Source organism: Phodopus roborovskii, unplaced genomic scaffold (genome assembly GCF_943737965.1).
Source record: "Phodopus roborovskii unplaced genomic scaffold, PHOROB, whole genome shotgun sequence".
Classification (NCBI taxonomy): domain Eukaryota; kingdom Metazoa; phylum Chordata; class Mammalia; order Rodentia; family Cricetidae; genus Phodopus; species Phodopus roborovskii.
In genome coordinates this window covers 11,232,657-11,477,139 of record NW_026125506.1, presented here as the reverse complement: position 1 = coordinate 11,477,139, position 244,483 = coordinate 11,232,657, and the positions used below count along the sequence as shown (strand labels likewise).

The following is a 244,483-nucleotide window of genomic DNA, read 5'->3' as shown; positions in this document are numbered from 1 at the left end:
TGTCTGGTAGCATGGAACCAGGATGGTCCTGGTGTAGTCGGCAGGGCATCCAGTCCTGGATGAGCAGCTGGCTTTGTTCAGGGAAGTTTGAATTCCTCACCCCAGGTGGGAAGAGCCGGGAAAAGCACTTAGAAGTTGATTTGGTTCACGTCACAGATACTCTGTAAGCCTTTGAACCTACTTGGTCTACGGGAGAGCTCTGCTTCTCTGGTTAGAGTCTGGGGTCTTTATCTCCTCCAGCCCCAGATTAAGTGATTGGTTTAAGTCATGCTGTGTCAGCTGTGCCCTGGAGGGCTACAGACTTTGGGGAACAATTAAGGTGCTAAACTGGTTCGGTGGTGATTGGGCCAATTTGTGACTACTGTCTGCTCTTCACGCTCTTTACCTTTTTTTTCTGGCCCCCTTATCACCCCCAGGGCGGTAGGGTGGGGCAGTTTGTCTCTATGTTGTTCCTGGCCCTGAGGGGTGCCCCGCCCACTGGTCACTCACTGAGCTTGCTTGGGGCGGGGCTGCTTTGGCCTGCTGAGAGAGGGCCACGCCAGCGGAAGGGCTGCCTGAGCTGGGAGGTGGCTGGACTAGCTTCACTACAAAGATTCCAGCGTCCCGCCCCTTCCGTCTCCTCCACCTGGCCTGGAGCCCCAGTTTGCAACATGACCTTTTAGACGCTCTGGGTATAGCTGGCAGCCAAGATGAGAAGAAATACCCCCAACACCATACGCCCCCCAGAGTGTGCTCCTGTGTTCTGTGCCCTCGGGCAAGTTCCTGTGGATGGGGAACCAGGAGGGCTCTTTCTAACATTTTGGTGTGACAGAGGAGGGTCTTGACATATCCAGGCTAGACCTCTTGACAGGCTGGGACCGTAAGTACACTTCCTTTGCGCCTGGCTTTAGCTGTTTGTCCAGCCTGGCTTCTAGAAATGACTTGCCCATCCTCCACTTGTTCCCTAGGCTGTTAGGCAGCTGAGACCTGGAGAGACCCTGCCTAGCCAGGTGGATAAGATTGCACCCCCAAGGCACCCTGGCTTCACACCCTCCCCCCTTTGTTTGTTAAGGCTGTAGCTGGAGCCCTTATCCCACCACTATCTACCATCTGCATTTGGACAGCTAAATAATTGATTTATGGTGCCTCTGAGAAGGGGAGTGGCCCCTTGCCTCCTCCCAGCCAAATTTGTACTTTGTTCTGCCAGACCGAAGGCTTTCCTGCCTCTGCTCTCCTGGGCTGTTTCCCTGTTGGCCTCTGTAGCATAACCTTCCCTGAGACCATCCTGCAGCTGGCTCCCTGAGGCAAGACCAGCTGAAGGGCTCTCTCGCTTTCCTACTCTTTCCAGGAATTCTTGAAGAATCCGAGTGATGGGGGCAGGGGGAGAGAACAATATATATTGCAGGTGAGGGAATAAGCCACCCCATGTGGGTGAGTGTGTTTTATCTCCTCAACTGGGCTGGCCTGGCCCGACCTCTGAGAAGGATCTAAACAGCAGCTGGCTGGATTCCTGGGTATTTTTAGCTACACCGATCCAGCCCCACCATCACCATGAGAAGCTGGGTCCAAATCCAACACTGCGGGCCTGATAAAGCTGGGGTTCTGCCAGCCTCCTGGTGAGGCTGGGGTGACCAGTGGCAGCACTGAACCCACCTGAACCAGAATTAACTTGCTTTTGGTCACTTCCTCCCTGCAGCTTCCTGCAGACTTGCTGTCACAGTACGGAGGGTGCAGACACAGGTCTGGGGGGTCTGGGGGAAGTCAGGAGCCCTCTCTTGGCTATATGTAGTAGAACAAGTATTGTTCTTTCTAAGTGAATTTTCCCCTGGCACATGAAGCCAGCCAGCCTCCTGGGCCCAGGACCAGGCCCGAAGAAACCTGAGAGAAGAGACCTGGAAACCCTACAGAGGTAAGTTGGGCCCAGCTCACTCCGAACCTCCCTCCCTCCCTTTCTGCAGGTTTTACTCCACTATGGAATAGCCTGCTCTCTGGACAGTCTCTGGCATGTTGTCCACCCTTTTTTGCCATCCTCACAGGGCCACTAAGATACAGCCCCAGCCCCTCCTCCCTTTCTTGGTTTTGTTGGGTCTCTGTAGCCCTTCTCCTCCTCCAACCAGCAGTCTGGCCCTCCCTGATTCTGCCTGTTACCTTGACAACCACCTGGGCTTGTGTCTCCTCACCGGAAAACCTGAGGAGGGTTTTCCAGCTGCAGGGTGTTTACCCAAATTGGGCACCCCTTCCAGCCTCCATTAGCTCACCCTCTGCCCAACTGTACCCAGTACAACAAACAGCCTTCCCTGGTCCCTTGGCTGTAATCTCAAAATTGATCACACCGGTGCTGGGAGCGCCACCACACTGCTTCCTCCAGACAGCTCCTCATAGGCAGGAACCAGGTTGCGTCTCAATAAACAAATTGCAAAAAAGGAATAAACGAGTTGCTGAACATTTGTTAAGGGGCCCTTGATCCAGCGACAAGAAGGGGTTTCTGCCCAAAAGCTAGAGGTTGGTCCAGGTTTCCACTCCCCCAGTCCCTGTTGTCTTTTGCGTTTCCATGGGCGGTCGCTGCTGCCCCCTGGTGGTATGGCTTTGCCTTGCACCTCCTGGAGGAAAGGGGAGGGGGCGGGAAAACAAGAAGAAATGGCCTGGCTTTTATGAAATCTCCCGGGTTGGTAGTAGACTACTCCACAAAGTGAAATTTCCTGGTGGTTTGCCGAGAACTTGTAGGCATCTTCATGCCCCCGGGACCGCCTATCTCTGGCAGGCTGCAGGGACCCTCTGCTCATAGTAACAGGAAAAGAATGGGTCACATGACATTAGCCAACTGTATCACTAGTACTTGTTTGTATTAAGCTCTCAGCCAAGAGCTATTGGTGGTGGGAGTGGAATTCCTGGGGTGAAAGACATGAAGCCAGAGGACACCAGAACACTTCTTGGTGGAGATGGGGATTGTTTCCGAAGCTTACAGAAGGGCCACATCCTCGACGACCATCACAGTCGCGAGTGTCATGCTTGGGTTCTGAGCCTTGCTCAATACTGCCTACGTATTTTGAGTCAAACTCTGGAAAGAGGCTGTTCACCTGAGGCCAGTGCAGAAGGCTTTCCCGGCAGGGGGCGCCAGGGCTCCACGGTGTGGGTCAACAGAAAGAGTAGGGAGGGGAGCGGAATTCCTATAGTCACACATTGACGAGGGCCAGTCTCAGACTATGTGGACATATGATCCACGTTCTGGCGTCTTAGGGACGACCGTGGCTACAACCTGTAGGAAAGCAGTCCACACTGCCCGACTAACTGCAAGGGCTGGATGCGAACCTGTGTGCCGGGTACAGCCCGCCAATCAAGGAGTCGCTAAGGGGGTGGAGCCGGCCAATCAAAGGGTCCTCGCCAGAAGGCGGAGCCTGCCAATAAAGGACTGTCGGTGTGAAGAGGCAGAAACCACGACTCTGACAAGCTGGGGGTGCGCAGGGACGCATGGTGATGGGGATGCTCTGCGCTTGCGACTCAGCATCCGGTTCCTCAATTTTTTTTTTCATTTCCCCGGGGACTGAGAGACAAACACCCAGGGCCGGGACCATAGCATAAGGTAATAGAGACAGGGAGGTGAACCTGGGAGGCTGCCTGGCAGAGGGGGTGCCAGCTGCCCGAGGGCGGAGCCTCGTGGCCCTGCCCTGCAGCCCCGCCCCCACCCTGTCACTCAACTGGGCTCTGGGCAGAGCGCAGCATCCAGTGCTGCGGGCTCTGGGCTATGGACGCCCCAGGTGCTCCGGCCCCAGCAGTCGCCCCCAGCTCAGCAAGGAAGGAGCTGAAGATAGTGATTGTGGGTGACGGCGGCTGTGGCAAGACGTCGCTGCTCATGGTGTATTGCCAAGGCTCCTTTCCCGAGGTGAGGCCCGGTAGGTGGCAGGAGGGGTGAGGATGGGCTTGGGACCTCTAGGAACAAGGGATGTCCTCCAGCCTGGACCCAGGCCCACAGTCTGGACCGTGCGGTCCTGGGTGTCTCCTTCAGGCAGCCCTTCGGGAAATCCCTGAGCTCAGTGGTTTGCCAGGTCTGAGCTGGATGGAGTGAGGGTGTTAGACAGTTGTGGGGGAGGAATCTGTTGGGACTCTGGGCGTCCTTTGTACCTCCTAAAAGATCAACCCTGACCCCCTCTCTTACAGCATTATGCCCCATCGGTGTTTGAGAAGTACACGGCTAGTGTGACAGTGGGCAGCAAGGAGGTGACCCTGAACCTCTACGACACGGCTGGTGAGTGCACCAGAGCCCAAAGGTCCCCATGGTCATCCCCCCCCCCCCGGGTTTCCCCTGCCTTGTTGGGGGCATTCCCTAACATGCCAGAAGGTCTCTGCAGAGTGCTGGCTAGTCGGGGGGCCCTGTAAGCCAACAGGACCTCTGCCATATCAGCTTTAAATGGTGGTAATAGATTGAGGTGAACCCCCCCCCCCCCCCAGTGCTATGTTCTGTTCTCCAGCCTTGTTCCTCTCCTGCGGTTCTAGAAAACGTGGGCTGTACTTCTACCTCCCAAGGTTGCAAAATTCCTTACTTACCGTGGTATTTGATTTGAATCCCCTGGGGCTTGGGTTCCAATGACCTATGTTTCTGGGCCCTATAGTTTTAGGTTAGCAAGCTCCAGATCGCAGCTGTGACTCCAGGGTTCAATGACTGGCATTTCTGTGTTGAACCCCCAATGTCCTGGTCCTGTGAGTGGACCTCCTCCTGTGTCCCTCACTTCTGGGATCCTGGGGCTACAGTCCATTCTGTGTTTTCTTGATTTTTCTGTGAATAGACAACTTTAGAAAAGAACCTAAGTCTAGGATATGGATCAAAACAAGATTCTATCTACTTACTATGTGCCAGCCCCTCAAGGGGGTGGGTGCCGTTCATAGTCCACAAACATTGGGATTCCCTTTGGGGTGTCATGAGCATTTTCAGGGTAAAGGTTGGGCCAGGTGGAGCCTCACCCAGCTTGGTGACTCAGTGTCTAGTGACTGGAGTGGAACCACGTCACTGTCACTGAGTGCCCCTTCCCTGCTAGTCCATCCCTGTGTGCATGAGGTAAAGTCTCTGCTTTTAAATGGAGCTCAAGTCCAGCCATTCTCCCCATCCCACCACCCCCTGGAGAAGATGAGGAGGGGCTATCCCCACCCCAGACCTCTACCTCATTCCTGTAGTGGCAAGGTCTACTGGAGAAACTCTTGACCCCTCTGAGTGGCCCACGGAGGCTCCCCACCCATCCTCTCCTCCAACCCCAGGTGTATGAGAAAGGAATTCTGGGGTGTGGCCCCAAGACCAGTAAAAGTGTGTCTGGAAAACTTACTTTCACATGCCTCTGATCCAGGAGCCAGGGAGGGGCAGGACCATTGGCCACACTTTGGGCTTGAGCACAAGTATTGCACGCCTCTCCACAGCCCCAGGAGAGGCCAGGAAGTGTGTTTTTCCCTCCCTCTGCCACCAGCCTTTCGTGTCACATCCCAAAGTCCCCTGTTCAGGACTGGTTTCCCCCATCAGACCAGAGCAGAGACCGTTTTGGACATTTTCTGAGAAAAGGGAAATGCCCGAAGGACATGTCAGGCTAGAGTGCCATACAAAGGATCAGAATGCTACTGTTGGTAGAAGGATGAGTTTGATGGAGGGTCCCCAGGGGCTGTCATCGGGAGGTGGTGATGATAGGTGCCCTGTGATGACCTTGTCTGTAATGCTCTGCTGCCCGCTTGGAGTCACTGTCTTGGACACTGTCTTGGTTCACTTAGTTGTGTCATTAGGGGCATCTGAACCTCATTTTCCTTATCTTTCACCAGAGTTAAAATAGTCAAAAGAATTACAAAAATTCATCTACCTAGCGTTCGGCACAGGGGCTGCCTCTTCGGTTCTTTAGACTTCTTTTGCTTTGTGCTAAGGCATACTAAACTACCACTGAGCTGCGTTCCCAGTTCTCCATCTGAGTTTGTTTGTTCAAGACAGGGTCTGTTTCTCTGGCTGGCCACAGACATGCTAAGTAGCCCATGCTGCCTTCCAGGTCTCCATCCTCTCGCCTAATGGCCTGAGCTATATGCACTCACACATGGCTCTGGCCCCAGCTCCTTGTGTAGAGGGTGGAGAATCGAGATGCCCTCTCAAGGAGTGTCCACTCACTGTTCTTTTTCCAAGACAGGATTCCTAAGTCCTAGAACTGTGTTGAAGAGTGGCATGTTATCTGTCACTGAAGAGTGACTGGGGAAGTCCTAACGGTTGGAAATCCCCTGGCCGGTGAGCACTATGCTTATGAGGCTTGGTCATACGTGTTCATGGTATTTGTCAGAAGGAGGCTCTAGCTGTGACCATGGAGTAAATGAATTCATTATCAGGGAGATGAGTCAGCTCTACCTGTGGCTGGGCCTTGGGATGATGTGGGAAAAAATGATGGCCAGTAACTGTCTAGACTGAAGAAAAGTAGAGGTTAAGGGGGGTGAGGGCAATGGCTGAGTTAGATGAGTTTAGTGAATGCTATGGAAAGCTCTAGAACTGGGGAAAGGGGCCTACCTTCCCAGTCAGCAATGATCAGAGTTATGGGACAGGAATGACCCCAGAAAGATGAATTTTTACCAAGCCCAAAATGGAATGCGCGGTGCGTCTATGCCCATGAGGCCCACATGTAAGGCCTGTCTGGCTACTTACTTCCATCCTGCGGAAGAGACCTCAGCCCTCACGGAGTACTGAGTGCTCAAGAGGCAGAGGGGGTGGGGCTCTATCAGCCTCCCCTGAGCCCTGACATCTCTAGACAGGAAGCTGTGGTGAGGCCAGAAGGTTCCTCGGCAGACGGGCGGTGTCATGGAGGCAGTGTGGGTGTTTAGATACCACCCAGAGAATCTCATGCAGTCCTGGAGAGGCATGGGGGCTTGTGTGAGAGAGAATAGGAAATTGGGGGAAAAGCTGCTAAGACAAGGGGTCAGGACAAGAGGGGCTTTTCAGCCCTGGGGCTGGGACTACTTTAGGCCTAGAGTCAGGTACCATGGTCAAATGTCAGGATGGGACTTCCCTGTCTCTTCCTGTCCCTAGGGAGGGAAGAGGGGGGCAGAGGGCCCTAGCAAAGCTAGTAAAAGTGGGTTCCTCCTTCAGCAGTCTCCCCTTCTCATGCCTCCAACGCCCTCCTCTGACCAATACTTTGGTCAAAACAGGTCACCTCCTGCCCTCCAGCACATTTGGGGAGCACTGTGTCCTGATGACAAGCCACTCTTCAACACAGCTCTAGGATTCAGGGACCCTGTTGTGGAAAAAGAACATTGTCAAGGGAAAGCCCCACTCCACCGAGGAAATATGTCAGGTGGAGTGATGGCCTTGATTCCACTGGCCTCACAAACTGCTAGCTGCAGGAAAATGGGCAGGCAGGACTTCAGAGGAGCTCTGGCCCACAGCCCCATCCCTCATTAGGACCAAGGGCATGCTTAAGGAGATTATGGGCAGGTGACTTGCCATCTTCATGAGCAAAATAGAATAACAGCCCAGTGTAGTGATGGGAGCCCCCCCTTTTTTATTATTTATTTTTTATTTTACAGTCCCAGTTCCCTCTTCCTCCCTCCCTCCCAATGGGAGGCCCCTTTAAGTGGTTCAAAGATTCAGGGGTTGGAATTGCACCCAGGTCATTAACCTACCTTGGATGTTTGTTTCAGTAGTAACCACAATAGCAGTGGTCACACCTCTGCCCAGCCCAAAGTCCTTTTGTTTCCCAAATCAGGGCAGAGCTGGTCACCTCCTCTCAAAGATACGGGAATTAAGACTTATGAAGGAAGGCACTAGTCCGAGTCATGCATTCAGTCCAGACAGGGTGCCCAGTACCCAGCCTCCAGGGATGATGAGGGAGCAGAACCTAAATTCCTAGTCGTCTATGTTTCTTGATTTGTTGTGTTTTTCAAGACAGGGTTCCTCTGTGTAGCCCTGGAACTCCCTCTGTAGCCCAGGCTGACCTTGAATTCAGAGATCCTCCTGCCTCTGTCTCCCAAGTGCTGGGATTAAAGGCATGTGCCACCACCAGCCCAGCTCGAATTCCTTGTGTTTATGAAAGGCCCACACTGAATCCTAAGAAGTCAGGCCAGGCAGAATCAAGCCTAGGGAGGAAATAGGATCTAAACTCCCTTATAAAGGCCCCTGTTTTCCTTGAGACAGCTGTTTATGCCACCATTTTCCCTGCCAAACTTGCTGGGTGTGGTCCTAATTTAGCGTTGTTGCTGTACAGAAGCAACTTTGGAGAAAGAAGGGGCTATTCAAGGAGACCAAAACTCCAGACAGAACCTAGAGGCAGGAACCAAAGCTAAATTAAGGGTTGTTATTAGTAATTTATTTTTTATTTTTATTCTGTGTGCATTCATGTTTTGCCTGCATGTATGTCTGCAAAAGTGTCAGGTCCTTTGTAACTGGAGTAATCATGTGGGTGCTGGGAATTGAACCTGGATCCCCAGGAAGAGCAGCCTATGCACTTAACCACCAAGCCATCTCTCCAGCCCCTCAAATTAAGTTTTAAGAAAGTCTTTGGGGGGATGCTGGATGCTTTTGGAGTGGCTGGGCAGGCAGCTGACCTTGGGGCAGTGGGGACTAAGATGTCTGGCACTGCCCACTGTGACCTTGACAGGGGTGTTCCCCTCAGCCACCTGGGCTCTTAACAAGAACTTTCCTGGCTAGCTTACCTCCTGGGTGCTGCTTGGAGTGGCGTGGATCAGGACGTACTCCACCACCAAAGGCCTGCATGGGCACAGCCCTGGCCTTAGCTGTCCCTTTCCTCACTCAGGATTTATTGTCCTCACCTGGCTTCCAAGGCTTGCAGTGGGCCCCTACTTGGGGAGGAGACACAAGTCATACAAGTAATGTGACATTAGATAGTAAGATATTCCTTAAAGCAAAAGAAGAGCAAACAAAACAAAACAAAACCACCTTTGTTATGGCACAGATGGACACCAAGAGGCCATTGCTTCAGGGTGGGGTGGTTGAGAAAGGTTTCCTAGAGGTGGCATTTCTGCACAGACCCAAATGAGAGAGAGAGAGAGAGAGAGAGAGCGCCAGCTAGGTGCAACCTGTTAAGAGAACCTTCTGGAAGAGGGAACAATGGCAGTGTGCTTGAGCACTCTAAACCCACTGTGGTTCCTCTTCCTCCAGCCCACAGCAACCTGACTCCACCCTCACTCTTACCCAGATCACTCCCGTGAATGTAAGAGCTGGGTTGCAGTTCTCAGCCCAGCATCTCTCATCTCTGCTTTTACTTGAACCACCACAAGCCAACAGTTGGCTTGTATTTCCTGGATGTCTCCTGGGGGCCAGCAATTCACAAGGACTGCACTCACAGTGTGACCTGCCTACAGGCGAGACAGCAAACAGGTCTGCATCTAAGGAAACTGTCTGAAACAAGCCGAAAGGGACATGCTTAGAGCAGGGAGAGCTATCCTACGAGCTAGCATATAGAGAAAGCCACAGCACCTGCAACTGTTGGTGGAACCCTCTAGACAAATTTTTGGGAGAGAATGAGTGTGTTTGTTATATCAGACATATGCATACCACTACAACCCCACCTACAACTTAAGAAACTCAGAGCCTGTCTTCACACAATAGGAAATAAAAGCTGTCACTTTGTATTAATTAAGGTTTGGGGTTGGCTCCTGACTCTGTGGCTTTAGGAAAGTTGCTTCTCATCTGTGAAACTGAGCCCCTGAGTATGAAATCTGAATACAATCATCACTCGGTGCTAAAGGATGGGTTCCAAGACCCTGTCCATGCCCCCACTGAGAGTAAAATCTGCAGAGACTCAAACTCAAGATCCTTGTATAAAATGGTACACCATCCGTATGGCATAACTTCACATATTCCATTCAGTTACTCCTGAGTTACTGATGATATAGTACCAGTGCCATGTAAAGAGTTGCTGCCTGTATTGTCTAGGGAAACATGACAAGCCTATTTGTACAGACACAGTGTTATTTTCTGAATGCTCCTTTCTTCTTCTTCTTCTTCTTCTTCTTCTTCTTCTTCTTCTTCTTCTTCTTCTTCTTCTTCTTCTTCTTCTTTTTTTTTTTGGTTTTGGTTTTCTGACACAAGGTTTCTCTATATAACCATCCTGGCTGTCCTGAAACTCCCCTGTAGACCAGTAGACCAGGCTGCCTAGAACTCATCTGCCTGTCTCTGCCTCTCAGGTGCTGGGATTAAAGGCGTTTTTACACACACACACACACACACACACACACACACACACACACACTGCTCTTTTTGAATGTTTCTAGTGGAAATTGCTTCTATGGAGACAGGATCCAAAGATGCTAGATTGACTGTATTTTATTTATACTTTCCTTTTCATATTGGGTTGGAAGTAAGGTCCATTTTTGTTTGTTTGTTTTAAAAACAGGGTGGAACTCATTCTGTAGCTCAGACTGACCTCAAACTCACAGATCCGCCTACCCCTGCTGCCTCCCATGTGCCACCACTACCTGGTGGCATCTATTTTTTAAGAATTATTTTTATGCTGGGCAGTGATGGCTCATGCCTTTAATTTCAGCACTCAGGAGGCAGAGGCAGAGGCAGGCAAATCTCTGTGAGTTCAAGACCAGCCTGGTCTATAAGAGCTAGTTCCAGGACAGGCTCCAAAGCCACAACCCTGTCTCAAAAAACAAACAAAAAGAATTATTTTTATGTCTATGAGTGTTAAGTACATGTATTTTTGCGCAGCACATGTGTGCCTGGTACCTGAGGGAGTCAGAAGAAGGAGTTAGATTCTCTGGAACTAGAGTTAGAGATTACTGAGCATGTGAGTACTTACTAGGCACAGAACTTGGTTTTTTTTTTTGGGGTTTTTTTTTTTTTTGGTCTGTTTGTTTTTTGCAAGAGCAGCAAGTACTTTCTTCATTTTAAAGTGATGTATGCATATATGTATGTGTGTATGTATTTGTATGTGGGTATGTGCATGTGAGTACAAGAACACACCGAATCTCCAGGAGTTGGAGTTACAGGCAGTGGTGAGCTGGGAACTGAACCCAGGGCCACTAAAGAGCAGCAAGGACAGTGGTGGTTGCTGTTAATCCCAGCACTTGGGAGGCAGAGGCAAATGGATCTCTGTGAGTTTGAGGCCAGCCTGTCCACAGAGCTAGTCCTAGGGCAGCTGGGGCTGTTACACAGAGAAACCCTGTCCCGAAAAACAAACAAAAAAGTTGCCTTTGGCTTTTGTCATGGTGTCTCCTCAAAGAAAAATAGTAATTAAGACATACATAAAATAAAATAAATGGGGGGAGGCTGGAGAGATGGCTCAGGGGTTAAGAGCACTGGCTGCTTTTCCAGAGGACCCCGGTTCAATTCCCAGCACCCACATGGCAGCTCACAACTGTCTGTAACTCCAGTTCCAGTTCCAGGGGATCTGACACTTCCACACCAATGTACCTAAAAGTTAAATGTTTAAAAAAAAAAAAAATCCCCACATACTATAAGATGAAGGTAAAAGTAGAGAAGATAGACACTGTGAAAAAGGAACTAATATGGTCTGGATGTTTACAAACAAAATACAAAGCTGTTTGGAGTGGTACATGCCCATAATCTCAGGACAAGGGAAATTGACAAGGAGAATGTCCCAAGTTCCAGGCCAACATGTGCTGCATAGTAAACCCGTGTCAGGCAGTAGGGGGCTCGGGGGCCACTGAGTGTTGCAGCTGAACCAGGGTATTAAGATCCATCCAGCAGCCAGGTAGCCAGGGGAGAGGTGGCACAAGAAACCACTGGCAGCTGGATGAAGTGATGAGCACGCCTTTGATCCCAGCACTCGGGATCAGTCAGATCTCTGTGAGTTCAAGGCCAGTCCAGTCTACATAGTTAGATCCAGGACAGCCACAGCTATATAATGAGATGATGGCAAGGGGAAATAAGAAAAAAAGGAAGAAGCCATCGGTAGTTTGAAAAGGATGGCATAGGGCCAGGATCACTAGCAAGCAGTAGACAGATCCAAGCTGTGCACAGGGCTCTGCAGAATGGCTGCCAGCCTGGCATGACAATTAATCACTTGAAATGTAGCTAGTGCAACCATGGAACTCAATTTTTTCTTGTTCATTAGTTGACATCCAAATTGTCACAAGGAGCTGGAAGCTGCCCTGTTGGATACGCAGGCCTAGAAAGACATTGACAGGTTTAGAGAGGATTGCCTAGGTCAACATCCTGAGCCAGTGCCCCGATGAACCACAAAGGGTGTCTCGAGCACTCCTTTCTCCCTTGTTGAGGGGACTTGGACAGCATGGCTATTTCCCCTGGCCCATTATGATGGCTGGTGCATGCTCTGATAAACCCCATACATTAGAGGGATTGGTTGGTGACAGCTCAACGGCAGTTTTTATTACTTTTCCATGTCCCAGGATGGATAGACTGGTTTGTGCCTGTAATATTAGCGAGACTAGGACGTTGGAGGCAGGTGGGTCAGAAGTTCAGGACCAGTTTGGAATACGTGAAACCCTGTCTCAAAAAACAGCTGGGCAGTGATGGCGCGCACGCAAGCGCGCGCGCACACACACCACACACACACACACACACACACACACACGTTTTTAAAAAGTCAAGAAGCAAGTCTGACCTGGTGGAACAAGCCTTTAATCCCAGCACTTGGTGGGCAGAATCTCTGAGTCTGAGGTCAGTCAAGGCTTACATAGTGAAACTGCCATTAAAAACAAACAGAAAGAAAGGGGCTTTGGAGGGCTCAGCGAATGAGAGCTTTGGTCGATCTTCCAGAGGACCTGAGTTCTATTCCCAGCAGCCACTTGACAGCTCACAGCCACCTGTAACTCTAGTTCCAGGGGATCTGATGTCTCTCTGGCCTCCAATGGCAACCATATGTGTGGTGCATAAACATGCATTCAGAGAAGACACTCATGCCCGCGGTCTGAAGAGCTGGTGCTGTGGATGTGGCCTGGAGCCTTGCAGCCAATGCTCTAAACACGTCCATCTGAAACACTGTTGAGATTTATGCGTCTCAGTGTTTTGCCTCCTCCTTCCTCCTCCTTCCACGTGTACCGCATATCTGTCTGGTGCCCTCTAAATACCAGGTAGGATTTCAGATCCCCTGAAACTGGAGTAGCGGATGGTTGTGAGCCACCGTGTGGTGCTGGGACCAGAACCTGGGTCCTCTGGAAGAGCAGCAAGTGCCTTTTTTGTTTTGTTTTTCGAGACAGGGTTTCTCTGTAGCTTTGGAGCCTGTCCTGGAACTCATTCTGTAGACCAGGCTGGCCTCGAACTGATCCCCGAAGCCTTTGCCTCCCGAATGCTGGGATTAGAGTGCACCACCAATGCCCAGACAGCAAGTGCTCTTAACTGCTGAGCCATCTTTCCAGCCCCGATAAATCAAGACAATAAAAAAGAGAGAGAGACCGGAAACCTAGCCACTAGGGTAAAGGTTAACAACTGAACTATCACTTAAACTTGCTGGGAGAGTGAAGAATCGGTTTTCTCCAATAGAGTGACACTGTGGTATACCAACCACTCCAGGACAGGCGTCATGTTCAGGAGTAGTTGACCAATATAAGATGGACCCCATCAGGTTTTTGGGTGAGCTTTCATTTGGCTACAGTTCAGTTTTTTTTGGTGTGTGGGGGGTTGTGTTCTTGGTTTTGTATTGTATTTTTGGTTTTTGAGAAAGGACTTAAAGTTGTGTGAGTTGGAAGGAGGAGGGAAATAATATGACCAAAATATATTTAAATTTAAAAATTGCTTTAACTAGCTGGTCATGGGTGGTGCATGCCTTTTGTCCCAGCACTCGGGAGGCAGGTGGATTTCTGTGAGTTCAAGGCCAGCCTGGTCTACAGAGCTAATACCAGGACAGGCTCCCAAGCCAAAGAGAAACCCTATCTCAAAAACAAACAACTCCCCCAACATTGCTTTAACTAACAAAAAGAATAATAAAAATTCTCAAATAATTTTAAAATTAAAAAAGAAAAAGAAAAATGAAGAGATGATGATGTTCCAGGTGGAGACTTGGGTTCCACAGGTGACTTGTCTAAGTCACACAGCAAGTGAAGGACACAGCTGAGGTCTGAACTTGTACCTTACCTGCCTCTGGTGCCCATGACACTAGGACTGTTCTCTGGTGCAGCTGGCTGAGGACTTGGGACCAGTTACCAATGGAGACAGAGTGTATAGCCTGACTGGAGTGCAGGCTGACACCACTCAGAAATATAGGGACAGGGCTGGATGGGCACCTCCCCGTTCCTTGTAGTAGATGGACATCACGTTTATACAGAGGCGGCTGAGGGTCTCTGATGAGTCCTAAAGGTGTTCCAACCTCACTGTGGGAGGTAACTCAAGGCGGCATGTAACCCCGGCTGGTTCTGGTGAAGTGGATGAAATCTGAATTCAGAATGGATAAAGGATGGGGTCAGTGTAGCTTGCTGGGCTTGGTGCCAGTACCATGACAAGCAATGGAAGGCTGCTGTGAGGCGCTCTGCCAGGACAGCAATGAGGGCATCATGTATGCAGTCAGCACACACGGTAACGGCGGAGCAGGTGAGCCAAACGCAAGCACCGAATAAGGTTCAGAAGGGTTCTGTGTTCACCCATGCAGTCTCCCTGGAAGTTTAAAACTGTTGACAAAATAAATTTCCTGTGGCTAGCCATGTTGGTATGCCCAGCAGATATGCCCAGCAGAGGCACTCAAGATGGCTGTGTGTTTGAAGCTAGATTGATCCACACAGCAAGTTCCAGGCTAGCCAGGGCAACACAGTAAGAACCTATGTCAAGCTAGGTGGTGGTGCACTCCTTTAATTCCAACACTCACAAAGTAGAGGCAGGCAGATCTCTGAGTTTGAGGCCAGCCTGGGAAGTTCCAGGACAGCCAGGGCTGTATGGAGAAACCCTATCTCAACCTCCCCCCCAAATGTCAAAAACAAACAAAAATGTAAAAATTGAGTTACCTTCAAATTTTACAAAAGCAGGATGAGCCACACCGAGGCCCAGCTTCTAGGTTCTGACTGGCCTGGGCTATGGAGGGCTGTGTCTGGGACTGTCACATGTCCCCAGGTGGGTGCCAGGTACAATGGGAGACGAGTGCCCCGTGAGATATAGTGATAAATGTGCCCATTCCTAACTCATTTGCATGTGCAAGAATGGGCAGGAGGGATCTAGGCAGATGCCTCAAAACCAAGGAGGCTGGAACACAGGCTTCTGGACCTTGGACATATCTGAATGGCAAAGACCCCAGATCTGAGTCTTGGGCTTGAAGGCAGGGGAGCTCACCCATCCTTGGCAGAATAGCTACAGCTCACGGTCCTCTATGAACAGTCCAGCTGGGCACTGCATGGGTCTGATGACATTTAACCCATTCCCTCTTTCCCTGTCCTATCCACTTTACAAATGAGAAAATCAGGCCCTGAGGTCATCCCCCCCCCAAAGCCCAGACAGGAACCCCGGTAGACAGGGATTCATGCCTTTGATCTCCCTCTGGTTTCAGGGCAGGAAGACTATGATCGGCTGCGGCCTCTGTCTTACCAGAACACACACCTCGTTCTCATCTGCTACGATGTCATGAACCCCACCAGCTATGATAATGTCCTCATCAAGGTAGAGTCCTGCCTGCCTCCGAGAGTAGGGGTCAGCTCCAGGATGGCCTCTGACACCCTGCTTTCTCCCCCCCCCCCCAGTGGTTCCCTGAAGTCACTCATTTCTGCCGAGGGACTCCCATGGTTCTCATTGGCTGCAAGACAGACCTGAGGAAGGACAAGGAGCAGCTGCGGAAGCTCCGGGCAGCCCAGCTGGAGCCCATCACCTACACACAGGTGGGCCACGGCCCTAGCTACCACGCAGGCCCACCACCCCTGAACAGCCACAGCCAGAAACTACCTAGACCTTGGTCTTCTCAACTGGAGTGCCTTAGCAGGCACATAAGACTCATCAAACAACAACAACAATAATAATAGTAGTAGTAGTAAGGCACACCTTTAATCCCAGCACTAGGGAGGCAGGTGAATCTGAGTTTGAAGCCAGCCCAAGGTTGGCCAAGGCTACACAAAGAAACCCTGTCTTGAAAAACTGAAACAAAAACTAATAGGCTGGGCACTATGACATATGTTTGATCCCAGCACTGGGGAGGCAGAGGCAGGTGAATCTCTGTGAGTTCAAGGCCAGACAGAGCTACATAGTGAGGTCTTGTCTCAAATAGAAAGGAATAGTCACTAACAATGTAAAGGCAAGGTTTTTATTATTTCACTTCACCAGAAAATTCAGTCGCTGAGTTTGGAACTGACAAGGAACAGGTCTGAGATGTAGCTAGCCCCAGTTCTCAGAATCAACTCCCCTCAGCTGAAAGCCAGGGAGAGGACAGGTGGGGGCCAGCAACGGGTTTCTCCCATCCAGCCATGCAAACAACAAAATGGCAAAGTTAGTTTTCTAGCTCTGGAGAGCCTCCAAAGCTAGCCCAAACTCCTAAGGCTCTGAGGGGGTGTCAGGAGGAGGTACCAGGTCTTCGTCTAATTAATACTGCCTCCCCCTCCCCTCTCCCAGGGCATGAGTGCCTGTGAACAGATTCGAGCTGCACTCTATCTGGAATGTTCCGCCAAATTTCGGGAGAATGTAGAAGACGTCTTCAGGGAAGCTGCCAAGGTGGCCCTCAGTGCCCTGAAGAAAGCACAGAGGCAGAAAAAACACAGAATCTGCCTGCTGCTGTGACCCTGGGGCAGACAGCCCTGAGTAGAACTGTCATGGCCAGGGACCCAGGCCTAGGCTACTCCTGGGATGCTGCTCCATCAGAGCCCTCCAATGCCTGGCATCTTGGAGCATTCTCGTCCTGTCCTTGGGTTCACGCTGTAGTTCAACGGTGAATGATGGTGTCAGACCCAGCAATGTCCCTCGCTCCTAGGACTGGCACAGGTTCCCAGGCCGTAGGAGGGCCCTTGTCACAGCTCCTTCTTGCCCCAGTCATGCGTGTTTCCCTTTCCAAACCCAATTCATGCATTGAGAATGTGGGCAAAAGTGGATATGCAATGCCATTCACAAGAGTCCTGTCACTGCCTCCCTGAGCTCCTGAGATAGGCTTGGCTACATCCTCCAGCCTCTTCCTCCTTCCCCTCAGGAACCTGGGGCCACGGCCTATCAGGAGAGTCCAGGCATCAAGCCGGACATGGGGCCAGACAGCTGCTCCCTCTGTACCACACTGAAGACCTTTGTCTTAGCCCTAGACAGATGCTCAGGGGCAGAAGAAACGATCTCTCAAAAGATCAAAATAAGCTCAGGCCAGCCAGGCCTCCCATCGGATCCCTGATGGCGGTCCCACTTCAGCCGACTTCCACTGGGGACTCCTGATGGGCAGTCCTGAACCCGTCAGGGGCCTCAGGCAAATGGCTCTCTCCCTAAACCATTCCCATCTGTAAATGGCCAGGACTGTCACTTGAGTTGTCAAGCTCTCCATCTTCCACTCCATCCACTCTCTGCTCTTACCAGGATGTTGGGCTTGGGAATGGCCTATCCCTGCTGACAATCAGTGTCTACTACAGCAAGATTCTCGAGTTCTGACATTTCCTTTGGGAAGGTCTAGCGCCTACATTTCAGAACTTTTCAAGCCAAGGGTCCCAGGTGGCTGTAGTGCCCCCAAGAGGAAGTCATCATCTCCCAAGAAGAAACCATGGCCTTGGCTGGCCCATCTGTCCCAGCCGCTCTTGACTCAGCCCCCCCAAAGTCAGGCTGCCAAGGAAAGAGACTTCTGATCCCCTTACCCCAAGGGCCCCAAGACCCTGCAGTCCCTTGCCAAGGACCTCTTGTTCTCTCAGAGTCAAAGGCCTTGTGAATAAATTATATGGTATAGGGGAGAGGTCAACAAACCCCACAGCCTGTGGGCCACATGTGGCCACTGCCTGTTTTTGTAAATAAAGTTTTATTGAACCGCCACAATTAGGAATGGCAGTTTTTGCTCCACACCTGCAGGCTGAAGTTAGCACAGGACTAGCTCACAAAGCCTAAAACAGTCATCACCTGGGCTTTAATGGGAAAGGTTTGCTGATTCCTCACCTGGGGCAATCACAGGAACCTGCAAAGGACAGGCCAGGTGATCCAAGGACAGGAGACCAAGGACAGAAGTAGGGCAGGGATGGAGGGAGGGGCCGGTTGAGGCAAACAAGAGCAGGTGCCTGATCTTGCCCTTTGGGAATGTTGCCAGGTCTTTCCATTTTTGTAAGGTAAACAGAAATCTGGATTCTTGTGGAATCTCAGGGTAGGGGAGGGGAGACCTCATTTTTATCATACGACTAAAGAATTTGAAACTCCTATGAGGACCAATGAAGCATGTCTGAGGACGCCAGCTGTGAAGCTGGGTCTGGGCGGGCAGCTGAGGCCCATGGGTGGGAAGGGACAGAACATTTAACTGAACCTCTGTACCTCCACGCTTGCTGCTGCCTGGATCTCACAGGGCCACGCAGCCCTTCCCACACATACAAGACTCTCTGAGGTGGAGACAGGGAATGAGTGACCTCCAAACAGCTTGAGTCCCAGTCACACTGGGGTCTGGGTTCTATGTCAAGAACTCAACAGCAAGTTTGTGAAGGAAGGCTGAAGGGCAGTCGTGAGAGACCCCCCCCCCAAGAGCCCACTGAACTCCAACAACCCAGAGGCTTGGCGCCCTCTGGTGGAGAGCATCCTTAAAACTCTGCCACCTCAGGGCTCTCTCAAGGTCTTGAGTAGGCTGTGCCTCTTTCCCCTTGTGGCAGGTGGTGCAGGAAACACAAAGCAAGACACGAGACAGTCAGGATCTCTGAGAACTTAAATACTCCCTCACCACAGAGGGTGGGGGCTATGGGGAGCTTACACAGAGGTGGTGGCCCAGGGAAGGGGGATCCACAGGATGCTAAAAGTTTCATTCCACCCGGTGTCTGGGACACAGTAAATAGCAGGTCAGCTAAAGCCAACCCTAGTGAGGCACATCCAAACCCCAGTGAGGGGCTCAAATGACAGAAAGAAGAGAGGGGTTCCCTGAGGCTTCTTGCCCCTCCCTGGAGGACAGACACAGATATGGCCTCTGCCATTACCCAGAGCTGCAGGGGAGGCCTCAGAGTCCGGGGAATCAGGGAAGACCGGCATTAAATACGTTATAAATAGGGAGCTGGGGCAGGCTAATACTGTGCGCACAGGCGGCCTTCACATTCCTCATGTCTGGCCAGGGACCAGGGCCTCGGCCCAGTTCCCAGTGATGCTGCTGGACCCTGAGATGCTGCTGCCCATGGCTACCAGTGACCGGCAGCCAGGGTGCTGACTGGAATCCCCAGCAGTCTTAAGTCCCAAGACCCCAGGCACAAGAGTGCGGAGGCTCATGGCTGCTTTGTCTTGTTTCTGTTCTTCTGGAGTTTGGCGTGCACGACTTTGAGCGTGGTCAGGAAATTGCCAAGGAAGAGGATGAGGAAGGTGAGGGCCAGAACAAATACCTGGTGGATCCAGACGTGCAGCACCCAGCAATGCAGGGGAGGAAGGAGACGCTTGAGTCAGTTTCCCTGCAGAAGAACTCGCCTCTAACCTCAACCCCAGACCCTTAGCAAAGCAACCGGAGTGGCCAGCAAAGCGTGCAAATGGATGAGTAAGGTTGAGTGCCCAAGGTCAGGTGGGGTAATCCTCCTTTGTTCAACAACACTGAGGGTTCCCCCCCACACACACCTCTTGAATTCCTTCCTATTTCCTCTCAGACCCCAACAGCAGAAAACTCTGGGCAGCAGGAACCCAGAACCAAGGACCAAGGGATCGAAAGAGTCCTCCCTCACGGCAGCCAGTCCAGCCCGCTTCAAGCCTCCCACTCCCTACAGACAGACAGACAGACAGACAGACAGACAGACAGACAGACAGAGGCACGGTACCTGCCATTCTTTGCATTCCTCGTGGCTGGAGAGCTCAAACAACGTGACGGCATTGTAGAGCTGCCAGAACTGGAGACAGGGAGACAGGCACCACTCACCCATCCGTTTCCCTGCAGATCCATGTGGAAAGCCAGGGAGATGGACCAGACCCCCCAGCATCCGAGACCAACTCCCCATCCCATGGAACCATGAGTGTCTCAGAGACAGCAAGTCCCAAGGGCCAGCTCTCGCTTCTGTCTTTAGTGTCCCTAGACCCTGAGGAAATGGGAATGGGGGGCACTACCTGATACCTGAGGTTCCCCACTTCTCCTTCAGAGAGACTGGCCCTCTCCTGCGCTACGGGGCGGGGAAGCCCTCAGACCCCCGGGAAGCTCTAAGGCTCAGGCATTAGGTGGGGGTGATATCTGTATGGGTGGGTATCTCAACCCAGTCACCTGGGGACAGATACCTTGTGAGGGAGGGGAGCCCCAAAGATCTTCTGTTCCCAGGGGTCATCCCTGACAGGGGTACCCACAAACAGAGGGACTCACATGGCCACAGAAAAGGAAAGGCAGGAGGAAGGTGAGGCCCCGCCACATCCAAGACTGGAACCCTTCTGTGGGAAGAGGTAAGAGGTTAAGTGTGTGTGACTACTTAAAAAAATCAACAGGGTCTCTCTGTTGCCCAGGCTGACCTCAAACTTCCAGGCTCAAGGACCCTCCCGTGTCGGCCTCCCAAGTAGCTGGGACTTCAGATATGTCCCACCACACCTGGCCAAACACTGTGTATATTATAAAGTTGAGACAAAAAATACCGGTGTTCCCAAGGGTAAGCTTGAGGCCCAGCAGTGAGTGGCGCGGCCTAGCATTCAGTTGCTGCCACACTTGGTGGCTGAAGCAGGATCCCCGATGAATTGTGGACAGCAAGTGGGGTAAAGAATAGCAGACCCAGTTTTGAGGCTTGGAAGTCTTATGGCCTTCTGATGATGAGCCTCTATCCACAGAGGTGGCCAGTCTTCCCAACTCTACCTGGTGCCCAGTTACTCACCCACAGTGAGGTCCAGGTGGTTCCTCTCCCCCAGGGCTCGCAGTCTGTAGAGACAGCCCCTCTGGTAATAGTACTGTAGGAACTGAACACAGCCTGTAGGGGGAGCACAGTGCCCATGTTCAAGGAAAATAAACCAAGGCCTCTCCCTCAAATCCAATGTCCTTATCAAGTGCAAGCCGGTGGGTGGGTGGGTGGGCTGAGCAGAAGGGCAGACAGAACACCCTGGTGACCCGCTTTTTTATTTTATTTATTTATTTATTTAGGTTTTTCGAGACAGGGTTTCTCTGGCTTTGGAACCTGTCCTGGAACTAGCTCTTGTAGGCCAGGCTGGCCTCGAACTCACAGCGATCCGCCTGCCTCTGCCACCAAGTGCTGGAATTAAAGGCGCGCACCACTACTGCCCGCCTTTCTTTTTTTTTATTATTATTATTATTATTTTAATAAGTTACCACAGCTATACTTCTGTCACTACCTCATTTTAGCAGCTGTGTGTCCCTCAGCATGGAGTCACTCCTGTGCATCTCAATGTTGCCTGTTGCTCCCAGAAAATCTCACATAGCTCACATTCCAAAGACCATTTATTGAGTGCCTACTACAAGCCTAGGAAAATTCCAGAGGCTTCTAATCTGGCTGGTGCTTTGATGGGCCATTGCATGCCTGAGCTGTCCATACTGTAAGGGATACATGTTCAGTCAAGTATGAAAGACCGTGTTGGGGACGGGAGATGGATGATCTACATATCTGGCCAGGTCCCTCCCCTCCACACAGGCCAGGATGGATATCTTCTGGGGACCTCCTCGTCAATAAAATCCCTTGGGAAACCAGGTCCCTCCCTTTAAGCTGGGCTTGAGCACTCACTCTGAAAAATGGAGAACGCTAAAAACTGATTTCGAAACTTCTGATAAATTAGTCCATTAGGCCTGGGGAAAAAAAAAAAAAAAACACAAAGGTGGAACATGCTGGAAAACCAGACATCCGTTCATACTCCTCGCTTTCACTCTAACAGAAAGGAAAGAAAACATTTCAAAGGTAAAACAAAGTCCCAGATTCCTGTCCTCTGTCCTTGAGCTGACCAGGTCACACCCATCACCCTTTCTAGAAGGAAGGGACATCATGATCACTCCGATTCCTCGTGTTGCTCCCGGTCATCTCCATTCCAGCCAACAGAAACTGTGAAATAGTCCCCAGAAAGCTCCCAGCTGTCTTGGCAGGACTTGGGCAGCTGGGCCTCTAACCCAGTTTTCAGTTCGCACTTGCTTTCCTCACGTACCAGCCCCAGCTCTGGCTCCATGGGGAGGATGGTCAAAGGGCCCAGTGAGGGATGACTCACCAAGTCAGCATCACTCCAGACAGGAACGTGGAGACGTAATGGTGAGACACCCACCAGCCTTTGATTCTTGGTAAGAACAAGAAAAAGAAAGGAGTTCAGATGGGGAGAGAAATGCAGATGTCCTTCTGCTTCCTAGCCTCGGAGCACGGGCTGTCCCGCAGCTCGAATAAGAAATGGGCTCAAACCACACTTCATCTCTTCCTGCAGAGGTATGGGCCCAAACAAACTACTTGCAGATTAGCCCAGGGACCTGTTCTGTGACCTACAGAACACATCCACACCCAGCTCTCCAGCACTGAGATACACCAAGCCTAATGTCACCTAATGTATTGTGACTGAACTATGCGTGCAGATTCCTATGCTGGAGCCTAATCCCCTTGTGCCTTCCAGCATGACTTCCAGCATCTGGAGAGGTACATGAGGCTAAGAGGACACGAGGGTGAAGCCTTCCTTCACTGACTGTCTCTGACCTAGTGTCTCTGTAAGAGAAGGACCAGGAAGACCAGAGCATAGAAGGGAGGCCATACAGAACACAGGATGGGAAGGTAGCCATCTGCAAGCCAGCACCGATGACACCTGGATCACTGACTTCTAGCCCCCAGAGCCACAGGAAAGAAATGTCCGTTGGTTAAGATGCCCAACCTGTGGTATCTCGTGACAGCTCCACAGACAGATACAGGTCCTTTGTACGTGTTGTCCTTTAGGTTCCTACTTTATTCCTTCCTATGCCCTGGGGGCCCAACTTGAGTTTCAGACCCAATATCGCTTCTACCCAAAGGTCTTTACTAACTACACTGCCTAAAACACCACAACCCCACTAGGGATAGAAGTCTGGTTTTCATTTTCTCAGGAGGCAGAGGCAGGCAGATTACTTGTGAGGATTTCAAGACCAGCCTGGTCTATATAATGAGTAGAGGGGACCATGAAGATCTGCCATCGGGGATGGGATGCTAAGGCTTCCTTTGCAATGGGAAGAAGGGTCTATTGAGTGAAGATGACATAGCTCTATGTTGTCACCTCTACAGACAGCAGGTAACAACATGAATGAAATAATGTCCAGGAGCCTGAAGCCAGGCCTGGTGACACAGACCTATAATCCCGACTCACAGAGGGTTGCTGCTACAGGAGGATCTTGAGCTCAGCCTAGACAACATATTGAGAGCCTGTCTCAAATGTAAAGAAAGAAGAGCTGGAGAGATGGCTCAGTGGTTAAGAGCACCTGCAGCTCTTTTGAAAGACTAGAGTTCAATTCCCAGTATCCACATTAGGTGTCTCACAGCCACCTGTAACTCAAGCTCTAGGGGATCCGACAGCTTTGGTCTCTGTCTTAGTTAGGGTTCCTATTGCAACAAAACATGACCATAAAGCAAGTTGGGTGGAAAAGGTTTATTTGGCTTACACTTCCACAGCATAGCTCATTACTAAAGAATGTCAGGACAGGAACTCAAACAGGGCAGGAACCTGGAGGCAGGAGCAGATGCAGAGGCCATGGAGGGTGCTCATCATGGCTTGCGCAGCCTACTTTCTTATAGAACCCAGGACCACCAGCCCAGGGATGGCTCCACACACCATGGGCTGGGCCCTCCCGCACTGATCACTAATTGAGAAAACAATCCATCCAGCTGAGGTTCCTTCCTCTCTGAAGACTCTAGCTTGTGTCAAGCTGACACAAAACCAGTCAGTACAGGCTTCATAGGCAATGCACCCATGTGCTCATATTCACATGGATACACATGTGCCCACTTGATTAAAAATTACAAAAGCCGGGCAGTGGTGGTGCACGCCTTTGATCCCAACACTCAGGAGGCAAAGGCAGGAGGATCTGTGTATGTTCGAGGCCAGTCTGATCTACAGAGTGAGTTCCAGGAAAGCCAGGACTACACAGAGAAACCCTGTCCTTAAAAACTTTTTAGCACCTAACAGACCCTGGCTTCAATTTCTTAACAGTAAAGGCAGTTAGTGCCAGGTCCTCAGACTTTCCACTTAACCAAGAGGTCTCACTGCAACCTCCCTAGAGCTTTGCAAGACCATGCCACAGCCCTCAGATCTTGGCCACCCCCAGGCTCCTTTGTCCTACTCTCTGCAAAGCTCCCCTGGTGTGGGAGCAGTTTGGGCTTGATACAGACCCTGGGCAACAAGCCTGAATGAGCAGCAGCTTTTAATTTCACAGCGCACTGTGCCCAGAGCCCAGATCTGACAGATGCCACCAATAAACACAGCTTGGCGACATCAGGTGAAACTAGAAATCTACCTTCTTCCCCAGCTTTGAGCTCATGAGCAACCATCATCATCGTCTGCATACCGGAAGGTTCTAGGCTGGCTCTGTACCTGTGTTTATGTAACAATATTCACTGTAATAGAATTCAGATACTATACAATTCAGTGGGTTTTAGTCTTTTCACGGAGCTGTGCCATCATCACTATGATCAATTTTAGACCTTGGTTTCACTTCTATTAGCCTTGGACCTGTTTGCTACAGAAATACAGTTTACAGGGAGCTTTGGGGCTCCGGGAGGAGCAGGTACACTTGTATCTAGAATGTGGGGACAGAATGTACTAGTCTCTGGGCACTGTGCGGGGGAGAGCTTACTGCTTCTCCCTGCAGGTCACATATGCAGGAGAGAGGTGCACCAGGCACTCGCTGTTCAGTACTAGGTAGCTTCTGGCTTTATGCTTTGGCTTTTCAGAATAGCCGGTGGGATGACTTCTGCATCACTGGCTCTCTCTGCCTGCTACCTTCTGGATACATCTGTTCTAAGTATAGACCCTAAAGGAGCCAGCAGAAGCTGGGAACCAGGGATGGCTCCTTGGAATAAACCAACATGACCGCTGATTCCTTGGTCATTCTGGTCCAGAAGGAAAGGCCGTTTTGCCACCTGCCAATCAAAGGCCGTTCTGGTTCCCAAACCTCTACTTCCTTATGGGGCAGTGCCTCACCTAGGCAGGGATTTGAATGGAGATAAGGAGTAAGTCTGGACACATAGCTCGGAGCCAGCCCTCCAGCCATAGTGACTGGCTCAGAAGTCAGCAAGTGACTCAAGCCCAGCCAATCAGAAGTCCATCTCAAGACTCCCACTGGCTCTGTGGGAATGACAGAAAGGCTTCCTACTCTGAGACTGTTGATGAGACAGGGAGCCAGCCTGGGCTGTGGGGAGCAGCGGAGGGAGAGGGGTAGCCAGTAGGGCTATTAGCCTTGCTGGAGCCCTTCATGCCTCCTCAAACTTCCCAGTTAAAGAACAGTAAGTGCCCTTCAGATTTGCTCCATTAGGTGGGTCTCTCATATTTGCAAATTGCAAGGGAAAGTTGACTTCTTTATTGAACTAACGAGTGATGTTGGCGGTAGGAAGCTCCAGACTTGCCCGGGGCGTCTCCATCTCAAAGCAGGACAGTCCCCAGCCCACCACCCCAGGCCTGCTCTCCCTGACCTCCTTCTGTTGTAGTTCTGCTCCCGGGTACAAAACAGCAATGGGGAGATGCACTTTATCGCGCCCATCATGGGCAGCAGATCTCCAGGAAGCCTATGTGGTTTAGGTCTGGTGTCCCAGGACACCTAGGTGTCCCCAAAAACCTGTCTCCTCACTGAAGAGCTCAGACTGCATTCATCTCAGCAAGACTTAGGGGTGTTTACTGGTTACCACCAGCCCCGTACAGGCCCTGTGATGTTTAAGGGATGAGAGAGGAACCGGCATGGGATGGCTCAGTGGGAGGCACTTGCTGCCAAGCCTGACAACCTGAATTCATTTCCCAGAACCTTCATGGCAGAGGAGATAACTGACTCCCACAGGTTGCGCTAAGCCTTCTACAGGACTGGTATCCCCACACACTCATAGACAATAAGTGTTAAAAAAAAATTAAGATGCACACGATTGCATATGCACACCCACATACATAGAGAGAATAAATAACAGCTATAAAATATTAAGACATACATAGTTGCACACGCATGCCCACATACGCACACAATAAAATAATAAATGCAAAAAAATTAAGACACAGGCTGGAGAAATGGCTCAACCATTAAAGGCTAGGCTCACAACTAAAAATATAAAAATTAAGACATATCTGACAGTAATGGAACACGCCTTTAATCCCAGCACTCAGGATGCAGAGGCAGGTGAATCCCTGTTGAGGTCAAGGCCAGCCTGGTCTACAGAGTGAGTTCTTGGAGAGCCAAGGCTACACACAGAAGCCCTGTCTCAAGAAACAAAAACCCCCAAAAACAAATGAAGATGCACATCACTGCATATGCAAACCCTATACGCATAGACAAAAAATAAATAAATGTAAAAAAAAAAAAGATAGAAAAAAAAGAAAAGAAAATGCACAGAGCTGCCCACCTACCTTGTCCTATTACCCCACAGACTGGTCACAGCCCCTGTAGTCATTCTAGAAGTGAGGGTCCTCTGGTCTTTCCAGGCTCTCCTCCCCTAGACTGAGGGGCTCTCTTTTCAAAACATTTGTGGCTGATCCCAAGAGGCAAAGTGTGAGTTATCCCAAAATCCCTCACGGCTCGGGGAACAAAATCAATGTGTGATGACTGGCACATGAGGGCGGAGACGTGGCAGACCCGCACCCCCAAAGCTTGATGTTATAAATGCAGATGAGCACCCCTGCTCCAAGGAATCCAGAAAAGCTCTTGATAAACTAAGGCAAACGAGGCATGGCTCTGGAACTCCACTCTCCTGACAGACACATTTAGTGTTCCTAAGGAGTCTTGTCCTTCAAGGGGACCCTTTCTAGTAATTCCATTCTTTTCTCTCTGGTAATGGCCCACGCACAGCTAAACATACTAAAGCAAACACAGAGGCAGAGTAATTACTCCAACGTGGAAACTGCTACCAAAGACCACCCATGCTCTCAGTAGTTCTTTACTGTGTGTCTATCCATCCATCCGTCCATCCATTTATCTATCTGTGCCTGTGTGCGACTGGTGTATGTGGATTTGCCCAAGTAGTAGACCTCCTGGAGCTAGTGTTACAGACAGTTGTGAGCTGACAGGTGTGGGTGCTGGGAATCGAACTCAGTCCTCTGTGAGAATAATACACGCTCTTAACCACTGAGCCATCTCTCTCCTGCCCCCCACCCCCAGTACTCTTTATGTGTGCAACAGAAACAACAAGCCAAACAGCAAGCTCATGGGGGACAGGAAAAGAGCAGGTAACTATAAAGTTGAAAAAAAAAGGGGGGGGGGCCTCCAAGAGTTGTGGCACATGCATTTAATCCCAGCATTTGGGAATCGCTGTGAGTTCTAGGCCAGCCTAGTCTACACAGCAAGTCCTAGGCCAGCCAGGGCAATGCCATGAGACCCTTTTTCCTGTTGCTACACATGGTGGCACACCTGTAACCCAGCAACTGGAGAGGGTAAAGGAGGAGGAGCCCAGGCTGAGCTACACTGAAGACCCTGCCGCAAACAAACAAACAAACAAACGAGGAGCGGGCTGATTCACACTGAGGAACTGAGGCCCAGATGGCGACAGTGGCATGGACAGGCCAAGGGTGAGGACACTTTGGGAAAGACTGTCCTCATGCCACAAGCTATGTCCCTGAGCATTTGCTGCCCCCTGGTTTGCTGACGGCACTGTCCTTTTCAGGGTGAGAGCACTCGGGAGAGGAACCTGCTGCAAGAGACTTCTAGGCAGCAAAGAGACCATGTCACATGACTGGGGCAGTTAACACATGAGCCATCCTTTTTGGGGGGTAAGATGGGCTGGCTCTTCGTATCGCCCTGGCTGTCCTGGCACTCGCTTATAGATCAGGCTGGACTCAAACTCACAGAGATCTACCTGCCTCTGCCTCCGAAGTGCCAGGAGTAGGGTGTGTACCACCACTCCAAGAATATTTCCCATCTTTTAAAAAAATAATTTAATTACATTTATTTGTTTCTATGGGTGGGGGTGTGTGGAGGTCAGATTTTTTTTTTTTTAATTTACATGTGAGTGCTCTATCTGCATTCATGTCTGCAGGCCAGAAGAGGGGACCAGATCCCACTATAGATGGTTGTGAGCTACCATGTGGTTGCTGGGAATTGAACTCAGAACCTCTGGAAGAGCAGCCAGTGCTCTTAACCACTGAACCATCTCTCCAGCCCCCTCTCCTTCCATTATGAAGGTCCCAGAACTGAAATCAGGTCAAGGCTTTGTGTCAAGAGCCTTTACCCATTGAGCCATCCTGCCAGCCCCAAATCAGGTGTCTTCTTAAAATACTTTCAAGTTATGGGTATGGTTGCTTTGCCTATATGTATGTATGAGTTCCACATGTGTGGCCAGTATCTTCAGAAGCTAGGAGAGGGTGTTGGATCCCCTGGGACTGGAGTTGTAGTTGGTTATGAGCAGCCATGTGGGTGCTGAGAACCAAACCTGGGCCTCTGTAGCTCTGTAGACCAGGCTGGCCTCAAACTCATAGAGATCCGCCTGCTTCTGCCTCCCAGTGTTGGGACTAAAGGCGTGCACCACCAACGCCCGGCTTTCTTCCCCAGGTATTTACTACAGAGAAGGTTGCTCCCCTGCTGAGATCAGCTAACCCTGTCTCTCTGGTCCAGCTGTATACCATAACCCTGCCTTTGTTTATCTGCATGCAGTAACTGTGACTCCTTGTTTGGCTGTATGTAATAACCACAGCTCCATTAGACTCTGTATTATAAACACATTGAGCTTCTGGAGTGCTGTCATCCACCTTAGAGTCCCTCAGAGAGCCCAGTCTACCCGAACCCAGTCATTTCTGTGTGTCCATGTATTTCTGTGTGTTTGCCTTCTCTTCACTCCCGCCATGTCCCAGTCAGGTCTGTCCCTGGAGCTATGATGGACACGCCATTCAAGCCTGGCCAATCACAACCTTTCATTCTCTGGTGACAATGACTGGTTCAGAGATAGGCATGTGGACCAGCCAGTGCCTGTACCCAGCCAGTAAGACAAGGCTGGGGAGACTCCCAGAAGAGTTTGCTAGAAGTAAGGACATAAGCCCAGGGTTGTTGTAGCACCCTATGTAGAGCCCGAAAATAGACAGTACAGAATGGGAGGGTGAGAGATAGAAACAGTATCACTTACGCTGTCTGAGACCTGAATGAAGCCTTACCTGAAGTCAATCCCAGCGAACCTACGATTTTTTATGAGACACAGATTTCTAATGACATGCAAACAGTCTGACTTAGGGTTTCTGTTACTTGTCAGCAAAACTGACCATAAAGTAGGTGACATTACACCAACAGCATCAGTCATGGACCCCCCTGGGGGAGGGCAAACACTTCTCTCTGGCTCCCTGTTCCCCCAACTGACTGTCCCCATAAGCTGACCTCTAGTTACCTGGAGCCATTGCTGATGAGAATGCTCTCCCGAATGGTCAAGGTGCAGTAATACCACACGAGCAGGAAGTTGAAGACTTCATCCGTCACCCTGGTTGGAAGAAACAGCATGAGCTCTCCCCTCTCCCTGACAAGACAGCCAGGACCAGGACTCCCAAGGTCTGCACCGTTCCTGAATGCCTCCTCTTGTCCACATCTAGACCCTGTGCCATCTTTACCTGGCCCCACCCACATCCCAAGGTCTAGCAGAGGCTCCTTCCCTAGCCACCCAGCCCACACAGCAAATGAATTCTAACATTCTGAAAAAAATGTCAGTCACTGGCAATGGCCACGTGAGAGCCATCTAGGAACTCAGAACCAGCACAGTCCTGCGACACCCTGACCTCTCACTCCAGGCCTCCAGAGTGGTGACAGAATATGCTTTTGTTGTGTTCTCCAGTTGGTGAAACTTTGTCCCAGGGATAAATCAGAGACATGTGTGTCAGAGGAGGGGAGAAATGGGGACATCTAGACTCTAGGTGAGGTTTAGACGATGACTTAGAACATGACACAGCACAGGCTGCCCAGGGAGGAACCCAGGGGCCCCAGTGTAAGGGCCTGAGCCTGCACCAAGAGCCGCTCTGTCTTTCAAAGGAGCAGGTGAGCAGGCATTACTTGTGTGTGCAGCCTTTGCCCTCAAGGGCACGAGACAGGCACTGGCAGCAGACAGGCAAGGGCTAAGGGCCTGCAAGGGCCTTTGATGAGAAATTCAAGTACCCAGGCCAGCAGCTGGACTGTCAGCAAAGTGCATGCCAGGAAGTAAACCTTCACACCTAGGCCAAATGCCTAAGCCATCCTTGGCTGCCTCCCCCAGTTAACATTTTTCCTTTTGAGATATGTAATCTGAAGACTGAGGAGCAAATGCCTTTAATTCCAGCACTCGGGAGGCAGAGGCAGGGGAATCTCTGTGAATTCTAGGCCATCCAGGGCTACAAAAAAAAAAAAAAAAAAAAAAACACAAACAAACCTATATCAGAAAAAATAAATTCAAATATGTAATTTGGTGTCTTTTGCTCATTCTCAAAAGGAAATGCACCTGCCCACGAACTGTCATCCCCCACTCCTGTTTCCCCTGGCAAGTTCTGCACCCACTACGTGTTTCTGGATTGCCTCTCTTGAACATTTCATAAAAATGTGGCCTTTGTACCTGGCATCTTCCACTTAGCATGATGCTGTCAAAGCTCATACGTGCTACAGAATGTCAGTGTCGTACTCCATGTTAAGGCTGTAACACATTCTAGCCTACACGTAAACCACACTAGACTCTGTCAATTACTACATCATGAGGTCCTGCCGACAGCTATTCCACGAAGCTTGCTAGACGGATACGGGATGGGCGGGAATGCTACCTCCTGTCAGCCAGAACTGGTCCTCCCCACCCTATACCAGCCACAGGTTGGGGAAACAAAAGACTTCCTCTTGAGGACTCCCTCCTTATACCCCCATGCCCTCCCACACACAGTCATGCCCCATTACCTGTAGTGAAGGACAAAGCGACATGCCACGGCTCCCAGAAGGAGGATTATGGTCAGGTAGAGCTTGAACTTCTCATACTCATCCTTGTATGCAAACCTGCCATGATAGACATCCCAGGAAAGGTCTCATATTGCTACCCCCCCCCCCCGCCTCACCAGTCTCTAGCCCAGCCTCCACTGCTATATCCTGCCCATCAATCTACAGCAGAGCCTCACCTTCACGATCGTCAACTAGCAATGTCCAGTGAGGGAAAGAGGGCCAACTACAAAAGGGCCCTGCCCCAGGCTCTGGAGTCAGGATGGGGACAGATGGGTCAAAGACAAGTTCTCTACCCTTGCCTAAAGACTGCAGAAACAAGGGCCAATGCCACCTGGAAATGTCACCTAGACTGGTTAGGTAGGACTCTGTTCTCCAGGACAAATGCTGTGATAAGATGTAGGAGAAAGTAGATGTCACTCTTGTGGGAAATTGGGGGGGGGGGATGTCCCTATACACCAAAACTGACTCTGGGAAAGGAAAAAAGGAGAGGTGCCCCCCCAAAGCTCCCCCACTGAGGTGGGCAGGGTCAGAAAGCCAGATAGCTAGAACCCTAGCTTCAATCCATCGTCCCCTAGAAAAGGAACAAGGGATCGGGGCATACTCACTTGGCCTGGTTGCTGAGGAGGGTCACATTCACATTGCCAAGAACCAGATTCAAGTAGAGCCTGGAAGGAAAGACCTGTGAGGGTACAACCGATACTTTCCAAGCTTAGCATGCACACTGCGTGTCTCACGTTAGAAAACAGGGTGATTAACAGTCCAAAGGCCCCACAATGGCTGGAACAACCCTGAAGGAGACAGCATGACAACTTCATACATGACAGTATGACCACCCATTTCCCCACTGAAGCTAACTTACAGGTCGTATCTCCCAACCTCCTTTGCAGCCAGATAAAAGCAGGTGACTAACTTACAGCCGAAGAGTCAAAGACATTTATCCAACATCTAGGTCAATTTTAAAGAGATTCTAGGCCAGCTGGGAGGTAGTGACACACATCTTTAATCCCAGCATTTGGGCAGCAGAGGCAGGCAGATCTCTGGGTTTGTGACCATTGAGACCAGCCTGGTCTACAGAGAGAGTTCCAGGACAGCCAGGGCTACACAGAGAAACCCTGTCTCAAAAAACCAACAAAAGGAAAAAAGAAAAGAAAAAGATTCTAGGCCAATGAGAGTTAGTAGATTAAAATACATGCTGCTAAGCCTGATGGCCTCAGTTCAATCCCTAGAACCCAGAGGATAGAAGGAGGGAACAGACTCCTACAAGGTGTCCTCTGACCTCCAAATACACACCAAGGACATGTGTGTGCCCACAAACACACACACATAAATAAATGGAGGGACATGAGCATTCATTCCACTGAGTATACATGCCACATGCCAGAAGGGTATGTTGGGGTCACAATGTATACTGTCTATTTATCTGATATTATAAGACATGGAAGCTGGTTTTTTGTAAAAAGGGACCGTTTGCTTCTTTGCTTCCTTCCCTCTCTTTCCCCTTCCTGAAACTGTGATGGTGGGAAGTGTCTATGTCCTCATGGAAGAAAACAAGTACTGAAGGATAGAGAAACAACAGCTAAAGGAACTATAGGTCCCTTGATGGTCTCATGAGCCCACGGCTCTTGGCCTCTAACCTCTGATTCTTCACAAAGAGAAGTGAGCTCTCAAAATCACTGTGCCCTCTCTCTCTCTCTCTCCCTCTCTCCCATGTGTATGAATGTTTTGCTCCTATGTACATATGTATATAATAACATGTGTATAGTGCCTTCAGAGCCCAGAGTAGGATGTCAGATCCCCTGGATTTAGTTATAGACATTTGTCAGCTACCATGTGGGTGCTGGGACTAGAACCCAGGTCCTCTGCAAGAGCAAAGATGCTATTAACTATCTGAGCCATCACTTCAGCCCCAGGAGGAGCTCTCTTATGTGAGCCATGGCATGGCTAGGCCTCTCTCTGTTCGACAGCCTGTGCTCTAACACATAACCACAGGTACAAAGGCTCCTTGAGTCCCTGAGGGAGGGAGGGTAAATTCCTATGATTGACGGGCTTTGGAAAGACTCCACTGAGGTGATGGCGTATGGACTGAGAAGCTGACGAGGAGAAATGAGAGCAGGGGCCCTTCTCTCCAGCTATGGGTGGAGCACTGCTAGTGGGCAGAAACTGTGCAGTATGAAGAGTACAACTGTATTCCTTACCTAACACCCGGTCCCTACACCCTGCAAGGGCAATGCAATCCTTTCAGAGAACAGGCCCCAAAAGGCACATGAACATAGCTTTATCAAAACAGTACATCCTCCTGATCCGGTTAAGAATGATCACATGACACCATCTAACCCAATAAAAACCCAGCAGCAGTACAGCCTCTTGATTGGGTTAAGGATGGTCACGGGACACAATCTAATCCAATGAAAACCCACCCTAGCATTTAAAATCCCCACGATTGCTGGCCAGATTTTTCCTATCAGAAAGGCTAGGCAAGCCTCGCATGGCTGGGGAGCAGTGTATAGGGAAAGACTGCCCATAAATAGGATAAAGACACATACTAGAAAGTGAAATGAGAAGCAGGTTCTAACAGCATCTAAATGGCAGGGTCCGTTCACAGCTGAGCTATGTTTGTATCACATCTGAGCTATAAACCTCTCATTTTGGCCTGGCATCAGTAGCACACGCCTTTAGTCCCAGCACTTGGGAGGCAGAGGCAGGTGGATCTCTGTGGATTTCAGGCCAGCCTGGTCTACAGAACGAGTTCCAGGACAGGCTCCAAAACAATAGAGAGAAACCCTGTCTCGAAAAACAAAACAACAAAACAAAACAAAAACAAACAAACCTCCAAAACCTCTCTTTTCTTCTCAAGCAACTTTGAGTTGTTCAGCCTGTGTGACAGAGTCTCCCAACTGATGCAAAATGCCCAAACGGCTGGGGAGCGGAGAGCTGGGGAAATGGGTCTGAGCAACACAGTACTGGAGGTCATGAAGGAGAGGTGCTGTTAATAGGACTGCCAACTAACTTGGGGAGTTTGCAATCCAAATACAGCAAAAAGAGAAAAATGAGGGCTGGGTTACAATTATCCCAGGGTCATCATATCAATACCCATCCAGCTGAGGCTTAACAGCTGGGAAGGTCTCACTCCATGCCAGGCTAACCCTGCTTCAAAAACAGAAAGTACATAAGGCAGAGTGTGGCACACACCTGTAATTATAGCACTCAGGAGATGGAGGCAAGACATTCACCCCAAGTTTGCGGGCAGCTTGGTCTATAGTTCCAGGCCAGCCCCAGCAATAGAATGAGACCCTTCCTTAAAACACTGGGGGAAAAAAAAAATGGCTGGGGATGTAGCTGAGTCTAGAGTCTACAATGCTGCCTAGCATGGTTTCAAGCCCCAAAGGAAACAAAAGAGGCAAACGCCTTAATCTAATATAGCAGGTTGAGGATAAAAATGACTGTCACCTCGGGCATGTCCAGTACAATGCTGGCCATGCAAAAATACTCTCAACACATGCTGGTTCTCTTCAGAGAGAACGCTTTCTTTCTACCCAGGTGGCACACACAGGCATCAGGCGCCAGCTCTCAAGAGTCACCCTGGGGATGTCACTCCCAGATGGGGGGGGGGGGGCGGCACATGGGGGGGGATGGGACGACACGACACTGCAGCTCCTCCTGGACTGGGAGGAGCAGCTACACAAGTGCCCCCTCCTCCTCGTCCCCATCCCCCTTTCCTTTGAATCTCACACCCCACGAGAGCGTGGGGGCACGCAACAGGAATCAGAGGGCTTCACTCCTACCCATTCTTTTTCGGTAGGTAGGCCTCCATGTCGAAGAAGGCATTCTGTCGCTCCTTAATGCTGGCACCTATCTGCTGGATGAGCTCCGCCTCCTCTTGACTGGAATGGCGTTTGTACCTGAAATGGGAGTGATGCTGAGCCCCTGTAGCCTTGAGACCTTGGCAAGGCCACCTCCCATACCTGACAAATAAGGGTGGCATTCACAAACAATAGCCATGTAAAGAAAGAGGATATGAGAGATGCAGTAAAGCATCTGGAATGATACTCAGCTTCAGCAGCTGATGCACTTGAATGGGCGGGTAAGCGCTTTTCTTCTATTGTAACAGAACTTAAAGACACCTAAGTGGATTGCCAATCAGGGTCTTGTTGCTCTTTGGAGAGATGCAATTATCAAAACTAGAAAACCAAGTTGGAGGCAGGTGTGGTTTCGAGTGCTTGTAAACTCAACCCTCAGGAGACAGGTGAGCGGGTACACCTTTAATGCTGCCGCGGTCTTCCTGCGCCAGAAGATGCAGTCCCAGCCTTTCTGATGCTCTCCCCACAACCCAACAGAGTGGGAGCCAGCGCCTCCTCTACCTTATAATGGTTCATGTCTGAACCTGAAACAACACACAAAGGGTGTGGCCACCACTACCAGTTCACTGGCAAGGCAAGATGCCACACCGACACTCAGGAGGAAGAGGTGGGTGGACCTCTGAGTTTAGGGTCAGCCTGGTCTACAAAGCAAGTTCTAAGATAGCCAGGGCTACACAAAGCAATCCTGTCTCAAAAAACCAAACCCCTGCCTCCCTCAAAAGAGGAGGAGGCAGAGGCACTTGGGGGATGAAGCAGAAGGATGAAGAGTTCAGGTTACCCTCAGACTAGCCAGTTTGAGGTCAGCTTGGGTTACATGAGACCCCAGCTTTAAAAGCAAAGAAAACTGAACCATTTTGGGAGACGCCACACCCTGGAATGGGAGGGTTCCTCAGTCCAGGACCCTAACTCATGGGTCAGCCTTCCTCAGCTGGTGTCTCCCTGTGGTGATACTGAGCAGTGTCTGTCAGAGCCTGCTGGGATGCTCCACGGTATCTACTGGGGTGATAAGCACCCAGTGTCCGAACAGTCTCATCAGCACACAATTACTAAAAAGACAGAGGCTGGAAGCTCAGCAAGCAGGTGGCCACCCTCAGTGACCAAGACAGCAAAACCAATCCAGAGAAAAGCAGAATTCAGAGGAAAAAAACAGAGTCCAAGAAACACACTCTGACCCCTTGGTCCGGTGATGCCTGAAGCTGTCCCTTGGTTTTTTTCCATTAAAATTTCCATTTTCTTCTTAAGCCAGTTTTGAGCTGGGTTTCTGTCCTTAGAACCAGGGGAGGGCTAGGGGTGCAGCTCTTTGGTGGAATGCTGACCTCTCGTGTGCAAAGCCCTGGTTCCATCCCAACGAACCCAGCACTGCGTAAACCATGTTTGGTAACCGATACCTGTAATTCCAACTCAGGAGAGGAGGAAGGAGGGCCAGAAATTCGAGGTCCTCTTCAGCCACTTCCGGAGTGAGATGAGTGGGGGCAGGGGCAGGAGTCACTGGGGGAGCTTGCAAGAATCTCCCCTCCCTCTCACCTCAGGAGTGTGTGCTTCAGGTCCCGGAGGTGCCGCTTCTGCTTGCCGATGGAAGTACTGCACTGCGTCTGAAGTGCCGTCAGCTCCTCCAGCTTCTGCTTGTAGATCCTGTGTGTCTCCTGAAGGGCAGAGCAGCGTGGTGGGTGGGTGGAGCATGCACAGGTCATTTTCACAGGTCTGGACACACGACTAGAGAGGCCTCGGGTGACAGCTACAACGGTACAACTATCAAGGATGTGGCTGTGACAATTAGGACTGCCTGAGGAAGGCGGCAGGGCAGACATCACAGCTGTGGAGTGAGCACCAGCTCTCCCTCATGTCACTCGGATTTATTTAGTTATGAGTCTCTCTATGTGGCCCTGGTGTCCTGGAAGTCACTGTGTAGGCCAGGCTGGCCCTGAACAAAGATCCCCCCCCCCTGCTAAGTGTTGGGATTAAGGCATGTGCCTATCTCATTCTTTCTGAAGTTTCCAACCAAACTTGTTGTGAAAGGGCCGCCATGCATTGTGCGTGTGTGCATTCTAGGCACATTTTCCACTACTGAAGTACATCTTCAGCCTCCTCAGCAAATGTTTCTTCTTGATTTTTTGGAACCAGATTTCACACATCCCAGCACGGTGTTGAACTCACGATGTGGCTGAGGGTGACCCTGAACTTCTGATTCTTCTGCTTCTACCTCCCGAGTGTGAGGGTTACACCCACATGCCAGCACATCCAGTCTATGTGATACTGAGACTCAAACCTAGGGCTTTATGCATATAGGCATACACACTCTACCAAGTAAACTACATCCCCAGCCTACCCCTTGTCAATTCTTCATGTACATGGTTTGGCTGAGCAGAACGTGCCCAGTCCAGCTGGTCACATGTCCAGTCCCAGCCAATCATTATCCTTTTGTTTGACTGGTTCAGTGGTGAACACATGGTTCCTACTGACCCAATGAGAGCCAGTTCTGGGACTTTAGATGAGTTCTCTTTTCATGCCTGGCTTCATTCTTCAGAAGACTTGGCCCACTCAGTCTAGAGTGGGCATGCCCAGGGGAACAAACCATCTCTCATGCAAGCCCTCCATCTAAAGTCCCAGGACTGGCTCTCATTGGGTCTGTGGGAACCATGTGTCACAGCATCTGCCGTGGCTTGGGTTCGTGGCTTGGGTACATGCGCTGGGTGCCCAATATCATAGTATCAAGGCGTGCTGGGATCTTTAAGAGCTGGGAACGAGTGAGGTAACTAGGTCAAGGCAGCACGCTGTTGAAAGGACTAAGTTGCAGAGGTCGGTTAAGTCTCATGGGACTACATCAGGACTTACAAGAGCAGACTGTGGTGCAAGTCTGGTGTTTCTCCCTCAACCTCCCAATGCATGCTCTTCCAGACGTGCGCACTCATTCACTACCGAAATCATGTTCCACAGTATTATCAATCCCGTGATGAACAGCATGGCCCTTGCTGGATATGGCCCTTGAGCTTGGATTCAGCCTCCAAAGCTATGAGCCAAAGCAGACCTCTTCCCCTTATAAAGCACCAGCCTCAGGTATTTTAAGGTAACAACACAACACAGATCTGGGCTCTTGCGTTTGTGTTGCTGGCTGTACGGACCTGAAAGCTCCTCTCTGCTTCCTGCTCACTGAGCTTCTGATCCTCGCTATGAAGAGAGCTCATGCTAAGTCAACTAAGAAAAGCTCCAATTTCTGCCCCCCCCCCACCCTCCACCCCTGCAACCAGACATCTTCCCTGCCCCGGACATCATCGCTCAATAAACCTGGTATTTCTTCACTCTTGGAAATAACCCTTCTGAGCTATATAACAAGAGACTTATCCCAATGCTGGGAGAAGACAATGCGAAAGTTCTCAGATTGCTGCCAGCCAGATTCCCAACTCCCAGTAAGTAATGTCTGTGGAGGGGATGGGGAAAGCAAGAGGGTGCAGAGCACGAAACTAAAATCAACGCACAGTAGACAAAGTCCAAAGAGCCATCTCCCTTCCTTCCTCCTTCCCTCTCTGGCTGACCTGCAACTTTATGCAGACAGGAATGCACTGAAATTCAGAGACTTGAAGTCTCTTTGTCCCAAGTGTTAAGATCAAATGCACGTGCCACCATGCCTGGCTTAAACAGATATTTCCTTAGCTGACACAGAAGCATGCTTAGCACACGGGAAAAGGAGGGGCCACCAAGTATAGAGTCTAAGCTAGTATGCCTGCCAAGCAAGGCAGGAAGTTAAAGCAGAAATTATGAAAGTAAAGGGAGAAAAATATTAAACAGACCACGAATGGTGGGGAATGATTTTAAAAACCAGTACTTGGGAGGCAAAGGCAAGAGGATCTCTGTGAGTTTGAGGTCAGCCTGGTCTATACAACAAATTCTAGGCCAGCCAGAGCTGTGTAGCGAGACCACTAAGACCATGTCTCAAAAGGTTAAAAGGTGGGGGGGGGGGGCTGGGATAATTACCAATGACATCCAAGAATGTGTGAGCCAGTCACCCTGGACCATTCATTTGTAAGAGGGGTAAAATCAGGAGCCTTCCCCTCCCCCTGGGCCTCCCAGAGAGGAAAATCATGTTTTCCTAATTTGCTTAATTTGCAGACTGCCCTCTATAAACTCTCCCCAGTCCTGGGAGCTCTCAGCACAACTTATCTCCTGAGGTGCATTTCTTTTCCGTGTCCAGGATCAGCACCCACCAGGCAAACCTGCCATCTAATTCTGTGGGGCGGTAAGCCAGAAGTGGGGTTATTTTAAAATAGCCCTCGCTCTGTCAACACTACAGGTCACTGGATTTGTGGCAGCCACACAAATAGCTTTAGCTTTTCGTCACACCCATGGCCTGTGGCTGCTTGGTACTGCAACAGCTAAGTGAGTGGCAGTGACAAAGACCATATGGCCTCCAAAGCTTAAAAAAAGAAAGAAAGAAAGAAAAAAAAAAAGGGGCCGGAGAGATGGCTCAATGATTAAGAGCACTGGCTGCTCTTCCAGAGGATCTGGGTTCAATTCCCAGCACCCACAGGGCAGCTCAAACTGTCTATAACTCCAGTTCCAGGGGATCTGACACTCTCACAGACAGACAGACATGCAGGCAAAACACCAATGCTCAAAAAATAAAAATAAAAAATAAAAACCTTCTCTATTTGTTCCTCTGCCAAAGTGGATAGCCTTCCCATCCCACCCCACCCTTGTACCAGCACATTAGGGAGTTAGCTGTCACACTTCTCAATCAAGCTTCAGTATGCATCAGTTCTGGTCAATGATATCTACTATATTCAGATGCAGTTACTAAACCTTGATATATAATATGGCTTTCATCTCAGACACCACAACTCATATTTGCCAACTATCTCTTTAAAATGTTGTAAATGACATGTATTTGTTCTGTGGGCGGGTGGTTGGTTGTTGCCTGTCACAGTGTACGTGCTGGCTGGTTTTGTGTCAACGACACAAGCCAGAGTCAACAGAGAGGAAGGAGATCCAGCTGTAGGGCCTTTCCTCAATTAGTGATCAACGCAGTGGGGGAGGCAGCCCATGGTGGGTGGGGCCGCCCCTGGGCTGCTGGTCCTGGGTTCTATAAGAAAGCAGGCTGAGCAAGCCATGAGGAGCAAGCCAGTGAGCAGCACCCTCCATGGCCTCTGCATCAGCTCCTGCCTCCAGGTTCCTGCCCTGCTTGAGTTCCTGTTCTGCCTTCCTTTAGTGATGAGCAACACTTTCCACCCAACTTGCTTCGTGGTCGTGGCATTTCACTGCAGCAACAGAAAACCTAAGACAGTGCACTCGAGGAGGTCAGAGGATTGTCTGCAGGAGTGGTTCTCTCCTTCCACCATGTGGGTCCCAGTGACAGAACGCCGCAGGTCATCAGGCTTGGTGGCAGGCCAGCACCTCTATCGGCTGCGCCATTTTGCAGCCCAAACCGTCTCTTTTATGGCATCTGTCCTTCAGATCTCAGGTCCCATTCAACGTTACACCGAGTATCCATGCATGCACTTTTGTCTCTTCATTAACCTGGAAGAGAACTTCAACTTCCATCTCCCATGAACTGACAGTGTCCAGTTTTATCATTTAGAAAAGGTCTCTCAACCTGGGTTCAACCTTATGTTTCCTTAGGATTTGATTCTGGTTTTTTTTTTTTTTTTTTTTTTTTTTAGTGCTTGGATGTGATGCTTAGGAGGAACACGGGCCGGAGACATCATCTTCGAGTGCTAAGTGACCCTCTGGGTCTCTACTGTAGCGTGATTGATGTTCGCTATCTGCAGTTAACAAGTTATCCCAGGCACGTAGCACGCACAGTTGCAGGCTTGCCTTGCACATGTGAGGCCCCAGCAACAGAAATGAATATAAATACAATGAAGACTAGAGACCATGTGTGAATGAGTTTTTGATGCTTCAGTGCAACACATATCTGTAACAAAGGAAAGCCCACACCACATCACAGGGAAGGCGGGACCCAAGATAGCAGTCTAGAAGGTGCAGCCTTTGCACAAGAGGCTCCCACATGATAAAGGGCTACACAGCCTCCTGGCACTCCTTAGTGTTAGGTTCTACCTTCAAGAGATAAGACAAAGGCTGTGGAATCAGCAGCCAGATGCTGACCAGGCCCTCTCCAGTGTGAATTAATATTTAATTTCACAAGTCAAACATGAAGACATTATCCTTGTTAAAAATTAAAACGCCAGCCACAGTTGAAGTCAGCTCTTTTTAGGCCTTTCATCCAGTGGTTCTCAACCTCTGGGTCCCAACCTTTTTGGGGGTCACATATCAATTGGCCTGTGTGTCAGATATTTACATTATGATTCATAGCAAGAGCAAAATTACAGTTATGAAGTATCAACGAAAATAACTTTATGGTTGGGGGTCACTTCAACATGAGGAACTGTATTAAAGGGCCACAGCGTTAGGAAGGTTGAGAACCACTGCAACTGCCCCTCCCCCTCCCCAGACGTCACCACCGTTGCCAATTTCTTTATTTTTTTGAGGCAGGGTCGTGTTATGTCACCCTGACTCCTTTACCTTTTCTATGTAGCCCAAGTCGGCCTTGAACTCAGGCAGGTAGCCTCCCAGGTACTGGGATTACAGGTGTGCACCACAGCGCCTAGCTACAGATTTCACCGAGACATTCTGCTCCACGTTCTCCCAGGCTGTATTCTGTGTGTCTGTCTACAATCTTCCTTTCCTTAAAAATTCATTATGTGTGATGCCTTGCATTCAACGCCCAGCGCCAAAATAAAAACTGAAACAAAGCATTTTACTGTATGATTGTATGTATGTAGGATTGACATACAAAGAGAACAGTAAGCAAATTTAATGTCCAGGAAGTGATGGAGTACAAATGAGTGGCGACCATGAGGTTGCCAGGATCGTCTACGCGGTGAACCTCCTTTCGCCTCCAAAGGTCTCCTCTCATCCTCTTACTTACTTCTGTGTAAAAGAACTTTCAAGGTGGGTGTGGGGGCACACCTTCGTGTGGGCAGGGAGGGGCAGGGGGATTACTGCAAACTTGAGCTCCCACCTGGTCTATTTAGCAAGTTCCAGGCAAGCCAGGGCTATAGGGTAAGTAGAGAAATAAAATGAATAGTTGACATAAAAGATATTCTTGGTACAGGATCTCACTGTACAGTACTAGCTGACCTGGAACTCCCTAAGGAGAACAGACTGGCTTTCAACTTGGAAAGACCCTCCTGCCTCTACCTTCTGAATGTTGGGATTACAGACATGTACCTCTGCCTGGCCCGGTACTCTGCAGCAAGCCTCTGGGGCTTACTCATCTTGGTTCTTTTTGCCCCTCCCCACTCATTCATTCATTCACTCATTCACTCACTTTTGAGTGCTAGAGAGGGAACCCAGGATACCACTTATGCTAGGTAAGCCTCTACTATTGTAGACACTCATTCTGTATAACTGAAACCTGGTCACTTTGAATAATTTCTCCCTGCTCCTCCTTCCCTTTACCTGCCTACCTGCCTCTTCTACATGCAAGATAGAGCCATTCCCAAATATACGCTGTTGCAAAAAGTAATTGTCCCTAATAGTTCTTCACAATGTCTCATTGTGAAGATCAGGCTGGCCTACCTAGAGCTCACAGACATTTGCTTGCCTCTTCCTCTCAAGTGCCAGGATTGAGGACAAGCACCACCATACTTGGCTAAATCATTTTAAAAGAAAAAAGTGAAGTAGGGACCTCCCAACCCCCTCCCACACACACCCCCTGCCCCTACCACCCCCACCCTCAACCTGAGTAGCACTGCAATGCCAGCCAGCCCAGGAGAATGTGGCACAGATGACACCATACAGTTTCTGAGAAAAGGTCACGGAGGCCCATGCAGGCTCTACTTCATTCATTGGAACATTTGCTCCTGGGACAAAGAGTCCACTACCCAATGCCCTAATTACACAGAGAATCCAAAAGTCAGAATGTACACTGACATAAAGACAAGTTACTCCGGCCAGGCACTTGCGAAAAAGAAAACTCGGTGTGGTTCCGGTCCTGGCCATGCTAGTCATTAAAGACTTTCAGCTGAGCCCTTCGGCAGAAGGCACAGCCAATCCTCCCGACCAACTCTAAATTCCTGTGTCTTGTCTAAATTCCCACTCCAACCCCAGGTCCATGCGCTTGAGGCAGTTACCGTTATTCTATTCGGTAACACACAATTAAAAGTCAAGGAATGGTAGCACACAACTCTAAACTGTTTACAAAATGGAGTCTGGAAGATCAGGGTTCAAGGACCAAGATAGGATACAAAAGACTGTGTCTTTAAAAAGAGGGAGGGGGAGCTAGAGAGATGGCTCAGCAGTTAAGAGCACTGACTGCTCTTCCAGAGGACACAGGTTTCAATTCTCAGCACCCACGAGGCAGCTCGCACCTGTCTGCAACTCCAGTTCCAGGGGATCTGATACCCTCGCACAGACACGCATACAGGCAAAACATCAAATACAATAAATAAATAAACAAACAATGAATTTATTTTTTTAAAGTAACTGGGTGGAGTGGGACACACTTTAATCCCAGCACTCAGAAGGCAAAGGCAGGTGCTCTATGAGTTTGAGGCCAGCCTGGTCTACACACAGAGTTCTGGGTTAGCTGGGGATACACAGTAAGACCCTGTCTCAAAATCCATATGAACCCTCACTCACACCCCCACCTAGAACCTACCTCAGTCACGTGGGGAACGGAGGGAGGAAGGAGCCTCCTTGAATCTTATTTCACTTGAGGAACCTTTGTTAGAACTGCGTGGCCTTCATGCACGGTACTCCCCTGACACACAATGCCTGACCTGAAGGGCTCGCTCAAACCACGCAAGGAGAGTCTATACCTCCTTCTCTACTGCATCCTTCATGCCTCTAAAGCCAACACCACATGGGTGACACTGCCATGTGCCGCCGCCAGCTTGGGATGCATCCTGCCTCCCACCCCGACCCCCGAACCACATCTGCAGCTTTGATTCGGCTGCTTTCTGGGAGCAGCACTTCCTCTGGCTCTTTTACAGGTTGGAACTTAGCTGGGCAGAGTCTCGCCCAGGGCACCCTTCCTTTGATTCCAGGGCTGAGCGAGAGGCCTTTCAGCACAAGCTTCGGCTGCAACACCGAGTTCCTAGTGCTCTTTTCCTCTGAAAATTATACATTTCACATCTCCTTCTGCCCCCAATTGCTCTTCTTCATTGTAGACCTCATATGAGTTAGTCATGAATAACAGCCACACCTCAGAGTCAATATTTATGCTGCCCTGAATCTGTCTCTGTCAAAGAAATTCCATTATTGCTTTTGGATTTAGCCTCAGGCAAGCTCTTAAAACACAGGCAGAAGATAGCCAGATTCCTCACCCAAATATCACATGAACGGCCTCTAGCCCAGCTGCTAATATTGTTCCCCTCCGAAACCTCTCGAGCTGGGTTCTCCACAGTCCCACCGCCTCAGCACGACTCTGTTCACAGGGTTCAACTGCCCGTTCCAGTCCAGTGTTGCCAAGTCCTCCACATTCACCCAAAAACCACGGTCAGGTTCTCCGCAGCAGCAGCCCACACTCCGGTACCAACACCTCTATTCGTCATCTTCCTGTTGCTGTGATAAAACACCATGACCAATGCAACTTACAGAAGTGATTGTTTGCTTATTTGTTTGTTTGGTTGGTTATTGGTTGCAGAGGGAGAAGAATCATTATGGCAGGGAAGTGTGGAGCGTGTGTGTGTGTGTGTGTGTGTGTGTGTGTGTGTGTGTGTGTGTCAGCAAGCTGAGAGAGTGATTGAACTGGAAGCAGCAAGGCTTTTAATCTCAAAGCCCGCCCCCAGTGATGCACTTTCTCCAGCAAGGCTGCACCTCCTAAACCTCCCCAAACGGCACCACCAGGTGGGGAACCAACCAGGGAACCAAGTGTTCAAATGGCCTGGACTACAGGGACATTCTCATTTGAGTCACCGCACTGAGCCAAATCCCCAGGCCCACAGCTCTCAGCTGACCCAGTCTGTGGCACTTCAGGTGGGAGGGAAGGAAGGGCACTGCTCCTGACTTCCTTGTGCTCAGGAACAGTGTTCCATCATGCTCAGTCCTACTGCGCCGTGAGCGGCTTCTCTCTGGAACAGAGACAAACCAGAGAGGCCACCTGTTCTTCTGGGTCGTCAACCAAAACACAGACGGAAACAATGTAAGGGAGGAAGCGCCCTCGGCTCACGGTTTCAGGGGATTCCACTCATCATGGCAGAGACAGCATGGTGGAGTTTGCCGGGACAGGACTGAGGTTCAGGAGGCAGAGGAAGAGAGGAAGCAGGGGTGGGTATAAACTTGAAAGGTTGTGCCTCTACTCCACCAAGCAGGTTCCAGCTCTCAACAGCTCTACCCCCTTCAAAACAGCATGACAAGCTCCAACTCAAGAGTTGGGAACATGAGCCTGTGGGGGACATTTTGCATTCAGGTGAGAACATTGTCCATGACTTCCTTTCCTCCAAGTAACCTTGGCCTCCTCCTGTGGAGCCAGCTGGCCAGAGACATCCTGTTTTTTTTTTTTTTTTTAACTAGTGAGACAGGCTTCTACTTCCGCAGATTTCTTTGGAGACTAATCTCTCCCCACGTTCATGTATGAGATCTGGCCAGGAGTGAGACTGGCCCTGCTTCAGACTCCAGGGCATAAGGCCTGAGCCTGGCCATCTGCAACCTCAGCACCCCCCACCGCCAACCCAGCTGGCTCATACAAGGATGGGCATTTAGAACTAAGGACAGTTAGTGTGGGGCCTGTAAGGGACTGTCAGAACAGTTTGGCCTTTTTCCCACTAGCTGGGAAGGTGGTAAGATGGAGGTCTAGAGCTAACATGGCTTGTCCTAGCAATGTCTGGGTACCTGGGAATGAACCCAAGCGAGGAGAGGGAAATGAAGGCTGAGCCCTCTCCTGTATCTGCTTCCCTCTGAAATCATGCCCTGGGATTCCAACTGCATATGCAGACACACTCCACCGCGCTGCCCTGGGTGGCGTTACCAGTGCTTTGACGCACAGGCAGGTGCCAGAATCCACACTAATGGGACAAGGACTGGAACTTCCCTCTGGGGCAAAGTTAACCGCATGAGGGAAGAAGAGAAACCACAAATCTTGGACTAATGACCAGTCTCTTGCCCAGAGCACCTGTCCTCTAAAAAAAAAAAAAAAAGATGCAAGTAAGGACTTTGAAAGCCAGTCAAATGGTTCCTTCATCAGGCCAGCGGCTAAGGAGACAGTCAAGAATGAAGAGCCCACGTTGGGTAGCTTCTGCACCAACCCAACCCCAGAAACCAAAGCTCTCTCTTTTTTTCTAACAATTTCATTAATGTGTAAGTTATACTGACAAACATGCATACACTATAGACCCCCGCACACATACAAGCTCACAAAAACGGGTACATGCTACATGGTCAGTTGTGACATCTACTAACTTTTATTATTAGGATTAGTATTAATATTATTAGTATTTGTGTGTGTGAGAGAGGGAGATGGTGAAGAGGGGACATGGCATGGCATGCAGAGGTCAAAGGACAACTTCCTGGGGTCAGTTCTCTCCTTCCACCTTTATGTGGATTCAAACTATCAAACTAAGGCTGTCAGGCTTGCCTGGCAAGCACGGTACCTGCCGAGACATCTCACTGGTCCAGTTCAGTGACTTGTAGGCATCTACCAAGGTGTACCATCACCACACCTAATTTCAGAGATCCCATCACCCACTGAGATTGCTATGTCCTGTTAGTAGTCACTGACCACTTCCTTTTCTCTCCAGCCCCCGGCTACCACTCGCTTTAATCTCTGTAGAATGTGTCCTTTTGAGGGGATACAGTTTAGTTGGTACAGTGCTTGCCCGGCATGTAAGAGACCCTGGGTTTCATCCTCAGAACCACTAAATAGGATGCTGCGAATGAATGAAATGAGGGCATGACTGCTCCGTGGTACAGTTCAGGTTTTATTGTAGATATGATGGAGAGCTCAGCCACAGGTATCTGGAAGAGTCCAAAACAGGGACTGAACATGGCTAGCAGACGGACCTGAGCCGTGACAGGAAAGAAAGAGGGGACAGTGAGGGAGTATGCGCAGGGCTGGGTGTATGTCTGTGTGTGCAAAGGAGGGAGAGAGCCCAGAGAGAGGGGGCTGAAGAGAACCAACAGAGAGCAGAGCACAAACGGGGGGCATGGTAGACAAGGCTCTCCAGGAACGAGAGGCTATGGGAAGGGAAGCCTGTGGGCTGAAGAAGTTTGTGCTGGGGTCATGGTAAGAATTGTTGAGAGAGCCTGGAGGCCAGCATGCCCCTTGGTATGCTAAAGGCACCACAGCTAGCCATTTGCTTCCTGTTCCCTCTGCACCTGACAGTGACGCACACCTCTAACAGCCTCAGGATTCCAGAGGTGGAGGCAAGGGGATTAGAAACTCAAAGCCATCTGGGAGTGGTGTGCTTGTGAGCAGACTCTTAGCAATGGAATTGTTGGATTGTAAAGTAAATTCCGCCCCCACCTCACAGGGTCTCAGCCTGTGACTTTGGAAACTGCTAATGTAGACCAGGCTGGCCTTAAACTCCCCTCTGTAAAGTCAAGGCCAGCCTGGTGTACAAAGTGAGTTCTAGGACAGCTAGGACTGTCACACTGAGAAACCCTGTCTGGAAAAAAACAAAACCAAAACAAAACAAAATAAACAAAACTCACAGAGATCTGCCTGTCTTTGCCTCCCAAATGCTGGGATTAAAGGCATGTACCACCATGTCCATCTTTTTCTGCCTGATGGTGGTGGCGCATACCTTTAGGGCGGGTGGATCTATGCTATGTGAGTTTGAGGCCAGCCTCTGCCTCCAGATTGCTGGAGATTAAAGGCATGTGCCATCACCACCACCAGGCCTGAAACTGGTTTCTACTTCTAACTTAATAGTGGGCTGGAACATGGGAGATAACTTACCACAAACTGGAAGCTAGCTCTCGGCAGACATAACCGTTTGCTTTTTAAACCAGCTTATTAAGCATGATTGACTCCCACATCAAGTTGCTACTTCTAAAAATAATCCAGGGTGTTGGGAGTAGCATGGCAGACAGACAGCTGTGTAGAGGACTGTTCCACAGACCAAGGCTAGCCCAGGTCCCCAACTGTCTAGTGTAAGAGCAATCCAAACCCACAAACAAAAGCACGCAATCCATCATACAATACCTAAAGGAGGAGGGGAGGGGCAGGGAGAGGCAGACGGTCATAAAGACACTACCAGGGAAGAATGGAAGGCCAAGACACTTGCCAAGAACAAAAGCTACAGGGGCTGGAGAGGTGGCTCAGTGGTTGAGAGCACTGGCTGCTCTCACAGAAGACCTGACCTAACCCCAGTACCCATACGGTGGCTCACATTTACCTGTACCTCTACTTCACGAGGGCACCTATGCCCTCTTCTGATTTTGGAGAGAACCAGGCACAATACATACACATGGGCAAAACACTCATACACATTAAATAAATACATCTAGAAATAATTGTTAAAAATACAATTACAAGTGGTAGGTAGCACACGCCTTAAATCCCAGCACTGGGGAGGCAGAGGCCAGTGGATCTCTGAGTTCAAGGCCAGCCTGGTTCTATGGAGTTCCAAGACAGCCAGGGCTATACAGAAAAAGTCTGTCTTGAAAAACAAGACAAACAAACAAAACACCAATTACAGACAATCCCACAATTAGCAACCACCTTCCACCCTCGGTGTAAAAATTATAGTGCCAGTGTTAATGCATGCCTAGAATCCCAGCACTCAGAAGGTGAAAGCTAGAGATTAGGAATTTAAGGTCATTCTCGGCTAGACAACAAGTTTAAAGATATACCTGGCTATATGAGATGCTGGCCCCAAACCAAAACCCTACAATGCACAGGGAGTTGAGAGGTCCTTTATCCTTCCTAGCTGGGATTCCCATCCTGCCCACACAAAAAGATGACTCACTTTTGCTGGTTGTCTCTGTACTTCATTCCCACCCCAGATCAGTTCTGCTTTTCTTTGACCTCCATGTGTGACCTCTGGCTCCTCTGCTGGTACCCTTGGTCTATGGGCCTGAGCAGAGGACTGGAGGCCAGAAAGAAAGAGAAGCTGTGGTATTGCTTCCTCCTGCTTCCAGCATCCGGCAGTGATGACAGCTCCCGATCACTGCTCCAGCCAAGGTCATAACAGGACCCTTCACCCTTAACAATTCAGTCTAGACCTGACCTGGAGGCTGAGGGGCGTGGGGGGCTCAGGTGAAGCTATGCACATCTGAAAACCAACTCTCCCCTCCTTATTTTTTTGATCACTAATGCTCTTGACAGATCTATTTGCTTTTTCCAAGGGCCGTCCTTCTACACTTAATTTGTGTTCCTGTTTTTGAGGCAGGGTCTCACATAGCCCAGGCTGGCTGATACAGCTGAGGATGACCTTGGACTCCTGACTTACTCCTGCTTCTTCTTCCCAAGTGCTGGGATTCCAGGTATGTACTACCATACCCGGCTGAACTTGGTCTTTACTATCTCTTGCAAGTCTTTGGAACCTGTCCTGGAACTCACTGTGTAGACCAGGCTGGCCTCGAACTCACAGAGATCTGCCTGTCTCTGCCTCCCGAGTGCTGGGACTAAAAGCAGGCACCACCACAGCCTGGCTCCTGCAAGTCTTTTACTTGAGCTACGTACACAATATCATTAAGCAATACAGTGTGTTGGTTTGAATAGTTTTGGCTCTATTATAAATGCTATTTACTGGGCTCAGGAAATAGCAATGTGATGATATGGCTCAATGGAAAAGGAGCTTGTCACTATGCCTGACAACCTAAATTCAATTCCCAGAATACACATGTAAAAGGTAGAACCTACTCCCACAGGTTGTCCTCTGACCTCCAAACAAGCACTGAAGCACTCAGACATGCCAACAAACACACATACACATAAACACACGTTGTCCTCTGACCTCCACAAGTGCATTGTAGCATATGCACCATCTATAATAAATAAATTTAACAAGACAAACAACCCACCTAATAACAAAGTGTAGAAGAGATTGCATTTGGATTAAAACCAAACAAACAAAAAGGCTAACAGCTCTGTGAGCCAGGGTGCCCCTAGCATCTTTCCTAATTGCCACCTGCCACACTTAGAAGACACAAACAAGAGAGTTTCCAACAGAGGCACAAATCCAGGCCACCTCTCTGGTCCTCTGAGGCCCCATGCTCCACCCCTGTGGGAAGTGAGATTAATGACTCCAGGTCTCAGCACGACTGTGAAACATCTGGAAACGCCTTCTTAACACAACAAGGCAATTTGAGATCCAGAAGAGGGAAGCCAGACCTCCTCACCAACATCTCTTACAGGAATCTTCAGACAGATGACTCTCATGGCACCCACAGATAAGCTCTGATCCGGAAGCACTGGAAGCTGGTGTCGATCCAGCGGATTGCAGCAGAGAGCCAGGGTCACCAGAGTGTAGAGCTATGACACTCACTGGTAGTGCACTTCTAAGAGATTGCTTTCTGATAGCTTGGTGTCCAAGAAAGCATCTTCAAGGAGACTTTCTGATGCTGGCTCTCCCTAAGGAGGACCTATCACCATGGAAACACAACCAAACATGGCAAGTTCACTCCACCTCAAGCGTGTCATTCCCATACTGGGAAATATTCTGAGTCATGCACGAGGATTGACAGATGATGTCTGCCATAGGACAGTGAGTAGGACTGTGTGCACGGGTTTTCAGCAAGGGACCGCAGGGGAAGACAATAGGTAAGTGATTACACTCTGCAATCAGACAGGCTGACGTCAGACAGACATCTGCCACTTGCTAGCTGACTTAATGTCATGGCTCTTGCCTCAGTATCCTAAGCTGGATAAAGACTAAAAATGCTGGTACATCATCAAAAGAATGGCAGGTTACCCAGGATCTGACATTTCACCACTTTCCTTGACATTTTTAATTAACCTTACCTGGGTGGAAGAGTGGATGACACATAGTTTGAAAATCACAGATAGAGACAATTTCTATCACATGGCTCTAGCCCACAGGCCCACCCCTCCCCGGCCCCCAAAAAGGTTTGTCTTGTCCATTATCCCTTTCTTTGTTCATCTTGGTTTCTCTCCATGGAATCACCCCTCCCCACCTATTCCATGGACTCCACTCCTACACTCCAGACGGACATATGACCAGTGCCTAATCAGTGCAGTGACTGACCGAATATGGAATAACACACGAACCAAGCTGGGCCATTTCTCAATCCTCTCTCTCTCAACAAGATCTCAGAAAGCTGGCCTTGAACTCACAATCCTCCTGCCTCATCTCCTGAAAGCTGAGATTATAATAAGTGTGTGCTACCATACCTGACCTTAGCTACTGCCATCAAGGGGGAAGGGTAACTGGTAATGAAGAGAAGGGACAAAGAGAGACACAGACAAACATACACTAAGATCCTGGATCCAACCTCGCTGAAAGTCATCTCAACTGGACTCCCAACCCAGGAGTCCATAAACTCCCCTTCTGGCTAAAAACCACCAGAGCTGGGCTCTGTCCCTAAGAGTTATAAGCAAGAGTCGTGCCCAGGCATAAGGAAGTTGCACACAAACTAAGAGAGACTTGGCAAGTTCAAAACTTTTCTCCTAGGAGAGTGAACCGGCTTGGAGGGTAAATGCACTTGCCACCAAGTCTGGAACCCACAAAGTGCAAAGAGAGAATGGATTCCTTCCTGCCATGACACACAAGCTCTCTCTCCCACATGTGCAAATAAATGTAAACACACACACACACACACACACACACACACACACTTTCCTTCTAGAGCTTTAAGGAATTAGGACACCCTGGTACCTGCTGTGTTAGGGGCCCAAGAGCATCTAACTCAAACACTAGACCTGTGTCCAAATTCTGATTCGAAGATTTTCCTTTCCTTTTCTTTATTTTAAGACAGGGTTTTTCTATGCATCTGTCTTGGAACTCACTACATAGACCAGTGTGGCCTCTCAAACTCACAGCAGTCCTCTGTCCCTGAGTGCTGGGATTAAAGGTGTCACCGTTCCCTGCCACCTCCATGATTTTCAAGTTCCACAGCTTTACTCTCCTTATGAATGGAACAGAGGGGCCGTTGCTTGAATTAAACAGGATACCCATGTGCCACATAGTTCACTATGGCATTGGATAACATTACTGCCAGTCTTTGTCAAGCTCAGATCTGTGGGTCAGATACTAGATGTCGACAGAGCAAGGACCTGGGTTCGGGAATCCTGACTCCCCGTCCATTGTTCCTTCTACCCAACTGCTTCTAAAGTGAGAGGTTCCCAGGGCAACCAACACAAAAGAGCAACCCAGGTCAATCAAAAGACATGAATCTGCCTTGTGCAGAAGACTTGGCTGGGTACAGTGGTGCACACTTTTAATCTCAGCACTAGGGAGGCAAAGGCAGGAGGTCTCTGTGAGTTCCAGGCCAGCCTGGTCTACAAAGCTACACAGAGAAACCCTGTCTTGAAAAATCAAAGAAAGAAAAAGAAGAAAAGACCCCATGAAATAGAGCCTAGTAAACGGTTTAAGTCATTTACCTAAGGTCATATGTCTTATGCCAGTGTCAAGATTTGAACATCACACCTGCATATTCTCCTCCCCTCAAAAGATTTATGTTTAATTATGTATGTATACATGTGTGTACACAAACACGTGTATATGTGCATATGTGAGTGCAAGAGTTCATGGAGTCCAGAATAGCGTGTCAGATCTTTTGGAGCAGGAATTGTGAACTGCCCAATGTGGACACCAGGATCTGAACTCTGGAAGAATAACAAGCTCTGTTAATGGCTAAGCATGTCTCCCTCCCCGCCCTTTAATTATAAAAATGTACATTTATAGCTGGGCAGTGATGGTGGCACACACCTTTAACCCAGCACTCAGGAGGTAGAGGTAGGTGGATCTCTGAGTTCCAGGCCAGCCTGATCTACAGAGTGAATTCTAGGACTATAAGGACTACACAGAGAAACCTTGTCTTGAAGGCTCCCTGTGTACATATATTTATATTTGTATATTTATAAATGTGCATGTGTGTGAGTACTGTAGCACATGGCCAGATGACAGCTTATGGGACATGATTCTCTCTACTTTTAAGGTCCTGGGGATCAAATTCAGGTCATCAGGTTTGGTAGGCAAGCACCTTTCCCTGCTGAGCTGGCTGGCTAGCCCTGGAGTCTATATTTCCCTCCCTCCGTCTCATCTCCCTTTCTTCAGAGGCAAGAGGCAGGATTTCTCTATGTAGCCCTGGCTGTCCTGGAACACTCTAGAGAGACCAGGCCTGCACCACCACTGCCCAGCTTCATGGGGTCTTAATGAGATAACACTGACCTTCCCCTTTCTAGGCTCACCCCTTATTTTTATTTTTTGTGGTTCTGGAGCTAGAAGCATGCCCATTTCACTGGCAGTAAAAACGCCAAATCTTTACAATGGTATACAAGGCCCCAGTGATCCCAGAAGCCAGACATTGAGAAAGGCTTCCTGTGTTGGGAAGGATGGGGTCAGGTTTCTAGTGACGTAAGGCAGGAACTGATTACATCTACAGCCCCAGTGTCTGTAAATGACCTTCTGTGATCTGATCACAGGCCAGGGGGCCAGGTACATACTGATCTCTGATTGATGAGCAATGCATGACCACCTAAACACTATGCCCTCATGAGGACTCAGCCTTCCCCAGAGTCCAGTACAGCCCCAGGAAAAGTGAAGCAAAGGCCAAAGAAAGCAGACCCTTGCCAGAGTCCCAGGCATCACCCTAGGGCTTTTTGTAGGTGAAGGGGGATTCCAAAGACCTTTTAAATGTCCCAGAGTCTGAGACAGGCTTCCTCTTTTTCCATTCCAAAAAGGGAAGGAGAGGTAAAACAGACAAAATACATCTCCCCAGAAATGAAGAGGTACAAAGCTGAAACCCAGAATCCCAGATTCTTAGGCAGATGTAGGAAAACTTTGGCTAATCAGGATTTCCTGATGACAAAAAAAAGGTCTCTTCTATTGTTAACTTTTCCAGCACAGACAGACACACACACACACACACACACACACACACACAGTGCCATATCACCTTTGTCTCCCCATAAATGTCTCTCATCAGAATCTCTGTCCTACATACACACAACAGACACCCTGGACTTAGGACACTTTCTTTACAGGAGTTCAAAATTCCCATGTGCGCAAAAAAACAAAAATAAAAACAGGCAGCCTCTATAGCTTCTAGACATTTCCAGAATAAAACCTAGCACTACCTTTCAGAGTGGAATAACTGTGTGGTCCCAGCTATCACCCAACTGGGAGATAAAGGCAGGACATCTCTGTGAATTTGAGCCCAGCCTGATTTAACAGCCAACCAGGGTTACAGTGAGACACTGTCTCAAAAACAAAAATAAAAATGTTAAGTGGTAACTCCAGTTCTAGAGGATCTAACACCTTCTTCCTCTTCTGGCCCCCATAGAAATCAACACATCTATGGCACACACACTGGACACATAAATAAAACTAATTAGTGAATAAAATAAATGAGCTGGAGAGATGGCTTAGTGGGTTAAGGGCACTGGCTACTCTTGACGAGGTCCTGGGTTTGGATCCTAGAACCCACATAGTGTCTTACAACCGTCTGCAACTCCAGTTCCAGAGGATCCAGCGACACCCTCTCCTGAATTCCTCCAGCACCAGGTACACATGTGGTGCAGAGATATAAATGCAAGCAAAATGGGCACACATATACATATACATACACATACACACACACATATACATATATTACACATACACACACATACATACACACACATATACATATACATACACATACATATACATACACTACACATACACACATAAACATACACATACACATACACTACACATACACACATAAACATACACATACACACACACATACATATACATATACATACACACGTATACATACACACATACACATGTACATACACATACACACACATATACATACAGATATACACACACTACACACACATATACACATACATAAACACACATATACATACACATACCCACACACATACACATACCCACACATATACATACACATACACAGAGAGAAAGACGGCATTTTTGTTCCAGTCTCTGACACTGAGCTCCAGAAAGCCATCCATGACCAGGCTCAGACCCAACAGCTGACCACCAAGCCTACACCAGCTGGGTGCCTCTTCCCAAAAGAAGCTCAAGCTTTTTCCAGTTCTCCTAACTCTGAGGAGCTGCGTCATTGGACACTCCACCACCTCCACTCCACAGCACGTTCTACAACCCCTGCTGCTCACCCACCTGACAATGGTGTCCAGATCAACTCACAACTCCTCTGTCCCTAACCACCCCAGCATCTGACACATCCTCCTGTCCAAGCCAGAACATAACAAATCAAAGGACTCCTTTGCAACATCTGCCTGCTAAGACTTGCTACCTAATTGCTGTTAATTGCATTAATTGCACAGTTCTGCTGTGCGCAGCTCCTCCGGCTCCTCCTCCTCGTAGTTTTAAAGGCAAGGAAGGAACTGAACTAAAGTCCCACTCGGGAAATCTCTTTTCCCACTTCCAACTCTTAACACCCACTACAGCCCAATGGGGCAAATTAAGAAGTGGCTGACTCTTCTCCCTGAGGGTGGAACCATGAGGGACCCAAGGCCTAGATTTGAAAGAGAAGGCACCAACCCACCCGTGTATGCTCGGGAGAGCACGAAGAGCTAGCAGCCCTGGGACCTTCATCCTTGCACATGCCTTCCTGTTCAGGGTCACCAGCATCTACAGCCTCACTTCAGAAAAATCCATCACAGCACCTCACAACATCCTCCTCTGCACACAGCAGGAGGGCAGCTCAACTGACAGAGCTACATGGGCAAGGGGGAGCGTGTCTATGGAGGGGAGGAGAGGATGGGGTGGGAAGTCAAGCAACCCAGTGGCTCAAGAGGGAGCCATGCGTGTTGCTCTTGGACATCCCCAAGGTGTCCCCAGAGCCACAGTTGAGACCTCTCTGGACCTCTTAGGAAGGACCCTCCTGATGGGACCTGGCCACGATACCATCCTCTCCATAGCCAGCTCTTCTGTTTACTTTCGACCTACCAGGTGGAAAGCTCTGAACCAAAGGGTGAGGGTTGGGTGCCAGTCCTCTATGCCCGGGTGAGCAGACAGCCGTCAACTGACAGACACCTGCCATTCACAATGACAAACTCAGCTTGCAGCAGCCTGCAAGCTGAACCACATCAGAACCCCCAAAGGCAGGGCAGAACTGTGGTCTCTGATACTCAAGAGCTGCCTAAGGATTCAAGGTGAAAACTATTAAGAACATCTCTCAAAGTACTGCTGCAGGGAAGGGCTGCCCCGCTGGCAGAGAGCAAACAGTTGAGCTGCCAGTGGCAGCTGGAGAATAGCAGAGTTGAGGGCGACCCCTGCGTGGGGGCTGGTCTGATGTCCTTTGAGTGTCACTATTTCCTCAAGAACACACCTGGAACTCATCCTCGGGGGCCAGAGACCAACTTTCTGCAGGGAAGGGGGAGCGTAGAGCAAAGAGATGATGAGACGGCGGGAGAATGGGGGCTTCCATCAGACGCCCCACGAGGCTGAGTGGCCAAAGCGCTGAAAGATAGGAAGGGGCTGTGCCAGGCCACCCACCCACAGCCTGGGCCATCCTCTGGGTCCTATCGCCCCACCTCAGGGGCTGGGATACTAAATGGGGAAGGCACCGCATCGCAGGTTGTAGCAGAGTTGCGGGACCAGGTGGCCCGGCCCTACCTGCAGCTCCTGAAATTCTCCTTCCAGCTCATGCCACTCGCGCTCGCAACGCTCCAGCTGCTCGGACATGGTGCAATGGTGCAAGGCGGCGGCGGCTTCCGCAGCGTGGCCCCACCGGCCACCAGCACCCCACGCCCGCCAGCTCACTCGCCGCCTCCCAAGGTACCAGCTGTTTCTGCGCAGCCGGAGCCACGCGCGCATCTGACGTCAGTGTCCCCGCCCCGGCGCCAGCCCCACCCCTCGAGGGCGGGGCCCGCGCGTGCGCACGCGCTTTCCTGGCTCCGGCCGCGTGGCCGACTTAACTTTATAGTGTGGGTTAAATCCGTTTCCTCTCTCCTCCTACTCCAGTGTAGTACGTTTCTCCTCCGAGTGGGTGGAGGGCTTATCCGTAAGCTGCATTTATGGCTTTTGTTACTTAGATTGTATTTGGGGGGAAAAGTGGGGTGGAGAAAGATTTTGGGGAGGTGAAAGAAAAGTCATGCACCCCTTAACATTACCTGACCTAGGAGGCCAAAGCCAATGCCCTGGAATGCCAGAGCTGACATGGACCGTGTAGTAAGTAAGGGCGAGGGCAAGGTGGAAAAATGCAGACTTGGCTCTGTCATCTCACGATGGCATTGGTATTCATCCCAACCAATACAGCCTAGATTCCTGTCCTCTGTCTGTGACATTAGGTGGCTCTTGACTGCTGCTGCTGCCACTTAAAAGGCACCACCACCTCCAAGTTTATTGGAAGCAGTTACCTCCCTTTCCCTGCAAAGTCCTACAAGAAAGATCTGCACCAGCCTAGCTCTCGGGTCACACCTCCCAGCTCTCCAGACATGATTTTCATCCTGACTTGGCATTCTTCCCTCTCAATCTTCATGTAGTAGCTTCTAGCCCGTTCCTGGATACTCATTCAAATGATACCTGAAGCTGGGTGTGGTATTGCCTTGACAGCATAGCAAGATTGTATCAAAAAAAGATGGCTCAGTGGTTAAGAACACTCACTGGCTGATCTTCCAGAGGACCCGGGTTCAATTCCCAGAACCCACATAGCAGCTCACAGCTGTCTGTAACTCCAGTTCCAAGAGATCTGATACCTTCACGCTAAAACCAAAGGATGCCTTTGGGGCCTCGAGAGGTGATTCAATGGTGGTGATGGTGTCAAACACACCTTTAATTCCAGCATGGGAGGTAGAGACAGGCAAATCTCTGTGAGTTCCAGGCCAGCCTGGTCTACAAATCAAGTTCCAGGACAGCCAGGGCTGTTGGTTACATGGAGAAATCCTGAGAGGAAGGAAGGAAGGAAAAGGTACATTATGCAGGTCAAGCTTGGGTGGCATACACCTTTAAAATCATATCACTCGTAAGGCAGAGGCATACAGATCTCTGTAAGTTTGAGACCAGCCTGGTCTACATAGTGAGTTCCAGGCCAGCTGGAAGACTCTGCTAAAGTGATTAATTAATTAAACATTTAAAAGACATCTATATTAGTTTCGCAGGACTGCAGTAACCACAAGTGGGTATGCATTCTATTCTAAACAACAGAATGCATTTCTCTCACACAGCTCTAGAGGCTACAAAGCTGAAATCAACGTGTCTGTAAAGCTTTGCACCTTCTGAGAGCCTGCATAGAGTCTCTCTGCCTAGCAGTTCACGGCAGCAGCCATCAATCCTAGGTGCTCGTTGTCTTTCAGCTGCCTTACTCCACTCTGACCCGTGGTCACAGGCTTCTGTCTGCACCTTCTCTTATGAATGAAAGTTCCCAGAAGGAAACTGCACCTTCTACTGAATCTTCTCCAAAGCTAGTCAACTTTGTGGAGAGGTTGGAATGTTGCAGGTCCAGAGCCTAATTACAGTTTATCACGGGCTATCATTAGCACCCTAAATAGCCAAGCCTTGCCCACCTCTTTGTCAGACCTAACATTCTGGGACTAACAAGTAAAACTTTGTGAATTAACTTAATAAAACCTTAGTTTCTGCTTCAAAGACTAAAAGTGTCACCAGGTTGTGTCTCAGGCCTAGAACTAGGATGTCTCCACTTAGCTAAAACTTAATGTATTTTGCAGTATATCTTCAAGTGTCTCGATTTAAGGCCATCTTTGTTCAGTTACTATAAAAACTTTATTAACTGCTACCACATGGACTTTGGGGTACTAAATCTGTGTTCCTTTGCCATGGATATGCATTCATATTTGGCTCCAGAATAAAATATCTCCCTTTAAAAATTTTTTTTCTTACATATATGAGTACTTTGCCTGTATGTCTATGCACCAGGTATGTGCTGGCACTCAAGGAACCCTTGGAACTAGAGCTGATTGTTGAGTGGGTGCTGAGAACCAAACTTGGGTCCTCTGCAAGAACAGCCAGTGCCCTTAACTGCTGGGCCATCTCTCAAGCTCAGGATAGACTGTCTCTTACCTTTTTTGACATATGCACTGTGTTGCTATAAGGACAATACCTTTTGCTAACGTAACCTCATTCTGACTAATAGCATCCACACACACTTCATTTCCACATAGGTCATGCTATGAGGCAGTGAGTATTAGCACATCAACACATTTCTCCCCGTGTTATAATGACTCTCCAAAAACTGCCAGGAGATGGGCAAGAGAGAAGGGCTCAACAGTGAAGAGCGCCGGCTGCTCTTCCAGAGACCCAGATTCGATTCCCAACACCCACATGGCAGTTTATAACTATCTTTAACTCCAGTTCCTGGGATAGGGTCCCCTATTGTGAATCCTCAGGCACCAGACATGCATGTGTTACACAGACATACATACAGGCAAGACATAAACATAAAATAAATTTTAAATACAGGCAGGTGGATCTCTGTGAGTTCAAGGCCAGCCTGGTGTACAAAGCAAGTTCTAGGGCAGCCAAGGCTGTTTGTTATACAGAGGAACCCTGTCTGGAAAAAAACAAACAAAAAAAATTAAATACATGAAAATAATCAGAAAGCCACACCTTGTGTCAATCACTTACCTACCATCTGCTTTGTTTTCTTTATACAAGTTGTCATTTTCTGAAGTGTTTTGTTCTGGTTGAGTGTATGTTTCTCTCCAGGGGTGAGTAATCTCTATGAGACCACAAAAAACTTGTCTTTATCTTCATTGTCATTAGATCCCAAGAGCTCAGCTCAAAGCTGACTCACAATAAATATTTGCCAAACGCCAAGAAGAAATGAATAATAGAGTCATCTACTGAGTGAGCTCACAATGTTTGGGGTTTACAGATCAATCACCCAGAGAACTCAGGGAAAATTCACATAAGTGCATAGGAACATACTTGCAGTCATTTTTAGGGAGTGAAAGGGGATTGAGATGGGTTCATGTAGCCCAGGCTGGCCCCAAACTTGTGTGACATTGAACTCATGATCCTCCTGCCTCTGCCCCCCAAACACTGTGATTACAGGTGTGTTCCAGTCTTTATGTATGAAACTTCTAATGTGTTTACAGACCTCAGAAAACTCCAGAAACTTACAAGATTCATGAGAACTGCCCCTGGCCCCGAAGTGCTCTAGAACAGCAATAACTGCTTGGGGGGAGAGGGGATTTCCTCCTCCAGAGGCCAGTCATGTAAGTGCTCCAGGTGCTCCAGGTGCTCTGGGGATGCACAAGGCTCCCTGTTCTGGGATGGAACCTTCAGGGATGCAGCTGCCTCTGAGTCACCATTGCTCTTAGGTAGCCTCTCTCCGATCCTCCTGTGAATAGCCTCAATAAATTCACCACTTCACCAAGACAGACTTAGGTGAAACACTTCTTTGGTCTCTCTGTCCTTGGTGCCCTATGTGGGTTGGGAAGGGGTTTAGTCACGTCTCCTAGGGGGAAAAAAATCACACAGCAGGATACAGCTTTCTCCTAACTTGCAACTCAGTTTTGTTGTTATTTGTTTTCTTTTTTGGCTTTTAGAGACAGAGTTTCTCTGTGTAGTACTGGTTATCCTGGAACTAGCTCTGCAGACCAGGCTGGCCTCAAACTCAGAGATCCACCTGCCTCTGCTTACACTCGGGTTTATCTTTTAGATAGGAATAGGAAATGGTTGGGAAAGGTATGGTTTAGATGGGATATAGGTAGATTAGCCTATTTTCTTGAGAATTTGAGTAAGAATGAGATAGTATTTTACAGCTTACATTGTTATGTATTCTTATGTGGTAAGCTATGTAAAATTAAGTTTATATTTTGTTATATTGTGTTAAATCTTTCCACTTACAATTAACTCTATTGTAAACTCCATTACACCCTCATCCCACTTCTGACACCAGATAACGCGGTTAAATAAGGATCAGGATAAACAAATAGGCCGAATAGATGTTTATTCAGGGAGAAATAATTTACAACCTAGACAGATGAACACCAGGAAATTCAACCCGATCCTCTCCTGTCTGAGTCATGCCAGAAAGAGAGAGCCTTTCCTGGCCCCCTCCGACCTCCTTCCACAGGTCACTCCGCCCATGGCTCCACCCCCCAATGGGCGTGGTCAGTGCCACAGAACTATCTCACTATACTCCTGAGTGCTGGGATTAAAGGTGTGTGTCACATCGTCAGGAACATTTCAATTCTTACTTGAGACCAGAAGAGGAATGTGCTCCATTCCAGACTCATGACCCACTTTGAATTTGAGTTCTGATCCCTGATTCCTAAACCAGCCCGCTATTAGTGAGAGGTACCTACAACTCAGTGATGGGCTGTGATCAAATTCATACACCATTTGTAGCATCACAAGAGAGTATTAGCCCCTTTCCCTGGGGTGGGAAAGCACTCAAGGACAAGATGATTATTGTTTTGTTTGTTTGTTTGTTTTGTTTTCTCTCCAGATAAATACTTTCCATAGTCTAATTCAGGAATTCTAATTCTTGGAAAAGGAACCAGTTATGGTGGGTCACATTTGTAATCCCAGCATTGAGGAGGTTGACACTGGGAGTGATCTCAAATTCAAGACCAACCTGGGTTCATCATGAGCCTGGCTGCAATCTGAGTTTAACCCCCCCAGAACCCACAAACTCACAGAAGAGCCTAATGAAGGATGGCGCATCCCTCTGTAATCCCAGCATTCCTGGGGTGGTGAGAGGGGAAGCAGAGAAAAGAATTGACTGGAAAGCCCGGAACACTCACAGTACAGGGACAGAATAAAGAGAGGCCCTGATTCAAAAGAAGGTGGAAGAGAACAGGCTCCTCCAAAGTCCTCTGACCTCTACATGTGTGTCACAGCACACACTTGAATGTGCACACACATTCACACACATGCACACATGCACACACACACACATTCTCTCTCAATAGATTAAAAACAAATAACTATAAAGGAATAATCCTTTATTTAATGAAAGAATAATTTGTTGAAGGGCTGGAGAAATGGCTCAGCAGTTAAGAGCACTTGCAGCTCTCAGAGTACCCACATGGGTTTAACCAACCCCAGCTCCAGTTTCAGGGGATCCTATGCCCTCTTGTGGCAATACATGGTATACATACATATAATGTAGGCAAAACACAAATAAAATGGACTCTTTCTAATAAAATAATAATAATAATAAATATAATAATAAAAATTTCTCCTGACTCTGCTTTCACTCTATAGTCCTAACTGTCCTAGTACTCCAGGCTGGCCTGGAACTCATATAGCTCTGCCTGCCTCAGTCTCCTAGTGTTGGGATTGAAGGGATGTGGCATTATACCTGGATGATTTTGATTTCAGATTTAACTGAAACAAAATCAAAGGCAAAGGGTCTTGGGGCCAGGCATGTTGGTGGAAGCCTTTAATCCCAACACTCGGGAGGCAAACCATGGAAGTAAATAGCCTTGAGGCATGACGGCGGCACCTATGGAAAGATTTGTGAAGTGACCCTCTACCCCTCCTTACAGGCCTTGGTCCTGTCCCTAAAACATCTGGGCAGATGCTACATTACAGCCAGCTGAGGGGGGCCCTGGGGCTGGGCCTAGGCCTGGCATCGCAAAGAGGGTTCCTGACCCTGGCCCTGGCACGGCTAAGGTCGGTCCAGGCCCTGGCAATGGGCCTGGCACCCCTGAGGGAGACCCTAACACTGGGTCTGGCACCCCTGGCAGAGGCTCTGGCCCTAGGACTGGCACAACTAAGGGAGGTCTGGGCCCTGGCCTTGGGTCTGTCTCCCCCTGAGACAATGTGAATAGGGCCCTGGGCCTGGGCCTGCCACCCTGAGGAGGACCCTGGCCCTGAGGCTAGCACCCCCGAGTTGTTCCCTGGCCCTGAACCTAGGCATACGCCGCTAAGGGGGGTCCTGTCCTGGGCCCTGGGACTGGTGCTTCTAAGGGGGGCCCTGGCCCTGGCTCTGGCTTTGGGGGCCCTGGCCCTGGTGAGGGTGGGCTCTGACCCTAGTCCTGGTCCTGGCCAGTGGTGGACCTGGACCTGGCGCTGGCCCTGTTCCTGGTGGGGGGGTTGGCACTGGCCAGGGGGTGCCCTGGTGTTGGCCCTGGCTCTGGCCATGGCCATGGCCCTGGGCAGGTGGGACCCTGGCCCTGGCCTTGGTTCTGGCATTGGCTCTGGCCCTGGTCCCGATCATGGGGTCCCTGACTTGGCCCTGGCCCTAGACCTTGCCCTGGCCAGGGGGGTGCCCTGGTCCTGACCCTGACCTTAGCCAGTGGCCAGGGGATGCCCCTGGCACTGGCCCTGATCCCAGCCCTGGCCCCTGCCTATGTAAAATAATAATGCCAGGTGGAGGTAGCATACCTCCTTTAATCCCAGCACTCAGGAGGCAGAGGCAGGTGGATCTCTGTGAGTTAGAGGCCAACCTGGTCTACACAGAGAGTTCCAGGACATCTAGGACTACACAAAGAAATCCTGTCTCATCATAATAAATAATGAAATAATAAAATTAATGGTAATTCAGTGATAGAAAGCGTTCCTAGTGTTTCGTGGATTCATATATATATATATGTGTATATATATATGTATGTATGTATGTATGTATGTATACATACATATGATATAAAAATAATGTTTTTAAGACAGGGTTTCTCTTTGTGTCTCTGGCTGTCCTTGAACTCACAGAGATTCACCTGCCTCTGGTTCCCTAATGCTGGGCTTAAAAGTCTGTAGCACTATGCAGCTAGTAGTTTCCTTTGTGTTATTGCAGATTCCTCTGGGGAATACAAGAGAAATGTTTTCTGAACAAGGGTGAAATAAGTATGGAGACTGTGGTCCATACCTAGAATCCCAGCACTAGGAACGTGGAGGCAGGAAGCTCAGGAGTGGCCATTGGACACCTGGGTCAGACTACATGATACTCTATATTGAAAACAAGCAGGCAAACAAAAAAGATACAATGTTGGCTGAGCGCCTTTGCTTTTTTAGCATACAAGTTTAAATCTTGGTTCATTGCTCCCTCTGCTGGCAGTTTTGTGGAATTTATTTCCTACCATTAAAAAAAAAAAAAAGCACAAGGGTTATTTAACAAAAATTTATTCATGAATAAAATGAATTCATTTATCTCAAGTAAATATCACTAACATGAAAATGAACTGCTATGTTTGGGTACTGGAAAAATTTGAAGTTCACTTATTTATTATAAGGCAAAACATTGACTTTTCCACTTTTCTTATTCATTTTTTAAGATTATATCAGTGGTGTATAACACAGTGGGTTTTATTATGACATTTTCTTACATGTACATAGCACTTCTCAAATGGAACATTTGTTTAATGATGCAAAGATGTGTTGTATTCTTTTATGTTGCCTTTGTTTAACTCTGTGAAGCTGTGTTACTTTGCCTGTCTAAAACATCTGATAAGTCTAATAGAGATGAAGAGCCAATAGCTAGGCAGGAGAGAGGAATAGGCAGGGCTGGCAGGCAGAGAGAATAAATAAGAGGAGAAATCTGGGAGTATGCCTTTTTTTAACTTCTTAATTCAGTGGCTTGCTGTGTAGCAACAGAAGGGGGAGAGAGGACATCAGGGGCCAAGCATCCAGCTTCAGAGCAAGACACAGAGCAAGAAGTAAAGAAAGACATATAGAATACAGAAAGACAGCTGGGCACGCCTTTAATCCCAGCACTTGGGAGGAAGAGTCAGGTGGGTCTCTGTGAGTTCAAGGCCAGCCTGGTCTACTGAGGGAGTTCCAGCACAGCTAGGACTGTTACACAGAGAAACCCTGTCTCAAAAAGTAAAGATAAAAATAAAATAAAGGGTAGAGAAAGATAAAAGCCAGAGGCAAAAGGTAGATGGGATAATTTAAGAAAAGCTGTTTAGAAACAAGCCAAGCTAAGGCAGGGCATTCATAAAAAAGAATAAGACCCTGTGTATTTATTTGGGAGCTGGGTGGAAGGTCCCCCAAAGAGCCAAAAGAAAACAAACAAACAACAGCATCCCCTAAATATTCTTTTCCAAAAGATTTTTAAAAATTATATATGTGTGTGGTCAGCAGTGGTGGTATATGCCTTTAGTCACAGCACTCAGGAGGTAGAGGCAGGCAAGTCTCTATGAGTTCAAAGGCAGCCTGGTCTACAGAGTGAGTTCCAGGACAGCAAATACTATGCAGAGAAACCCTGTGTGTGTGTGTGTGTGTGTGTGTGTGTGTGTGTGTGTGTGTGTGTGGTGCCCACAGAGGCCAGAAGCACCAGACTCCTCTGGAACTGGAGTGGCAGGCACTTATGAGGTAGCAAATATTGGTGCTGAGAACAGAACTTGGGTTCTGCATCTGAGCCATCTCTCCAGCCTCAATTACGGTTTACCGTATGTATGCATGTGGAGGTGCACGTGTGTGCATGGGTATGTGGAGGCAAGAGGTCAACACTGGGTGTCACTCTCAATGCCTCTCCATCTAATTTTTTGAGTCAGCGTCTCTGACTGAGCTGGAGCTTGCAGGCTCAACTAGCCTGACTGGCTAGCAAGCCCCAGGGTCCTCCTGTGTCTACCTCCCTAGCACCAACATTACATGGATGTTGGTACCCTTGGAGTCAGGCTGGAGTTATGGGCAGTTGTGAGCTGAGCTCAGGTCCTTTGGAGAGCAGTGAGAGCTCTTAACTGCAGAGCCATTTCTCCAGATTGTATACTTTAAATGGGTTCTGGAGACCCAAACTCAAACACAAGTAGAAAGCATTACCAGGTATAGTATCTCCCAAGTCCCAAAGTCCTTTTTCTTTTTTCTTTGAGACAAGGCTCCACTATGCAGTACTGGCTGACTGGCTAGCCTGGAACTTGCTGTGTAGACCAGGTTGGCCTTAAACTCACAGAAATCCACCTGCATCTGTCTCTCTAGTGCGCTGATTCAAGATGTATACCACTATGCCCAGCTCAAAGCACTAACTTTAAATGAGTACTTTAAATCAGTAATATGAAATGTTTAGGATGGCAAGATGGCTCTATGGGCACTTTCTGGCCCAACCATGCAAGCTTGATGATCTGAGTTCAATCCCCAGAACCCACATGAAGGTGGAAGAGAACTGTTTGCACAACATTGGCCCCTGTCCCCCACATGTATGTCATGGCACACGAATTCACAGGCACACAATCATGAGTAAAAACTTTTTTTTTTTCTTTTCAAGACAGTGTTTCTCTGTGTAGCTCTGGCTGTTCTGGAATTCACTCTGTAGACCAGGCCAGCTTGAGAACTCAGAGATACACCTGTGTCTGGCTCCTGAGTTCGAGGATTAAGGCAGGCACCAGCAATATATATATATATATATATATATCCAGCAATAAATACAAATTTTAAATTTTTAGTGTAGCTATTTCATTTGTAAATTCCCACCGTTATTCCTGAATTTAACAAGTACATTTTCTTTTTTTTAATATTTAGTTACTCGGGGGCTGGAGAGATGGCTCAGAGGGTAACAGCACTGGCTGCTCTTCTAGGGGATGTGGGTTCAACTCCCAGCACCCACATGGCAGCTCACAACTGTCTGTAACTCTAGTTTCAGGGGATCTGATACCTTCATTCCAATGCATATATAATAAAGTTAAATAATTAAAAAAATATTTAGTTACTCATGTGTACAGTGTGTAGGTTAACCCCTGAGACATCTCTCTAGTCTGCCTGCTTGATCCAAATGCTTGGATTACGACGGTTATGCGCCACCACACCTGGCTTCCATTTTCCTTTTGCAACCAGTATCAGGCTTGTCCACTTCTGTATATGACAGCAGCTCTCTTGCACAGCTGTGATACTCTACTGTGGCAAGTTCCCACTCACACACTGACAAGCAGTAGGTGACTTCCACTTAAGGATTTAAAGAACAGTGTTGCAGTGGACACTTTAGTCCCTTCCCCCGGTCCCTAATTGGAGATGTGCTTTTCTCCATTTCCACTGTCTTTCACTGTGATTTACACTCCCCAGAGGATCCAAGCCTTCTGCTTTCTGTAATTACCTTTCAAATGCACATTACATTTGGCTAGTGTTTTTTTTATTAAACATCCAAGTGTGTTTTCCTGAAAGCGGACAACACAGAGGGCTAATTTGCACTGAGCAGAGAAGTGTCACTTGCCAGAAGAAAGCACTTGAAAGATTTGAGTGAATTCAGGCCTCTTAGCTCCCCTCTGTTTGATGACAGGGCAAACACTGGCACTGGTACATTTTCCACACACCTTCATGTGAATAGCCGCCAGCTGTTTACAAAACTTTCACAAACACTACTTCACTTAATCCTGTGGCAGTCCCGAGAAGTCAGCGTCATCACGGAGGAGTTTCTGGATGATGAAACTGAACATCAAAGCAGTCATCCAGTGCCTGTCCACATCAGCTGTCCTGCAAGGTCCAGGTCTGTATTTTCTTTTTGTCTTTTTTCCCATCCAGGTTATAGGTTATTTCTCTTTCTCATACCGTGGCTAGGAACCTGAGATACAATCTTCTAGCACAGGAAGTTTCTTTTTTCTTTTTTGTTTAGACAGGCTCGTGAAGGTGCCTGTGGAAACCAGAAGACACTGGATCCTCTGAAACAGGAGTTACAGGCAGTTGTGGACAGCCTGATGTGGGTACTGGGAAGGAAAGCCAGGGCCTCTGCAAGAGCAGTGAGTAACAGCATCTCTGCAGCCCCGAACTTAGGGTTCTTATTAAGATCTGAACGTGTCCCTGAGCATTTGAAAACTCTAATCCCTCAGGGTGGTGGTGGTGATGTAATTTGGACAACCTTTTGGGAAGATGAGAAACAATATTCACTACTTATATTTTTTTTTTTGCTGGGTCCCAGGGCAAAATGAGTGAGCAATACACAGATAAGTCTTTGAAACCAGCCTGGCCATTGAATCCTACTAACTAGTGGAATTTTGATACTTTTTTCTTTGGTTTTTGAGACAGAGTCTCCCTGTGTAGCTTTGTAGACCAGACTGACCTCAAACTCACAGAGACCTCACTGCCTCTGCCTCCTGAGTGCTGGGATTAAAGTGTGTGTCACCAGTGCCCGGCTGGATTTTTGATTCGTTTTAAGAGTTTCTTTTAAATTATTTTTCTGTGCTTCTTTTGAAGTACTTAAAAAGTCTGTTCTCTTGGCCTGGACTCTTCTAAACCACTTTTTCTCAAGGGGTCAGTAACTTAAGGAGATGGCAGCGCTACAAAATAGAAATTCTATTCTCCCACAGACTGCTAAACTACACCCTCAAGGCACCCAGGAAACCCTAACCTCCAGGTTTCTAGAACATTGATTAGGATTCCTAAGTCTCCTTAGCCTAACGGGTTTGGGCCCAAGAATGTACCAGTTCAAGTTCAAGACTTCCTTGGGGAGGAGTGAAGAAGTGGCTCAGGGGGTAAGAGTGTTTGCCACCCCACCTGAGGCTCTGAGTTCAAATCCTGAGACTTACATGGTAGGAGGAGAGAGGTAGCTCTGGCAAGTTGTCTTTTACCTCCATGCTCACACCATGGCATGGGTGCCACATACATATGTACACATACACAGATAAATAAATGTAAAAGTACAAATGTAAACACTTTCTTAGTTTTTACCAACTTCTCCCTTTTCCAATAGGTCATTTTGGTCTAAAAGTCAACTTTCTGCTTCATTCCCATTCAAGAACACACATGGTTTCAGACTCTTCACTTTGGCCCAAATATTCTCGCCTGGCACCTAGGCCTCCTCTCCCCAACCCCAGGAACATTTATTTACCGGACACCACGCAATCTCCAATAGCTGATATTCGAAGGTGCCATTCTAGCAGATGTCAGCACAATCTCCACAGTCCTTTACACTCTCATGCCTACTACCTCCAAGACCGTGCCTACATCTGAACCACGTGACCTTCCCCAAGCACATTTTAATAACGGGCTCAATGACATAGTGTCTCCCGCCTTCAGTGCAGTATTCACACACTCCCTGCTTTCCACACTTGTTTACAGAAGCAAGCTAATGAACCGACAACCTTCAGGACACAAAGCACACATGATTCTCTGCAGGTTCCTTGATTAGCCTTTGCTCCAGGAACCTGCCTAACGGACAAGAAGCAGACCTGCACCCGTGGAGGCATCCAAAGTGAGCTTCTGCTCTGACACATGGCCTCCTGTCACAAGGGCTGGCCTCTTGGCTCCCTGTGTAGCTGAGGAGGGTTTTGAACTCATGAGCGATCCTCTTGCCTCTACCTCCCATGTGCTGCAAAAACTGGCCTGAGCGATCATAATTGGTTCCTAAAACGTTTCTTGAGGCTTCAAGCCTTCTAAAAATGTTAAGAAACCATTAGGGGTAAATATAAAACTAAAAGTTTCCGGGTATGGGGGCTGGGGAGATGACTCAGAGGTTAAGAGTACTAACTGAACTTCCAGAGGTCTTGGGTTCAATTCCCAGCACCCACATGGCAAGCTCACCATTGTCTGTAACCCCAGTTCCAGGGGACAGGACACCCATGGCAAAACACCAGTGCGCTTAAAATAAAAATAAATAAATAAGGCTTTAAAAAGTTTCCCGGGTAAAGTTGAAGCAAGATGATAGGAGTTCGAGACCTGCCTGGGCTAACTGAACTATTCCCACAAAAACAAACTGAAATACAAAAATGGAAACTTTTTAAATCGTAAAATAATTCCTGTGTCTAGAGTCCGGCAGTCACGTAACTTGGAAGGGCCCCAGACAGCATGCACCGAGCCGCGAACCGTAGCCGCGTTTTCTACTCCGCCTCCGCAGGTTCCGGGTAGAAATGCGATTCCACCCCCTCCCCTACCCACTTCCGCTAAGGGCATCCAGAGCGCAGGCGCAAGACCCGGCCGCCTTTCAGAGGCTTCCCAGGCCAGTGTGGGAGAATGCGCATGTGCAATGAGGCTAGGGCCTCGTAATTACGCGGGACCAGGTGGGTCTCGAGAACTCACGCGACTGACCCCGCCCACGTAAGTAGGCGGGGCCGAGAGCACAGCGGGTTTTCACTATGCGCACGCGCACTGAGAGCGGGAACGTGGTGCTGTTGAGGCGAGCTTTACGCATGCTCATTTAAAACGAGTAAGAAGCTGATGACGTCAGCCACACCGTCCGTCTGGTTTGCGTGTGCCGCTTTCCCCACAACCTGGCTTTTAAAGAGCCAGCATCTAGTTCCGCCTAATTGTGGTTTTGATTTATAATTCCATTTTATTGTGGTAAAAGCTAAACTCATGTATGAAAATTCTAAGTTCACATTATAGTATGGTTGACTGAGTTCAACCACGTGTTTCGTTTAATGCGTATTTTTCTTTATGTGTATGGGTGTTTTGCCTGCACATATTATGCACCACGTGTGTTCCTTATGTCAGAGGAGACCGGGAGAAGGCGTCAGATCGCCTGGAACTGTAGTAACTAGTAAGCTGCCTCGTGGATGTCAGAAACAGAACCCAGGTGCTCTCCAACAGCAGCCTTACTCTTTACCACCGAGCCATCTCAGCTTTTTGTCTTCTGAGACAGGGTCTCCTTCTTTAGGCCAGAGTGGCCTTGAATTTATGAAACTCCTCCAAGTGCTGGAATTACCACCATGCCTGGCTTCAAAAATGCTTTATAAAATTAAATTATTTTGGCCGGGCGGCAGTGGCACCCGCCTTTTAATCCCAGCGCTCAGGAGGCAAAGGCAGGTGGATCTATCGCTGAGTTCAGTCCGGCCTGTTCTAGAGAGTGAGTTCCAGGACAGCCAGGACTACATAGAGAGACCCTGTCTCAAAAAGTAAAGTAAACAAAAAGTGTAACAATTATAATTATGATGATTAAAATTTCAATTTAAAGCTGGACAGTGGTGGCGCACGCCTTTAAAGAAAGCTCTTAGGAGTTAGAGGTAGGCAGATCTCTGAGTTTAAGGCCAGACTACACAGAGTAAACTCAGTCTCAAAAAACAAAACACAAACAAAAAGACCACAATTTAAAATCCATGTCTTTAAATTTTTCTTCCCACACCCAACTATACTCTTTCCTTGAATGTAGTTCTATGAAATGCCAGTCAAGATGATAGTCTTTCCAAGGTCAAAAGGTTTGACCCTAAACCTTGGTGGCTTTACCTCCTTGCTCTTTCTTCTAGAAATGTTACTTACACCAATGAGCCTAACAGTTTGCTGAATTTTATTTGTTTGTTTGGTTGGCTTTTCCAGACAGGGTTTTTCTGTATAACAGTTCTATCTGTCCTGGAACTCACTCTGTAGACCAGGCTGGCCCGACTCTGCCTCCTGAGTGCTGGGATTAAAGGCATGTGCCACCACCACCCTGAGGTTTGCTGAATTCTAAAATGAAGACAGTACCCACCAGAATCATACAATTGTCAGAAGTAATTTTTTAAGTGTGTGTGTGTGCGCGCGCGCGAGCGCGCTCCTGAGTGTGCATATGATTACAAGTGCCCTCAGATGCCAGAGACATTGGAAACCCTAGAGCTGAAGTTACAGGCAGTTGTAAGCCACTCAGCATAGGTCCTGGGACTTGAAACTGGATTCTTTGCAAGAACAGCCAGTGCTCCTAACTACTGAGCCATCTCTCCAGCCCAAAGAAGTGAGATTTTAAAGTATGTAAGTGCAAAATATATATGTCTCATTCTAATAAGATATTAAATAGTCGATAAATGGTATTCTTCACTCATAAGCTAGCAGTGCTGTTCCAGCTGCAGTCCAGAAAGTTCCTTAGAAGGATTTACCTAATTGCAAGCATGACCAGGTATGTGTAATGGTCTCTTAAACCATAGGGCAGCCAATATCTTGGTCCATTCTTTTTACATATTTTCCCTCATGTAGACAGTATGTAATAGTATGGTAGAGTTATTTTAATTTTCATTTCTTTAATTGCTAGTGAGACCATGCATTTTCCCCAATGGGATAATTTATTAGCTTTATTGCTTTGCCTGACAACTACTTTTGAACACTGTAATTTCTACCGGCTTATCCCTGTAGACATTATGTTTGGCTTTAGACAGAATATTTTTGCTGCCTTTTATTTGAAAAAAAAAATGTTGGAGAGGCCAGGCATGGTGGTACCGGTAACTCCGGCCAGGCATGGTGGTACCGGTAACTCCAGCACTTTGGAGATAGAGTCAAGAGGAACCAGAGTTCAAGGACAGATGAGATCCCATCTGTAAAAAGAGACAGATAGGCAGACAGACAAATGGACAATGCCCATCCCTCAAAAGCAGTTTTGCTCAGTAGAACTTCCTAGGGTAAGGAAGTACTGTGAACCTGTCCTGTTCCATACAGCCAGCGCCATAAAGGAAAGAATGGGGTAGGGGAGTATCTGCAAACTAGGAGGTAGCCCACATAGATAAAAAAGGAACTTAAAAAACTGACTTCTGACATTGTTCCTTAAGGAGAAAGTCCCAGAGGGGGTTGTTTTTCACCAGAGGCAATACACTACAGGGCGTGTTGGCAGACACCTGTGATCCAAACACTTGGGAGGTGGGGACAGGAGGATCCAGAGCATAAGATCACCCTCTACTATGAAGCAAGTCTGAGGCTAGTGTGTGCTACGGGGACCTTGTCAGAAAAAAGAAAATCCATTCATATTTTTCACACTTCAGCAGAATGGTAAACAAGGGCTTGGGCTGAAATCCATTGCTAGTATATGTACTTAGCATGCCCAAGGTCCTGGATTCCATTAAAAAAAAAATTGCAGGGGTGATAGCATACACCTGTAACCTGTAACCCTAGCATTCAAGAAGCTGAGGCAGGAGGATCATAAGTCCTAGGTCAGCCTAAGCTACAAAGTGAGTGTCTCACAAACAAAACCAAGACTACATTATATTTTGTTTGGATTGGGTCCCTCACCCTCCCACCCCCACCCCACCCCAGGCACAAAGTTTCTCTTTGTAAGAGTCCTAGCTGTCCTGGCACTTGCTCTATAGTCTAGGTTGGTCTCCAACTCAGAGATCCACCTGCCACTGCCTCCTGAGTGCTGGGATTAAAAGTGTGCACCACCACTGCCCAGCTCCAAAACTGTATTGTTTTGGTTTGGTTTGGTTTTTCGAGGCAGGGTTTCTCTGTATTGCTTTGGAACCTGTCCTATAACTAGCTCTGTAGACCAGGCTGGCCTCAAACTCACAGAGAACTGCCTGCCTCTGCCTTCCGAGTGCTGGGACTAAAGGCAGGCACCACCAATGCCCGGCTTCCAAAACTGTATTGCTTTGAGCTCTTTTTCAAAGAGGATGACATGGGGAGATGAATGGATGCAGCTCAGAGTGGTGCAGGACGGTCTTAACCTGTGTAAGGCCCTAGGATCTATGCTCAGGAGGTAGAGACAGTCAAATCTATTTTAGTGTAAAACCAGCCTGGCCTACGTAGAGAGTTTCAGGCCAGCCAGGACTACATAGTGAATTTCCGTCTCAAGAGAAAAAGCAGGAGCTGGAGAGATGGCTTAGGAGTTAAGAATACTGGCTGCTCTTCCATAGGTCCTGAGTTCAATTCCCAGCAACCACATGGTGGCTCATAGCTATCTATAATGAGATCTGGTGCCTTCTTCTGGCCTGCAGGGACACATACAAGCAAAACACTGTACATAATAAATAAATCTTTAAAAGATAAATTTAAAAAAAACCAACAACAACAAAAACCAATCAACCAAACAATGGCCCGTGACTGACTTTAAACTGAGAGTATCTAGAGGTCGCTCCTTCTGCACGGAAGACTTGATAAACAGCTTTATTGAGATATCACTCATATAACTCATTCATTTAAAGTATACAGTTGTTCTTAAGTCTTCTCACAGAGTTGTGAAACCATCACCACAGTCAATTTTAGGGCAACTGTATCACCCCCAAAAGAGAAACCCCAATAAGTCTAGCCTGTGGAGCATCTGGGAGCTGGCAATAGAAGGCTCAGAAATTGAAGGTCATGCTCAGCTGCACAGAAAGCTTGAGGCCTGGTGCAGTGGTGCATACTTTTAATTCCAGCATTCAAAAGGCAGATGTAGGCTGAGCTCCTGGGACTGACGTTAGCCTGGTCTACATAGCAAGTCCCAGGCCCTCCAGGGCTGCACAGGGAAACTCTGTCTAAACAAAACAAACAACAACAACAACTTGTGTTCATTAGGCATTACTCCCTGACACCCACTAGTCTACTTTGTGTTCGGATGGACTGTCCTATGGATACTTCAAATGAATGGGATGGTATAACTAATGTCCTTTGGTGGCCTGCAGCTTTTGCTCAGCATTGTGTTTTCAAGTTTCATCCATGTTGCAGCATGTGTCACGACTCTGTTCTTTTTATAGGCAAATAATATTATATTGTATAGACAGACTGTATTTTGTTATTCATTCACCCATCGACAGATAACTTGGGCTGTTTCCACCTTCTGTCCATTGTATTCAAGGAGACTCGTTGATCCAGACAGGTCGGTCCTCCCTAGTAGTTCTGGGAAGGCTGAGACCCAGATTTTTCTGATCCAGGAAGCCCCACTCTCAATTTCACCTTAGGTTGTACTCTCAGTGTGAATGGCACCCACTGAATCTGGACAATTCTGAATGAAGCCTTGGGTTTCTTTGCTAGGATATAGCATCCAGCCTTAAGCCAAAGCTTTGCAGCAGGTTATTGTCTACAGGACCACGCCTCCCCAAAGAAGCGTTTATATGTGGTGTGTGTGGGAACGTCTCTCACTTCACATTACACAGGAACGCCCAGCTCTCAAGCTGTAAATGAAGTCCTTGAGAAGAGTCAGGCCAAATGCCAACCCTGCAGATCTGGCAAGTGATTATTATAAATGGGTTCAAGGTCTGGGAAGGTGGCTGAGAGGGAACAAGCATCTGCTCTTCTTACAGAGGACTGGGCTTTGGTTCCTAGCACCAACATGGAGATTTACAGCCAGGTATAACTGTGCCAGGGTATCTGGCTCCCTCTTCTGGTCTCTGCAGTTGGCAGGCATGAGGTGCATGCATTTTACATATACAGGCAAAACACTCAATCACATAAAATAAAAATTAAAAGCAAAACAAAACAAAAAAACTAGCAACAACAACAAAAGGTCCTTTAAGATGGACACTCCCAAAAGTGTCCTGACTGGCCAGTCCAAGGGACCTAATTATGGACTTGTGAAAAGTACTACCAGGGCTGGGGAAATGACTCACTAATTAGGAGTTCTGGATGCTCTTTCAGAGGACCAGGGTTCCATTCCCAGCACCCATATGGTGGCTCACAAGTCTTTGTAATTCCAGGTCCAGGGGATCTGGCACCCTCTTCTGGCTTCCACAGACACTACACTCAACATGGTACAAAGGGAAAACATTCATCCACCTAAAATAAAAATAAATCTTTATAAAAATGCCATCAGATTATGACCCCATAGGGAGAGCAATCTCCTGTTTGTCTGTAGACTGCCCTTTTGGCCAGATTATAATAAAGATAAACCATAGCCCAGATCTTTTTTGCAAGGCAGACCTGGCTTTCTCTGAATTTTATTTAAAACTGCAAAAAAAGCTGGGCAGTGGAGGCTCATGCCTTTAATCCCAGCACATAGGAAACAGAAACAGGTAGATCTCTGTGATTTCTAGGCCAATCTGGTCTAGGGAGTGAGTTCCGGGACAAACTCCAAAGCTACAGAGAAACCCTGTCTCAAAAGTCAAAACTAAAAGCAAAAAAAAGAAAGAAAAGGAACAAACAAAAAACTACAAATGAGCCATCCAGTCACAGTGTGGAAGAGAGATGCAGCACTTTGGGTTGCTGTCTAACCCTGAAAGGGAGAGTACCTGGCCTGAAGGTACTACTCAGCAGGTGGTAAGGAGAGTAAGGACAGGGCCAGCAGCCAAGGGACAGTTTGTACCAAGGCTAAAGACCTGCTGTGGCTGCTGGCTGGGTGCCTGAGGGAAAAGTAGAAGGTTATGAAGAGAACCAGTGTCAGCGAGGACAGATTCTAGAACCTAGCAGGGCCATCTGAGTACCCGAGATAGGAATTTGGAAACAGTTAATTCCTGTAAGGAATTAAGACCACTTTTCACCAAGATGGTATGAAGGTTGAGGGCAGAAAGAGAAAGAGGAAAGAGTCAGGCTTGGTGGCCCTCACCTTTGATCCCAGCACTTGGAGGCAGAGGCAGAAGGGTCTCTGTGAGTTCAAACAATGAAAACCTACGAAACCTTCTCTAGTTTCAGGCGTGGCAGAATGGCGGCCCGGGTTGAGTGCAGGAAGCGGAAGTGGCAATATTTGTTACAGCTGTGTTTTCCTGTGTGTTTGAATTTGTACTCTGTGTACCGGAGTGTGTGTGTGTGTGTGTGTGTGTGTGTGTGTGTGTGTGTGTCAAAGACAACCTGCAGGAGGTCAGGCTCATGTGTGTCCCTCCCGCCGTGTGTCCCAGGCTTGGTGCCTTTATCCATTAAGCCATCTCCTTTTTTTTTTTTTTTCCTTCTCCCTTTTCATGTTTGAGTGTTTTGTTGTTGCTGTTTGTTCCCATTTTTTTTTTTTTCCACAAGATAAAAGTGAGAATGAGAGCCAAGTGTAGTTGAGCACGACTTTAATACCCACACTTGGAAGGCAGAGGCAGGCGATCTCTGTGAGGTCAGCCTGGTCTACACAGTGAGTCCCAAGGCACCAGAGCTACATAGTGAGACCGGGCCTTGGAAAAACAAAAGGAAACAAAGTTGAGAATGAGAACAACTTTGCCTTTAGAGATGGACAACAACTATAGGGTTGAGGGTTGGGTGGGTGTGTTAATAGCAGTGCTAAGTGCTAAAACTGCACAAACAGGGACAATCACATGGAGATTCCCATTTTAAATAGTTCTGATGTTTGAACAAAGCTCTGAACAAAGCTCTGAAAGAAAGGCAAGATCCACGATTTAATGTGGAGGAAGAGCTGTCCTAGCAGCTCCAGAAGAGCCCAATGCCCGAGGCTGGAACATCGTGGGCTTTCCAGGAACAGCAGGAAAGCAAGTGTGTAGCTCGGCAGAGGCTGTGTGGGAGCCTTAGGGGGACTGGACAAAGAGAAGTAAGTGTAGGGGCTAGGCAAGTTTTCAAGGCTTCATTGTAAGATGAGCGTCGTGAGCAGAGCAAGAACTTGCCTCTGTAATATGCATGCCCCTTCCTGGAAGATGCTCCCCAGAGCTTCCCAAAGACATTCAAAGCAGTCTTACAATACTAGGAACAAATAGGACTTTCCTTGCCCCTAAAATTTCCTGCTATCCTGCCTCTTCAGGAAGAGGCGGACACTGCCGGCTAGCTTTGCTGTTGCCATAACAACCTCCAGGGGCCCAGACTCGCAAGCAACTCTAGCTGCCCGCTAAAGGTGAAGCCCAAGGCTGCTTTACAGGTGAGCCACAGTGGGGCTGGGGCTCAGGACCGACGCCCAGCTGTCTGTGCCCTTCAGTGTCCACACTGGTCTCTTTTTCCTTCTTTAGAAACAAAACAACCTGGGCAGTCTTGCAAGCCTTTCTTTTCCAGTCCACTTCTACTTCTCCGTGCGTGACAAGAGAGGAATCTATGGCGGCGCACGCCTTTAATCCCAACACTCGGGAGGCAGAGGCAGGCGGATCTCTGTGAGTTCGAGGCCAGCCTGGTCTACAGAGGGAGTTCCAGGACAGTCAGGGCTACATAGAAAAACCCTGTCTTGGGGGTAGGGGTGGGGGAGTAGAATCTATGATGCACAAATGTAGTTGTCACACCTATTGACACCATAGCATGGTGGGAGTCTAGTGTAAAGCCCAGTGCGCTTTGTCACTTTGGTGGAGGTCCTACTGTGTGCAGGTACCAGGTGTAGTGAGAAACAGGAAAGACATGCTGCCTGTCATCTCTACTGAGAGTGATAGAGCCTGTACGTACTGAGCATGGGAACTACTCTCTCTCTCTGTGTAGCCCTGGCTGTCCTAGAATTCGCTCTGTAGACCAGGCTGGTCTCAAATGCACAGAGATTCACCGGCTTCTGCCTCCTGAGGGCTGGAATTAAAGATATGTGTCACCACTGCCTGGCCACCACCTCTCTCAAGGCTCCCACTTCCCATCTGAGGCCCTGCCAGGAATCCAAATTTCTACACAGAGAAGCAAGTAAAGTGCCCGTGGAGAACGGACTATGTAGCTGCTCAGCAGTTAAGAACACTGACTGCTCTTGTAGAGGGCCCAGGTTTGATTCCTAAGATTCACATGGTGGTTCATAACTGTAGCTCCGGTGTAACAAGTACGGGTTTTTCTACCCGCCGCCCGGTCTGGTCTTGTCCCGCCGCCAAGCCGTCAGCCCCAAATAATACACAGAGACTCTGTATTTGGTACAATACTGTTGGCCCGGTTACTTGTTTCTTATCGGTTAGCTCTGCCTTTAATTATGGACCCATTTCTGCTGATCTATGTATTTTCACATGGCCTTCTCTTACCGGGGAGGCAGCTGGCATCCAGCTCTCTCCAGACTCTCCATCCCGACTCCTCCTTCCTACTTTCTCTTTCCTCCTTGTCTCCTAGTCCCTCCTATCTTCCTTTCCTATTGGCCAACAGTGCTTTATTTATTAACCAGTATGAGAAACATATACAGAATGACATCTCCCATCACTCCAGTCCCAGGGGATCGATGCCTCCTTCTGGTAAAGGCAGGGCCACTTGGTGGATACTTGCTTAGCATAGGTGAAGCCCTGGGTTTGATCCTTGATCTGCATAAACCAAGCATGATGACTCATGCCATTTGGGAGGTGGAGGCAGAAGGACCCACCAATTCAAGGTCATACAGTTGAGTTTGAGAAGCTTTTCTCAGCTACTTTGTGATTTCAGTCTAACCTGTGTGTGCTACAGTAACAGAGAGGCAGAGAGAATGAATGAATGAATGAATGAGTGAGTGAGTGAATGAATGAGTAAGTGAATGAACCTGAGCGTGGTGGTGCATATCTGTCATCCCAGCACCCAGGAGACATGAAAAATAATGTAGATGTGAGGCCAGCCTGGTCTACACATGGAGTCGCAGGTCAGCCAGGGCTACATTGCAAGACTCCACGAAAACAAAAATTAGCCAGGCATGGTAGCACGCACCTTTCTCTCTAGCACTAGGGAGGCAGAGGCAGAAGGATCTCTGTAAGTTTGAGGCCAGCCTGGTCTACAAAGCAAGTTCCAGGACAGCCAGGGCTGTTACACAGAGAAGCACTGTCTTGAAAAACAAAGGAGAAATTAATTAAAGATTTTAAAAGCAGTGTAACAACAAAGTGTGAGCAAGTAGTCCCTTCTGTGGGGACAGAGGGGAGGCTGTGCAACTGTGCAGGTGGCAGGCACAGGGTCCAACCTGAAGCATGTTTTTGAGGCTGGCACTGTGGATGGATGCTGATGCCATGATCTCCTGGAACCGGCTCAGACCTGAGGTTATTTTGATTGGCAGTACCAGCGCGTGCTGTTGGTGCAAGATGTAATGGGAATGGATGTGTGCAGCCTCAGAACCTATGGAGTATATAGTATTACTTGTTGAGGGGGACAGGGTTCCCCAAGATTTAGACAAGTCTTTTTTTATCACCCCTGAGCAAACTCCATGGAGACAGATGGAAAGACATGAATGTCCTCTCTGGAGATTCTGGGGATAACGAGGAACACAAATGCAGGCTCCCAGACACCTGGAGGAGGCCACTGTTTCTTTATAGGTTCTAGCAGATAGGGCCATAGAATAAGCTAGCCAGAGGGTTGAGTAGAGTGATTAAGCAGAGGTCAGGGGTCAGATGTGGAAGGAGGCTGGGGACTTTCCTACTGCGTTTATTTTGAGATAAGATCTCACTGTATAGTCAGACCTTCAGTCAGGGACAGTTGGTCACCTTGGAATCAGTCCCTTTACTTTGTAGGATTGCCCCAGCTGAAAGGCAGCCCCTGAGCTTCACGGTCTGTCCCATCTGCCAGGTATATAGGGCCAAAGGGGTAACAGCGCAGGTGCTGGACCGGGATGTTCCTACAGTTTGTGCGGAAGGTAGCTGTCTGTCTGATGCCCTCTGCCTCTCCTGGAGTTGTCCCAGCACTTGCCACGATCCCATCCTCCCTACTGGGTCCCTCTTCCATTAGAACCCATTCGGACTGGTCCTTTTAGTCACTAAGTATGTATGTGACCATCATTTTCCCAGAGGCAGCTTCTCCCTGATATCATCACAAACCCTGGGTTGCTATTGGTCTCCCTGGTTTCCAAAGGGATTGTGCCATCACATCCCCATAGACTGTCCCCAGGAGGATGCAAGAGAGGGGGCTGTCCTGGGTCAATCCAGCACAGAAGGTCCCCACTGGGGGCTGCTCACCTGCCCTGGGGACTCAGAACACACATGACCTGCCCTACTGGAACTCAGGCAGGCACCTCCCCAGGAAGCCCCAGGATCCCAGAGATAACTCGGGGATACACTGAGCCCCTGATGCTCCTACCTCTTGCCAGCACGCTCCAACACCACAGAAGCAGCCATCATGCCTGTCACCAAGTGTCCAAAGAAATCAGAGCCCCTGTGGAAGGGCTGGGACTGGAAAGCCCAGAAGAATGGGCTGAGGCACCAAGTGTTTGCAGTGAACGGCGATCACTATATGGGTGAATGGAAGGACAACCTAAAACATGGTGAGTAGGGGACCCTCAAGAGGTCAGTGGCCAGTGTGGGGTCAGAGTTCGTGGGCCATGCAAAGTAAACGAAACAAACAACCAGGCAGTGGTGGCCCACATCTTTAATTCCAGTACCCAGGAGGCAGAAGCGGGTGGATCTCTATGAGTTCAAGGTCAGTCTGGTTTACAGAGTGAGTTCCAGGACAGCCAGGGCCACACAGAGAAACCCTGTCTGAAACAAACTCACAACCACCACAACAGCAAAAAAGCAGTGTACAGAGTTCATCAGGGACATAAGTGGTGTTGTTCCCGAGCCTCCTTAGGGAGTGAATGTTTGTCAGGACCAGCAGGGGGCCTTCCCATGGTTTGCCTCTGAAGCTCATCTCATGCATGACTTTAGCTGAGCAAGAGTCTAGGGACATTGACAGGATAGGGGCTTCAGAAACCAGCCCAAAGCTGGCACTGTAGAGATTGAACTGGGTCCCTCACTGCTTTCTGAGAGGCTGGCTGAGCCTGGCACTGATTGACAGAAGAAAAGGTAAAAAAAGACAAGAAACTGGCTTGCAGTAGGGAGCCTGATGCTCTGCACATGGTGGAGTACAAGGTGTCCGTCTCAGGACACAGGAAGGACCATCCAATCCCCAGGAGTATCTGAGTTTCCATGATTACTCCTGTGTGCCTGGGCTCAGGCCCGACCAGCAGGGGGCGAAGGGGCTCTGGTAAAACTGTGCAAAATGGGGGCGGGATAGATAAGCTTATTAAAAGACTGACAGTCGCTCACTCCAGTCAATTCCAAACTTAACCTCTCCCTCTGCCTTCCTGGGTTATCTACACTAGAACCCGCAAGCCTGCACTGTTAGCCAGCCGTCTTGAGATAGTTATTACCATACTCTGAGCCTGTTTCCTCACCTATTAAGTGGGAACAATATCGTTTATGAAGAGAAGAGATGGGGGTGGCCAGCAAGATGACTCAGAGAGTAAGAGCGCTTGTAGAGAATCTGCGCAACCGATTACCATCACTTTCCCCATATGAGGCAACTGGAATCCAGAGGAGGCAGTAACTACTCCAGGATCACTGACACAGGGGTGACAGACAGCATCCACAGTGACCTGGACCTTCCCATACCAACCATCACAGGCCTGGTCTAAAGGAGACACTTCTCCCTCTTCACAAGTGACAAGCTTGTGTCAAGTAGCTAACATAAAGCTAGCTACACAGTGACACAGCTTGCCTGGATCTAGTGAAGTCCTGTATTTGATCCCATAAAAATCCAAGAAAAAAACAGCACTCAGGAGGCAGAGGCAGGAGGATCTCTGTGACTTTGAAGCCAGCCTGTTCTACAGAGTGAGTTCCACCGTGGCCAGAGCTGTTACACAGAGAAACCCTGTCTCAACCCCACACCTTCTTTTAAAAAGGAGAAAAAAAAGAAAAATCCAAGGAAAAGACTCTGATTGGCTCAGCTCGGGTCACACACTCCCTTCTTCACTCTGGAGGGTGTAGCCAGAAGACGAAGAAAATGAATGCCAGGGATGGTGGGTGATACTTGACTCCCAGTGTCACTGAACAGGACAAGGAGACATCGTCTTCCAAGCATTTTCTTTACAGTCAAGAACCATTTTCAGAGGGGTGTGAGTAAGTCAAGGACATCTTTTGTTCATGCTGACACCCCTAGTGGAAGGCACCCGGCTTTCATTGTTCCCGTGATTGATCACCATTTAGAGACCCTGACTAACTGCAAGAATGCCTTTTCCAGTTACCACTGAGCCCCTGCCACCTGCCAGCAGCTTTGGATTTAAGTTCCTTTAGAGAAGGAACAGAGAAGGGGACAGAGAATTCCGGCCTGCTAATGGGCCAGCAGGGGAGTTGAGGAATGCTGCATGCAGATTTGACATGGAAGCTTGCTTGCAATGCTCGCTTTCATGGTGACTCATGCATCTATTCCTTCATTCATTTATTCCTTAGATTCATTCATTGCAATCAGACTGGTTATGGCCAGGAATAGCAGCAATAGCTCTAATCCAAACCCCTGAGAAGCATAGGCAGGAGGATCATGAGTTCAAGGGCAGCCTGGGAAATAGGATAAAATCCTGTCTCAAAAATCCATAATATGGGGCTAGAGATGTGGCCATCAGTTGGTAAATTGCTTCCCCGACAGGCACAAGACTCTGGGTTCAGGCCCCAGCACAGCATAGATGCAGGCGTGTGTGATATGTATTAGGTGAGGACAAGCATGGCCACAGCATGTATGTAGATGGAAGTCAGTTCTTTCCTTCCACTGTGGGTTCTGGAGATCAAACAAGCCTGACTGAGCCATCCCTCTAGCCTGATTTAGTTAATAATTTATTCACAATGCGTATATTGGCCCTCCAAAACGTAGACAGACACCTTATGCTGCAAGTATATCGCCTTTGACCCTCATCTCCCATTTTTCTCCTCCCAGCTCCTGGTACCCATTATTCTATTATTTCTAGAGTTTGACTTCTTGAGATTCTACATGAAAGTGACATCCCTTGGTATTTGGGTATTTGTCTCCCGTCTTCCGGAGTCTAGTTTACTTCCCCCCCTAACCCCTACTTCCCTCACACACCCCCACCCCACACCCTGCAACTCATACTGTACACCAGGCTGGCCTCGAACTCTGAGATCCATCTGCTTCTGCCTCCAGAGCACTGGGATTAAAGGTGTGCGCCACCTCCACCCAACCTATTTCACTCATTTTAATGTCCTTCATGTACATGCATATTGTAAGCAGCAGGATTTTTTTTCTTGGTTTCTCTTACTGCTGGGAATTGAACTTGTGATCTCACACCATTTCCTGACCTGGCCTTTTTTTTCTTTTTTCTTTTTTTGAGACAGTCTCTAGAAGTTGCCCTGTCTGGCCTGGAGCTCACAATCCTCCTGCCTCAGCCTCACCTCTACTTGAGGTTTGCCATAACAGTCTGGCTGTTAGATAAGGGCAGGAGAATCACTGTTTTAGCCATGGAACTTTCTTCTTCATGCTTACAGTCTAACGATGAGGTACAGACCCTATTCCAGTTCTGAAGACATTGTTCAGGGTAGAAGTCCCTGAGATCTGTATGAGCATACGGCCTTCATCTTCGGGGTGGCAATGGTCTGCAGTGATGGTCCATCCATGTGTCACCAGGGAAAGGAACACAGGTCTGGAAGAAGACTGGTGCTATCTATGAAGGGGACTGGAAGTTTGGGAAGCGAGATGGCTATGGCACCCTCAGTCATCCTGACCCAGAGACTGGAAAGTACAGAAGGGTGTACTCAGGCTGGTGGAAAGGCGATAAGAAATCTGTGAGTAGTTCCCAGCATGCCTTGTTTGTAGGCAAGGCTGAGAGCCAAGCTCTGTGTGTGTGTGTGTGTGTGTGTGTGCGTGTGTGTGTGCGCGCGTGTGTGCGCGTGCGCGCGCGCTTGCGTGCACGCACACCCGGGCTCACGGGGGTAAGCTGGGAGGTGGACTTGGAGCCGGGAGGGCCAGTGGTTTTGTGGGTAGGAGAAGGAAGGGGTGGGGCAGTTGTAATACTTCTCAAAACAAAACCAAGAAAACAGGAAGCAAGAGAAGCGGGGGGGGGGGGGGGGGCAGGAGGTGCCCTTTAAAAACCATGGCTATTAGGGGTCAGCAGGCAAGGTCTCCTCCACCCTCTCCCCTCCCACTTCCTGGCTTTCTTCTCCCGGGTACCCCATTCTGAGACGACTCCTGCTGGCCTAAGTGATGGGAAGTGAGGAAGCGGGGTGTAATAATAGGTCAGGTGCAGGCCAGCCATCCCAGCATTCTGAAGGTGGAGGCAGGAGGATAGTGAGTTTGAGGCCAGTCTGGGCTGGAGAGCCCATACCCTTGGCCATAGGGCGAGAGAGGAAGATGGGGGTAGAGGCTAACCAGTGGGGAATCCTGCATCCACAAGAGTCCATACTACTGCAGACATATCCACTCTGGAAACTCAGATGAACCCTGCTGTGGAGTCGGATAATGGTAACAGTGCTGCTATTGGGCAGCTGTTGTCCGTGACACTTGTTTGTTGTTGTTTTTCCAAGACAGGAGTTCTCTGTATTGCTACAGAGCCTGGAACTCGCTCTGTAGGCCAGGCTGGTCTTGAACTCAAAGAGACCTGCCTGCCTCTGCCTCCCGAGTGCTGGGACTAACGGTGTGCGCCACCAATACCTGGCTCTGTTCGTGGCCCTTGTAACAGCTTATCACCATCAGTATTCCCTTTCACTAAGAGACAAGCTAACCAAGCTTCAGAGCCCAAGATTACACGTTCTTTGCTCCTAGTGGGAAGACTGAGCTGGAAGCAAACGTTTTGTATTAACTGTAGCATTAACACTGGTTTCCCTGGGCTTGGGAGATCATCTAGCCTAAAAGAAGCAGGAGGTCATACCCAAAGAAGGAAGGAACTAGCCAGGTAGACAAAAGGCAGGAAGGAAAAAAAATGAAAGAAAGAAAGAAAAAAAACAACAACCAAAAAGAACAGTAGGTCTCATCTGCCCTGAGGAGAGAATAGTGCCTTGGCATTGGGGTTTTGAGGTACACACTTAGGCTATTTAACCCAAGCACCTTGAGTGTGATCTCCAAGAGTCCCTGATTTCCTGAGGTTGGTCTCCAAATGTAACATTTATATTTCTAATTTGACAGTTGAGGTCATTGGTTGTAATCAGAGTTGGATGGGTGATTCTATGGACTATAAAATATACTTCTGGTGGCTGTATGGACAGTGTAGGGAAGAGGGGCCAGAGATAAGGGGACTACAGAAGAGAGAAAACGGATGCAGGCTGTAGGAAAGCCATGCACGGGATGAATCGGTATATGCAGCTGGAATTGTAGAATTCTTTCACTTTTGCTTGGCTGGCTGGCTACACGAGGAAGCTCAGGTGTGAGATCTGAGGAACCTGGCAAATGGTGGGACTTCTTCCTGCTTTCAGGGCTATGGGATCCAGTTCTACGGACCCAAAGACTATTACGAGGGTGAATGGTGTGGCAACCAGCGCAGCGGGTGGGGACGCATGTACTACAGCAATGGCAACGTCTTCGAGGGCCAGTGGCGAAACGACAAGCCTGAAGGGGAGGGCATGTTGCGGCTGAGTGAGTGTCCCGCCCCGTGAAACCACGCCCAAACGCCTCTTGGCCCCGCCCCATCCCGGAAAGATCTCGCTCCAGATTCACTGCCCTACCAGCCACTTCCCAATTAACCCAGCCTTGTTGGCCCTGAAAAAGTGAGATTTCAACTTCCAATGAGATCTAACGAAGCTGAATGCCTGGGTCAGCTGGGCGGGCTTTGGCGGTCAGTCTGTCCATCTTGTCGCCCCTATGCTCTTTAGCCAAGCCTGCCTTAGTGAGCCTCCACTATGCATTACTTGCATTTGGTGAGCACTTGCTGAGCAAAGCAAATGTTCTAGGCGTTTTATTTCTCAGGGCCTGGGCTCTGGGCACGCTTGCATGAATTCAGATCCTGGTGTGAACCCGTACTAGCTTTGGGACCCCAGGCAATTCGCCTGAACTGTGCTTCGGTGTCCTTGTGGTTTTTACAAATGAGAGGGCCTGTGAGGTGGCTCGGTGAGTTATGGCCATTCCACGCAGCCTGATCCTGGGTCCCACAATGTGGGAGGAGAGAACCGAGTCCCCAGAGCTGTCCTGTCACCTCTGCGTGTGTGTTACAAATGCACCTAACACAAACACACTAAAAGAAGTGGGAGATGAGCGTGATCCCAAACACCGGATCAGCAGCATTGCTTCTACTTGAAGGCCAGCCTGTGCTAGCTAGGTGGCAAAAAGCTGTTTCAAAGGTAAAACTCAGCCTGGCGGTTGTGGTGGCACACGCCTTTAATCCCAGCGCTCCGGAGGCAGAGGCAGGCGGATCCCTGTTAGTTCGAGGCCAGCCTGGTCTACAAAGCTACACAGAAACCCTGTGTGTGTGGTGGGGTGGAGGTGTGTGTTGGGGGGGTAAAACTCCTGTGCCTTTAATGGCAGGCTTGCGAGGCAGAGGCAGGCAGAACTCCCAATTCCTAGTCTACTTGGGGAGCTTCTGCCCAAGGCTTGGGGGTATAGAGCACTTGTCTAGCATGCTCGAAGCATGCAAGATAAAAACAAAAACCACAAACTGGAGATTAGAGCGGCAGCCTAGGGGCTGAGTGCAGTTCCTGTACCAGGTTCTGTCTACAACACCAAAAAAATAAACTCTTGTTAAACACCATTTATCCTGGACGTGACACCTGTCTAGTGCCTAATGACCCTCTAGCACACTCTTGTCAGCAGCCTGGGACTAGTAAGGCCCAGCCAGATAGTCCTGCCTGCTTCCCTGGCCCAGAACCCATGCTTTCCTGTCCTTTTTCTAGAGAATGGGAACCGGTATGAAGGCAGCTGGGAGAGAGGCATGAAGAACGGGAATGGGCGTTTCTTTCACCTAGACCACGGGCAGTTGTTTGAAGGCTTCTGGGTGGATGACGTGGCCAAGTGTGGCACCATGATTGACTTTGGGCGTGATGAGGCCCCAGAGCCCACCCAGTTCCCCATTCCTAAGGTGGGTGAAGCCAGAGAGACAGAAATCAGCATTCACAGCCCCAAGAGTCCAGGAGCTATAGATGCAGCTTTGTTTGCAAGCAGAGCATCTCTAGCAAGGTAGCCTGGGGCCTTCCATGTTCCTGGAAGCAACCAACCATTCCAATGCCCCTGCTTCCCTCCAGGTAGAGATTCACGACCCTGATGGTGTGCTGAAGGAAGCAATAGCTGCGCTCATGAACTCAGAGGACCAAGAGGACTGACACCGGGTGAGAAGACACATTTACCATCCAGGCAGAGGCAGCTCTGGATCCCTGAACAATGCTGATCTCTAGGTTTCACTGAGGGGCTCCGGGCAGGACCAGAGAGGGAAAGCTACTTGCCTCCCAAGTCCAGCTTTGAAACTCATTTTCTTAGAAGACCAAGTATATTCCAGGTCTGCCCAGATCTCAGCTACATCCTCAGTCTCCTGAGGTGGGCACTGAGCTGAAGTCAGGAGGCCTGTCCTGACCCTTCTGAAGACCCTTAAAAAGGCAATGGGCCCTAGGCCTGCACTGACACAGCTGTTTGTGGGGGCCCTTTCTGGTGTGGCTCTGAGGATTCAGGGAGAGGGTGTTGGTGATTGTGTTTCTAATACTAGTTCCAGCATCATCCCCACCTGGAGAGAGAGAGAGCGTGCTTGTCAAAGCTCAGGAGAAATGCCAGCCCTTGTCACGGAACTGCTCAGACCTGTGCAGCTCCTGCAGGAGCAAGCAGCCACTCTGACACGCCCTTGGCTCCTCAGAGGGCGCCCACTCCTCCAGACACTGGGTTATTCTTTGTCATTGGAAATGGGGTATTGTTTCTCCCTGGCTGGCCTTGGGGGCCCACTTGCCTTTGCCCTATGACTTTATATCAGAGTGCATAAAAAATAAAGAACCTGGTGGCCTTGCTCCAAGGACCTATGGCTTGAGCAGGGGTGGGAGGACTCTGTGTAGGCTCCCTCTTACACTGTGTGTGTGTGTGTGAGAATGTGAGTGTATGTGTGTATTTGTGTGAGTATGTATGTGTATGCGTGTGTGAATGTGTGAGTATATGTGTATGAGTGTGTGTGTGTGTGAATGTGTGAGTATATGTGTATGAGTGTGTGTGTGTGTGTGAATGTGTGAGTATATGTGTATGAGTGTGTGTGTGAATGTGAGTATATATGTGTGTATGTGTGTGAATGTGAGTATATGTATGTGTATGTGTGTATGTGTGTGTGTGTGAATGTGAGTGTATTTGTGTGAGTATGTATGTGTATGCGTGTGTAAATGTGTGAGTATATGTGTATGAGTGTGCGTGTGTGAATGTGTGAGTATATGTGTATGTGTGTGTGTGAATGTGAGTATATGTGTGTGAATGTGAGTATATGTATGTGTATGTGTGTGTGTGTGTGTATGTGTGTGTGTGTGTGTGTGTGTGTGTGTGTGTAGGGAGGTGAGGATTCCAGACAAGGGAGCAAGCAAGTGGCTTCAGCTCTAGCACCTCTGAACTGGCCCAGAAAACAGAGTGAGCCTGCCCTCTGCTACAGTGACCACCAAGATTTGAGATTAAAGCAGGTCCCCACCTCCTTAGCCTAAGGCAGGAATCTGGAGGAAGCTTTAAAAGCCATGAGTACACAGGATAGTGTTGACAGCCAGTGCCCTAAATACAGGTACCTGGAAGCAGAGGTGAATCTCTGAGTTTGAGGCCAGCCTGGCTACACACTGAGTAGGGGCAGAATTGTGAGATCTTGTGGTTAAAAAAAGTGGTTTAAAACTACCTAGGATTCTTGTTCTCCCCCAGCTTCTTGGGAACATTTGGTTGACCTGGGAGACACTCCTGGTTGTCAAGGTGGACAGACAAGAATGCTACTGGAATCTTAGAGCAGGGGTGTTGTTCAACAGGCTATGCTTTTTAATTTTTTTGTTTGGTTTTCCAGTGTAAGAGTTCTCACTGTTCTAGAATTTGCTCTGTAGATCAAACTGGCCTAGAACTCAAGAGACTCATCTGCCTCTGCCTCCATTGCCACATTGTACAGACTACAAAGGAATGATTCAGCTCTAAGTCTGCCTGTAAAGCTCTCAGCAAATGCCCCAAATTTACTGAGGCATGGTGGCTCACACCTGTAATCCCAGCACTCTGGGAATGGGGAGAAGGGAATCATTAAGGGTTTGACACCAAGGACAGCTTCAACAAAACAGAACTCATTTTGTAGACCCGCCTTCCTCTGCCTCCCAAGTGCTAGGATTAAAAGCATGTGCCACCACTGCCTGGTTTAAGAACAACTTTTTACTGTTGAATCTGGAAGCGAGTGAATAATCCACTGTACCCAAAATAAAAATAAAGCTGAAGCAGAGAGACCGTGTTTTTATTAAACCATCAACTTTGGTGCTGGGATAGAACACAAAGCCTGCTGTAAAGCTAAGCAAATGCTGTACCACTGAGCTACACCGCAGCTCTGAGCCTAGGTTCTTAAGGAGTATTTACTCAAGGTGCCTGTGTACCTGTCAGAAATAGATTCCAGAGACATACCCAGACCAACCTGCCAACCTGAATCAGCTCATATGGGATGGTGATGTTTGGGAAATCTACATTCTACAAGCCAGCCTGGGGATTCTTGATCCAGACACATTTAGGAAACAAAACATTAGACTTTAGTCATTGTCCAGGAGTAATTCCAGCAGGATCATGGGTTTCTACAGAGGCAGGAAGGTAACTTAACGTGTGAGTGATAGCCAGGCTTCTCTGGGGAGCAGAGTTATACCTAGCATCTCTTGAGGATGATCCTGGTGCATAAGATGCCAAGATGCCAGGTGGATGCAACGTGATGGGAATGGGACAAATATTAGGCCCCTAAACTGCTCTATAGGGTTTAGGAACACAGCACAGCGGTAGGATGCTTGCTTATCATGCATGATGTCCTAGGTTTGAGTCTCAGCACCGTTAGAAAGAAGACAAACAAAACCACTTTATATATTTTGCAGTTCCAGGACAGACATATCTCAAATTCAGGGCCTATGGGAGTCAGGTAAGTAATGTCTTTAAAATGGCATTTACTGTGTGTGACTGTGTGTCCAAGTTCCCATGTTGCATGTGTGGGAGGTCAGAGGACAACTAGGACTGATTCTCTCCTCCCACCATGCAGGTTCTGGGGAATGTATTTAGGTGGTCAGTCTTGGGGCAGCTCCTTTTTCTGCTGAGCCATCTGATAGCCCTCCTTTTTCTGCTGAGCCATCTGATAGCCCAAGGGAAGTAATATTAAGTGGCCTAGTGTGAGACGAACAAGAGGGAGTGGTGGGGACTGTGGCAAAGATAGATGCTGGGTAATGGTGGCTAAAACACAGTACCTGCTCGTTGTAGCTCTGCAAGGTAGGCCCAGGGCCCTGGGCCTTCCCATTCTTCAAGCAATGCCAGAACTTGCTTGGGTAAGATTCGTTCAAGGCCCTGAGCTCTGAGCCATCTTCTGGGTTTGAGCTCTGGCAGGTTACTTGTGATAGTTAATCTTCACTGTCAACTTGACTAGATTAAGAAAAGCCCAGGGGATTAGTAAAGCACCTCAGGGATTGTGTGAGCATTTCCAAAGACGATTAGCTCACAAGGCCTCTGACCTAATCAATTCCTCTATGGCTTGCAGGACAGCATTATTGGGAGGTGGTGAGACATGGAAGGGTGGCGCTTGACAGGAAGGTCACTGCATGTGTCCTCGGGGACTGTATCTCAGTGTGGTCACTTCCTAGGTCCCTTTGTTTGACTCTTGGCTGCCGTGACACAAACTGATGTCTCTGTCACACCCTCTCCATCAAGATGGACTGACGTCTCTGAGTCCACTCGCTGAGATAAATGCTCGAAGTTGCCTTTTACCCCACTACCTGGTCACGGGACACAAAGGCCTCCACATTAGCTTGTTTGAGCATCGGCCTTGTTTCCTGCACAGTGAAGACTAACATGCTGAGATTGCTGAGGTCTGAAGAGGAGTGTTTGGTACTTAGGACATTCCACACATGTAATGGCTAACTAGTCTTATCCTGTTGTTTCAAATGGAGACACAATTGCAGACTGTTCCTACCAAAATGCACAATCTGATTATAACCATGAAAAAATATCAAAAAAAAAAAAGGGCATTCTGTAAAATCACAGGTCTAGATACTTCAAAAAAAAAAAAAAAAAGTATCTGGGTTGGACAGATGGCTCAGTAATAAAAAAACCAACTGCTCTCACAGAACACCTATGTTTTGTTCTCAGCACCTTACAGCAATTGCCTGTAAGTCCAGTTCTCAGGTGATGTGACACCCTCTCCTAGCCATCAAAGGCACCAGGCATGCATGTGGTACCCATACATATATACATGTGGTAGCCGTACATACATGCAGGCACTCACATATGCACATTAAAAAATATTGGTGTAGAGATGTCACTCAGTTCCTAGAGAACCTGTTTAGCATTCAGGGGGCTCTGGATTTGTTTGTTCCCAGCTCTGCAAAACACCTGGCATGATGGTGTACCTGTCCTCCCAGAACTTGGGAGACAGGAGTCTCAGCTGTTCAAGATAACCTTCCACTACATAGCAAGTTTGTGGCTAGCCTGAGCTACACAAAACCATCTTTTTATTTGATACAGGGTTTCTTGGTGTAGCTTTGGAGCCTATCCAGGAACTCAATCTGTAGGCCAGGCTGACCTTGAACTCACACAGATCCGCATGCCTCTGACTCCAGAGCCCTGGGATTAAAGGCATGAGCCACAACCTCCCAGGTCTCTCTTAAAATGTTTTGTGTGTATGTGTGAATGTTTTGCCTTGCCTGTATATCTCTGAACCACATGTGTGACAAGTCCCCATAAAGGCCAGAAGAGGCTGCTGATCTCATAGAACTGAAGTTACAGATGGTGTAAGCAATGAGGATCCTAGGCATCACACCTGGGTCCTCTGGAAGAACAGCCAAGTGACCTTAACCACTGGGCGCTCCTACGCTCCTACCCTGCAACATATGTATTTTTTAAATTCAATTACATGTAATACAATGTAACATCTTAATCATGAAACAAAAATATTGTGATCAGTAGTTAGCAGGAGCCAAACTTTTGAGTTTTCCCTTGCACTGGTGGCTCAGTGTGTGCACAGCAGTTTCTGGTGACTATAACTACCTCCAAAAGAAACAAGTGGGTACACATTTTAACTACAGTCTCTGAAGGTTTCTTTTGAGAAGGAAATTTCCAAACATGTCTTGGAATACAGCTCAGTGGGAGAGTGCCTGGTCAAGTTCCTGGGTTCTATGCCCAGCAGCAGTTTTGGTAGAGTTGGTGGACTGAGCCCAAGGCTTTGGCTGTATCAGGCAAGTGTTCTGTCTCTGAGCCCTTTCAATTTTTAAAAAGACTGTTTTGTGGCTCACCTGACTGGGACATCCTACCAGGCAGTCCAGATCCAATAAACATAGACACGAGGAAGAGGTGTCCCTTGTGAGTATATTTTATGCATTTCACTCACACACACACACACACACACACACACACACACACACACACACAGAGGAAGCATCCGGGTGGCACTGGTGTGGGGGAGGAGAAAGGACAAAGACAGCATCTGTCCCACACACTGCTCCCCACATCCTACCAGGAGGGGGACCCAAGCTGGAAGAACAGGGAGTGCTTATCCTCACAGAAGAAAAGTCTCAAAGTGCAGTGATTTAAAAAAAAAAAAAACACCTCTTCCCGCCACACACTGCCCCGGTAAAGCCCAGTCGCCTGCACAGGCCATCCTCCAGACTGGGCCAGAACAAGGTCATGGGGAAGGGCGTAAGACGAAAGCTCCACAGGGCCAGTGGGAAGGCAACGACTCAGGCATAATGGGTGCCAGGTGTCAGGGAATGGTCCCCTCTGTGGTCCAGCTGGTCCTGCAAGCGGGCAAACTCCGCCAGCTCGTTGAGCTCCTGGAACTGCCGGTCCGTCTTATGGCTGACCAGTGAACGGTAGAAGTGAACAGCAAAGACGATAAAAACCAGGCCACAGGGGACCATGATGGCCGTGGAGGCGATGGCTGCCGCTTCACCCGGGGTGATGCCACCACTGCTACTGTTGGCGACCACAGCTGGTTCAGGAGGGCGCTTGGTGGGGCTTGGCTGGCCTGAGTGTCTCTTGAGGGGTAAGAACTTGACCCAGCAGAGCAGCACAACCTCGGCCAGGAAGAGCAACGTCCCGATGACGGTGGAGAAGGCCCAGGCCAGCTCGATGTGGCGATGCATGCGCTCGTGGGGGGACTCTTTGACCGAGTTGAGGTTGTGCACATTACTCACGGCCTCGATGTTGGGGAGGATGCAGGTGCTAATCATGAGTGCAAACAGGTGCACTGCCACCAGCACTGTGGTACAGGCACTGAACACGATGAGTAGCCCTGGCGGGTAGTCGTGGTCTGTGTCCAGCTGGACTTCTACCATCGCCACCTAGGAGAGGGGGACATGGAAGTGAGTGACGTGCCAAATCCTATTTCCCTGCCCACCAGACCTGTCACTTGGTTGCTCAGAGTCTCTGTTTCTGGGAATGAGAAGGCCTACCTACTCAACTGTGGGTAGAGACGTAGCAAAAACTACTGATGAGGACAGCAAGCATGAATCCATTAGCTCTGTGTCCATAGGAAGTCAATGTCTCCGGGCCTTACCATATACAGGAAATAGGTGTGACCTATTAATTCATAGATGTTTCACAACTGAGAGAGTTCCCAGCGAACAGTAAGCATCTTCCAAATGGGAATGCTGCCACTATCAGTGTTGATCATAAACAGTGGGAGGGGGATCTCTCTGAGTTCGAGGCCAGCCTGGTCTTCAAGTTTCAGGACAGGCTCCAAATCAATAGAGAAACCCTGCCTCGAAAAAACAAAAACAAAAACAAAACAAAAATCACTGGACAGTGGTGGCGCACACCTTTAATCCAAGCACTCAGGAGGCAGAGGCAGATGGATCTCTGTGGGTTTGAGTCCAGCCTGATCTACAGAGCAAGTTCCAGGACAGTCAAGGCTACCCTGAGAAATCTGTCTCACTGTCATATCAAAATAGGACTCTTATTTCATGTCCTGCTCTGGGGACAAGGAACAGGTTGGAAGCTGGAGACATGATGGTCTTCCCACATCCTATCTAGGCCCATTCTGAGAACAGAGTGCACGGGCCAACAAGGAACTGAGAGACTTCTCGGAACACACAGGCTCAATGCAGTGGCTCGATAGCCAGCAAGCCCCAGGGCCATCTCCAGTGCCTCCAGGGCTTACACACCAGTCACTCCCAAGTTCCTGAAGACTTGAGGGTTTGGGGTTACCAGGGGCACTCTGAGCCCTGCAAACCACCCTCATGTAAAGGAGCCAGCTCATCAGATTTGGGCCAGGAACAACAGGCAGTTAGGTACATTGCCAGGGTCTGCCCATGTGGGCTGGAGGGTCAAGGGCAACAAAGAAGCAAGAAATGACACTGTCATGAAGGGAGGCTGGGGAAAGTAACTTGGTAGAATGCTTGTTCCCCACCCACGAAGCCCTCTGTTCAGTTCCCAACACTGTTACACTATGTGTGGTGGCTCATGCCTGTAATCTCAGCACTGGGAAAGCAGAGACAAGGGGGATGAGAAGTTCAAGGTCATCCTTGGCTACACTGTGAGTTCAAGGGCAGCCTGAGCTGACCCAGTCTTTAATGAAAAAAAAAAAACAAAACCAACAACACAAAATGATGGTAAATGGGGGAGGGGGATGATGTCTGAGTCAATCCACACCAAATACTTGCTTTGTGGGGGGCATAGTGAAACCAGTAAAAGTGAGTTTTATTAGTACTTAGTTTTAAACCTTCATTCCCATACCGACCTATCTACCTGAAATCCCGTGGTTCTCTCCCTCCTGGAGGGAGAGGCAGGTCAACCTTAGACCTGGCTCTCAAGTCAAAGGCATCTCTTGAGTTTTGGTCCATACCCAACTCTCTAAGAATGGAGGGGTTAGACTAGAGTCAGAGCAGAGAGCCCAAGAATCTGAGGAAAGGAACGCTTGCCTACAGGGAAACAGCCCAGTTTATATTCCCAAGACTCTTCAGGACATTCCAACACGATTTAAAGGCTTTTGTCTAAGAATTGCCACAACTAGCCAGGGTAAGGATGCTCCTGCCTGAGAATTTATGGAGCGGTTCAAGTTCACGGAAATTTGGGGCACTGCCATGAGGATTCTGACCGTTGTTTAAGATTCCCTGGTGGCCTAATGCCAACCCTGAGAATTATTCTGAGCCCATGCGGGCAAGGGAGCCAGGCAACTCAGTCCATGCGGGCGAGGGGCTGAGAACAGCACAGCAAAGCAAGGCACATCTGGAGGCTCTGACCCAGTCTGTATCCCTACCTGGAGAAGCTGGGTACCCTCAGCAGCACCCTGCCACCTCCCCACCCCCATGCTTCCTCTTCCTGTTTTGGTGTGCTGTCCCGGAACCTGAGAAAGAACAAGCAGGAGGGGCTGGTGCAGCCCCAGGTCTGCTGGGGTGGAGGGGAATATGGACAACTGTTCTGTGGGTCCGGTGTTGGGGGTGTTATTGTCAGGTTTGTGTGCTCTCCTGCACCCCAGTAACCTCCACATGCCATACTGCAGAATGTTCAACACACAGACCCACAACACAAACTGAATGTGAAACCTGTGCTTTAGCTTACAAAGCTGGTGACCCTGGACAAGTATTTAAACTCTTCTGCAACCTAGTTTTGGCATTTGTAAAATGGAGGCCTGCTTATGATTGGTATGAAGTTCCTGTGTGAGTACAAAATGCCCTTTAAACATGACCTGACTTACGATAAAGTTTACAGAGATCAGTGATTCTTATTAGTTATCATTGTTGGGGCAGAGGCTGTGACTCAGCAGGAGCATGCTAGCCTAGTGTGGTGAGGCCCTTAATACCATGTACATACATACATACATACATACACACAGACAGACAGACACATCCATTGCTCACATTCAAATAAGGAAATTGGCTCAGAGAAATGAGAGCCATTGTAGAAAGTTAGCTATCCTGCTCTAGGGTAGGGTGGGGGAACTCACAGCCACTCTAAAGATGTGTAAGGAGGGTGCTTCCTTCACATGGTCACTGAGGTTAAATGAGGTTTTGATATGTAAATGTTTAGCATAGACTCAGCCACAGGAGAAGCTCAATAAATCCTAGTTAAAAAAACAAAAACAAAGTTAGAAGTAGAAGAAGGCCGGCACACTATTCACTACTGGAAGCCTGGTACATCCCTTTCGGAGACAGCACTAGCTGGGCCCCTGATGTGGGCATCAGGGGAAGTGTACCCCACCCAAGACCTGGCCAAGTGACCATCTCTTTGGGACAGCACCACCAGGGCCACAAAACTCAGGGAAGCACACATGGCCTAGGGTACCAAAAGCCAGTATCCTCACAGCCTTGGGCTGAGGGAAGGCTGAAGTCCCCATGAGGAAGGGCCTGCAGCCTGCTGTGCTTGAAAGAAACCGCACTACCCTCATTTACCATTCATTCCTGGAAGTCCAACACAGGCTGGCCATATGCACTATTGCCACATGTAGGACCAAGTTCAATGCCATAGGGCTACACATAAGAAATTATGCTGAATGAGGAGTAAGGGGTAGCTGGCATAAATCATGAACCCTGATGAACTGTCCACAAGCATAAGAGTCATCTTCCAGTATGATTCCCACTAGGGTTATGTCCCACAGGGTCAGGGGAGGCCTAACATAATCTGGCAGCTGACATCCCGGGGCCCCAGCAGTGTCCCAGAGATCACATCAGATCAGATTGCATGCAGCTTCACAAGGTAAATATAGCAGAGAGCAGGACTGTTAACCCAAAATAAACAGTTCCTAGCCAGCCAGCAGGCCTCTGCAAACCCAGCTGGACAGGGCCAGAGGACAGGCCTCAACTCACACCAGTCTACAGAGCCTCACAGGGGATATTGGGGATCCTAGACCTGAAGCAAAGGCTAAAGATTATTGATCCTGTGGAGGGTAAGGCCCGATGACCTGGTCAGGCATGTGTCCACCCCACTTGAATACCAACCACCTCTTACCTTCCTGCTGGGCTCCACGGAGACCCTGACCACCCGGCAATCCCGGTACTTGGTACTTTTGAGAGAGCCCCCTCCCTTGCCCAACTCCTCTACCCACAGTGGGAAACAAGGCTTTCTCCCCCCGCCCAGCTCCTCCAGTTCATCCTCCAGTTAAGTTATCCTCTGGAGAGCTGCAGCCGTGGGGAGACCCCCAAGCCTCAGTCACATGGGTTGCGATGAGTTAGCACCTGCTAACTCAATTCCAAATGATTCCGCAGACCCTCTACTGAGAGAGATCTGAATCTGGTCCTGTGGTTTACAAAATCTCTTGACCACGGCAGTCCAGTACTCCAAATGTTTCTAAAAATAGATATGCACTCTTTTTTATGAAACAGAAACAAAAGTTTCACCCAGCACCACTTACTCCTGAATCCGCCAATGTGGCCCATTCTTACAAGCTTGTGCTCACTACCTCCCCCTCCCCTGAGAATTCCTGAGATGGTAGTTATATCTCCCATTCTGAAGGAGAGACAATACTGTAGGAAATCAAAGTTGCCCCGACCCCCCAACCCCACTCCAGGGTAAGTCCTCTAAAGGGTTGGTAATCAATCTTCCTTAACCCAAGAGGGCAGGTGCAGAAAACAAGATACCTGGGTCAGGGTGGGGTATGCTGGCTCCTGAAAAAATGGATGAGAAACACATGCATTTTTCCGGGGATGGAGAACCTGGTGCCTACACTCATTTTTCTATCATACAGATCTTGATGTCCTGGAACTTGCTATGGAGGCCAGTCTGGTCTACATAGTTAGCTCCAGGCTATCCAGGGCTGCATAGTGAGATACTGTCTCAAAACTACACAAATAAAAATTAGTAAGGCTCACTAACAAGTTTTAGTGGAGTTCGGAGACCAAAGTTCAGACCAGAGGTTGATCAACTGGGGCCCTCAGACTGTGGCTTTCTGTAATGTTTTATAGGCCTACACCCCTCTATTGCTCACACCCGCTAATTTACATATCATCCGAGGCCAATGACAGAGTGCAATAGCTGCCTGGAAAACACGCTGCCCTGACAGAAAAAGGTGGCTGACCCTAGGGTTAGACTAAAATTCCCCAAAGGTGATTATCATGTAACAGTCACATATAAGAACCCTCTCTAAGGAGGAGGGAGACTGATCAGAGCCAAGTATAATGACATACGAATGAAAACGCTACAACAAAACCCATCACTTTGTATAACTTAAAATTAATTAAAAAAACAAAACTTTTCTTACTCGGTGTGGTGACATATGCCTCCAGTCCCAGGACTCAGTGCCAGAGGCAGGAGGATTCCTGAGTTTGAGTCAGCCTGGTCTACAGGGTGAGTTCCAGGACAGTTAGGGTTACACAGAGAAACCCTGTCTTCTGAATCAGGCAAGATGGGATATACCTGTCACCCCAGCACTCAGAACATTGAGGCAGGAAGATTAAGGGCTCCTTGACAGACTAGACTATATTGAGACACAATCTCAAAGGAAAAAAAAAAAAATAACAAAGACCCTCTTTAAAAAACAAAACAAAACCATCAACACTGTCTGGCTGTGGTCCCATCTGTCTAAAAGCACATTAAAAGGCCCTCAGATAGTTCATCAGAGAAATCAGCTGATTTTCATTTTAACTTCATATTCCGTTTTCTTCTGACTATCCTCTGTCTCTACCCAGTGCACATCAATAGAGTGTTACCTTGGGAAGCCTACTTCAGAAGAGTATTTTCCTCACCAGTCAGCGACCCATCAAGGGGAGGGCCCCTCACTGTTCCCAGATGAGAATTCCAGAAACATGCCGCAGGCACTCGCAAAGTTTCACAAAAGGCTTCTCTGCTGGGCAGACATCAGCCTCCTCTTGGGACATTCAGCAGAGTTCCATTTATACACAGCCCAGCATACAAATCCTGCATGCAGAATTGGGCATCTGGCAGGCTCCAAATTAGATACACCAGAACTTGGACCCTACTCGCTGGTGATCTGAGCCGCTAAGAGCCCTCGTTTCTCTGTGTGGAGCTCATGCTTTCGAGCTTCTGTGAGGTTTAAACAAGAATGAAGAAGGGAGTCCAGGCTTCTTCCAGACACAATAGGGATTGTATAATAACCACTTTTACCATCACTATCATGTTATTCATGCCACTCCTGTCTATAGCTCCCTACTTTGATAGCTCCCTACTGCCCACACAAGAGTTCAAACTCCCTAAACAACCAAATCAAGGGCCTCTACCATAGAGCTTTTGTTTAAGACAAGGTCTATAGCTGTGGCTAGCCTGGAACTTGATATGTAGACCAGGCTGGCCTCAAACTCACAGAGGTCCACCTGACTTTGCCTCCTGAGTACTTGGCTTAAAGGTGAGCACCACCGTGCCTGGCTACCATAGTGAGCTGGTGTGTGGCACAATGCCAGTCACACCAGACTCCCTATCTTTCCCTGAAGGCCCAGTGACTGATGTCTGTGACTGCTCCTGCCAGTTCCTCTGACTAGGCTCTTCTCCAAACCTCACTCCACCATTCTCAAGGCTCAGTTGGAATCACATTCTTCTAACTCAGCTAACCCTTCAAAAACAGCCCCCTACATCATGGAAACTCCAGTAAGCAAGTTTCCTAGATACCAAGGCAGGTATTACAGTCTGCAAATACCAACCCACCAAATCCTTACACCAACGAAGTTGCTGTTATCATTTCATGTTACAGGCGAGACAACGGAGATCCAAGGAGGCTAAGTGACTTCCCCCAGATTTTACAGTCGGAAGAGGCCTGGCTGAGACTGGCATCCCAGCAGGACGGATGTAGTCCCTGTTCCTACTTCTCTGCCCTAGAATCCCTGGACTCTATGTCCTTACTATTCTCTGATGCTTGTTCTTCCTGTGCCACTCAGAAAGCTTCAGCTGCTTCCCCAACCAATGGACTTCACTGAGGCAAGTCAATCATTGGGGCCAACCATGCTTGTGGAAAGAAGGCATAATGACACTTCTAGAGCATTTCTGCACAGTGGCTAGCCTAGTGCAAGGGCCTCATCAACTCCAGCATTAATGATCATTTCTGGGGATTAGTACTGAGCAGTAACAGTAGCTTCTTGCTCATCTCTAGCCTCCTGGACCTCCAAGTAAGTCTTAAACACCCAATAATGTCTTATGACTTGAGTGCCTCCTTCCAACTCATTTCCCCAGAAATCTCAGCCAACTCCTAACCTGCTCTGGAACCTGGAACAAAAGGGGGCTGGCGGGCAGAACTTGCGGAGGAAGATAATCCAAAAATAATTGATCCCAGGTCATGGAAAGCATTTTGTTTACTGCACCAGGCTGACCTTCCCAATTATCGTCTGCTTAGGCTAACGTTACAGCCTGCCCTCCTCAGTGGACTGGACTGCCATGCATCATCACCACGGTGAGTGCTTATACAGGGACAGGCCCAAAGGTCACTCTTGGCTCCAGGGACACTACAAGATGCACACATCTACCCTATGCTCAGGTTCATTCTGTATCTTGTTGAGTCTCTCCAGCAGACCATAGAAGAGCAGGCCACAGCATCAGATCCCGAAATTGCTCACCACTCTCCCAGGTGGGCCCTTGTAATGAGTCTTCATATAAGTCAAGAGACTGGAATCTGCCCACCTTTATGCATGAGAAAAGTAACCTCAAAGACACTTCCCCTCATCATGTTACAGTTACCTAGCTGCTCTTCTTTTGTGAAGTTAGGCTTTTTGGGAGACTTCCCTTACCCTCAGCTGTGGATGAGCAGGTGAATTTGGCATTCTAGGCAACCTGGCTAACCCTAGAGAGCAAGACTCATGCCAGCTCCTCCACTCTTCCAGGTTTGCAGGAAGGAAGCCCTCTGGGGGCAGGAAGTTCGTTATGCTGACTCACAAGCCAAGCGAGAGTAATCCAGGAAACTTGTCACTGTTGCCATGGCATCGGGGTGGCCAAGCACCCCTTCCTCTCTTGAGGCTCACTCAAGAGCTGGGTGTCAACAGTGAGGGCACAATCAGACCTCAGACCATGCATCCAGTGGTCTTAGGAGTCCCCACTTCACAGCAAGTACTTAGTTACCCTCTAAACTGCTGCTCAGCACAGAGGCTGTCCTGGGATTCAACCCTTCCTAGTCTATAGAGTGTAGATGCCGCGGTGGAGTTAAGGAGCCTACTCCACCCAGGCTGAGAAAACACAATTCCCAGACAGACAGTGTGGAGGTGCCCACACCCACACAAAGTTATTAGCTACCACAGCCTTCTAAAACCCTCCACTGTTTTTAGTGGAGGTCTCTCCTCTTACAGAGGAAGAGAGAGTAGGTAAGTGTCAGCTGCAGGAGAGTGTCCCCTGAAGCAGGGAGAGGGTACAATGGTGGCTCACCTCCACATTGTGTAAAACTTTCTCTTTAGCTTCCGAAGAAACGGTCTGGCTTTGTCTCATTCCCCAGATCTGGTGTTCCTTGCCTTTGGCTGGACACTTAGCACAGCACGTGGTGACAAGTAGCACAAGTACCTAAGCAAGAACTAGTTGCAGCTGGGCTTTAATCCCAGCACTGGGGAGGCACAGGCAGAGGCAGGCAGATCTCAGTGAGTTCAAGGCTAGCCTGGCCTACAGATCCATTGAGTTCCAGGACAGCCAGGGCTGTAACCCTGTCTCAAAAAACAAACTAGTTGCCAGCTGATCTTGGTTCAAGTCCTGTTTACCAAAAGAACTGTGTGGCCTAGGTAAAGCCCCTTGACAAAAAACAGAGCAGACTGTTGGGGAGTTAGCCAGCACAATGCTTGGCACAAGATCCAAGATAAAAAATGTCTAGCTCAGACCAGGCAGTGGTGGCCCATACCTTTGATCCCAGCATTCAGGAGGCAGAGGCTGAACCTGTAAACAGGACAAGTTCCAGGACAGCCAGGGCTACAAAGAGAAACTCTGTCTTGAAAAGAAAAAGAGAATTTTATCATTTTGCCTGAACTACAAAATACAGAGCTACCCTTTTATTTTCTCTAAAAAAAAAGGTCTTCATAAGTAGTTATGTATAGGCTGACCTTGAACTTGTGGGCAATCCTCCTGCCTCTGCCTCCTGAATACTATAATTATAGGCTACACCCAACTCTTCCTCTTTCTCAAATAAAGGACTCATTCAACTTCATTTTTAAAGTCAGGAGAACTCCCCCCCCCCACAAAGACAGGGTTTCTCTGTCACTTTGTTGGCCAGGTGGCTTCAAACTCAGAGATCCACCTGCCTCTGCTACCCCACCATCCAGTGGTGTCTGAGGAACTTTTAAAAGAACAGTTTTTATTTACTATTTCAGAAATCAAGGTCCAGGGAGAGAAAGAGAGAGTGATTTGCCTGAGGTCATACAAGCAGCAAGGGGCCCTAGGTGGCCCAGAGCACTGTGAGCCTCTAATGCATTCGGGCTCACTGCTGTTGCACTGACCCACTCGTTTGCAGAAGACAGGGAGAGAGACCCAGACACACTCCCTTCCCAAGAAAACACCAAGGCTGCCAGCCACTCCCTTCCTCAAGACTTAGAGAACGTATGGGGGAAGGTGCTGGGAAGCAGAGAGAGGCAGACTCCATCCATGCAGGTTGATGTCACCAAAAGATAATAAATGTAGTTGTTACATGGCGCCTTGCCCCTGGCAAACTCCGAGATGTCTTGCCTGAAGGTATTCCCAGAGGTAACTTCTGTGGCCTAACCTGCAGCCTCCAGAGTCGCCTCTTGCAGAGGCTTCTTGTACCATCTTCTTGGGACGTGAGGGGAGGAAATTATGTCTATCTCCTAATCAAGCAAGAGCCCGTTCAAGGGGAACATGTCCCACCCTCCTCCCCCACACCCAGTGACTCAGAGGCAAGTTTCTGGAGAAGAAACTGAGGATGGGGAGTGGCTGTCAACCCCTAGGCTGAGGATCTTGGAAAATGCGGAGGGTGGGGTAAGGGGGAGTGAAAATGTGTGGAGTATGAGGAGGTGGAAAGTGTTGGGAAACCCCCTCCAAATATTTGATAAAGAAGCCTTGGTAATCCCTTGTGGCCTTAGGTGTGTGGGAGGGACCAGCACAGGGTGGTTCTCATCTCCATCCCCAGACACCTGTTCTCAGTGGGCCAGACACATGCAGGGCAGACTTCTTACATGTCAACTTCAGAAAAGCAACACTTCGAGACCCTAACCTCTTGGCCGCCAGTCTGATAACACCTGTGCCTGGGCATCCCGCTCGGGTCGTCCACCTCTCTTCCTCACAGCTCAGTGCCTCTGACTCCCCTCCGGCGTTCACGACGGCTTATCCCAGCTCTTCCCACTCACCCCAGGCACGCCCAGCCCGCTCCCAACTGTGGGCCCCGTCGGGGCTGCGGGCGGGAGCGGCCGAAGCAGGAAGAGGGGAGGAGGGCAGGGCAGCCCGAGCTCACCATGGCGAAGCCGGAGAGCAGAGCCGAGGTCCGGCTGGAGGCTTTGAGCTTGGCGCGGCTTAAGTAGAGCTTGCGCCAGGACAGCGCCTGCATCGAGTGCTCGTTGAGGCTCATCACCTCGGAGTAACTCTGGCCGATCCAGTCCGGGTAGCTGACGGCGGGCGGTGGCGACAGCGGTGGGGCCCCCGAGGGCTCCCCGTCCCCGCTGCGGCGGCGGCTCCGGCGGCTGCCGCTGGTGCTGCTGCCGCCGCTCAAGGGAAGCTCGGGATTGCTGCTGCTCGGGGGCGGGGCAGGCTCCGGATGCATGGAGTTCGCTGCGAAGGCGCGGCTGGCGGCGGGCGCCTGCGAAGGCTGCGGCCCCGGGCCGCGCCGCACCTCCGCCTGCTCCCACTCGAGTTTGTCGCACGCGGCCGGACGCACCCGATCCTGAGGCCGAGGCAGGGGCGACAGAACCGCTCCGCGAGTTCCAAGCGGCAGCGACCCGAGCCTGCGCGCCGACCGGCGTCCGGTCCCAGGCCCGCACCTCGGCGCGCCCCACGATTGGCCGGCGCCCCCGCGATTATTTGCATACACCACACCCACTCATATACCCCGCCCAAAGGGAGGTGGGCGGTGTCCGTGCGAGTTACGTGCCCCGTGCCGCCTCCGACGGCCCCGCCCACAGGCGCTGGCGCGCCTTCCTGGAGGCGCCGCGCACTGACAGGCCTCTCTTCTCCCTGCAGCTGCTCGTGTGGCTTTGCTCCCGGAGCTCCTGAGTTGGGCCATCCGAGGTCACCTCTGGGTGCCTCCTGAGGCCTGTTTCCTACTTGGAACAAGCAAAAGGTCTGTTGGAAAATGACCAAGCTGAGGGCAGGCATTACTTTTGGGATCAAGAGAGACAAAGTCGATCCCAGAGTGGTCATATGTGCCTGTCACCCCAGCACAGGGGAAGCTGAGGCAGGAGAATCACAAGTTTGAGAGGACAAAATTCCCTGCTCCCTTACACCATTTTAGTAGAAGAGACGTACAAACACCAACGTGCGTGTAAATTATAGTCAGAAGGCTGCAAATGTGTAGGGAAAAATAAAAACAGCTAAAAAAAAAAAAAAAAGGATAGTAACAGGGTTGTCGTTTTTTTAGGATGCTAGTCCTCATTTGTATTTTTGAGACTACGTCCGGTCTGGGACGTGTCATATATACCAGTCTGGCTTCGAACTCACACAGATCCATCTGCCCATGCTTCCAGAGTGCTGACATTAAATTCGTGCACTATGATTCCTGGGGCCCCTTCATGGAATTTTCTATTCTGTAGGGCAGACTATAATCACGTTCACACCTTTGCGTCTCATCTGTACTGAGACTTGGACTAGCAATATAAAGAGCCTAAAGGGAAAGGAAACTACTAGTCAGGGGGTATCTGGCTTCGGAATATGGGGGTTGAGGGTGGGACTCAGGCGAGGTAATGTACCAACTAAGGAACTCTTAGGATGTTGAATCCAAAGCAGCCGCTAACAGTGGTTTCACCGCTCTAACCCCCCCCCCCCAGCGTTCAGAATGTTTCTTGGCACAGGTTCCGCATTGAAGAAATATTTGTTGACTGAACACATGTGGAATAAACAAGAACAAGTGACAAATTTAGACCCCAGTCAAATCTCAAGCAGGCAGCGCTCCAGGTCTATGGTGTGCGAGTTCACTCTTGTAAAACCACTAGAGGGCAGCGGGCCACCCAACCACATGGTACAAAGGACAAGGCTTCCTTCCAAGTTTCTGAGACTTCCCTGGAGGCCTGCTTCCCTGGTTTGTAGAGACTGAGAGTTTGGACCTGGCAGAGTGACACATGCCTTTGATCTCGTAGAGAAAACGCAAGGCAAGTGGATCTCTGTGAGTTCTAGGCCAGCCACTGCTACATTAAAAAGACCCTGTCTCCTGTCTCAAGAACAAAAGCAAAATGTGACAAAAGACTGAGGACTTGGCATTTGAAATCTCACCCCATTGAGTTTGTTTTGTAAGTAGGCTTTCTTTTTCTTTTTCTTTTTTTTTCTTTCCTTGAGACAAAGTTTCACTATGTGGCTTTGACTGTCCGGGAACTCACTGTGTGGACCAAGCTGGCCTGGACCTCACAGAGATCTGTCTACTTCTGCCTCCCAAGTGCTGGGATTAAAGGTGAGCGCCACCACACATGGCTTGTACTTATTACTCTTGATCACCATCTGCAACTGGGCTCAAATCTCACTTCCTAAAATGCATAGCCTCATGCCAGATGTGTCTCCCTGACATCTCTCCTCCCATAGCTCTGATTGTTGTTAGCCTGACACAAGCTAGAGTAGGACTCTCAGTTGAGAATATGTAACCTTTGGATTGACCCTTAGGCAAGCCTGTAGGACATTTTCTTGACTGAGTGGCCCAGCCTACTCTGAGTGGTGCTGCCCAGGCCAGGTGGGTAACCCTGGGCTCTCTGAGCACACACCAGAAAGCCGCTTTCTACGATTCCTGCTTCAGTCTTGCTCTGACATGGAGTGACCTAGGAGGTGTAAACCTTTTCTCCCCAAGTTGCTTTTGGTCTTGGCTTTTATCTCAGAGTAGCATCTGAGAGTGTCTAGCCAATTTGTGTACTGATCTGACACCAACTAAAGCATGAGCACTCTTAGAGTGTGTTTGTATAGAAACAGGTTCAATGAGTAAGGCAACAGATGCCTTCGGTTCAGAGAAACCCCTAGCTGGAGAGAGGGTCTGAGGTCTGGAGGGAAAAGTGTCTGGACACCGGAAAGAAAGACCTACTGATTTAAAGCATTGAATCTGGCAGTCTTGACTAAAGACAGGCCTTTACTCTTGACACGGTTTTCTTGACACATCATAACCCCCCTCCTCTCCTTACCATGACAATTTTGAATTTGATTACCAATCAACCCATCTGTATAGATGAGAAAAAAGCTCAGCATGTAGTTCTGGGTTTAATTCTGGCACCAAAGAGTAAAGCAGAAAAGAAAAATATCCAGACCTAGGATGGAGGGAAGGCTCCTAAACATAACTGCTGATCCCAGAGTATAGAAGGGCCCACAGTAACCTTTGTCTCCCTTCCTAGATCCAGGAGGGATCATGCAAAGCCATACACCACTTAGCTATAGAAGCCAGGCAGTGGTGGCACATACTTTAATCCCAGGACTCAGGAGACAGAGGCAGATGGCTCTCTCTGCATTAAAGGCCACCCAGGGCTACATAAGAGTGAGTCCACAGTCCACAGAGCTCAAGCCTGTGTATAAAAGACAGGAGCCCATTCATTGTCTCAGGCTGCATTCTGAGATGTAGGTTCCAGTCACAGGGAAGACAGGATTTCCTCAGCCCTTGGTAGAGGTAAGAGCTAGCTAGCTACTGGCTTGGCTGCTTTGCTTTTCTGATCGTCAGTGACTTTATTAGATCATAAACATATATCACCACAGCTCCCCTTTAATGTCAGCACTCCAAAGGCAGAGGCAGGGGGATCTCTGAGTTCTAGGCCAGCCTGGTCTACACAGCTAGTTCCAGGACAGCCAGGGCCACACAGAGAAAGCCTGAGTTGGCTCAGTGATTAAGAGCATTTGCTGCTTTAGTAGAGTATCAGGATGTGTTCTCCAGCACCCACATGGTGGCTCACAACTGGTTGTTGACTCCAGTTCCAGTGGATTCAACACCCTCTTCTGGCTTCTACAGGCATTTCGTGTGCATGGTTTATGTACGTGCAGGCAAAACACTCAATATACATAAAAATATATATAAACTTAAAAAAAAAAAGCCATTCAAGCTATTAAGATTTTAGCAAGTTCTTCAGGTAAAGTCTGGGAATCACTCAACTAAGGTCTTCTGCATCCAAGTGTCTTGAGTTTACTACATGCTTAAGATGTGTTGTGCTTTTGGCTGCTCAGGTGCATTGTGACCTTGGGCCAATTACTCCCTGAACCTTGGCTGTTTAAGCAAAACTGAGATGTTAGCCCAGCTTGGTGGCTTATGACTCTAATCCTGGCCCTTGACAGGATGGAGCAGGAATTCTGCTGAGAGTTCCAAGCTACCCTTGGCTACACAGTGAATTCTAGGCCAGCCTGGCCTACAGGGTCCTAAAAGTACACACACACAGGCTGGAGAGATGCATCGGTGGTTAAAGGTACTTGTTCTTTTTTTTCTTTTTGGTTTTTTGATACAGGGTTTCTTTGCATTGCATTGGAGGCTGTCCTAGAACTTGCTCAGTAGACCAGGCTGGCCTAGAACTCCGAGATCCACCTGCCTCTGCCTTCCAAGTGCTGGGACTAAAGGCGTGCACCACCACCACCCGGCTAAGGCCCTTGTTTTTTTAGAGGATCTGGGTTCAATTCCCAGCACCCACATGGTGGTTCACCACCATTTAATTCCAATTCCAGGGTATCAGACACCTTCTTCTGACCTCCCTGGGCACCACGCACACCCATGATACAAAATCATACACACACAAAAAAAAACCACACACAAAATTAAAACCACACACACACACACACACACACACACACACACACACACACACACACGAGATGTGAGGGTGTGAGGAAACACAAGAGAAGACAGCAGCTATCCATAAGATGAAGTACACACAAGGCACTGGAGGCAGAGGCTGGGATAAAAAGCCGAAACAGATCATCCTCGTCCCCTAAAACCTTCAGAGAAGAGTGCCCCACTTGGCAGGAGTGAGGAGGCTGTAGTTGCTAGCTGCCTTCTGACCTCCAGATCTGAGACAATAAATCCGTTAACTGGGTGTGGTCGTGCGCCCCTGTAATCCCAGCATTTATGAGGCTGTGGTAGGAGATAAGAGTTTGAGACCAGCCTGGACTATATAATTAGACCTTGTCTCAAGGAAAAAAAAAAAAAAAAAAAAGATAAACAAATGGATCTCTGAACTCTGTAGATCACAGTGCTTTCTTAATGGCAGCTTGAGAGATTACTCTCAGGACCCTGGAGTGTCCTAAAGAGGAGGCTTCCAGAGAGGTTGAATCCTTATTTCTCAGGGGACTGAAAGTACACTCAGAAATAAGGAAAATCATAGATCACTGTGTGAGGTAGGTACACCTGGATTTGGACTCCGGGTTTGACAGTGTATATAACTCAGCTACTTTGGGCAAACATCCCAACCTGTCTAGGCTCCATCTGTCAAGTGGGAGTCACAATGGCACCAGGCAGCCAGGGTTGTTACGAGTGTTTTGTGACAGAACATTTGTCTGGCAGTCGGCACAGTGCTCAATAAACGGTGGCTATTTTCCCTCTCGAGGGCTGGGCTGTGCCGGGATCAAAGAATGAAGGCAGCCCCACAGCACATCTAATGAATCAACTAATCTGTTATTTACCAAGAGTCATCTCTGAGGATGCAAACAGGAAAAACAGGTACCGGGGTAAAGGAACAGATATGGAACTGCCTTAGGAAGTGGAGAAAGGAAAACTAGAGCGGCCGAAGCCCCTGCAGGTTAAAAGCAACTGCCACCCTCCCTTCCAGGAGGTCCCACTGTCCGCTCTTGCCCCTGCCTCCCATTGCTCTGGTCTGTGCAGAAAGCCTGTTGATGGAACCAGCCATGAGGATGAATCCCAGAGATGCAGACCAGAGCAGGTTAAGAGGATAGGATGGACTCGAGGGCTTCAAATACCATATGCAGAAATCAGGTATGAAGATAATGTCTACTCAGGTGGTTGGGTGCACAAACAGAATCCACACACGGTTTGACCCAGTGCCTGGCATACAGCCGGCAGTACCAACAAAAGGTCTGCTGCCCGTAGAATGAAAAGGGGAAGACAGCCGGAGCCCGAAGGAAACTCAAAGCACAAGTCCAGCATTAGTGTGAGATATTTTTATCCAGACACTCGTCCATCTGTCTGGTGTCCATTCTGAGCTGGTGAGTCTATCGAACTCCTTTTAGAAGTCCTGAGTCAGGCCTGACCACATCAAGTTCAAGGTAGTAGGGAGCCTGGTCTCGCAGCTCCTTCAAAAAGATTTGAAATCTTTTTTTTTTTTTTTTTAAGTTGGTGTCTCTGCCTTCAGCTGCTGTTGCCAAATTTCCCTTGCCTCCTCCAGTCTGGAGCTGGGCCATTTCCAGAATCTTTCTTTGTATAATTAAAAAGAAAAATAGAACAGTTGATGTTGCCAAACACGTATTTAAAGTGACACTCTGAGCTCAGGGAGTGAAGAATCAAAACGTTTTAAGGTTTGGATTAAAAGTCTCCGTACTCCGAAGTCTTCTGACCCTGATATTTCTCTGGAGCCTGGCTGCCTTTAATCCTCTGCCCTAGCTCATAAAAACCTTTTAGACTAAGGGAATTTATTTCTCAGAGAACTATTCCAGGCTAATCACATAAAAACACCCCGCTTCCCAGGAAAACTCTGTCACCTGAGGAGACACTCCAGTCCCCTTCCTTCTCAGTGTCCTCCCTCACCATCCAGTCCATCAGAAAACCTGGCCAACTCTGGTCTTTAATATTTCCTTAAGATCAGAGCCTTTTCCTCCGGCTTCCTCTTGCCTATTGTGTCCAGGGTGCCTCACCATTCACCCTGGCCCAATTCTTCTATGGCTATTTTTAATTCTTCTAGAGCCCATTCAGTAAGAGCAACCAGAAGAGACTTTCTAAAAGGTACAGTTTGCCAGGCACAGCAGCACACCCCTTTAATCTTAGGACTTAGGAGGCAGGCAGATCTCTGAACTTGAAGCTAGCCTGCTCTAGAAAGGAGTTCCAGAGCAGCCAGGGCTACCCAGAGAAACCATGCCAAAAAAAAAAAAAAATCGCCTTTCTAAAGCCTTTCTCATCTAAGATGTTATGATCACAGGTCCCAAGAGATGTGGCCATTATTTAGCTTACTACACTGTGGAAAATCACCTCAGGGGTTTCTCACCTTCTCACCTGGAAAGCGTTATCTGATGAAGTCCTGTCCTCTCCCTTATGATTGGGATCCACATCCTCATAAAAGAAGCCCCAAAGGACACTTGTCTCTTCTACCACAACTCATACTCCATCAATGAGCCTGGAAGCAGGCTATCATCAGATACTGAATCTGATGGCTTTGTTTTGAGATGGAGGAATACCTCAGGAAGCCCAGGCTGGCTTTAAACTTGTGTGTAGCTAAGGATAATCTTCAATTTCTGATCTTGTCTCCACTTGTGGTGCCTGGAACAGGCAGGTGGATCTCTAAGCTCGAGACCAGTCTGGTCTACAGAAAGAGTTCCAGGACATCCTGGGCAACAGAGAGAAACCCAGTCTTGAAAAACCAAATAAGCCAGGTATTGGTGGTGCATACCTTTGATCCCAGCACTTAGGAGGCAGAGGCAGGTGGATCTCTGTGAGTTTGAGACAAGCCTGGTCTACTGAGTGAGTTCCAGGACAGGCTCCAAAACAATGCAGGTTCCAATATTTCAGAATTTCTTCAGTCCTTCATGCCGTTGCATATTTAACAATGCTAAGCTTGGTGCAAGTGATTTGTTTACTATTCAGTTGAACGAGCACTTATTGAGCACCTATTAGATGCTAGGTCTGAGCTCATCATCGAATCCAAACATCTACTGGATACCATTGATCCTGGTCAGGATCTGGGTATACAGTAGTTCCATAAACGTCTGAAGGAAGGATCCCTGGTCTCCCTGCTGAAATGCTCTGTAAATAAATAACTCCAGCATACAAAGAGAAGGCTGTAATGAGGGTGTGTTCACAGTGCAGGAGACCTTTATCTCCTTGTACTGCCAGGTACCTTTCTTGGGAGACTTATCTTCTCACCTGGGAAACAGCTCTTTGAAGGCAAGGTCAGGCAGGTTCTGCTCACCTGTCTAGTAGTCTTTTGTGTCCCAGAAGGACTCTGTCTGTGGCCTGGGGTCTGATGACTGCCACCTTCTCCCACAGGCTGTCACTGTTTCATTCATCAGACAAGAGGGCAGCAGCTGGCCTCCAAACCTGGTGCTGCTGGCAGGGAGCCAAAAGCTGTCTGCCCTGTATTTGGCCTGACTTCCCTGCTCAGAAGGATTTAACTCTTCCTCTTCATAACCCTACCCCTTGACTTTTATAATGGCAAACTAAAAAGGTGTGTGTGTGTGTGTGTGTGTGTGTGTGTGTGTGTGTGTGTGTGGGCACTTCCAAGTGGAAGCTAGAAGTTGATGTCATTTGTCTGGACGGACAGCTCTCCTCTTCATTTACTAAGGCAGGATCTCTTCCTGTACCCAGAGCTTGTGATTGGCTAGGCTAGCTAGCTCGCTTGCCCAGGGATCTATCTCTGCCTCACAAACAGTCTGCAGGTAGTCCACTAGCGCAGCAAGGCTTCTATGTGGGCTCTGGGAATCCAAACCCCAGTCCTTGCACTTGAAAAGCAAGCACCTTATCAGCCATACCATCTGCCCAGCCTGGGAAATTACAAATTTTAATTAGGGCTAATACATTAGGTGTACGTAGAAATGGCTTCGAATCAAATCCTCACTACAGTCACAAAGCTTTAGCACCATATGAACATCTACCTCACCCCTCCCCCCTCCCCCATCACCCCCCAGTGGTACTAGGCATAGATGTGTGCTTTACCACTGAGTTATGTCCTTCTCTGCCTTGACACAAGGTCTCTCAGGCTGACATGGATTCTTACCCCACTTCCTCTCTCCATCTCTGCTGTTTCTAAACCCGTGGTGTGTCAGCCTTTAATCCTAGCACTCAGGAGGCAGAGGTTAGAGCAGGTATCTGAGGTATCTGTGAGCTTCAGGCCAGCTTGGTCTACTAGTAAGTTCTAGGCCAGCTAGGGCTCCAGGATGAGGCCCTATCTTTATTTTGTTTTGTTTTAATTTCATAGTCTTGGCTGTCTTAGAACTAGCTCTGTAGACTAGGCTGGAGAGATACTCCTGCATCTGCCTCCCAAGTGCTGGGATTAAAGGCATGGGCCATTACTGTCCAGCTAGACCCTGTCTTTAATTTTTTTTTTCCAGGCAGTGGTGGCACATGCCCTTAGTCCTAGCACTCAGGAGGCAGATACAGGTGGATCTCTGTGAGTTGGAGGCTAGCCTGGTCTATAGAGCTAGTTCCAGGACAGCCAAAGCTACACAAAGAAACACTGTCTTAAAAAACCAAAATAAAAAATAAAATCTGTGGGTGTGAATGTGGGTGCATACTTGCCAAAATTCCTTGTATGGAGGTCAGAGGACAACTTGTAGGAGTGGGTTCCCTCCTTCCACCGTTTGGGTAAAAGGGATAGAGCTCAGGTTCATCAAGCTGAGCCAGCTCTCACCTGCTGAGCCAGCTTGCTGGCCCTAGCCAGAAACTGTCTGCATTATCTCCCTGAGTGTTTATGCTAATTTAAAGTAAGATGTACATCATGGGGGCTGGAGAGATGGCTCAGCAGTTAAGAGAACTGGCTGTTCTTCCAGAGGTCCTGAGTTCAATTCCCAGCAACCACATGGTGGTTCACAACCATCTATAATGAGATCTGATGCTTTCTTCCGGCATAATGTTGTACATGCAAACAGAGCACTCATATACATAAAATTTAAGAAATATACATCACAACATAAAAGGTAGTTTTAGTCATTATGGACATGCACCACCACACTTTGTTTCCTCTTTATTTTTATTTATTGAGACAAAGTCTCATTCTGTAGCCTAGACTGGCTTCAAATTCATGCTGATTGCCCTGCCTGATATTAGGGGTAAGAGCGCCTCACATGGCTAAACTTTTCTATTTATTATTAGAGACTTTTTATGTATGTGGGTGGGTGTTTGCCTGTATGTATGTATGTGTAACACGTGTGCAGGGTGCTCTTGGAAAGAGAAGAGAAGACATTGGATCCACTGAAACAGTGAGTTGCTATGTAGGACCAGAGAAATCCATCCTCCATCAGTATAGCAAGAGCTTTCAACTGTTGAGCTATCTCTCCAGCCTTCATTTATTATTTATAAAATTAAGTGTGTGCGCACGTGCTTGCGTGCGTGCGTGCATGTGTGTTTGGACATGAGTATAGTTGCCTGTGGAGGCCAGAAGAGGGCGGTGGAACCTTGGAGCTGGAGTTTCACCCTGATGTGGATGCTGGGAACTGAATTCAGGTCATCTGCTAGAACAGTAAGTGCTCTTAACTGGCAAGCCACATCTCCATCTTTTTAAGTGAAAACAAAACAAACCCCACTCATTTATGCATTGCCACTTACTGTGGTCTTATCTGATAGCAAAATGTCAGTTTAGAGCATGATTTATAAAGATAACCTAACAGTATATCAATTGGTAAAAAGCTGCTAGTCAGGATTTCATCATGGGCAAACTGGGTCAGAGCATCAGTGGGCTACGTTTGAAGCCAGACATTGTGGTGTGTGCAGGTAATCCCAGCATGTGGGAGGTGGAGGGGAAGAAAATTCAGGGTCATTCTTAGCTACACAGAGAGTTCAAGACCAGTTTCAATTACCTAGGACCTAATCTTAAATAACAGAAAGTATAGCTAAACTGGTAGTGCTCGCTAGTCATGCATGGAGGCCAGTACTGGGGAAAAAAGATTAGCAAAAGGTAAACAAAAAACCCTACTTTGGGGGATTATTGTCAAGCAAAGTAAAAAAATTGTACAATTGTGGGCATGTGTGGGGATGAACATGGTGGAGTTCTGAGATTATAGGAAGAAACACTCAGCATATTCCCCTAGATTCTCCCAAATATAAAACTCTTGTGACCTTTAGTCATCAAAGTATGGGAATTTCTCCAAAGTACCAATCAACTACTCGATTCTCCAGTATCTACAGGGCACACTGGCTAGGTGTTCTCTAGTGTAACTCAGGTCTGACAGTCTACGGACTGGGGTATTACTGAGGGGTAGAGGATGTGCTTAAGTGCACCTTTTGGTTATCAAGGGCATTACCAAGAACACAGATGTTGATCATTTCAAAGAAGGCTCTGAGTCCAAGAGAGCAAGAGCTTGCTGCTGTGACCAAAGGTTAAAGGGTGACATTCACTCCACAGTCCTCTATTTTCCTGAGGATAATGGATGAGGTGGGCAAGCAGATAAATGTTTCAAAGTTAAAACAACAAAACAGCACAAACAATATAGATGAAGAGATGGACATCTTTTGTTTTTCAAGAGGATTTCTCTGTGTAAGAGCCCTGAATGTCCCGAAACTCACCCTGTAGACCAGGCTGGCCACAGACTCAGAGATCTGCCTCCCAAGTGAGTGCCGGGATTAAAGGTGTGGGCCACCACTACCCAGCCTAGGTACTACTTTGTACCTTCATTTATTTTCGGCTTTGTTTTGCGATGTGGGGGATGGATCCTAGGTCCTTGAACATGCCACGCAAGCAGCTGTACCCCCTCCTAAGGCCCCTCCTGGATTTTTATGGTGATTTTATTGCATACCCATGATTGATTAATCACTGGGCATTGGCGATCAACTTTACCTTCAGCACAACCTGCATCCTAGGTAGCAAGTGGAGCTGAAGGTTCCCACCCTTTAAGGTTCTTAGACATTCTGGTCACCCAGCACTCATTCTGAAGCGGCCAGGAGCCTGCCAGGCAGCACTCAACTCATTACCATATAAAAAGACAAATCACTTTGGAGATTCAAAAGCTTTTTGAAGTTGTAAGCCAGGAAACTGGGATGAAGATCACACATATTTCAAAATATCACAAGTGCTAAGCTTAAAAAATTAGAATATAAACATATGTGTATGGTCTAAAAATAATTTATCTTCGTCAATCTAAGAAAGAGAATACTAATGGTTTGCAATAGCCCCAAGGGTGGAAACACAGAAGATGTCTATCAGTGGATGAATATGGAAATAAAACGGGTGTATTCCTGACAGTGAATAAGTGGCATGGCTCAAAGGGCCATGCCTGTAACCTCAGCACTTGAGAAGCCAATGTAGTAGGATAACTACGAGGTTTTTTTTTATTTTGCTTTTGATTTTTTTGAGAAAGGGTTTCTCTGTGTAGTTTTGTAGACCAGGCTAGCCTCCAACTCACAGAGATCCGCCTGCCTTTGCTTCCTGAGTGCTGGGGTTAAAGATGTGTGCCACCACTGCCAGGCAAGGATAGCAAGTTTAAAGCTACTGTGAACTGCAGATTAAGTTCAAGGCTAGCCTGGGCTAAGTAGTAAAGAGAGAGAGAGAGATTGTCTCAAAAACAGAAATAAAAACAAAACCCAACCAATAAAAAAAAAACACCAAACCAACAGACAATGGAATCCACCAAACCAACAAGACAATGTAGTAATCAGCCCCAAATGGACTGCCAGCACCTGGGAACAAGCAGGAGGATCAGGAGTCTCAGCAATCCATTAAGACTATATTGGAGCTGGAGAGATGGTTCAGCAGTTAAGAGCACTGGCTGCTCTTCCACAGGTCCTGACTTTGATTCCCAGCACACATATGGCGGTTCACAACCTCTGTAACTCCAGTTCTAGGGGCCTGACACCCTTATATAGACAAATATGCAGCAAAACACCAATGCACATAAAAAAAATAAAAAACAAAAAACTTGAGGCTATAAATAGTCCTCAAAAAGAGGCAAATTTGAGGTGGGCGTTGGTGGTGCATGCCTTTAGTCCCAGCACTCAGGAGGCAGAGGCAGGCTGATCTCTGTGAGTTCTAGGCCAGACTGGTCTACAGAGTGAGTGCCAGGACAGGCTCCAAAGCAATAGAGAAACCCATTCTGGAAAAAAACAAACAAACAAAAAAGAGGCACATGTGACAGGCATTACTATTAGATGAATCTTAAATATATAAGTAAAATAAGCCAGACACATAAATATACAGTATGGTTTGTGTTTTTTTTTTTTTTTTTTTTTTTTGGATCAGGATTTCTCTGTGTTTAATAGCCGTGGCTGTCTTGAAACTCACTCTGTAGACCAAGCTGGCCTCAAACTCACAGAGATCCACCTGCCTCTGTCTGCCCACCCCACCCCGCTAGGATTAAAGGCCTGCACCACCACCCGCCACAGTGTTGTTCTTATAGTCTCCAAAGGAGTCAATTTTTGAGACAGAATGATGGGTACCACTAGAGATAAAATAGTTTTTGATGAATATAGAGGTGGGTCAGTGGGGCAAGCCTTTGACCAGGAGCCAGGAGGTGAATTCTGCCTTAAAATTCCTCTGTAAAAAGGGGCTTTCTTCAGTACCCTTCCCATTGAATTATTCTTCCAGGCCCCTCCTCCTTTCACTCACTCGAAACTCCAAAAGCCAATGTACTGCAAGCTTAACAGCTTCTCTTCTCCCTGCTTTTTCTTGGAGATAATTTCACATAGCCTGAACACCTGATCTTCCTACCACCACACCTAGCATTCAGTCTGTTTCCTGAGGAACGCAAACTAAGACATGCTGGGCAGTTCACACTCTCTCCCACTGATGAGTGTTTGAACTGTTCACACTTGCTTGGGATTGCATGTGCATCCCTGTTTCCCAGGGTTTCTCCAGAATATGCCCGGCAGTAAGCCTGCTAGATGCTAGGCTTCCACCTTCCAGCTTCACTGGCTCTCACTCAGTTCCTATAGTGCCTACTTGTATTTCACAGCCGACCCTATCCTCAGTTCCCTACAGCTAGGGCTGATGGGTGCCCTTTCTGTTCTCACAGCACAAATGTGACTGCTGCTTCAGCATCTGCCCAGGGTGCTTCCCCAACAGACAGCTTAGCTAAGGCTTCTCTCTCCCTTAGAGTCCAGCTCTTCACATCAGTTCCTCGGAAGTTTTTTCCTGACTTTGATCCAACCACAGACTGGACCAGTCTCTTCTGCACTGTGTACCTGTAAGCGTCCTATAGCAGTCAGGCAGTAGTGGTGCACCCCCTTTAATACCAGCACTTGAGAGGCAGAGGCAGGCGGATCTCTGTGAGTTCGAGGCCAGCCTGGTCTACAAAGCAAGTTCCAGACAGGCTCCAAAGCTACACAGAGAAACCCTGTCTTGAAAATCCAAACCAAACCAAATCAATCAATCAATCAATCAATCAATCAATCAATCTTACAGCAGCACACTGATAGAGTAATTGCCAAACATTTGAGAGGAGCTGGACTCAATCCTCAGGGCCTGTGTGTACATACACAAATGCACCCTTTTCAATATTGACAGTTTGCAATGTCCCATTGATCTGTGTACACTACCCTGTGGTAGTGGTGGTATATGCTAGGAAATTTACAATGCAAATGAGTTAAAATAATGACTTAGAGTTATCAATCACCTACTTTGTGGCCACTGCTTTCAGGAACTTACAGTGTAGTCAGGGAAACAGTGTAAGACCCATGTTGGCCTGAAACTTGCCACAGGCCTCCAAGTCACAGATCTGCCAGCCTCTGCCTCCAAAGTGCTGGATTAAAGGTGTGAGCCACCATGCCTGGCATTAGAATGTTTTTTTAATTTCTTTTTAAAGATTTTATTTTACATGCATAAACATTTAGTCTGCATTTATGCACATGAACCATGTGTGTGCCTGGTGCCCTGTGCATACTACAAGAGAGTGTTAGATTCCATGGAACTGAAAAAATGACCCCGAGCTGCTTCATGGGTGCTGGGAACCAAACCTCAGTCCTGTATAAGAGTGACAAGTGCTCTTAACCGATAAGACATCTCTCTAGCCACTCACTTGTTATAATCAGCACATGTAGTAAGGTCAGTGGTAGAGCCTGCCTTGGGTTTAACATTGAAGGGGGAAAAAAACCCCAAAGCATCAAGATAACATTATAGACAGGATCTCTCTCCTCAAGTACACAGATTCAGGTAGATAAGCATTAAGGGAGTGTGCTGGACTGCGATGCTTTATTTAGGTGCTTAGCAACTCTGTATTGGACTCCCAGGCCCCTTCTAGTTGGAGTTTTACTAAAATGAATACTGAGGACCAGTGTTTGTTGAGTGCTTAATGCTGATGAACACTCTGCAGAGTACTTTACATTTAGCATCTAATCCATGGTTGTGGTCTATCTGAGTTTCTGAGATGACCTCCCGTGTCCTAGGAAGGTGAGACAGTTGTTCTGGGTGGAAACTGACTTACCAGCCAGTTTCCAGCTTGTATTTCTGACTCAATTACAGTTTTCAGTTAGATTCTGGAGATTGATTTTTTTTTTTAAGTTATTTTGACACAAGGTTTTGCTATGAAGCTCAAGCTAGTCACAAACTATTTCTTGAAAAATAAAAATTTCATTGTCTGTATGTGGATTCTAGGAATGGAACTCAGATTGCCAGTTTTAAGCGAGTACCTTTGCCTTCGAAATCACCTTGCTTGCTCTTAAATCTGCCTCAGCCTTTCTAAAAATTTACCCACTTATTTTTATGTTTTCCAGGGTCTCACTCTGTAGACCAGACTGACCTGTAACTCAGAGGACCCATCTGCCTCTGCCTCAGGAGTGCTGGGATTAAAGACACCGCAGTGCGGGGATTGTAGGCATTTGCCACTACACCTAGCTCAGAGACTGAATTTTCTTATATTTTAATTTTTTATGAACAGGGTGTGTGTGTGTGTGTGCTTGCACGCACGCATGCAGGCATGTGAGTGCATGTGTGCACTCTGGAAGATCAGGACAACTTTAAGGAATAGGACCTAGATCAAACCCAGGTTCTCAGGCTTAACAGTCTGTATCTTCACCTGCTGAACCATCCCTCTGGCCCCATTTTAAAATGCCGTCTTAATCACAATGGAAACCATTTACTTTTTATTTTATTGGTGTTTCAAGACAGGGTTTCACTGTGTAGTCCTTGGCTGTCCCAGAATTCACGCTGTAGACCATGCTGACCTCAAACTCAGAAATCCACCTGCCTCTGCCTCCTGAGCACCACCGCCTGCTTTTTAAAAATTTTCATGTATATCTGTTTAGCCTACATAAATGTCTGAACCCCAGTGTGTGCCTGGTGCCTGCAGATGAGAAGAGACATCAGTTCCCTGGAGTATAGCTGTTAGCTGTGCCTCATGGGTGTTGGGAACTGAACTCTGCTCCTCTGAAAAGGTGGCGATGCTCTTTACACTGAGCCATCCCTCCAGCATGCAACTTAATGCTGTGTAGGCAGGGCCATAACTTACGGCAGACTACCAGCCTCAGTCAGAGCTGGGATTACACAGGTGCACCATCTCATCTGCCTAACCTCTACGTATTGGGCGTTTATCACTTTTATTTTTTCTGTTTCCTTTTTCCAAGACAGGGTTTCTCTGTGTCAGCTCTAGCTGTCCTGGAACTCACAGAGACCATCCTGCATCTGTTTTCTGAGTGCTGGACTTAAAGACCACTACTAACTGGCTATTTTTCTCTTTTTAAGTTTCATTTTTTTCTTCTTTTTAAAGACAGGCTGGCTGGCCAAGAACTCACTTTGCAGGCCAGGTTAACCTTGTATTTAAAGGGATCCACCTGCTTCTGCCTCCTGAGTGCTGGGATTAGAGGTGTGCTTCACCAAGTCCTGCTAACTTCATTTTTTTCAGCAAATATTTACCAAGAACCTACACAGTGCCAGCTTCTGTTTTAGGGGAGAATAATTTTTTGTCACATTGGAATCCTAGTGGGAAATTAAAAAAAAAAAAAAAAAAAAAAAAAAAAGACATGATAAATGGTGATTACTGCTTCAGAGAGAAAGCCACCAGGGAACATGACTATGATTCCTATGGTCTGACTTCACACCCCCAACAGTGTCTGTTTCCCACTGTGTAAGAGGTGATGTCACTTCCTCAGGGACACCACAGTTCATACACTGAGAAGTGAGGACCTTAGAGGTTTGAGAACCCATCTTCATTATTTTTCCCTGGGCTTCTGCCAAGTACCTGGGACTCTGATGTAGGCAAAGCCAAGTGTCACACTTTCTTCCAAAAGCTTAAGACCTGGCAGGCAGGTAAGCTTGCCTCATGGAACCTTGTAGTCAAGAGTTTCACAGTGTGTAGACATGAAGCATGATCATGGACAACTTACAGGTGGGTAGGCTGGCCTACAGACCCACACTGATGATTCAGTTCCAGAGACCAGAACCAGAAGATAAAGTTCCCTAGAATGTTCTGCCACTGTTGGCTAATTGAAAGGGAACTGCTGGCTCTGGGCCCTCACCCTCCAGTCCTGCCATGAGCTGGCAGGCCAGCAGGGAGGGGCCACTCACCCAGTGACTAGCTCGGGCCTGACAAATAGCACCCTCCCTTCTCTTAACCACCACCTTAGACTGGACTGGGGTCTGGAGGAGGATGCAGGGTGCATGTTTGAAGGCTTCAGATGTGCACAGAGAAGCGAAGCTGGTGCTCTGTTCTCAGTGGCCTGTGACTCAGCTTCTGCCTAGTGGATCTCATGAACTATGGTGGTAGTCTGGAATAATTAAGAAGCAGATGGAGAGACATTTTTATTTCTTTATGTCAGGAAGGCACTGAAGAATTTACATAATTCCCACGCCACCAAAAGGTAACCCTCAAAGTTTAGCTGATTGAGCTGAAAATAGGCATGATTTCAGGGTCTGAGAAGTTTACTTCTCCATGTAACTTATTTAAATATTTTGGGATTTTTGAGACAAGGTTTTTGTGCTGTCCCGGCTGTCTGAAACTTGCTCTATAGAACACACTGGCCCCAGACTCAAGGATTCACTCCCTGACACCCCAGTGCTGGGATTAAGAGCATATACCTTTTATCCTAATACTTAGGAAGGATCAGAGATGGGAGGATCTCTGAGTTTCTGAGGCCAGCTTGGTCTACATAGTAAGTTCCAGGACAGCCAGGGCTACAGAGATCGATCCTATCTCAAAAAAATAGTTATGTGTATGTACTTAAGCTTTTTCCTTTTTACTCTTATTTAATGTGTACTTGAGTGTTTTCTTGCATGTATGTGTACTTCATATGTGCCTACAGGCCTGTGAGCCACCATGCCGGTGTTGGGAACTGAACCTTGTAGTGAGCCATTCACTTTGTTTCTCTTGATCCTTATTAAACATCAATAGAACCCAGGTCCTTTGACAAGAACAGTGAGTGCTTTTTTTTTTTTTTTTTTTTGGTTGAGATAGGGTTTCTCTGTATAACAGCTCTGGCTGCCCTGGAACTCCCATTTTAGACCAGGCTGGCCTCCAACTCACAGAGATCTGCCTGCCTCTGCCTCCTGAGTGCTGGGGCTAATGGAGGGTACCACCCCCACCTGGCTCAGGTGCTATATTAGCCATTGAGCCATTTCTCCAGCCTGTACGTTTGAATGTGTACTTTGTGATCCAGATTCAAGAGGCTGAAATCAAGGCCTCTCTTTGCAAGCAAGTTTTACTTATGACCAGTGAGGCAGATGCTAGTTAGATGGCGGAGTTTCCCTTGGAGGTAAGAAGAGCCACCTGTCCTTTTCCAGAGCATTCCACCCTCTCCAGAGGGAAAGCCTGCTCTGCCAGGAAAAGGAGGCATGGGAAGGAGAGGGGGGAACAGGAGGGTTTCCTGTGAAGGCTGTGCGTGCGTATCAAGGTTATGTTTCGTGAATGATGTCACTTTGAAAAGGGTTAAAGCTGCTGATACCGCCTGCAAAAGCTATTACAGTTATTTATCCAGGGGAGGGAAATAGTGTGGGCATCTGGGGAGGAATGGTAGGGTTGTAGTTTTAGCGTAAACAGACTGAGCTATGAAGTGTATTAAAGCGACAGAAAGGGGTATGGGGATGTATCTAAGGGCTTATCACATACAAAGCCATGTTCAACCTAAAACACGAAGCCCCAGCAACAGAGCGCGAGGCACCTGGGGAAGGGTCTCTCTGGTTTAAGGGCAGTCTGGTGACAGCAGAGGCAGGAAGATGCACCCAGCTCTTTCCATTGCTCCAGGCTCAGCATTTGTGGATTGGATGATTATTACCTGCGTGTTATGTGCAGATGCTTGGAAAACGCTCATGCTCAGAGACCAAAAGAGGGCAGAAGGTGTTCCTCAAGCTTCATCTCATTCCTTTGAGGCTGGGTCTGTGTGAACTTCAAGCTCAGGTTTTTTCTAGTAGGCTTGCAGCCAGTGACCTGCAACAATCCTGTCTCTACCCCTACACAGCATAAGATCAGGCTAAGCTCATGTAGGCATTAGGAGCCAAATTCAGGAATCTGTGGTTGCTCAGCAAGCACTCAACCTCTGAGCCTCCTTTCCTGCCCCTATTTTTACTGTTAGTTTTTTGTCCTAGGGGTTTAATGTAGGACTCCGTACATGCTAGGCACTTTATCTCCAACCTTGCAAAGTATAAAGATATATAAAGATGAGGTAGTTTATGCCTGTAATCCTGTCATTTCAGAGGCTGAAGGCAAGTAGATCTTTCTTAGTTTGAGGCCAGCTTGGTCAGTACAGTGAACTCCAGGCCAGCCAAGACTATAAGGAAGGCTATGTCTGAAAACAACAGCAATAATAAGGAATACTGTTGGAGTCCTGGGTCTGATTCCCTGAGGAAACCTCAGGCCAACATAATGTGCTGAGCATTAGGGTAGCAGGAAATAAGATACCCAAGCAGATTCTAAGAGAAGGATGTTGTAGTAGAGGTGGCAGCTGGCAGGATAAAATGCAGAGGGGAGGGACCAGCAAGTGGAAAGGCCTAGAGGAGACAAGAATGATTAGTCAAAGGACTCAAAATACATAGAGCAACGAGGTCAAGCTAAGAGGGAATATGGCTGGAGAAAACAGCTACTCCATCTTCCACAGGTGAATCTCCTCCTGAACCTTAAACTTGGAAGAAAGCAAACTGTTAATGTTATGACACCCAGAATGTCAGCTTCATTTGAAAAGCATCACTGGATGAGTCCCTTTCTGATGATAGCTCATACAGTGCTCTGACATTAGCTCATGGGACTACAGCCTGTTTCTTGTTACACCCTCCATTTTACAGGTGAGAAAACAGACTGTCCTTTGGTGTCTTGTATCTGGATGTACTGCCTAGAGGTTTACAATGTTCCTTTATATAAATGCCTTCGTTCCAGCAGGGCCTCTGACATGGGATGACACACAGAAAAAGCTTTGCTTCCTTCTTTTTTTTTTTTTTTAATTGAGCCACCTAAACATCAGGCGTTATGAATCTGCTGGACTTCTGGTTCCTTCCAGTTCAGCCTGTAGTGTTCAGGAAACCTATGAAGGGGCAATGGTTATAGCCAAAAGGCCAAGTGGCCTCTCAGAATTCCCCACATCTATTCTGGTTCTCTCTTTGGGGCAGCTCTTAGATATCATCTTCTGCCAAATAGAGTTTGTTTCTCAGAATCTGTAAGAAGTGGGAGGTTAGGGAAAAAACAAAACAAAACAAAAAACACGAAAACCCCCCAGCATCTGCATCAACTACTGCAAAATCCCCTGCAGCAGCCTGAGCACAAAGGGCTGGAGCTGCAAACAAAGGGCTGGGTGAGACTGGAAAGTAAATGCTGACACATCCTCTCTCCAGCTGTGAACTGGGGGTCTGAGGGCTGCTGCAAAGGTCATCTGTCTCCACATCTTTGGGCAGGAAATGCAATTCAATCCTTCCAGTGACTGATCACTTTACAAGATTAATGGAAATGTCTCCAACACGGGTCTGTGTTCTGACAGCACAAAAAGTGCATCAAACTTCTCCCCTGGCCTCCTACTCAGCAAGGTCAGCTGATTGCTTGTCTTTCGAAACTCTCCTCCAGGACCTCTGGCATTCCTTTGATAGGAGACCCTGTCTCCAGGGGTTGGACCCAATGATAGCACCTGAGGGTGGGAGGGACTTTTGGAGGCTCTTCTGTTTGTACTTCATCTTTCAAAATAAAGGAAATGTAAAGGGCATGGTAGGCCCTGAAGGGTTAACTGCCAGCCTTCTTGTCCAGCCCTCAGGGAATGTCAGCCAGTGACAACTGAGCATGATGAAGTAATGCCTGCCCTTCTAATTCCATTGGCTACCAGACATGTCCATCAATCCCAAGATGCAAGTTTTGAAAGAATCTTTGAACTTTTATGACTCTCTTCACAGCATTAACCCTTTAACTCACCTGTGGCTTCTTCCCGTCCTTCCACAGGAAGAGGCATGATGAGAGGCAGGGTTCTAGGAGGAACGTTAAACTTTCCCCCATGGGTCAGAGCTTTGCACAGCTTTGTCTTTCCTTTTTGGCTTCAGTCCACAAGGGACTGAGGACTAAATGAAACACAAAATAAGCAAAAATTACTTTAACAGAAACAGCTTGGTCTCCTGATATGTTAAATAAAGTACATTTTAAATTACAAAAGTAATACACAATACAAAATATAACAAAACTTGTCTAAGAGTTGTCAGTGCTGGATCTTGAACACACAAGGTTATATTGTATTTAATTTCTCTCATGTGCCCCCTGCCTACCCCCCATCTGCCAGCATCCAAGAGCATCTACAGGCTGGCAAGCACTCTATTCCTGAGCTGGAATAAATTCCACCAGCCTGGAATTTATTTCTGACCCAGGTAACATATCTCCATGGTAGAATTTTAAAGGTACTACACGGCATGTGGAAAGAAATTAGACCCCTCAGGTCTGATTCAGGCACTATTCATAAGCACACGTGGTTAAGGTTTCAGGGTGCGTGTACCAACGGATAACTTCCTTCTCTTGTCATGTCTCTTTTCCCCATTGTGTCTTTCCAAAGCAAATTCAATGCATGTAAATGGTTAAGTGGTGGCACAGGCCTTTAATCCAAGCTCTTGGGAGACAGGGCCAGGTCGATCAGCTGGAGGTCAGCCTGGTCTACAAAGTGAGTTCCTGGACATCTAGGGCTACACAGTGAAACCCTGCATAGATCTGTAGATATATCTTCTTTGGTTTACCCAAGTAGTGATCAAAACTTAATTTTTATTTAAGGATATCATCAAGTCATTCCATGTGTGCCTATATTCTCTTTTTTTTAATGCTGAAAATCAGATCAAGAGCCTTGGTTTAATTTTTTAATCACTATGATTGGCCTGAAATTCCTGATCTACCTGCCCGAGCCTCCCCAATGTTGATATTAAAAGGAATATGCTACCATGCCTGGCTCAAGCTCTGAGTCATATCAGATGATCCTTGAGTCTATCCATAGGATGTATATCATCCTTTAGAAGTTTATTTTTAAGATGTGGGCAGGTGGGCCAATCCCATCCAACTGGTACCAGGCCAGGCTCGCAGAGCAAGTGCTCTGAAGTCTAAGGCTGCAGAATTCACATTATACCATATGTGCTCTTCCATACAGCCTTTGCTGATATATTTGCCTCCATAGGCTATTCACTCATTCAGTTAATGTTTTGGGTAGTTGATTACAGAAATGCTAAGCCAAACTGGGTCTTGACTCATGCATAAAAAAGCCTGGTAGGTACTTTAAGAGCAATAGTGGCAAATACCCAAAGGCTTCATTGTTTTAAGTTTCTGTTTGCTTGTTTGCTTGCAGCTCTGGGATTGGATCCAGGGCCTTGCATATGATGCTAGGTAAGTGTTGTATCACTGAGCTATAACCCTAACCCATTAATTTTTTATTTTTGAGACAGGTTTTCATTATATTACCCAGGCATTCACTACCATGCCCAGCTTAAGTCTGAATATTTTTGCTACAAGTGTATTTTACTAGTAGAGAGAGTTCTTGGTTATCATTCACAAGTACCTGGGTTCCATCCCATGAGCCCATGCACTCCTGCACACACATTAGGGGCAACTGTAATTGACTAAGGTATATAATACTCCTGTCTGTTCTATGTCATAGTCCCATGGGCAGGTTTACATAGTGGCCAGTCTTGTGGGCTCTGGATCCCTTTAAGCTCTTGGTTCAAATTCTATAGCCATAGTATCATTGTGGTCAAATAACTTAGCATTTCTTTGAGCCTTAGCTATAAATGGGTAGAAATTGGCAATGATTTAAAGAGATGGCAGCTATGAAGCTCACAGGCCCTGTAAGTTCTTAAAAGCCTGGAGCACTGGGGTAGTCCCAAGACTTAGGAGACAGAGGCAGGAAGCTCAGGCAAAGTTTGAGACCTGCCTGGTTTACATAGCAAGTTCCAGGCAATCTAGGGCTAGGTAAAGACCCTGTCTTACAGAAAGGAAACCAAGAGCCGGAATAATGGTATGAGAACAGTTTGTTTCTTCTCAGTCCATCCAGAGGGCTCTCCATCCAGAATCAGTCATCATTTTGTTAAGCCATTTTGGTGTACCTCCTGGCCACCTCACAGTGTGTGTGTGTGTGTGTGCGTGTGTGTGTAAGTGAAGCTGTTACTTCTATGTTTTCTGTCTTTGGACACAGAGCTGCTTAATTAGCTTGTGAGGAGGGATGAAACAAAGCATTAGTATAACACAGGTAGGATCTGACTGGGCCTTTTACAAGACCACGCACAAAGTACAGGAAGTCATTGCCACTTTGTTTCCAGTGGGGCTGGCTTGGTGTTTTTCTCCATTAAAATTACATGTTTTGAATAACCCCCTTCATCTTTTCTCTTCCTCTCACCTAGTCTAAGCTTCTAGGGGGCAATCAGCCAAAGTTACAGCTCCAGGGTCTGGCCCTCCCCCTTTGGTCCGAAATAACCTCCTCCCCCACTTAAGAGCGAATGCTTGGAATTCTTTCAACTGAGGACAGAGCCTTTCATCTGCCAATTACTGATAAAGAGAAAATGCAAATATGCTGGAGAAGGTGATCCATCAAGGATCCAACGTTTATTGAGTGACCACTTAGAGCCAGCAGAGGGGTCGGCATTCTGGGGGAGTCAAAGCGGAACAAACTGCCGGCTGGCCCATTCTTTTCTTAGGGCTGTGGTTTCCTGGAGGTTTGTAAAGCGAGGGGATTAAGTCAGGTGACTAGCCAACAACCCCTTCCCACCCTTGACAAGCCAGGAACTCCCCAATGATGTGATATATGGACTTAACTGCTTCTCTATGAACGTGGCTAACATTAGACTTCTTCCTAATGCCAGCTTTAGGGAATTCCAGGAAGCCAAAGAGGAAGAGAGGAGAACCTCAGGGAGGGGGATGAAGAAGGAAGAACTCAAGCCATTTGACAGTTTGGCTTTATGCCTGCACTGATTCTCAACCCAAGCTCCTCCTTTAAGCAGGATAATTTCATTTTGAAGCATAAATGAACTTGGTGAACATTTGAAAAGGCAAACTGTGATTGTGGGTGCACGGTTTTGCCGTTTTGAATTCCAGCTTCCTCGCTTACAAAACAGAGGCACAAAACATTTCCTTGAAAAGATTCTTTCTCACAAATAAAATGATCCGTGTTTTCTCTCTCTCTCTCTTCCTTTTCTTTTTTGGTGTTGAGTATGGAACCCAGGACCTTATGGTTGCTAGGCCAAATGTTCCACCACTAAAACCACACCCCAGCTGGCCACTGGTTTTCAACAGAGGGGTGGTTAGAAAGGCTGCCCATTGGATGCAGCTGAACCAATGTAGATGTGATTTCGATTTGGTGACAAAGTTTGATGTTTGTTGCCTTATCCCAGTATAAAAGATTTCTACCGCTAACTTGTATGGATGGAATTAAAACAAACTTCAAATAGTAGCTCTGGAGACAGGCAGAAAAAAAGTACAGCATAATATGGTAGGAAATTCTAAAGTGAGTGAGGGAGAAGCATATTATCTCTAAGAGTGACCAATTCTGAGTCGTGACTCACAGCTGATCTCAGGTGGCAAGGCCACTTCCTCCCCACACCCGCCTAAGCCCAGCTTGTTGACAATGGCACAAGATAAAAAGATTCAAAATTTCTTGAATCTGGGTTTTGAAATGTGCAGACTGACCTGCTTTAACTTGTATATTGGATAAGAAGTTGCATTTGGTAGAGGCCTCTCAGCCATGTCATTAGGCCTTGCAGGGCTTAAAGAGTCTGGATGGGAACTAAACTTAGCACCAGCTCGTCTCATAATTAAAACGGACCTGCCCTGCCCATTTTTGGTATTTACAGGATCACCCAGGGCCAGTTCTGGGAGCACTACTCAAGGGGACACTGAGGATCTGATATTCTGTGCATATTCAAAGGGTGCCCTTACCTCCGCTAAGAAACAACATGAATTAATCAAGGTGTGCTATCTCGGAGAGCCATGAACATCCCCATCGCTTTCTTAAGTTGCCACACAAGGAGCTTACCTTTTGCCTGGTTCTGAGTTGCATTAGAGACGCTGACTCCGATTCTCTATTTCCCTCCTGTATATCGATTTATCTCTTCTCAGCGAGTGTTGAGACTTTTCTCGCCCAACTTCTGATTTCAGAGCTCTTCAACCAAGGCTGTCCGAATGAATGAATGAATGAAAGGCTGTCTTCCGGTCAGCTGCAGTCTGAAAAGGCCGTGGACTGGCTGTATTTCCTGTACCTGTGCGTGTGTGCCTATGTTATCATTTCAGTCCCGAGAGCTTAAAAGTTATGCAGTCTACAGATACAGAGCTGCGCTAATTTCTTTCTGAGCCCCTCTGATGCCTCCTCCATATGGCAGGTTCGAAAAGGGATAGGGGTCTGGACAGGCTGGCCCCTCCCCCCCTAGACATGCAGTAGGAAAGCAAAACCAGAAAAAGAAATTATACATACAAAATACTTTGAATTTTGGTTGCCAGCACTGGTAACTAGGAGAGGTAGACGCAGGAAGAGAGGAGCAGCCGTGGGTAATCCGAATAAGGGGGCAGGGGCAGAGGTGGGGGGTCGTTTTGGGGGGTGCCAGGCCCCGGGGGCTTTCACGCCAGCAGGCTCGGCTAGCATTTCCGTGCCTCCCGCTGAGGCCATCCGTGCAAATCTGCACCTCCCTCCCCACCCCCTCCTCTCTTTCCCTCCCTCCCTGCCCCGCCATCTCTGGGATGCGCCCGCCGCCTGCAACTCAACCCTCCAAAAGTCAGCTCCCGGGCGGCGGCGGCGCCTGCGTGCAGAGGCGCACTCGTGACCCAACAACAAAACAGCGATGCCAAGGCGCTAACGGCGCCGGGTGCATCCCAGGCTCCCTTCTGGCCCCACACCTCCTACGGCTGTGGTCCCCGACACCCCCAACCCGAGCTCCCCTTCTCCCCAACTAGCCGGGCCGCAAGCTCCGAGCGCGATCTGCAACAATGTTTACGTTCCGGGGATTATGACGTCGACGCCTCCCCCCCCACAACTGCTGAAAATGGTTTCCTAGGACTTTGCAAACGGATCTGCTTAAGTGTTGGTGCAAAACTTTGTAGATATCGGCTCTGGCTTGCTCTATTTATTTATTTTTTGGTTTCTTTTCTTTAGTCTTCCCTCCTTCCCCCCTCCGCCAAAATGCAGGGGGCAGGAGTGTTGACAATTAATTGGTGAACTCTCCTAAAAAAATGGAGGCAGAGAAAGACTCTGGAAGAAGATTGGTGTGTAGCTTTTTTTTTTTTTTTCCCAAATCTGTATTTGGTATATGATCGATTTATTTATTTATTTTTGGTTGTTTCTTGCTGCCTTTTCTTTCCTTTTCTGTATTTTGCAAGAGGACCGGAAAAATAATAAATTGCATGCAAAAGGAAGCAAGCAGCTTACTCCTCCAGTCTCTTGTGAGGCTCAGGGTCTCAGACACTTAAGTGGGGAGGAGGTAGCGCCGAAAGGCGTGGAGGGGGCTGAGCGGGCTCGGGGTTCGCCTGGGATCTGGGGGGCTGCGGGGCTCGTTGCTGGGCGGCGGAGGGAGGAGGAAGAGGGATGCGGGGAGTGGCGGGGGAGACTCCTTAGGAAGTGAGTGTGCGCGCGCGCTTGTGAGGAGATGAGGCAGCTGCTGGTGCGTTTTGGGGTCTCTGACGGAAGCTTTGTGGTGGGCCAGCTGCCTCTGTGTCCCCAAGCCCTTAACCTTCTCCCCTCTCCTCCTCCTCTTGCACTAGCGGTCGGTCGGCGGGGGCGGCTAGGGTCTCAACCCTTCCGTTTCAGCTTCCCAGCTTTTCTGTAGCTCCGGAGCGGCTCCAGCCTTAGAAATGCCGCCGGCCCCGGGTTCCGGCTTCCCGGGTTGGCCGCTGTGGCCGCCGGGGCTGCTGTTACCGCTGAGCCGGGCGCTGCAGCGGCTTCTCTCGGGGCCTACATCTGCCCCGTCAGCTCCTGCCCCAAGCCCCCTTCAGGGGTTACATAACCGGGCTCCCTGTGGAGCGGGCAAAGCTCAGCACATCACTGGGGTGGGAGCAAAGGAAGGCCCCCAAATAGTATTTCCACGGCTTCAAAGGATGCAGGGAGTGCTTCGTGTACAGACAGTTGGGCCTTGGGGGTGTGAGCCCCTTTTTTTTTTTATTTTCAGCATCTTTGGCATTTGCGCAAAGTTTCTCAGATTGCAATGCTGGGGTGCAGTGGGTGCGCGGCTCTTGCACCTGTTGTGGGCCCAGGGTGAGAGGAGACCCCCAGATCCTCTCAGTAATGTCCCGGGTTCTCTGGTTGGGTCCCTGCAGCGTGCGATTGACCGCCAGAGATACGACGAAAACGAGGACTTGTCGGACGTGGAAGAAATCGTCAGCGTCCGTGGTTTCAGCCTGGAGGAGAAGCTACGTAGCCAGCTGTACCAGGGGGACTTCGTGCATGCCATGGAGGGCAAAGGTGAGGCGCCCCCTCTCCTGGCTGCACTCTGTGCAGAGGGCCAGCGCGCACGTGGGGAGGGAGCTGCTTGTGGCTGGGTTCGTATTTCGCGCCCGCGTCCCCCATTCCAGGGGATCCGGTGACGAAACAAGACCGAGCACTGGGGGTGGGGGGGTGGTAAGGGAGGAGGGCAGGCAGGAAGAGGGCTGGGCCTGGCGTGGGCCTAGGCCCTGATTGTACCCATCACCAACACCAGGGTGGTCATTGCCAAGGGGTTAGCCCACTGAGAGGGACCCGGGAACAGACTCTGGGACTGAGAGAGGACGTGAGCGCAGCATCTTTCCTCTCCCAATCCGGCTGCGCTCTCTGCGCTGCAAGAGGTGCAGTGCCTGTCAGGATCCTTCTCAACTTCCTTGGGATATCGGGGTGAGGGCTGTATGTATCTTGAAGTCTCCCATACAAACCCCCTGTCATCCTGGACTCTGAAGGTTATGAACCGGAATGGGCTTAGGGACTGAAAGTGGCTGCACCTTCAGTTAGGGTTACGCCCCTTAGGGGCTTGGGTATGAGCCGTGGGTCCGGTAGCGCCTTTCCCCCTTCATGGACCCTGCTCTGCGGGATTGGGGAAGGAACTAAGTGGGCTGTTGGGAGTTGTTGGCACTACACCCTCCTCCCCAAGATTGAGGCTTCCAGCGCTACAACCGTGACATCTTAATAGTGGGGTCTAAGTTATATATGTGTTGAATTGCCTGATCAGGCCTAAAAGTAAAATCCCTGTCCCTGGGCAGTTTGAATGGAAGACTTAGGTACCTCTCCGGAAACAAGGTCTTTTTCCATGCCTGAAATGAGAGCCCTTCCCAGTGTAGAGCAGAAGTTGGGCAAGCTCCCGTTTAGGAGGGACCTCTTGGCCTTGGGTTTCTCCCTTGCTCTCTTACTGACAGTGTGGCTGGGGGTGTTTTTTTTTTTAAGATGTGTTCGGTGATGCCCCTGTTTGAGGTGAGGCTTTAGGAGCCCGGAACCACCCCAGCCAGCATCCTGGGGGTCCTTTGTGGACCCTGGTCCCAGAACTATCTTGGCTTTGGGAGCAGCCCTTGCTTACTCAAGCCTTCCTCGGGTGTATGGATTCTTCTTTCTTCCCTCCCTCCCTCCCTTCCTTCCTTCCTTTCTAAGTTTCCTTTCAATTACTCATTTTCCATTTTGTGTTTCCCCACCCCCCTTGGAAACCCCTGTCCTCTCTGAGCGGACAGCAGGGGAAATGCCTCCCTCCTCCAGGTTCTGGTTGAGTGACTGAGGCCTAGAGTTAGCCCTAGAGGAGACTGTCCGGGCTTTGCATTTTTGAAGTTTCTCTTTTGTGCTCATCGCCTCCTGGGGTTCTGGTGGAGTTAGGAGAAGTGGGGGTGGGGGGTGGGTGGGGGAGAAGAATTTTCTTCCCAAGAAATTTCACTCAAAAGCAGGGTGCCCAGCCCCAACTGCATTTATATTTTCTGTGTAAATGGGATTTTAATTCTTCTCCTTTTCCGCCACTTTCCCAGCTTTGGCAGAGCCTATGAGAAAACAGTATGCAAACTTCCCAGTCATTTGTCAGGAATCCTCAGGCCAGGATTTGGGAGCTTTTTCTCAGGCCCATTTGTGGAAGCTGAAGCTGTGGGGGTGGGTGGGGAGTTAGGGGTGTGTGGGCTGGGAAGGTTACCATCTAGGGAGCTCTTTAGGGTGTCCTTCTAGCTGCTGCCCTGGCTCCTTTCAGAGGAGGGGGTCTTAGGCTTTTGCTTGTTAATGCCAATCTAGCCCCAAAATTGGAGGGAGGAGCTGAAATGCAGAAGGAACCCTAAGCATGGATTCAAAATAGAAGAAGCTTCTCAAACGTCTGTCCTTTAAATCCTGAGGAATCCCCATTCACTGGGAGCCCCTGGGGATCTGAGCCTCTGGGGTCAGGGCTTTCCCTGCTCTGGGTTTTGTTCTTTCTCTGCGGAGCCTGTGGCTCTGGCCTCCTCCTCCCCCAAGGCTGCCCTGGTGAACTATTTCCCTGGGCCTGAGACTTCAGTCACTCCAGGGCTCTTGTCTTTCTCCTTTCTGGCCAGATGGGAGAGGACCTTCGTTAGTCAGCTGATTTGGGAGAAAAGGGATCGTGTCTCAGCACCCCTCACCTCCATTGTCAGAGATGTGGTTGGGTCAGAGCCACTGGCTTGGGAATTGAGGAAGGAAAGAGATGAGGCAAAGGCTGAGGTGCTTTGGATAGGATATTGTGGGTGGAGGGAGTCTGTACCATGCAAACTACAAATAGAAAACTGCCTGGTGAAAAAAAATTGGGGGCTGGGGTCCTCTGTGCTCTGTTTTCACAGTTCACCAGCCTGTCCCTTCTGGTTGTCCAGTGGAAGCAAGCATTATGATGGGCTCCAGCAAAATTTCACTAGAGGAAGAAAACAAAGCTGTGCCCAGTTCCCTAGTTATTTTGGCACCAAACACATAGTTTCCAGGGAAACTGGCTTCCCCCCTCCCCTTCACTATGTAGGATATTACAATGAGATTTTCACTGATGCTCAGCTACAATGGGAGCCCTCCTCCCTGGTCTCTATGGGGCTTCAGGTCCCCCCAGGTAGCATACTTCAGTGTTGCTGTTCCTTTTCATTCTCAACTCAACCTGGGATGTGTTTGCCTGTCCCTATTTCTCAACAGTAGCTGGTGAGTTTTCAGTATAGACTTCTTGATAAGTCTCCTCCCCAGCCCTGGCTGGCCTTGGGCTGTTCATTGACAAGTTGGGACCCGTGGGGCATGTAGAGAATGAGTAGGCAGAGGAGCTGATGGAGGGATATTGCTTGACTTTGCCTTATCTATGTCCTTATTTTTCCAAAGGGTGTTCCCCCCACAATCTAGCTGGTACCTATATCTAGTGTATATGTCTTTTTTTTTTTTTCTCACCTCACCAATGGGTTGTGGTTCAATTGCTCCTCAACAACTTAACTGAATAATTGTTTTTAATTTAAATATCCAAACAGATTTTAACTACGAGTATGTACAGAGAGAAGCTCTCAGGGTTCCCCTGGTTTTTCGAGACAAGGATGGACTAGGAATCAAGTAAGTTGCTAATTTAACCCCTCCTCCCTGACCTTCCTCCTCTCTGTCACAATTTCTCCTTGGGATGGGTTCTCTTGCCTTCTTCAGAAGGACCTTTTCCTAAAGTCTGAGAATAGCTTCTCCTTGTTCAAGACCTGCCCAAGGTCTTGTTCAAAAATGATCTTTTTCAGGAATTGGGAAGAGAAGTCTTAGGACATGAAACAGTGATGGATTTTTCCCCCATCCCTGTCTAGTCTGTCCTGTGATGGATATCCCACTGCCTTCTGGTCTATCCTGGTTCCACCGAGCAACCTCCTACTGAGCATTGTTCCTCTCCCCTTTGAATCAGAGCATGGGTAGTGAAGGGACTGCCATCCTCTGAGCATAGACTGGGTCACCAGGATGCTTGTTTTCTCAGCTTAATCCCCATATGTATACAATGGGTCTCCTGTGAAGGGCGTATGTGTTCCCTCCTTTCCCTGCCTGCCTACCTATCTTATATTCTGGTGGAGAACTGCCCATGTCCTGGGTTGGGGAGAGAGAGAGGCAGGCTGGAAGAACAGGTTCCACTCCTTGGGCAGGGATAGAAAAGAATAGGCCACCTCCCTCTCTCTCCCATGTATTGCCATGCTTGTTCATGTATGTTCCTACAAGAGACATGAGACTTTGAGCATTCTCTTCACTGTGCAGTCATGGCTGGCTTGGAGCTTGCTGTGTAGACCAGGCTGCTTCAGACTCAGAGATCTTCCTGCCACTTTTTGAGTTGTGGGATTAAAGGTGTGTGACACCATGTCTGCCTTTCAATAGCTCTTTTTTTGTTGTTTTTTTTTTTTTTTTGTATTTTGAGAGTGCAGGCTGGCCTCACATTTAACTACTTGGTAAAGGATGACCTTGAGGTCCTATGCCTCCTGCTTCCACTTCCCAAGTGCTGGGATTGTAGGCATATGCCACAGTCCATAAACGCACGATCTACCCTTTTCTGACTCTGACTTTATTTATTATTTTAGATACTTTCTTGCAGTGTAGCCAAGGTCGGCCTAAAACTCACAGTCTTGCTGTTTCAGTCCTCTGAGTGTGTTCCCTCTGAATCTAAACTGTCTCTCCTGTTTTCCACACAACCCTGTATGGACGTTTTTTTCCCTCCCTCTGTGTAGCCCTGGCTGCCCTGGAACTCCCTTCTGTAGAGCAGGCTGGTCTCAAACTCATAGAGATTCGCCTGCCTTTGCCTCCCGAGTGCTGGGGTTAAAGGTGTTCACCACCACCACAGTTGTTAAGTATTTTATAATGAGAGAGACACTCTAAATTAAAGCCGGTATTTGGTCCTTGACACCATGCTTCAGTTTTCCCTACTGTAGAGTTGGTCAGTGATGTCTCATACTTCCCTGAGGCTCAGCTTTGGTCTTTCTCTTATAGTAGAGCGCATACTCTGATTCTGGGTGACCTCCATCCAGGTCCTTACCTGCATTACCAGGTTTGTCCTCTGGGTCATCTCATTACTCAGCATAGAACAAGGAACCCCTTTTGGAAAAATAGCTTCTCTGTGGACTCCATGGATTATTTTGTCTATTTTATTTTCACTTTGTGTTCATTGGCATTTTGCCTACATGTATGTCCACGTGAGGGTGTCAGAAACCCTGGAACTGGAGTTGTGAGCTGTGATGTGGGTGCTGGGACTTGAACCCTGGTCCTCCGGAAGAGCAGCCACTATTCTTAACTGCTGAGCCATCTCTCCAGCCCCTGTTTATTTCTTTTGTAACCCATCATTCTTGCTTGTCTTTCTCCAGGATGCCAGACCCTGATTTCACAGTCAGAGATGTCAAACTCCTCGTGGGTAAGTGGGACAGGAGAAGCCAAGGGGCGGTCTTTACTACCTGCTCACGTAGACTTACAGCTGCTTCAGGAGAGAAAGTCGTCCCTGGAGGAGGTTAGAGCAGGTGTAAGCTGTGACTGTTTGATTCTGGAGAACAGGTCTGATTGCAAAACCCCGAGATGCTGTATCAGAGCTGTTTGCCAGCACAGTTTTTATAAGGCGATTTGGATCCAGTCTCTATCGCGGGCGTCAGCAATGCAATTTCAGATCTCTCCTTTGTGTTTGTTTGTAGGTTGCTGGGTAAACACTGGGCGCTTCATGACCCCTAAAAGACTTTCATGTGTTCAAGGGGGAGGGGCTGTGCCTTCTGCTTCCTCAGGGTTCTAGACAGGCCTCGGGTGGGGCTTGCCACTCTGTGTTCAGCAAATGCCTGTTAACTCTCTGAGACCCTGTGGAGGACAGCTGTAGCTTACATCTTTCAACCTTCCACCAGGTGGTATTTCAGATGGCGTAGGACATCCTTCAATATGCCATTCTTTCTAGAAAACCATGTCTTGCCTACAAGGTAGGCTGAGAATATAAGTGGCAAGGCCCCTGCCCTCTTTACTAGGACAACAGGCTGTAAAGAAGTTGATCGCATATCTTTCCAGTATTTGAAAGGACTTTGAAGAAGTGAAGCAGGGTGGTGGTTAGAGAGCATGGTAGGGCTGTGGTCAGGGTTGTCAGGGTAGGCCTCTCGGGCTAAGAGCAGGCATTTGAACAAGATACCTGAGTGGTGACAGTTGGCTCTGGGGGCCTGGAGAGATGATGGCTCAGTAGTAAAGAGTAGCTGTTGCTCTTTCAGAAGGCCTGAACTTGTTTCTCAGCAAGCATCAGGTTGCTTACAACCCCCTGTAACTCCAGCTCCAGTGGATTTGATACCCTCTTCTTTCTGGCCTCTGTGGGCACCAGCGTACATACACAAAGACACATAAATGAAAAAAACAATGCCAACCGTGGAAAAGAATAGTCTAAGCTGTGAGATGAGCAAGGGAAAAGGCCAGAGGAACAAACTTGATATTTCAACTTAAACGATGAAGTAGAAAGTGTTTGAGCTGCCAGAGGCCTCAGGATCAGGTCAGCAGGGCCTTGGTGCCCCTGGACAAAGTTGGATTTGGCTATTTAGTATGAGAAGCCTGGGGGGGGGCTGCAAAGTAGGGTGAGGGTGAACCTATGTGATTTATTTTCTTAGGGGGGTATTGGTACTTTTAAATCAATCAATTAATTAAATTACTAATTAGCTAGTTAACTAATGAATTTGTGGCACTGGAGATTAAACCAAGGCCCTCACACAATGCCAACCAAGTTTTCTACTAACTGGGCTATATTCCTTTTTTGTTGTTAGTTAAAATTCATGTAACAAAATGCCCTATTTAAAGTATACAGTTTAGTGGGGTTTTTAAAACTATTTTAATATTCGTGACAGTTGTGAAACATCTAATTCCAGACTACTATCCCCCACAAACCCTGTAGCTCCTAATTGTATTTTCCCTTCGTTTCCTTTGTATTGAGTGGCCATATTTTGTTTATCCATTTATCCACTGATGGACATTTTGGTTGTTTCCACCTTTTAGCTGCTATGAATAATGAAATGAATATTTATGTACAAGTTTTTATGAGTATCCATTTCTCGAGTCTTAGGAGTGAAAGTGCTGGGTCTTAGGGCATCTTCTTGTCTTTTCTATTGCTGTGACAGACTACCTGACACTGAGTAATTTACAGAGATGTGGTTTATTTTGGTTCATGGTTTTTGTTTGTTTCTTCGAGGCAGGGTTTCTCTGTAGCTTTGGAGCTTGTCCTGGAACTCTCTCTGTAGATCTGCCTGGCCTCAGACGCATAGAGATCCACCTGCCTCTGCCTCTGGAGTGCTGGGATTAAAGGTGTAAGCCACCACCACCGCCCACTGGTTCACAGTTTTGATACTGTCAAGTCCAACAGCATTAGTGTAGGCTTCTGTTTAATACATGCTGCTTCAACTCATGGCAGAAAGAGAAGGACCAAGCTGGGATGTGCAAAATACAAGGAAAATCTTGCCTTGTAGCATCTTGCTATCATGGTAACTAATCCAGTCCCTGGAGACATTTATTCATTCCTACCTCCCAGTAGGCCCCATTTCTCACCTAAGATACCGAGGTACTGAGTTTCCAACATGTGAACTCACACAAAGTATAAGGTAACTAACTAGCCGTTAACTGCCAGCCTGTTCCTCCATCAAGTATATCTTGTATTGGTCAGCTCTATAAGGACGTCCAGATTGCTGCTCCTCTATACCTGTGCTTACTATGGGCTGTTTTGTTTATTGCTTTTGGCTCTAAGTATTTTCTTGTTTATTTAGTTTTGTCTTGGGATTTTGTGTTTATTTTTGTTCAAAGCAGGGTCTCATTCTAAAGTCCAGGCTGGTCTAGAACTTGGTATTCTTCTGCCTCAACCTTATTACAGATGTATGCTGCCACAAGCCATCTGTGTTTTGTTTTTGTTGTTTTAAAATTTATTTTATGTGCATTGGTGTGAAGGTGTCAGATCCCCTGGAACTAGAGTTACAGACAATTGTGAGCTGCCATGTGGGTGCTGAGACTTGAACCCTTGTCCTCTGGAAGAGCAGCCAGTGCTCTTAACCGCTGAGTCATTTCTTCAGCTCCCGCATCTGTGTTTTTGATGGTGGCCATGCCAGTGGGTATGGATTAGAGTGACTGAATTGAAATTTATGAAAACCACACATGTGGAAGATGAACGCAGCTGGCTAATGGCATGTCAGACAATTTTAATTTTAATTTTTTTTTAGGTTTTCAAGACAAGATTTTTGACTGGGTAACCAAGGCTGGTCTTGAATTCATCTGCTTCAGTCTTCCAAGTGTTGAGATTATAGTCATGTACTATTATGTCTGGCTTCAGCTCTCTTAAAAAATGTTGGCCGCCTGGACTTTGCGAGCCTTTTGTAGATATATTATGCTCTGACTACACGCAGGCTGCCTCTTCTTTCACTAGGGCTTGTGAGTCTCCAGGTCGAAGCAGGAAGACCCAATTAGATGATTCCAAGGTCCTTGCCAGACTGGAGTTGTGTGTTGACCAGGAAAGCAGGTCTAGCTAACCTGCTTCTATTTCTGTCAATTACCACCCCACCCCCCATTTTGAGACAAGGTCTTAGACTGTAGCCTGGCCTTCGGCTCACCTTAACCCTTCTGCCTCAGCCTCCTAGATGTTGGGATGATGGCTATGAGCAGTCATGCCTAGCTCTTTTAGTGTGTCTGGGGCTGTCCTGTGTGTGTATGTAAATGCTTCAGGAACTGTGAGGAGCCTGGACACCGAGTGATGTTTGGCCGCAACTCTCCTGGGCTATGACAGTTGTCCTTTGTGGTCTCTGTGTGCACAGGCTCTGGAGGGTGGTGATTGGCTGTCCTAAAGGACATAAATGACAGAGGTGACAAATGTGACTCAGGCTGGCTTAAGCAGGCAGAATAACTGGCTTATGTAATATATCCAGGCTGTAACCTTTGGACACATAGAGACCGACGTGCTCTAAAACTGCTCCGAGAGGAAGTCACCTCACGAGGTTACCTCTTGCCTCAGGTTGTGGCAAGGAGAGCCGTCTCTCTTGCCCTTGCCTTTCTTTTCTCCTTCGTTTCTTTGCTCCCTTTTCCTGACTTATTTTGGCCACTGCCTGCCCTTGTAAAGGTAAAAACTGAACCAGCAGCCCCAGACAGACCCCTGACCACCACAGGGTCTTCCTTCTTGACTGCCCTCAGCCATGCAACGTCTCTGTGACGGCAGATAGTGTGTAGCACCTTGCCAAACCTGAAGCCAGTAGCTCAGGACAGGAAACCCCAGGGCCTGCCGGTCCTGGTGGACTAAGTGTGAGGGAACGGCAGTTCTCCAGGGTTTCTCAGAGACAGAGCCATGTTCCTAATGTTAACTCAGGCCTTCTGCTAGGAGGGCAGTGCTGGGGTGGCTGACCAGCCAAATGCGGGGAGGGGAGGGAGGGGTGAGGTCGGGGACATGGCTCAGTGAGTAAAGCACTTGCCGTGGAAACATGAGGATCCCAGGCTGGATCCCAGAACCCATGTCAGTGCTGACCAGGTGTGGAACCTATCTGTAATTTCAGTGTTCGGGACTGGCGAGGGTTATTGAGGTAAGCTGGGTAGCTAAACTAAACAAATGGGTGAACTCTGGGTTCAAGGGAGAGACCACATCTCTCTATGTATATGGTATGGAGTAACTGAGGCAGATACGTGATGTCAGCCTGTGATGACACACACATACTCATAACAACACACACACACACACACACACAAAGGGGGGTGGGGGGAGGCATGACCAGCTGTTCAGGCTACAACTCTGGCTGTAGACTCCTCTACTGTTTTAAAATCAAGCTTTTGTCTACTGGCCATCTGTTCCTCACTTGAACCCTGTCTTTTGTTTATAGAAATGGATCTCAGCATATTTTCCAGGCTGGTCTTGAACTCTTGGGCTCAAGCATTTCTCCTACTTTAGCTTTCCAAGTGTTTGTGACTATAAGCCTGTGTCACTGTCTGCAGTGACCTGCCTTTAAAAATAAAATAAAAAATAGAAAGTTTCCAGTTTCTATATTATACTTAAAACTTTTTTTTTTTTTTTTTTTTTTTTGGTTTTTTGAGACAGGGTTTCTCTGTGTAGTTCAAGCTGTTCTGGAACTCGCTCTGTAGACCAAGCTGGCCTCAACTCACAGGGATCCCCCTGCCTCTGCCTTCCCAGTGCTGGGATCAAAGGCATGCATCACCACTGCCCAGATGAATTTTTTTTTAATTGAATTACACATATTAAGGAAGTGCACATATGTTAATAGTGTTGACCAATTTTAAACAACCAAATGCACCATGGAGACCAACACCCCAAATTCTCTCTTACGTTACTATCTATACCCTTCTGCTACTGTTATTTTTTACATCACAAATGTGTCTTGCCTGTTTTCTTCCTTTATGTCCATACTGGACATATCATACTGGATATCATTGCGTTTGACTTTTTCCCCGTGACAGGGTTTCTCTGTATAACAGCCTTGGCTGTCCTGGAACTCATTCTGTGTACCAGGCTGGCCTTGAACTCACAGAGATCTGTCTGCCTCTGTTTCTGGAGTGCTGCGATTAGAGAAGGGTGTCACCACCACCTGGCGCTTTTGACTTCTTTACTCAGCTTAAACAGTTCATAATATTCATTGTGTGTGATCGTAGATTTATTTCACTACTGTATAGTTTTCCACTAAGTGAAAACTTCACAGTTGATTTATTTATAATATCGATTGATGGGCAGTCTGGTAGCTGCTAGGCTAAAGGCTACATGGAAGCCATGTGTAATGACTCATGCCTACAGTCCTAGCATTTGCAGACAGTTGGGCCTGCAGCTGTGTGCTGGTTTAGTTTTGCTCAGTGCTATTGTTCTGGTTTTAGTTCTTCCCTCTTCCATAGCCAGCCTTCTCATTCTCATTGCGTCCATGCTAGCACAGGTGTGCACGGCCTTGAACTTGCAATTCCACTGTCGTAGTCTCCTGATTACAGACATGTGCTTCTTTTTCTTTCTTTCTTCCTGCTTTTCTTTCTTTATTTTTGGTTTTTTTGAGACAGGGTTTCTCTGTATTGTTTTGGAGCCTGTCCTGGAACTAGCTCTGTAGACAGGCTGGTCTCCAACTCACAGATACTCACCTGCCTCTGCCTCCCGAGTACTGGGACTAAAGGCGTGAGCCACCAACGCCTGGCTTGAAACACTATTTTTGTAAAGAAAAGTTGGGGGCTGGAGAAATGGCTCAGTGGTTAAAACCTCAGTTCTTGCAGAGGACCTGGGTTTGGTTCCCAGCACCCACTTGGTAGCTCACAACCATTTAGAACTCTGGTTCACAAGTCTGATGTCTGCTTTTTTATATCTCAGGGCCCTGGGCACACATGTGGTGTACATACATACATGCAGGCATGATACAATTAAATAAATACATCTAAAAGTTTTTTATTTATTTATTTTTTTTCTAAAAGTTTTTTTAAACAAAAAAAAAATGGGAAAAGGGCTTTTTCTAACATTGAGTTTTCTAATGGGTGTGCATTGACATATTTTAGTAATGTACAGCATTTGTTGTTACTTTTCTGTAGCTGTGACCAAAATATCTGAGGGTATAACTAACTTCAGGAGGAAAGACTTAGTTTGGTTCATAGATTCAGAGGGTTCAGTCCATGGTGGAATAGACTGGCGTGTTAGGTAGAAAGTGGGTGGGAGTGAGGTCTGTGTGGTGGAGGCTTCTTTGCCTCATGGTGGATCGGAAGCAGGGTATCACTGTTAACGGGAACATCCAGTTCCCAAGAACGGGCTCTAGTTACCCCGTCTTCTAGTCAGCCCCCTCCTTCCTCTGGTCTTTCACCTCCCAATAGTCCATTCAGATTTTCAGTGGATTAAATCATTCAGTCCCTAGAGCCCTCAGGATGCAGGGAGTCAGGCAGTGTTCTTGCAGACATACCCAGAGGAACACTTCATTCACCTCCTAAATGTTTCTCAGTCCAATCAAATTGACAGTGAGATTAATCATCACAATAAAAAGAGAAGAGGTTAATCACCACAGCCTCTGCTTCTTACTGGACTTATCCTAGGTAATTGGCTTTTTTTTCCTTTTAATTCTGTATGTGTACATATGTGGATAGGAGTATCCATGACTGAGCATTTGTTGGCCATAGCAGTACAGCTGGTGTTCTGTTGGTCTCTCCTGAACTAGCTGCTCTCCCTTTCGTCCTGTCTGGTTCAGTAGCTAGCTTTCAGGATCTGCCCATCGTGATGAGGTTACATGTCTATGCCGACATAACTGGCTTTTTACAAGTGTACTGGGGTTTTGAACTAGGGTTATTGCATTCACAGAGCAAGTATTTTTACCTGTTGAGCCACCTCCTTGGTCTGTGATATATATATGAAATCTGTAATAATAAATATGTATAATATATAATTATATATATATATATAATTAGGTTGTATAATTATATTAGGTTGGTATTTTAAATTAGCCAGTCATATTATCTGCTATTGATAATAATTTCATTATTGTTGTTTCTTTTTGAGACAGGCTTTCACACTGTAGCCCGGACTGGCCTTTAACTTACAGCAGCCTCCTGCCTCAGCTTCCTAAGTGCTAGAATTGTGGGCGTGAATCTCCATGCACATCTCAGAATATCTACAGTATTTCTTCCATTCTTGATGCCTTGAAGTTTATTTTCTTTGTCTTGTTGAATTGACTGGAATCTGCATTAACTTTTTACTGTTGAAAGTACGTAAGAGAACCGGGCTCTCTTTGGAAGAAAAAGATTTAATGCTCTCTCAAACATTTGGCTCCACTCCAGTGACAGTTCTCGGCAGGGTCACCTCATGGCATATCACAGTAGCTTGAGAACTTACAGGTGCAAATAATTGCCATACAGGTGCCATACAAGGAGGTGTCGCGCTGGGCGGTGCCAGGCCAAGGCTTTGGGAAATGTCCTATCCCAGGAGAGATCCCAGGAGAATTAAGTAGGCCCTCCCACTGAGCTAGCTTCCACCTCCCTTTGTAGTCAGAGCTGGCTTCGAACTCTTGATGCTCCTGCCACTGCTTCTGGGTGCTGGGATTGCAAGCGTGCTCCTTTACCTGACCAGCCATGTCACTAACCATCCTTTTTCTTTCTGGTCCTTGTTCTCTCACTGACTAGACTGGCTCCTATCAAGCCCTTAGGACCCCCTTCCCCCTTCAAGCAGGGTTTACAGTCCCTCAACCCTGCCCTAGCTTTTCCATGGGTAGAGTTGGAACTCTGGTCTTTACTCTTGTGCAACTAGCATTTTACCCACTAACCCATCTCTTCAGCCCCGTTTTTTACTTGTTTTTAAAGTAAATAAAATTTATTTGGGATCGAGTCTCATGTATCCCAGCATAGCCTTGAACTCTCTGTGTAGCAGGTGGTTATGTTGAATTGCAGATCCTCCTGCCTCCTTTTCTCTCTCTCTCTCTCTCTCTCTCTCTCTCTCTCTCTCTCTCTCTCTCTCTCTCTTTTTTAAACTAAGTGTTTTTGGGACAGGGATTTCTCTGTGTAGCTTTGGAGCCTGTCCTGGAACAGAGATTCACCTGCCTCTTGCCTCCTGAGTGCTGGGACTAAAGGCAGGTGCCATCACTGCCTGGCTTTTTAAAAGATGATCTTACTATGTAGGCTGACCTGGAACTCACTCTGTAGACCAGGCTGGATAGAACCCCCAGAATCTGCCTGCCTCTGTTCCCTGAGGACTGGGATCAAAGATATATTATCTCTAGCCTCTTTTACTTTTTCCTTCCTTCCTTCCCCCTCCCTCTCTCTTTTTTAATTAGGGTGTGTATTTTGCTTGTGTGTATATTTGTCTGCCACATATTTGCAGTGCCCAAGGAGGTCAGTAGAGGGCATCAGCTCTCTGGAACTGGAGATGTAGAGGGTTGTGGCCTGGCCTCCATGTAGTTCTGTGTAGTTCTGGGAATTGAACCTGTATCCTCTTAACCAATGAGCCATTTATCCAACCTGCCTCCCCCTCAGATTTATTTATTTATTTATTAAGTATACAGTGTTCTGCCTGAATGTATGCCTGTTTGCCAGAAGAGGGCACTAGAGCGCATTGTAGATGGTTTAGTGAGCCACCATGACGTTGCTGGGAATTGAACTTAGGACCCCTTTTCAGTTTTTTTTTTTTTTTTTTTTTTTTTTTTAAATAGGCTCCCTTCATGGGTCTGACTGTTTATTGGATCTCACTCTGTAGACCAGGCTGGCCTCAAACTCACAGAGACCTGCCTGCCTCTGCTTTAGTGCTGGGATTAAAGATGGGCGCCACTGCACCAGCTTCTATAATGGCTGAGACATCTCTCCGGCCTCATATACATCCCAGGCTGGTGTCAAACTCTCAATCCTCTTGCCCTTTAGTCTCTTGATGGCTTGTTTCTGTCCTTTCAAAGCTTTGTTTAAAAATGTACTTTGGTAAGATAGGTAAAAAGCACTTACTGTCAAAGTTCAATCAATCCCCAAGACCCATTAATAAATGTATTAATATTTTTTTGATGTATACCTTTTTTAATTATTTTATTACCTGATATTCTGGGGATAAAACCTAAGATCGTTTAGACTACCAGGCAAATGCTTTACCACTGCCAGCACCATCGTTTTCCAGTTTTAATCTGGGAAAAGGTTCTGAGCCTTTCTGTAGTCCTGCTTTCACAGTTCACGAACGAGAACCGAGAACTGGCTCTCTGCCCATTGAGTTGCTCAGATGGTCTGTGGCCATCTGCTTCAGATGTGGGCTTGAATTTCAGCGCGTGGAAGGCAAGGCTTTTGTTTGAGCTCAGAGGACAAGTGACTGGAGTATGGCTATAGGTTTTGTTTGATTCTAGCTCCATTAAATTTGAGTTCAATACAGAAGTCAACATAGGACAAGCAGTTGTGGAGGGTCCCTGCCATCCAGAAGGATAGAAATGCAGGGCTAGGACGGCCTGAAGGCAGGAACACTCAGACTTTTAACCTCCAAGGAAAATTGGGGTTTCAGATTCCATCCCTGGTATCTTTACTCATCTCACAGATTTGCTATGAAGTTAAATCCCTAATCATAGTCAGATTCCAGGGAAACTACACGTAGCCTCCTGCTGTTTCTTTCCAGCCCAAATCGCTGTCCTTTAGGGGTAGTTCCTCAGATAATAAAGACAAGTGCTTCTTGATGTGTGATGGGGTCATGTACTGATAAAAGCATGGTAACAGGGAAACGAGTCTACAGTGCATTTACTGTGTCTGTGCTCCTGAACATCACTGCCTAGCAACAGCATGCTATAGGGTGGGTACCAGCCCTTCAGCATCGTGATCACAGGGCTGAGTGGGAGCCTTGGTTGGCTGTTGTTGCCTTCCAAAAGTATTGGATTGCCTGGGAACAGATCAAAACTCAGAATTCAAAGTCATTTTTTTTTTCCCTAAATGTGTTTTTCTTTTACACTGTCATAAAGTTAAAAAAAAAAAGTCATGTCCAGTCACCATAATTCATAATTTGCGCACTGTCATTAATAGCCTTATCTATTACTGACCGAGAGATAGTATGATCTGGGGGTCTCTCCTATCTTTTCTTTTCCCTGGTTTTGGAAATTGATCCCAGTGCCTTAAACTTTCTGGGCAAGCATTTTATCACTGAGCTATACCTCTTGTATACATTTTATAACAGTCGAAACGGGTTATACCTCAGAGGTAATAGTTCTTGCCCACTGTATGTAAACCCTAGCATAACAAAACCAAAGAAAAATAAAACCTAAGGGTCCAGAGTTGTTTCTCCCGATCAAATAACCAATGAGTGGAAGAGACAAGATTGTGTGCATATTTGTGTGAATACAGAAGGGTTTTTTTTTTTTTGTTTTTTTTTTTTGTTTTTGTTTTTGTTTTGTTTTTACCTTTTAAGACAGGATAGCCTTGAAGTTGTGAAGCTCCTCCTGCCCCAAGGTCTGAAGTGCTGAGATTGCTGTTGTAAGGTGTTTTTAAAACCTCTGCACAAGTGTTGTGGATGTCTCTCATCCCCCGTCAATCAGAAGGCTTCCTTGTCACTTACTGGCTTGAGTAACTTCTCTGATTTCCTTGCCTGGTTACACTTAGATCAGGGTTGTTTGTTAGTCTGTGTCGGTTTTTTGTTTGTTTGTTTGGTTTTGTTTTTCGTGTTTTTTTTTTTTTTTTTTTCATTTTTTCCACTTTAAAATTTATTTTGTATGTTTATGGGTGTATGGAGGTCAGAGGCCAATTTTCTCCAGTCAGTTCTTCCTCTCATTCACGGGGGTTCCAAGGATCAAACGCAGATTGTATGGTTTGGCAACAAGCGCCTTTACCCATCGAACCATCTGGCCTGCTGTCCATGAAAGTCAGAGTCTTGGAGGCGGGCGGGGGTGGGGAGGCAGTACTGGAGATCATTTACAGGTGTCAAGATGAGCACCCAGAGGGTATTTCAGCCTTTACATCCATCTTACTTCCACGCATCTCGATCTGGGGAGGCTTGTCTCCAGCCGCACAGCGCCTCCCTGGCCCCTTTCCTTCAGCTAGAGAGTCTACATGGCCCCCGCTATTGGGCTTACCCTGTGGCGTTGATAATTCTGTCAGGGCAGAAGGGGTGCTCCTAGTGTTTCCCTTTTGCAGGTAAGGAACCTGAGGCCTCACTGTTGGAAACTGTGAAGCAGAGGAGGGTACGAACCCGCGCTTAGATCCCATCTAATAAACGTTACCCATGTGAGATGGATGGGTAGGACTTTTAGGGGCAGCGTGAAATCCAGCTCTGAAGCTTCCTGGTGATTAGTGGAGTTTCGGGGCTGTGATGTGGAACATATCTGCATCCCTTCTAAAGACTGGGGCTCACAGGGAATTTGGGGTCATTGCTTGTGTGTGCTTCCTGTTAGCTTCAAGGTGACTTTGAGCAGCCTCATCCTGGCTGTGAGCCCATGACTTTCGGAGCTGACTGATGGAGCCTTCAGCTCAGGGGCCACGGGGCTTCGGATTTATTTCTGCCGCTGCAGTCTGTTGGGTTTGTGTGCAGTCTGTGAGCCCAGAGAGCCAATGAGATCCAGAGGAGGGGAGAGAGGGCAAAGGAAGGAGAGAGTGGTATTGCTGGACCACTTAGGAACCCTGGGTGGGTAAATTCCCCTGTGATCCATTAACTTGGGAGCCTGAGGTCAGTTCTGTAAAGTGGACCTATCTTCCTTGGTTTCCAGTAGAAGCCTGCCCTTGTCACCTGGTACTAAGTCGTGACTGAGTTGGCCTTTCTGTCACTTTGGGGTGCTGTGTCCTTTCTAGTGCCGAGGCTCTTTCTCTGAGTCCCAGTTCTTTAACTATTGAGGCTGATCTGAGTGTGAACCTGGGAAAATAGATCGTTGCTGTCCTGTCCCCAGTGGCCCCTCAAGCCTCTTCACACTTAGTGTACTCCAACTTCCCTTAGTCACAGTGATGGGAAATGAGCTGAGTAATGCAGACTGAATGTAGCATGTGGGCCCTGAGAGAGTCCTACCAAACGACTTAGTGGTTTTCAAAGGGAAATCCCAGGAATTTGGTTTGAGTTCTGACTCTGTCTTCCTTGTCCCACACACACTGGAGTGTTTGTTTTTAACTTATGGATCTGACTCATGTACTTCTTGAAGAACGAATCATTTAGTAAAGGAACAAAGTTAAAGTTGACTTCTTACTGTCCTTCCCTGGCAGGTGCTGGGCCCTGGAGTAGGGTTTGTTGGTTTGATGTGACCAGAACCTTATCCAAGGTTCTTGGCACATTCCCAGATGCCCAGAGGTGTCCTGGGTGTATTCCAAGGTGTCTCATGACACCCAGGATGGAAAGAGGTTAGGAACTCAATCTCCTGTTCTCCTTCACAGAATTAAAGAGCCCAGGTTGGGCTTTGTGTCTCATGGTAAGAAACACGTGGCTAGAGGGGCGTTGGTTGCACACACCTTTGATCCCAGCACTTGGGAGGCAGAGGCAGGTGGATCTCTGCGAGTTACAAGACAGGTTTCAAAGCAATACAGAGAAACACTGTCAAAGAAAGAAAAAAAGACTTGGCTAAGGAGATAAAGGGACCTGCTGCCAAGCCAACATTGTGAGTTCCATTCCTGGGACCCAGAAGGTGGGAGTCAAGAACTACAACTGTCCTCTGATTTCCACAGGAGTGTTATCGTGTGTGCCCCAATAAATAAAAAGCACACACACGACGACAACAACAACACATGATTGCCTGTGAAACCAGTGGTTCAGAAGGAGAACTTTTTTCTTTGAGTGGACTTGGATGCTGGTCTGGGGAGGTTAGAGAGAACCATGATGGCTGATGCATCCAAGTCCATGTGGCCAGTCATGGACAGGAGTATTATGCTGTTAATGTCAGGGCCTTCATTTTTACCACCAAGTACTCTGCAAGTTCTGAGTTTGGTGAATCCTAGAAGCCCCAGAACTAGTAAGTACAGCTGGAACTTTTGTTTTGTTTTGTTTTCTGAGATAGGGTCTCTCTTTGTAGCTCTGGCTACTTTTATTATTGTTGTTGTTGATACATGGTCTTGCTTTATAGCCTGGGCTGGCGTGCACTTGTGCCGATCTTCCTACCTCAATCTCCTGAGTGTAGAGATTACATAAGTGAGCCCTGCAGATCAGATTGTGTGCGTAAGTGCCTTGTGTTGAAGTGTGTGGAGGCCAGAGGATAACCCTGGCTTTTGTTCTTTTTTTTTTCTTTTTTTTTAAGATTTATTTATTATATATAGTTACACAGTGTTCTGTCTGCAATGTGTCCCTGTAGGCCAGAAGAGGGCACCAGATCTCATTATAGATGGTTATGAGTCACCATGTGGTTGCTGGGAATTGAACTCAGGACCTCTGGAAGAGCAGTCAGTGCTTTTAACCTCTGAGCCACCTCACCAGCCCTGTTCTTTTTCTTTTCTTTTCTTTCTTTCTTTCTTTCTTTCTTTCTTTCTTTCTTTTTTTTTTTTTTGAGATGGGCTTTCTCATTTGCTGGGAATTTGTCAAGCAGACTAGGTTGGCCAGTCATTGAGTCCTAGTAATTTGCCTGTCTCTACCCTCAGAGTACTAGGATCTAAAATTACAAGCAGGAACCACTATACTTATTTATCTGTTGTTTTTTTCAGCTGGGTGAGTTTTTTCTGCATGTCTGTATGTGTACCTTGTATATTTCTGAAGAGGACTGTCAGATCTGCTGGAACTGGAGTGTCAGAGGGTTATTAGCCACTGTGCGACTGTCACACCTGGCTTTTTGATGTTGTTGTTGTTTTGTTTTCTTCCCTATGTGGCTTCTAGCTCTGAATTCAGGCTCTCATGCTTGCAAGTATTTTACCAACCAAGCCATCTTCCAGCACAGGGGGGATAGTTGTTTACCGTGTGGCTGAATCCTGGCTTATACATGTGCAGAGAGGATTTCTGTATGTAGCTTTGGCTGTCCTGAAACTAAGAGTTCTGCCTGCCTCTGCCACCCATATACTTGAATTAAAGGCATACACCACCACATCCAACTTGAATCCGGCTTGAATTGTTTGTATTCGAGGCAGGGTCTCTCGACGTTGCTCTGTATTTTATTTGTTCGTTTATTTATTTATTTTCTGGGTGTGAATGTCTTGCCTCCGTGTGTATCTGTGTAACTTTCACATTCAGTGTCTCAGCTTGGCAGGGTCTCTGGGGTTGCAAAACTAATACTTTGTATCCCTTCTCCTGCTGCCCAGCAAACCCCCCCCCCCAACTGGATCCCGAGCAAAGTTAGGGTAGATAGTTGCACAGAATGGGAGACTGCCCCAGGGGAATAGGATTTACAGTTCTGAGTGGAACACTCAGAAAACTTGAAGGGAGCACCCTAGTTCTAGGCCTGTTGGCTGTTAAAGAACAGTCTAGCCTGTATCAAGTGTGGCCTGAATCTTCGGCAAAGACCAGGGATGCCCCCTGGTGGATATGCACCTTCCCAGTGTAAACGCAAAGCCGCTTTAGCTTGGGTCTGCAACTAGCCACTGAAAACTGGAATTGTTGAAAGCAAGGGTAACCCTTTCAACCTTGGCATGTGATGGAAATACACAGCATTGCAGAGGCAGCATTAGAGCCTGAGTCCTGATGTGGCCTTCAATTAGCTTCAAATCCCAGGTCTGTGTACCGACTGGGCATGCTTGGGCAAGTTAGCTGACCAAGCGTCCAGTCTCTCGTGCGTCCAGTAAGGATAATTGGAGTTCTGCCTCACAGAGCAGTGGCCACGAAAATATCTGTGGAGGGGGTGTGTCTGTGCTGACGGGCTCAGCACACGGCTACAGCGATAATTGGTAGAAAGTGCAAGCTCCAGGGGACAGGAGTCATCACTCCATGTATGGCCATGCTTTCCTCATCTGCAAAGCAGTTGGTCAGTCGGCTGGTCCTGTGAAAACCAGACCTTGAATCCAACAGATAAGAACACCTGAGTTCTTCCATGTGTTTAGAAGTTACTTTTATAACTCCGCTTCTGCTTCACGAGAGGTGCTCTGTTTCATCAGTATTGGCGTTGGCCTGTCACGGGGCAGCTCTCTACCCAGAGCTGGGAATGAAGTGTTCAAAGTGATGAGCTGTTAATTTGACTCAGTGTTCAGGTTCATCGAGAGCCGTTTGGTGCAAGGGTCAGCAGACTTCTTGGAAAGGACCAGAGAGTAAACATTCAAGGCTTAGCGAGCGATGCACTTTCTGTCACAGGCGCTTGCTCTCTAGGCTCTGTTACTGCAGCGAGTGGGTGATACAGAACCAGTGCCTGCTGGTCGGTGCCAGACAAACTTGTGTGTGGACTTGGGAATTCAGATGTTGATCTTTTTCGAGATTGTGAAATACTCTTCCTACCACTGCATTTAGGAATGTGAAAAATGCTCTTCTGGGGATGGCGCTTAGAGGCCTTTGACATACAATCATTGTAGAGTTTCCTGCAATACAAGCCTCAAGCAAAACTAGGTTGTCCCAAACCCCGGTCAGTCATAGGATTGTTTACTTTTATACCAAGAAGGTCAGGAAAACACTGAAGTCCGCCATGTCTGTGGGAAGGCGGAGTTTGAGCAGTTCGTGCTGAGACCTGAAGTTCTTAGGAAGTTGTCCAAGCCACAAAACATGTACTAGCTGTGTCTGTGACAGGATCAAGTGTGTTTTCGTCAGCAAGGGGCAGAAAATCGGTGTTGAAGGTACATGCAGAGTCAGAAGGTGAGATAAACGGGAAGCTTTTTTCTTTAATTATTTTTAATTTTATGAGCGTTGGTGTTTTGCCGTGGGTGTCAGATCCCCTGGAACTGGAGTTACAGACAGCTGTGAGCTGCCTTGTGGGTGCTGGGAATTGAACCCAGGTCCTCTGGAAGAGCAGTCAATGTTCTTAACCACTGAGCCATCATCTCTCCAGCCCCAAACGGGAAGCTTTTTAATTAGAGGAATAAAAATCATGACTTAGCCGGAAGGCAGAGGCAGGAGCACCTCTGTGAGTTCAAGACCGGTCATAGTCACATGATGAGACCGTCTCAAAAAGTAAAAGAAAATAAACCACGGATTAAGAAAAAATCAAAGGAGCTGAATGCCACTCTGCACTTCTTTGGTTGCAGCATTTGATTTTGTTTGTGTTTTGGTTTTTTGAGACAGGGTTTTGAGACAGGTTTGAGACAGGTGTGTAGCTTTCTACCCTGTCTTGGAACTCTGCTCTGTAGACCAGCCTGGCCTTGAACTCAGAGATCCGCCTGCCTCTGCCTCCCGAGTCCTGGGATTAAAGACGTGTGCCACCACACCCTGCCTCTTCATGAGTTTCCAGGCCAACCTTGTCTACACAGTGAGCTCCAAGGCCAGACAGGCAAGATCCTGTTTTTAAAAGGGAACAAACAAAGGACAAAAAAGCACAGAGCCAAGCGCGGTGCTGTGACTGTGTGGTCCCATGAATCAGGAGAGAATGGCAGGAAGGTCCTGAGTTTAAGATCCTTCTGGGCGATGTACGGAGGAGATCTGTCTTTTAAAAAACAAAAAACTTGCTGTGTCCCCGTTGTGCTTGTGACTGATATCAGCGTTTGGGAAGTGGAGGCAGGAAGGTCAAGAGTTCAAGTCCCTTTGGGCTGCATTGTTGAGGCCAGCCTGAACTACTAGAGACACTGGCTCAAAACCAAAACCAAAGAAACAGAAAAGCAGGCAGTGGACTGGATCAGCTGCTGGTCTCTAGGCGAATGTGGCTCTGACCTTGGGGGGGGGTTGTGGTGAGTAAAGGGGGTCGACTTTGGTTGTTGTTGTTGGGTGTTTCTAAGTCTCCAGTGATCATGTATTTGTCACTGGGATAGTGAGGAATCGGGGCCCTTTCAGGCCAGATGGTGGGTTTTCCATGGCAGTTGTGTTGTCTTGAGTGTAACACACTGGAGGTGCTAACTTCCTTAATAAATCACCAGGAACTTGGCAGCCTGCATTGTGTCTGCTTTCTCCCCGCTTCAAGGTTCAGTCATGTCCTCCTCCATGGCTGAAGTTCCAGAGATACTTGTTTTCCCTTTTCACAGATGAGAAAAAAAAGGCCAAAGGTTTGCTTGTTGGTAGGATGTAGGCCTAACCTAGAGGATCCGTCTCTGTCTAGCGCAGGTCCTCTCTTCTCTGGGATGCTGTGAGAGGTGAGAAGGAGGGCTGCAGTGTCCTCTTCAGGAGCACTTACTCTTTTCCATTGTGCCACCATTTATAGGTGACATGGCGTCCCACCCTGTATATGATAATCCCCAGCTCATGCATGTGCCAGGCCCCTTTCTCCAGGTTTGTGTTACAGAAGAGTGGTTAAAGGAACGTCAGGGAAGAAAGACAAGAAAACGGTACAGTCTCCAGCGGTCGTGATTGGTGCTGTGGGTGATGAAGCACCAGTACATTCTGAAGACTGTGCCAGTTATTTGAGGAATCAAGTGTTTTCTTTTTCATGGTCACTCTAGCAGAAGGGCTGACAAGATGAAGACCGAGGTTTAAAGGTTTAAAGAAACCAAGTTATCTGCTGCCTTCACAGACTAGGGAGTCCCATATTAGGGTCTAGACTTGCCTAGAACTCACTGTGTAAGTCATGCTGGCCTTGAATTTATGGTGATCCTCCTGCCTCACCCAGTCTCCTGAGTGCTGGAATTACAGGTGTGTGTCAGCTCCCTGGTTTAAGCAGTGCTTGAGGCCGAAATTGGCACTGTGTGTGTATTAGGAAGCATGCTAGCAATTGAGCCAAATTTTTAGTTCAGCTATGAGACCTTGTGTGAATGTGTGTGCCTGTGAGTGTGCGTGCGTGCATGAGTGCCTGTGGGCCTGTTTTTCTAGGCCAGCAGAGATCCTAGGATATCTTTCTAAGGAGTCATCCTCCTTGGTTGTGTAAGGCAGGGTTTCTCACTGACGTGTAGTTCAGTGAGTGTAGGCTAAGCCTGCTGGTCAGGGAACACCAGAGATCCATTGTCTCCGCCTCCCCTGCAGTGAGATTACAAATGCACACCATCACAAATGGCTTTTTAAAGTATATTCTGGGGATTGAGTTTATAATTTCCTGCTTGCAAAGCTTGCAAACTGAGTCAACTCCTTAGCCCCAGTAGGACTTACTTGTTTATTTATTTTAGAAACCAGTTTTATTTTAAAAAATACTTTTATGGTTTTTTGTGTACGAGTAACATGTATGTATATGTACCATGTGCCTGTGGAGGCAAGAAGTGGGCATCAGATCCTGTGGAACTGGAGTTAAAGGTGGTCGTGAACCACCGTGTGGGTGCTGGGAATCGAACCCAGGTCCTCTGCAAGATCAAGTATTCTTTACCATCCTAAGCAAGAGCTTTATTTACTTTTTTGAGACAGGACTGGGGTTACAGGTGTGTGACACTACATCCAACTACAAGTAAGACTTTTTTTTTTTGTTGTTTGTTTTGTTTTGATTTTCAAGACAAGGTCTCTCTGTATAGCTTTCCTAGACTTTTCTGCAGACCAGGCTGGTCTGCAGCCTGAGATTCACCTGCTTCTATCTCCCAAGGGCTTGGATTAAAAGTGTATGGCACCACTGCCCCGCACAAGTGAGGTTTTTAAGCTGTTAATTTTCTGGAAAGCTAAACGCTGTCTTAGTGCCATGAACAGAAAGGACTTGTTGGCTGTACTCAGGGTTTTGTTGGTAGGAAGTGGGGGCTGCTGGAGGTTTTAAGTGGAAGAATATCTGTAGCTGGATCCCTGCTTTAGAAAGTTCATCCTGGCTGCAGTGTTATGTGAGTGAAAGTGGTAGCGTGGAGATCCTGGGAAGTCGCTGAAGTCACCTTGGAGACTGCAGTGGACTGAGTAATGGAGGAAGGAGGCAGATGGCCAAGGTCAGGAATACTGACATGGTACAGCGTCTTAGGGTTTCAATGAAAAACCTTACCCAAAGCAACTTGGGGAAGAAAGGATTTATTTCGCTCACAGTTCCATATAACAGATTATCATCAAAAGCAGTGGGGACAGGAACTCACGCAGTACAGGAACCTGGAGGCAGGAGCTGATTCAGAGACCATGAGGAGTGCTGCTTACTGCTGTGTCCCCTGTGTCTCTGTGGCTTGCTCAGTTTGCTTTCTTACAGAACCCAGGACCACCAGCCCAGGGGTGGCCTCGCCCATAATGGGCATGGCCCTCCTACAGCGATCACTGATTAGGAAATCTCAACCTGTGTGGTCATGACCTCTTTGGGGTTGAATGACCCTTTCACAGGGGTCACTTAAGGCCATCGGAAAACACAGCTATTTACATTACAACTCATAACAGTAGAGAAATTACAGAGACAACATAGCAATGAAAGTAATTTTGTGGTGGGGGGGGGTCACCACAACATGATGTTGAAGCATCAGGGAGGTTGAGAACTGCTGCTCTATAGGCTTGCCTGCACTCCGATCTCATGGAAGGGAGCATTTTCTCAGTTGAGGCTCTCTCTGATGACTGTACCTTGTGTCAGGTTGACATAAAACAAGCCAGCATATACAGTTGTTGGCAGACTTAGAGTAGAGGCGAGCAAAGTGTGAAGCTCTGTAAGAGAAACATATTGGGGGTGCTTCTTCATGGGACCTGGAGTCCTCAGCTGGTGACGGTGAACCGTGCACACTTTCTATCCCCAGGGAGTCGCCGGTTGGTGGATGTCATGGACGTGAACACCCAGAAAGGCACGGAGATGAGCATGTCCCAGTTCGTGCGTTACTACGAGACACCAGAGGCACAGCGGGACAAACTGTACAATGTCATCAGCCTCGAGTTCAGCCATACGAAGCTGGAACACTTGGTCAAGCGCCCCACCGTGGTACGCCAAGGCTGCCATGGCCCCTCCCATTGTCTGTCACCCATCTGCTTCCCATGACGCCTGGGTCTCAGTTGCTTGCTTTTTGGAGATGGAGTGGCTGGGTGGGCATGGCTGAGGCTTGACCCTTAGGCTATGGTGGGGAAATGTAAGAGGCAGAGTTGCATCCGGTGCCTAGAAGGGTGTCATGGCTGAGGCCGCCTACTGAAGGCGCCGAGCAGGGTCTCCTCAGGCAGAGGGGTTCTTTCTGGACTGTCTGAAGATGCTGGGGTGCTTACAGTGTACTGGCTTTCAGGTGGACCTGGTGGACTGGGTGGACAACATGTGGCCCCAGCACCTAAAGGAAAAGCAGACGGAAGCCACAAACGCCCTTGCAGAGATGAAGTACCCCAAAGTGAAGAAGTAAGATTGCTTGGCTGGCGGTGGGACTGGGCAGGGGGTTGGACCCTCAGTCTCGTGGGTATTGGCAAGGGACTTCGTGGTCCTCGATGTGGGTCTCAGCGTTGCTTTAGAGGTGAGGGACTGACCCCCACGTGCCTATGGTGATGACATGAGAGATGAATCCCTGGCGGTGAACAAACTGGCATCTCCTCTCCCTGGAGTGGAGGCCTCTGGGCCCTGGGACGGGTCACACCTTCCTTCCTGTTGGCCTCTACACAGCTACTCCGCAGGTCTGAGAGGAGCGATGGCAGCTCTCTCTGTGGCATCCATGCTGTCTGTGAGACATGCATGACAGTGTCCTGGGAGTGGCCTTTTCAGAGGGAAAGGAGCAATGCGGGACTTGGGCTAATCTAGCATTGCCCCCTCTTTAAAGATTTCTTTATTTAATATGTGTGTGTGTGAGTGCCTGTGTGTGTATATGTGCATGTGTGTGCCCGGTATATCAGATCCCTGGAAAGACAAGGAGTTATGAACCTTTCATGTGGGTGCTGAGAACCAAACCTGGTCCCTCTGTGAGAGTGCTTTTAGCCACAGAGCCGTCTGAGCATCCCCTTTCTCTTCTCTTCGGTTTGAGACCTAGAACCTCTGAGCCGGAAGCACCTCCCCCAAGCAAAGTTCAGTGTCAGCTTAGTCACCTGACCAATGGTGCCCCTCTGGATTGGGGTGGGGAAGGTAACCATAGTTGAGAGCAGAGAGAGAGAGACCTCATGCAGATCACACGACCAGCATGTTCTGAGCCTGCTGTTCAGTATGGACAGGGGTGCTTGGGGGTCCTTTCATGGGAAGGGATTTGAATAATGGACCATCTGGAGGAGGAAGTCACCTTGGATACTCCTGCCACTTCAGACCCTCTGTTTCTCTCTCTGAAATGGGAAGGAGAAAGACCGGTGCTGGCAGCCTGGGGCCATTAGCATCTGTGCTTAGTTAGCCCTGCTGCCAGCAATGCCCCCAGGAAATCTCAGCTGTGAGCTCCGCGTCCCTCAGCCCCTCCATTCAGCCTGTATCGAAAGCAGACCGCACGCCAGGCTTTGTAAGGCCGGCTAGCACTCTTGGCCCTGGATTTCTCAACGCTCCTCTCTGTCTCTGTCTCTGTGTCTCTGACACACGCTCATTAATTCATGGATGTTTTTCTTCCCCTCTAAGCTGAAGTTCAATGTATTCCTTGGATCTGGGCTTTATCAAAGGCAGAGAATATGGTCCAGGTGCAGAGAGACGGGAGCAGGGCTCGTTTCCAATTCTGTGCTGTTCTGATTGACTCACAGCATAATGTTCTGAGATGGGCAGATAAAGAGATGAACGGGACTAAGGTCCTCCATCCCCCTCATCCTGTGTAGAGCATGTCCTGTGGCACAAGCTGCCATGTTTCTAGGTAAACGGAAACAAATCCAGGCAAGTGTATCAACTTTGAGTTCTCAAGGGGTCTTCTTGGAGAGCAGGGGGCATTTAACTTGGGGTTTATTTTATTCTTTGTTTTGTTCGAGACAGTCTCTTTACATTGCTCTGGCTGCCCTGGAAGTCACTGTGTAGACCAGGATGGTCTTGAACTCACAGAGATCCACCTGCCTCTGCCTTCAGTGTGCTGGGATTGAAGGCATGCAGTACCACACCTAACTACTCTTCTTTTAAAAATTGTTTATTATTACTGTATATGATGCATGTGTGTGGGCAATGTACCAGAATGCCCATGTGCATATCAAAGTAAGAGGTCAGGTTTTGTTTTGTTTTTTATGGGAATTGATCACACTCAGATGGTAAGGCATGCACAGCAACTACTTTACCTATTGGGCTGCCTCTGGTTCCTAACTGGGCTTTGGAGGGCAGAGGAAATGTGATGATTGCGGAGAGATTGAGAAAGGGAGATGGTGAAGACAGTTGGAAGAAAGAAGCAGATTATGACTGGTCCAGTGACTATTTTCTTGCATTCGTTGAGCAACAGTGAATTGAGCATCTCCGTGGTGCTGAGGACACAGGGTGGGGGAGTCCTGATGAGGTCTCTGTCTTAATGGGATGTTCTGTTTATGGAGAGGCAGATGTTAATCCAGCAGTGACAGAATTACATGGGAACTGACCTGCAGATGAGGCCACCTGCTGAAGCGTGCCATGAGTCATCTGGCAAGGGTCTCTCAGTTGATCTCAGAGCTCCCAAATACAGCTTAGTCTGCCTGGCCAGGTCACCTCAGGGATCCCCTGTCTCCGCCTCCTGAGGTACTAGAATTACAGTCAGGCTGCCACACCCTGGAATTTATGTGAGTTCTGGCAATCTGAACTTCAGTCTTCATGCATGCATGGCAGGTGAAAACAAGCGCTGAGCAATTTCCCTAGTTCTGCAGAGTGTGGTTTGAGAGGGTCTCAACAGATAACCTGGGCTAGGCTCAAAGCTCATGATCTTTGTACCCACACTAGCTCAGTGCTGGGAGTACTGGCGGTCTTCACCACCGCCAGTCTCTCTATTCCCCTGAGATACTCTATAAGCAGAGAGGGATGCATGCAATCATGGGGGTTTGTGGTCTACAAATGCCCCTGCTGTGTGGACTGGAGGTGTGAGGATGCTGCTGCCTCGCCTACAGCTCAGCAGACAACAAAAGAGGCAACCACACCTGGGCATGTACTTAGGAAGGACAGACTGTGCTGGGGGCCAGGAATGCCTACTAAGGGCTGCCTTGCCCTTCCGAGTGCTTCAGTGTAGTCTGTACTTTATGCAGAGATTTCTTTAAATACTAAGCCCTACGCACATTTAGGGACTCCCTAGTTACCAAAACAGTGGGGCATAAATGTGTCTCAGATATATTAGTGAAACTGTATTTCAAATAGAGTCCCAAACTCCATCAGTGGCCATGGGAACTTACTATAGGATTTGAACCTTGCTAGAAATGATGTTGTCACCTTGGAGATAGTTCATTTGTTTGACTGAAAAGAAAGCTGTTTTCAAATGTTCATAAGCATGGTGAAGAAAAAAAAAAAATCCCACCATGATGGAGTCCTCTGGGACTGTGGAATGGTTCTGTGGAATTTAATTAAAATGACATTGTTTCTGGAAATCACAGTGCTTCCTTGCTGGAGGCCGCCTACAGAACAGACAGCCCTCCTGAATGGAAGGAAGGTTTGCCACATGGAGGGGGACTGGTGACGGACACTAGGCTTTCTTCCTGCCTCTGGGATTTATACTGCTTCATTGTGGTCAGAGGTTTAGGAATTTTAATAGCTTTCAGTTGAGATTCTTAAGGAAGGGGAAGGTGAATAGAATCTGGGTCCACCAGACGGAGGGAGATGAAGGATTTCTAGGGGTGTTAATGTATTAGTTATGGTGCAAGAGGCTACTTTAAGTTAGCCATGTCCCCATCCTCATGGAGCATTTATTGTGGTGGGGACAATACCAACAAGCCAACGAGAAAATTATGTAATTGAATGTATCTACACAGAACACAGAACAGTAGGCTATAAAGGAGAAGGAGAATGAAGGATGGACAGATGAACTCCTAGCCCAGCATTTCTGCTTTTGCCTCCTTCCCCTCGTCTCTGCCCTGCGGAGATGCTTTGATTGTGTAGAATTAGTCACCTTGGAAAAGTCCTACAAAGTCCTATCTGGACAGTGATGGTACTGGAGAGGATCCCTGGTTTGGTTGCTTATCTTTGCTTAGTTATTATCCTTAACTTTAACATTAAAAAAAAAAAAAAAAAATGAGCAGGGTCAGGTGTGGTATAGCTCCTGCCCGCAATCCTCTCAGCTCTTGAAGGGCTACAGCAAGAGGATCATTGTGAATTCAAGTCTAAAACAGCCACCTGATTTACCCTCCACCGCCCAAAGCTTAAGACATCAAAGGTGCTGTCAGCCTCGCCAGGGCAGGGATCTAAAAGCAGCGGGGTGCTTCTTGCTCAAGGGTTTCTCGGAGCTTATGTGCTGGCTTAGGTCTGGGTTGCGTTCATTTTAAGATTAGAGGCAGGCTTCTGAAATGGAGTACTCACAGGGCTGTTGGCAGGAAGCCAGTGGAGGGTTAGTTCCTCACCATGTGGACCACTCCGCAGGGCTGCTTGAATGTCTACATGGCCTGGCAGCTGGTTCCCCAGAGTGACTGCTGGCAGGAAGACTGGAGAGGCCATAGTGCTCCTATGACCTAATTTTGAAAGTCTTACCCTGTCTCCTTCTATTGTATTCATTAATTAATCGAGCTCATACTCTAAGGGATAGAGATGGAGCTCTACCTTTTGTGTTTTTTGTTTGTTTGTTTTGTTTTGTTTTAAGACTTTTTGGAAGGGTGGTGGTTTCTTTGAGACGAGATCTCCCGTAGCCCAGGCTGGCCTCGAATTTGCTGTGTAGCCAAAGATGACTTGAGCTTCTGATTCTCCTGTTTCAGCCTCAGGACTGCTGGGGCTCCATGCATGTGATCCCATGTCTTGTTCTTCCATTTTTTAAGATTTATTTTGATTTTATGTGAGTGGATGCTTTACCTGTGTGTGTATGCATGTACTATGTGTCCCCACAGAGGCCAAAAGAAGGTTATCTGGTTTCCTGGAACTGGAGTAACAAACAGTTGTCAGACACCATGTGTGTGCAGGGAACCAAGCCTGGATCTTCTGTAAGAGCAGTGCTCTTAACCACTGAGCCATCTCTCCGTCTTGTTTTTTATGTGTTGCTGGGGATTGAACCAAGGGCTTTGTACTTGCTAGACAAACACTGCCGACTGAGCTACATCTCCAGCTCCTCTCCCCTTTGTTTCTTTGGTGCTGAGATGAAACCCCAGAGCATTCACATGCCATGCAAGTGCTCTCCCATCAGAACGCAGCCCCATCTTGAAGGGAGGAGCTTGAAAGAATTCCTGGGCATGTTTCGAAGCCTCTATCATTGGCCAGGTCTGGGCATGTGTGCTCCCTTTCCACTAAGGACTGGGCATGGCAATGCATTGCAGAACATGGTAATGCAGTGCAGAAGGGGATTAGTGGGTCTCCTCACTCCCCTAGCTGCTGTAGCACAGTTTTTAGACATGAGTGTTGCCAGCGTAATGAATGATATAGGCTGTGGGCCCACAGACAGTCAAAGAGCTCAGAATCCCATCAAAAAGGGGGCTTCAAATAAAGCATATGTTTGCAGCCCAGATGACTGTGGAGGGACTTGCTCCCCCCCCCCCCAACACACACACAATTTTACTGTATGCTTTTGCTCTGCTGACAAGAAAAGGTGGGGGAAATATTAGGGAAGAAGCTGAAGCATAGAGTGATAGTTTCACTGAGCACCCAGGCATCAGGCCAGCATGCACCTCTCCTCTTGGTTGGGAGATCCAGCTTGTCCTTCTGTATGGAGACTTTGTTTGCCCTGGCTTGCCTCTCTCCCCGTGCTGTGGGAAGACAGGAGTATGCAGCAGATGTGAAATGTGCAGTGTCGCCCTTAGATGGAGGAGAAGTCTGCACATGTGGCCCTTTGGGAATCTGAAGCTCCCTGCTTTTCAGCCAGGTCTCCTTCACGTTTGTTACAGTCAGTTCAGACGTTTGCTGGTATCGTAAATGACCACCTTACCAGGTAGGGAAACTGACAGTCACGGACAGATGTTGGACTCCATTCCTCGAGATTCTTGATACCTAAAACAAAAGCAAAAACAGTCCTCAGTCTAGATACTAGAGTGGTCTCCTTTGCCAGCTTTCTTTAACTCTTAAATCCAAAGACAAAACTTTTTGCTCAAGGGCACCTTCCCAATGAAGGGTGCTCACACCCAAGAGCAAGAACATTCTTCAGGGCTGTTATTTTTACCTTTCAACAGGAAAAACATATACCTGCCCCCTTAAAAACAAACAAACAAAAAACATTCCAGCTACTTAGAGTCTAAGTTTATAGACAACAGATACAGAGAGGAGCGTCCTGGGTCACTAAGTACCGGGACATGGGTTCAGTATTTGCATAAAGTGGGGCTGATGGGGTTAAAGGGTCACATAGAGGCTATACTGTCTTTATAGGATCACAAATATAACCTATGGTTACCGTCAACACTTTAATTTAGTTAGAACATACTAACATTGCTGGCTTTCCACAGTATACAGTGACCAAAGGGTGGAATTTGGTTTCTGTCTCTTAGGATATCTCCTACTTCCTTGTGGCTTTGGGAGAAGGGTATAGGTTTGAAGATTCTCTTCCCCTTGGTGACCCCGAGGTGACTTTTGAGTTAACACTTCTTTTTTGGCCTAAAGTTAGTGAATGATTGAAGTTCGGCTGTGACTTCAAATTTGTTTGTTAGTGTTGGGATTCGCCAGGTAGATAGATCTGTGTGGAACTGGGAGATTCGCTACCGCTAAGCTAGTGTCCAGGATGAGGGGCTGTGCTTGTGAACTGAACCTTGGCTTTCTCCTCTGAAATGGTAGGAATGAGCTTTCATTGTGTGAAGTTTGGGCCGACAATGTAGTTTCTAATTAATGGATATTTATCTCCGACAGTTCATAGGGTTCCAGGGCTACTGAGGTAGGGAAAGACTCTTCCAGAATGCCTAGCTAAATAAACTTAAGCTTTCCTCCTTCTAGGAAATTACCCTGAGGGAGGAAACAAGTTGCCCAAGGTCACACAGCTAGTCTCTTAGGGCCAGAACCTTACCCCTCCTCATCGTAGACTCCCCAGAAATCTTAGTTCTGGTCCTCCCTCCAGCTGTGCTGGAGGGTGAATATTTAAGGGAGGTGGCTTTATTAGGTCGCCACCTGGGGCAGCAAGGTGTTTGTTCACACTCCGGAAAACCTGCACCCAATAGTCTCCAAGCTACTGCCAGAAAGCGCCGCGGTGGGCGAGGGTGCCGCCGTGTGCTGGCGCGTGCCCTGGTGTGTCCCGGTGCTCTTCTCTGTCGCCGCGGCCTTTCCACCTCCCTGGCGGCCTCCGCGCCGCGCGGGTGTTCAGTTTCAGCGCGGGGATGAGCGCAGGCTGCGCCTGTCTCCCCGAGGAAGGAAGGCGGCGCGAGAGGGCCCCGGCGTCCAGCTCTGGGGCCTGGCAGCGCGGTGGAGGGGACTGGGCTGGCTGCCGTCGCCTCACGGGTCTGGCGCGCGTCGAGCCTCTGCGGAAGGGGACGCCCGGGAGCCGCTCCACGGCCGCCGAGGGTAACCTCCTTTGTGGCGCGTGGGGCGGGTGTGGGTGGCCTCCTGGCCGCGGGATGCACGGCCAGCGTCGCTGAGCTGTTCTTTGTGTCTCCCGGGGCGGGTTGGAAGTGTGGGGCGTGGACGTTCGCGCCCGCGCGGCGCCTCCAGCCCGCCACCCGTCGCCAGCTTTCCTGGGTCTCTCCATCAGACCTTGGCCCGAGGGGACCACAGCTGGGCTACCTCGGGGAGAGTTTCTGCAAGTTGGAGAGAGAAGGGCGAGGTGGGGCCGCCCGGCCTCTGCAGACCCGAGGCCGCGCCCCAAAGTTGGTGAGGCAGGTGCAGCGCCCCCTCATTCCGCGTGCCTTCCTCTACCCGGACCTCCAGCCCCTCAGGGACTGAGCTCCCGGGCTCAGATTTTGAGCAATTTCCAGCTGCTAACTTGCAGGGTGCATAGAAGCCACCCGATGAGGTGGTGGTGGGGGTTGGGGGTGTCGCGTGCGTGGCTGTCCAGCCTTGCCGTTGCGGAAGCCTGCCTAGCTGGCGGGCTGGCGGAGGGGAAAGCTTTAGCGGCTGTGGCACCAAGCCGAGCCCGGGTGCCCATGTGACTGCGGTGTGCTTGAGAGGAGGAAGCTGTAGAGGTCAGTGCAAAGGCGTCATGCCAGAGCGAGCAGGAGCGAGGAGGGAGCCCCCGGTCAGAGCGGGTGCGAGCCTTGGGGTGACAAGCCTGGGGTGCCTTGGACTGCAGGGAAAGCCACTCTGTCACAGCCACTTCGGCTTAATGAGGGGGTTAGGGGATGGGAGGGGTGGAGTGGACGCTGAGAGGAGGTGCCCACATTAGAAGAGGCTGGTCTGGAAGTGGGTTCTAGCACATAGTGGGTCCCCAAGGGCAGATCAGACACAGGCTGCACTTGGAGAACTTTCGTTGCGCACACAACCAGAGAACCCTAGTTTTCTGTGTGAGGGGTTGGGCGGGGGAGGGGGCGCTGGAAGATGGGCTAAGTGGGAGTTACCCGTTTGGTCAATCAGTCCCAAGGGTCCTAGAGCTGGACAACCCAACCTGGTCCTTTCTAAACCCTGTTGTAGGTGCCCACTGGGCGTCTAGCTATAGGCTGAAGGAAGCCTGTTGTCTTGGCTCCACCCCTTAACTTAAATTGTCTTCTCTAGTCTGTGTTCAGCTGAGGCCTGGAGGGGGCGGAAACCAAGGTTAGATTAAAAAAGAAGAGTAAAAAACAAACCGAGAGGAAGAGCTAGTTTTAGGGAAATGAGGACTAATATTTTGAAGTGGAGCTTAGAGGAAAGAGGCCAGAATGGTCCATGAGGGTGGGGTAGGGTAGGGCCTTAGGAGCCCCCCCCCCCCATTCTGTGGAGGAAAGATCTCTCTGGTCTTAAGTCAGGGGACCTGTTTGCATCACCTTGGGTGGGCGGGCCGGCAGGGTGTGGAGCCCCAGTCAGGACTTCAGCAGCCCTGGTGCCAGCTTCGTGACAGTCCTGGGCTGTCAACTACACCCCTCCGATGGGGTTGCTAGGCAGCGGGGCTGTGATGTACGGGGAGGCCTTCTGATTTGTCAGGCTCCTGCAGACACATGGTTAAAGCTCCTTCCAGCCTATCCGGAGGAGGGACGCGGGGCACGCTGCCTGCATATTGCTGAGCCCCGGGTCCACCTGAACGAGAGGCGCAAAAGGCAATGAGGAGGAGGGGCCCCTGGAGCCCTCCAACCTTCAAGCTAGCCCAGCCCCACACCCCACACCCCATTCTCTCCACTGGCTGCTGGCTTCTCACTGCAGGTCCCGCCCCATTCCATCCCTCTTCCCCAAACCACGGAAGAGCAAAGTACAGCAGGGGAAAGAGGTCAGTGGGGTAAGCGTGTGCACGGGCCTCTGTAGGTGGCAAGATGGGCATGAGGGAGGGCGGTTGCCCTTTTGTGCCCGTAGGGTTCTTGTGTGTAGGGGGACTAACACTGTTGTTGGCCAGGCCTGGACTTGGAAGCCAGGGGGGTATCCCCCTCACTCAGGCTCTGTATATCCCTAGGGCCAGTAGCATGTAGGGGGAGAAGTAGGAGATGACTGTGTACCTGTAAGAAAGGCTGGGCTGTCTACCTCTTCTAGTACTGGTAAGGGAGGACACTGCTGTGGGCTGCTTCCCTCCTGGAATGCACACACAACCTGTGATCCAGCTTTTGTTGCTGGAGTTCTTCACCCCTTTCTGGTTCCAAGACCTTCTCGCAATCCCTCCACTTAAAAAGAAAGAAAGGGGGGAAAAAAAAAGAAGATAAAACAGCTTTGTTGAGATAAAATTCACATATCGTTCACACAGAAAAAAATGTGTGCAACCCTGTGTTTTCTAGTGTGTTCACAGAAAGGTGCAACCACACAGTCAATTTTAGGATATTTTCACCGCGGTGGAATGAAAAACCCAGTACTCATTACTGACATTCCCGCCCCAGCCCCCAGCCACCACTAATCTATCTGTGTGCTTACTCTTTGGATTTCCTTAACTTGGGACGTTTCATGTAGCAGAATCACACTGGGTGGGATTTCTAGCTTCATTGCTTACTTGGCAAGCCATTGCATCATTTCACTTTATTTGTAACCCTCAGCTGCACGGGGCTCATCTGCAAGGGCAGGGATCGTCTGCATTCTTACCCTTTTCTCTCGGTGCTGTGCTGGTTGAATGAATGAGATGAATGGGAACTGGTAATTGGCAAACTACGCAGGTGGTTTACTACTGAATTCCAGGGGGCCCAGCTGCTAGCAAGGGTGGCCTGCAGCTAGGGAGAGCTGCAGCTATCAGGGCTGTGACACGAAGCCTCTAGTTGGGCGGGGATGGCGGGTAGGGGTCGAAACTGATAGTGGCCTATGGGTTGCCAGTTCTCTTGGGAACTTGAAAACCAAGACTCTGTCTTTGAGATGGTAGGGTGGATGTGACCCATGCTTGAGATTTGTCACCTGATCCCAGGGGCATCCCCCAGGAGGGAAACTCCACTTAGACTTCAGTTTTCCCCATCTGCAACCTTTATAAAAGGGCATCGGGTCAGGTGGCTCTGAGGGGTTTGCTCGCCTCCTGTGATTTGGGGTTGACTTGTGTTCTCTGCCCCCAATCCTGCTTCTGTACTGCAGGTACTGTCTGATGAGCGTGAAGGGTTGTTTCACCGACTTCCACATCGACTTTGGAGGCACCTCTGTGTGGTACCATGTTTTCCGTGGTGGGAAGGTGAGTATCAGCTTTTGTACATCTCTGTGCATGGAGAAGCTTGCTCTTCCCCCTTACCTAGTGAGTACCTTAGGGCCACTCTGTCCCCCTGGGGCCTCCTGGTTTTCTGTTTCCTTCTTAAGGGGAGGATCATCTGTTCATACCTACTTGCCCTGTCTGGTATTCTAAGTACTTTAGGCCAGTTAATAACTCCCAAGAACCTCCAGCACAAAGTCCCTCAGCTTTGCCTCTGGGTCTTTTAGCTTGGAGTAGAGGAGGCAGTCACTGCCTGCCTCCAAGCCAGAACATTTGATGACAGGGATAGACACTCTGGAAAGGAAGTAGTAGGGTTTACATCCAGGGCGCTATGCTATGTCGGCTTTTGTGGATGCTGTCCCTGCATGGATGAAAGTGATTCTAGAGAGTGCCCATGTGTGGCTGTCTCATCTGGGTCTTCACAGACACCCATTTTAAATGACATTGTTGGAAAAGACTCTGGGAGGAAGTCGGCCCACTTGATTCCAGATGTTTCTCCTCCTCCAAAGTGAGCACAGGCTGAGTTTATTTATTGGGGCCATTTTATCATACATCTTAGGAAATTCCCTTCCACCCCTTTCCCCACCTCCCAGACAAGCCTGTGGCTCAGAAGAAAAAATGTTTCACCCTGCACAGGAAGCATTCCTGCCTTGGTATTCCAGCTGGAATGGGGATACCCCAAAATCAGCCAGATCCCTGCTCAAGAAACCCTTAGAACCCTGTTTGGGGAACCCGGACAGATGGATTTGCCACTCCCTTGTCCCTCCCCAAGTAGGTGGGTTCTTTGTTCAGAGCCTGGAAGAAGTCAGAGACTTTGGCCTTACTGCCTCTTTTCCCTCCCAAGATCTTTTGGCTGATCCCTCCAACCCTGCACAACTTGGCATTATATGAGGAGTGGGTGCTGTCAGGCAAACAAAGTGACATCTTTCTGGGAGACCGAGTGGAGCGATGCCAAAGAATTGAGCTGAAACAAGGCTACACCTTTTTCATCCCTTCTGGTAGGTTCCTGCATGGTTGGTTTGGGGTCAGTCAACCACTGCCTCCCCCCAATATTTGGAGCAGCCTCCTGCCTCCCTGTGGTCTCAGCCGGGGTCAGAGGCGCAGTGAGGGCTTCTATGGGCCTTGGGATTAGATGAGCTGTTGGTGTATCCTGAGGAGGAACAGGTATAACTGAGTTAGCACACCTGTGGGTTAGCCTTCTGTGTGTGTCCCTCAGAGAAGCCACAGGTCCTGCTGGGGACATTGAATGTATATCTTGGGCCTTTCTCTAGTATAGTGGTTCTTATACTGTGGGTTACAACCACTTTGGGGATCAAACAACCCTATCAGAGGGGTCGCATATCAGACGTCCTCCATATCAGATACTTACATTATGGTTCATAACAGTAGCAAAATTACAGTTATGAAGTAGCAATGAAAATAACTTTTTTTTTCTTTATTTGTTCGAGGCGTGGTTTCTTTTTGTAGCTTTGGAGGCTATCCTGCATCTCGCTCTGTAGACTAGGTTGGCCTCCAACTCACAGAGCTCAGCCTGCCTCTGCCTCCCGAGAGCTGGACATTACAGGCGTGCGCCACCAACACCCCACAATGAAAATAATTTTATGGCCGTGGTCACCACAACAAGAGGGACTTATTAAGGGGTCTCAGCTTTAGGAAGGTTGGGAAGCACTGGTCTCAAGATTTCTGTGTGAAGATGACAGGGCCCTTAGGTACTGAAGATGAGTGTGCCCCATGGACTTGGATGCAAGCTCTAGGGAAGGGTGATGAGCTCTTAGCTATAGACTGAGTTAACTAATAGAGGTGGCTGGTGACCTGGGGATCAGGAGAGTGTATGTGTGTGTTGGGGGGAGAGGGATGTCAAGTCCACATGTGGGAGCTTGTATATCTCTTGGACTTTGGAAGATACACCAACCAGAAGGAAGAATAGCAGGAAACTGTTGAGTGATAAAAGTTTAAAGGAGAATTGTGTACCTGAGAAAGATATGTAGGAGTTGAAAGTACCCAGGTCAAGGAGGCTGGTTCTAATATGCCGTGTGGGTACCAAAACCCATCTTTAATCAGGAATGAGATCTCCTCCAATGTAACAATATGTAGAGTTGCCATATTGTATTGATTAAGAAATGACAAGTAGTCATTTCAGAAACATGCCTTACAGGTTGAATGCTCAGGAGCAGTCTCGAGTGTGAGTGAGCAGGGCCAATAGGGATGCATTTCAAAGAGTGGTTGGTGCTTTAAGCTTGATAATTCTGAGTCTGAAAATCTACCTCCAGCTTTATTTTTTTTTACTTTGTTACTACCAGGCAACATTAAAAGGAAAGAATTTTGTTTTATTTCTATATTTGGGGTGTGTGTGTAGTGTTTGTGTGTGTGGTGTGTGTTTGTGTGTGTGTGTGTGGTGTGTGTTGGGGTGGGGGTGAAGTAAAGTTTGAAGGCCCTATGATGGCTTGAGGGCATTGCTTCTCTCCACCATGTGGGTCCTAGTGATCAAACTCAGGTCATCAGGCTTGGTGACAAGTACCCTTGCCTGCTGGGCCATCTTGTTGGCTCCAGGACTTGAATTTTCAATTTCAAAGACCTAGGTGAATTCTTTAGGTTCTCTTGGGACCTGGAAACTCTCCAGCATCTAAACCCTTTGATCCTCGAATACACACATTTGAAATGTATGGTAGTCTGCTTGTGTTTTTGCATGGTGAGAGACTTGGGGAATCCAGGAGGCCTTACAGCTTTCTCATAGGAGTATTTCTGTGTTGGGAGTCTAATTCTTGTCTCTTTTACCTCTGACCTAGGTTTTCATTTCCATGGTGATGACCAGAAATTTTCATTCTTCTCTTTTTTCTTTTTTATTCAGCCTTTTTTTGTTTGGGGGTGGGGAGTTTTGAGGCAGGGTCCCACATATCCTGGGTTGGCTTTGACTTCACTATATAGTTGAGAACGATCTTCAACTCCTGATCCCCCTCCTCTACTTCTGAAGTGCTGGGGTTATAGGCAGTTGGCACCATATCAAGCTTGAGACAGATTTGATATGTAAGTAACCCAGGGTGAGCTAGATGTCATGATCCTCTTGACTCTGCCTTTCAGATGTTAGGACCACAGGCATATACCACAATGACCAACCTCCACAGTGAATTTGACTGTCTGTCTGTCTGTCTGTGTCGAGGAATGAACCCAGGGCCTCACAAATGAACTATAACACTTTAACCCGCCATCCCCACCCCCCAGAGCCTGTAGAAATGTTTCTGCCTTAAGCTGGAAGTGTCCTGCCTCTGTCTCTTAGTAGGTCTCCAGTTTTTTGAAAGCTCCTAGGAGGCTAATGGATTAGAGGGTTCAGGGTATATCATATCATCTTTTCTTCCTGTGTCTGAGGGCAAAGCTATGTAGGGCTCAAGGCCAGTGCTCTCGAGTCTCCATTCCTGGACAGGCCAGGAAAGCTCCATGGAAGAGGAAGTGTGTTGAAGATGGCTGAGAAGTGGGAAGATCCAGAATAGGGGGCTTGCTGGGTTCATCCTCTGGATCTGCTGGCCATCACGGAGGCAGAGGAAATGGTAACAGGTGTCAGGGTGCCAGGAGTACCCAGTTAGGAGGAGACTACTGGGCTCAGCCTGGCCATTAGAAACAAGCATGAATGTTAAGCAATAAGAAGGCAGGGAAACATCAGGACTTGCCGAAGGGCATCTCTTTTTCCAGTGTCCTGACCATATTTGTGGCCTTGGACTCCCCCTATGGCTGCACTAGTCCAGATGTGTTCTGGGTAATAATTCTGAACAGGAAACATTGTATATCCACTATTTCCTTTTATTGTCAGTATAAAGGGAAAACTCAAGCTGCTCTTTTCCCTATGCCCCTTTTTCCAAAAGATAAAGATGCCTGACCAAAGGTCTGTTTGTTCCTCAATTCATACGTTTTTGGGTCAGGTTTAGGTAGCCAGATTTTTTAGGTACCAAATTTTTAAACCTACTCACCTGATCCCCTGATAGCCTTTATTCTGTTTGCCCTTCCTGGCCATGTAACTTTGGTAAACTTTCTTTCTTAATTAACCAAACCAAACAAAAACACAACCAACCAGCCCGGCGATGGTGGCTCACTCCTTTAATCTCAGTACTCGGGAGGCAGAGGCAGGCGGATCTCTGTGAGTTCTAGGCCAGTCTGATCTACCCAGCGAGTTCCAGGACAACCTCCAAAGCCTCAGAGAAATCCTGTCTCGAAAAACAACAAAACAAAACAAAAACCCAACCAACCAATAAATATCTCACTAAACAAACAAACATAAATATCTTTATATGGCTGTTTGGTTTGTGTGAGAGCATCTAATAAAGTCCAGGCTGGCTTCAAACTTGTTACAAGTGGAGGATGACTTTGAACTCATGATCCTCTTACCCAAATAAAACACTAACATAGCAAATGTTCTTAGAGCAGGCTGGTTTCAAGCAATGAGGGAGGGGCTGAGGGGACATGGGATACAGTCCACCCCTGCCCTTGGGTGCATGTCCAGCCAGGTGGCAGTCATGTTGGTGGCCCGCTATGGTGGCCCGTTAGGAATACCTGAAGGCTGGAAATGTTTGAGAAGTATTCTGTGTTCCAGAGACTTAGGCTGATCTTTAAGTATTTCCTGTCCTTGCTTTGGAGTAAGAACCATCCCTTGGGAACCTGATGCAGTAGGAGGCTGGTATGGGTGGCCAATGTTACTCGTCTCAAAAAAGTTTTGCTGGTTGTGGTGGTGCACATCTTTAATCCCAACACTTGGAAACAGAGGCCAATGGATCTCTGTGAGTTTGAAGACAGCCTGATCTACAGAGCAAGTTCCAGGACAGGATCCAAAACAATGCAGAGACACACTGTCTCGAAAAACCACAAATAAACAAACAAATAAATAAACAAATAAATAAATAAAAATCAGAGAAATAATGAACCACCTGGTGATGCCAGTAAGTCAGTATTGATGAATCTCCTTGACAGGGTAACATGATAGGCCTTTGGTCGTCCACCTGTAAAATGGGTACAGAACAGAGAAGAAGCAGAATAAAGTGGGTGAACAGTAGAGGGAGCCAGAGGCATGGGAAATAGGGCAATTGATGGTTGGCTCTGGTGCTTCAGGAGCAGGTAGGACTGAGGCCAGCCTTGGGTATGTTCCCATGCTGAGAGGAGGGAGCAGTTCTTGGGTGAAACCTCTCCACTTAGAAACATGAGGTATCCCAAACTTAACATACCCCTGGATCAGATTCAGCCTGTAGTTTGTTAGTTGGCCGCCACAGTACCCAGGGTGTGGGGGTGGGGTGGTCATGCAGTCTGTGAGGTCATCTCTACAGCAGTTGCAGAAATGGGGGCCAATGTATCAAGGGGCTTGTAGACTGCATCCTGAGCACTGGGGTTGTGGGTGAGACTCCTCGTGCCTCTGTTGTTCTTGGCCCTCTCGGGTTCCAGAAATCACCCCTGCAGTGGGTTTTGTGGGTCACTGTGTTCCTTCCATGGCTTCGTCCGTCCCTGGTTGCTTGGCCTGAATATAAGCCGTTTATTGTCTTCATATTGCTGATGGCAGATGCTAGCCTCTCCTGCCCAGTTATAGCCCAGGTCACCAGCTTCCCAGAGTATTGCCATGAATGAGCTGCCCTGGGGAGAATGGGGATGGGTGGGGTTTTGAATGCCACAACTGCCTTCCCTGTTTCTCCCTAAGGGCATCTCTGAGACAGTGAAAGCAAACATAAGCAGGGCTGGAAAGGAATTCAGCAGCCACTTTAACCCAAGTGAGTCTGCCTGAGCCATCTGTGATGCCCTAGGGTGAGAAGTATAGAACCCTTGGCATACACATTCTGTTTCCCTCTGTTCACACGGTAGGGTCGTAAGTCTGCTGGGCCCCCATTTCTGCCTGCAGGGAGAGTCTAGGTTAATCAATACACACTAATGTAGGCACTGTCCTTTTCCAAGCTGACATCAATGGCAGTTGCTTGTAGCAACTGAGTTCCCAGTGAGGAAGGCAGTAGTCTTCAGGTGGGCACACACCGCCAAATGAGGGAGTGTCGAGCCAAGGCCCCTAAGCTTAGGCTTGGGTAGAGAGAAAGGTGGGCGCGTGGAGCATAGGAACAGGACCTGGCGGCTCTAGACATCCTCAGTCCAGTCTTAGGAGTGTTTAAATAGCACTGACGGTGGTAACGACAGCAGTCACAGACAGCATAGCTCTGCTTGGTGAAAGCATGGAAATGTGTTTCTGCAAGGGTCAGCTGACAGGTAGCAGAGGCACGAGACGGCGTTTGTTTGTTGTTTCGTTTTGCTTTGTTGTTGTTTTTGCAGTGTATAGATTCTCAGTTTCTGTGTGTTTGTAATCTTATCACTGGGGGTTGAGGTTTGGGGTCGAGACAGGAGATCTTTGGCACTTGCTGGTCAGGAAGGTCCAGCTTCAGTGAGAGACCCTGTTGCAAAAAGTAAAGTGATGAGTGATGGAGGAGTACACCTGATGTTGACATCTGGCCTCTCCGCACAAGTGCACACAGGTGCACATGTACATATGTAAACATGTATATACACCCCCCACACACACACACATACAAATAGGATTTCATACTGATACAGAATTACACAAAGCAAATGCCGATACCAGCCATTGTCTTTCCCAGAAGGCACAAAGGTCCAGGTTGCTGATGGTTTCCTTCAGTGGCATACCAGTCACTGAGCAGCCGGTGGCTTGAGCCAGAGACCTGAAAGCAAAAGCAGAGCCTCCATTCCTGTAGCCCGTGGTGTCCAGCCATCGCTGACAGCGTTTTTCTTGCTTTTCTCTGACAACAGTTAGCTCTGCCCACACTGGCAAGGAGGGCTGGAAGCATGACTCTAATTAGTCTTAATCAATAAAATATCAGGAGTCAAATATTGGGGGAAACACAGAGGATTAGAGAACCAGGAACAGCTGCCAGTTGCCTCCTACCTGTCTCTGTTCCTCCATCCAAAAGGGCCCTCCCAGATCCTGTCTCTCCCCTGCCTTATTACTTCCTCTCTCTGCCTCTTGAGTGCCGGGGGTAAAGGTTGAGCCACCACCACCTGGCCTCTATGGTTAATTAGTGGCTAGCTCCACCCTCTGATCTCCAGGCAAGCTTTATTTGTCAGAACACAAACAAAATATCACACAACAAGGGCCTGTGGCTGTGTCCAGCAGGGGCCCTGGACCCTCCAAGTGTTCTCCCTTCTTAGGTGGTGGTTCTGTTTCCTGCAGCAGGTGCAGCCTGTGAGCCTGAGAGCTGATGTCTCAGCTCACCAAGAATGACACTGGAACTGTGTGGGCCCTGGACAGAGTTAGGGTGGGTCTCCAGAGCTTTCCCTTGAGTGAAATAGTCAGGCACATGTTTGGGAAGAGAGGCTCTGGGGTCGCCGTGTGCTCCTGTGGCTTGCCCCTCCGCTGGCCCTCTTCTGTCTGTCCCTCCGCTGGCCCTCTTCGGTCTTCCACCCTCTGGCTGTCCTTACTTCTCGCTGTATTTCTGCTTTGCTTCCTGGTGTATCCATTCACATGCCTGTTCCCCTGGGGCAATGCAGAGTTGTTGGAAACAGCCATTCTCCCTTGCCAGCTGCAGCTTCATTCAGCAAGCTCTTTGGGTGTTTTTTTTGTTTTGGTTTGTGTTTTTGTTTTTTGTTTTCAAGGCAGGGTTTCTCTGTAGTTCTGACTGTCCTGGGATTTGCTCTTGTAGGCCAGGCTTGCCTTGAACTCAGATATCCATCTGCTTCTGCCTGCATTTACCAACACCGAACAGCAGCAAGGGACTCTTTTCTGAGCCCATTTGAGCATCTGCAAATTAGAGTTACTATAAAGCTGCATTCCCCCTAGCTCCATATCTGGGGGGCCACAGGGATATTTTCTGTGCTGGCAGTATGACCAATTTCAATGGAGATATAATAGTAGGTAGAGGCTAACTTTGGGGGTTCAAATACTTAGAGATGACTTCACCTTAACACACCTTGGTTTAGTTTCTTCAGCTGTCAGTTGTAGTTGAGAAGTGATTGCTTCTGTAAGAATTAATAAGTCGGGCAGTGGTGGCTCACCCCTTGAATCCCAGCACCTGGGAGGCGGAGGCAGAGGCAGGCAGAGCTTAGTGAATTCCAGGATAGCCAAGGCTACACAGAGAAACCCTGTGTCAAAAAACCAACTCCCATCCCCCCCCCATACACACACACAAAAGTTGCAGTGTGTAGAAGGGACATCTGCCACACCCTCAGCACCTGAGGAAGAACGGAGGGGGGAAGCTGAGATGGGATACAAGCATTCTGTGATTACGGAGATAACTTAGACATGGGCCTTGGAGAATCCCATGCCAACAGGATGTGCTTTCCAGAAAAAGGTTTCTGAGTTCCTCTCAGCCCCTCTGGGGACCGGTGTTCAAAGGAATGACTAAGAAATGGCTGAGGGGAGCCTCCAGCTCCCTGGCTCAGCATGGATGCAGGGTTCAGGGCATTCTGTTCCTGCCATGTCCTGGGAGGAAGAAGTTTGGCCATCAGCATCTTCAAGACAGGTACTTACTGCAGCATCCCAGCATCTGTCTTGAGTTAACTGGGATCTGTAGGGGCTGCAGGAGGAGCCCCTCAGGCTGCCTAGGAGCCTTGGCGTCTGCATCACATGTCCTTGTACGTCAGTGCCCCCTGTGCCCTCCTGTGTGCAGTCTTTCCCTCCTTCCAGTCTTGTAAGAGGAACCAGGGCTCATTCTTCTGCCTTCCCTGCTCAGGTTGGATCCATGCAGTGTATACCCCTGTGGACTCTCTGGTGTTCGGCGGGAACATCCTGCACAGCTTCAACGTGCCCATGCAGCTTCGGATCTACGAGATTGAGGACAGAACCCGGGTAAGAAGGCACCTTCTCTCCCCAGGGGTGTGCTGACCTGTCGAAATTCGACTTTAGTTCCTTCCCACTTGTCTCCATCTCAAGTTGGGGCCTTGCTTCTGGCTTTGGAGGAAGCTAGGAATCCTGCACAAGAGCCCATCCCCAAATCCCTGGAGTTTCTCTTCACCACCAGGCCGTAGGAAGACAGAATCCTTTGTGGGAAAGTTGGGCATGATTGTACATAGCTAAAATCTCAACACTTGGAAAGCGGAAGAGAATCAGAAGTTCAAGGCCAGCCAGGGCTACATGGAGTAGGACCAGGCTGAGCTACATTTTCCCATTTAAGAACACAACAAAACAAAACTTGGTGGAACCATTGTCTATATATCTATACCTGAGCAAGTGTCTGTGTGTTTGTACCTCAGGAGAGCGGCGGGAGGTGGGAGGCACTCAGCCTCTCTCTTCATTGCATATATAGAAGGAAGTTGTGTTGTTGTTGTTGCTGAAGTTTGCAGGGGCTGGGGAGGTTTGAAAAGGGGCCAGCCTGGTCCAAGGTCAGGTCGTTCCTATGTGTTCGCCTGGGCAGTTGAAGTCTGATGGAATGGAAGCCTGTGTTGGAGTCTCAAGTCCCCTTGCTGAGCTTGTGTCCCCTGGGTCCCCTCGAAAGCTCTCTGCAAAGGAACTGAGGCTTTCCTGTGACCACTCGGGTGATGCTTTCCCAAGATAAGGGCCATGTGTGCCTTTTGTTCTTGGAGTTTTCCTTGAATATCCTCGATGGTTGGGACTTGGCCACCTCTTTCTAATGCTGTGGCTTGACCACAGGTACCCAGGCATTTGAGACGGGTCAGGGATGAGAGGCTGAAGTCCTGGATGAAAGGGGCCTGTTTCATACCCTTCCTTCTCTTTTCTTCTGGTGGTTTTTGTTTTTTGTTTTGTTTGGTTTGGTTGGTTGGTTGGTTTTTTTTTTTTTTTTCCAAGGCAGGGTTTCTCTGTAGCGCTTTCGAACCTGTCTTGGAACTTGCTTTGTAGACCAGGTTCGTCCGTAACTCACAGAGATCTGCCTGCCTCTGCCTCCCGAGTGCTGGGATTAAAGGTGTGCGGCCCGGCCCATCTTCTGTTTTTAATGTGTCTATTTAAATATTTCTTTGAATTGAGGTATATAACTTACACACCATGAAATTCACCGTTTGAAGTGTACAGTTCTGTACTGTTAGTATGTAGCCATCACCATTAATTCTAGCATATTTCCACCCCTCCTCCCAGGTAACGCTGCACCCATTAGCAGTCATTGCTTATTCCCTCTTCCTCCAACCCTAGTGGCCCCTAATCTTCCTGCCTCTATGGATCTGCCCATTTTGGACATTTGCTATAACGGAATCATGTAATGTGTGGCCTTTTATATCTGGGCTTTCGGCACTCCGCATGACGTGCCTTTTCTTGGTGCAACCCTGTTGTAGCACAAGGCAGCGCATCTCGTGACTGAGTAGAGCTCCCCTGTGTGAACAGACTACATGACGTTTCTACTTGGGATTTGCCTCAGAAGTGGCTTTTTGGCCCCAAAGAAGTATTGGTGTGCTTGGACTGTGCTCTGATCAGAATGGATCTTTCCAGTCTTGTTTCTAGGTTTCCTTTTTCATGGCATGATACATTAGAGTCAAAACGAGGGGGGAGTTGAGGGTGCTCAGGGCATGCTTGCATTTGCAGTTTTGGATTTCCTGTCTTGTGAGAGGCCCACGCCTACCTTGTCCTGGGCCAAGATCCCACGCAGACCCCTTGTTTCTTAGTCTTCTTCCATCTTTCTAGAAAGGTGCACTTAGCCCAGGTCTGGAGCATGTGTCCTGTGTGTGCTCTTTGGGAGGAAGTTACTATTTGGGCACAAATGGTCACTTTTCAGTCCCAGTCAAATGATGTCTGGACTCCAGCCAACTGTTCTTTGGCCAGCCCTGAAAAACAGGCCATTTGTTGTGAATGGCCACCAGCAGGTGTGGATGGGAAGCAGAGAGGTCTGGTCCAGACTTTCCAGGCAGTTCCTGAAAGCCACAATCAGACTGGGATTTCTCAATTTCCCTGGCAACTTGCTGGGTAGCTGTCCCCTCCCATGGAATCTGATTGAGCATCTCAGAGCACCTGCCCCCCCCCCATAACCCCTAGGAGCTTAGTTCCTCTCCCCAACTGGTGTCACTCAAGGCAGGAGTCAGGGTAATGGAATCCCCCCAGTCTCCCTACCCCTTATCCCCCCCCCCACCCTGCAGCCTCATTCTGCTTGCCCTGGTGTAGTGTCTCACTCACCACAGCAAGGTGCACATCATGCTCCCTCCCCAGAGGCCCATTGTCCCTAGTCTCTAAGGGGGTACCCATCTGACTTCTTAAAGCAGATTGTTGGGGCTAGGGCTGGAGGAAGGAAGGGAGACTAGGGCTGGGAGGTAGGGACAGGCTGAGCTGCAAGCAATAGCAGGCATTTTAATCTGCTTTAATTTCTGGTCTTTGGAGAGGAGCTGGGCTACAGGGCCCAGTTGTTTCTGTCTTAGGAGCCAAAGCAGACAAAAGGCCCTAGCGTGAGTCCTGGAAGCCAGATAAAAGGTCAGGACTACTTGTCAGCCTGATACAGCTCAATTCTGTCCATCCATCCCTGTCAGATCTTTTAGGAAGGTTGGACAGAGGAAGCCCAGGGCGGGAGTCCCTCGCCCATCGGTGTGGGGGTGACTTTAGAAAAGGAGTTTGCCTTTGTAACGCCAGGTGGGGATAGGGTTGGGTATCTAGCCCCGAAACCCTAAGCAGCTCCCACATTCAGAAAACATTTTCATTTTCCTGTGCTAGATGCTAGGTGACCATTACTCTGCTGTGTCATGGGCCCCTGTAAGGCAGCAAGTGCAGACAGGTCTTGGCCGCTGAGGACTGATAGAGGACCTGTTTCCCTCTGGGGACCTCCTCCTCTGAGGGTCACAGTACTGGGAAAGCTAGACCAGAACGGACTGCTGCGTGCTTCCTATAATTATGTCACAGCCACCATGACATACTTTTAATTGCAGTTAGCTACTGAAGGTAGGAAGGATGGTCCAGAGATCACTCATCAATCTGCTGTTTTTCTTTTGCTTATCTTCCTTTTTCCCTTAATGGCTCTAGAGAAAACAGCTTTCCCAGAAAAGGTAATACCAGCACCCTTCATGTTCCCTCCCTTTGTAGCCAGTGATTCTGTTTGGAAACCGCAAATTATTTATCTTTCCTCTCCCCTCCCTCCTACCACTGGATTTTTATTTTTTTCCCCCCATTGATTTTTTTTTTTTTTTCCAGGAGAAAAACAAAATTTAAGATCACTTCCACCCACCTTTGTATTTAATTTCTCAAGACCTGGGCATCTTAGATGCACACAGACCTCCTCAACTCCCCTCCAACATCCAGTCGATTCTAGAATGACTCAGGCATCTGAGGAAGGGCATGAGCCAGGCAGGTGCCACTTAACTGGGCCTTTAGAACCCTTTAGGCCCCCTGAGATCCACTGTTGGTGAACTGTCCTCTAGGCTGGGCACAGGGCCTACTTTGTGACTGTTCTGCCCTTTGTTTTCAACGGAGGTTGGTTAACAACTCAGTTTGGTGAGGCTCCAAGTTTGTCACCAAATAATATTACGCAATCATGTGTTTAATGTTCCCAAGCGTGTGGCGGAAACCTTTTGAAGGCAACAACCTGTTTGTAAGTAACTCAACTTTTACAAAACTTTTTTTTCTTGCAGTTCTCTCTTGGAAAAAAAAAAAATTAAATTACCCACCCCCCCAACAAAGAAAACCCCTAAAACCAAGCAAACAAAAAAAAAAAAAAGACCAAACCAAGTTGAATTCCTTTATCCGTATTTGTTTTCACCCAACTAGTTTCCCTTGGGTTCAGCAACAAAGAGGGGAGACTTGCCATCCTCTCTTGAAATACAGCTCCCTCCCCTAATTTTTTCCTCCAATTCTAGAAGGATTTTCTGGTGTCACAGTGCCCATTGAGGGCATAGTGGCGTGGCTAGTGTCTAAATGTTTGAGTCTAAAGTTCCAAGTGTTTGATCTATTAAGTCCACTTTTGGGAGTTATGAACGGGGTCTGTTTCCTCAGCTTCAATTTAGGGGTTGACAACTTGTTTCAAAATACTTTGGCCCACTCTCTGTGATCGGGATGGGGCTGAGTCCTGCCCCTCAAACCTTCCATCATAGGAGGTCAAGATCTGCCTCCAGCTCTAGAGCCCCCCCCTTCTAGGCCAGGGGCCACTGGTCAGAAAGTGTGGAAAAAAGGAGTCCCGTCATCGCAACAGTGAAATCAGACTTCTCAGAAAGTAGCTGGAGCCAAGGAAAACACTAGACGATGCTCCCAACCAACTCCATGCATCTCCCAGAGGAGCTGAAACGCATGCAGTGAATCACGACCTCACCCCTAAGCACGTCATCCGCCAGAGGCAGGGAGATGAAATGCACCCAGGTCACAGGTGGAAGCGCGGGACCCCAGAAGTAGGCAAAGGGCTTGGAGGCTGAGAAGTTAGCTGAAGTGGACGAGAACAGAGGACAGGAGTGGGGAGGTCTTGTCAGGTGTGGCACTTAGAATATACAAGGTAAATATATTTTAGGTAGTGGAGGACTTGAGTCTGCTCGTGCTTGGTTTTGTGGAGAAGGTACCAGGGCGTTGTATGTGGTCAGCACAGAAAGGGCACCTGGGGTGGGGGATGCTTGCTGAAGGGTGAGAAGGGACCCTCTTACCCTCATGCACACACACCCTTGGGAAAAGGGAAAGAAGGATGAGTAGCTTTGTGGGGATGCGGAAGGCCCACTGTGCAGCGGTGGGAGTGAGGAGGGGGTGGAGTGCCCCACAGTGGGAGATGAAGTCACCTCACTGCTTCCATGCCCATTCAGGATGCGGCTTCCGGAAGGTTCCTCCATGCTGAGGCCATCGATACTGGTGTTATTCCTTCCTTTCTTTCATTGCCAGGTCCCCTATAGAGGCCCCACACTGCCACCCATCAGAATTCCCCTGCAGTCCACACATTTTATAGTTCTTCTGTGTACTGTTTCGTCACTTGTAAGAAACAGCCAAAGGGCTCTCCGCTGTTACCCTGCCACCAGACCCCAGTGTATCCCCTGGTGACAAGATGGCTCACCGTGGTCACATTGGGGAGTTGTGTCCCTTAGAGTCCTTATTGGAGACACAGGCAGGTAGAGAAGGTGGATGTGGGGAACAGGACACTGTGGATGCTCCTAAGGGCCCTACCCTTGGAAGGTAGGTAAGACCACACCCCCACTCACAGTGGCCCTCCCCTCCTGGCCTTCCTCCCAGGATTCAGAAGGATGTATAATAGTTTCTCTGCTGAAGGATAAGGATTGGGAGTGGGCTTCTGTTTTTCAAGGGAGGGGAGAGACAGCAGAGTCCGTGCAAGACTATTCTAGACTTGAGGAGCCATGTCTATTGCAGAAGGATCGGGCAGGGCTTCCTTTTGCAGGTGTCCATAGTGCTGGCAGCAGGTCAGGGAGAGACTTTTTCTACACACAGTGCGCCCTGTTCACCTTCCAGGATGGGTAGCTCAGGAGCCATAGGCACCTCTCCGCCTCATCCATGCATGCTGCTGGCACCTTCCCCTTCCAGGCCTCCCTCGCGCCTCCCCGCCAGTTACATACGCCTCCCATTTCCCTTTTTTGCCATTTATGCTGTTGCCAAGGTGAGGTCTACTTCAGGGGGCCAACGCCTGCCATGTGCCTCCCCTGTTATTCTCGGAAACTGACCTCTTGCCTGCCTGCTCTTTGCTTCCAGGTTCAGCCCAAGTTCCGTTACCCCTTCTACTATGAGATGTGCTGGTATGTCTTGGAGAGATACGTGTACTGTGTGACCCAGCGCTCCTACCTCACTCAGGAATACCAGAGAGAATTAATGCTTATTGGTGAGTTACCTGCATGTCCCTCAGAGCCGGCTGCTTGGCCAGTGCAGAATCCCTTCCAATCATGGAGCCTGCAGATAGTCCTGGGTCCCCTGGGATTCCCGGAAGCCAGAATGCTGCTTGGGAAATAGCCCAGCTTCCGAGCAAGAAAGGACCTAGCGTGTGACCCTCTGAAGAAACACAGTTGTCACCCCCTCCCATGACTGTGCAGAGGCACGGAGGAGCCTGTCAACAGCATAGCTGTTGAAACAGGACCACCCAAGAGAACAAAGAAGCCAGGCTCTTTTTGTTCCTCTGCAGTTACCTGATATTTCTTACAACACGCTGAGGTTTGGTTTTTGTCCCCATAGGAGCAGGCCCGTTTTATACAGCTGGTGCCCACAGTCCAGGCCAAGTTTACTCAGAAGGGAGCTGGGTGGTGAGGGCTGGCAACACATGCTTGCAGAAGAGGATCGGTGATGGAGGCAGGGAACTTGCTTAGGCTCTCAGCTGCTGTCTCGTGACCCACTGTTGGTATTTAAATGGACAACACTGTCACCCATCCCTTGATTCATAGATGCCTACTCCGAAGTTGCATCTGGCAGTGACAGGGAACCCTGGTCAACATGTAAGGACCAGATATTCTTCCCTCTTTGTGGGGCAGCTGTTAGTTTGGGGAGCTTAACCCATGTCATATGTTACCACCCCAAGACACACATGAGATGGGTCTATCTCTCGTTCAGTGTGTGTAATTTCTTTTGCAGCCTCTAATTCTTAGGTCTCTTTCCCTGTTCCTAGAGATTCTTGCCCCTTCTTTCCCTTGGTCTTGTCTCTTGTGGTATTTAGGGGTTTTGGCCTGGCCAATGGGTTTGGTTTTCATTTGGTTTTGGTTTTTTTGGGAGAGTTTTTGGTTTTGTTTGGTTTGGTGGTTGTTTTGAGGTAGTTCAGGCTGGCCAAGAATTAACTCTCCATGTAGCTAGCCTAACATCAAGCTTTGTATCTTCCTGCTCCCATTTTTCCAGTGAAGAAATTTCAGGGTTGTTGCTGGTGGATGATGAGCTGGGACTTGACCCCAGGGCCTTGGTACTTTTTAGTCTGTTCACAGGTGTGTGTAACCATCATCACAGGACATTTTCATCATTTCCAGAAGGAGTGTATCCCTAAGCTCTCACCTTTTTTTTTTTTTTTTTTTTTTTTGGGGGGTGGTTTTTGAGACAGAGTCTTATGTAGAACAGGATGAGTTTGAACTTGTAGAGGCCTGCTCAGTTAATATGAATAGAATCCTACACTATGTAGTGTTTTGGACTGATTTTTTTTTTTTTTTTTTTTGGCTAATTTGTTTTCAAAGTTTTAGAAATGACATGTATTGCAGCTGGAGAAATGGCTGGACAGTTAAGAGCATTGGCTACTCATCCAAAGGACACCAGTTCAATTCCTAGTACCCATATGGCTTATAACTCAAGTTCCAAGGCATACAATACCTTCACACAAACAAGTGTGCAGGCAAAACACCAATGCAAATAAAATAAAAATGAACATTGGCCAGGCTTTGGTGGCGCAGGCCTTTGATCCCAGCTCTCAGGAGGCAGAGTCTGTCAGTTCGAGTCCAACCTGGTCTACAGAGCTAGTCTCAGGGCAGGTTCCAAAGTAATACAGAGAAACCCTGTCTCAAAACACGAATAAGTAAATAAATAAACATTGAAAAAAATTTTAATTATATTTATTTAGTCTATCTGTCTTTCTACTCCCCCTCCCGTGTGTGTGTGTGTGTGTGTGTGTGTGTGTGTGTGTGTGTGTGAGAGAGAGAGAGAGAGAGAGAGAGAGAGAGAGAGAGAGAGAGAAGGGAGGGATCTACTTTTAGGCATCTATTTTCTCCTCCTACCACTTTGGTACCAGGGATTGAGCTTAGGTTGTCAGACTTAGCAGCAAGTGCCTTACCCACTAAACCATCTTGCCAGCCTTTGACTAATTTTTTTTTAAACATTTATTTATTTTAAAAGAGTATGTGAGCAGGGCGTTGGTGGCGTACGCCTTTAGTCCCAGCATTCTGAGAGGCAAAGGCAGGCAGATCTCTGTGTGTTCAAGGCCAGTCTGGTCTACAGAGTGAGTTCCAGGACAGCCCTCCAAAGCCACAGAGAAACCCTGTCTCCAAAAAACAAAACAAAACAAAAAAAAAAAAAAAAAGAGTGTATGTATGTGCCTGAGTATATGTATGAACACCACTGTGAAGTCCAGCAGAGGGCATCAGATCCCTTAGAACTGTAGTTACAGGTGGTTGTGAGCTGCCTTGTGGGTACTGGGAACCGAACCCAGGTCCCCTGCAAGAGCAGTGATTATACTTAACCACAAACTGTCTCTTTATCCCTGCCATTGATTGACCTGTATACAATGATAAAGTGCCAGGCATATTATCAGTGATAAAGCAACCCGTGTGGGTGCAGAGAGCTGGGAAATGCAGAGCTGGGATTTGAGCCTGTGTTTGGCCGTCTACTGCCCATCTACAGGCCAGGAGACCTAAACCACACTCTTGTGCTCCAAAGTAAGGGTGAGTGGAATCCACAGAGCCTCCAGCAGGGGTTAAGTGATCATCTTCTTCCCACAGATGCCCCAAGGAAAGCCAGTGTAGACGGCTTCTCATCTGATTCCTGGCTGGAGATGGAAGAGGAGTCCTGTGAGCAGCAGCCCCAGGAGGAGGAGGAGAAGGAGGAGGAGGGGGATGGTGCAGACAAAACCCCCCAGCCGCCCACTGATGGCCCCACCTCACCCACCTGCACCCCCTCAGAGGAGCAGGAGAACACAGGGAAGAAGCCTAAAGCCCCTGCCATGCGCTTCCTCAAGAGGACTTTGTCCAACGAATCGGAGGAGAGTGTCAAGTCCACAACGATGCCCATAGACTACCCCAAGACTCCTACAGGCTCGCCTTCCACTGAGGTCTCTACCAAGTGGACCCACCTTACCGAATTTGAACTGAAGGGCCTGAAAGCCTTGGTTGAAAAACTAGAGTCTCTACCGGAGAATAAGAAGTGTGTCCCCGAGGGCATCGAGGACCCCCAGGCCCTCCTGGAAGGTGTAAAGGTGGGCACGGGCCAAGGCTGGGTTGGGCATAGAGGTATCTAGCTGTTCTGGGGTTGGTCCGGTCTCTGGCATGGTACTCTGTCTAGGCCAGCCTGTCTGGATTATGGAATCTGGGACCACTGTTAGCTCCTGGGTGGAGGATTGCTCTGTGGGTGCCAGCAGCATCTTGGATATTTTGTGGAATCTCAAGGTTCCCCCACGGAAGGTTTAGTATGTGTTGCAACAGTGTTCTGTTGGTTTTGGGAGACAGACTTCTGTCTCTTGGTGAGCCAGCTTGCCATTCTGGGTGGATTCCCTAGAGCATGAATCTGTGTGTGTGAGCCTGTGACCTTCCTCATAACCATTGACTGTGGGCTCGGTGCAGCAGCCTAAGCTTGAGAGCGTGCCATGATCTCAACTGTATCTGCACAGGATATAGCCCCCTGAGGGCCAGGCAGAGCTGGGATGTGAGGGTCCAGGAGAGATGCCAGAGTGCCTGCTGGGTATCCCACTGCACAGGCGTTTCTGGTAGTGCAGATGTGTTAGCTCGGAGCTGCTTCTCGTAGCATCACTGGGAGTGCCTTTATGAAGTTATGAGACTTGCTGCTCCAGTGTCTGGTGGGGGCAGTGGAGAGACTCAAGTTTATCTAAGCAACACTGTGTGGCCTTGCAGGGGCTCGGGGACTCAGGGGTAAAGTTGGGGGTTGTGGGGTGGTGGGGTTTGGGAGTGTGTGAAACATTGGGGCTCGGGTCAGGCAGCCAAACAATCGCCACCAGTCTGGAACCGTTGTAGGGAAATCGTTAAGCCGGGTGTACCTCACTTACTAATTAGACTTTGTCGTCTATGGTACCAGGTGGGATGCAGAGCATCACGCATCCTGGGCAGGTTCTTTTCTACCTGGTATTTTTGTAGGTTGAAGTCCTCACAGCATCCTTAGGATTCTGCCATATGTCTACTTTTTTTATTTCCTTGTGAGAGCCTGTAGAATGAAAACAATTTTAATCAATTGATTTTTAATTGTTTTTTTCTTTCATTTTTCAAGACAAGGTTTCTCTGTTTAACAGCTCTGTCTGTCCTGGGACTTGCTTTGTAGATCAGGCTGACCTCAAACTCACTGAGATGCCTGCCTCTGTCTCCCTAGTGCTGGGATTAAAGGTGTGCACCACCATTCCCTGGCCGATTTCTTAATTTTTATCAATGACAAAATAGTAGTACCGAGTTCCCAGAATATTGTATAGAGGTTAAACATGTGACATGATCCCCACTTTCTGTGACAGAAGCCCCGAGTGGTGTGTGTGTGTGTGTGTGTGTGTGTGTGTGTGTAGGAAGCACCCCTGGTTCCTGGCCTGACTTCGTTCTTCGCACTGCCTTCTGAGGCTGCATTCGATTGCTGGTGAGAAGGCCTGTCAAGGGGACACCTGGAGAGTTCAGAGTCCAGTACCTTGCTGTGAGGCAGGCGGCTTGCCCTGAGAACAGTACTGCTGTGGCTTGCCTAGCTAGGTTTTTATTTAGCTTTCTAGCTGAATTATAGTCTTATTTGTTAGGTCTGTGGAATAAGAGGAGGGTGCAGAGTTCTGTAAAAGTCTAAGAAAGTCTGTGAAGATCTCCAGAGAGCTGATGCTGGTGTCTTCAGACATGCCTCTCCTTCTACTTTTATTTTTGAGACAGCCCCTTCTGGTGTGGGCAGGGCTAGAGCAATGACTCAGTAGTTAGGAGCACTTCCTCCTCTCACAAAGGACCACAGTTGAGTTCCAGGGACCAATTACCTGCAAGCAGCACAGCTCCAGGGGAATCCAGCGCCCTCTTGTGGCCTCATCTGCACACACCACACACAGACACAAATGCACATGTAATTAATTAATCGATAAAACCTTGGCCAGGTAGAGTGCTCAGTAAATAGCTGCACTGTCTAAGTCTGATGACCTGAATTTGATCCCTGGACCATACATGGTGGAGGAGGAGCCTTGACTTGACTGATTGTCCCATCTTCTGGCCTCTGACCTCTGCAGGTATACCATGGGATGCTCCCCACCACCAATAAATATAATAAAAAATAATTTTAAAACTTTTTAAAAAACTAAAATGGGGTATGAGTTATGAGTATTTCTCTTGCTCTTGGTTCCCAGCACACATGGTGGCTCACAGTCTCCTGTAACTCCAGTCCCTGGGCAATGAAACTCTTCTTTCTCTTTTGGGCCCCTGCATGCACATGGTACATATAAGCTTACACACACACACACAAATACATACAATAAATAAAAAGGTAAATGTAAAATTACAAGATGGCTCATGGGCAAAGGTACCTGCTGCCAAGCCTCACAATGTGAGTTCAATCCCTGGAACCTGCGTGGTGGAGGGAGAGAACTGATTCCTGTAAGGTATTCTCTGACCTGCACCCTTGAGCCATGACCATGCATGCCCCCCACCCCCACAGGTAAATAAATGTAATAAAAACTGAAATTTTTGCAAAAGCTAAAATAGCGCAGTGGTGGGAACTGTGGCACGGACTTACTCTGAGGAGAGATTGACTCTGGCCAGCTCCTCTGTCCCAGGAGCTGTCTCTTTCTCCCGCCTCTCATCCGTTCTTCAGGGATCAGTTAGCTTCTTGCATCCTAGGACCGATGTCACAGAGCACGATGGGTTCAGTTGCTTAGACATCAGCAAACCCTCTTTCTGGGCCTAGAGACTGCAAGTCTGAAAGCCACATTTGCAGAGCCCTACCCACCCCTAAGGCTCTGGGAAGGCGTCTGTCCTTGACTCCTCCCCCTCCTCAGGCTTTGGCATTGCTTGGCTTGTAGTTCTGTCACTCCCGTCTCAGTCCGTGGCTAAGACTGATTGTGAATGGCTTTCTTTCTGTGTGTGTCGCCAGTGAGTGATACCAGCCATTGGATTCAGGCCCAGATGAACCCAGTAGAACCTCACACCAACTTGATTAAATGTATAGCAACCATTCCCAGAGTCACATTCTGGAGCTCTTAGGCGCACATGAATGTTGGGGACACACTGATTAGTAACAATTGTGGGATGAATTTATTCACCATAAGATGGGATTACCTCGAAAGCTGTCTCTCCCAGAAGCATCTCCGCTTTCAGCTAGAACTTAGGGACAGAGCTGTGGCTCCAGCGGGGAGGGAGAGATGGATGTGTAGCATATCATCCTCAGTTCGGTCCTAAGGGACTGGGCTATCACCTGGTATGTGGCAGGGTTTCGAAGGGCTTTGACCTACGTTGGCAGAGAGCATCAAGGGTGTAAGTGGAACGACTTTGTCAGATGACCCTCTGCAAGCTGCTCCCGAAGGTGTGCAAAGGGCAGCGTAACCATCATCAACTACACGCTGCCATGCCATGCAGCCTTGCCATGATCCAAGTGCTTCTGGCTATCACCATGGTATAGAAAATCACCTGTCAGGCTCAAAAGATGGCTCAGCCATTAAAGGCTAGGTTCACAACCAAAAAATATAAGAAAACCATCTGTCCAATTGTATGGAATTATGGAACTGCAATAGAATTTCAGAAATTATGGGACTACTCAGGGCTGTGGAGCTGAAGACAGGTTTTCTTGTTTTAAGTCTCTTTTTTCCCCTCTCTCTTCCTTCCCTCTCCTCTTTCCTTCTTCCTTTCCTATCTTTTTTTGGGGGGTGGAGGAGGGGCATAGTCTTACCCTACAGCCCAGGCTTGTTCTAATCTTATGGCAGTATTGCCTCAGCCTCTCAGGTATCAGGATTCTAGGCATGAAGAGTGCATTATTCAGGGCTGGAGAGATGACTCAGAGGCTAAGGGCACTGGCTGCTCTTCCAGAGGTCCAGAGTTTGATTCCCAGCAGCCCGTGGTGGCTCACAGACATCTATCATGAGATCTGGTGCCCTCTTCTGGTGGGCAGGCATACATGCAGGCAGAACACTTTCTAGATAATAAAAACAAAACCAAAAAACCTTAAAAACTAAGTGTATTGTCCAGACGGGTATTGCTGTCTTTGAGGACAGTTGTGGAGTCAGGTCACAGTTCCTGCACAGCCCATCATGCTGCTGGTGTTCTTGGGCACAAAACAGGAGGAGGTATGAGGTGTCATGGCTGACGCAAGTAAAGCCCTAGCAAGGCCTTGAAGTGCTTCGTAAACTAGAGTTGGCATTGTTATTATTTCAGACACCTTGGAATGGAAACAGTATTGGTTCCTGTCAGGTCTGAGCTCATGAACCCATGATGTGGGTAGCAAAGCCTTTTTCTCTGTTGGGGTCTTCCAGTTTTCCACTCTGGAACCTACCTGCTTTCAAAGCTGTCCCTTTCTGACCTTACCAGCTTGCCATCCATCTCTCGTGTGTGTGTGTGTGTGTGTGTGTGTGTGTATGTGTGTGTGTGTTGCATGAAACCGGGCCCAGGACCTTCTGCATCTAAAGTTAGTGTTCTGTCACTGAGTCCCCACCCCTAGGCCCTGATGACTTTGTAAAATCATCTTGCCTACTTCAAAGGAGCCTTTTCAGAGAAACCAAAAGGCAGGAAGTGAGCAGCCAGGGGCTGACTTCCAGCACGACCACAGAACGAACCATGTGTCCTGTGTCCCCTCGCCTGTACAACCTCAGGAGAATGAAGGAAGAGCAAGGGTGCAGGGAAAGAACTCGGTCTCAGATACCCAGGCACAGCCATACCTGGTGTGTAGCGGTAGCCACAGGATTCAGGGCTTTGCCGAGACTTCCTATCCCCAGGAGACTGGAAATTCCCATTTGCATGTGTCGGAGTTTAGGTCCAGTTAAGCCTTGAACACTGTGTTCTGGGGGGGGGGGGTTCACGATGAAACACAGTACAGATGAGCTTTTTTTCAGGTGCAGATGGAATGGAGGGAGGGGTTCGGAGATGACCTGGTGTTTCCCAGAGCAAGTAGCAAGTAGCTCTAGCCTTGTCATACTCTCTCTTCTCTTCGGTGTTGCTTTCCTGACATCAGCCACTGCTTCTCACTGACGTTAGTTACTGCATAGATGGGCTTCCACTGATTAGCATCTACCCTGGGGAGCAGCTGTACCCAAGTCTCTTGTTAACAGATTCAGTTCTTTGAGAGAAGTAGGCATGAGTGGGTGCCAAGGCCTACCCAGCCTGAGGTTCCTTTGGAAGGTCACACGTGGGGAAATGTTCGGTAACACGAGTCTGATGGTAGCTCTGTCCTTATACAAGAAGCCTTGCCCTGGGTTTGCCAGAGCCACAGGTTTATAAGGTTTATCCCCTAGGGGCTGGGGCAGTGTGGATACACAGCCTTCATTCTGTCTGTGCGCTCAACAGTCCCTGGGAATGTGTAAATTCAAGCCGAGATTAAGGAATCCTGTGACATCATTCCCTCCAGAACACAATTTGTTTTTTCTGAGGCAAAAATCTCCTCAGGCTCTGCCTCCCCTAACTTTCCTTTACAAGAGAAAATATTTCTCAGCAAGATGAGATCCATTGTGCCCTCTGGTGGCCATCAAATGTCAAACACAGATGGGAACTTGGTATGTGAGGTCTAGGCAAGGGACACCTTGGGAAAACTTTAGAAGTATGTTGTTTAATTGAAAAATAAAAAGGATCCAGGTGTTGGTTGCACACACCTTTAATCCCAGCACTCGGGAGGCAGAGGCAGGCAGATCTCTGTGAATTCAAGACCAGCCTGGTCTACAGAGTAAGTTCCAGGACAGGCTCCAAAGCAATACAGAGAAACCCTGTCTTGAAACCCCCCCCCCAAAAAAAAAAAAAAAAAAAAGAGAAAGAAAGAAAAGAAAAGAAGTGGACAGTAACAGGAATACTCACACTTGCTGATGGCCTGCCTAGCTGGTAGCCTGCAACTGTGTGTTTTTCAACCAGAGGTTCTGGTCTCAAAGGACTGAGGTGGGAAGTGACCCAGGGCCCTTCTCTGGCTTCTGAGTTCTCTGAGGATAACACATACATGTGAGCATACTTTACAGAAACAAAGTAAACTGTGCGTGTGGTGCTCTGGGCAAGAGTGTGATGTCATGCTTGGCATCAGAAGCTGGTAAATGTGGGACAGTGTGCTACACTCTTGTAATCCCAGCACTCTGGAGGCAAAGGCAGGAGGATCTCTGTAGGTTCCAGGCCAGCAGGAGCTACAAAATGAAATCAATCGTGTCTCAGACATTTGGTTTCTGTAGAGTGGAAGATGGTGGGAGGAAGTGTTTTTTTTTGGGGGGGGGTAGGGAAGCTTGCAAACCTTCGAGGGGTTAGTTTTGCCTCTTTTAGAGACTCTTCCCTTCACCTCCCAGTTAATATGGATCCTTTGTTTGGCCACAGAATGTACTAAAGGAACATGTGGATGACGACCCCAGCCTGGCCATCACTGGAGTCCCCGTGGTCAGTTGGCCAAAGAAGACTCCAAAGGTAAGAGAGATTAGCCACAGGTGGGAGAGCACTTCTCCCACCCATCCTTACTGATGGGAGCACCGAGCTGTTCTGCAATGGCTCCTGAGAGAGGGTACCGCATAGCACAAGTGGTGTAAATGAAATAGTTCCCTTTTCATTTTATGGTTTTTCGAGACAGGGTTTCTCTGTATTGCTTTGGGACTAGCTCTTGTAGACCAGGCTGTTCTGGAACTCACAGAGATCCGCCTGCCTCTGGGATTAAAGGCATGCACCACCAAGGCCCAGCTTGCAGATGCTTTCCTTTTTAAAGGGTTCCCTGTACTAGCTATGGAAACTGCAAGCAGTGGCCTCTGCTGGCCACCTGTAAACTGCGGAAGTGAGGCTTGCTTGCTGTGTCATTAGGCGATTTGTCTCAAATTTCCCTTCTCTTTCACTTTGTTCCCTCCCTGTCCCTGTACGGACTGTTGCCCTCCCTTTTAGAGTAACTTCTCTTTCCGTAAAACAAATCGCATTTAACATTTAACATAAAAATGTCATGGGGCTCTGGAGATGAGTTGGGAGATAAAGAGCTTGGCATCTTTCAGCCTTCTGCAGTCTGCTTCACCGTTTAGATGCACACATTGCTTACATTTCCTCATTTGTTTAGACCAGCACCTGGAGTGGGTCTGAGGACTCGGTGCGATTAGGCCCATAAAGCTTTCAGAGCAAGGGCTGGCTCACAATGAGCAACTTCTAAATCAGTGTTCGCAACCTTACTAATGCATCTACCCCTTATGTTGTGGTCACTCACCCCCCCATCCATAAAATTATTTTCCTTGCTACTTCACACCTGTAAGTTTGCTACTGTATGAATCGTAATGTAAATATTTGATAGGCAGGATGGTCTTAGGCGACCCACATAAAAAGGTCATTCAGCCACTGCTCTAAATGATAGCCACTGTTGCTCCTGGTGGCACACACTCCCAACACTCAAGGAGTTGAGAGGAAGCAGAGTTTGAACCCAGCCTGAGCTACATGGCTAGTTCAGAGCCAGCTAGAGCAGCACACTCACCCTATTTCAGTAAACTAAGCTCAGTGGCAGAACATTGGGTGTTGCAAGAAAGGCTCTGTTAGGGTTGGATCCCCAACTACAAGACAGAAGCTAAGGATGTCTGTGATCTGGGGGCCGGCTGCTCAGTGGCAGAGCATGCCTGAAGCTCTGGCTCTCTCATCGCCAACAAAAGCTGTTATCAATAACCCCAATGGGCGCTTTGCTAATTTCTGACTTCTTTGTTCCTTTTATAAATGACACTGAGAAGAAGTTTCTAGACCTATAGATACTTTCAAAAACCCTGACTCTCAGAAAAATCAGCTGAGAATACGGCCTAGTGGACATGAGTTCAAGGTTCCGACTCCAGTAGGGAGGGAAACTCTGAGCAGTGCATCTGGCTGGTTTCTTATTTCTGCCGAAGGGTGTGGTGTTATTACTGATGGTGTTATTGTTGATAATCGCCCGAGAATCAATTCCCAAATGTGGGATTGTGTGAGGTAAGGGTGTCTGTTAATTGGGATTTTTGAGTGTCCTAAAACTCAGTGAAGCTTAAGAGATCAGAAACTGGATCCCGCTAAGATCCACCTCACTGGTAGGAATGTGTAGGGTTACAGGACAGGCTCTGCGTATCAGTCTACGAGCTCCTGTAGACAGTGGCCTGAAGCTACGCTGGGCCTGGGATTGTGTGGTTCTGATGTAGCCCTCATGCTGTCTCGCTGAGCTGTTGCTCTAGTGGAAGAACTGGAGTCTACAGAAAAAGGGTTTTTGAAAAGACAAACTTGACACTGCCCGCTGTAATCTCGGAATTAGTGGCAGGGGACCTCTGAGAGGCTGCTGTGAACAGTGAGTGGAGCTCAGGGCAGGGGCTGTGCCAGCCAAGCTCCAACCAGTTGTTAGAAGTGTTTTTATCCTTATATTTATTTTGAGAGACCTTCTCACTCTGTAGCCCAGGCTGTCTTCCCACCTCACCCCTCCAAAGGCCGGGATTACAGCACAAGTGAGCCAAGACAATGAGGCCGATGATTTTTTTAAATTTAAAAAATTTTTTTTTGGTCTTCTAGCTTTGTCTCTGCACATTGTCTTATCCCTGTCCACCTCAGTAGAGTTTTTAGATTTTTTTTTTTGTTGCTCCTCCAACAAAGCCAGGTGGCGGATGGTATCTCTGTGGCGGTGAACTCAGTCCACACAGCTTTCGAGCCTGCTTCTGTCATGCGGCTATGAGAAGTCAGTGAGATGTGGCAGAGGGAGGGGCGGGGGGTGGGAAGGGAGGAGGACAGCGCCACACTTAAGCATTTCCTGGCGGGTAGGGTTCAAAAGTTAACAGGAAGGACTGACTGAACGACTGGCTGCCTGGGCCACTCCAGGTCCCTGGGTTCTCAGGTTTGCAGTCAGCTTCCTTCCAATTTGGTGCCCGCGGGGTTGAAAGATCAAGGGCGTGCTCACGGAGGCCACCAGGATGCAAGGCACGGAGCAGGGTCTGCCCTGGGTCCGGTTACCCTACAAGTAATTAATGTTCAGGGGTAATTAGCAAGAAGTGCTTTGATCCCCACCTCCCTTGAGGAGAACAAAGCCCCTTTCTGGAACTGATTAGGTCCTTCCAGGTCCTTTCTGGCGGGATGTCCTTTAACTCCAGGATACCACTGATCGCCATCCATCACTGTTCCCCCAATTGGCTGTTTCCATGAGTGACATTTGACTGGTTTTGACCTGTCTACACCCTGGCCGCTTCCTTTTATAGCCAGATGGTGGGATTTGGGGGTCCTATCTGTGACCCTGGAGGCAAGGCACAGACAGGGGCAGCTATGCATGTTTGAAGTCCAGTCTCTGACTTTGGCCTTATTATGGATGTACTTCTGCTTACCAGCCAGACACTTCAAGCCACTGGCTTGCCTGGGACATTCTGGAAGGAAATAACCCAAAGAGGAGAGTGAGGCACAGCCTGCCCTACAAGATAATTGTTGAAGCCTCCAGCTTCTTAATCCCACCTCTTTTTTTTGGGGGGGGGGGGTCGGGTTTCTCTGTGTAGCCCTGGCTGTCCTGAAACTTGCTCCATAGGCCAGGCTGGCCTCGAACTCAGAGATCTCACCTGCTTTTGCCTCCCAAGTGCTGGGATTAAAGTCACAAGCCACTGTGTTCTTCAAGGACTTTACAGGATGGTTGCAGGATGTGAGAGGAAGTGACAAAGGTCCCATGTCACCTGTGGTTTTTGTTTCTCTTCCCCTTCCTCTGAGAAGATAGGTTAGATACCAGAGGCCTGATCAGTCTGGGTCCTTCGGGTGTGACGCTGTGCTGTCAGTCCCGGAAAAGGCCAGATCATTCCGTCAAAGGGCCAAGAACTTCCTGTGTTGTGCTTGAGTTACAGAGTGATTAAATGAATGAAATATGACTGATGGGGGCGGGGGAGAAGCCGCTGGTATCAGTGGTTCTTCATTGTCAGCCTCTGGTCAGGGCTGTCACATCGGGCAGTGAGGTCTAATGAGGGCCAGTCCTTGGGCTGGGGGCATCAGCTTCATCTGGAAGACTTGTCGAAAGCTAGCAAGACCAGCCTGGGCTCCACAGCAAGCTCAAAGTGACGCACCCTGAATACAAAGCCAAACCGGGTCTCAAAAGAAGAGAGGGCTCAGAGGAACCGAGCTTGATGCTCAGAACCCACGTGGTGGAGGAGAGAATTAACTCCTGCAAGGTGTCCCCTCTCTCTCTCTCTCTCTCTCTCTCTCTCTCTCTCTCTCTCTCTCTCACACACACACACACACACACACACACACACACACACTTTTAGGGCTATCTCAGGTCCTGCCCTTGACTCTGAAAGTTCAGCAGGTTCCCAGTGAGCCCCAGGAATCCCTGCTTCTGAACACTTCCAGATTATTCCAAGCACATGACCAGACATGGTCACTGGCACCACCTGGCTCTGCCACTGATAAGCTGTGCTCTCCTGGTGTAAGTCTAAGCCTCAGTTTATCCATCTGTAAAAGGGGCTAACAGTGTGAGTCTGGCAAGGCTTCTAAGAGTTGTCTGTAAAATATCTTTATTTTAAAAACCACGTGTGGCAATACACACCTTTGGTAGCTTCTGTCCTTAGGAGGTAGAGCAGGGGGACAGTCAGGTGTCTAAAATCATATACATCTAGATTGCAAGTTTAAGGCCAGCCACAAACAAACAGATGAATCAAGGACATAAAACCCTCTTATTAGGCCACTGGTCAAGGGTAGCCGTTCTAGTTCTATGGAGTCTTGTCCTGTAACTACTTGACAACCCTGAACCAGCCTACCCCCAGATTAGTCTCTCATAGAGGACAGCTGTGCACGCCTGTCTGCCCGGCCACCTGCTAGCACTCCTGGGCTCATTCAGAAGGATGAGTTTGAAGCCAGTGTAGGCTACAGAGTAAGATCCCCATCTCCCAAGAATCAAGGAAAGAAAAATAAGAGGGCCCAGGGGAGGCGAGAACTGTCCATCCTTGAATTATCCATGCTTGTTTAAACAGCGCTTATTAATGCTGAGCAGCGTTTTTTTTTTTTTTTTTTTCCCCTTTTGCTGTTGGTCTTCTTCTGGGTTTGGTTTTTTGAGATAGGATCTCACTTAGCCCAGGCTGCCTTCAGATTTCATTTGTAGCCAACTGGCCTTGCACCCATCCCCCCCCCCCCAGCCTCCACCTCCCAAGTGCTGGAATTGTAAGCACATCTCACCACAACCTACCAGTGCAACTTAATTACGGCTTCGCTGGAGGGGGGTGTTGCAGCTGGTCTGGTTTAAGCTGCCTCCTTTTATCCCTTCCTACTCTAGTAGAAACAGCCCCAGGCTCTTTAGCAGGGAGTGTAGCTATTTCTTCAGAATGTGCCCCTGGCAGGCAGCTGAGACCACAAGCTGCTTTGCCACTAGGTCAAGGTCTGAGGAGAAGGTGTCAGAGTCAAGAGTGCCAGCTGTCTAACCCCTTGCCTTTCCCTAGCAGCAAGACAGACCTTGTGAAAGCCCCCTGAGGCAGCGACCCCCTGGCAGGCACTGGGGGCTCCCACTGCAGCACTGGAGCCACTGGCCTGCACGGGGAGCCCAGGTGGGCAGAGAAGGCAGGCGAAGAATCTGGGAGATGCTTATTTGGTAGAGTGCTTGCTGTGCAAGCGTGAGAGCCTGAGTTTGTACTCTAGAAGCCATGCAGAAAGCTGTACACAGCAGTGGATGCCTTTGACTCCAGCGCTGGCCTGCTCCCGGAGGCTAAGACACACGAAAGCCTGGGGCTCACCCCTTTAATGGAATCTGTGAGCTCGAGGCTGTAAAATGAAGCTGAGAGCAATTGATAGAGGCTCTTCAATCAGTTGTTCCCACACTGTGACAAAAGTTTACCTGGGGAGATGTGTACTCATCTCAGATAGGGAACCCATGGCAGACCAAAGTTTGTCCTTTCCAGGTGTCTCAGTTGATCTCCCAGGCAGTGTGGCTGGTTTCCTTGCAGCTTGGCTTGTCTGGGAGTCTTTCTTCTGAGGGACACTCTGCTTTTATTGTGGACTCTGGTTAGTTTCAGGGACTTCCTGAAGCTTTTGTTTTGTTTTCTTTTGTTTTGAGTCATTTACCTTCCTTGCTTAGGGAGTTTCCTGCGGGATGGAGTGGAATTTTTTTATTTGTTTTTAATTTTTCATTTTATGTGTTTGGGTGTTCCCTGCATGTCTGTAGTCACACTGTGTGCATGCAGTGCCCTTGGCGGCCAGAAGAGGGCAAAGCATCCCTAGGATTGAAGTTACTGATGGTCATGAGCCTCCCTGTGGGTGCTGGCCCTCTGGAAGATCAACCAGTCCTAACCACTGAGCCATCTCTCCAGTCCCTAGGATGAGTTCTTTTAATCTCTGCTTAGGAAACAAACCTCTGTTCGTAAAACTGTTAAGCAATACTCAATCCCTTCTTCTAGCCCCTACTTTTTTTTGGGGGGGGGGGCGGGCTGACGGGGTCTCTTCCACAATGATCCTTGAGCCTTGCAGGGGTGACTGTAGACCTATGGCAAAGAAATAGGCCACCATGTCACAGTAGCAGTCACTTGTTCTCAGGATCTTCACCAGTGCCTGCGTTGAGACTGATACGAGTGAATGCGTGTAAACACACATTCAGAAGGCAGTTTGACAGGCACATCACACCCATCTGGAAAAACCGCAGGAGTTGCTTACCCATTGGGACCTCTGACCTCCCAAACCACAGGTTCTGGCTTACAGTACCAGGCTTACCCTCCCTCTCGGGGAACAGGTCTTAAATCCAATGGGAAGGCTGTCGATCACCCATGGTAGCTGAGCCTCTACTGTACAAGCAGGTGCATCCTGCCTTGTATGTTGGTGTTTTAACACACAGGATCCATAGCCAAGCAGAAATGGTGGCAGTTTTCCCATCAGCCACCAGCATTATGGTGGCACTATGAAAGCCACGCAACAGAGTGGGAGTTTCAAGTTCAGTCCTAGCTTAAAGTCTTCATGTCGTAGAGTCAAAGCGTGCCCACGTGGTGTCTTTAGCAATAATGCCTTACCGGCTAGTTTTGGCTTACGACCAACTACAGTAGCAATACCCTTTATGGTTTGTGGGGCCTCAGGGGTTTCTCCGGCTGATGACACAATGGGAGGTAGCCTGCCACTGGCACTGGTGGCTTTCTCTTTCTTTCTTTCTTTCATTCATTCATTCATTCATTCATTGGCACTGGTGTTTTCATCCAATAACCTTATATCCTCTGGGAGTGTCTTTTCCCACCACTGTAGAGTACTGTTTAGATTTATTAAACTCTTTAGCTGTTGTTTAATAACCCATTATTTTTTCTTTCAATTAACCCATCCCCAGTTAGCTTGTAATATTGTAAACTGAAAGTACCTGGCTGTTTTCAGCCCTGTTCTGTTTGTGATATGGCTACCTTTGCTGCCCATAACTAACACTGAGTTGGGTGATGCCCTTAGTCATGGCTTCCCCTATTGCTCGCTTGCATGGAAATACTTCTAAGAGGCCTGAGGCCAAATTTGCACCCCTCATTTATTTATTGGTATAGGCCTACCTACCTTCCAATCTCTCATGGGACAGGTTGTTATGTGCGTGTCTCTTCAGATCATCCATTTGTTGAGCCATAACCATAGACAGGCCTCAGATTTGTGTGTGTGTGTGTGTGTGTGTGTGTGTGTGTGTGTGTGTGTGTGTGGCGGGGTGGGGGGGGTTTCAAGACAGGGTTTTTCTGTGTAGCTTTGAAACCTGTCCTGGAACTTACTCTGTATACCAGGCTGGCCTCAAACTCACAGAGACATGCCTGCTTCTGCCTCCTGCGTGTGGGGATTAAAGGCGTGCACCACCACCACCACCAGCCCCTCCTCCCCACCCAGCATATAAACTGTCAGAATGTGTCACAGGGGTGACAGCAGCCTCAGCTACTTTCCAACCTGTGTTGGATCCCTTTTGACCAGACTTTATGTGGGCCCGGTGGGCAATTTCCAATGGTACTGAGGGGAAATGACCCGTACCCTGGTAAGGGCATCGGCTTCCTAATTTCCTGGGGGACTTAATGGGCTGTGGGCTGCCACGTGGAAAACTACCACAGCTTCCTATTGAACTCCGTGGAATATATTTCTGTCCACATTTGTTGCCCCTATAGAGTCCCACCTGCCAGTCCTCTTCCTAGGGGCCCTCCGTAAAGAGAGGCCTCTATGTAAAACCCGACTGTCAATACAGACTGTTACAGGCCAAGTCTCATGGATGATTGCTATCCATACTGCTCTTAACTCAGCTCCTTGGCTAGTTCTGCCTTCTCCTCTTTCCAGCCGCATGGTTTCTGGGTTGATGTGTATTGGTATAGCTACCTAGTCTTGTTTGGTGTGTCTCCGAATGCCATCTGTGTTGAAGGCACCTACATGGGTGGCTGGTATCCCTTCCAGTACTTTGACTGGTTTAGCTGCTGGTTCCCTTACTGGGGGTGGGCTTCTAGGTGGCTTTAAAGGACACTGGCCCTGGGAGAGGCCACGTGGCATTGGGGATGGGGCTGGTAGACACCACGCCTCTTTATTGTGAGTGTGTGTGTTTCCTTTGTAGACTTTGATTCTGTGCTACACCTGAAAGGGGATTGGCGGGGAGGCTTTCAGTACAGCCTTTATTGTGAGGCTGTTTCACTCTCTCTGGGGTGGGCCTGGTAATAGATCCCATCATTGTAATGCTTCATATACTGTTCACAGTTGCTGTCCTGTGCTGTGCACCCAGCTCCTGCTCCTCTCCATGACTGAGACCAGACCCTTCCTGGAACCATTCGCTCAGCCCCCCTTTGCTGTAGCCTCCAGCCTTCTGATCTTCTGGTGACTTCTAATAGGAAGGGGCACTGGGGTAGTGGGGCACACAGCTGTTTAGCCTCTTGAGCCTTTCTGTCCAATCCTCACAGTATCTTTCTCCCCACCCCACCCCTTCTTTTGAGACAGGGTTTCTCTGTGTAGCTTTTGAAGAACTTGCTCTGTAGACCAGGCTGGCCTCAAACTCACAGAGATCTGCCTGCCTCTGCCTCCTGAGTGCTGGATTAAAGGCCTGCACCACCACCACCCAGCTAGCTCAAGCTATTCTTGAACTCTTATTTGTTTCTTGTTTGCCCCTTTATTTTTATCGGATGGATATGAGTGTTTTGCCTGCATGTGTGTCCATATGGGCACCATATGTGTGCAGTGTACCCATCTGTAACTGAAGTTATAGATGATTGTGAGCCGTGGTGTGGGTGCTTGACTTTGAACCTGGGCCCCCAGAAGAACAAGTGCTCTTAATTGCTAAGCTGTCCCCAGAAGCACCGCTCCCCCTCCTTTTGAGAAGTTTTTCCTGTGCAGCCCTGGCTAGTCTGACATATAGCCCAGGCTCACCTTGAACTCACATAATTCTTCTGCATCTGCCTACTATATGCTTTGACGTCACCATGCCTGGCTTAGTGCACCTCCTCTTCCTATTGCCAAACTGGGAATGGGTTTTTGGAGGCATTCAAGTTCCAAGAGTTAGGATGAGAGCCCAGGTCTTTAACCAGATAGGCAGGCCCTGGCACCACATGCCCTTGCATTAATTAGCTTGTATCTCCTGGTGAATCTTGGTAGCTAGAACTCCATCACTGCTGCTGTGAACCTTGCTAGTGGGGTAGACGCAGGCAGTAGTGTGTGTGTGTGTGTGTGTGTGTGTGTGTGTGTGTCTGAAGTTTCAACTGCTGGCTTGTGTAGGTTAAATGTTCAATGTATGAATGTCCATCCCATTGCGGCAAACATTGGGGCTTATTTTGGAATATAATCGGGTCTTATTTATGGGCTTTTGTATTTGTGGAAATCGTTTGTTATCAACTTGTCTGTAGTAGCCTCTTTACAATACTCACAGTGCTCATCCGGTCCTTTGCTGGTATACACATGAAGAGCATGGAGGAAATAAATGTCAAGTCACCTGACTGTGCTCGTTCCCAGCTGAGGTCTTGCAGGGTTTTCTCTCTCAAACTGGAAGACTGTGTCCTTTTATTGTTTAAGTTGCCCCCAAGTGCAGTGCTGCAAAGCTGTCGTCGTTCTGGGGCACAGGTTGTGACATGCAGAGAAAGTACGAGTCAGATGAGTTTCCTTCAGGCCTTGGAGTCAATGGTAATGAGTCAGCCATATCTTTAAACAGAAATACATTTTAACAAGCTTTAACTATATTGATTGATTGAATGATGGGGGAAGGTGTGACCAGAGACTGGAAGGCACATAGCCCCATGTCTCCCATGGGAGCATTAGGGTTCCCAGTCACTTTCCAGTTTGTTGGACAGTGAACAGGTGTCTTACACTGTAAAGGCTCCTGGGTGAAGAAAGTCCGCTTTATTCTTTGTCTTCTTGAAGCCTATAGGTTGCCGCAGACACAGATGAGCGTATGCTTAGCCAGTTGGGTTAGGGCCATGTGGGAGCAACATGTACTTCTGGTAATGGTGGTGTGAGGGACTGGTTGTGACTGTGTGTGTGTGTGTGTGTGTGTGTGTGTGTGTGTGTGTGTGTGTGTGTGTGTGTGAAGGACCTGGAAATGAAGGCTTAGAGGGTTGGGCTTTGGGCTGACACTGACGTAGGTGAGTCTGGCAGGGTCTGTGAATATTGGAAGTCATGGAAAAGAATTACATGTGGTGCTGAGCATCTGAGGGATTCATTGAAAGATTTCTTTTCGGAGGGATGGGTTTTCTTAATTGTGATTGCACAAATGTTAACACCCTGTGCATGGGTAGATGGCTCAGTCGGTGAAGTGCTTGTGTTTCGATTCATTCTAACTTATTTTCAAATTTGCACTTGGAGGTGCTTACACACAGTGTTGTGCCACCATCCATCCCTGTGACATTTTCTTCCACACAGATAGAAACACTGCACTGTGACAACTTCTCTCTCCGTTTTTCCTGCAACTCCTCCTCAGTTAAACTTCTTGACGACTGAGGTCGATTTAAAAGTGGGGGCACCAGGAAGCAAGCTGGAAGTTTAGGAGGGTGTGGCTAAAGGGGTAGCTTGGCTGAGAGTAGTAGCCATGCCAATAGAAACCAATAAAAACACTATAGAATGAAAATATATACATGCATGCATACATACATAAGACAGGCTTTTTCTGTGTAGCCTTGATTGTCCTGGCTGGTTTTCTGGAACTGGCTCTGTAGACCAGACTGGCCTCTAACTCACAGAGATCCACCTGCCTCTGCTTCCCAAGTGCTGGGATTAAAGGTGTGCACCACTACACCTGGCCATGGGTGTATTTTCAGGGGAGAAAGCAGCATGGATGATTCAGCAGTTGGGCAAAGAGAAATGTCAGAGATGTCTCCCAGGTGTCCCATTTATCATGGCAGGGGGACTTGGGGTCCATGCCCGGTCTTCGCCCTGGAAACTGGGCCATAATGATTTCCGGCATCCTGATCTTGGTTTACCCCGTTTGCTTCCGGTCTCAGTCCCCCTAGGTCTCATCTGTCTTACTCGAGTTTCTCCCTCCCACCCCCGTGTTAGTTCATCGGGGCCACAAGAAGCAGAGCACCTTGGACTCTGGCTTAAAAAACAGCCCCTTGTTATTCTTCCTGGAGGCCCGAGGCCCCACTTGTAGCTCACTAGTCTTAGAAGCTCCCAGAGGTCCCTTGCTTTCCGTTTCCTTACCTGCCTCCATCTTTGCATCTTTCCCAGATACAAATCTCTGCAGTCCACCCAGCCTGACTCCCCCCACCTCCCAAGCTGCACTTCACCTAGCCTTACTTGGATCCCTACTACAACCTTTCCAGCATCACCAGAGGGCTCCCCTGTCCTTGGGTTTATTGTTAGGCTCAGTGAGTTGGAAGCACCCATAGGAAATGGGAAGGTGGTAGAAGACCAAGCTAGGGAGATTTGTTCCCTCAGCTTCCTCCTTGTGGGATCACTGTTGCTGACTGACTGTAGTCAGTGAAGGCCACTGTCTACTGTAGCCTTTCCAACTCATATCTGATAACAGCTCCATTCATGTTCACCTCCTACCAAGGTCATGATGGACACACTGATCCGATTTCTTTTCTACGTAGTCTTTGGTGTTATAATCTACACTTTTATCGACCGTGATGATGCCTGCCCTAGGGCTAGCTGGTTCTGTGTTGAGACAATGTCTCACTCAGTAGTATAGGCTGAGATGTCAGTGTAGCCAGGCAGGCCTCAGACTTACAGCAGTCCTCTGGCCTTTGCCTCTACTAGCCTTTTGACACTAGAGATTGTCTTATTAACTCCCCTGTTGCGGTTTAATAAAGATCAGGATAAACAAATAGGCCGAATAGATGTTTATTCAGGGAGAAATAACTTACAACCTAGACAGATGAACACTACACCAGCAAGTTCCACCATTGCTCTCCTCTCCTCGTCCGGCCAGCAAGAGAGCATTCCCGGCTCCTCCTCAGACCTCCTTCCACAGGTCACTTCTGTCCCTGGCTCCACCCCCAATGGGCATGCTCAGTGCCACAGAAGGAGACAAAGTGAATATCCCACTACACCCCCCCCCCTCATCAATTATTTGATTTTTGGTTTTTTGAAGTGGGGTCTGGCTAAAAAGCCCCAGCTGCCCTAAAACTCAATATGTAGACCTGGCTGACCTCAAACTCACAGGAATCTGGCTGCCTCTATAGACAGAAGTTTCTGTCCTGCTCTGCCCCATAGCCCTTTAGTCCCAAATAAACACACAGAGGCTTATATTAATTATAAATACCTTGACCTATTGCTCAGGCTTCTTATCGGCTAGTCCTATCTTATTAACTCATTTCTATTAATTTGTGTATCACCATATGGTCTTACCTCACCAGAGAATGCCTGAACACTCCACCTCCCTGGCAGCTACATGGAATCTTCTCAACCTTTCTATTACCTTTCTCTATCCCTGTTTGGATTTTTGAGCCTGGTTAAATCTTGCCTCTCTATTGGCCAAAACAGCTTTATTCATCAACCAATAAGAGAAACATATTCACAGCACACAGAAGGACATCCCCCAGCATGCCTCTGCCTTCCAAGTGCTAGGATTAAAGCCCACTACTCCTGAGTATTTTATTTTAGTTGGAGGCAGGATCTCACTCTGTAACCCTGGCTGGTCTTGAACACACAGAAACCTGCTTGCTGACATTAAAGGAATTCATCACTGTGCTTGATTCATCATCCATTTTGTATCTGGTGAATCCAGATCCGTCCGTCTCCCCCCCCCCCCCCAGATACCAAGAGCCTGGGAAATAATTGTTGAATGAATGAATTCAATAGCAAAATTTCCAGAAGTTTCTAAAGACAAAGTTTTAGCCACTTAGTTTCATCTCTTTGTCCTCTTTCACTTGCTCATCAAATGCTTGAGTCTTACTGTGACCTTACAGACTTCTGTCTTGCACTTTTGTGTCTCAGTCCTAGTGAGCTGAAAAAAAAAAAAAAAAACTAACTGAACGAGAATGAGAATGGGTGGGGTGGGGGAACTGGAGAGATGGCTCAGCTGTTAAGAACACGAGCTGATCTTCCAGAGGTCCTGAGTTCAAGTCCCAGGAACCACACGACAGCTCACGACCATCTGTAATGAGATCTGGTGCCCTCTTCTGGCCTGCAAGGATACATGCAGACACTATACTGTATACATAATAAATAAATGAATCTTTCAAAAAGAAAAAAGAACGAAGAGTGTTAGTATTCAAGTGTCTGTACAGGCCTGCCCTTGGGGTTCTGACGGGATACAGTCTCAGCTGCAGCCACTAAGAGCACCACCTGTGCACATTCACTATGTTCCCTTTAAAAGGGCCCTGCCCACCTCCCTTCTCTCTCCCCCTCTTTCCTTTCTTTGCTCTCCCCTCAGCTCCTATCTCCAGAGGCTAGCCTACCCCCTTTTTATGATCCCTTTCCCTAATTTAAAAAAAAAAAAAAAAAAAAAAACCTCTGCTGGGACCCTGTCCCGTGGTGTCGTTCTCTCCAGCGCCACTTTTCTTAAATTACAATAAAGAAGACCCCAACACTCTCTTGGCCCCTTTGTTCCTCAGATTGAGGCAGCCCCCTCCATCTTCCTCAACCTGGGAAGACCTTGCCATGCTGGCATTTATCAGCGTTTATTTGTGTCCTTTAGAAACACGTCATTGGAACCTTAAGACAGCCCTTAGCTGCGATACCCTGCAATTAAAGTCTGTAGCCAAGGATGTCACTCTGAGCCTGATAACCTGCTCAGCTCTGTTAATAACGCCTCAGACATGTTCTTGGAAAGCAGTCGAGATATTAGGGGCCGGTGCCTTTGGTGAAGCCATTAGAAAGTCTGGCAGGCACTAAGCGATCTTTTGTCTGTTGCTGCTGTTCTATTTCCAGAACAATGACCAGTCCCGAACACTTCTGTCATCAGATGCCATCATATATTGCCAGTGAGCTTTCCTCCCTCCCTCCCCTCCCTCCCTCTCTGTCCTCCTTTCTCCTCCTCCTTTCTAATTTGTCATTGTTACGAATGTTTGGATACATAATGCCTTTAGGTAACTCATCCTTCCAATTTAGGAAATACGGAAAATAAAAAGGGCAAGGCTTGGTGACAACAGGTGAAATGTTTTTAATTTCTGGTGCTGAGGTAGAATGCTGAGTGTTCCTGACTGGGGTGAGGGAACCTTTACTTGCATGCAAAGAAAGTAGGTGAGGTTTGGAAGCAAAGAAGTCAGGAAATCCAGGTCATATGTGGGAAGCCTGGGGAGGTTCAGAGCTGTAACATGAGCCCCTGTTTCAAAGGAAAAAAAAAAAAAATACAAAAGGAACGGTTGGTTGTTGGTTCAGGCTAGCCTTAAAACTTACTGTGTGTCGTAAACTGGCCCCTCCCAAATGCAGGGATCACAGCCCTGTGCCACCACTAACTTAACTGACTAGCTTTCATTTAACCTAATGAATCCAAATTTCTTTTTTAGGCCGAATTCCTTTACCTGGTTGTTAAAAGACACTTGGCTTTCTTACCACAGTAGTTTTTAAATGATATTTTTTTTTAATTTTTATTTTATGTGTGAGTGTTTTGTCTCTGTATGCTTAGTGTTGATGTCTGGTTGGGTGCCCCAGGAGGTCAGAAGAGGGCCTCAGATCCCCTAGGACTGGGGTTAAAGACAGTTGTGAGCGACATGTGGTGCTGTGAACCGAACCCAGGTCTAAATGTCCTTCGAAGACCGGCCGATAAGACTGTTCAGTGGGTAAAGGCACCGGGGGTTTCCTCTGAGACCTGTGTGGCGGGAGAGGACTGACTCCCCCAAGTTGTCCTCTAATTTCCACACCATGGCATGCTTGTACCTACAAGCAAAGTAAGTAAATAATAAAATTTGATGCCATTTCTGTTCTTTTTCTTTTTCTTTTTTTTTCCTTTCTCCCCCCCCCCCCCTTTTTTTCATTTCCAAGACAGTGTTTCTCTGTATTGCTTTGGAGCCTGTTCTACAACTTGCTCTGTGGACCAGGCTAGTCTGGAGCTCACAGAGATCTGGTGCCTCTGCCTCCCTCGTACTGGGATTAAAGGTGTGCAGCCCTCAGCACCGGCTCTTTTTTCATAATCAACTCTTTATTATTAGGACAAGCCTGCTATCATCACTGTCATCACTTTGAATTATCTTGAATATAATATTCTGGCTTATATTGATCAAAACTCTACTGAGAAAAATTCATGCTAAACAGCAGTTCTGGTTTGCAAAAGAGGCTTTGTCTCTGCACCTGTTTTTACATCTTTTGTCTGCCAGTTCAGCCACCTTTTAAAGTACTTTGGTGGCTCACATACCTGTACTCTACTGTTGGGAGGTTGAGGCAGGAGGATTTCTATGAGTCCCAGGCCAGCCTGGACTAAAGTGTGAAACCTGTCTCATAAGCTTAAAATAAAGAAAAAAATTAAAATCTCAGTGTAGTGGTACACAGCATGACAACTTTAATCTCAATGGGCAAATAGAGGTGGATTTCTAAGTACCAAGTCAGCCAGGCCTACATAGTGAGAACTCTTAAAAAAGAAAATGAAGGAAAGATTATGAATTTGGCTTAATGACCTCGATGCCTGAATTTGGTCAAATGTTTTCTGTACTTTTGCTTGTTTGTTTCCGGTTTGGGATTTTCATGTTTGGGAGATGCAAATTGGCTCCGTGGAGCCATTTTTTAAACATGTAGAACAAGGATGGTAAACTAGAGAAAGGAAAAAGAATGGTGAATTAAGGGGCTCATGGTTAGAACTGTATATACTCTTCCACCCCTTCAAGCACCCCCTTCTGAACCCTGGCTGCCCTGGAACTCGCTCTGTAGACCAGGCTGGCCTCAAACTCAGAGAGCCACCTGCCTCTGCCTTGGGAGTGCCAGGACTAAAGGTGTGCACAGCCACCGCCCCCACCCACTTTCTGATGGAGAGTATTCCAGATAGTTAGCCTCCTGCCGTGATGACTTGTGGAGCTCTTTGGGAAGAGGTTGGTTTCAAATGGCCGCCTGCAGTCCCAGTGAGATTACTTTTCAGGGCAGGGCCTAGATCACATGGGGGAGTTGACAGATCCATGGGGAAATGGCCACACCCTAGGAGAGCAAAGAAGGTCTATTCAGAGCCTGGCTAGGTTTATCTTCATCTCTGTTTACTTTTTTTTTTTCCTTTTCATTTTGGCCAGTTTAGCTTACCAAGGAAAACATGGCTAATGAAAAAGATAGGCAAGATAGGCATATACATATGCTTAAGCGGTTTCTTTTCTTTCTTTTTGTTTTCTTTTTTTTTTTTTCTTTTTTTTTTTTTTTTTTTTTTTTTTTTTTTTTTTTTTGAGACAAGGTTTCTTTGTGTAGATCTAGCTGTCCTGGAACTCACTCTGTAGACCAGACTGGCCTTGAACCCACAGAGATCTACCTGCCTCTGCCTCCAGAGTGCTGGGATAAAAGGCATGGGCCACCAATGCCCAGCCAGCAGATTCTTTTCTTGAGGCAGCACCTCTGACTGAACCCGGTGCTTGCAGATCCAGTCAGCTAACTCAGATGGCCAGCAACTCCGGGTTCCTATCTCTTTCTCCTCCTGCATGCCAACACACTCTGATTTTTACTTAGTGAATGATCAAAATATATAAGTTAAAGAGGAGAGAACATGACTGGTCCCAGATTTCAGAACCAAATGAATGTGAGACAAAACAAAAGAAATAGGAAAGGACACGACTGTTCCTAGGTGTGGCAGGGGAGAAAAAGCAGAGCATAGCCAGACGCAAGGGACATCTGGGAGAGTCCAGGGTAGACACGACCTGGAGCTCAAGGAGGAGAGCTAAACCAGGGTGACCAAGTACTTGGATTATGTAGGGAAGGGTAGCTGGGGGAAGTACAGCCCAGCCCCTGGTTAGAGAAACTTTAAGAGGGTGAAGTGTGCCAGCCAGAAATGCCCTGTTATGCGGGCAGACTGAGGGGTGCTGGGAGAACCTGGCTGCCGGTGTCCTCCGTGATTTGTCGGAAGTTTGAGACCTAACACTTAGGTTCTGGGAATCAAACTCAGGTCTTCATGGCTACACAGCGGGCACTTGGCTAATTCATCTCCTCAGCCCATATTTCTTTGAGGCAGGGTCACGTGTAACTAGGTAGACCTGAACTCAGTGTGCAACCTAAGTTGACGTTAATTCTCCTGCCTCCACATCCCAAGTGCTAGTTTGACAGGTGCAAGCCGTGACTGGCACAGAGATATTTATTTAGGTTTTGTTTCTCTGTTTTTTTTAGAGGATAGTTTCATCCTGTAGCTTAGGCTGGCCTAAAACTCACTCTGTATAGCATAGGCAAGCTCCAAATTCCTGTGATCCTATTCCTTGAGCCTCTTGAGTAGTGGGATTACAGACAGGAGCTGTCGAACCAACAGAAAAGAACTTTAAAATCAAAAACACTTGCTGGCTGATGGTGGGCATGCCTTTAATCCTATCACTTGGGAGGCAGAGACAGGCTGATCTACAGAACAAGTTCCAGAACAGCCAGGGTTACATAGAGAAATCCCAACCGGGGCTCGGGTTGGGGGTGGGGTGGGGAGTTAGGAGGGTCACAAACGTTTTGACTAATATAGGCCAGTCAGTGCTGGGGCTCAATGCATGTAGAACCCCTCAGTTTCCACTGGGGGTGGATTAAGCTGCGTGTGTGCACATACTCACTGTATTAGGGATCAAATCATGGTAGATAGAGTACTCACTCCTTCCCTAACTTCGACCTCCAGCTTCTAGGAGAACCTACTTCTCTGATCCAAATTGCATGAACATTTATACTTAATGTGGGGCTTGGTGGGGAGATAAATAACCCATGCACTCAAGAATGTGAAGCAGGAGAGTTTAGAGCACAAGCTCAGAAAAAGCCAGACCCAAAAAGTAACCAGAGCAAAGTAACCCAGACCCAAAAAGATGAATATAATATGAACTTACTCATGAGTGGCTATTAGACATAAAGCAAAAGACAACCAGCCTACAGATCATAACCCCAGAGAACCTAGGTAACAAAGAGGACCCTAAGGAAGACATACATGGATCCACCTAGGAAGGGGGAAAAGGATAGAATCTACTGAGTAAATTGGGAGCATGGGGGTAGGGAGGAGGGTAGAAGGGGAGTTCGAATGGGGGGAAACATAGAGCTCAACTTTAAAAAAAAAAAAAAGAGCACATGCTCAGGAGTAGTAAGATGGCTCAGTAGGTAAGGGTGACTGCCTTCAAACTGGACCTTTAATCAGAACACTGGGGAGGCAGAGGCAGGAGGATCTCTGAGTTCAAGGCTAGCTAGCCATGCTACACAGAGAAACCCTGTCTCCAAATAAGATAAAGAAGTAAAACAAAGTGGGAGGTGCCTGCCGTCAAGCCTACAGGCTGAATTTGATCCCTGTGCTCCAGCTTCACAGGTGGAAGAACCAACCCATCCCCACAGTCTGTCTCTTACCTCCTCCAGGTGTGCAATACTGAAGGTTCATGACCCGATACCACACATTAGTAAAATGCAACAAAAACTTAAAAAAGAACAAATCTAAATTCAGCCTGAACTAAGTAGCAACTTCCAGGGCAATAGGAGCTACTCAGTGAAACCCTGTTTCAAAAAGGAAGAAAAGTAACTTTCAAAAAAGATTTCTTTTATTTCATGTGTGTGTGTTGCCTGCCTGTATGTTGGTGTACAGTGTGCATGCCCCATGCCTGTGGAAACATTGGATCTGACCCCCCTGGAGTAAAGCACCCCATTGCATACACTTTTGAAAGATGCCATGTGGGTGCTGGGAACTGAGCCCATGTCTTCTGCAAGAGCAGCCAGTGCTCTCGATTATTGAGCCATCTCTCCAGCCCCTAAAAGTGACTTTGAAAGTCAGGACTGGTTTTTGTGTTGTGATAGAGGATGGGAAACCATCTCTTAAGTCAGTGCCAGTCATCTGCTAAATTAGTTAATTTTTTTTTTTTCTGGAGACAGCCCTGGCTGTCCTGGAACTCACTCTGTAGACCAGGCTGACCTTGAATTCATGGAGATCAGCCTGCCTCTGCCTCCCTAGTGCTAGGACTAAAGGCCTGTGCCAGCACAGCCCAGCTATAAATTGTTTAAACATCTTGTTACATAGTCTCAAGTCTTTCACTACATGTAAATATAAGTTGATTTTGTTAAAGTGAAGAGGCACAATTAGGAAGGGAGCCTCAATTTAAAAGAAAGCTCAGACCCGGCAGCGGTGGCGCACACCTTTAATCCCAGCACTTGGGAGGCAGAGGCAGGCGGATCTCTGTGAGTTCAAGCCCAGCCTGGTCTACAGAGCAAATTCCAAAACAGGTTCCAAAGTACACCGAGAAACCCTGTCTCAAAAAAACCAAGAAAACTGGGGGGGGGGGGGGGGGGGAGGGGAAAGAAAGCTCAGACAATCGAGAATACCCACATGATAAATATATGTGGTTTTTAAATGCTGTGAAATGTGTCTTGAGGGGGTAAATAAAAAGCAATTAAGTAACATTAGTAATTTAACTGAAGTTTCTGAAGCATTGGTTTGTCAAAATGAGGATCTTCTAACCAGTTTTACCAGGTAGTCATCCTAGACTCCTAAGTTGGTGTGGGACAAGATTCACAAATGCCTTTCATTTCCCTTATATATTAAGAATCACTTTCCAAAATACCTTTTGCTAGGCAGGCATGGTGGTACAGGCCTGTAATCCTGGTACTGGGATATTTGAGGCAAGAGGATTATTAGTTTGAGGTTAGCCCAGACAACATAGCAAAACAGTTTCCTGTTACAATTCATTGAGCAAAGATTATTGAAGAGAGGCAAATAGTAAAATAACAGTAAAACAACTAAAGCATGCATTCTTTATTGCCGCTGAGCGTAGCTGACACCTTGCATCAGGGAGTAGTCCTCTGTGAACAAGCTCTGTCCTTTCTGTTTGTTTTAACAGATAATGTTCACAGATGGTGTTCACTGGCTCAGGAGGGTACCAGCAACTCATTGCAATTGGCCCCCAAACTCTATTCTTTTCCTGTAACCTTTGGGATATGGACACAAAGGAAGGGCCCTTACCCTGGGGAGGGCCTCTCCTCCATTAGCTGTCAGCAGAGTCCTGGTGAAAGGTGGATACATCCCCAGTCTGACTTCCCTCTGCCCATTTCCAGAAGCGGGCGAGTTGATTGGGAATGGACATTAGGGCTTAGAGTATGGTGAGTGGTAGAATACTTGGTTACCAGGAGTGAGACTCTGGGTTCTATTTTGGAGAATAATAACAACCACATAACAAAAGAAGGGTCACTCCACATTTTTTATTATTATTATTATTGTTATTATTGTTATTATGCTCTCCACACCTTTAATTCATTATTAAACAAACCCAATGCCTTGGGCCTTAAGACTGCATAAAAGGAGATGAAACTTTGGTTTATAGCTCTGGAAGTAGATGGAAAGGCATAAGACTGGAGGGGCCAGGGTACGTCTACTTCACTGAGTGTGTGCATAGCTATCATGCATGAACCAATTTAAATACATATAGTAAAATGAAAGAGTGGGCCCATAAGAGCACAGTGTTCTAAAAGCTGTGAGATCTCAGAAACGTCTACCTGTAGGATGGCTGGCAGAGCCTTGTGAGAATGGCGAAGGTGACCTTACCATTGCCATCCCGTTTGGTTACTGTTGTTTCTTGGGACAGGATCTCATGTAACCCAGGCTAACATGGAACTTACCAGATAGCTTCTACTGGCCTCCAGTGTTTTCAATTCTCCCTCCTCGGCCTCAAAGGTTATGGGGTTTTGTTTTTTAATAATTATTTATTTGAGACAAGGTCTCATTATGTAGTTCTAGATTGGCCTGGAATGATGGGTAGACTAGGCTGTCTTAAAACTCACAGAAATCCACCTGCCTCTGCGTTCAGGGCTAAGATTAAAGGCATGATCTAACATGCCCAGTTGATATATACTATTAATTTTGATGCAAGCTATTGCTCATGTGTTCAGGTTTTCCTTGAATTGTAGCCAAATCTGACCTTGAATTTGTCATCCTCCTGCCTCAGCCTCCCAAATAATTAGGATTCAAGCTCAACTTATTTATTTATTTATTTATTTATTTATTTATTTATTTATTTATTTTTGAGGCGGGGTTTCTCTGTGTAGCTTTGGAGGCTGTCCTAGAACTTGCTCTGTAGACCAGGCTGGCTTTGAACTCAGAGATCCGCCTGCCTCGCCTCCCAAGTGCTGGGATTTTTAGGCGTGTGCCACAGACGCCCAGCTCAAGCTCAATTTAAATGATATATTTTGCCCACACCTTTCTGTAGCTTGTTTTATAAAGAACCGTCACAAATCTCAGACGTGCAGGTCCCGCCTCTGCATTGTATTCTAGGTTGTGAGTATATTGCCATTCATATAGGGCTACCTCCCCTTTTGATGTGTTTCTTCTTATCTTTTCACTTGCCTTTTCCCAACCCGAGGAGGAGACTAAATCTGGGTAGAACTAGGGAACATTCCTGAGGTCTCAAGGTCTGATAGATACCAATAGAATATTTAGTGACGCCCAAAGAGAAAGAGAGAAAGTGGGTGGTTCCTGTGACCGGGCAAGACTTGGCATCCAGGTGGGGGTTTTTGTTTTTGTTTATGTTTTAATTACGAGTTGAAAGCTCTGCCTGGGTGCCGTCAACCTTGAGGACTTTGTAAGAACAGAAGGAAGTTCTGGCTTTGTGGAGCAGGGTGAGTGCTCAGTTCTTCAGGGTCAAGAACAACCAAAGCTCAGAGGAAGCGATACAATTTAAGGTGGCATTCTGCTGGGTAAGGGTTGTCATGATGTCTACAGTATACAGTCTGGAACTCTATCAACAGAAAACAGATGTTGGATAATTGCACCAGTTAGCAAAAGGAAACTGGGTTGAGAGAGATAGAGAAGATGTGCCTGAAAGTACGAGGAGAGGATCCCCAAGAAGCTTGTGGACTGTGGCTGGCAGGTACTTTCTTATGTTTAGATGACCCAGCGCAGGAATTACTTGGTTTTTGTCTCCCCTGGAAAGAGCAGACATCAGGCCAGCTTCCTCACTGCACCTGTCCCCCTTGGCATTGCATTTAAACTGAGAATTCATAATTTATAAAAATCTAAGTGGGATTGGGTTGTTTTAACAGACACCTGGAATTCTCAACTTGAGAGGTTGAGGCAGTAGGAATCGTGAGTTTGAAACCAACGTAGGTTACATCGAAAGAGCTTATGCCAGCCAAGGTCACATTAAAAAAAAAAAAAAAAAAAAGACTCCATTTTAAAATGAAACAAATCTGGTAAAAGGGTTTTCTTCTTTCTTTGCTTCAGTCAGCATGTCAGTTGGATTGTGACAAACCAGTCTTTTTGCTTGTGTTTGAGACAGGCTCTCACTCTGTAGTATTGGCCAGCCTGGAACTTGCTATGTAAGACTAGGCTGGCCTCGAACTCACAGAGGTTCTCCTGCCTCTGCCTCCTGAGTGCTAAACTGAAAGACATGCACCACCAAAACCTAACAGGTGACAACCAGTGTGTTTGCATTGTCTTCCTTGGGCCAGGATCGGTTGCAATGGAATCCTTTGGCTTTCTAGCAGGATCTCACCTCGACTTCTCCACCTATGCAGTGGGGCTCATCTCGTGGGAGAGTAAACCATGCCTGTCCTCTGACCTCAAGTGAGGTCTTGATGTTAGCACGCTCAGCCCAGTGCTTTCGTGGGGACTTTGTCTGGGTGACGTTAGATAAGGCTTGGCTTCCATGTCCTGCCAAGGCCCCTGCCCTCTCTGAACTGAAGGGATGGTTTTGGTGTTCCCTGCAGCTTGTTTGCCAGCACTTTCCCATCCCCGTTGTTGGTGATAAGAGAACTCTGCCGTTTCACTTATTTAAGTAAAAAAGTGATCTTTTTGGGAGTCCTCAGAGTAAATCAGCCCAAAGACAGGTATACTAAATAGACTTGTGCTGCTGATTCTTTTATTTATTTTACTTTATCTGTGTTGGTGTGAAGGTTTCAGGTCCCCTGGAACTGTGGTTATAGACAGTTGTGAGCTGCCATGTGGGTGCTGGGAATTGAACCCAGATCCTCTGGAAGAACAGTCAGTGCTCTTAACTGCTGAGCCATTGCTCCAGCCCCATGCTTCTGACCCCTGACAAAGATGTGACAAGGAGCGGGTGGGGAAACCTCACTTCCAGAGTACTAGTGATGTATTATGGAGCTTGGATGTCTGTGCCCTAGCAGGTGTGACCAGTGACATAAAAAGAAAAACATTTTCTTCTTCTTCTTTTGGGCCCGTGCATCCCGGACAAGCACTCTCTACCACTAAGTGCACCCCAGTGCCATCGTTAGCTTTGTTCCCCAAACACCTGCTCTTTCCAATTTATGTTGCTTCTTCCTGGGTGGAACGTTTCCTAACAGCTAATAACGGGCAGCTTTGTGGGTGGAAGGCAGTGTGTATGTGGAAGGGTCATCCCCCCCCCTTTCTCTGTAACCTTGAATGGACTGAAAAATACAAAATGGAAGAAGAAACTCAGCGAAGATGTGTTCAGTAAAGAGAGTCAGCTGGGAGATTTTCCATGGTGTATATATTTCAGAGACTCTTAAAATCCACTTAATAAAACTGACATCCACACTTATTTGCTCCTTCTGGAAGCCTCCTGAGTTTTAATTTATAAGGTCCCTACCAAGCATCCTGCCTTCGTGGAGAGCCTAGGCCATAACAAACTTGCCAGTCCCTCCTGTACCCACTGTGGATTGGATATCCTGGCCAGTGGCCTAGATGAGAGTTAACTGTTGAATGCTCACGACAAGCTAGTCATTTGACTTTGCTGCTATTGGAGCTTATTCTTGAGAAAGCCTTGCAGTAAACCCTCCCCGTTTTATAGACGAGCAACAGCGGGTGCGGGTGTCTGTAGTACCATCTTGGGTAGACGTGTGGTATGTGTGCCAGCAGCTAAGTTATCCTCCGTGGTGGTTCGTGTTGCAGTAATTTTGGTGTCTGTAATAGCATTGGTGATCTGGGCTAAAAGTCACTAACTGATCTTTCAGGGGAAGGGTTGTTGACATAAATGTCGGTAGACTTTCTGTTGGAATGAAGGTCAGTCCGGATTTCTAGCAACGACTTTTCTGCCGTGTTGGACTGTTTCTGGAGTTAAATGGTAAGAATTCTTCACTGTTGAAGAATCTTCCTGGCCAGTCTCCTAGGACTACTGAGCTCTGGACTACAACAGCACCTGTAACCTCTCTGAGGTCAACCCCTGGGCACCAGAGAGTGGTGGTTCCCTCCGAGAGGGTGGGGCGCCCACCTCGGGGCTGAATCTGGGGCATTCTCTCTGACAGCTCTTAGTCAAGCGTCTGGAGCCCGCACCACCTCAGATTTGACGCTGAATTTCAACCTGGAAAGGCAAACGCAAGAGCGGAGAGGACAGCGTCCAGGGGACTGGCCCCAGCTCTCGCGGAGGCCGGCAGGCCTGCAGGCTTTGGGTAGGGGGCCTCTGGGGCGCGCGGGCATCAGATCGCGATCTCCGAGCCAGCGAGCGAGCGAGCGCAAGCAGATCCTGCGGCAGGAGACCGGAGAGCCCGTGCCTGGCGCGGCACGTAGACGGTCCGCCGCTGGCCGGTGCACCCGGGACTCGGGAGACAACCCTCTGGACCACACAAAAGACCCCACCCCAGGCCGCTGGTGCATTTCCTGTGGCAGCTGCGGTGGCGGCGCCGCGCGAGCCACCTATGTGCTTCCCGCAGCGCACGGACCCGGCCGGGCGGGGCGCTGGGCACGCCCCCACGCAGCCCCAGTCCCCGCGCTACGCGCCCCGCGGCGGCCGTCCACGGGCCCGCCCCCGTGTCACCACAGGCCCGGCTCCCTTTGTGTGCGGGCCGAACACCGCGGCCGCGCCATTGGCCCGCCCGCCCGGGGGGCCAGCCCCTTCCTGGCTCGCCTCATGCATATGCATGAGCGCCGGCCCCGCCCCGCCCCCTCCCGCGCGGGCGTGCGAGGCGCGCGGCGGCGGCTCCGGCTCCCTCCTCGCCGCGCGGGAGCCCGAGCGCCAGCCAGGGTGAGCCGAGCCTGCTCCCTGCGGGCGGCGGCGGCGCTCCAGCCATGTCAGCGCGCGCGAGTCTGGGCCCACCATGAGCCATGGCCATGTCCGTGAGCGCCGAGGACGACGACTATGAATCGGAGCCCGACCAGGTCGGCGGCCCGGGGTGGGGCTGAGGGAGGGACCCGCGGCACGACCCGGCGAGCTCCTGCCTGACGCGCTGAGGCGGCTGTGGCGGCCGCGACGCCGCGCGGAGGAGAAAGTTTGGCGGCCGCCGCGGCCGGCGGGCCCGGGCCGGGCGCGGGCAGGGGGCGTGTGCGGCGGGACGCGGCGCCGCGGACAATGTGGGCCTGCGGGCCTGGCCGTCGGGTGGCGCGGGCCCGGGCCCCGCGGGTGAGTTGCGGAGCGCACCGCGCCCTCCTCAGCTCGGCAGCCCGCGGCCCACGCGTTGTGCGGGGCTCAGCGGGCCCCGCGGCGCCGGCGCCTCAACGCCCCCCGCGGGCGAAGTTGCACCGGGACCGTGGTCCCCGGGGCTGGAGGACGCCCGCGGCCCGTGGGCCGTCGGCCCGAGCTTTTGTCTGGGCGCCGCGCGCTCGCCCGCCGTGGGCAGCCGAGACAGGAAGGGGCGCGAGCCGCGGCAGGCGCGGGCCATCCGGAACCCGGCTGGAGCTCTCGGCCTCGGCGGCCAGGGGAGCCAGCAGCACCTCTCTGCGAGCGAGCGGAACAAAGCTCTGGGTGTGTTTACCGCGAAGGTTTGCCCCGAGGTTCGAGTTTTGCACACCAGGGGAGAAAGTTGAGGTGCAGCTGCGTTCGAGGCGAGCACAACGTGTGAAATAGCGTTCGCAGTAAGCCGGGCCGGCCAGGTAGACAGGTCCACGGCATTAGGACTGCGATGGGGCACCTTGTCGTGTGGGCTTTGGACGGCCTGTGTCAACTGTGTCAACGAGATGCTTGTTTATCGTGCTGCTTGCGTTTCCTTTAGTGGAGCGAAGATGTTCAAGCGAAAATATCGGACCCCCGCCCCCACACACACACCCTTAGGCGCCACTGAGGAAGTAGATGGGCTCACTTGAGTCGTATTGTGCCGGTTGTTCCGCAGCTGTATGGATCGCAGGCAGGGTTCGGAGTTTTGGTTTCTTGCTTCTGCTGCACGGTGTTTAGGCATGCCCACCAGGAGTGTTAATGCGTCTCACAAGTTTTTTTTTTTTTTTTGGTTGGATGAGCACAGGGACATTTCGAGAGGTTTTGGTTTGGAATGCCTGTGCCTCAGGTAGCTCTCCGCTCTCCCTGTGTGTGAACGGCTCTCAGATTCTTGTTACATAGTTCATGCCTCGACTCATGGTTCAGTTTAGGTCTGCCTAAGTAGCCCTGCCGACAGTGTACCGTTACCATGGCATCGGAACATCTTAGTATTCGCTGGTGTCCTATAGGCTTTGGTCCATCTGGGCTGGGGCTCCTCTTACCTCTTTTTCCAGTTTGTTTATAGCCTGTGCTCCAATGCCTTTGACAGGATAAGACTATCTCGGAGCTATTTTTGTTTGTTTTGGTTCCCGAGACAGCGTCGAGCTGTTTGTTGTTGTAGTAGTAGTACTCTTGCCTTAGTGCGCCCATTTTGAGGTCCTGCTCTTTCTGAGGGAGACTGCTATTAGGAAGGGGCCTAGTCTTGTAGTTGTAGTCAGGTGGTTTTTCCTCTTTGCATGGTCAAGCTGGGAATAGCACTTGTAGAGCAGTTAGCAAGAGACATTTTCTCCAGGTTTTCATTTACACTTTATAAAGATTTCCCCTGTTCACGTTTACTAGGCAGACAGCATTCTGTCTGTCAAGGCCTTGAGCAGCTGTTTTTTTCTGAGTCCCTACAGAGTTGATGTCAGCTCAGGTACTTTGCATTTTGGGGAGTATTTTAGGCTGTGGCTCATCGAACTTTGACTCCCCTACCTCTCCCACCACAGTTTTCATTAGTTCTGTCGCCCTGGGAATCTTTGTAGCCCAGAAGAGTAGATTGTCCTAAGGACCCTGAACCCATGTATGACTTGGGTAAGCTTGCCAGCACCAAGGCCCCAGCTCTTCCCTGGGAGCTCCCTCCCTGTACCTTATTCTTCTAGCTAATGTCTTTGGTCCCTCCTAAGGGGGGTGCTGGAGTCCTGACATGTAGATACCAAGTACACTTGGCCACCTGCAGAATGGAAAACCTCCCTGGATGGATGACTTGTTGGGGAGCCAGTGGTTCAGCTGATCAAATTGGAGCCCTTGTCAAGAGTTCTGGTTATCCCATGAAAGTCCTTGCTTAGCCAGGGACTGTCATTCAGGCCTGGGCAGTATCAAGCTCCTCCCCTCCCCCTTTTCTTTTGGTTTTGTGAGACAGGGCTTCTGTGTGTAGCCCTGGCTGTCCTGAAATTTACTGTGCAAGGCTGACCTCCAACTCATTGAGATCTCCCTGCCTCTGCTTCCTGAGTACCGGGATTAAAGGTGATCACCGCCTTGTGAGGTTTATTTAGGCCTGTCTACTCAGCTAACCCACCCAGCTGTGGGATACTTGGTTAATCTATGTAAACACACACACACACACACACACCCATCTTTCACCAGCCATCCAGGGTTCCACAAATGTCACAGCCTATGGACTAGCCGGGAAGTGTTGGCCAGACAGAGAGCAACACTATCAGGAAACCCTTTGCTTGATCTTTGCTGTTATGCACCATGTTGTGTGCAGTTTCCCATCAGAGTGCATCAGAAATATCCTCAGATCTGCTTTTCACTTTGAGGAAGTGTCAGTAAGAGTTTATTCTGTCTTGGACGATTTATTTTAGTCCTGGGAAATAGTAATAGCTTTTATTTTCTTTCCAATGAAAGTGACTACTGCTGGGTGAAAATAATACCTAGAAAATTATAGAGCAAAACTCTCAGAAATTTTGTAGAGATAGTCACTGCGTCACCTATTTACTGTGTAGGTTGTTTTGTTTTATTTTGTGGTGGTCTGCCTGCTTTGGTTATATGTTTTCATTTTTTCAAGACAGACTGACCATTCTGTCTTGAACTCAAGGCTGGCCTTGAACTCACACACAGAGATCTGCCTACCTATGCCTCCCAAGTGCTGGGATTGCAGCCATGTACCACCACTGCCTGGCTTCAAAGGGGTATATTTTTGGCATCGGGGTCTTTCTTAATATCCCAGGAAGTCCTTGAACTTTATATTCTCCTGCTTCAACCTCCTGAGTACTGGAAGTATGCCAATAAACCTGTCATTATAGTTTTTTAAACTGTGTGTGCAGGCGTGCACACACACCCAAGCACACATGTATGTTCATATGCCGTGGCATTATTGGGGCATATGGTTCAGAGTAAAGCCTGTGGGAATTGGTTTTTTTCTTCCACTATGTGGGCCCTAGCGATCAATCCCAAGTGGCTGAGCACTGGGCTACCTTGCTAGCACTTTCTGTTTCTCCTGTGGTCTTTCTGACCCTCCCCTTTAGTATTGGCCTTTAGCTTCATGGGTAGCCAGGATTGACCCCTCTGTTCACCTCCCAAATGTTTAAATTATAGGGGTGGGCTACTATATCCATACCCAGCTCAATAGTGAACATCTGAAGATATATGGGAAAATTTAGAAATTTTGTGGTTGTGTGTTTTTCTAGGTGAAAAGTCCCAACAGGGTTTCTCTGTGTATCTTTGTAGACCAAGCTGCCCTTGAACTCAAAGAGATCCGCCTGCCTCTGCTTCCCCACTGCTGGGGTTAAAGGTGTGTGCCACCACCACCCAGCCCGTTATTGTCTTCTTTCTTACCTCCAGTACATAAACCTAGAACCTTCCCTGTCACCTGCAGGTATGATATATCCCAGGCCTCAGAACACTGGTCATATCTAACTTTTTTTGTGTTTGTGGCATATCTATCATGCTTGAGGAATTTGAGGCTAGGCTTGACTCTTGATGTCAGCAGGATACAGTATTAGTATGTTTAAAAGACACAGGGGCCAGGCGTTGGTGTCTCATGCCTTTAATCCCAGCCAGAGGCGGGTGGATCTCTTGAGTTCAAGGCCAGCCTGGTCTACAGAGCTAGTTCCAGGACAGGCTCCAAAGCAATACAGAGAAGCCCTGTCTTGGAAAAACAAAAACAAACAAAAAACCCACAGGAATAAATGGCAGTGAGTGGTTGTTTTTGTTTTGTTTTTGGATTGGGGGGGGTGGGTTCAAGACAGTGTTTCTCTGTGTAACAGCCCTGGCTGTCTGAAACTCCATCACTCTGTAGACCAGGCTGGTCTCCACCTACCACCCAGCTGGCAGTGGTATTCTTTATTGTAGGTTGGTGGGAAATTTAGACCTGCCCCCCTTCCCAGTTTTGGGAATTGAACTCAGGTCCCTTTTATTTTGTGTATTGTTTGTTTGTTTTTAGAGGGTTTCTCTGGTTTTGGAGGCTGTCCTGGAACTAGCTCTTGTAGATCAGGCTGGTCTCTGAACTCAGAGATCCGCCTGCCTCTGCCTCCTGAGTGCTGGGATTAAAGGCGTGTGCCACCACCACCCAGCCCCATTCTTCCCTTTAAAAATTACATTTGTCCTATTTGTTCACACTCGGGTATACTTACTATGTGCAAGGAGATCAGAAGACAACATGTGAGTGGGTTCTTTTGGGATCAAACTTAGGGTATCAGGCACAGTGGCAGGCCTCTTCAGCCACTAAGCTATCTTGTCTACTTCCTTTACTTTTTTTGTTTGTTTGTTTTTTGAGACAGGGTTTTTTTCTGTGGTTTTGGGCGATGTCCTGGAACTACCTCTTGCAAACCAGGCTGGTCTTGAACTCACAGAGTTCTGCCTGCCTCTGCCTCCCAAGTGCTGGGACTAAAGGCATGCACCACCACCGCTTGGCTCGACTTCCTTTACTTTTCATTTTATTTTTCTTTATTACTGTTTTCTTCTTACTTTTTATTTTGAGATAGAGGCTCACTCTAGCCCAGACAGGCCTTGAATTTTTGATCTTCCTACTCCCAAGCAGTTCATTCCCAATGTGCTTCTTTCCTTTGGCTTGCTCCCTAATTCCTGCAAATTGTTTCCTGAAACTCATTGTTGCTCCAGATAGAGAGAAATTCATCCTGCCTGTACCCCTATATTCTACCCTTAACCAGGGTCCTGAATTGTCCCCTGCTGTCATCACGTTTTGCCTCTGTTCATACCCTCAATTTTTAGCTGATCTCTGTATTTTGTCTTGCTCACTGCCCACAAAATCTCCATTTCCCCATACTATTGCCAGAACATAGTAGTCCTACTACCCCCGTGTGTGAAGCCTTGTACACACTTGGTGTTTTTCCTTGACATGGCCTAAGAGGTCCTGCAGATTAGGTTCCTTCTACCTCAGAGCTCTTTTCCAGAAGTTTTGCTGAGCTGTTTGTAGTTCTTGGCTGTGTCATGTACTTTCACATCTCTATTTTATTCTTCTTTCTGCCTAGATTGTCCACTCCCTAACCCCACCCTTTCCACTGTCCTTGTAGTCCCCTTCTCCCTCTGTTTCCCATCTGCTGTGATCTGGGTCTGCCTTTCCCAGAAGATGAGGCATCTCTGCTGGGTTTGCATACCAGAGTCTAGGCTTTAGAGCTGTTACCTAGGCTCATAGCTTAGTTTTCTTTTATCAGCAATGTGACATTGGGCAGTTTGCTTATTTGTAAGTGGACATAATAATTCCTACCTTATAAGCTATTGATACATACAAATATATTATTAAAAAGTGACTAGCACTTCAGAGTTAGCTTATGCTAAGTGTTACATTTACGTGGTTTCTATATTTCTCCTTTCAGACTGTAATGTCTTTACAAGTAGGCTACATAGCTTACTCATCTCAGTAGTCTGAGGATTTAGCACTGAATGTGGTTCATAATTTACAGCCAGAAAACACTTGGGTGGGTGGGTGAGTGGGTGAATATGTGAATGAGGGGGTTAATGAATGAATCCCAGTGCACATGGCAGAGTCTTGCTGCTAGTGATGCTGAGCATCTTGTCCTTGTTTGTTGGCCATTTGTGTGTTTTATATTTTGTAAGAGCTAGCTATTAAAATCCTTTGTCCATTAAAAACAGGTTTATGTATGTTTTGCCTGCACGTGTGCCTATTCACTTTGTGCATGCAATGCCCACAGAGGCCAGGAGAGGGCATCAGATCCCCTGGAACTAGAGTTACAGGTGGTAGGTTACTTTTGGGTACAGGAATTGAACCCAAGTCCTGAAAGGGCAGCCAATGCTTTTCATCATGGAGCCATCTTTCCAGCTCTCCTTTTGCCCAATTTTAAGTTGACATGTTTGTCTTCTTATTTAGTTTTTATTCTAGCTCTAACTGCTTAGATGATAAACAAATATTTTCTAGTAGATTTTTTTTTTTTAGTTTTTCTTTGGAAAAACATGGAAACTTTTCATTTTTGAGGAAGTCTAATTTTATATTTTTCCTTCGATATTTTTCCTTTGGTTGTCATATCCAAGGAAGCTTTATGCTTAGGACTCTGATCTGTTTTGGGGTTGTCTTTTGTATGTAGCGTGAGGTGGGATCTTGTCTTCATTCTTTTTTTGGTTTTGGTTTTTCAAGACAGGGTTTCTCTGTGTAGACCAGGCTGACCTCACTCATTGAGACCTGGCTGCTTCTGCCTCCCAAGTGCTAGGACTAAAGGCATGTGCTACCACCACCCGGTTCCTGTCTTCATTCTTTTTGCATGTGGATTTCCACATTTCTCATCACCTTTTATTGATTAAAAAAATTCTTTCCCTGACTTACTTTTTATTTTATTTTTTGGTACCCTTGTTGAAACAATTTGGTAAAAGGTAAATTTGTTTTTAGACCCTCAGTTTTTCCCCATAATCTTTGTGTTCCTGTGCCAGCACCACAGCTTATTATTGACTGTCTTTTGTAATAAATTTTGAAACCACAAAGTTCAAAATCTTCCACTTTATTATTTTTTTCCTACTTCTCCTTTTCATTGTTTTCGGTTCTGAGGATCGAATTCACAGTCTCCTGCGTGGTAGCATACAACTGAACTCTCCTTAGCTCTGACTTTATCATTTTAAAGAAAACATTTGTGTGCATGTATGTCACATAGATATGGGACTAGAAAGAGTCTACCCATGACTTCCTGGAAGTTAGAACCTGGTAGATAGGAGATACTCATTAGATATTGAGAGAATGAATGAACCTTCTTAATAACATTTCCTTTATGGGTTGGTGTACACCTTCAATCCCAACACTCCACGAGGATCTCTACTACAATTGAGGCCTGCCAGGGCTGTATAGTATAGTAAGGCATTTCCTTACATCCTTTTAAGGGAGATGCTTTTGAATTGGTCCTGGGGAGAGAACCCTTTAAAAGTATGCGTGTTCCAGGTTTATTTTTGTTTCAATTTGTTTTGTGTGTATTTGTTTGTTTGCTTATGTTTTATTGTTTGTTTTTTGTTTTTTTCAACACAGGGTTTCTCTGTATTGCTTTGGAGCCTGCCCTGGAACTGTGTCTATAGACCAGGCTGGCCTTGAACTCACAGAGATCCGCCTGTCTCTGCCATGGGCCACAAGGCCTGGCTATGTATTCCAGTTTTTTATAATCTTTTTGTTTGTTTGTTTGTTTGTTTGCATAGGTTTTCTCTGTGTACCCTTGGCTGTCCTGGAACTAGCTCTGTAGACCAGGCTAGCCTTAAACCCATGGGGATCCACTTGCCTCTTCCTCCACCTCCCAAGTACTAGGACTAAAGGTGTATACCATAATTGTCCAGCTATAATCCTTTTTAATGAACTAAAAATGTGGATCACTTGGGCTGAGTGGATCACTTGGGCTGATTAGATCAACAAGTGGGGGCTGGGTACATACTTAAGTTTGGAGAGTGCACTGATCCCTGGGCTCCATTCCAGCACCACATAAGCTAGGGGTGGTATATATACCTGTATTCTCGGCACCTAGGAGGTGGACAAGAGAATCAGGAGTTTAAAGTCACCCTTGGCTACCTGGTAAATCCAGGGCCAGCCTGGAACCCTAATAAATAAATAAACTCAATAGATGATCTTGAAGCTGGCATGATGGCTGTTGTTATTTCATAGTGGAATAAAGGGTAGAGTGGAGTTCAGCCTTGTTTGAAGGTTTAGGGGGTACACAAAGGATAGTTAAGGTTTATGTCAAAATGAGGTGGCTTTGACTAATTCATATTCCTTTTGTCTTCACACTGTCTAGAGTCTGCTGCCATGGGGTTTTCTGCTTGGTTATTCAGAGTCCTAGTTGGATGCTTTGTTGATTTTTGTTTGTTTTGTTTTGGGTGGTTTTTTGTTTGTTTGTTTGTTTGTTTTTGTTTGTTTTGTGATTTGTTTTTTGGAGACACTGTCTATGTGGCCCTGGCTATCTTGGGGCTCCCTTTGGAGACCAGGCTGGGCTTGAATTTACCAGCGATCTGCCAGTGTCTGACCAAATGCTGAGGTTAAAGGTGTTCACCAATACCCCAGCTCTAGTTGGAGGTTTTGGGTTTTTTGTTTTGTTGGGGTCTTTTTGTTTGTTTGTTTGTTTTTGGTTTCTTGAGTCAGGGATTCTCTGTGTAATAGTCCTGGCTATCCTGTAACTCTAGACAAGGCTGGCCTCCCTCGAACTCACAACAGAGATCCACCTGCCTCTGCCTCCTGAGTGCTGAGATTAAAGGTGTGTGCCACCACACCTGGCCTAGTTTTAACATGCCAGCTGGTTAACATAGCCAAGACGTCTCTCTAGCTAGATTTACAGAGAAGGCTCAGGAATCAAGTTCCAGGAAACAACTTCTTTGAAGGTGTTCTCTGTCATTTTCCAGGATGTCTCTGCTAGTTAGGTCTAGGCAGATTCACGTTATAGAGATAGGAAGTTTGATTTCCGATGCATGTTTGCTTTGGAAAGTAAGGGACAGTAAACCATCATCTGGCCTTGACAGCCTTTGGCATGCAACAGAATAACATAACTTTGGACTGGATTTCTTTAGTTTCTCATGCAAGAGACCAGTCAATGGAATTCCCTGTACCAAGGGCCCAAGATACGCTCTCCTTGGTTCTTCCCTTGGAGGTGGATGGTGTGCTTGCGTTCTCTCTCTCTCTCTCTCTCTCTGCCTGCCTGCCTGCCTAACCTGAGGCTCCCAAAAAAGGACTCATGTCATTGCCACATTTCTAAGTTTGAAGAGTGAGTTGTGAAGACACTGACCCCTAACAGAAGGAACAAAAGGCACAGTGTGCTGTAAGGAGAAGACACCCTCTGGGTTCTCCTTTTGACAGACAACACTGCTGCTTTTCAGGCATTTCTGTTGTTGCTGTTGGGCAGTTGCTGAGCAGGCCCATAGTCTATGTGTGCCGTTCTCAATTTTCACAAAGCTCTAGGCACTGGTTGTACTATACTTACTTGATACAGCAGACCTGACTTGGCTTGATATATACAGTGTAAAGGCTGTTGTTGTGTCTCACTAAAGCTATAAGCATGGTAGAACTGGAGATACGTGTGTTTGGGGGAAGCCCAGACCCATTTTAAGGACAAAGAGTGTCTATGGGACCCTCTGCTACTTGAAGGAAGAGTGACTAGTGGATAGGGCCCCAGTCCTGCTCATCTTTGTTTCTGGTCCATGGGCCAGAAACCCTGCAATAGCAAATTGAGATTCAGAGCAGATAGAGTGGGGCTATCAAAGGCTTTCTTTCTGTCTTAGGACTTGGGCCTGTAGAGGCCTGGCAACTTCCTTGAATGTTACAGACTGCTAGGAAAAGTTTTGTTTGAGAGACGATAGTGATTGATAATGTGGCTATTCACAGAGAAAGGTTGAATCCTTTTCTTTCTAATGTGGACAGGTGTCCTAGAAAGCCCCTGAGGTCAGGGGAGCTGTGTATTATGGGAAAGGGTCCCTGGAAGTTTGCAAAACTGCACAGTAATAGCTCTTCAGGCCTGCAGGATAGGATTCTCTGCAAAGTCAAGGATGACAAAGCCTGAAAAGTGACTTTAAATATTAGGTGGCAGTTAGGCTAGTAGGCTTCAACATGAGCAGTGCCCTCCCTAGCAGAGGGACTAACCTTGTCCCAGTAAACTTGTGTTACAAAAGGGTGCTTTAGACCAGTCATTTTCAACCTTTCTAATGCTATGACCTTTTAGTATAGTTCTTCATGTTGTGCTGACCCCCACAAGATATTTTTGCTGCTACTTCATAACTGTTACTTTGCTACTGTTATGAATTGTAATGTAAAGATCTGTGTTTTCTGGTGATCTTAGGCGACCCCTGTGATAGGGTTGTTTGGCTTCCAGGACTCCGGTTCTACTTTAGACAGTACTATCTTCTGTGCTGTCCTTCCTGTCTCAGAGCCTTGGTGGACTGTAGTTACCTTGGCAGGTCCACCACGCATCTTGGATTTGTAGGAGGCTCTGGGGCTGGGGACTAGAGGCAAGAACTACAGCTGTTTGAGCATTGCTCTTTTTGTTATTGTTTGTGTTTCAAGACAGGTCTTCTCTGTGTAGCCTGTGTGTCCTGGAACTCACTCTGTAGACCAGGCTGTCCTCAAACTCAAAGAGCTCCCCCTGCCTCTGCCTCCCTAGTGCTGGGATTAAAGATGTGCACCACCACTGACTGGCTGAACACTGTTTTACTTTTATTTGGTCTGTAGTCCTTGGTGTTTCTTGGCTTACAGAAGGATGCCAGGCAGATGGCACTTTTCCCTGTCTTCATTTGTGTTCCCACTATATATGTCTGCCTGTATCCAAGTTTACTCCTTTCAAAAGGTTATCTGTCATACAATTTGAACTTACCTGACTTGCCCTCCTTTTTAACCCAGTTGTGCCAAGTAATATCTTAATAGGGTTACTTTCTGCGGTATCAAGGTTGCCAACTTAAGCATCTCTTGCTTGGTACAGTTCAACCTGAAACCCACTCCTAGGTGCTTGACTGCCCCTGGAGCCTCCCTCCCCTCTCATTTATTTGTTCCATCTTCTCCACCAGAACCGGGTGGTGGGTCGGCCTAAGGGCAAGTTGGGCCCTGCCTCAGCGGTGAAGTTGGCTGCCAACCGAACAACGGCAGGAGCTCGCCGGCGCCGGACGCGATGCCGCAAGTGCGAGGCCTGCCTACGGACGGAGTGCGGAGAGTGCCACTTTTGCAAGGACATGAAGAAGTTTGGAGGCCCCGGGCGCATGAAGCAGAGCTGCATCATGCGCCAGTGCATCGCGGTGAGTTCACAGGGGGCCTGGGCAGGGCGCTGGGCCTCTGCTTCCAGATTGCTGGGCTGTCCCACGCCTTTCTTGCCCTAGAGGAGCTCCTTATGGAGTGAAGGGGTTCTGGTGACATTCTTTTCAACTATACTTGGTTGTGCTGAGTAGCCTTGCCATGTGTCAGGCTCCTGTTTGTTACCTGGTGGTCTGTAACTATTCCCTTCCTGAAATGACTTGAGTACTTTGAAGTCCCTCTTATTAAAGAGGTCATGGCAGCCTGTCTTTTGATTGTGACCCTGTTGCCAACATTTATGGTCCAGTTCATAAGATTCTGAGCCCTTCCTTCCTTCCTGTCCTTTGTTCATAATTAGAAGTTTGGGTGGAAGGACCATTTTGTTCTAGACAAGGAGTGATATGTGGTATGGGGAAGCTGTGTCCATGGAGAATATGGCCAGCCCCTGGAGACACTTCACACTTCTTTGTGACAACCTGACCAGTTCTGGAGTTCAATTTTAGTTCCCTCTTCCACATACTCTCAGACTTTGCCTTCCCTGAGGCACTGCTCTCTGGAGGCCCAGTGGTCTTCCTCCTGCCCCATTGAAAAGCTGGCTTAGCTGGAGTAACCAGATTCCTCCACCCTGGTGAACTGGTCCATAAGTTCAGCATGGTATGGGGTGAGTGAGCCTTTTCTCCCTGAATTGAATGCTCCTGACCCCCAAACCCCAAGCCGTAGCACCTTCCCCTTCTTCCTGTGTACATAACTGATTTGTTGTCTATTACTTGTGGTAAAGGAAAAACAAAACAAATCAAAAAAAAAAAAAAAACAAAAACAAAAACAAAAAAACACACACACCATAAAATTTGCCAACTTCTCTTTTTTAAGCATATGGCACATGAGTGTTAATTTTGTGTATGTCTGTGCTGCTGATCTAGAAGGCATTTTCATCTTCCTAGAAACCACATAGCATTTTCAGTTTCTGAGAGTTTAACCACTGTAGATACTATGTATATGTGAAATGGACGGTCATTTTAAGAGTGCTTTATTTTACTTAGCATACTATACTTAAAGATACAGTTGTCCACATGACAGAATTGTTTTAATTTAAAATTTTTGTATGTTTGTTTATTGTGCCATGGTCTTGCCTTGTAGTCCTGCTGCCATCAGCTTCCCACATGCTGGAATGATAGATGTGTGCCACCCCACCAACCTGGCCCAGAAAAAATGTATTAATGTTGATATATATATTTGTTTTTGTACTCTGAGTGTGGGTATTTGAGTTGTTTCTATGTCTTGCCTCTTGTGAATAATGCTGAAATGAACATGAATACTGGAATGCATCTGTGGGCAGAAGTGGAACTGTTGGATCATAATTTGGTTTTTAGTTTTTGAGTAATTTCCATAGTGGTGATACAATTTACACTGCATGAGAAGTGGAGAGATTCCATCTCTCTACATCTTTGGCCACATTATTTTTTTGCTCTAATAAGTATTACCCTAATAATGATTGATGTTGAACACCTTTTCATGTTCATGTTAGCCATTTTTATATCTTCTTTCAAGTCCTTTGCCTGTTTTTAAGTTGGATTTTTTTTGTGTGTGCTTTGTTTTGATGAGTTGTAGAAATTCTTTATATATTCTGCATTTTATTCCTCAAAATTAAGTGCAAGTCTTTGTGTTTTAGACTTATTTACTTTTTTATATGTATGATTGTTTTGCCATTGCATATACGCACCATATGTGTACATTGTATGAATGCTTTGACTGTGTTTTGCTCTGTTCACCACTGTGTATGGCTGATGCACACAGAGGCCAGAAAGAGGTGTCAGGTCCCCTGGAACTGGAGTTATAGGCAATTGTGAGCCACCAAATAAATGGGTGCTGGGAATTGAACCTTCATCATGCCTTTAATTAATCTTAGCACTCAGGCAGGCTGATCTCTGTGAGTTCAAGGCCATTCTGGTCTACATAAAATTTCAGCCAGAGCTGTAGAGAGACCTGTCTACCCCCCCATCCCCAGACATGGTTTCTCTGTGGCTGGCCTGAAATTAGCTCTTGTAGACCAGGCTGGCCTGGAACTCACAGAGATCCACCTGCCTTTGCCTTCAGAGTGCTGGGATAAAAGGCAGGCACCACCAGTGTCCAGCCTAGACCTGTCTTTCTTAAAAAAAAAAAAAAAAAAGGGGGGGGGGAACCCTTTGGGAAATATCAGACAGAAGATTGTGGGATGAGGAGACATTAGCCACCTTGGTATTCGGGAAAACAAAGACAATTCACTTGAAAACAAAGACAACTCACTGAAATCCAAGGAAAAGTTGTGTTCTCTCATTATCTGAAGCAGCAAATAGTGGTTTTTGGAGAACGAGAAAAGGCAGAAAGGCCCCCGATGAGGTGAACAAGGTCAGAGAAACTGCACAGGAAACTGTCAGGGCATCTAAAATAAGGAGCTCAGCCGAGGCATCAATAGAAAGGAACAGGTATCTGAGGTTGAAGACTGAGTTTGAGGTGCCAGAGGTGAAGCTGCTCAGAGATCCTGGCATGAAGATAAGCTAGGGTAGCAAGGAGAATGCCAGTGTGAGAAGCCACATGGAGACAAGGAGCCTAAAGGAGTAAGACTCTATACATCAAGGGCTTGGCTAGGGGGTAGGGCATGTGAGTCACAGGCAGTTAAAGGGGAAGTGCTAGAGGAAGGCTAACCCTCAAAGAGGTTGAGGCAGGAGGATTGACAAAAGTGTGAGGCCAGACTGTTTGTTCAGAATGTAGCAGTTGCCAAATCAGTCTAGGCTACAGATGTTGGGGGGAGAGTAGCCAATTTAAGAAGCTATGTGGAGATGGAGAAAGCAAGACAGGAGTCTCTTCCTTGCTAACAAGGCTGTGCAAGGAGGCACCTAGTCAGTCAGGCATCTACAGAGATAAGATGGTACAGCACACGATTCCTGTATCTTTCTACTTGTGCAAAGATAGTCATGGGTCACTTCCAGTTGTGCCAAGGTCTAGGCTACACTGTTCTCAAAACCAGTAGTTTTCATAAGCAGACTCTTTAAAATTGTGGGTTGCTTTTTTGTTTGTTTGTTTTTGAGATAAGGTCTCTCTGTGTAATACTGGCTGGCTTCAAACTCATTGGAACCCACCTGCCTGCCTCTGTTTCTGCCTTTGAATGCTAGGAATAAAGGTATCTGTCACTATCCCCAGACTCACAAAGACGTTTTAACTTATCTGTGGAATGTATGCATCCCAGCTTATGTTGAGGTCCTTGTAAAGCAGTTTAATTAAAACTAAAGGTACTTCCACTGGGTACTAGGCACAAGAAGGCTGAATATGTGCCTTGGCCCATAACCTCCCTGTGTATCATCATGTATAGCAATTGTCAAATTATATGGCCTTAAGAAATGACAAGGACCCTAAAAATTACAATTGAGAAATAAAAAATGTTTTATATTCATTTATAAAGTAAGAATGTTCACAAATGGCATGTGTTTATGAGAGCCAGCTCTATATTTTCAAAAGTAATTAGTAAGGGGAGAGAGTAGCATTGCTGATGTTTCTATAAATCTCTTGTATCTGGCTCATAATTGCTTTTTTGGTTTTTTGAGACATAGTTTCTTTGTGTAATAGCTCTGGCTGTCCTGGATCTGGCTCTGTAGACCAGGCTGGCTTCAAACTCAGAGATCCACCTGCCTCTGCCTCCCAAGTACTGGGATTAAAGGCATGGGCCACCACTGCCTGGCTTCATATCTGCTTCTATAAACGACCTGTTTTGGATGGAGGATGAGGAAATCCAGCTTCCCACAAATAGTTGGGCAAGGGAAGAACATGGTAATAACTTCTACAGATAAACCTGGGTCCTTTCATGCCTTCAAAATCGTGCAGGTGGCATCTCCTTTTATTTATTTTTCATTTGTTTGTTCATTGGTTTTTCAAGATAGAATTTCTTTGTGTAACCTTGACTGTCCTGGAACTAGCTCTGTATACCAGGATGGTCTTGAACTCAAACAATCATTCCTTCTGCCCCATAGCTGGGACTAAAGGGGTGGGCCACTACTACCCTTTGGCCAGCTTCTTAAAGGTAGTTGCAAAATGGAATCTGAAACTTTATCAATTGGCTTTTTTATACTGTTGCATTAAAAGCTGTCTTGCCTTTCCCCTGAAGTTATCTTGCAACATTGCATCCTGGTCACTGAGGCTGAATTTCCCAAAGATGCAGATACTCTAAGCATAGATACATATCACATTTGAAATAGTATTACCATCATTCTGATAAGAAAAACCTGTTCCTTGCCGTGGAAAGACTATCAGGTGAAGGAAAACTTCATTTGCTTTTACAGTCTTGAATTTTGTCGTTTTGTTTTATTTTTTGCAAATGACAGGAGATCAATGATTTCTATTTTCTTGGGTTTTTTTTTTTTTTTTGAGACAGGATTTCTTTTTTAAATAAAGATTTATTATTATGTATACAGTGTTCTGCCTGCATGCCAGAAGAGGGCACCAGATCTCATTATAGATGGTTGTGAGCCATCATGTAGTTGCTGGGAATTGAACTCAGATCCTCTGGAAGAGCAGCTAGTGCTCTTAACCGCTGTGGCCATCTCTCCAGCCCCCCGAGACAGGGTTTCTCTGTGGCTTGAAGACTGTCAGACAAGAATGGTCTCAAACTCACAGATCCCCCTGCCTCTGCCTCCCGAGTGCTGGGATTAAAGGAATGTGTCACCACTACCTGGCATGAGATCACATCTAAAGTTTTCAAGAAAATACAACATCAGCTACTGGTTTGTCTACTCTTTCAAATAAAAATTATTTTCTAAGCCAGATGTGATAGCTCATACCAGTAGTCCCAGTAATGGGGAGGCTGAAGCAAGCAGGTCATGAGTTTACAGTTAGTCTGGGGTACAGTATGAAACCCTGACTCTTAGATAGATAGATGGATGGATGGATGGATGGATGGATGGATGGATGGATGGATGGATGTAGAAGAAACAAAACTAAAATAAAGATGTTCTGTGGAGAACCTGGTGGTCAGTTGAGCACACAAGTTAGTCACATGTCCTTTAATAACGGTCCCTCAGCATGGGGAAGTATTTTGTGCATACTTCCTGTGTGAAAAGGATGTGTGTTCAAGGGTTGAGGTTTTCATGAAGTTAATAATCAAAGACACAAAGTGGAACTGGGGATTTTCAGTGTGCATGTGGTCCTGAGTGACTGGTTGCCTGGGTGGCAGGACCTGGCCTCTATACCGAGGACCACAACTGTTTCACCCACTCTAGCTTATGCGCCGTTACTGCAGAAGGCAAATCATCCCTTGCTGTTATTCGAGATGGGCATGAGCCCTCTTTTGAGGTCTTGGGAAACAGGCTGTGGATTGTGCCCTGATACCAATGCTAAGATTTCATTCAGCCTTCTGTGGACATCTTTCTGGTCTTTTCCAAGTTGGGAGTCTAGTCTGACCTCTACACTTAAATTTGTCTATATAAACAGAATATGTTCTTCATGTTGCCTGCCTCTCCTCTACCAAAAGATAAGGTCAGGGTGTTGATCTGTCTTGTTCATTGCTATATTCTTAGTTCTTTTGGTTCTTTTGAGACAGGGTTTCTCTGTATTACTTTAGATCCTGTCCTGGAACTCGCTCTGTAGACCAGGCTGGCCTGGAATTCACCTGCCTCTGCCTCCCAAATACTGAGATTAAAGGTGTGTGCCACCAATGCCTAGCATATTCTTAGTTCTTGTAGAATACCTGGCACGTAGAGGTACTGATAGTATGTAAACAGGTAAATAAATTCCCTTGGACCAGCTCTCTGATTCCTGACAGGCCCAGGAGAACTTTGACGTAGTCTCCAGTGGGATCTGTCTTCACTCTGCTGACTTGAATGTTTCTTGGTTCCTCAGCCAGTGCTGCCCCACACTGCCGTGTGCCTTGTGTGTGGCGAGGCAGGGAAGGAGGACACAGTGGAAGAGGAGGAAGGCAAGTTTAACCTTATGCTCATGGAGTGCTCCATCTGCAATGAGATCATCCACCCTGGATGCCTTAAGGTAGCGTCCCTAGGGTCCCTGAGTACCCAAGCACACACATACACACATACCCCTCAAGGCTTCCAGGCTTCCAAGCCTGACAGTTATGATGTGGCAACTATGTTCCCTCCCTAGAGTTGCTGCTCAGGTAGTGAGGATATACAGGTGGCATGCTGAATTCCTAGAGGACCCTTCAGTTCTAGGCCATTCTGTGTCAGGTGATAAGCCCAGGAGAAGAAGAGTTTGGGATAGTGTCTACAGCAGGATCCAGAGAATCTCAGTAGACTGAGATACTGAATCCTGGCATCTGGGAGAAAAAGGCCTGAGCCAGGGAGGGCGGGGCTAAACAATGTTTCTGTGCCTCTAAACCAGGAACCGGTTCCTGTGATATGCTAGGACAGGACTGCCTTCTGGGTGACCTCTGTGCCTGCCTGGCACAGGTGGCTGGCTCTACCTTGGAAAGGAAGAAGCCATTCTCTGCTGGCACATGTCTCTATCCCAGAATACATTTCCTGTCTGTGGGCTGCAAGGGGTAAGGGCCTTTGTTTGGGCCCTTATTCCCTTATCACACCCACCCGATGGGGGTGCTTTGCTATCCATAGCTTTGGAAGCCAGCCTATCCTGGTAGGTATTGCTTCACTATGTCTCCTGTGCTGGGCTAAGGTAAATAACACAACCACGTGGTGGGTCCTTTCTTTTGGCTAGACACAAGATGCTTGGGGGAGGGATGTGAATGCTGAAGCATACTGGGCCATGAAGAGACCTCGTATCCTTGTGGATCCTCTGGGCACCCTTCCCTGTCCACTGAGACCTGTCCTGTCCTTTTAGATTAAGGAATCAGAGGGTGTGGTCAACGATGAGCTTCCAAACTGCTGGGAGTGTCCGAAGTGTAACCATGCTGGCAAGACCGGGAAAGTGAGTGCGCACTCCAAGTCCCTGGTTGGGTCGGGTTGGCAGAAAGGGACGGGCTGGGCCTTGCCAGGACCAGCCTGTCCCCAGTTGTCAGTCAGGTGGGGTGCGGCGGGCTGGAAGAGGAAGAGCAAGTTCAAAGATATACAGTTGGATTGTTGTTCTCTCTTTTTGGCCTACAAGCAAAAGCGTGGCCCTGGCTTTAAGTATGCCTCCAACCTGCCTGGCTCCTTGCTCAAGGAGCAGAAGATGAACCGGGACAACAAGGAAGGGCAGGAGCCTACCAAGCGGAGGAGTGAGTGTGAAGAGGCTCCCCGACGCAGGTCAGACGAGCACCCCAAGAAGGTGCCTGCAGATGGCATCCTACGTCGAAAGTCTGATGATGTGCACCTAAGGAGGAAGCGGAAATACGAGAAGCCCCAAGAGCTGAGTGGACGCAAGCGAGTATGAACTGGGAGATCCTGGGCTGCTGAAGGGTGGTGTGGCTAGGTGTGGGGTGGAGGGTGGGGGCCAGGGAAGGTTAATGGGTAAAACTTGGGATCCTGGCCTCTTACGAGCTGCCCTGAGCAGGTCACCCAAATCCTGAGAGCCTGGCCCAAAAGAAAGAGAAAAGCCAGCGAAGTCACTCCTCTTCCCACCCCCTTTAGGCCTCGACGCTTCAAACGTCCCCCGGTTCCTCCTCTCACCTCTCGCCGAGGCCCCCTCTAGGCAGCAGTCTCAGCCCTTGGTGGAGATCCAGTCTCACTTACTTCCAGCAGCAGGTGCTCCCACGCCCCACCCTCCCGAGGCCCTGGGGACTTTAGAGTCCAGGCTGTCCTTCCCCCCACTCCTCAGAAACCCTGCTCTATTGCTGCAGATGCTCCTGTGGCCTGGCCCCAAATCGGGCAGTGGGCCTGAGAAACTCTGTGAGGTTGAGAAGCCTCTGTTGGTTGGGAAAGCTGCAGTTGGGTAGATCTTGGTGGCCCTGCTCTTCTAATGGACCTTGCCGTTAGTAGCCACAAGGTGGCGCCTGGAGAAGCTTCTGGCAGGGCTTGGCTAGGGATGTCTCCTGCCTGGGCTCTCTTAGCCATGGCTGCTGTTAACGGGCAACTGCCATCTCTGGTCTGACTCAGGTGGGAGGTCAGCTGGGTGGGAACAATTGACCATCCTCCATTATTTCTACCATTGTCTGGGAAATCAGCAGGCAGAATTACGCTGTTAGTCAAATGGGAAGGACATGGCTTTGTGGGGAAGATGTCCTAACCCTTGCTTTAGAGACTGGGCTTGAGGCGTGGGGTTTAAAGGGGATCATGTACTTCTAGTCCAGGAGCAAAGTCTGTATCCTTTCTTCCCTATGACAGTTAAAACCTGGCAAAGAAGATAAGCTTCTCAGGAAAAAGGTACCGTCTTCCCTCATGTACCCACTTTCAGCTGTCAGAGCTATGGGCAATATCCCGGTGGCCCTTGTTTACCCCATGATAGGGTTGGGAAGTCTGGTGTGGGCACTACCCCAAACTGCATGGGTTAATTGAAGGCCACCCATCTTCACCTCTCCCTCGCTTTTGCAGCGCCGATCCTGGAAGAACACTGAGGATAGATTGGCACTGGCCAACAAACCGCTTCGGCGGTTCAAGCAGGAGCCAGAAGACGATCTGCCTGAGGCACCTCCTAAGACCCGGGAGAGTGATCAGTCACGTTCTAGCTCACCCACTGCTGGGCCCAGCACTGAAGGGGCTGAAGGCCCTGAAGAGAAAAAAAAGGTGAAGATGCGCCGGAAACGACGGCTTCCCAACAAGGAGCTAAGCAAAGAGCTAAGCAAGGAGCTCAACCACGAGATCCAAAAGACAGAGAGTACCTTGGCCCACGAGAACCACCAGCCCATCAAGTCAGAGCCCGAGAGTGAGAATGAGGAGCCAAAGAGGCCCCTAAGCCACTGCGAGCGCCCCCATCGCTTCAGCAAGGGGCTCAACGGCACCCCTCGGGAGCTACGGCACCCACTGGGACCTGGCCTACGCAGCCCACCTCGAGTTATCTCCCGGCCCCCACCCTCTTCGTCCCCACCTAAGTGCATCCAGATGGAGCGTCATGTGATCCGACCGCCACCCATCAGCCCCCCACCTGACTCGCTGCCCCTTGATGATGGAGCAGCCCATGTCATGCACAGGGAGGTGTGGATGGCAGTCTTCAGCTACCTCAGCCACCAAGACCTGTGTGTCTGCATGCGGGTCTGCAGAACCTGGAACCGCTGGTGAGGGACAGCCCTGGATAGGTGGGGTTTAGGTTGTGGCGCAGGATAGTCCATGGCAGCATACATTGCTTGAGTTGATTATAGAGATTAGTTTCCTGTTACAGAGGTCTAGTCTCAGAAGGGGAGGGACATCTATTTGCTTTCCTAATATGGAAAACTAAGGACCATATAGTTTCCCCTTGTCTAGACTTAGCTGAGTGTAAGTAAGTGACCAGTACTGACAAATTCCAGCCTGACATTTTTCCAGATTTCTAGCTTTAGCTGAGTTTCTGACCTGACCTCATGAATAGGAGGATCCAGTGCCTCGACGAGGGTTGTTAGGAGGCATAGTGAGACCATTGGAAGGTGATATTTTATGGAGAGTACTTGCTGGCATCTTCTATGTAAGCATCAACAGAGGTGCCCAAATGTGGGCAGGGTGAATCTTAAAGGAACTTCCTCCTTGAGATGGCAAGTGGGGAGTTAGCATAGCCAAGCAGGGGCTCTCCAGGTAAGCTACTATGATGATGTGTTCCCTGCCTGGCTGTGCTCTCAGGTGCTGCGATAAGCGGTTGTGGACCCGCATTGACCTGAACCACTGCAAGTCCATCACGCCCTTGATGCTGAGCGGCATCATCCGCCGACAGCCTGTCTCCCTTGACCTCAGCTGGACCAATATCTCCAAGAAGCAGCTGAGTTGGCTCATCAACCGGTTGCCTGGTAAGGTTTTGGTTAAGGATCCCAAATGTTTAGTAATGATGACCTGGATTATGTCACTTGACTCATACCCTCTTCTTTTCCCTTAGGGCTCCGAGACTTGGTGCTGTCAGGTTGCTCATGGATTGCTGTCTCAGCCCTCTGTAGTTCCAGCTGTCCATTGCTCCGGACCCTGGATGTTCAGTGGGTAGAAGGACTAAAGGATGCCCAGATGCGGGATCTTCTGTCCCCACCCACAGACAACAGGCCAGGTGAGTGGCCAGGCTGGAGCTATACCCTAAAGGTCCATCTCATGGAGATGGCATGACCTTTTGTTTTGAGCACATTGCTGTCTGCTAACCAACCTCCTCTTCTCATGTTGTTATGTGTCATCAGCTTTGCTCTTTGTTGGAAGATATAGGGCAAAGAGTTCTCTTTGGATACAAGCACTTTTTGTTTGTTTCTTTTCTTTTCTTTTCTTTTTTTTTTTTGGCTGACTGCTTCTTTGTTAAGTCTTCATTGGCTTTAACCTTCTCTTCTGAGGCATCAGGGTTAGGGTGGTTAAATGAGGTCTCAAAGCATAATGTGTTGTTCCTAGGTCCGCTGCCTGGATCACCCTTCCCAGGCAAAGCTTACTGGTACATGTATGAGGTGGGGTAACAAAGACAAGGGCAGATAGCTAGAATGAAATGTAATCTCACCAACCACATCTTGAAGACAGAATCTCCAAATGTGTTTATGAATTCTGATTTTTAATGCTGAAATTCTGGCTTGAGGTAGGATACACTTTATGACTATGAAATAGAAGATTACACACACCCAGCAGATGGGCCTTGTAGAGTAACAACAGCAGAACTTCCCTGTTGAGGTTGATCAGTTGCCTCTCTCCATTCTGCCCCAACAGGTCAGATGGACAATCGGAGCAAGCTCCGGAACATTGTAGAACTGCGCCTAGCTGGATTGGACATCACAGATGCCTCCCTACGGCTCATTATCCGCCATATGCCCCTGCTCTCCAAGCTCCACCTCAGTTACTGTAATCATGTCACTGATCAGTCCATCAACCTGCTCACTGCAGTCGGCACTACCACTCGAGACTCTCTGACAGAGATCATTCTATCAGGTGAGCTGGGCCCATACCCGTGGGCACAGGAGATATCAAGAACGACTGTCTAGCCAGGTGGTGGTGGTGGTGGAGCACATCTTTGATCCCAGCACTCAGGAGATGGAGGCCAGCATGATCTACAGAGCTAATTACAGGCTACCAAGACTACACAGAGAAACCTTGTCTCAAAAACAAAGAAAACCTACTTTCTAGTCTCAAGTGAATGAGACCACTTAAGTCTAGAGATAGTTACTATTAATTAAAATGTAATAAATCCTATCAAAAAACAAAACAAAAAACCAGAGTATGTAATAGTAATTCCTGATCCAAACTACAGTTTAGGGGCATCCCTTGCTTGGGTGGTAAGGCACAAACTCATTCATGGGCAATAGCCATGTATTGGGAGGCAGGAGCTTGTGTTGCCATGTCTTGTGTGTGCCCCTTATGATCTTTCTATCAAGGAACCTGCTAGAAATGAAATCCCTACAGATAGTTCCAGTGTTTATTTCTGTCACATATATTACAGAATCCTCAATCTTTCCACTGTTCTTTGGCTGAAGTTGCTTCTGAAGGATTTGGAACTTGGTGTAAGGTGGACAATAGCAAGGCCACTTGTCCTTAGTTCAGTTAACAGTGTTTTCTGGTAATTTAAGATCATCTGGATTGGAATTGTTATATTTATGTGAGACAAAATATATAAATAAAAGGGGGGAAGTCACTCTTCAAGAAATGGATACCCTCAACTCACTAAAATCAATCACATTTTGACACAACTGCATTATGTGCTGCTGTTAGGACTAATTAAGCCAAATAATGTATTGTGAGTACACTTCCTTTCCAGCATGACTTTTGCTAGTTAATAATTGCCTTTTTGGTTTTGGTTTAACTCTGAAGTAAATTATACAGCTAAACGTAATACAAACACAGTCAGTTTGTTTCTATAGGACAGTGTCTCTATCCCTGGCCTTTTTTTCCCTCTCCCCTTTTTCTTCCCCTTATATTTTCTGCCAGAATTCTTATTCCCATCTGAATTTGCTACCTTTACTACACTACTGCTATTCAGGGGCCTCACTTACCATCATCCTTGTTGTTGCTTTAGATGCCTTCCTTTCCTGGTTCCATACTGTCTCTTGTTGGATGGATACATAAAACATTTTGTGTGTATTCCTGATTAGTTGAGTATAAACCCCTGGTTTATAAGCCATGTTGCTTCAGAAAATACAAGGTTTTCTCCCCTGGCGTCTTAACACCCAGAAGCAGGAAGCGAAAATTAACTTAGTGCTTTATCTATTAATGATCCCCACCACCACCACCATCTTTGTAGAAGTCTTTGTCACTAATTCTGTGTGTGTGTAGTAAGGGGATGTTGGGTCCCTTTGAGCTTCAGTTATAGGAGGTGGTGAGTCATCATGGCCTATGCAAGAACAGTGCACACACTCTCCATTGCTGAGCCTTCTCTCCAACACTTCAGTTTGTGTATGTGGTATCAGGGAAAGTTACCAAATCCCATGTCATAAAGATTTTTCTGTATTTTCATATGCTGTGTGGGAGTGGTGGGTCCATTTTCATTCTTTTGCATGTAGGCATCTAGTTTTCCCAGTACCATTTGTTGAAAAGACTATTTCCTCATTGGATATTGGATATACTTGATGCCCTTGTCAAAAATCATTTGAAGGCCCACAAAATGGCACATTCTACCTAGCCTGGAAACCAAAGTTTGATCCTCAGGTTCCACATGAAGGGACAAGAGAACTGTCATTAGTATTCTCTGATTTCCACATGTGCACCACACATACATACTTTTTTAATTGTTTAACCAGCCAGATGTGCTGGCTCACTCCTTTATTTCTAGCACTAAGGAGTCAGAGGTATGATGATCTCTGAGTTTGAGACTTACCTGGTTTACATTGTGAGTTTCAGGACAGTTGGGCTATGTCTCTAATAAAATAAGAAATAATTCTATTATATGGTTAATAATCATAATTATCTATGATAATCCATTATATAGTATTATGTAATTAATGTGTCTTATTAATATAAATTTATTGTGGGAATTACTAACTTAACCATATTAACAAATTTTTTTAATCTTGATTCTACCCTATTGGTTGATATGAGTCTTGATGTCACCATCAAAATTTTGATTGCTTTAGCTCTGTATATAATTGTACTACAATATTAAATGAATCTTAAAACTTTTCAGAGTAGTTGGTGTCCATCCTTAAATTTCAGGATGAGCTTTTCTATTTTTGCAAAACTACTGTGATTTTACATCTTTGACAGTGGTAATAGCTTAGTATTTTAGATTTCCTAATCTATGAACCTGGAATGTTTTCCCACTTGTATCTCTCAATTTATTTTGGTAGTTGTTTTGTTTTCCTCCTGTTTTCAGTGGACAAATCTCATTTCTTTGAATTTATTCTTTTTGGGTGCTATTATGCTTGTAATTGTTTATTGCTATCATTTAGAAATGGAGCTGGGTCTTATGAATTGATTTTTTTTTTCTTTTTCTTTTTTTTCCGTTTGTTTTGATATTTATTTATTATGTATACAGTGTCTGCTTCCGTGTGTGCCAGAAGAGGGCACCAGATTTCATTATAGATGGTTGTGAGCCACCGCGTGCGTGGTTGCTGGGAATTGAACTCAGGTCCTCTGGAAGACCAGCCAGTGCTCTTAATCTTTGAGCCATCTCTCCAGCCCTCTTTTTTTGGTTAAGACAAGAGTTTCTCTGTGTACCGGCTCTGGCTGGCCTTGAACTCAGAGATCTGCCTGCCTCTGCTTCACATGTTCTGCCACCGCCTGCTATGAACTGATTTTCTAACTTTCCCAAACTGTTTTAATTCTAGGTTTTTGTTTTGTTGTTTTGATAGTGTTAGCTTCTTTAATACTTCACTTTGACAATTTTTCTTTTTTTAATCAACTTTAAAGTTCATGTTTATATTAAAAACATTTTTTTCTGTAACATTTTCAATACTTTTTCCTGTTTAAAAAAAAAAACTAGTGAAAGCCATCTTTAATTTACCATGTTCAGTGTTTCTTTTCCAATTTTGTAGTTTGAATTCTTTTAGATTTATGTGTGTTATGTTCATGTGTGTGTGTGGTGCCTGAAGAAGTCAAAACAGGTGTCAAATCCCCTGAAACTGGTATTATAGATAGCTGTGAGTTCTGGGAACCCTGATCCTCTTAACCACTGAGCCATCTCCACAGCCCCCATTTTTCTATTGTAAATTTTTTTCAAACATACATAGGAATAGCAAACAGTGGATACCTGTTTGTATTAGTCCTGTGCCCTGTACTCTTTAAATTGCCCCTCAGATGTTATCCTAAGATGCAAAGGGCAAAGGTCTTTTTTTTTTTTTAAAAGTATAAATAGAACAGGAATATTGCCAGTGTTGTGGTGGGGAGACCAACATACAATTCTGTATTTTTTTTTCTTCATTTTTCCCTGTGATGTGAGGCCCCATGTTGATCAGCCTGTCCTGTTATCAGTAATCCTTGATAAGGAACCAGGAATGTAACTCGGTGATAAAGTACTTGCTTATCACATGACAAGGCCCTACATGGATTCTATCCCAGGACTACAAACACAAACAAAACCCCACAGTTAGTTACCTTTAGAAGACAACGGAAACTTGTAACCTTTTTTTGGTAAGAAATTTTCTCTGTAATAATTGTACTTTGTCTCCCTGCTATGAAAAAGTTGTGATGGTCTTTAGATGAGTTCATTGGCATGAAAAGCTGGTTACAGAGTAAGTGCACTGGGCAGAATTGTTCCCCCATGCTTCCCTACCTACCACCTAAGAACCCTTTTAGGATGTACATAGACGCTTCTAACAACCTTCTCCTTTTGACAGTTATTATGTTCAGTTCAGTCTGTGGAACATATCTTATTCCCCCTCAAGTTCCTGCTCTGCTCTCTCCTACCTCTAGTCTGTCTTACTTCCATCACCAACTCGGGGGAGAAAAATCCCCTGAAAGTTTCTCTCACATTGAGACAGAGGGGCCCAACAGCTCCTGTCTCCTTGGCATCTCACAAGCAGCTCTCACCCAGATGACTCTGCTGTCTAGCTGGCACACTGCTGTGACTTGAGGCCATTAGAGGTACGCATGCTTGTCTTGGCACCAGTGTAACTAGCATTTCCAGATGACTCCTTTTCCATGTTGACTTTTGAGCAGGCAACATTGGCCTTTTTTGATGAATCACTTTCGGCTCTTAGTTTAAACAACAAAAATATTGCACTTGGAGCCTAAAGACTCCTCTGTCTAGGAAATTGGAAGGGATGGACCCTTCCGTGCAAGTTTCTTGGTCCTTCTTGTGTAATAAACTTCTTTATAGCCTGGTATCTCACACCTTCCACAGACAGGTACTACCCTGCTGGTGGATGATCTCTGACAGCCTATAGTCAGCCAGCTTTGACTGAAGATAATGAGGATAAATTATTATTTTAAAAAGGTCCTGTTCAATATGGGGCTTCACATGACATAGTGAGAAAAAAATGCAAGAGCATGGAAAATGTTTTTTATACCAAAAAAAATCTCTATCCTCTATAAAGTGAATCAAACTTTGAGCTTTAAGGGAATAACTTTTTAAAGTAATTGTGTATGTGCATTGTCATTTGCATGTTTAACTTTTAGCAGAGCTAGGTATGGAAGTACACATCTTCAATAATACCAGCACTTGGAGGCAGAGGTAGACAGGTTTTTTGTGATTTTTGAGGACAGCCTGGTCTACAAAGCCAGTTCCAGACAAGCCAGGGATACATAGAGAGGCTGAGACTCAAAACATAGCAGCAGCAATATATTGGAGAGATTGTTTTGGAAGCATCTTTTTGTTAGGGTCCTCATATTTCTGCTCCCTTGAGTTTAACTATCCCATCCTCATATGTTGCTCAGCGCATGACTCATCTTCCCGTGACTTAGCAATTTATTGGATTCCTATTTGCTACATTTGTGAGATTGTGTTGTCCTCAAATAGTTTGAATTATGCATCCAAGAATTGGTGAGCATCTATGTTCAGGGCTTTGTGTTGGCATGAGGCTCCTGTTTGCAGGACTGACAATGCCTACATTGATCACCATCACTTTCATAGTGCATATTATCAGTTGGCCTTAATTTTTAATCAAAACTGGGAAGAGTAATGGCCAGGGAAAGGTTTCAAAATTAATACAACAATCATTTTCTCATCCATATGATCCACTTAGAAGTCATTTATCTTGCTTAGTCTCATTTGGACACTGGCTAGCATTTAAGTCAATCAACTATAGATTCAATTATAAAGTATGGTTAAAGAAAAATACAGAATAATTTATAAAATACACAAAATTGATGCCTACAGGATATATTGAATTGTCTTTTCTTGTGGACAAAGCCTTTCAATCCCTTCTAGCATATTGGTTTTTTGGCACAGGCTTCATGGGAGATATTCCATATTAGAGGTGTGTCGAGGGCAAAAAAGCAACACCCTGTCACCAATTTACTGGGGTGTGAAATAGAATGCTCCCAAGATGACCTGAGAAACTTTGATCCAGCCATATTAAGTAGGAAATTTATCTGAACAGTGTAGTCAGATAAGGGAGAATACTTCACCTAACAGTATAGTCCCAACAGAATAGCCTCTTGACAGTGTGACTCTTTTTATAAGATAGTGATTTTTGTGTGTAACTATATACAGGAAGAGGCAGCCCTGTGGTTTTCTACCTGATAGTCTGACTGTAGGGGACTGGAAGGGGTAGTGTTGCAAATAGAAACTTATGTCTTCCCATGTCTGGCAAAACATTCCAAACACTTTTCAAGCATATATTATTAAGCTTTGAAATTGGTAGATGAGATGAAATCATCCTCCTTTGGGGGACATCAAAGACTCATCTATACTGGAGAGCTGTGTGTCCTGGCTCTACTATTGGTTCTCTGAATTTATAGGACTTTGGGCTATGTCTTCTGTCACTTCATGCGGTTTCTTCTTCCCTGCAGACTGCAATAAGGTCACTGACCAGTGCCTGTCCTTCTTCAAACGCTGTGGAAATATCTGTCATATTGACCTGAGGTACTGCAAGCAAGTCACCAAGGAAGGCTGTGAACAGTTCATAGCCGAAATGTCTGTGAGTGTTCAATTTGGGCAAGTGGAAGAGAAACTCCTGCAAAAACTAAGTTAGTTCTAGGACAAGTATGTAAATACGGAGGGTTGGGGGAACACAGCGGGGGAGGGGAAAGGACTGAAAAACAAGTGGGCTTATATTTCCCTTTGGAATTTGGAACAAGAGACCACAAGACACAGTTCTGTTTCACAAGTCTTGCCAAGGGAGAAGCCGTTCAACTACCCATTTGGGGATGAGTGAGCCAGATGATGTTTTCCTCTGCTCTTTCTGCATCATAACTGCACTGCTTTTTGGACCATTTCTAAGGCGGCCTTTAGAAGACATTCCAGTTGGAAGGGATGATGAGCTTTGGAGAAATCCTCTTAGAAGCCTGAGCTTAGTGCTTTTATTGGTAGTTTTGTTTGAGACACCCTGTTCCTTGCAATGCCAAGGCTTCTGGTGTCAACATAGAGTGGACCACACATACCATCTGCAGCCGTCTTGACACATTTTGTTTAGTTGGTTTTGTTACATCTTACATTATGCAGAACTATTTTTGTATAAATTGTTTAAAAATTATTTATGCAAGATTTGAATGCATACCAGTGTTTTTATTATTTAGATTGCCAACTTTCCTTCAAATAGGGAGAACTTAACCTGTACTTCATCAACATAAAGAGCCCTTCTACTACAGATGTGCCCAGGTGTGACAGGGGGCTACGACCTTCCACTTAAAAGCATGTTTAACTGGATGTTGAGAGCCTACTTTATATGTCAAGAAGTTACACGAGCATGTTGTGGTTAAGTGTAAAGTATAGTCCAGGTAAAACACTTCACCGAGTTTCCTCAAAATCTTACAATTCAGATTTCAGCCTTTACACTCAGGAGGGTTTTGCTCCAAGCATGAGCTCTTGTATTCTATCTTCATAGATCTAATTTATACCATGAATCAAGTAGAATAAATGTGCCCATAGCCTTCCTTTCCTTTGAAGTGTTCGGTTCTCACTGAAGTTGGTAACCAGGCTATTTTCTAGTTGTCATGTTCTGCATCCATAAGTGCCATTGTTGTATGGTGGTGTTTCCTAGACTTTCCCTGATGCAGTTTTACCTTTGTTGGATTTGTATAAATAATTGTACAAAAAAAAAAAAAAAAAAAAATCCAGTCTTGGTGTTTGTGGGTTTCTGTTTTTAAGAGAGGGCTAAAAATCTAATTGGAATGGCCAGAATAAATGGACTCTTCACACTTGTGTATATATAACTGAGGCCCCAAAACTATATAATTTCTCTGTCATCTGAGAAATGCAGCAGCCTTGAGACACAATGATTTTTTTTTTCATCTCCTATAGAAAGAGATTTGATTTTTGACAATGGGAAATAACTGCTACAATGATGGCCACTTGTGCATATTAGGAGTAGTGGCTCAGCTGTCTGAAAGTCTCCTACTATACCTGTACAAAAGTAATTTCCATGTATGTTCACTGTTGTCTTATTCTTTTGCTGCTGTG

The 244,483-nt window shown here is 47.9% G+C and overlaps 5 protein-coding genes across 13 annotated transcripts; 3 read left to right on the top strand and 2 right to left on the bottom strand.

Moving 5' to 3' along the window:
* Window positions 1–3,516: 3,516 nt before the first annotated feature.
* Window positions 3,517–17,830, top strand: Rhof (ras homolog family member F, filopodia associated). Its single transcript, XM_051176634.1, has 5 exons — window positions 3,517–3,859; window positions 4,135–4,222; window positions 15,399–15,508; window positions 15,589–15,723; window positions 16,448–17,830. Exons 1-5 carry the CDS (start codon window positions 3,722–3,724, stop codon window positions 16,610–16,612), a joined length of 636 nt encoding a protein of 211 aa, XP_051032591.1. The 5' UTR covers window positions 3,517–3,721; the 3' UTR covers window positions 16,613–17,830.
* An 847-nt stretch (window positions 17,831–18,677) lies between these two features.
* Tmem120b (transmembrane protein 120B) lies at window positions 18,678–56,783 on the bottom strand. 2 transcript variants are annotated; one of them, XM_051176633.1, is made up of 12 exons: window positions 56,560–56,783; window positions 36,365–36,483; window positions 34,766–34,882; window positions 31,589–31,648; window positions 30,945–31,040; window positions 29,431–29,520; window positions 22,133–22,198; window positions 21,661–21,722; window positions 20,803–20,895; window positions 20,307–20,371; window positions 19,777–19,886; window positions 18,678–19,353 (listed from the first exon to the last, which is right to left on the bottom strand). In XM_051176633.1, exons 1-12 carry the CDS (start codon window positions 56,758–56,760, stop codon window positions 19,302–19,304), a joined length of 1,131 nt encoding a protein of 376 aa, XP_051032590.1. In that variant the 5' UTR covers window positions 56,761–56,783; the 3' UTR covers window positions 18,678–19,301. The 2 variants fall into 2 exon arrangements, with proteins under 2 accessions (XP_051032590.1, XP_051032589.1); XM_051176632.1 differs by having other exon boundaries at window positions 19,777–19,845.
* Window positions 56,784–79,898: 23,115 nt separating this feature from the next.
* Morn3 (MORN repeat containing 3) lies at window positions 79,899–87,547 on the top strand. Its single transcript, XM_051176631.1, has 6 exons — window positions 79,899–80,374; window positions 83,503–83,660; window positions 85,284–85,443; window positions 86,694–86,878; window positions 87,042–87,125; window positions 87,497–87,547. The coding sequence occupies exons 1-5, from the start codon at window positions 80,230–80,232 to the stop codon at window positions 87,117–87,119; spliced, it is 726 nt and encodes a 241-aa protein (XP_051032588.1). The 5' UTR covers window positions 79,899–80,229; the 3' UTR covers window positions 87,120–87,125; window positions 87,497–87,547.
* Window positions 87,548–92,298: 4,751 nt separating this feature from the next.
* Window positions 92,299–103,709, bottom strand: Orai1 (ORAI calcium release-activated calcium modulator 1). The gene is made up of 2 exons (XM_051176630.1): window positions 103,262–103,709; window positions 92,299–93,290 (listed from the first exon to the last, which is right to left on the bottom strand). The coding sequence occupies exons 1-2, from the start codon at window positions 103,565–103,567 to the stop codon at window positions 92,688–92,690; spliced, it is 909 nt and encodes a 302-aa protein (XP_051032587.1). The 5' UTR covers window positions 103,568–103,709; the 3' UTR covers window positions 92,299–92,687.
* Window positions 103,710–129,072: 25,363 nt separating this feature from the next.
* On the top strand, window positions 129,073–243,570 carry Kdm2b (lysine demethylase 2B). 8 transcript variants are annotated; one of them, XM_051176622.1, is made up of 23 exons: window positions 129,074–129,378; window positions 130,426–130,570; window positions 133,543–133,621; window positions 135,385–135,431; window positions 155,018–155,196; window positions 155,489–155,595; window positions 165,793–165,886; window positions 166,746–166,899; window positions 174,595–174,710; window positions 180,459–180,585; window positions 183,164–183,636; window positions 189,884–189,970; window positions 225,781–226,005; window positions 231,866–232,009; window positions 232,817–232,903; window positions 233,081–233,341; window positions 233,545–233,658; window positions 234,238–234,276; window positions 234,445–235,124; window positions 235,660–235,823; window positions 235,910–236,071; window positions 236,704–236,922; window positions 242,875–243,570. In XM_051176622.1, the coding sequence occupies exons 1-23, from the start codon at window positions 129,346–129,348 to the stop codon at window positions 243,054–243,056; spliced, it is 3,918 nt and encodes a 1,305-aa protein (XP_051032579.1). In that variant the 5' UTR covers window positions 129,074–129,345; the 3' UTR covers window positions 243,057–243,570. The 8 variants fall into 8 exon arrangements, with proteins under 8 accessions (XP_051032581.1, XP_051032579.1, XP_051032580.1 ...); XM_051176623.1 differs by lacking the exon at window positions 129,074–129,378 and adding an exon at window positions 129,726–129,773; XM_051176624.1 differs by lacking the exon at window positions 233,545–233,658 and having other exon boundaries at window positions 129,073–129,378.
* Window positions 243,571–244,483: the final 913 nt, after the last annotated feature.

Coding starts and splice junctions, on each gene's coding strand:
- Rhof (XM_051176634.1), top strand. CDS start 3,722: ATGGACGCCCCAGGTGCTCCGGCCCCAGCAGTCGCCCCCAGCTCAGCA. Junction 4,223..15,398: donor GAACCTCTACGACACGGCTG/GTGAGTGCACCA, acceptor CTCTGGTTTCAG/GGCAGGAAGACTATGATCGG. Junction 15,509..15,588: donor ATGATAATGTCCTCATCAAG/GTAGAGTCCTGC, acceptor CCCCCCCCCCAG/TGGTTCCCTGAAGTCACTCA.
- Tmem120b (XM_051176632.1), bottom strand. CDS start 56,760: ATGCGCGCGTGGCTCCGGCTGCGCAGAAACAGCTGGTACCTTGGGAGG. Junction 34,883..36,364: donor CTGAAGCACACACTCCTGAG/GTGAGAGGGAGG, acceptor CTCCCATTTCAG/GTACAAACGCCATTCCAGTC. Junction 31,649..34,765: donor TACCTACCGAAAAAGAATGG/GTAGGAGTGAAG, acceptor CTTTCCTTCCAG/GCTCTACTTGAATCTGGTTC.
- Morn3 (XM_051176631.1), top strand. CDS start 80,230: ATGCCTGTCACCAAGTGTCCAAAGAAATCAGAGCCCCTGTGGAAGGGC. Junction 83,661..85,283: donor GGAAAGGCGATAAGAAATCT/GTGAGTAGTTCC, acceptor TCCTGCTTTCAG/GGCTATGGGATCCAGTTCTA. Junction 86,879..87,041: donor CCCAGTTCCCCATTCCTAAG/GTGGGTGAAGCC, acceptor GCTTCCCTCCAG/GTAGAGATTCACGACCCTGA.
- Orai1 (XM_051176630.1), bottom strand. CDS start 103,567: ATGCATCCGGAGCCTGCCCCGCCCCCGAGCAGCAGCAATCCCGAGCTT. Junction 93,291..103,261: donor TGCTCTCCGGCTTCGCCATG/GTGAGCTCGGGC, acceptor CCCCTCTCCTAG/GTGGCGATGGTAGAAGTCCA.
- Kdm2b (XM_051176622.1), top strand. CDS start 129,346: ATGGAGGCAGAGAAAGACTCTGGAAGAAGATTG. Junction 174,711..180,458: donor AGATTGAGGACAGAACCCGG/GTAAGAAGGCAC, acceptor CTTTGCTTCCAG/GTTCAGCCCAAGTTCCGTTA. Junction 233,342..233,544: donor AGCTGAGTGGACGCAAGCGA/GTATGAACTGGG, acceptor CACCCCCTTTAG/GCCTCGACGCTTCAAACGTC.